This window comes from Cetorhinus maximus, chromosome 19 (assembly GCF_964194155.1).
Source record: "Cetorhinus maximus chromosome 19, sCetMax3.hap1.1, whole genome shotgun sequence".
In the NCBI taxonomy this organism is placed as follows: Eukaryota; Metazoa; Chordata; class Chondrichthyes; order Lamniformes; family Cetorhinidae; genus Cetorhinus; species Cetorhinus maximus.
In genome coordinates, this window is record NC_135897.1 from 80,697,657 (window position 1) to 80,986,014 (window position 288,358).

General features: G+C 44.9%; 2 long non-coding RNA genes across 3 annotated transcripts; one reads left to right on the forward strand and one right to left on the reverse strand.

Moving 5' to 3' along the window:
• Positions 1-7,263: 7,263 nt before the first annotated feature.
• LOC144694228 (uncharacterized) lies at positions 7,264-73,737 on the forward strand. 2 transcript variants are annotated; one of them, XR_013579692.1, is made up of 3 exons: positions 7,264-7,788; positions 71,242-71,293; positions 71,698-73,737. It is a non-coding gene; the product is annotated as an uncharacterized LOC144694228 (long non-coding RNA). The 2 variants fall into 2 exon arrangements; XR_013579693.1 differs by lacking the exon at positions 7,264-7,788 and adding an exon at positions 66,641-66,752.
• Positions 73,738-92,341: 18,604 nt separating this feature from the next.
• Positions 92,342-184,914, reverse strand: LOC144694229 (uncharacterized). The gene is made up of 3 exons (XR_013579694.1): positions 184,895-184,914; positions 93,860-93,964; positions 92,342-92,365 (listed from the first exon to the last, which is right to left on the reverse strand). It is a non-coding gene; the product is annotated as an uncharacterized LOC144694229 (long non-coding RNA).
• Between the last annotated feature and the right edge of the window lie 103,444 nt (positions 184,915-288,358).

Genomic DNA, 288,358 nt, shown 5'->3' on the forward strand with positions numbered 1-288,358 from the left:
ATGCACATACAGAGGGGAAACAATAGTGAAAAGAAACTTGAGAAGTTAGGATGCTTTTCAATTGAGGTGTCATCATTGAGATGTGATCTGATTGAGCTGCTCCAGGTTATGAAGGTTACAATAAGATAAATAGAAATAGATTTTTTACACAGATCAGCAATATCATAACAGGAAAGCACACATTAAGATAATCACAAAAGCTAAAGTTAAAAGTATTCTGGGCACAGAAAATGCTTAGAATGTGAAATTCTCTGCCGTGTTCCATCACCGAAACGTAATTGGCATTTATTTTCAAAGGAAGTTAGATGGATAGTTGGGAAAGGAATATTAAAGAGTGTGGGGAGTAAATAGGATTATGCAGGACACGTGACTCGTGTGGAGAAAAACATTGCCGCCGTCTTGGTGGGACAAATAGCCTTTTTACTGCAACATTCTATGATGCAGTTTGAATACATTACTGTGAGTGCTTCAATAATGTTGGAAATTGCTTCTGCCTGGACAGATTTTACTTCCTTTCGCAGATAACACACCTCAGACTAACAAATTCCAACCCCCACTGAGAATCTTGGATAAAGATAATTAAGAGGGTGATACTGGGAGTGACAATGCATGGCAGTGCAGCACAAAATTTTCACCAAATAGCCCAAGAGTTTAATTCCATGTTTTAGAGGACTTCTTTGTGTGCTTTCTTTCTCCTAGCGCAATGTCTCACTCTTAGCTGTAGGATTTAAAGCAAACATTTCATAGGCGACATATAACATTTGAAGTGTTGCATTTGCATGATACAGTGTGCAGTCTTGTAATTCTCCACTTCTTAAGCACTACAAGGAACTAATTCAGATATTCATGGTAAACCCTTTATCTCAAATGAAGCCTTGGGGGAAGGACCATCTTGCAAACTAAATTTAATGTTCTTTGAAGAACTCTAGTAAAATTCATAGATGGTTTTAGAGCCAGTCCATCTAAGAGTCATCTGAAAAGCTTGAAATTCCATTGTCTAAATCGCTGGCATGTTGAGTTCAAAAATATACTGACATAAGACAGTGCAGTTTGATAAAGGCAAAGTTATGTTCAAATATAGGTAGATAAAAAGGAAATCATGCATTGCCGTAATTGTCTAAGAATGAGACAAATGGGTTTCAAAAGAGCAAAGTACAAAAAGTTGAAAATTTTAATATTTACTAAGGGAAGTTGCATTAGTTATGCTATTGCCTAGTCAGTAATAAGGAAAGTTACTCCTTGATTGACTATTGAAAGGTGTGAAGAGAGAAGGAATCTGCCATAGAACATCTTGTCCACCTTGCAGCCTTGCAAACTAACAGTAAAGTGTTCTCTCAATAGTTTTACTTTTTAATAGTTAACAATGTATTTGAGGTTGCTTAGAAGTCTAATCACTGCACATTAGAGGAAGTGACACATATTGAGAAAAGTAGCTGAGAGCTGAATACTTCTGAACACAGACGTGCTGGCAGCTTACTCAGGTTAACATTATACCATGCAATGGTTGCAGTTAGTACATACACAGTGGTGCTAAGTCCTGGTGTCAAATCCTATGTGAATATTTTAACATTCTATGCTCCTCTAGCTCATACTTCTCTTAGATGTGATGCTGTTAAAATGAAAGTACTCAAAGTAATTCTGTGCTCCTAATACTGTGCCACATTTGATTCTCTGGCCAGTGTCCCTTTCAAGGCTAAAACAACAACTTGCATTTGTGTGCCACCATTAATGTAGTAAATTGCCCCAAGATACATCACAGGTATGGAATCAGACAAAAACTGACTTAGAGTCAAAGATGACGACATTAGGACAAGTGACCAATTGGTTGGCTAAAGTGGTGGGTTTTAAGCAGCATCTTTATGGAGGAGAGGTAGGGAGGCAATGAAGTTTAGGGAGAGATTTTAGAGCTTAGTGCCTAGGTCATTGAATGCATGGCCGCCAATCCTTATTTTTATTTGTTCATTGGATGTGGGCATCATATGCAAGACTCGCATTTATTGCTGGCATGGAAGTAATGGGGGGTGCACAACCATCTGGGGGCTGGAGGAATGCAAAGACTGACAAGTGCAGGTCCTTGATAGAAGTATAGGATAATGGAATAATTCCTTAGGAGTAATTCTTTCTGATACTTGCATGTATCTCTTCAGTAGATGGGAATTGAACAACAAAGCTCTTTTGCTTCCTTGGCTTTCCAAGTATTGTATAAGGAGCAGTTGGGTGCAGACTGTAATTACGCTGTTGCAAACAGTTGGCCACATGTTAGCTGTTTATTGACATAGGGATAATTAATTTCTGCTGTTGTTTCAAGGGTTTTGTCTTGATTAAATATGTTTCTATATATTACAAGTATTAATATTTCTTATAACAACAGTATATACAGATATGTTCTTGTACGATTATAGGTATAGCTGATCCAAGTATAAAATTCTGAATGCACCATTCTTATTTAGTTTCATGTAGAGCTGATCAAAATGAACAACTCTTATGAGTTTTTCTGACTTTAAAAGTAGTAATTAAATCAAGAAGGCATTAATGAGACGGAAATGGCAGGTTAGAAAGTAGACAGAAATAACATACAGGATGGACAGTAACCTCCCCTTTGGAATTCAAATGATCCCAGTTATTTTCTACAAGCTCCTGCAGCAGTGGATAGACTGACACAATGCAGAAATGTCACGATAGTAGTGATTTACCTGGATGAATTCTATGCGTTGATAGTCAGATTTGAAAAGTGCCTTCAGGCATAAAACTGTTTAATTGGATTACTGAGCAGTTTGGGTTTCAGCATCAACTGGAGAAGGTCACAGATCCTATGCAACAGCTGGTCTTCTTGAGAGTGTTGATTAATACAGTGACGGGTGGTGCACATCCCCTAAATCAGACAAAATACATGAACTGTGTGAAAAAGGTTTTCACCTTTCTCAATCGGAAATGGTTGCTGGGATGCAAAGAAAGGGAAAATGAGCTGAGTGGCCAATGTCATCCCTTGGGAAAGAAGACATCTGTGCACCTTGTTCTCAGTCATAAGTAAATCCAACAATCCTTTGCGTTAGGCAAAAATAAACTTGCTACAAGCTGTACTAGTTTGGGAGCTTAATTGGTTTCACGTTTTCAGGATCCTGCTTCAAGAACTGGGGAAAAGATAATCCCTAACAATACGATTAACAATTAAATCCTTGAGAAAAATAATAAAACCTTGCAAAGCCATGTCATAATTACAATATTTATGAGCAAGAAAAAAACTTAATGAACTATTGGGCACTTAACCTTAGACCACTGACTTAATCTGCCACTTTGGTCTGCTATGGATGGTTAATAATACAGTCAGAAGTCTTAATTGGAAATCTAAATGAGTATTCATAAATAAGAATGTTATCTTTCTCAGCTTTAGTGCATTGTTGCAGATAACACGTTTGAAAGAAACCTGAAAATTTTATGTTGAGCCATTTGCCATGTCCCACTACAAAAAGTTTTCAAACCCCTCCCAGTAGAGAATCCTCACTTGTCTTTTGTCTTCCTGAGTGTCACTTTAAGGCGCTTACGCATAACCAATTTAAACCTAGATAACTTGCATTGCTGCCAGTTGCAATGAAGGAGGAGCAGAGAGATCCCACTACCTTGAACTTGGTATACTTTCATTATGAAGGAGCAGCAACATGGTTTTTGTAATTGGGAGTTGGTACCTTTAAACATCTAAATTCTAATGATAACTGCAAGGTCAGGATTACAAAGAGTGTAGTCACGAATTGTTTAAACAGACACTTTCACAAAATCCAATCAGAACTCTATACCTCAATCCAGCCTTGAGCCAGTTGTGGGCACAAGAGTTAAATCTCAGAGGTGAGCTGAGAGTAGCTGCCCTTGCTATCAAGGTAGAATTAAACAGATTATGGTGCCAAGGAGCCCTAACCAAACTGAGGACAATGAAATCAAAATAAAAATCCTTCCTGGAGCCATACCTGGCAGAAAGGAAGATGATTATGAATTTAGCAAGTTCCTCAGAGAAGCATCCTTGACTCAACCACTTTCAACTGTTTCATCAATGTCCTTCCTTCCGTGAGTTGGGTTGTTTGCTGATGGAGTACGGCATTGAGATAGAGGATCGGCCATGATCATATTGAATGGCGGAGCAGGTTCGAAGGGCTGAATGACCTACTCTTGCTCCTATTTTTCATCTTTCTATGGTTGAGTGCTCAACACCATTCTCAACACCCCCAATAATGAAGCAACCCATTCCAGCTGTACAGCAGGAGCTAAATAATTTGGCTTGTCAGTGGAAGGTAATTGTGGTGCCACATAAATTCCTTGACCTTCAATGGCAACACCCATCATTGATCAACATCAACATGTTGCAGGTCACCATTAAGTAGAAGCCAAACTGGGTAAGCCATATCATGGCTAGAAAAGCAGGGCAGAGACTGGATATATTGTGACAAATGATTCAACCCCTCAGTGCCTCCCTATCATCTACAAGGTCCATGTTAGGTGCATGGTGGAATACACACCACTTTCCTAGTTAGCTGCACCTGCAATATCATTTAACACCATCTGAGACAGAGCATTTTGTTTGATATGGTATCAATATTTATTCGCTCCATCACTGGTTGCACTGTGGCGGAAGTTTATATGATATACAGTATATACAATTGTACTTCAACAACCCATCAAGGTATGTTGACATTTCCTCACATCTCTATGAGCTCTGTCAGTGGAGGTAGCAGTGATCTTCTGAACACCATCACCTCCAGGTTTCCCTTGAAATTAGGCACTCCACTTGGGCTTCTAGTAATATTACTTCATCATCACTGACTCAGTGTTCTGGAATTCCTTACATAACACTATCAAACACTGCAACAGTTCAAGAAGAAGACAGCATTGCCACCTTCCCAGGGCAACTAGGGAGGGGTAATAAACACAACCTTGCCAACACTCTCACACCCCAAGAACAAACAAAGATGGGAAATTTTCTTCAGGGTTTGCCAAATCTCCTGTTGTAATTTCAGTAAGAAACCCTGGAAAAATAGTGTATAGGGCCATTTTTTATTTACCGTTAATGCCATTTCTCCAGGGATTCCAATCAACTGTTGGAGAACTCCCAACAAAATTCCAATGAAATGTGTTGAGCTCTGAACATTTTATTCATTTTAATTACCCTCTGGTTAGCTGTTTACCATTGTTGGACTCGGCAGCAGTTTGTGAATTGAAGTATGTTTTGTGGAATATCAAATGCCAATGGCATATGTTACAAGCTGAAATTAAAATTCAGTTTACACTTCAATCATTTTATAGCTCCAAACTTTGATCCATTAATATTGAAAGCTTTCATAGCTGATATACATGCATCACAAGGAAATTTCTTTACACAAGTATATGTTGAAAGAAAAATAGTTTTGTGACCTGATCTTTATACCTGCTCTCAAGTTATTTTAATAGATTGTATCAATAAGTCATTGTTAAATGATCTTTGTGGTGTCTAGTATATTGTTCTCTTCCACCTAATTTGCAAAGTGAGCAAATTCACTGGAATAAGGACCTTGCATTTATATAGTACCTTTCATTATCCCAGGGCATCCCAAAGCTCATGCATAGCCAATTAGTTATTTTTGAAGCTTAGTTGTGGCTGTTTTGTAGGCACAATTTGTGCACAGCAAGATCCCGAGAGAAGAACTCAGTTCATTCCTTTGAATAGTGAAGTGGGACCTTCTATATCCATTTGAGGAGACAGACATGGCCTTTCTGGAAAGATGTTAACTTAAACAAGGCAGTGCATCCTTAGTATTGCACTGAAGAATCAGCCAAGATTATGAATTTGACTTCTGGACAAAAACTTTAGCCCACAAGCGTCTGCTTCAGGGATGAGAGTGCTACCACTCAGTCAAGTTTTGGAGAAATTAACTCATCAGAATAATTTTTCATATGCTTGGCAAATTTGTCTCCTTCCTCCCTTACACGAAGGTGTTGAATCCTTGCTGAGAGACTGTTCCACATAAAATAGTCATCCTCTAGTACTTTACCCAAGTGGTTATTTTTAAGCCTGTGCCTTGACAGTAATTGTTGCCAGGCAATATGATCATGGAGACAAGGTGAAACTGCCCTCATGCTAGAATCCATACATGTATAATTGTAGCGATTGGAGGCAGTGGCACTAGAATAATCCCTGTTCTCAGATAATTCTATTCCATAGCTGTGGATAACTAGGTTCCAGCAATCACTCAGTTGAAAATCCTACTGTTTAATGCAATAGTGTAAACCATACACCAGTGTGCGTCTCAGGTTTAGGCAACAGTCTTTAATGTATTTTCTGATCTCAATCAAGGTACCATTAGGGCATGAGAATTAGTGTTAGCTCTCTAATCTAGGTGGAGGGAATCATAGGGTTTCCACATCTAAGTACATAGTGTGAACATTGGATTAGGACTTGCCTGGAATTTGATGCCATGCAGAACCAAACAGTGCTGATGATACCACTGTCTGGGTTCACATCTTAAGAATGACCACTTGGGTGAGGCATCAGAAAGTGTCCAGGGCCTGAAACCCATATTAAATGGTGAGTTCAGGTGAGAATTAAAGCTGTAAGTAGAATAGGAAATCCCAAACATTTCATGTTAAGTACTTTCTGTAAATGTTTTTTCCACTTTTGGTAATATTTTATATCCTCAAAAGTGTGACACTGGTACCTGAAACAGGGTGTTCTTGCCCTCTGCTGATCACAATTGGTTAACACCATGTGCATTTTTAAGACAGCATCATGTAGCTTAGCTAACATTTGCTATTCTTTCCTTCTTGGCAGCAAATTGCATTCACATTGGGGAAGTGGTGGCGTTGTCACTGGGCTAATCATTCAGAGACCCAGGGTAATGTGCTGGGGACTTGGGTTTGAATCCCACCATTAGCAGATGGTGAATTCAACAAAAAATTTGGAATTAAAAGTCTAATGATAACCATAAAGCCATTGTTGAAAGGAAAAGTCTGCCATCCTTATCTGGTCTGGCTTACATGTGACTCCAGACCCACAGCAATGTGGTTGACTCTGAAATGGACGAGCAAGCAAAATTCAGTTCTCAAGGGCAATTAGGCCTAGCCAGTGATGCCCCCATCCCATGAATACATAAAATTCAAGATATTAAGATTTTTTGGAAGATCAGATTGAAAACTTGCCATGTTTTTTTTTCTGAATAAGGAAACTTTATTTTTTTAAATCATAGCAAGGTAAACAAACCCCCAATAATTGTTGTTGAACATCATCCATGTGTCAGTGCTGCGGAGATTTTAAGTGGAGAAATAGTCTGGGGAATATTACTGCTTAAATTAACGACTGAGTTATTGTAATCGCATGCTACAATCCTCTGAATTATCACCCAATGTCCAATCATTCATAAGGAAAAAGGTATGAAATCTATTGCACCAGCAAAGCAAAATTATTTAGAATATGCTATTTAATTCAGAATTGTTTTAGCAGTTTTAGAATTTACACTGCCCAGACTATAGCATATATTAATAAATGATGTTAGCGAGATCTGCGCTTGAGAATGGGGACTGTTGCAGGGATGTTAGGAGTGGTGGTGGCGAAGGATGGCAGTGTTGTGGAAGGAGAATATGAACTGTAAAATCATACGTTTAAAATCAAATGTTCTCTTATTATTATTCATTTACTGGGAAAAGCTCCTATCGGAATGAAGAGAGAGAGGCAGAGAGAGAGAGAGAGAGAGAGAACCCTTGGCCCTTGAAAAGTGATATGCTTAAATTATGCACACTTAATCCGTGTTAACTGAAGCAACCCTACATAATGTGAGTTATTTTTGATACATGCATTAATGATTATCTTGGTACTGTATTTTTATGTAACTGGCAAGAGAACTGTGCAGCCTGTCTGATTCACAAAATACTTGTGTGAATGAACGTGAACCAGCAGAGAGAAATTTAAAAAACATGGATTCAACTACCGCTGATAAATTTTAATTATCATGTTTACTCTTCAAAAGTCATCACAAAGATGAAAGTGTTATGTGGCACTCACCTCTGTTAACTTCCCTTAAACATCTGAGGCTTCCCATCTCCTCCAGTCAACACAATAAACAGCACATAAAAATCCAGACACCAGCTCTATTCAACTTCAGCGGGAAGCTGTATGCTGCTCAGATGTTCCTTGAGATTGAAAAACAATCGGCCCATTTAAGCCACCTCCACGCCACTAGCGAACCATCTTTGATTTGAATTTGTAAGTGAGTTGCTTTCCTCAGGTTCAGTGAGGTTAGATAGGAAGGCAGAAACTCCCTAGCACGCCAACCTGTCCAGCAAATGGCCAAATGTTTATTCAGCTGAAGTTTGGAAGTGAGCCACCACATCACTCTCACAGCCTCACAGCGTATGTGAAGAAAAAAATCTTAGAAGTTTGCATGTGATACATAGTAAATTAGATGTCATGCAGCATGAGGAATTCAGGGATTGATTTGCAGCTTTTAGCCAAGCTCTTTTACTGTCAGAGTTTGCTTTGAAAGAAGCATTAGAGATTCCTGTCACAGATGTTTCTTTCATAAACTGTTGTGGGAGAATGACATTCTGCAAAAATGGTTTACTACTCTGCTTTCTTCTCTTGGGAAAACAAAGTGCGCTCAAGAGCTTGGCCAAATAGGCCAAAGGAAAGCTCTTCATTTATGCCACAATAGCGTTCAGATGCATGACATTTTCAGAGCTGATCTTAAAGGCTGTGTTGGCAAATGTAAGGGTATTTATACTAAGAGTGTGCCATTGATTCTGTGCCACTGGGATATTTTTCCGCATTGTTTAACTGAGAGGCAGATTAAGTTTCCCTTAAGTTAGGCATGTTACAGAGTGACAGAGACCTGAGCTGATGAAATCAGACCTTGTCAAGTGCACGCTAAGCAATGTGTGATCTGTCCGCTCAGCTATTAGCGACAAAAGGTTGATTTCGAATTCCAGCCTCAAGCATGTGTGCAGTGCTGCAGAAGGAATACTGATGGAGATTGTAGTTCTAATCAATAACAGCAAAGGGTGATAAGACTGGAAGTAGGGGGAAAAAAGATCATGGTACTGATTTTTGGTGTTTTTTTGAAGAGGTTTATCATTGTCTAACTTGGCTGTGATAAACGATAATCCATAAACAGACTGTTTTGCTTTATCTGTCAAATCAATTTTTCTGTTGCACTTGCAATAGACTGTGTGAGTATTTTCAAACATAAAGATGGATTTATAGTTGGTTTAAGTTGAAAATTCTTGGAAGTGATGCTGCCCAATGATTTAAAGTTGGACGCTAACACAGACTTTATTGACAAAAAAAGCAACAAAAGACTCTACTATTTAACAATGTTGAAAAGAGAAGAGTTGAATGATGACGACCTGCTTATGGTGTGTAAGTCATTGATTAGACCATGCATTGAATACACTTGGCAAGTATGGCATACTATATTGTCAACCAATGGGTGCAGCAAGTTCAAACCTATTGCAAAGGCTTGAAAAATAAATTATGAGGCTTAGTTATACATAAACCCTCGAACAACACATTAGAGAAAAGACGAAAAGACCTGTGTGGAAGATTTGCAGCAATGTGGTTATAAGCATTGTCCAGAGCTGTCTGCACTACAGATATGCCCTTTGAAGATTTTGTAATGCAATTTGAATGCAATCAAATCATGGTAAATACTATTGTCTAAGGAAGCCTTTTTTGAATGTAGGCTTTTTTGAATCTGAGCGGTTTCTTGGGATGATAGAGGTTTGTGCCCAGATACCAAAGCTGACACATCATACTTTTGACACAGAGTAAATTTAATCGGCTAGGGTGGGTTTGTATTGATGCATGAGAAGGCTAAAAAAGTAAAAAGTGCCAGTGCGTCAGGAAAGGCAGTCAGGAACCCAGCACCCTCTTCATCTAACTAGTGCAGGTTTGTTAGCCTGTGGAAAACCTCTGTGGGATAGGTGGATCAGCAACTGTCATATAATTTAAATGTAATTAACTACATCTTTACAAAAACAAATCACTACAGAGGCTGGAAATCTGAAATAAAAAACAGAAAATGCTGAAAACACTTAGCAGTTTTGGGCAGCATCTGTGGAAAGAGAAGTAGAGTTAATGGGCTGGAATTTCAAGTCGGAAAATTTCCCGCCACCTTGCTGCACCCATCTTGGGAGAAAGTGTCCTGCTAGACCCAATTTTGGCTCTGGGAAATATGGTGGGGGGTAGGGGGTGGGGGGTTGGGCGTTGGGGTGGCAGGGTGCAGAAAGGAGACAGGCCCAATGTCCTCCAGACACAGGTGGAGGTGGCCACAGGGGCTGACAAGTGCTGAGTGCCAAGGCAGGCTGTTTAAAAGACCTGCCTTGGTTCTCTGTGACTTGGTCCCGGTTGTATCTTTAAATTTTAGGCCCTCTAGCACTCACCCCTCACACCCCATAGCCTCCCATCCAGTCCCTTTGTGGGCTCCATGTCCCCATGATAATTCATGCCAGCCTATGCATCCAGCCACCCCCATGGCTGTTTTAGCCCTAATACCACCTTCTACCAATTCATGCCAACACATGCCTCACCAACCCACCACCCTTTGCCCTTACACAGTCCATGTCAACTCACCCAGTATCCACCATGGGCAGACCTCTGATGCCTTGCTGGGGTGAAATTAAGTAAAGACCTAAATATTCATTACAGCCTTTACTATAGTAGAAAAAGCTCCCAATCATGAAAGCCCATTTAATTCCCTCAAGTACTTAATCCACTTTAAAAACAAAATGACTTGTATGCATAACCTCACAGCGAAGACAGCTAATCCTTTAATAACCTCTTTGAGCTATCAATCAAACTGTGAACTTAAGAGCCCCCCCACCCCCCCAACCCCACTGCCTCCACTGTAATAATTATAGGTTGTAGAAAGCAGCCAAGCAATAATGACATAATGATAGCTCTTGGGATAATGTCAACAAACAGCTATTGCAATTGCTAGAATGGGTGGACGTGGTGTAGTGGACACTGGGCTAGTAATCCAGAAGCCCAAGCTAATGCTCTGGTGGAATTTAAATTCAATTAATAAATCTGAAGTGTAAAGCTAGTCTCAATAATGGTGCCATGAAACCATTACCAATTGTAAAAGCCCACCTGGTTCACTGAAGCCCTCCAGGGTAAGAAATCTGCCATTCTTTCCTGGCCTGGCCTACGTGTGACTCTAGACCCACAACAATGTGGTTGACTCTTATCTGCCCTCTGAAATGGCCTAGAAAACCATTCAGTTCAAGGGCAATTAGGGATGGGCAACAGGTTCCACATCCCATGAAAGAATAAAGAAATAAAGTTCTTTAAAAAAATACTTTTTTCTCAACTCCCACTGTCACAGGTAGACTATTTTTTTTTAATTTTTAAAGGGCTGAGGATTTAAAGAACTTCACAGCTTGACAGTTCTACAGGCCTTATCCATCCCTCAAGAGCGTTTATGTCCACTCTAAAAATTTTGACTCACACACTGCAGGTTAAGACCCTTGCTACAACAAAAATGGGGTCTTCAATTTCAAGTTCAAACAGCCCTGCTGATTTTGACTTTTTCTCATGCGTGAGTCATGCCCTATCCCCTTTCTCCTACTGGCTTAAATGGGATCAGTCAGAGATGGTTCCCTACAACTCTGTGAAAATCCTGCCCAATGTTTCAGGTCTGTGACATTTCATCAGAACAAATCCTGTAACTGCATCTTTAATCTTGGATTCATGCTTTAACTGCTAGTGCAGGATTTTGTGGGCTGTCTGAAACTCACCAGGATTAGTGGGCACTCTTGCTGCTCTGGCTGGATTCTCACAGGTCCTGGGGATCATTGACTAAACCCACGGCAGTCAAGGTGTCCTCAGATCAACCAGCAGTATTCATCAAGTGAAAGGAATTCCATTTGATTATTGATAAGCTTAATTAATCAGATAATGTAGCCACTGAAATACTATCATGCATGTCTGTGCAAGATACCCAGGAAGCTGCCAAGATGCCTTCATTCTTCCCCGGTCAAGTCTACCACAGATATTTGCATCTTCAAGCCCTATCAATGGATGGCTTCTTGGATACAAGGGTTACCCTCTAAGCACTTGGCTGATGACCCTACAAGCTGGTGGGGAACCCTGCCACCAATGATAGGAAAGGTACAATTGAAGACACATAAGTGTGAGAATAGTCATTGAACAAGCCATTGATGCTGAAGATGCTTTTCTGTGCTTGGACAGATCTGGGGGGGTGACTTGCGGTATGTGTTAGCAAGGGTGTCCAGAATGATTATGATGATGTGCGCCTTGCACAACGTAGCGCAGCATTGAGGACAGGAGCTTCAGGAGGAGGAAGATGATTACTGCTCCGCATCTTCAGAGGAAGAAGAGTGGAAAGATCCCCCCACCAGAAAATTTTGACAATGATTTTGCATTAAATTGCGCTCAAAATGATCAGTACATCATTTTACATTACAAAAACAGAATTACCTGGAAAAACTCAGCAGGTCTGGCAGCATCGGCGGAGAAGAAATCAGTTAACGTTTCGAGCCTTCATGGCCCTTCGGCAGAACTGAAGCATAGTTAGAAGAAGGGAGAAATATAAATTGGTTTAAGGTGGGTGGGTGGGGGGGGGAGAGACACATTGAGGGTGTGGTGATTGTGGAGATGAGCAGATAATCAAAAGATGTCACAGACAAAAGGGTCAAAGAGGTGTCGAAGGTGGTGACATTTGTCTGAGAAAAGTGCTAATTAAGAATGGAAGACAGGATATTCAAAGTACAGCTCTAGTGGGGGTGGGGTGGAAAAGACTAACAAGGTTTTAGTTTAGATTTAAAAATAATGGAAATAGGTGGGGAAAGAAGAATCTATATAAATTATTGAAAAAAAAGGGGGGGTGGGGGGGAAGAAACAGGGTGGGGATGGGGGGAGGGGGAGTTTAAGATCTAAAGTTGTTGAATTCAATATTCAGCCCAGAAGGCTGTAAAGTGCCTAGTCGGAAGATGAGGTGCTGTTCCTCCAGTTTGCGTTGGGCTTCACTGGAACAATGCAGCAAGCCAAGGACAGACATGTGGGCAAGAGAACAGGGTGGAGTGTTAAAATGGCAAGCGACAGGGAGGTTTGGGTCTTTCTTGCGGACAGACCGCAGGTGTTCCGCAAAACGGTCGCCCAGTTTGCGTTTGGTCTCTCCAATGTAGAGGAGACCGCATTGGGAGCAACGAATGCAGTAGACTAAGTTAGGGGAAATGCAAGTGAAATGCTGCTTCACTTGAAAGGAGTGTTTGGGCCCTTGGACGGTGAGGAGAGAGGAAGTGAAGGGGCAGGTGTTGCATCTTCTGCGTGGGCATGGGGAGGTGCCATAAGTGGGGGTTGAGGAGTAGGGGGTGATGGAGGAGTGGACCAGGGTGTCCCGGAGGAAACGATCCCTACGGAATGCCGTCAGTGGGGATGAAGGGAAGATGTGTTTGGTGGTGGCATCATGCTGGAGTTGGCGGAAATGGCGGAGGATGATCCTTTGAATGCGGAGGCTGGTGGGGTGATAAGTGAGGACAAGGGGGACCCTATCATGTTTCTGGGAAGGAGGAGAAGGCGTGAGGGAGGATGCGCGGGATATGGGCTGGAGACGGTTGAGGGCCCTGTCAACGACCGTGGATGGAAAACCTCGGTTAAGGAAGAAGGAGGACATGTCAGAGGAGCTGTTTTTGAAGGTAGCGTCATCAGAACAGATGCAACGGAGGCGAAGGAACTGAGAGAATGGGATGGAGTCTTTACAAGAAGCGGAGTGTGAGGAGCTATAGTCGAGGTAGCTGTGGGAGTCGGTAGGCTTGTAATGGATATTGGTGGACAGTCTATCATCAGAAATTGAGACAGAGAGGTCAAGGAAGGGAAGAGAAGTGTCAGAGATGGACCATGTGAAGATGAAGGAGGGGTGGAGATTGGAAGCAAAATTAATAAATTTTTCCAGGTCCCGACGAGAGCATGAAGCAGCACCGAAGTAATCATCGATGTACCGGAGAAAGAGTTGTGGGAGGGGGCCGGAGTAGGACTGGAACAAGGAATGTTCCACATACCCCATAAAGAGACAGGCATAGCTGGGGCCCATGCGGGTACCCATAGCCACACCTTTTATTTGGAGGAAGTGAGAGGAGTTAAAGGAGAAATTGTTCAGTGTGAGAACAAGTTCAGCCAGATGGAGGAGAGTAGTGGTGGATGGGGATTGTTGGGGCCTCTGTTCAAGGAAGAAGCTAAGGGCCTTCAGACCATCCTGGTGGGGGATGGAGGTGTAGAGGGATTGGACATCCATGGTGAAGAGGAAGCGGTTGGGGCCAGGGAACTGGAAATTGTTGATGTGACGTAAGGTGTCAGAGGAATCACGGATTTTACATTGTTTGACATCAAACAGTACAATTTGTAATGAGTTTTCATCTCAAAAACAGTAATCATTTGTCATCAAAAATGTTCAATTGACATCTTTTAACATCATGATTCTTTTTGATTGGTCCTACTTCAGGAGTCAGCAAATTGCTCAAAAGTATCCAAAAGCTATCATAGCTTACTGAATTTGTGGAAGCGATCATTAGCATTCAACGGGCAATCATTATCATTCCAAAGCGATCATTAGTGATCAAAAGCATTCGAGATGCAATCGTTGGACAAAAGCGATCACTAGGTATTAAAAGCGATCATGAGGATATCAGGAGCCATAAATAGAACTCAAACATCCAGTTGCCATTTGAGACTTTCGATCAATTGCGTATGCACGATTGTCTACATGCATCCTGAACACCTACGAAACAAACGGGGAATGTAAATTACACACTGCAGCTCTCGAATGGCGTGGACTGTGAAAGTTTAGAAAAGTTGTAGGAGACAATAAAAATGTCATCAAACCTGATTATCAGTCATGTGAATAAATTTCAATCCTGGCAAGAAATACTTGCAATAACTCTGACTAGATTCCCAATTTGATATCTTTACCATGAGCAAATGGGATATGCAGTCATCGAAAGGACTTCTAGTTTTCATTTCGAAATACTTTTTGATCAGCAACCCAATTTGCATTAAAGAACACAGGAAAGTAATTGCTTCAATGCAATCTGATTTATTAACTTTTCTTTATGCTGCCCAAAAAATTTACACCACGGTGGCGTGCATCAATTCCCCATCGTCCCTAAGATAAAGGCAAAACACTGCGGATGCTGGAAATCTGAAACAAAATCAAAAAGTGCTGGAAAAACTCAGTAGGCCTGACAGCCTCTGTGGAGAGAAAGACAGAGATAATGTTTCGAGTCAGAGTCGTACTCTGTGTTAACTCTGTCTTTCTCTCCACAGATGCTGTCAGACCTACTGAGTTTTTCCAGCACTTTTTGTTTTTGCCCCATTGTCCCCATTTTGTTCCGGTTCCTCAGCGGCCAGTTTGCATTTGTGCAGCAGTTGTTGATTATGCAGTTGAGCTTTGCCTTGGTCATCTCTGGAACTCAATCCTTCCTGTGGTTCTGTCTCATGAAGCCTGAGAAGATAACACATGTCTTTACTTTGTAAAATCACAAGAGATTAGAGTTCATCTTTGAATGAAACTGGATTGGTCCCAGAACTGAGTGTGTTTATTTCACCACCTAGCTATAGGACTTCCCTGAGAATACTCTGCATGCAATACATGTACTTGCTTTTATATGCCTGATTACTGGTAAAGGCTTCTTCTCATCTGTTATAGAGGCCGTGCCCTTGCAGCATGACTTCACCAGGAAGTCCTTTGGGAACAGTGGGCAGGATTTTCCCGTTGGCGTGCGGGGACAGGCCCCGCACGCTGACGCATGGTGACGTCGGGTGAGCGTCCCGATGTCACCGTGCACCATCGCGATATTTTGGTGGGCGGGAGCGTGATGATCTCCGATGTGTGCCCGCTATTAATTAATGGGCCACTTAAGGCCCTTGAGGCACCAATTGACGGCGATTTTTTGGGGCCTGTGCGATCTTCAGGTTGTTGCACGGGTGCAATGGGCAGGCGGGTAGGACACATTTGTATAAACCTCATCCATGGGCGGGTAAGAGGGGTCAGTGGGGTCGCAAATGTGCTCAGTCAGACATTTATTTCTGAAAGTTACTGATACTTGCCTGTGTGAGCAGAAATACTTCAAAACTCATACCAGCTGCTTGGACAGGACTCACAACCTTCAGGTCAGCACTCTACGGTGAAGATCCTTTTTGGGGCCTGCAGGTTTCAGAAAACCTTCCCTTAGCCTGGGAATGGGAGTTCTGCTCTCCACTGGAGGCACCTCCTCTGAGGAGGAAGGGAGGCCTAAAAAGGGGAGGAGGCCAGGAGTCCACATTCAGCCTCCAGGGGAGCTACCTTTGGGAGGGCAGGCGCGGGCACAAGGGGCGCAGGGCCAAGAGGTGACCAAGGCGGAAGGGGCCGCAGAAGATGCCACTATCCTGCTGCCAGGGTATACAGGCGGCGAAGCAGCTACCTCAATATGTCTGAGGTGCAGTGCCAAAGGAGGTTCCATCTCTCAAGGGAGACAGTCAACTATACCTGTCAGATGATTGGGCTTGGGATCTCCGCTAACTGTGTGGGTAGACACCCCATCCCAGTGGCTCTAAAGGTCACAGCTGCCCTCAACTTCTATGCCTCTGGCTCTTTCCAGAGCTCGGAGTGTGATCTTTGCGGTGCCTCCCAACCAGCTGTCCACACTTGTGTCAAGCAGATGACAGACGCTCTATTCAGGCGTGCATTGACATTTGTCCACTACCGCTGGGACCAGGCCAACTAGACACAGCGAGTCAGAGGCTTTGCAGTGATTGCTGGCTTCCTCTGCATTCAGGGTGCAATAGGCTGCACACATGTGGCCATCAAGGTGCCAGCAGGTGAGCCCGGTGCCTTTGTCAACAGGAAGGCACAGGATGCTGATTTGTGATCATAAGCTGCAGATTCTGCAAGTTTGTGCAAGGTACCCAGCCAGTTCCCATGATGCCTACACCCTCAGACACTCCCAGGTGCCGGGTCTCTTCGGTGCTCCGGCCCGGCTGGATGGATGGCTGCTGGTGACAAGGTGCTATCCCCTCAGAAGGTGTCTCATGACGCCTCTCCGCCATCCAAGAACAGAAGTTGAGTAGCGGTACAATAGGAGCCACGGCACCACAAGAGCTGTGGTGGAGAGAACCATTGGTCTTCTCAAGATGCACTTCCGATGCCTGGACCGCTCAGGAGGCGCACTCCAGTACCCCCCAGATTGTGTGTCGGTGATAGTGGTTGCATGCTGCACTCTCCACAATCTTGCTCTGGAAAGGGGCGATGCTGTGGGTGAAGGAGCTGTAGATGCAGTTGCTGCAGCTGCACACAATGAGTTCAGCAGTGAATCCGAGGATGAGCACGCGCAGGGAAATGCTGAGGGGGCAGACGATCACTCGGGCATACTGCAGGGAGTCAGGGTCACCCGGGAGGCTTTAATCCAAAGAACCTTCAGCTAGAACACCACAGATGGACCTCTAACAAAAGCCTATGCTGCAGGCTCCATACCTGATACCTGAGTGCTAAATCTGCCTGGATACTAACATTAGCTAAGGGTCTTATCACTAAAGCTCAATGTGACACAACCCACTCATAACATCATGGGTAACCATCCATCTGCAGAGGAAAAGAGGCACCCTCAGCCATGGTCACATGTCTAAATTTAATGTTGTAACAAAATGATCTTAAGGAAACAAAAGAGGGGCGGAGAAGCTGCCGCCCTCATCTGTAGTGCCCTGAGAGGAGCCCGCAGAGACGCCAGGCAGCTGTTGCGCCGATGTGAGGTCGCTTCGGACCTCGCTGCTCACCGTAGATGGAGGGGCACCGAGCTGGGAAACTTGGTGCCCAGACCATCTCCCACACTGGCACTGACCAGCTGAGGTTAATGCCAATGTGAGGGATTGCTGGTGCGAGCGCATCCCCAGGAAGCCCTGATTGGTTGCCACTCTCTCCATGGAGGAAGCATGGCGCTCGGCCATGAGGCTCATTGCATTGGCGATGGTCCGCGTAGACTCCTCCACCATGGAGACCAAGCCATGCATAGCCTCTTGTATCTCCGCCAGATCCTCCTGCACACCCTGCTGAACTTCCAGTGTTTGCTGCCTTATGGACGACTCCAGAGGTGCATCATCAGCCACTGACTGAGCATGTGCCTGGTCCCCTACAGTCCTCCGACTGCTGGTGCCATGGGCACTCTCTGTCTCTGCCAGCTCCTCCAGCAATTGTGAAGTGCCCTCACCGTTGTGCCCTGGGACACTTGCCAATGATCTAATTCCCACCGAGGTGCTAGTATCTGTGCTGGTGCCTGCCTGGCAGAGATGGTGTGACGCTGGTTGGTCAGAGACTTCAGGACTCTCAGGTGTGAGAGGGGGACCCTGTGCCTCCTCCTCCAGGCCCTGATCCACTGATGCTGAAAGGAAGGACAAGGACATTGGATCAGTTAACGTGGAGACAATGTCAATGTGCATCCCTGTCCCCCAGATCATCCTTCCATAAGCAATGGTCAAGCCATGTTGCAAACTTCAATCACTGAACATTAATCTGTGTCATGGCTGCTGGGACACTAATGGTGACCTCAGTGCTGGGCTAACATCCCCACCTATGGCACCCCAGCCTCACCGACACCGCATGGCACCTCTCCAGATCGAGGGCCTCCTGCTCGAACCAGGAAATGATGGCATCAAGGTGCAGATCCTCCAGGTTGCTCCCAAAACAGTAGTGTGGGTGTTACTGTACCACATGCTGTGGGTGCAGAACCCATCTCATCAACACCCACCTGAGCCTGCTCCACCCGCCTGACAGGCAGAAAATTCTGCCCAGTGTGTGCATTAGGCGCCTTACAGCCAAATTTGGATTTCCCATATTCTTCAGGGCTTCCAATTGTTCTGGGGTGACAAAGACATATGCTCATGGCAACAGTTCCATTTCCTCTTGATCACGGGTCTAAAAGTTAAGGAATGCATTTGAGTCATTCATTGACAGTACAGATGATCAGAAATGTGTATGGCTGCCAAAGTGAGTTAACTTAATGGCTGTGTCTCAAGAAAACTAGGCCATAAGTTTCATTTGCTCAATGAATTGCACTTATATTAATTCTCCTTTCCCAATCCCATCCTTGACTCTCATCTCTAGGCAGTATCATGTGTGTGACGGTATCTTATAGGCCCTGCTGCATGTGTGCAATTTCAACATGCATATACAGGTAATTGGTGAATTTCTCCTGAGCACTGTCATAATGCTGGGAATTGGTGGTTTGCATAAAAAAGACGAATTGTTTCAGTAATGGGGAATGGTATCTACATCGAACATTTACCAAGAGTCATAAACATCGAGTGAAAGCAAGATTGTTGAAATTTTTCTATTCAAATTCACCGGCTGGCGACCAGAGTCACCACCTGCTCTTTGGCAGCCATAAATCTCGAAGCACTGAGACAAAACTCTCAGGCAGGCCACCATACCTCACAGTGTGGTAGAGTGGGGTGGCCCTCCGGCACATTTCCTATGCTTTTTCATCGTATAGATTGTCTGTCTGCTTACCATTCACTTTTCTTCCCTTCAACTATAAATAGTTTAACTCACTTCTGCCTCGATTTGAAAACAGAGTTTTTATGGGGAGATGGTGGTGTAGTGTTAATTGGGCAGAATTTAGACCTTGGTGAGCGTGTGGGCCCCACCGGCTCGGCGGCGGGCGGACAGTCAACCCCCGCCGCCGAAACAGGGCCCGCCGCCATTTTGAGTGGGCGGGCCAATTAAGGCCCGCCCAGCGGCATCCCCAACGGGAAGCGCTATGCGTTTCCTGTGTGGGGGGTGGGGGTGGGGAGGGAATCCCCAGCTGTCAAAGTGCGCTCTTTCGTGCATGCGCGTGAAAGAGCGCACTGCTCCTGTCTCAGGGAGATCAGTAACAGTCCAAAAAACTTTAAAAATAGAAACATTAAAAAATTATTAACATGTCTCCCTCATGTGACAATGTCACACGAGATGGGACATGTTAATAAATATTACATAAAATGTATTAAAGTTTTTAAAAACAGACATGAAACCTCATCCCGCCAGTGGATGAGGTTTCATTTATTATCAGAAGCCCGCCGGGGCTCCTGGCCTGCCCGCCAGCCTTAAGGTTGGACAGGCAGGTCTTTAATTATCTTAATTACTCTGTCAATGGCCTCAATTGGCCATTGACAGATCGGTGGGCGGACAGATGAACTGATAGTGCAAATAGAGATAAATAAGTATGATCTGATAACCAATACAGAGGCATGGCTACAGGATAGGATAGATTGGGACCTGAACATTGAACGGTGTCTGACTTTTAGGAAGGATAGGAAGTTAGGAAAAGGTGGAGGGGTGGCTCTGTTAATTAAAGATGACATTAACACAGCAGAGAGGGATGGCCTAAGTTCAGGTAACTAGGATATCGAAGCAGTTTGGGTAGAGATGAGGAATGATAAAGGCAAGAAGTCGCTTGTTGGAGCGGTATACAGGCCTCTTAACAGTAATCACCTGGTAGGATGCGGTATCAAAGAAGAAATAGTGGGAGCTTGTCAGAAAGGTGTACAATGATTATTATGGGGAATTTTAATCTACACATAGACTGGAAAAGCCAGATGGATAGAGGTAGCATAGGTGATGAATTCATAGGATGTTTTCGGGATAATTTCTTAGATCAGCATGTTCTGGAGCCAACCAGGGAGCAGACTACACTGGACCTCGTATTGTGCAATGAGATAGGATTAATTAATGAGCTCATAGTGAAGGTGCCCCTAGGTAGCAGTGATCATAATATGATTGAATTTTACATTCAGTTTGAAGAAATGAAGGCTAGATATAACACTAGTATTTTAAGCTTAAATAATTGCAATTATGAGGGCACGAAAGCAGAGCTAGCGAAAGTGAGCTGGCAATTTAGCTTAAGGGATATGTCAATAGAGATCCAGTGGCAGACATTTAAGGAGATATTTCAGAATACGTAGAATAGATACACTCCAACAAGAAATAAAAATTCCAAGGGGAGGATCCACCATCTGTGGTTAACTAAAAAAGCTAAAGGTAATGTCAAACTTAAAGAAAATTGCGCAAAGATGGGTGACAGGTCAGAAGATTGGACAGAATATAAAATACAGCAAAGACTGACTAAAAGATGAATAAGGAAGGAAAAAATAGGGTATGAGACAAAGCTAGCTAGAAATATAAAGACAAATAGTAAGGCTGGAATTTTCCAGATCCCCGCGGCAAATTCCCCCGCGGCCGGGCCGCCAAGCCACTGAAATCTCCATTCACACTGGCGGCAGCTGAAAATCCAGCCGGTATGAGGGGCTGGAAAATTACGGCCTAAGACTTTGGGCAGAATTTTCTGCCTGTCGGGTGGGCGGGCCCGACCCAATCTCCGGTGGGCAGGGAGCCGATCCCCGCCGGAGAAGCGGGCCCCGCCACCATTTTACGTGGGCGAGCCAATTAAGGCCCGCCCAGCGTGAGGTCCGATGGGAAGCGCTATGCACTCCCTGTGCGGGCGAGGGGGGAATCCCCAAAAGCGAGAGTGTGTTCTTTCGCACATGCGCATGAAAGAGTGCACATCTCCCTGAGGCTAAGTGCTGTCTCAGGGAGATCGCTTACACTTTTAAAAACATTAAAAATAGAAAATAATAAATTCCCTAACATGTCCCCCTCATGTGACAATGTCACATGAGATGGGACATGTTCATAACTAACATAATAACTTTATTGAAAATTTTAAAACCTTGCATGAAACCTCATCCCGCCCCCGGATGAGATTTCATGTTTTATCTATTTGCCGCCGGGGCTCCTGGCCAGCCCGACAACCTTAAGGCTGGTCGGGCAGGTCCTTTAATTGTATAATTGATCCTGTCAATGGCCTCAATTGGCCATCGACAGGTCGGCTGGCCTGCAGCTGATTTTGCTGCGGACCTGCCTTCCTGAAAATTTAAATAGGGCGGGATGACATTGGGGGTTCCGCCCGACGTCATCCTGCATCATTTTACGCGTTGGTGAGCGGGCCCCGCCCCCTGCTCGCCGATGGCAAAATTCTGCCCTTTCTATAGATATTTAGAAAAGAAAATGGTTACCAAAGTGAGCATGTTCGTATAGAAAGTGAGCCTGGGAATTTAATAATAGAAAATAAGGAGATGGCAGATGAATTGAATGAGTGTTTTGCATCAGTCTTCACCATAGAGAATACAAGCAACGTCCCAGAAATAGCTGTAAGTCAGGAAATGGAAGGGAGGGAGGAACTCAGAAAAAATTCAATCACCAGGGAAGTGGCACTGTGAAAATTGCTGGAGCTGCTGACTGACAAGCCCTTGGGTCTTGATGGACTTCTTCCTATGGTTTTAAAAGAAATGGCTAATGAGATAGTTGATGCATTGGTTTTAGTTTTCCAAAGTTCATTAGATTCAGGAAGGTTCCATTAGATTGGAAAATAGTTAATGTAACTCCTTTATTCAAAAAGGGAGGGAAACAGAAATCCGTGAACTATAGGCCAGTTAGCTTAGCATCTGTCATAGGGAAGATGTTAGAAGCTATTATTAAAGATGTTACAACAGGGCACTTGGATAAATTCAAGGTAATCAGGCAGAGTCATCGAGGTTTTGTGAAAGGGAAATCATGTTTAACCAATTTATTGTAGTTCTTTGAAGAAGTAACGGGTGCTGTGGATAAAGGGGAACCGGTGGATGTACTGTACGTAGGTTTTCAGGAGACATTTGATAAGGTGCCTCATCAAAGGTTATTGCTGAAAATAAAAGGGCATGGTGTTGGGGGTAACAAATTGGCATGGATAGGAGATTGGTTAGCTAATAGGAAACCGAGAGTAGGCATAAATAGCTCATTTTCTGGTTGGCAGGATGTGACGAGTGGTATGCCATAGGGATCAGTGCTGGGGCCCACTCTTTACAATTTATATAAATGGTTTGGAGAAGGGACCAATGGTATGGTTGCTATACTTGCGAATGATACAAAGATAGGTAGGAAAGTAAGTTGGGAAGAGGACGTAAGGAGCTACAAAAGGAAAGAGATACATTAGGTGATTGGCCAAAGATCTGGCAAATGGAGTATAATGTAGGGAAATGTAAGGTTGACCATTTTGGCAGGGTGAGTATAAAAGAGGCATATTATCTAAATAGTGAGAGATTGCAGAGCTCAGAGACACAGGGAGATCTGGGCGTACTAGTGCATGAACGGCAAAAGGTTAGTATACAGGTGCAGCAAATAATTAGCAAAGCTCATTGAACGTTATCATTTATTGCAACGGAAATTGAATATACGAGTAGGGAAGTTATAGGCAACATCGTCCCAAAGTAGCACTAAGTGCGGTAGCAGGCAGCAAAAAGGATGTTTTACCCTTCGGACGCAATGGCAGCGTTTCACACCATATCGCCCCAATCCCACCTCATTAATAATGCATTCCGGGAAACATCCTGTTTCGATGGCAGGTGGGCTGGCATTCGCCTGCCATGCCATCACCACGACGCTTCCTCGTATTTAAAGTGCAGCCGCGTGAATGCCTCCCAGTGCTTCCAGCCCAGGACTGCTGCATGGAAGACATGGCCCAGAAAGGCAAGAAGACTGCAGTCTGCCGGTTTAATGATGCGTCCCTCAAGTGCCTTTTGGATGCAGTGGAGACCCGCCATGACGTCCTGTACCCCCATTCTGGGTGAAGACCAGCAAGCAAAGTCACCAATTCAGCATGGAGGTGATGGTAGCGGTGACCAGCACCAATGCCCTGCAAAAGAGGACAGCCACCCAGTGGTGCAACAGGGTGAATGGTCTCATCCATTCTGCCAGAGTAAGTCACTCTTCCAATCACTCTCAAATCACACACTGACAATCCCATCACACATCCACAGGGATCTCACACTTCAAGAGACAACATCACTAACTCTCACACCCATATTTACATCCATCAGGCTCATATCCTCTGGAGCACATGTCCTCATCCTGTCCACGACTCTGCTCACCACTCAAACATTCCATTGTGTGCCATGCATCCTTCTTACACTCTCTCCAGCTGTTTTCATGCAGGAGAAGCAGGCTCACAGCAGCAGGGAGAGGTCCTAGACTGGGGGTGTGGTGGCCCACATTAGGCCCCTCACCCTGTTTGAAGAACATGCCATTACGCTGACTGGTCCAAGTCTGCTGCAACAGTGAGGTTGGTGGTGAACACCCTCGTGACGATCCTGCACCACATCATCTCTCTCTCAATGCAACTGTGAGTGCTCTCTCTCCTGTTTTTGACTCTGCTGCCATGCACTAATCATCTCTACTTTGGTTCACAGGGAACTCTGTCAAGCGACTGACACCCTCAGCCAGCCAATCCATCAGCTCCATCCAGGTCCTCACATCCAGCCAAGAGGGCACCTCCTCCACTGAAGAGCTGGAAATAAGCAGCCTGGAAGACCAGTCACAGCGCTTACCCACACCCTCCACCAGTGCAGAGACACACACCTTGGTGGGACCTAGAACTAGAGCAGGCTTGGGTTCACAATGTGGTGGTCACCGCACGGACAAATGTCCACAGCAGGAGGAGGCAGATTCAGCCGAGCTCCCCGTCAATCGGAGTACTGCTGGGAAAGAAGCATCTTGTGAAGTCCGAGTCAGATGACGAGCCTCTGGATTTGGCCTTCCAATTCATCGTGGAGTCAGCACAAGGCGGGGGATGATCAGCCATAGCTGTTAGATGCCCTCAACAGAATGACATACAAGTCAGAGGAGTCCGTCTGCCTGCTTTCTGATGAAGTGGTACCCACATGTACGCATATGGAGGTCTCCATGGGGAGGATGGCGGATACCATGGAGACTGTGGTCCAGCAGAATATGGAGATGCGCACAGACCTGTACTCCATCGCGATAGCCATGGGTGAGCTCCTTCAGTGGTGACGCGAGTGGGAAATGGGGCACCTCAATGTCCCCCCAGGCGCTCCTTCCCCTCAGGGAGTCAGGTTGGGGTCCTTGGGCACTCGAAGGGAGGAGGAACAGCAGCTGGACACCCTTGGGTCATCCACTCAGGAATCTCAGGGGCTGTCCTCTCCCTTTGACCCCCTTTGCCTGTGACCCCCTCAACCTCATCACCACAGAGGAGCAGTTGGCCCACGAGTGATTCTGGAGGGAGAAGTGTGTGTGCGGCAGGGTCTTTCGGAGCCTCGTGCAAGCACTCTCCCATGCACACAGATCCTCCTCTCATCTCAATGTCTTGAGCATTTTCCCCGCCCACCCACTGACCGCACCCCCATGAAGCACCTGTTCTCGCCTGCCACAACTCTCGTTTCACTTTCCATTTAGCAAGCATGGTAGTGCTACAGTTTTTCTTGTGCTCCCCCATCCATTCCCCACCCCCAGTCACCCATTTCCTATCCCCACCACTGGCGATCCCCCAGCCTCACCATCCACCTCTCCACCTTCAACCAGCCACAACCCTTTTCTTTTGGGGATGTCCTGGTGAATGTGCCCATTCCCATCCTTCTCGAAAATCCCACCCCCATCCACGTTAGCCTCCCTGACCTCTTCCTTCCCACCCCCAGGGCCTGTGTCTGCCCCTGTGTCTTCACAAACCACTCTCATTGTCCCTTCAACTGATACCATCGAACCCTCACCCTCCCTCCCACCCTACTGCCTCACTCTGCCCTCAGTCATTCTCACCATTCCCTCCTACCGTGCCCACCCTCAGTTTGCTTCTGAGGACTCAACAGAGCCCTCCCTTGCACATTCACGTGGACAGCACCCCTCCAGACTCCTTCCCCTCTTGGAACTCCTTCCACCCCCCGGAATCCCCCCACTAAGTCCTTCCCCCTACTTGGCTCCTTCCTCTACCCTTACTTCTTTCTCCACCCTTACTCCTTCCCCTCTCTGGACTCCTTCCCCCCTCTGAACTCCTTCCCTTACACCTTCTTACCCCCTTACACCTACTTGCCCAGTTGCCATCTTCTCCCCGTTATCCCCTCCTCCCTCCATACTCCCTCCCCCTAACCTCACCGTCCGGGCATCTGGGCATCTTCATTCCCACCCTCCCAACCCCACTAACAAGTTTGTTCTCCCCCTCCCAACCTCATCGCCACACTGCCCCCCCCCCCCCCCCCCCCCCCCCCCACCGAACGCACCTTCCTCTCCCAGTCAAACCTAGACCTTCCTCTCTTACCCACGGGTACATCTTCCTCTCACAAACTCAGCTGGACATTCCTCTCTAACCCCTCGACCATCATCCGTTGTGAGCAGACCCTCAACCGTGACTTTCCACCTTCTGTGAGCTGCTTCACAGTGAAGCCACGTCCATGAGAATCCACCTGGCAAGAGACGGATTCTCCTCCAGGGTCCTGTTGCTGTCGGGCCCCAGCATCTTCTGCTCCTTGGATGTTCGCAATGTGAGCAAAGCCCTGGCGGTAAGTCTCAGCTTCTGCACCTCACACTTGTCAAGATGTGTTCTGCACTGGTGGGTTTTCCTGCTGACGTGGACGGATGATCCAGCGTCGGGGGGATGATTCCGGCAGCATGGGCTTATAACGATATGCAGATGTATTACAATGAGGATCCCAATGTCCGACGGTGGGAAGCGCGGCCCGCCATTGACGCGAAGAGCGGATGATTGCAAACTCGTTTCATGATGTCGTGAAACCTGTTTTTGGCCTTCTCGCCATAGTGTTTGCTCACGACGCCAAATACACCTGGCATCAGCGGTCATTGATAATTCCACCCCAGGCTTCAGTTGTACAGGGCATTGGTGAGATCACATCTGGAGTACTGTGCACAGTACTGGTCCCCTTATTTAAGGAAAGATACAAATGTATTAGAATCAGTTCAGAGAAAGTTTACTCGATTAATACCTAGACTGGACGAGTTATCCTGTGAGGAAAGGTTGGACAGGCTGTGCTGGTATCCGCTGGAGTTTAGAAGAGTAAGAGGTGACTTGATTGAAATATATAAAATCCTGAGGGGACTTGTCAGGGTCAATGTGGAAAGGATATTTCCTCTTGCGGGAGAATCTAGAACTCGGGGTTACTGTTTCAAAATAAGGAGGTCAGCCATTTAGGACAGTGATGAGGAAAACTTTTTCTCTCAGAGGTTTGTGAGACCTTGGAATTCTCTTCCTCAAAAGGTGGTTGAGGCAGAGTCCTTGAATATCTTTAAGGCAGAGGTAGATAGATTCTTGATAAGTAAGGGGGTGAAGGTTATTGGGGGTAGGCAAGAATATGAGGTTAAAATCAGATCAGCCATGATCTTATTAAATGGCGGAGCAGGCTTGAGGGGCCCGTATGTTTGTGTGATAATCATTCTCTTGTCTTAGGCTTTACAATTTGCCCAGTGTTTCTGAGAGGACAGAGTGTATTTCCCCATTGTCTTCAGTTGGGTAAAATGTCAAACTGACATCCCTTCATAATTGAGCTCTGGCATGTATGGAGGTGGCAGAGTGACTTGGGTGCTGGGTTGCTGTTACTGGCCCATTCTTGTCCATAACCCACCAGGTTCAACTGGAATCAAAAGCTCTGACGGAGACTGTGAGTATGAAGATAGTGCCGGACAATTCAGCTGGTGTGGGCCTCTGTATTTCAGTGCCTTAGTCATGCTGGTTTGAGGCTGCAGTTTGAGTCTCAGCCTCATGCTGCCTTGCCCCCTTTCCTCTGGCTGGCTGTGGAGTGCTTGTTTACACCAATGTTGACTGTATGGTGCCACTGGTGGAGGGTGAAGCAGTCGTGGTGTTAGGCTGGTCCTCTTGGTTCTCCTCCAGCTTTTCGATTAGTGCTGCACAGATTAGTCAACCTGCCTCCATCCTAGGATTAGATAAATGAAACCATTTGCTCTTCTTTTTCTGTGCCTTTCTTTTTCACTTACATTGCCATGACACCCCGTGGCAGCTGGCTTTGCACTGCTCTTGCTCTTGGTTTTCTTAGTTGTCTATGTGACCACATCTCCAGTACGCTCAGCAGCAGTGGCGTCCAGCTGCAAACTAACTCTGTGCTGGGTGATATTCAGCTCCTTCGTTGACTCTGGAAAAATAATACGGGAATGCCTCAGACATAAATCAATTTACATTGAGTAGGAAAGGCTTTCTTGACTGAAAGGCTATTTTATACCATGCTTATCACAACTTTAGTTAGTAAGAGGCACGTGGTCAGAGATGGGAGACTTTGGCCTAAGTGTGGCAGAGATCGAGTGAGTATACTCGGGAATTTGGTTCAAAGTGGGAATTCGATGCACGGGTGGTGGGTGGGGGGGTGGGGGTGGGGTAGAGGTGCTTTAGGTAATGTTTACTGCAAGAAGTAAAGTGTGCTGAGCGGGGAGTTCGGTGAAGGGCGGAGAGGAGGTACTTTTCCCTTCTACTCTTTTTCAGCCTCCAGTATTTGATTTCTACTTTGGTGCAGCAGGAGGAGCAGGTAAACCAGTAACGGGCATTATTAGTTTTATGAATATTATAAGTACTGTATTATTTTATCAGTATTGTAAGGTTTACTGGCAGTGCCGAAACCTATTGGGAGGTGTAGGCTTTATTGATTATAATTAATTAATTAGAAATTATTAATTCAGTAACACATATTGGACATGGCAGGGCAGGTGATGTGCTGCAATTGCAGGATGTGGGAGATTCTGGATACCGATGTGATCCAGGGCAAGTACATTTGCAGTAAATGTTTGCAGCTGCAGGAACTTCGGCTCTGAGTTATTGAGCTGGAGGCCGAGCTGCAGACACTGCGGCACATCAGGGAGGGGTAAAGTTACCTGGACAATTTATTCCAGGAGGTGGTGCTTCTAAGTGCTGCCCTGACATCTGCAGGAGGGGCAGAGACAGTTCTTGCAATGGTTGGCCCTATTGCCTCTGTTGCCTTTGGCATGGATCCTCTTGAGACCCGAGGCCTTGGGGGTCCTGACTTCCTTTGACTGTCTTCCTGTAGGCCAGCTGCTCCCTCTGCGGTGACTGAGGCCGAGGTTGGTGGGGTCACAGACAAAGGGGACTCAGAGAGCGCGGGCAGTCTCTGAGATTCCTGAGTGGATGACCCAGGGGTGTCCAGCTGCCGCTCCTCCTCCCTACAGGTGCCTGAGGGCCCCAGCTGGACTCGTTAATGGGAAGGAGCACCTTGAGGGACATCGAGGTGCCCCATTTCCCACTCGTGTCACTACTGCAAGAACTCACCCATGGCTACTGCGATTAAGTGCAGGTCTGCACACATCTCCGCATTCTGCTGGACCAGTGTCTTCATGGCGACCATCATCCTTCCCATGGAAACCTCCATGTGCTTACCCCTTCATAAGAGAGCAGGTGGACGCACTCCACCGACTCGTGTTGAGGGCTTCCAACAGCTCTGTGTGATGTTCCCCCACCTTCTGCTGACTCTCCAGGATAAGTTAGAAGGCCAAATCCAAAGGCTTGTCATCTGACTTGGACCTCACAGATGTATTTTCCCCAGCAGTCCTCCGAGTGTCAGGGAGTTGGCTGAACTTGCCTCCTCCTGCTGCGGACACATGTCTGTGCAGTGACCGACAGATTGTGAACCTGAGCCCGCTCTAGATCTAGGTCCCACCAAGGTTTGTTTTTCTGCACTGGTGGAGGGTGCAGGTAAGTACTGTGATGGATATTCCGGGCTACTTATTTCCAGCTCTTCGAGCTCCAGAGGATATGCGCCTGATGGAGATGTGTATGTGTGTGAGAGTTAGTAGTGTGAGACCCCTGTGAATGTGTGATGGGTTTGTGAGTGTGTGAGTTGAGAGTGATGAGAAGAGAGACTTACTCTGGCAGAATGGATGAGACTATTCATCCTGTTGAGGCGTTGGGTGGCTGTCCTCTTTTGCAGGGCATTGGCGCTGACCATCGCTGCCACCACCTCCCATGCTGGATTAATGATGTTGCTGCCCCTCCTGCAGCCAGAGTGGGGGTAGAGGACATTACTGCGAGCCTCCACTGCATCCAAAAGGCGCTCGAGGGACATGTCATTAGACCGAGGGCTGTAGCCTTCTTGCCTTTCTGGGTCATGTCTTCTGTGCAGCAGTAGTGGGCTGGAATCACTGAGAGGTGTGCGTGCAGATGCACTTTAAATATGGTGTGAGGAAGTGGTGAGGTGATGGTCTGGAGAGCGAATGAGAGCCCACCCACCATTGAAATGGCGAGTTTTCTGGGAATGCATAATTCATGCGACTGGATTGGGAAAATAAGGCATGAAAAGCCACCACTGCAGCCGGCAAGTAAAATGTCCTTTTTCCCGCCCACGATCGCACTTTGTGCAAATCTGGGATGATTCCGCCCTTCGAGTTTTTCTTCACAAACAAGCTCCTTGATCACTTTTGATGTGAGTTTCATGCCTTCTGAGCGCTTAAATGATGCTAGATGGTAGCAAATGATGTTGTTTGACCTTTGTATGATTTCATTTCATGTCAGTTGATCACCAATGATGTCACTTGATTGCTATTTGATGTCAGATGATGACTAAATTATCACTTTTGAACAAAGATGATCACGAATGAATGCATATGAACACTGTTTAATGCAGGATGATGTCAAAATCCTCTGCTAGGGGAGCCAGCAGTGACCAGGGTACCTGCAGCTGCAAACATAGATACCAGGGATTTACAGTGGACTCATTCAAGTATGCTTCAGCTGATTTGAGGCAGTATCTCCACCTGGCACACCAATTCTGAACTCACCATGTCCACATCCAGCCCCCAGTACAAAGCAGTGCCACAGTCAACAATCCATCCTTCTCACTGATACAATTGTTCATCCTCTAATCTTGTCATACTATTTTCCTCAAGTTTGAAGGCCTTTGACAGACAACCAGCAACAATGGGGATGACTGAAAAATGGAGCTTTGAAAGAAAGTTTATGTTGCATAAATATTGGCAATAAAAGTGACAATTTAACAAATTTCTAAACACCCTATAGGTTCCCCTTGTGGAACTACTAAGTTTTTTTCTTGTTTCCTACTCCTACACGGTACTGCTCCTGTTGCTTCATGAGAGCCAGAGGTAGGTTGCTTATTCCCCTGGCCTGGCCGCTCAGATGCTCAGGGCTGACCTCCTCTGGGTTTTTGAGCCCATGAAGGCCTCACCAAACACTACCCCACCTCTGCAAGGAAGAAATTAGCGTTTTAGAAGTGTGCATAGCACTTCACCCGAGGAAGCATAGAGGATGGGCCGGGCATCCTCTCAAATAGAGGCAGTAGAAGCCAGTCAAAGTAAGCAGCCGGAGCCCAGAGAGAGGGCCGATGGTCAGGAGGAGGAGGCAGCGGTACAAGCACCAGGAAGGAGGAGGAGGAGGAGAGGGAGGACAACCAAGTTCTACTGTGTGGGGAGGGTGTACAGACTGAGGACATCATACCTCAACATGATGGTAAACCAGTGCTGAAGAAGACTCAGGTTAAGCTGTGATGTTGTGACAGACATATGTCATATGGTGCAGCAGCAACTGGAGTCACAATCCATCGACTCCCATGCCCTGTCAGTGGCTGTGAAAGTAACTACTACACTGAACTTCTATGCCTCAGGCTCTTTCCAGGGCTCAACAGGCGACCTGGCTGGTATTTCCCAGTCAGCAGCACACAGATGCATTAAGGAAGTGAGTAATGACCTGTTCACTCATGTGAGGAAGTACATTAGTTTCCCCATGGATCTTGAGTCTCAGACTCAGAGACCCATGGCTTTTGCCCAAATTAAAGGCTTCCCTAGGTGCAGGGCATTACTGACTGCACTCATGTTGCGATAAAGGACCTGATTCAGCACCTTTGTGAACCACACGTTATTTCACTCCATCAATGTGCAGGTGGCTTGTGACCACAATATGGTGTTTCTTTAAGTGTGTACAAGATTCACAGGCAGCTACCCCGACTCTTTCACACTAAGGAATTCGCAACTCCCCAAACTATTCCATCTACTCATGTTGTCACCAAGATCGCCATCAAGCAGGTCATTGGCATTTTAAAGGTGAGATTCCGATGCCTCGATTGCTCTCCAATATGCCCAGCAAGGGTATCAAGAATAGTTGTCATATACCAGGGTAGCAAATGCATAGGAATACCACCACCTGGAGGTTCCCCTCCAAGCCACTCACCATCCTGACTTGGAAATATATTTCTGTTCCTTCACTGTCGCTGGGTCAAAATCCTGTAACACCCTCCCTAACAGCACTGTGCATGTACCTACACCACATAGACTGCAGCGGTTCAGGAAGGCAGCTCATCACCACCTTCTCAAGGGCAATTAGGGATGGGCAATAAATGCTGGCCCAGCCAGTGATGTCCACATCCAGTAAAAATGAATTTTAAAAATGCTGCAAGCTGCACAACATTGCGCAATGGAGAGGCCTCCAAATTGATGACGATATGGCCATGGGCAGAGCTCCAACTTCTGAGGAGGAAGAAGATAAGGAGGAGGAGGAGGAAGCCCATGTATATTCAGGCCATTCCAAAACAGATGAGGATGAGCCCGCCACAAATGAAGACGTTAAATCCTATACACTCTGACACGAGTGCATGTTGCAACATTCATGTAGATATGGCATCTCGTGTACGATGATTAGACAACTGTGCCATAACAGCTCATTGAAATAACTTGCTACATCCATTCGGGCCAATGGCCCTGCTTAAAAACTGGATGCCACCTGCATCAGTCCTAGCTTAACTATACCTCTGCAAACCACACAAACATCATCCTGTGACACTGGAAATGACACTGTTGACACTGAAGTGGCAACAGCACATGACCTATATTAACTGGATAATACATGGTATACTGAGCTGCACTGCCCACACCAACACCAATACTGCAATGGGGATGAATGTCTAGCACTTAGTACTCATGCTTCAGATTCCCTTGCTGACCAGCAGCTGGTCGTGGAGTAGGATCATTAAGCCTCCCTTAATGTTACGCTTAGATGGAAACCGAAAGATACAAGAAGCATCTTGGTGCTTGAGCCTTTGACCTCTGGACTCTTATGTGATGCAACAGAGAAGGAAGAAGCTCTCATGTGCCTCACCAATCAGACCACATCATTGCTCCTGGTGAAGCCACATCGAGGTGCAACTCAGCATGCCCCCTTCAGTATTACCGGTAAGAAGCAGCCTCACATTTCTTTCATTCCTTTTAAGTTCTCGATTGCACACGCACATACTGAGTCATGTAGAAGTGAAAAGAAATATATTCAACAAGTGCTCAAGTGTGCTATATAATGTGAATACAGCAACCATGGTGAGCCCATTAGTGCTCTAGGCAAGACAGTGACCTGAGCTCACGCACAGTCCTACGAAGGGACCCCATGTTGCCTCGGAGAAGGTGGAAGCAGGCTGCTCACTTATCTGTCTAAAGGGCAATGAATTGTGTGCAGGCACCCTTTGGGGACCTCCTTCAGACTGTGGCCTCTGCATCTTTGCATGGGCAGCCGTGGTCACTGGCACATGTGAAATAGATGAGTGCTCTGGCAGAGGGGCTAAGGAGGTGGAGGAAGAGGAGGATGCTGAGAAGCTCTTGGCACTTTCAATCTCCTCAGCTATCTCCACAGTCCTGGACTGGCCTTCAGGTGAGGTTGATGGAGTGTCCTGGTGCACAGCAGTCATCCATTAAAGCAACCATTGGGCCAACAGTGCAACTGTCCTATTAAGGGTGAGCAGCTCCTCACGTATTCAGTGGATGTCAGCGCTCATACCCTGAGTGGCCTGCTCAAGGCTTCTAAGTGAGGCTTGCACCCTTTCCTGGCCAAGACCCTGCTCTTGCATCCATTCTGCTTTTTATTATTCATTCACGGGATGTGGTCTTTACTGGCTGGGCCAGCATTTATTGCCCATCCCTAGCTGAAGGACAAGGGCAGCAGATAGATGGGAACATCACTGCCTTGAAGTTCCCCGCCAAGCCACTCACCATTCTGACTTGGAAATATATCGCCGTTCCTTCACTGTCACTGGGTCAAAATCCTGGAACTCCCTTCCTAACAGCACTGTGGGTGTACCTACGCCACATGGACTGCAGCGGTTTAAGAAGGCAGCTCACCAACACTTTCTCAAGGGCAACTAGGAGCCTTGGTGAATTCTTGCAGGGAACTCTACCTGGTGTTGACACATCTGCACCTGATTGGACAAATACTGTACCTCAAATGCTGACTCCTGAGGCTCTATGCTCCTGTTCACTGGAGCATCATCGTGACTTTCTACCCTCTTCTGAGGGGGACTGTGCACAGGTATCTCTGACGCTGACACCTCCTCCTGCACTCTGATGCGGTGACTTTCACCCTGTGCCACTGACTCGAAACGCACGCTATATTCCTCTGAAGCGCCTGTATCTGAGTCGGCGGGGTGTGGGCTAGTATGATGTGACGCTGCCTCCTCAGACATCTCTTCCTCCTCTTGATGCCCGAGGGATGATATGGGCCTGGAGGGTGAGCCAGCAGAGCTGGGACCTGTGTGAGACACAAAGTGAGATATTTAGGTATAGCCCTACTCATAGTGAAAGCACGTTCTGATGCACACCACTGCCTTAACCATGCTCGTGCTGCCTGCATGACTCAACCTCATCATTGCACTCCCTCTCATGCCAATGTCCCATTGTGCCCATTGAATTGACAGCATGACCTCCACCATTACAACCATGTGCCAAGGTAATCTCAACATCTCCTTTATCACCTGGTGCTGGAGATTCACCATCACCAACAGCCAGCAGCTCCAGCACCCTGGCGATCTTCAGGGCCATTTGCTCCACAGAGTGCATGGGCCTCAGGTAGGATCTCCAACACCAAGTCCAGGCCATCTCTCTTGCATTCTCTGCCCTTTGGTTCTGCAACCACACATGTATTTATGTTACCCTCATACATAACACACGCAGAGTTAAAGCACTTCAATGCATCTGCACATCATACTGCCTATTCGCATCTGTTTTGTGCGCAGCTAAATGAGCTGCTTACACGTTCCTCTGCTTCAGCATTGAGGATTGTATGTGCCAAGGCTTGCACCTTATTTGCGCATGCAAATGTCACCCTTCCCTTGAACCTCTGTGAGTAACAGCCAAGCTACTCACCTTGCTAGTACACAAAAGGTCACTGAAACCTTTGTGGTACTGGATCCATGACCTTCTGTGCTCACAGGTGGCGCTCATGGCCACTGCAATCTGCACCCATGCCTTCTTGCCAGTGGCAGGTGGTTTTTGACAGCCAGCTGGGTAAATGAATTCCCTTCACCTTTGCAGCTCCTGTACCAAGACCTCCAGGTCCCGGTTGGAAAAACGTGGGGCAGCCCAAGTCGCCCAACCAGCGCTGGGCCCACCTCCCAACCCTCTCCACTTCTGGGATCACCCATCCCTCACTCCTATTTCAGCTCCCCCCTCCCAGTCTCCGGTCTGTGGCAGACATTTTCAAAGGTTAGGTTCGCAGTGCCGAGAAATCTTTCTGTCTTTGCACAGCCAACCCGGGGACGAAAATCTGGGCCACAATTATTAACTCTTTAAAGAGGACATGACAAGTGCTTGGGACGTTCCAGATTTTGGTATTTGCTATGACAACCACACCCAGGAAAAAAATTAAAATAAAACTTCCACTGCTATCCAGTGTTTTTGAAGAAGACGTGGTAATGATATAATATAACTTAAATAAAATTTCTCCTATAAAAATTAACATTTAATATATTGATTTTAGCATTTTTAGTCACTCATTTACAGTGTATATGAATGGGGCAGTAGGTTATCAGCTGCTATTACCTCTTGTAACTGGGTGAAAATCCAGTCTGATAAATCGATTTTGTCTCCTGTATCTGTTAATTATGTGAGCCTTACATTAAATGAGATTGGCGAGTCTCAGCAATGAGTCAAAAGCACCGATTGTGCACAATTTGGCATTAATTTGGTTCTGATGAAAGGTCATAGACCTGAAATGTTAAATATATTTCTCTCTCCACAGCTGCTGTCAGACCTGATGAGCTTTTCTCGCATTTTCTGTTTTTCTATTAAATCATTGGTCTTTCTTAGAAATTGTACAAAGATAACTGCTGTGGGAAATGGAAATACCACACTGGTGCAGTAAGCGTTGTGGTGGGACCAAGTTGAAGGAATATTGAAAGAGCAAGTTAAGGGAGCTTTACTCAGCATCTGATGTGCTATCACTGATGTGAGAATAACTGAGCAGAACGGTTAAGTGTGTAACAACCGGGATGGGAGGAATGCGTGAATTATCAAGCTCCACTACTCTGCAGGTCGTACCACTAACTTAAATGTTTAATTTTCTCACCAAAATGGCCAATAGTTGACCTATGCTTCTAGCGCCCAGAAGAAAAGAGACTCAGACCAGGCTTCTTTCAAAAAACTCAGAATGATTAATTTAATAGAAAACAAAACTCCTTTTAAACAAGTTTCAAGAATTGGTTGATACACGATTGTAATCTGGAAAAGTAACTAACTAACCCTTTTAAACTTCTCCAGCACACACACACATACCTAAACAAACAGAAGCCACGCTGGTAGGCTCTGTAAAGTTGGGTGGATGAAAAAAAAAATCTCTTATAAAGACAGAAAATTAAAGATCACGGAGCTTCGATGCTGTTGGTCTGAAGTTCCCTTGGGTGAAGACATGCCACTGGGCCCAGTAGATGTCGGGAAGTATCAATGTGGAGGAGAGTATAGCTGGACCAATTCTTCCTATCTCATCTAGCAAGTCCAAAATTATGCAGACAAACTACACTCAGGTGAGGATTACCTGGCTACAGGTCGAGAACCACACACAGTTTCACAAAACAGAGAGGGAGCGAGAGCGAGCTAGTCAGGGTAGCCTTCTGTTCTCAGCATTTCCTCAACACTAAGAGCAAAGCCACTGGTTCAGACTTAAGGTTTCCTCTTCATGTGACTGCCTTTTTGTTTTCCAGCTTTTCATTAATTAAAGTGCTCTGGAGTTCAAAACAAACAAACAACTCCTTCTCAAGTACCATATAGCTCAGGTGATTTATTGGAAGAGGCCTGCTTGCTGACGGTTCCAAGGTGGACTTGGGATCCTTTGAAAACAATTGGGCAGCCTCCAATGTCCAAACAATGCAATGTCCTTCCATATATTAAAAAGAAAAATCCAGTTTAAGGAGATATGATTCCAACTAGTGACCAAAGTTCAAACAGGCTACGTTCATAATGGTTATATCCCATATCATTTTGTTAAATTGCAAGCATCGACTTGATAGTACAAATACAAAATTTATCAGAGATACTGCAAAACATGTTTTAATTTTAAGTTTGAAAATTTGTAAATCTCCAACAGCAATTAAAACCTGAAGGAATGAGACTGCAACAACAATAACAGCAGCAACTTATATTTGTATAGACCTCTAACATAATGAAATGTCCCAAGGCGCTTCACAGGATCTTATAAAACAAAGTATGACACGTAGCCACATAAGGACATATTAGGTCAGATGACCAAAAGCCACGTCAAAGAGGTAGGTTTTAAGGAGTGGAGTAGAGAAGGAAAGTGAGGTAGAGAGATGGAGGATTTTATGGAGGGTATTCCAGAGTTTAGGGCTTAAGCAACTGAAGGCATGGCCACCAATGGTGGAGCAATTAAAACTGGGGATGTTTAAGAGGCCAGAATTAGAGGAGCGTAGATACCTCAGAGAGTTGTGGGGCTGGAGGAGATTAGAGAGAGAGGAAGGGGCAAGGCCATGGAAAGATTTGAAGACAAAGATAAGACTTTTAAAAGTTAAATGTTGCTTGACCAGGAGCCAATGTAGGTCAGCGAATACAGGGGTGACAGAGGAATGGCACTTGCAGTGATTTAAGACGCCAGCAGTAAAGCCTTAGATGATCTCAAATGATCTCAATCTCAAAGAACGTAGGAGATTAGCCAGCTGTGTGTTAGAATAGTCAAATCTAGAGGTAACAATCCACAATTGTAATAATTAATTTTCAGTGCCAGAGAGGTTGATTGGCAGTAATTACACTTATCGCATCATTAAAAGGCTACTTAGATTGGAATGGATAAGACTTAAATTTCTGTGATGGGTTTAGATTGTATCTACTCTGCACATATCGCACCATTCAATGCATTTTAGCAGTGAATCAGTCAGTGAGAACTGTTTTCACTAAGCTAATAACAGAGGAGTGCAACTCAAATACCAACTTCTGGGTTTTTGAGTTTAATTGTCTATCTGACCCCTACCTGAAGATGCTGCCTTACTTAATCAGAAATAGCATTGCCCACTGTTGGTCTCATACACTGGCAGGAAAAACCTGAGCGAAGGATTTCACTTATAGATTCAAATGTCAGTCATAAATGACATGGACTCCATTCTCAGAGAAGTAAAATGAGCTCCTTTACGTTAGTGTATATTATTGTGGTACATGCATGCCTGTTCAACATGTAATTTCATACTTATGGCACATTGTTTACATTACACAAGAGCAAATTGGAATTTTGCAGGAGATGTGAAACAAGACCCGCTTGATATGTGTCATCTGAGAAGAAAAGTTTTAGTGATAAAATACAGTTTTCCACTGATGTACAAAAGGACTTGTGTTTTTGATAATGTTGTAAGATTATGAAGGAGTTTCATATGTCTGCCAGATAATTGGCATATCAGTATTTTACATTTTTCTTCATAGCGCTTTTATATCTCTGCATTTCTTTTTTGTGCCATCCTCTTCTCCCTATTAAGGAAGTGGGCAGATGACCTGCCCTTAGGCCTCGACCATTCCCAGTAGGGGGTGCCTAGGTTCTGGTTGACTTGCCCTCTGGTTTTCCCTCCCTCCTTCTGGGACAGTGCCTTGTCAGTGATCAGCACCTCCTCCTGACAGCTGAGCTCACAGTGTGAGCACATTGTGTGGGATCACACAAGTATGAACCTGTGTCAGAAGTGCCTCCCTCCATCTAATAAAATTATTTTACTGTATGTTATCCCTGGATGTGCCTATGATACTGCATTTTTGATGGGAATGAAATAAAATGAAAAATTTAATTTTAAGATATATAGTGGATTAATTTAATTTACATCAGCTGCATGAAATGGGCTCGTAGCGAATTAGCAACCCATTTTTTTTTAACCACGCCCCATCTTATTACCACTGAAGCTCACAGAATGATAGTTCACACTCTTTTTGGAGACTTGTTTCATAGTCTCACTGTTGCTTTTACTTGGTTTTAATTAAAAATCTTGGCAGCATTTCCAAGTCAATGAAAAATCAAAACTGGGGCGGTGAAAAATAGCTCCAAATTACTACAAGTCTGTTTCATGTTGATAGTGTAGACCAATTTTATCTCCAAAGTGACTGGAAATCTGAAGGATCAGGAAAATTTTGTTGACTACGGGACAGAGTTTCGCCTGATATTGACAACCTTGGCATCAGTGCAGCTTTAAGTATTGCAATTTATCTGGCGCTCTTTCTTAATTCTTTTGTGCGTTGGTTTCACTCTATTGCAGAATAGCAGACCATCAAGGCTGAAAACCATTCAGAGTGCGACGGTGCAATCAAATAAATGAATGAGGAATTACCTTTATCTTCCAGTTGTGCTTTAACTGTTGTACGCAGAGCTCCCCAGGAACGGTCAACTAGAAAGGCTTACACGTGAAGGAGCAGGGGGCATATCTAATTCCTCTGTATCTGGTGCTGCTGTGTAACCAAGTCCCCAACAGGTCAAAAGAGACTTTCTGTATTCCATTCTTTCAGATTGAAATTTGGACCATAGGTTCATAAGATGCAGAACAGTGTGGGATCAGGGTAATGCTAATAAATAAGAAATATTCCTGACATGGGAAGGAGAAAACAATAACAATAAAATGATTTTCCCATTTTGACATAAAATTTATGTGACTAATTTTCACCCCATTTTGGAGTAGGAACAGTTGATGCGGTACAGGGAAAAAGGCATGTCAATTGCTGACAACTTATTGCCATGTTCCTGGTATGAACCCATTTACTGCCATTTCTATCAGCTCCTGGAAATGGCCAATCAGAGTACAAACCTCTTTCAGGAATGTGCCTCACGGAGTTTTGCAAATCAAGGTCCTGTGGCATGCAAAGGATCCCAATGCAAATTTTGGGTAACAAGGAGGTAATTTTACACGCCCCACCCCCCCACCCCCCCACCCAAACCTCCCAGCCGATGTATTTGCAGGTGGGTGGTGGGGGTGGGTGGGGGCATGTAAAATGGGACAAGTAGCCCAGCACCATCTGGACCACCCCCAAACTATCTGCCATAACGTATCAGCCAGCCCACCCATCCCTAAGCCTGTTGAAGCCCCCAATGACCAAATAATGGCCAGTTAAGGGCTTGTTTTCACCCCTGCCGCAATGAAACGTGCAGCTGGGGAAGGTGGTATGAAGGAAGCCAGCTCAATACTTCACCATCTCAGGTGAAAAGGCAGGAAGGAATGGGGGCACCACCTATGGTAGGAACCTGTGCCCATTGGGGGCACCAACCCCCACGAGATGGTACTCTCCCTTTGTGCCACCCCCTGACCTTCAGAACACAATGCCCCCGCCCCTTACCCCACCACCCCCCCCTCCCCCTCACCCCCCGGCCAGTGTCGGCGATCCATTTCCAACCAAAAGCCCCAAACTCACCTTATTCTAGTATCTGTGTTTTCTTCCGTCCTGGGACTGCCTGTAGTCCCAGCAGGGACCACTACTCACTTCTGGCACTGCTGGAACTACTCAGGTGCCGACCAATCAGATTTCCGACAGTTCTCAACAGCAACATCACCACTCCAGCTTGTTCGGTGATGGCAGTGAGGATCAGTGCCAATGCTACACAGAAGAGGTTGGCCATCCAATGTAGAAAGAGGATGAATTACCTCATCTGTGTCACTAGGGTATGGCAACCATCTCAGCACTGTAAACTCACACACTCAAGCCCATCACACATTCACTGGCATCTCACTCACTGCCAGCTCAAGGGACATCACCACTCACTTTCTCTCACACATACCCTCACATTTCCATCTGGCCTCATCTCCTCTGGAGACTGCCTCCTCAGCCCTCACCATCTTGAGGCCACTTGCACAGGTTAACGTGCCCCTACACACATCCTGGGATACCCTCCTTCCTCAGTACAGCCCTTGCCCTGCAGCCTCTTCCCTTGCCTGAAGCCACTTCTCCCCCAAGCAAGCCCTAGCCCTGCAGCCATTGAAAAGCCAGCAACATATGGCTGACCTGGTAGGTAGAGATCTGCCGTGAGCCCCCCTAAAAGTGATGTGCTGCTGCCTGTGAAGCCTGGTGCTGATGACTGTGAGTGCTGACCGAAGCAAGGTAGGCAAACAAACCTTGAAGTCCCAAGAGAAGTGCAGCCTGGCAAGTGCATGTCTTATACACGCTGTTGTGAAACATATTGTTGTGTTTTCCTGCCAATGTGGGCGGATGACCCAGCAGGGGTTGGGGGGTGGGTGGGAGACGATTCTGGTGGGCTGGCCTAATAATGATATGCTGGTGTATTACAATAAGGTTCCTGACGTCTGATGGCGGGAAACACAGCCCGCCATCGGCAGGCTGAGTGGACAATCGCAAACTGGTTTCACGCCGTTGTGAAACCGATCGCACCACATTGTCCGCTCACACCACCGAACACACCCGATGCCAGCAGGCATGGAAAATCCCAGCCCTTATTTTTAAACCCGCAGTTCTAGATCCACCCATGAGGGGTTGCATATTCTCAGCAGTTACCCTTGTAGGCCTTTTTTGTACTTTTGGCTTCTCCCATTTTACTTGGGGCCACCACAGTGCTGTTTGATCATCCTTCTCCAACTCTTTCTATCTGTTATCCATTCCTCTTCCAATCCCACTGAGTTTAATTCTCTTGCCACCACATCTTTTCATCCCCCTCAGAATCTTAGATGTTTCAATAAGATCACCCCTCATTCATCTAAATTCCAATGAGTATAGGCCAGCTTGGTCAATCTTTCCCCATAAGACAGCCCCTTCATCCCAGGAATCAGCCTAACGACCCTTCTCTAAACTGCCTCCAATGCAAATATATCCCTCCTTAAATAAGGAGATCAAAACTGTGTGCAGTACTCTATGTATGGTCTTACCAATGCCCTACATATTTGGAACAAGAGTTCAACACTTTTACACTCCATCCACTTTGCAATAAAGGCCAGCATTTTATTTGCCTTCCTAATTATTTTCTGTACCTACATGCTGGCTTTTTGTGGCTCAGGTGCAAGGACTCCCAGATCCCTCGGTATTCTGGAGTTTTTTTCTATATAAGTGAGCTGCATGTCAATAGATTCAGCACTGGCAGCTTGCTGAGATCATTCAAATAGCTTACACGGTGGTGAAGGTCGGTTGTTTGGAGAACTTGATATTTCTTTTGAAGGATGAAGATGCTACTGTCCGTCACAAGACCACAGAAATTTTCTAAATGATTTGGGCCTTGCTATGTTTTGACTATGGGTCACTTTGCTCATGAACTGGTTGCACACTTATCTGTTGGCAGGCGAGTCAATTACAATATACGGCAGACACAGAGACCAATATGAAGTGAAACACATTCTATTTATTTACCCAAACAACAGAGCATTAATGTGATGTGTGCTTCTCCAGAGGGACCCTACTCTAGATGAATATCTGCATGATAGCCCGCGCTACACAGCTATTGGGTCTTACAGTCACGTGGTTAATCTGCTCACAGGCTCTTAAAGGTGTATTACGCCTCAGATTACCAAATCCCTCCCCCTTTACTTGATAGTACATTTTATTATATATTAACAATTTACAAAAATGAACTATTTACAAATTCAGTCTCTCAGGAGGCTTTTTCAGACATGTCGACCGTCATAATTCTATGACTTCGGATGGTTTGTCTGAGGCCTCCTTCTCAGGAGTCATCTCTCCATTAGACTCCAGTAGGAACCTGCAAGTTTGCTTCTTCAACTCTCTCAGGTTCAACAGGTTCCGCAGGTACTTCCAAAACCAGAGGATTTTGTTCTATCTGTGGTGTAGACTCCAAAGGGAATGTTGCATCTTTTTTTGTGGATCTATTTCCCATTTCCTGAGGTGACCTATATGTCTCCTGATTATCCGACCTTCAACTGATATATGGTAGGACAGGGGTCCTGTCTCTGCATTGACTTCACCTGATAGCCATTTAGGCCCATCTCTAAAGCTCTTCGCGAAAACAGCTTCCCCTACACTGAAGTTTCTTTCACGACTATGGTAATCGTGTTCATTTTTCTGGGTCTCCTGACTTCTCTCTACCCCCCTCATAAATTTGGCTTTCTGAAGCTTAACCGTGCCCTGAGGCATCTCTTCATTAATAACTCTGTGGGAGCCATACTGGTGGTTGTATGTGGTGTGGTTCTGTAGCTGAGCAGGAAGCGTGATAACTTTGTTGCTATAGAGTCCCCATCTAGTATTTTCATTCCGGCCTTGAAGGTCTGGACTGCCCTCTCGGCCAAGCCATTGGATGCAGGGTGGTATGGTGAGATCTTGACATGTGTTATGCTGGTGAGAGTTGTAAATGTTTGGAATCCCCCCACTAGTGAATGCCGTTCCATTGTCAGACACTAATATCTCTGGTAACCCGTGTGTCGTGAAACTCTGATGCATTCTGTCTATGGTAGTGGCAGGTGCACGTTATTGCACCTCGTATATTTGCAGTGGGAGTCGATATGTAAGAGGAACATTGTGTCCAAATAAGTTCCCATGTAGTCAATGTGCAGGTGGACCCATGGCCTTCCTGGCCATTCCCAAGGATGCAAAGAAGAAGGCAATTTCTGCACCTGTTGGCACTGCATGTGGCTCTTGGCCATGTTTTCGATCTCAGTGTCCATCCCTGACCACCAAAAGTAGCTGCGCACCAACATTTTCATTCTGGAAATGCCGGGGTGAGTGCTATGCAATTCTATCAATAATGGTTGTCTTTCTCACAATGACTTTTGCTCCCCACAGTAAGGTGCCATCCTGGCAGGTGAGCTCGTATCTCCTGTTAAAATAGGGCTTCATTTTGTCCAACTTTGGCTCATTAGACCATCCCTGCTAGACTAGTTCTCTGACGTGACACAAAACTAAGTCACAGTCTGTCCATTCTCTGATCTGTTTGGAATTCACTGGTGATGAATCCAGAAAATTTAATAACAAGACAAGTTCTTGAGGGATGGGGACGTTCACATTGCTGTCCTTCAGGGGTAATCGGTTCAATGCGTTGACATTGGCAATCTGGCTTCCCGGCTGGTGGATAAAAGTATATTCGTAAGCAGCTAGAATCAGCGCCCACCTTTGGATGCATGCCGAGGCGATTGGGTTATTGCCTTATCTTCCCCAAACAAGCCTAGTAGTGGCTTGTGGTCAGATACTATGGTGAAGTGGTGACCATGGATGTATTGGTGGAATTTCCTAATATTAAATACAATGGATAAGCCTTCTTTTTCTATTTGTATCTTCGTTCTGCCTCACTGAGTGTTCTTGAAACGTAGAGAATGGGCCGTTCAGAGCCATCCACGATCTGATGGGAGAGTACTGCCCCTATTCCATAAGGGGATGCATCACATGTTAAAATCAATTGTTTCTTTGAGTTGAAATGTACCAACAGGGCCGATGAATGTAGTAACTGCTTTACTGCTGTAAAAGCCTGTTATTGTCAAGTCCACCTGTGCTTTTTCTTGAGTAACCCATATAATGGAGCCAGTGCTGTCAGCAAATTTTGGAGAAAGCGACCTTAGTAGTTAACCATTCCCAAGAAGGACTTGAGCTCTGGCATTTTTTGGGGCTGGTGCCTCATGAGTTGCTCTCACCTTGTCTTCTACTGGATAAAGGCCCTGTGAGTTGACCCTATGACCCAGGTAAATCACTTATTTTGCTTAGAAGATACATTTTTCCTTTCTCAAGCGTACTCCGGCTTGTGAGAAATGCTTCAATACCTTTCCCAAGTTAGCCTGGTGTTCATCAGTTAGTCCTGTTACTAGGACATCATTGAGATAAGCCACCACATGGGGTAGACCTTGGAGCAAATTTTCCATAGTCCATTGGAAAATGGCACAAGCCAATGAGACTCCGAAGGGTAACCTGGTATACTGGTATAATCCACTATGTGTGTTGATAGTCATAAAATCCCGAGAGGCCTTTTCTAGCACGACTAGCTGACAAGCGTGGCTCATGTTGAGTTTCGTATATGTGGTTTCCCCTACCAGATTGGAGTACAATTCATCAATTTTTGGTATAGTGTGCCTATCAAATCTGGCTACTTTGTTAACGGTCAACTTCTAGTCCTCACATATTTAAGCACTCTGGTCAGGCTTTAGTACTGGAATGATGGGCGCTGCCTATTTGAAAAATTGTACAGGTTGTAAGACTCCCAACATTTCCAGCCTGTCTAATTCAATATCCACCTTTTCTTGTAATGCATAGGGGACTGGCCCCACCTTCAAATATCTAGGGGTTGCTCTGGGGTCCACGTGGATTTTAGCTTGCAGTCCCTGAACCTTCTCGAGCTCTTCCCTGAACACAGGGGCATAATTCTTGTAGATCTTTCACTCTGAGTTGGAAAATCTCAGTCTACTCTAATTTTATTTTCTTAAGCCAGTTCCGATCAAGTAGAGTGGGACCCTGCCCTGCTACCACCAGCAGAGGTAGGTTAGTAGACTGGCCTCCATTTTGTATTGGAACCTTGCATATACCTGTCACTCATATATTTTTGCCAGTATATGTCTTTAGTCTGGCATCTGAGTTTTCCAGCTTTAGTGAGTGACCTCCTCCGTTCAGATACTTAAACGTGTGTTCTCCTGTGACTGTCATGGAGGCACCTGTATCCACCTCCATTCGAAGGGGTTTTCTGCTGACTTCTACTGTCCATAGATTGGTTCTGTTTTACCCATTTCTAAATTGTGTAGGAACTAAATGTCTGAATCTGTTTCTTCCCATTATATAAATGTCACGACTTCTGCCTTTTTGTTTCAACTTTGGTCTCAACTTTCTTTACATATCGCATATTGTGCCCATTGTGATGGCAGTAGAAGCACATGGTTCTTTTAAATTGTCGTTCTTTTGTAGGTTGTCTTATTCCAATTCTGCTATTATGAATGTGGTTTTTATTCATTAAGCCATTGCTTTTTACTGGTCTGTTAATGGCAGCTGTTTCCCGCCTTTCCAAGGAGCCCTGCGCTTCCGCACCATTCCTAGTCAGTGCCTCCCTCCCGACGTGAAGAACGGCGCCATTTTGTGCTCCCTTGATTTCTTCTGAGTCCCTGACCACGCTTTCCATTGTGAGTGCCTACTCCAGGGCTTTGCTGAAATCCAAATTTGTCTCAGACAGCAACCTTTTTTGAATGGCGTCTTCATTAATCCCACACACTAATCAATCTCTTAACATGTCATTAATCAATGTACCGAACTCTCAGTGCTCTTTCAATTGCTTTAAGGCTGCTACATAGCAAGCGGCTGTTTCTCCAGGGTCACGACACCTCGAATTAAATTTAAAACGCTGCATTGTTACCGAGAGTTTTGGTTGGAAATGGCCTTTCACTAGATTCACCAACTCATCAAAGCTCTTGGAATCTGGGGCAGTGGGTGCTGATAGACTACGAATTAGGCCGTAAGTTTTACTGCCGCATGTCAACAAGAGGATCGCCCGCCTCTTCTCTTCCGCCGATATGTCATTGGCCAAAAAGAAAAATGTGAGGCGTTCAATGTAATATGACCAGTCATCGGTAGGATGATCGAATGGTTCGATGTGGCCAAATCATGGCATACCGGAGGGCGATAGCTTCAATGACCATGGGGAGGGCTTACAATTGTACTGTACTTATAATTGGCCTACAAGGCACGGCTGGTTCACTACAGCTGAATTTTTGCGGCTTTCCTTGCTGTCGTCGACTGGTGGTGTTTTTGCTCGTCGCCAGTTGTTATGTTTTACAGTGGGATCGCTTTGCTCATGAACCGAATGCACACTTATCCGTCGGCAGGCGAGTCGATTACAATATACGGCAGATTCAGAGACCAATATGAAATGAAGCACATGCTATTTATTTACACAAACAACAGAGCATTAACATGCTGTGCGCTTCTCCAACCAGATCCTACTCTCGACTAACATTTACATGGTAGCCCACGCTACACAGCTATTATGTCTTATAGTCATGTGGTCAATCTGCTCACAGTCTCTTAAAGGTGTACTACACCTCAGATTACCACAGACTTCACAACGATTCCATTGTTTGGGCACTAGGCTCCAACACCGATCTCCCACACATTGGAATTGGACACATAGAAATTCACCCCAATGTTTTACAGAAACATAATAAATATATTTTAAAATGCTGTCAAATAAGAATGATTAAAGTTATTTAGTAGAGTTGCAGTGCAAACTACAGAATGAATGTACAATGCAATGCTACTTCAGCACAAATCACATGATTACAACAAAGACGTAACAAGAAATAGGAGCAGCTTCTTGAGTCTGCTCCGACATTCAGTAAGATCATGGCTGATCTGATCTTGGTTTCAACTCCACTTTCCTGCTGTTCCCCATAACCCTTGACTCTCCTACAATTCAAGAATCTGTTTATCTCAGCCTTAAATATATTCAATGGCCCAGCCTCCACATCTCTCTGTGGAAAGAATTCTAGACATTTACAACCCTCTAAGAGAAGACATTCCTCCTCATCTTCCTTTTAAATGGGTGAACCCTTATTCTGAAAATATGCCCCCAACTTCTAAATACCCCCACAATACCACATTAGGTATTATCAATCAAATAGGGCAATAATATATCAACAATGATCACATGGTACAAATACAGCCCTGTATGAATCATTTGCATAGTAATGTTGTTTAACTGCACTCTACTAAATAATTTTAATCATAAGACCATGAGACATAGGAGCTGAAATTAGGCTATTCGGCCCATCGAGCCTGCTCCGCCATTCAGTCATGGCTGATAAGTTTCTCAACCCCATTCTCCCGCCTTCTACCCATAACCTTTGATCCCCTTACCAATCAAGAACCATCTATAAGATAGATATACTTAGATAGATCATATTACTGGACAACATTTTACAAGATGTTTATTATGCGCAATAATACTTCTTTACAAACAATATTAGCAATAGTATTTCAGTAATAAACACATGGTATTGATGTGAGTGATTTAACAGTTCATGTCGGAATAATCAATCTGATTCAAAGAATCAGTATGTGTCCCTCGGTAAATTGTGCTGCAATATAAAAACACAGGAAAATGTGCATTACCTTCCATGCCCTCTCAAAGCACTTTTGAATCATAATCGCAATTGTAATGTAGAAAATGCAGCAGCCAATTTATGAATAGTAAACTCTCACAAATAGCAATGGTAATAACTAGATAATCTGCTCTTTTCTGTTGTTGCTTGAAAGATAAACATTGACCAAAACACTAGGGACAGCAATATTGCCATGGGAAGTTTTACGTACACCTGAGAGGTTAGATGTGGAGATACTTTCTGATGATTGCACAATATTCAATACCATTCACAATGCAGTTTTAGTATTGTCTGAGAGTGGAAAGTTGGTCAAAACTAGGAGAAACTCACTGCTCTTCTTCAAATCATGCTATAGGATTTTTTGAACGCCAGTTCAACACATGTACCTCACTCCCTCCAGCCCACCTGTCTCCAGGACACGTGCAGAGGTGTCTTCCAGCCACAAAAAGAAGGCTGAAAGCCTCAAGATGGAGGCAACACCCGGCTTCACATATAAGATCCTTGAGGCCTTGATCAGAGAAGCCCGGGCGCACAGGCATGTTCTATATCCCGATGATGTCTCCAGGAAGCACAGCAGCCTCACGTCTCTGGCCTGGGAGGCCATTGCAGAGAGGTCAGCCCGGCTGGCAACTGTGTTCGAAACGGCATCCAGTGCAGGAAGAGGATGAATGATCTCATCTGCTCTACCAGGGTAAGTCGCCCTTCAACTCCCTCCAATATCAATCTCTCATCATGGCATCATGGACTCAAATGGCTACTCTCTTCAAGGATCTCACACAGCCATTAGTGGGGGACAAATATCTACATTCATTCACTCATGGAGACTTTCACATCACCACTACCCCAGCGATTATATTGCTCGCACTTCATCCTCTGGCCCTTCTGGGGAGGGCTCACCACACACAGGGGACATGCATCTCACCCAACCTCAGCTCCATCCCTTCTCATCACACGCCTTTCTTTCTTCTTCGTACAGGCCAAGCTGGTGCACAACAGGCGCGAGAGATTGCAGACCGGGGGAGTGGGGGCTGACATCATTGCCCTCACTGAGTTCGAAGAGGCTGCAGCCGAGCTGACTGGAGAGGACAAGTGCTCCTGTGGGGACCGGGAGATCGGCCTCTCCCAGAAACTTGGGTACGGATCACAACCCCATCACTTGCAGTGAGTCACATGCAGTCTTATCTAGCTCATGCTCATCAACTGAAACTCGATTTTCTATTTTCTAGGCACCAGCAGATCGTGGCCAACAAGGCAGTCGAGAACCAGTCCGAGACCCCAGACCACGTCCGAAGAGGAAGCTCTGGAAGAACCATTGCAGCGCTCACATGCACCCTCCACCAGCTCAGAGATACACATGTCGGTGGGGCACAGCAATAGATTTGGCTCAGGCTCACTTTCTGGAGAACACCTCAGTGACATGTCCCCACAGCAGTCGGAGGCAGGGACAGCCTAGGTCTCCGGCACTCGGAGGGCTGCTGGAGACCAACTGCCCACTCAGTCCGAGTCAGATGGTGAGCCTCTGGAAGTGGCTGCCAACTAAATGCTGGAGATGCAACAACAGGTGGCGGAACATCAGGTAGAGATTCAACAGTCACTCAATAGACTAGAGCATATGATGGAGGAGCCCATCCGCCTTCTGCCAGATGTCGTGGCTCTGATATGTGAGCGCCTAGAGGTCACCATGGGAAGGCTGGTGACCACCATGGAGACCTTGGTCCAGCAGGTCTTGCCGGATTTGCGCGCGGCCCTGCACTCGATGGCCACATACCCTGGTGGATGCCATCAGGATGTAGGCGACATGGGCACCTTAACCACTCTCCAGGTGTGCCACCTCCTGAAGGAGTCAGGGTGGGGCTGTTGGGCACCAACAGGGAGGATGGGCATCAGCTGGACACCCTGGGGGCCTCCTCTCAGGACACTCCAAGGGTGTGCAGCTGCTCACAGCCCCCTCTGCCTGTGACCCCATCCATTCCAGCTTCTCAGACCGCCAAGAGCGCTTCTGGCCCTGAGCAGGTGACTCTTATCAGGCTGGGGCCCTCCAGGCCTCGGGTCGCCAGTGGACATCTGCCAAGGCCATCGCAGACATCAGGATGTAGCAGTCAGCAGGCTGCCTCCACCTCTGCTGCAGATGTCGAGGCTGCACTCAGGTGTAGTGGTAGGGTTAGGAAAGTTAAGAAAATTTGATGTCACTTTTGGGTCAAGGGTGTGTTATACATGTAAAGAAATTGTACTTTTGTGAATACATTTGATGGTTATATGAATGTTTTGGTCCTATGAAGGCGTTGTGAATTTGTACATTGTACATTACATCCTCTTATGTCGAGGTTTAGCCATCCTCCCTCTCAGTGATAGTGTCCCACTGTGAGATTAACATTCCTGTGATGTCAACTCAGTTGAATTAGTTTCCACACCCTTGTGTGATGTCAGGGAGGTATGTTTAAATCTTTATTTGAAGTATGTGATGTAAGCATTTCTAGCCCTTCTTCCTCAAGGAACACCATTGAGTGAGGGCAGCTCATCAGCATTGATAATCAAGCAGCATTTGTGTCTCCTCAGTGGCAGTGGCAGAAGATGAGACATGCACGGGAGGAGGAGATCCCTAGGCATATCCATATCTCAGTCACAGCATTGTTTGCATCGTTAGATGGCAGCGAAGGCTTCAAGTCTCCTCTCACATCACTCTTGTTCCTCAGTGGACTCTCAGTTCCCATAGTAAGCTTAGACTCACAGCACCACAGACCAAAGCAAAGATCATGGCCTGGGGATTCATGAGGTCAGAACGTGCAAATGTGAATGTGGGACTCATTCTCGCTGCAAATGGGTGGGCATCCCCTGAGATGGAAGGGAATGTCATTGAGGGCTAGGAGAGATGTGGCCATATGCTCTCACTTAACTTTACTCTTCCTGGAACTTGTCACCAGTAGCGTATCCCAGCCATGTCTCCCACATCTTCCTTCCTCCATGGCGTGACCGTGCTCATACTGATCCTCAACAGCCTCGTGAGGTGCCTGGACCTCTGGACCTTCATCCTCCGATGAGCTCTTATCCTCCTCCAGGTCACCCCCTGGCAGGGATTCGCCTCTTTGCATTTCCAGATTGTGAAGTGCACAACACACTGCGATGATGCAGAAAACCCTGTCGGGAGTGTATTGTAGTGAGTCACCTGAGTGGTCCAAGCATCGAAAGCGCATCTTCAGAAGCCCTATAGTCTGCTCTATAAGGGAGAATATGGAGCTGTGAGCAGCATTGTACCTCTCCTCAGAATGTCTCTGTGGGTGACGCACCAGTGTCATCAGCCAGCATTTCAGTGGGTACCCCTCATCCTCAATCAGCCACCCCTGCAGGTGTAATGACCCCTCATAAATCTCAGGCACCTGGGAGTGACTCAGGATGTAGGAGTCATGGGTACTGTGCACAAACGTGCAATATTTGCTTCCAGTGGTCACACACCAGTTGTACATTGATGGAATGATAGCCCTTGCCGTTTATAAACATTAGGGCCGGCTGCCATGGAGCCCGTATAGCCACATGGGTGCAGCCTATTGCACACTGCACTCTAGGGAAGCCTGGGCTGGTGGCAAAGCTGGTGAATCTTGCAGCCTGGCTATCTTTGTCCAGAGCAAGCCCAATATAATGATGGGTCTTTCTGTAAGGGGCATCTGTGATCTCCTTTATGAATCGATGTGTTGTGGACTGAGAGATGCTGCACAGGTCCTCTGTTGATCCCTTGGAAAGACCCAGAGGCAAAGAAATTGAGTGCTGCGGTCATGTTCAAAGCCACTGGCATGGGATACCCTCCAACTCCACGTGGTGTCAGGTCTTCATGAAGAATGTGGCATATGTGATGTACCAGAGCTTGGGGCAAGTGCAGACAGGCAAGGCATTGCCTTTCACTCATTTGTATAGGAGATTCTTCTATGATAAACCCTAGGTCTGGCAATTTACCTCCGTTGCCTGGGTCTCTCCTCCTGACCCTCCTGTTCATGCTCTGGCTCTGCTTGATCATGTCCCTCAGGCTTGGCCTCCTGCTGGAGCTGAGCGTGGCATCACTGCTCTCTCCTTTGTCTCCTCCATTGCATTAGAACCCTGACAAAGGCAGCATTGAGTTCTGGATCCATCTTACTTTTGCCCTCTCTCTGAAAGGAAACATTGAAGACATTAATGATTCAAAGGACAAGAAAGTGAAGCTCAGAAGATGAAATGTATGGAAACTGTAAGGATCCATAGTTTTTCCTGCCATACTTACATGGTGGCTGATGCCACCTTGTTCATGAAACACTAGCACACACGTCGAGGTGACCAAGATAGAATCGCAGATGTGTAACACCTTGAGTCCTACATGCGATACTAAGGTTTAATTGTGATAATTGACCCAACCTAGCTCTGTGCTCCAATCTCTGATGTGGCACATGGTCAACGAGTGGATGCCCTTTGGCCTGTTAGGAGTGTCAAGTCTGGTGAACATGTGACAGGCCTTCATTGATGGAATGCCATATATGATACAGCTGTGCCTCCTTCACTATTGCCTGCATTCCCAAATTCTACATTCCTATGTGTTACTCTTGAGATGCAGCGACTTTGATGTGTAGCCTTTGAGTTCTGAATAGCCCTTTAATTGTGCAAGTGAAGCCATTGGCTTTCAGTGGCTTTCGTTGCAAGGAGGTCTTCTTTCTTTCTGAGCAGACTCTTGTTCACTTTTGCGGCGACAACAAGTTAGAGGGCGACCCCATAAAGGCCCACTCATGTTTGTCCTTCCCCCTTACTGCTATTCCTCAACCTTCCCTTCCCGTTGCCCTCCTCATGTTCTCCCTTCCCCCTCACTGCCATTCCATGGACTTCCCTCCCCATTGCCACCTCGTGTTCGCCCTTTCCCCTCACAGCCCTTCCACAGCCTTCCTTCCCCATTTCCCACCCTGTGTCTGTCGTCCCCACCCTCACCTCACAGCCCACCTCTTGGTTGAAGTGCTAGTTTCTGAAAGTGGAGTTCTGTCCGACTACCGCTGCACAGTGGTGTACTTGTGGACAATGGTCTCAGCTACCAGGAGTAGAAGATCCTCGCACTCCCCAGCCCTGGCCGCAGTACTGATCACTGTCTGAAAGTGGAGGCCTGCATGAGTACCACAGCACAGTGATGTTCCTCAGGACCATGTAGACAAACAGCAGGAGCAGACCAACCCTACAGCCCCACCAGTGTAGCGTTCATCGCAACAAGACAGGTGCAGCGCTGTAGCAGGTAGGCTATCTATGTTCCACCCACCTTGAAGTTACAAGTGAACTGAGGTCTGACTTGTGCACGCCACCCCTTTTCAAACGGATTTGAGGCCGACGTAACTTCCCGCTGGCGTGACGCAAGGTTGGGAGGCGTGACAAGATTCCGGCAAGCAGCTGTTTTAATGAGCATTCATGAGATGTTAATGAATGCAAGTGACGTTCACGCCACTAGTTGGCAGGATACCTGACCCGCCATAAACTCATCATCGGAAGAATTACAAACTGTTTTTATACCGCTGGATTTCCAACTCTTTGCCTGGCGCTGGATTCTCCCGTCCCGTCTGTCATGAAACCTGCGGCAGAGGGATGAGAAAATTCTGCCACTTGTCTTTATCCCTAAAGTCATTTGGAGAAAACAAAGCAAGGTTAATCTGATTTGCATTATTTTGCGATGTGATGCTGACTCTCCATGGAGGGCTTATGTGTTACATCTTGTGCAAATATAGTGGGTTCAGGTGAGGTATTAAAATATGTAACAATGAAGATTAAGTATAAATAGGTTAACTTATTTAGAGGAAACCACCTTTTCCATTTTTCTCATGGCAGTCTGGACTCAAATTGTCCATGGGATTCAAAGATGGCTATGAAAGTTGCATAAAATCCAGTTTTCATGCTGTTTATTTTTATTTACCCCATTTTATTTTGGTTTATGGAGTAAAGATTTGTTTGGGGGTGAGTTTGAAGACTATTGATGGTGTCAAACATTTCCTTTGATATGCAAATTGTCCAGCTGGTGCATGGAGGATGAAAGTAGCTCCAAATGACAAATAAGGCAAGAGAGAGGTGAGCCCTGATGATGTACAGCTTTGCATGACTACCTCTACAGCAGGTATACTCTAGTGGCAGAATACAAGAAAATATAAATTTCCATGTTAATTTTAGTTCTGTACAGAAGTGCATACTGACATGTGCAGAATATATAGGTTCAAAACAGTACGAGAGACATAAATACTTTACTTACTATCTAGGTATATCAGAATATAGGGTGTTCATCCACACTGCTATTGATGCATAGCTTAGACTACGACATATACAGTAAGTACAGAAGCTGCTTTGATTTGAGTTATTGAGCTGATCAAAGTGAAGGATGATAGTGCTTAGGAGAGGGAACATACCTCAACTCAGAAAAGCACTCTACATTACACCAGTGTGTCATTTTCATTTCCCACAGCAACTAACCTTGTGGTCTCTCTGAGCGATACTGCCAATTTAGTGACAATTATGGCTGAATTACTGACAGTTTTGTGCTGTGTATGCACACCCACTAAGTGTTAAGCTGGAACTGCTCTGAACTTAATTTGACTAGCACTTTTACAGTTGGCAGGGAGGGGAGAGTTTCATCCCATCACTGTGGGCCGGATTCAGTCGTGGTCCCAGTAGAGTAGGGATATCACTCCACTCAGTCACCCGATAGCTTTTTCTAATTAAATTCATTCAAACAATTCCCATTGCTATTAACACTGTACTTTGCATTGTCAATCTGAAGTCATATTTTGCAACTGTAATGTCAATGGAGAATTAGGAATGTGGAGCCACTGTGAACCAATAAAATATGATCATCGCTGAAAAGGATCTTCCCAACAGCCGGTGTAGGCAACTCCCCTCAATTTTACATCTGTCTTTGTGAGATCTGTGTTTGGGGAGCTTGGCGGCTCTAGCAAGAGCATCTTTTATTATCCGATCGCCTCATTTGAATTCTGGTGGCTGGGCCCCTGTAGGACAGCTGACCGCATCCATGCTGTTGCGTCCAATTTCAGTAGATGGCAGCAGACGTATGAACTTAGGGCAGGATTTTGAGCTCGGCATGCGGGCATGGTCGATGGGTCCTGGAGGGGGCCAGGAAATGGGTCACTGCCCGTGATCGGCCCCGCGGCCATGATTCCACGCTGGTTGGCCAATTAACGGCCAGCCAACACGAAAGGCGCGCTGAAATGCTCGAGCGCTGCCGGGGTGGGGCGGGTAGGGGGCAAGCGCTGAAGTCAGCGGCGGCGGCGTTGGGGGAAGCGTTCACAGAAAGCTCTCTGAAGGCAGAGAGCTGCCTCAGGGAGCTGAAGAACCCAAAAGCCATAAATAAAGGTTTTAAAATGCTGAAAAGAATGTCCACGTGTCAGGATGAGTTACCTGGACACATGGATGATGACAATTCTGTCCGAACAGTCTTATCATTTTTTAAATTAATCTCAGAAACCTCATTCCGCCCTTGGATGAGGTTTCCACAAAAGGGCAAAGGCCGCCTGGCTGATTTGCCCCCCGCCAACCGTACCATTGGACGGGCAACGAAAAATCCCCCTGTAATTGCAACATTAATGGCCTTAGTAGGCTTCTTAATGGTCAGCGGGTGCACTGCTGACTCTCGCGCGCACCCGCCGACCGCACGCGCCATGACGTCGGGACGCTCGCCCAACGTTATCACGCGCTATTTCACGCTCGAGCGTGTTGGGCGCGTGCCCGCATGCCGAGCGAAAAATTCTGCCCTTACACGGCGGCCACTGGCCTACAATATGAAGGGCTTGTGCTGCAGTGGTAGTGTTCTGACCTCTGGGCCCGAAGCTCTGGGTTCAGGTTCCAAACCAGGACTTGGGCGGCTAAGGAAGGGATTGTTCATGATGCGGCTCATCAGGTTGATCATGAGCCTTGGAAATCTTCCACCGCCTCCCCACTATTCCCCTACACTATGGATGGAATTTTACCACAGTCAATGGAGTTTAGATTGGCTCGCCGCATTTTACGGCCCCGTCTCCACCGAGACGAGGCTGTAAATTTCTGGCCTATACACTAAAAAAAACTGGTCTAATGAAACAGAATGACATAGCAGGAGCTGGCTCACCAGAACTAGGTTCCTTAGATATGAATTTTTAAAAAAATATGTATATATATAGATATATATTATGCTCTTTTTAATGTCATTTCAAAGCTGTAGCTCTTCATCAGATTTTAACTCTAAGTGCTAATGTATTGTCAGTTAATGAGCTGTCGTTTTGAGTTCAGCAGAAAGTAAAAACTAAATGTGCACATGGTTGGCAGTTTTACTCTTAAGTCTTGATCTAAGTCTGAATTGGAGCTTCATGCATTTATCCTTCATGCGTTTTTATAATGGAAAATAACAAGAAATGACATTGGTTGAGTGACAGGAAGGAGAGAATAATGGTGAATGGTTGTTTTTCAGGTTGGAGGAAGGTATATAGCGGGGTTCTGCAGGAGTCGGTGTAGGAACCCATGATTTTCCTAACGTATATTAATAACATCGGGCAGGATCTTGCCCTTGGCGGGAGTGTTCGCCGGGGACAGGCGGGAAGCCGACCTCCGCCTGCGATCGGCTCCGCACCCACCGCGATTTCACGTGGGCTGGCCAATTAACGCGAGCGGCAGCGCTGAGCACTGCCTGTGTGAGAAGGGGGAGGAGGGAGAGCCGGGCCCAGTGCACAGTTCGCACATGCACACGAAAGAGCACTTCAATCTCAGTGCCTCAGGGAGATGAAGCGCTGTTTGAAAAAAATAGTGAAGAGAACAAAAATTTAATAAAACATGTCACGTGAGCTGGGACATGTTTTTGATTCAAAGATAAAGATTCTCTTTAATGTTTATTTGCTTTAGGAAACCACATCCCGCTCGTGGGTAAGGTGTCCTAAAAAAATGTAAAGGCCGCTTGGCCTTTCCGCCCTGCCCGCCAACGGTAAGGTTGGACAGGCAGCATAAATCTGAATTTAAGGCCTTTTAATTATCGGCGGGCGTGCAGCCGACTCCGGTGCGCACCCGCCGAACAAAATATCGCGAGACTGCGCAATGACGTCGGGATGCATGCCCGATGTTATCGCGTGTCATTTTGCATTCAGGCGTGTCAGGCGTGCGCCCACACGCCAAGCGTAATATTCTACCCGTAGACTTGGGTCTACAAGACACAATTTCAAAATTTGCAAATGACACAAAATTAACTTGTAAGTATTGTGAACTGTGAGGAGCATAGTGACGAACTTCAAGGCAACAAGACAGACTGATGGAATCGATGGGCAAGGGGCAGATGAAATTTAATGCAGAGAATTGTGAAGTGATTCACTTTGGTAGAGAGAACAAAGAAAAGCAGTAAAAAAATGAAGGGTTCAATTCTAAGTTGGGTGCAGTCGGAGAGAGACTTGGTGGTATATGTGAGCAGATCATTGATTAGAGCAGGGCAGGTTGAGAAAGAGGTTAATAAAGCATTGGGTTGAGCTTTATAAGTAGGAGCATAGGGTACAAAGGCAAGGTGTAGAGTAATGGGTTAATGGATATGTTAATGAGAGTATGATGTAACTGTGACATCAGTGGTCAGATGATCAAAAGGTTCCAAGAGAGCTAAGTGCAGAATATTCTGTGTCCTGAATATCATGTGCTTACCCTGAAGTCTTTGTAAATAGTTCTTCATAAATTGTTTGCGGTTAAACTATACCGACCATCTCAAATCTGTCGTAGGAGAAGCAAAGCCTCATCAAGGTACGGTAAGTCTAGAAAGCATGGTGTTAGTAAAACCCCGCTAAACCTCAGCAACAACATCGAAACACAAGGAAGTTATTGTAAACCCGTATCATAGGTTCGCCCTTAGCTCAGTATTGTGTCCAGTTGTGGGCACCACACTTCAGGAAGGATATTAAGGCATTAGTGAGCGTGCAAAACATATTCACGACAATGGCTCCAGGGGAGCTTTTTTAAAAATTCATTCACGGGATGTGAGCTTCGCTGGCTGGGCTAGCATTTATTGCCCATCCCTATTTGCCCTTGAGAAGGTGGTGGAGCTTCGGTTATGTGGATAGATTGGAGAAGCTGGCACTGTTCCCCTTGGAGAAGAGAAGATTGAAAGGAGCTTTGCGCGAGGTGGTATGAACGATGAGGGGTCTGGACAGAGTAGATAGGGAGGAACTATTCCCATTGGTGAAAGGATTGAGAACTTGAGGGCACTGATTTAAGGTGATCGGCAAAAGAAGCAACAGTGACATATGTAGAAAAACATTTTTATGCCACGAGTAGTTAGAATCTGAAATGCACTGCCTGAGAGTTTGGCGGAGGCAGATTCAATTGTGGCTTTCAAAGGAGGATTGTACAAATAACTGAAGAGAAAAAATGTGCAGGGTTACGGGGAAGAGGCAGGGAAGTGTGACTAGTTGAGTTGCTCCTGCAGAGACCTGGCATGTACACAACAATCTGAATGACTGCCTTCTGTGCTGTAACCATTCTATGGTTCTACATAATGGCAGAATCAAGGACAATGTGTATATATTGTCCTAAGTAGTGCATTTTCAAACACCATTTAGAAGATATTGGGCTGAGTTTTCAATGGTGCTCGGGGGGAAAAAAATGGCTGCTCATTATAGAAAACTTCTCCAAGTGGAAATGAAAATCGTATGGTTTCTAAACCACACAGCTGAACCACAATGCCAGTTGGCAGATTGAATATCTATCTCAGCTATGGCTCAATTGCTAGCACCCTTACCTCTGAGTCACAAGGTTCCAGGCTCAATTCCCACTCCAGTACTTGAGCACAAAGATTCCTGCTGACACAGTGCTACAGTACTGACAGAGTGCTGCACTGTTGGAGGTTGTCTTTCAGATGTGACATTAAAGTGAGGCCCCATCTGTCTGCTCGGGTGGATGTAAATGATTCAATAGCACTATTTTGAAGCAGATCAGGGACACTATCACCAATGTCCTGTCCAATATTATCCCTAAATCAACATCACAAAAAACTGGATTACTTGGTCATTGCTGTTTTTGGGAGATTGCTGTGTATAAATTGGCTGCTGTGTACGTTACATCATTGACAGCACTTCAAAAGTACTTCAGTGGCTGTAAAGTGCTTTGAAATGTTTGGTGATCATGAAAATTGCTATATAAATGTAAATCCCCTTTTTTTTATTGATTTGTTTGCTGATTATTGTTAAAATGATATCAAGTTGCAATTGAAAAATTATTAAATACTGTTCAAAATTTCACCATAGATGCCCTTTTTAAAGCTAAACTATGAACAAGAATTGCAATTCACTTTGACATCATCTGTTGTTGATGTCTCTGTTAGCATTGATTTTTCTATACACTTGTTTCAGCAGTGAGTATTGATGGTTCATCAGAGGAATTGACTGGGATGGGTTGCTGAACCCAGTGGTGTGAGAAAATTATTTGAAAAGGGCATTGGTGCCCTGGTAATGTGACTTTCGTGTAATATTGGCAGAATTTTAAACCCACGCGAACAGTGTTATGATTGCCCATATAATAATTCCATACATCACGGATACCGTGCGGCACCTAAGAAGATACCACTAAAAATCTTTAAATTTAAGATGGATTGATGGGTGAAATGCACTGCATGATGATGCTGGGCCATGCAGACCAGGAGGCTCCCAGTTTGATTACTAGTAAATGCTGAGTTCACCAATTCAACCAGTGAAGCGATAGTTTGTTACATTTGGCTTTAGCAACAGTTAGGAAATTGAACGGGATTTGCAACCCTATGTGATATTTAATGTGTGAATTTGGGTGGTGTATAAGGTTGAATTCCTCTTTGATGGTTCCCATGGTCAAATAGGCTACCATCACACAAGTGAAAAATGGCTCCTAGGTCAAGTTAGCAGAGGACAGCATGTATCTTTGGAACCATACCTCACTATGGGGATGTGATTTACTGGTTAACGTACTGATGTGATATTTGTTTTAAAAAGGATAGCAAAGCTGTTGAAATAACCCATCCAAATTTTACATGAATCTATTAAGTAATGCACTACTAGAGAAAATTAACTTTTGTGAGTCTCCATCTTCAAGGGATCGAGGAGGGGTGTGCATTTTTTTTCTTTGAAACCTTATTTGAAAATTAAATTAACTGCTCGTAAACAATTGCAATTAGCTGTCTGCAAAAGGTGTAGATGCCAAAGTTCTGAGATGCTGGAGGTGATTTTTCACTGAAAGGTGATTTTCTTTCCTTCATTCACCAGAAGTTTGTCAGAAGAGCCATCAAATCTAAGGAAAATTGCATAAATCACGTCTTCACCAAGATTTCTGTGGCACTTTCATTGAAGTTAAAATGGGCAGGCAGGAATGCCTTCAAGGAAAATTACTCCCTCCATCTTGAAGAGGATCCTGACAGTAAGAATAGATATATATTTATTATAAAAGTTGACCAAATGGTGAAATTTGTCAAGAGAAATAGGCCAGATGGTAAGAATCAGTTTCTAAAGGTAGCCTTAAGGTAGGACTATCTCTGTAAGGTTCCATAGAGTGAAGACTTCTTTCAAAGAATATCTTGAACTGTGATTCCCTCCTGAAAGAGAAAGTCCTGATTACTAACTTTGACCATTGAAATAACTCTTGATTGTGACATTACTGCTTTAAAAGGAATTCCTGAAGAGAAGTTTTGTCAAGAAGAATACAATCTATAAATGAGATTATTTAAAGGTTTGAGGAAAAACTTTTAGTTATTGATAATTGACAAACCAGTCAGCTTAATTTAATTAAGCTTAATTAGTAAAAGGATTGGTTAGATTTAACAAATCATAATTGAACACAGGAGAATATTTTCATTATTTTCAGGATTGGAAGCCCAGGAGTTCAGCTGATTACTGTTTTAAGTAAGCTATACATAAGGCATTATACTCCAAGACTATACCTCAGTGGTACTGTTTAAAATCCAGTAAAAGTGTATCTTTGCCAACTGACATGTGATATTTTCACGGAACAATAACCTTGTTTCCAGTGTCAATTTCTGATCAATTTAACTCCAATTTTATATCACATATTAGAAATAAGATGCATCAATGAAAAGCTGTCATAAGCACCCACCACTCCAGTTTCCGGATCAGCAACCAGTGTAATTTCCCAGGCTTATTCAGTGAATCGACTCATGGTGTTATTATAAACACCCTTAGATAGAAATCCGGCCGACAAGCTGTCCGACAGGAAGTCATCGGTGGACAAAGTTTTTTTTTCACTCCTCCACCTGCACAAAGGAACCATGGTTAGGATTAGCGTCTCAGCCACCCCACTGTGTGTTACAGTGTAAATGGGGTGACTTGGAGTTAATCTGGCTCTGGGACCTGGAGCAATTTAAAATAGAACAGCTGCAGGTTCCAGTATAAATAGGGCTGAAATTATCTCCCAAAGACCTTTTTGAGTGTAGTTATTACAACAGGAAGAGATCCAAAATGTAGCGCCCATTGTTATTGTGCTATAAACCCAATCTCAAACTGAATCGAGTAATCCATATAAATGTAGTCGGCGTATTGTGCAATAATGCTTCACTCTTTTTGATGGGACTGTTCATCTTTAAAGCAGCACAGAAAACAAATAATCCAAAAAAAACTAAAACATTTGTTTGATGTAGAATTAATCGGCTCTTTTTTTTGCAAGTGAATGATTTATTTTGTGCTATGAGAGAGGATAAGAATAAAACTATCTAAGGCCAATTTTATTATTACATTTAAAATGCAATTTTTAAGCCTAGTTTTAATTACCAAACATTGCTCATAATTTTTTCCATATGTTTCCTACCTTCTAAGGAATGAAACTTATCTTCAGAGAAATGAAATGCTGCAAACTGCTTAGCTGGTAGCCTTTGCTTTCAGCTAGTCACCTAAGCCTTATGCTTAATCAGATTGTTGTATACTTCATTACACATGAGAGCTGTATCCAGCTCATTTACAGAGCTGTAGCCCTGAGGTAAGATTCCTGGACCAAATCTGCTGTTCAGGTTAACCCACTAATTCCCAAATGCTGGCATATACTTTCTAACTATGGGCCACCATCCATTTACAGCATGGTTTTAGCATTGTGACAGATCTTGGGGTTGTGACATCAGAATATGCTGATTCAAAGCCACTCCTAGGGCTGCTCGCTCTTCTGTGCTATGAAGTCACAAGCATTTCCTTGTTCCCCCCCCATGTGGCATGCATATATTTAAAACCTCAAAACAATGATATATTTATGAAATTAGGATCATATGATTATCAGCGTTATCTGAAATAACGAACATGAGGCTATTGAGTAACAAGCTGCTTAATTTTCATTGAGCTAGCCACTTGCTAATTAGTCATGCGCCATAAATCAAGCCCCCAAGTCTCCCTCAGGTTTCTTAATTGAAAATTATTGTTTCTTAGCTCTATTGTTGAGTGTGCAGCAAGATAGATGCTGAATCCAGCACAAACAGTTTGAAACAGTCAGGACTTGATAGATCATTGCCCTGAAGGGCCTCGTAATGGTGGGTAAGCAGAGAGTTATCAGATTAAAGGCTTTTTTTCTTTCTAGAAACCATCATGAGTCAAAAAAAGTCACAGTGGTTTAGTAAAGTAACCTTGACTTTTTCCCTTCCTTTATTCTATGTTTTCCTTTGATATTTTGTATCTTAAGTTCTGTGAATTATTGATTATACATCTTCAAAACTTTTGTTTTTGCTACATAGGTTTATCTGAGTCCTTCTCACGGACACAACATGAATCTTTATTTTCATCAATTCCATTTGGTGGGGGCGATCTCAATCTTTTGCGAACCTTTGAACAATTTGAGCTGTTGTTTTAAATACGGTTTGGTCAGTTGTATTAATTTTCTTTTTGAAGGAGCTGTTTTTGACAACTAATCTGAGATAGAACAGATGGCCTCTGTGCGACCGCCCCCAGACATAAAATAATTTCTGACTGGGGTGGCAGCATTAACATTGCAAAATGAAAGGGTTTGTAGAAAGAGTACAATGGAAGGACACAATATTAACTATTATTAGTCAAACGTTCAGTCCCAATCATGCTTGTTTCTGACACGGTTTAGAAGGCCTTAGTGATGGATCGGTAAGAGGGGGAGGTGAGGGGTTCACTTTCTCGTTAATTGCTCAGTCTTGGCAATAATTTGCCACTGGGCCCTTCATCTTTCCTTCCTTGTTTCCTAGCGGTCCAGTTCTGATGACAGTTTCAGCAGGAAGTGGTGCGAAATGCTTCGTAAATTTCTGAAACGTGATCCCATGTCTCACGTGGAGGAGGGACCGTGGTATTTAAATTAGTTGGAAACAGCCTCAGTCAAATCTACGTATGCACAGATTTTCAGGATGTGCATGGGGGAGGAGGAATTAAAAGAGCCCCTCAGTTTCAGTTGGTCTCCTCTGATAAAGAATGTGTGAGAAGTAAGCCACAAATAAATTTTTTTTACTAGGTTTGGACTGCACAAAATGAACTTCAATTACTCTTAGCTGGATATGTAAAAGTGGGAAGAGAAGTACAAAAGCACTTCTTCATAGTTATTTTTCTCTCCCTCCATCATTGGAGTATAGGAACAGGAGTAGGCTATTTAGCCCCTTGATCTTGTTTCGCCATTCAATATGATCATAGCTGATTTGTGATCTCTCAGTTTTAGAATGATCTAGCATCAATTGCCTTTTGTGGAAGAGAGTTCCAAACTTGTACCAGCCTTTGTGTGTAGAAGTGTTCCCTGACTTCACTCCTGAAAGGTCTGGTTCTAATTTATAAATGATACCTCCTAGTCCAAGGCTCCCTAACCAGTGGGAACCCTGATCCTCCTTGTTGGGGTACAATTTCACTGGAACATAGTACCCTTGAGCATCTTACTTAAGTCACCATTACTCATGCAGGTATGTCAGCAGGATATTCAATCACACAGGGATCACCACTGAACACAACCCAGTCCTCATCAAATGGCCACTCGTGCGCTTTCCAGCAGGGCTAGTGATAAGGAGCAGGAGCTCTGACCCCTTTCTTTTCCTATCCGAGGGATGCTAATCATATTGTTCTTATAGCCAACTGAGATCAGCGATCTTAGCATGGACCAGAAATTGTACATGAGATTTCCCTGGTCAGTTTAGTTCAGCTTTACCTGGGTGAATTCAGTACACCACTATATGAGTTCCATATGAGCTCACTATATGAGCACGGTCAATGTCAGCCTCAAACTAAACTGGTTTATGAGACTGAACCAAATTAACCCATGCTTCCATGAGCCTACCTCCTTTTAAGAAAAGCAAAAACTATTTAAGATAAACCCAAATGAGCAACACAAAGTGAGGTAATCTACATCTCCAGTGGGCCAATTTCCAACTGGTTATGGCACCCCAATTGCTGCACAATCCGATGGGATGAAAGTTCAGGATCACAATGGGTTTCCAAGAAAGAAAGAAAATAAACTTGCATTTATATAGTGTTTTTCATGACCTCACGATATCCCAAAGTACTTTATTTACAAGCAATCAAGTACTTTTGAAGTATCTGTGATGTAGTAAACGTGCAGCCAATTTGCGCTTGATAAGGTTCCACAAATAGCAGTGAAATAATGACCAGATAATCTGTTTTAGTGATCTTGTTCATGACACCAAGGTGATTTCCTCCACTTTTCTTCAAAATAGTGCCATGGATCTATTAATGTCTCAGCTGAAAGACAGCGCCTCTGCCTCAGCACTGCACTGATGTGTCAGCTTGGATTATGTGCTGGAGTGGGAATTGAACCCATGACATTCTGACTCACAGGCAAGAGTTGCTACCACTGATTCAAAGCTAACAAGAATGCATGAAGCAGGTACAGTGGCAATCGAAGCCACAACAGTGTGAGAAAATGAGGATGATGAAGGGTAGGTTTGTCTGCCATTGACAATGAACACATGCACGGGGTAGGGGGAGGGGAGGGGAAAGGGGTGCAGAGGGGAGCTTGAGTTGTGGGGGGAGAGAATTCCAGTTGCGATCGTTACAGTCTTTTATGGAAAAATACTCCTTTCTGAACTATTTTAACATTCAGTCTGTTCCAGAAATCAATGTGGACTATCCTAATACAGTTTGAGCTGCACCCTGCACCGAAAGAGCAATAAATCAAATCAATCTCCAGTCCAACCACAAATTCTCTATTTAGCTATTTGCTTAATCATCAAACTTTTCTCTTCTGTTAAATAAAATTCCGCTGCTTCCCCGTATTCTGAAACACTGCTACCTGAAGAGGTATGTTAGTTTGGGATGGAGGATTTTTTTTCTGAAGTGTGACATTCTGGAAGAAATGTGTTTTAGTTTGTGGATAAATAAAATGGAGATAAACCATGGTGCCCTGTGGAGACATTATGCTTCTATTTTACTGCGCTGGGAGCTGGCTCATTGACAGTCACTTTTTCCCAGCCTACAGGCCACCAGCCTGCCACTGTTTTCTCTCCCCTCTCCACAGTATAATCTTAAGAAAGCCAGCCCTTATCCTAAACCTTATCCTATTTGTCTTACTTTATTGAAAAAAAATAAATCTATGCCTTCAGATTTTTGTGACAATATGCACATACGCTGAGGTCTCACATTAGAACTATATTTACATTTAATCAGTTTTAACTGCTGGGGGTGGGGGAAGTGTGGAGCAGAGGAAGAGAAAGTATAAGGATATGTGAACACTAGACATGAAGGAAGACTGTAACATCAATAATATAAGATGACTGCATTTTGTCACAATTAAGTAATATTATATGTTATTTTTCCTCCTTTGCTTGGATCTTAAACATCACAAAGGAATAATTTTCACACTATTTATTTTCCAATTGTAAAATGAAGTAGAATCTTACTACACTGCCATTAAGTTCTGCAATAGTGTGAAGGAAGTATTGATATTGCAGTAGAGAAAATGTTATGTGTTTTATTGTTCTGGTTTCTCACCTCCTTTCTTTTCATAATTCAGTGCCATACGCTGTGCCGATTGGTCTTAGCTAGGAGGCATCGGCTGCCTCTTCACTGCACTCCTGTGAATCAAACCATATTCCTGCTGTCTAGGCATTGGTAGATTTTTTTTTTGCTTTCAGATGCCAGTTTTGAACCTGTGAACTCTAGCAGAGGGGTGCGACTGTGAGAGGTTGTCATCTGATCAGCCTAAGATGGCCATTGGACTTTGTTTCGCTCTAACAGCTCGGTTCTCTGTCTAACAGTTGGTGGGAGATTAGGATGATCTAGGTGGATACGTAGGTTAAAGGTCAGGAGGTAGCTAGACTTGCTTTCAAAATGTGTGTGTGGCAAAGACTCACATTAAAATAGTGTCATAAAATCTGCCGCAATAACTTGTTTTATTTTAAAAAAGCATCCCTTTTAGTAAATATATTTTAGTTATGTTGCGAACCGAATGCATTATGGGAAGGGACTCAATCCACAGCAGGCTGCTGGCCAGCTTGTTCAGTCCTCAGGTGCTGTCACTCTCTGTTCTAGCCATATTAATTGCTGGATAAAGGCTGTAATCCCCTCCCTTTGAAGCACAAGACTGAGTTTTAGGCAGTACTTCAAAAGCAGCACACAACAGTGGAGGCACACTTCCTTGTAGCACTAAATCAACATGATTTACTATGTTTGCATTAGACAGAATTCATCTTGCATATTTGGCTCAGCGGTGGAAATGGCGGATCCGCACAGTCCCACTGGCTGGACCATGGTTGGCTGACATGTTTGGGGTATGACGAATCCGATATATGATTTCATCGAGCAAGGGATTACTGCCCTGGATTGCTTGCTTTAAAAATCATTAGCACAAAGCCCCTAAAAAGATCAGATTTTCCCCCTGAATCTTTCACAGCTCCTCGCCTTCATAATGTTAGAATTGTTCAGTGTCATTCGGAAAAAAAAAACTGCGGCTCAGCCCATTAATAACCGTGCACTATGACGGCTGTTGTCAGCGTTATGGCACATACCACATTCCAGCACGTGCTAAGAACACACTGAAAATAAACTGTAGCCACGGCAAGCTTCTTATATAAAAGAAACAAAAGATTGCATGTGAAATTTGAGGGCCAGGCTAAAGAAAATGCCAATGTTGCTTTATTAAGAGAAAGCTACCCGCTTTCAATACATATGAGGCCATTTTGTTTTTTTTTTAAATGTCCTCGTACTTATAAAATGAGATTGAGTAATATGTGCCCTTTTCAAGGGCCAGAGCTGAGGTATGCTCAATGCATTTCAGAATCCCCTCCACCATTTAAAATTATTGTTTATTTTAGGGTCAAGACTAGAGAGAGGGAAAGGGAGAGGGAAGCGCTTTCTCATCGAGGATTTGATACTCTTCCAAGTACTCTCTGTGCCCTGTTTGACAAAGATTAACAGTATTCCAGATCAAAAGGGAATCCTGCTGCACACTCTCTCCAGATTGTCATTCACTCCCATTATGTGGCGCTTGCACAAGATTTTCTTGTAATATAAACCATTGTTTCAATGGCAGTGATTTGACATAAAGACGAGGCCAGAAATACATCACAGTGCCCTCATCTTTTATTTTCAGTCAGGCTGGGGGTATCTTTGCTAGGTAGAAGTTGCCAATCATTATGTATATGCATTACAGGGTTATTTTTATGTCTGTTTTTTCAGGTGCTGAGCTACAAAAATATGCGTCAATCTTTGGTTAACAGAATTTTTAATCACTGTCTCTTTTAAGCCGTGCTCTATTTTCAAAAGATGTTTTTAACTGTAATAAAATTATTCTTGTTCTTCCGCGTAAACTTCCCAATTGAATCAGAACACCATGTCTTATTGCTGTTCCTTTCCTTTTGTCTAAACTAATTGCTGTTGTTATCTGAACATTTACTGTTGGAGTTTTAAAATAATAAAATAGCCAGTACAAAAAGATCACTTTGTCCAAAGTGTCACAACCAACTATTGCATTTAAAACCGAGCGAGGAGTATTAGAAATATAAGTACATATATTGAGAAACATGTTTTTTTCGGCAGCTTTGTCTGTTCCCCACTTTATGAATGACAGTGGGACTTCTATGATAAAAGCGAGAGTAGGGCAGGATTAAGAAGACCTTAGTTTAGTTCAAAACTGCCAATAATCCAAGATGATGTGACCCAAGACATACTCTTGAATCCTGTTTCTCAGCATTCACAGTTACTGATTCCCACCCCCCCACCCCAACCCCCCAAACCTCCACCACCCACCCCACCCACAAACAAAAAATAAGGGTCACATAACAGAAAATGTCTGCGTCTCCTAAGTTATTAAACAACACTAGAGTGGTTAAATCAAATTTTGGATTCTTTATGCTGCATTCCAAAAGGTCAGGCTTGCGACTGACATGTATCAGAGATACAGCTAAGATAATATTGTTCTCTGTGGCTCATGTCTGCAGGATATTTCCATGTAGGTGTTTTATGAAAATGATTTTATGGAATATTTGAAAAAAAAAGTCTCTTTTTTTTTTACCCATTCACCTTTTAGAATTATCCGAAGTATAATTGTTTCTTTGCTTGGATAGTTACAAAAAATCATCTACTGGGATGTTATGAATCTTTGCACAGATCTGTGTTTGAATTCCCTTCATACTCTTTAACTGGCTCATGTTGATTTTATGCTCAAATTGTACAAATTAATTTTTATACAAGGGATGACACCATGTGTAGAAATAGTTTTTTTTCCCCCTTTAAGAGGCTATAAAATTCAAATTTTAAGCATTGAGACGTAAAAATGAAAGATAATCAAAAATATTGGAGTCTTCACATGAACAATGGATATGTTACAACATTTGATTTATTAGAAGGGAAAGTGGTAACAAGCTAGAAACAAATTTAGAAATGGCAGATTATTCTGGGATTTGTTGGGAGATGATGAGATATTTGTTCTGTTCAAAGGGTAATAACTAATGAAAGCATTTTCCTGTTATTTTCAGCAACCGAAGAAATAACAAATTTGGTGCAAGGGAAGCTGTTTCATTACTACAGATAGTCAGAAATCTGGCAGCAAATAATTATTAGAATGGCACATTTAGGGAATTTTTTGTCAGAAAAACCTCTCATAGTTTGAAGCTTTACAGCTCAAATATTTCTCATTATAAGTGAATTCAACGTAATCATCCAACATTAGATGAAACAGAAGTGCCATGCGCTTTCAAATAATTTCCTGCAACTTTTTCCTCATAGTTCATTTATTCGTGGTACCGTTAGTAGACGTGAAACAAAAGAAGCATTTACGCTGAGTGATCAAAAAAGCTCTACAATAAGGAGATGTGTTCTTAAAACAAAAATATAAATTATATTCTTTACCAAGTTAGCTGAATTTGCTGGAGGGACGTCTGAATGCTGCTAGAGGTATGAATGACTATTTCTGAAATCCATGTTAAGTTGCTCTTTGTATTTATTACCTTTGATAAAGTTTGTGTGTTTAAGTGATTCAGTGCAGAGTTTCCGCGGCCTTTTAAACAGGTTTAACACCCACAAAATGATATTGCCTCGACTCTAGATACGAAACGGTACGAATGAGAACAAAAATAACAGACGGAACCACAGGGCAGTTCTGTGTTCAAAGTAATCACTAAATTCTCCTGCACAGTAGAAATGGAACAGTTGGGTGGACAAATTATTTTAACTCAGGACAATCGACGTGATAAATAAAACAATGTGATCCACAAGAGTATTGTATCCATTCTATTTCTGGAAAGCTTGGCCAATTTTTTTTTGCGTAAGAATTTTTTTTTCCTGTCAGTCAACATTAAGAATCCTGGTGTGACATCAAAAACTTATAAATAATGTGCGAACTTAACAAACATGTAGGGAGAAACGGTGATCGATGATCTCCTGTGAAACTTGAATGGGAAACTTTGGAAATTTTATAGATAATGTATAAATATTATATAAAATTGAGCCAAAAAGTAATTGAGTTTTTTTCAGGGTTTAACACTTTCTCATGATTTGGGTAACTCTTATGTTACATCTGAACCTTCTGCTTACGGCAGCCTGGCAACATAACTCCCTGGCACCTGCTATTTTCTATATTACAAGGCAGGTCAAGGTGTCTCTTGTTTGTAAACACTTTGATTGACTGTCCATTACAAACAAGGCGTTTGCACAAATAAGGCAACAAAGCAAGCCTAACAGGAAAGGCTATACATACAGACTGATAAATACTTGTACTCCTGCACTGCCTAATGCAAGAGCAACAGCGCCCTCTATTCTTTGGAAAGATAGTGCAGGTAAATCTGCATGGATTCCTGTGGCAAAATGGTTTATGTTCCTTGTAATTCAGTGACAGGGAAAAATACTTTTATTTTTATTATTGTATTTTGAATTTGGCTTTCAGTGCGTAAGTATTATTTTTCTGCAGTGCAACTTGCTGAGCTGCAGGGATGAGCTGTGAAAAGTATTTGACGAAGTCAGCAAACATCATGTAGTTCCAAAACGTATCCTATTATTCTGATTTGGATTTTACTTCGTGTGTAACTAGATATAAAGTAGGATACTAGGTCAAAACCCTCATCTCATTGTGGACCATTAAAAAAAAAATTTTGTGCAGAAAGCTGAATTATTTTACCTCAAGTTATATACAGATTTTTAAAAAAACCTTTATGTCTGCAAACATTCTGGATTTTCATGGCTTAATTGAAAATCTAAGGTCAAGATAATTTTGGAGCATTGTTAATGTATTTAAAGGAAACTAGTGAGCAGGATCTTTACTAAGCTTTAATTAATGAAGTATATGAAAAATCTTCTATTTTAATCAGGCACCTAGCATCGGAAAAACCTGAATAAAACAAATGAACTTAATTTTTTTACAAAGATGGATTCTAAGCAATTAAAAATGAACCAAGTTCTTGTTTGTTTCTTCCATTTATTGTGCTTTATTTAATTTAGGTCTGACTTGTGTTGCATGTGACATTTTAAAATCAATATTTTAAAAATGGTGTACTGAGTTGTTATTCAATCAGCTTTTTCTTTATTCATCCGGATCCATTAAAATAAAAACATAATGAACACAATCGTTATTATGAATGAATGAACACAGACTCTGTGTCCAATGTTCAGAAACTTATGGAGTAATTTAGTCATAGATGGAAATGGAAGAAAAAATGTATGGATGTAAATAAATATTTAGCTCAATGATAAGTGTTCTTACTATGCATTTTTCACAAATCGGAAATGATGCTAAATTAAGTCCTGACTGTACGCTTTACTCCACAGCCCCAATTTGACTTGTCAGACTACATATGGAATACTACTGTATATTTGAGAGGTAAGAAGAAGGGGAACATGTCATTGTTTTAAATAACACATTGAATCATCATGTTCATTTTTGAGAGCAAATCAGAAGCACTGAAGGGATGGTGCAAATAATTGTTTCATGTGATCTGTGGTTGTGGCTGCTGTAATCATCAGGGCTGATTTACAAATGTGGGCTGGAAGGCTCCTTGGCTTCCTGCAGGGTTATAGACTGTTACCTCTGCATTCACACTTATGCCCTTGTAATCACCATTTTAAACTGTGGCCCAGAACCTCCAATTCCCAGTCTCTTGATTGAGCTCCGCTTTCCTTGCTAACAAGGTGTTTGATTTTTTTTTAACTGGTAAAGCTGTAGGATTGTCAAGGCTCTGCTTATTAAAGAAATGTTCTCTTAATCTTGCTTCAATTTCCTACTAGCTCTTCAGTATCCAAGATGTCTTTTTTTCTTGAGATAAGGAGGATGGATTTAAAGATCAGGAACAATTTCAAACAGCATAATTCTTTTCTCTTTAAACATTGTATAGTAATAGTTTTTCGATTTCCCAGTTTTATAAAAGATAAACACATTTTGATAGTACCATGTTACTGTTCCAGATGACTCGAATGTGATGCTTGTATTTTCACTGTAATTAAATTGGAACAGGTTTGAAAACTTCAGCTGCAAATTATTTGGTACTAGCTTTTCTAAGTTAATGACTTATTTGGGCATTATATTAATTAATATTGATCATTTGTACTACATCAATGTTTCTATTTAGATTTTGATAAAGGCTAATGTTAAGTTTTGTTAATTCCTGTTCCTTGCACAAGCAATATAATGTCATATATTGTGGAGAATTTATTATATTCATCATATGGTTCATGGCATTATACAGCATACAATGTAAACTATTATATGCTATATCACAATACTGCACATTATATGGCAGTGTTCAGCTTTATATGACACACAACGTAGTGTATAATAAAGAATTTATTATACATATAATTGGATTACATGATATAGTTTGTATGCCTTCCAGAAGGTAAAAGAAAAACAATTGTTTAAAGACATGATGTGTGGTCAGCAGTGGAGTAACATAGTTCCCATCACAGCGTTGTATTCCACCTAATGGCCAAGAGTTTAACTCGCTCAAATCTCATCCACCTATGCAGAGTTAAAATTAAGTCCAATATGTTTTCCACAGAAGGTTAAAGAAACATTGTCAATAAAGTATCACAGTTAGGTTCTTATGGTTTTCTCCGGAACCATTTGATTAAATGGCTGCACAGTAACTTGCTGCCAGGCATCTAGTAATCTTTATAAAATAATAAGTAGTGCATTAGTAAGATTGGAATACAATAGAAACTTTTGACCTGGGTGGTTGTGTTCCCTTCTGGTTTGCAAAAATCCAGATCAGTTATAGGGAACACTATAGCTTGAAGTCTGACAGCTCAAAGCATCCTTAACAAAGCATTCAAGCAGATGCAAGCTGGAAATGTTTACACTGTGGTTTTTAATACTCACTTTCATACTTTTCTGCTTCTAATGATAACAGATTTAAGGCTTTTTTTTTGTTCAAAAATGTTCCGTTTTGAAATTGATTCCATTATGTTCCGCTGAAACTAATGGGTACATTGCATCCCACTTCCGTCAAGCTACAAGTATTGAAAAACCTCTCCTTCCATATGGATTGGCAGAGGTAGAATCCTCTGTATACTTCCTTATTAATGAACAGTGGAAAACTGCATATCTGTTTTCCACAAGGAAGTAGGTAGGTGCATTTGCCCATTAGCAATAACGTGGGATTATGTACATGGACAGGATTATTTTCTGACATTTTACAAAGGTCTGAAACAATGAGCACAGGAGGTTAAATGACAAGCCCCCAGGAAAACACTGACAAAATGGCTGCTTTATAATACAATATACAGTTCAAATAATAATAGAATATGCATTTTATAAATAAAATTGATACAAAGACACTTACAAATAATAAACTGTACAGTGCTGTAATTTCACTAAATCACCATTAAGATTTTGAAAGAGAAAATGAGTGAAAATAATAAAGAGGGCAGGCAATTTGATAGGTAAAGATGTGAAGGGGAAATTGTTTTCATAATTTTACTGCAAAGATGTGATCAGCGTTTTTCAGTTATAGGAAACTCGCAATTCCCTTTCCACATTCCTAGGAAGTGACTGTGGTAGAGCACGGTGAGTGAAGCAGGGCAGACAAAAAAGACTTTTTCCAGACTTTATAACATTTCCTAGACCCCTATCACCATGTTCTCTGTGGAGAAATGTATTCCTCCCTGTTTCCTCGCCACCTTTCACTTCCCAAGCCAGGATATATTCATACCCACCCCCCACTCCACCAGCAATTGATGGAAAATCAGTTGCCTTCCCTCTTCCACCCCATTGTGGGAATGCTGAAAATTAATTCTGTGGGATACACACTTCATGCAGTATTTGCTTGACTTTCCAAAGATGTAAAAAAAAAATTTCAATAAAAAGATGTAGGGCGGAATTTTAAGGCAGCGGGATTTTACATTCCCACCAAAGTCAATGGAGTTTAAAATGGCTTGCCGCATTTTAGGGGCCCATCCCCTCCGCGAGGGGGCTGTAAAATTCTGGCTGTGGCATGAGCTGATACTTTAAGGTTTCAGACAGCTCACTTGTCACAGCATTGGTTTGGTAGCACAGCATAATCTATATAAATTTTCTTAACACTCCATTTCTCAAGTTGCTGTAAAATAGTTCCTATTGCCTGAAAAATGCCAAGGGTAAGCATTTCTTTAATTCCTTTCATTAACTCGAGCACATTTATGCTGCTTAGCTCCCTTTAAAGGTTAATATTGTTGAGCCTTTTACATTTTTACACTTCACATACAATAACAATATTTTACGCATCCATTTAATTAGCATGACATCCTATGTGTGCTCCAGATTTATCTCTGGGCATCTGAGACACGTGAATATGTGAGACTGAGCTGTGCTGAACACTGGAAAAGCTATTTTCATTACAAAGGTTTAAGAAGGATTTTTTTTTTAAAGCTGGAGAAATTTCATAATATTGGCTAAAACTGTAGTTCAACTTGTGTAAAAAGCTTTGGATGCCTCTTTTTTACATCTGTTTTTTGTCACATCAACATCAGAAGCTGAAATGGAATTTGATTTTCACTTTTAAATGAAACTCTGAATCTAACCAAAAATGTCAGTGATGTGCACTGATCATCATACATTCACTGCATATATTTTTTTTTATCCCTGTTAGCCACTGTGAACAATATAAGTGCATACATATATTTTTACTCTATTTTTAACCTGTGCTAATTCAGAATGTTTCAGAAAATTGAAATAAAAAATAGACAGGGCATAAGCAGGGGCCTTGATTCACTTAAAATTTGCTGTTGTTTTGAAAGTTTGCAAGCCAAATAATCTCCTTGTAAGTTTACATGGAAAAGTCCGGATGTGCATGCTACATTCTACAGGGGTAGGATAACTGTATCTTCAAAGAAAAACCACAAGTTACATGTGTTGCTCTCTGGAAGGAAAAGAAGAAACGGGATTGGTGTATTAAGGCTAATCCTACCATCCTTATTACAGCCTTGGGCAGAATACACTGCAGCAGCTGCTAAGATTCCATTTTATTCAACCAGTTGCCGAATGTTTAACCCCAAAGTATTTAACTCTTTCAACTGTCTTCAAATCTTTTATAATTTAGCACAGCTATGATGAATTTTTAAACCAATGCAAAACTTACATGATATTGTACACATCAGTGTAAGTCATAATAGAGGAGCTGAAAACACTTAAGCGAAAGGTTTATACAATTTGGAGAGAGTAGAACATCACAGGATCCATACATTCTTTAAAACTCCTGATGACCACTCAGCTAGGTACACAACAATGGTCTTTGTGGCTTGGAGTTTTCTTAATTGAAGAAAGAGCATCGACATGCTATTGTCTTTTCAATTTTTAATATAATATCGGGAAATGTTTAATTCCAACTTATATTGAAGCAAACACTCATCACCTACTCCCAACTGCAAAACGTTAAAATTACCTCCCACAGTTTTCTCTTCTTCCTAAAATCTACCAGCTTTAAATTTCCAAGGTTGGTGTCACCCAATCACTACTATTTGAGTTTACCTCGTTCTGACTACTCTGTTCAAGTTTAGTGCTATTCTACATCATAGAGGTAATCCACTTATCTGAAAGTTGTGCATCCTTAGCTCAAGGATTTCCATTCATCAGTGGGATGCATAAATTCTGGTACCTGCTCATGGCAGGGTGATCAGTGTCACATATTATATCCCTGCCTACAGGTGAGAAACAAGTAGGAATGTGATAAAGATTACTGCAGTCAAGAACAGAGAATTTTGTATAATATATTCATTGTTGAAAGATAAGCTCTTATAATGCAGTTAAAAACAACAAATTGCAGTTAGGGAAGGAAGGAGATAAAGTAATAGCTAACATAGGGAATCAAGGGGAGTCATTGAAGAAGCACATTTTGAGAAGGATGGAGGAAGATGACAATGGGCAGCATGTAAATAGTTAAAAGGAGGTGACTAAGAATAGGTCCCTGAGGTATAATAGATGTAATTGGGAGAGACAGAAAATAAAGCTTGGATTAGGTCAGGTAAGGATAGAAATAGAATAAAGTGATGTCACATTAATGCCTAGCCTATGTGTTAGCTTCTATAAACTTAGAACCTCATTAAACTTTATAGTAGATTTATATATTTTAGATATTTCCTTTTCTGCACTGCCCAAGATAAAAAAAATAATGGTAGCCAGCAGTAACTTAGAATAACACTTAAGCAAGAATGTCAAGACTTTGGAGAGAGTGCAGAGGAGATTTAGCAGAACAGCAACAGGGGTGAGGGCTTCAGTTATGTGGAGGCACTAGAGAAGCTATGATCATATTCTTAGAACAGAGAAAGTTAAGGGGAGATTTGATAGAGGTGTTAAAAGTGATGTGGAATTTTGATGGAGTAAATGGTGATAAATTGTTTCCACTGGCAGAAGATTTGGTAATCAAAGAACACAAATGTAAGATAGATGGCAAAAGAATCAAGGGGGAGATGTGTTTTATCATCTGGAAAAGTAGTGGATCAGATTCACAAATAACGTTCAAAAGGGAATTGGATTGTAAAGGATAAATTTTGGGAAATGGGGGAGTGTGCTTAATTGTTCTCTCTTTCAATTGTGATTGGTCGAATCATCCTGTGTCCACGTTGCTAGTGGATGTGAATTTTGAATATGCGTTTTGGGTAAATGGGGAGGAACAATGGTGATGATTCAATCATACTGCAGGGGGATGAGAGGATGACAATAATAATTCGGATGACAGGATTTGAAGATATTTTTTCATCACTTAAGATACACAGATCAAAATAGTAAATAAGAGGCCACATTTATTCATGAGAGAATACTTCGAGGAAACATTTGCGATTTTAAATTTGAAAAAGCTAAATATTTGTAGACTTACCAGCATACCTCATTCATTATATTGATCCTGATTTTGCTTTGGAATTGCTGACTATTTGCTGTCTGGAAGCCAACATTTTGTGTAGAATCCTCTTGGGTGATGTAAAGTTCCATGCCAAGAATGACAAGAGCCACCAGTGATTCAGTATTGCCATCCATATTCTCATTAGCCACGGCCTCAGTCATGAGTGCACCAATGATGGTGAGTACCATCACCCCCTTGGGGGTAAGGACATGGAGCTGTCTATGTCCTCTGTCGGTTAGATATTGCCTGTGGTTGTGCACCAATTTCTCCTGCAAGGGGCAGAGGGAAATGTGTGAGTGAGTGTGATGTGATCAGTTTGGGTGATGTCATACAAGGAGGGAAATGATACCCAATTGGGAAAAATTTGGTGGTCCCCAAAAATGACGTAGAGATCATGTTGCCTGCTTGTTTACATGGTTGTAATTGTGCATCCAGCTCTAACCATGTTGTTGTGTGGCTACTTGCCCGAGCTTTTGTTTTTGTTTCGTTCCCTTCTCGTGCCTAGTGGCGTATGAGTCAGATAAAGAATGTGTTTATGTCTTTTTCCATAGTTAGTCATTTCTGGAATAGGCTGCTAGCCTGTCACGAGAGGCTATAGCTTGAGGGGCCCCACTCTGCGCCCAGCATGGCTGACCAGGAGACTCTCCCACTCTTAGCGCCTGACACAGGCATATTGGAAGGATTTACAGGTTCATAGTCAACATGTTTGGTTACATTATGAATGCACCTTCCGTGGCCATCAAGTACAGGATGGGACTCAAGCCAGAGCTCCTGGCTCAGAGGCAGGGACACTACCCACTGCGTTACAAAACCTACTATCATGCCTGAGCAGGGCATGCAAAATTGTGAGAGGCAAGCATGACTTCAAACTAGCCTGCGCCAGTTAAAGGGGAGGTTCATTTTGATTGAAGCAAGTGCTGGAAGTCATTCTAAAAGCAAGTTTGACTGGAAAAGACAGAAGAATGGCTCTAAGGTTCTCCAACGCAGCACTTGGGGGCCTTGATGCACGAAATGGATAGTGAGAGAGAGTTTGTGCATTCACAGGCGACAAGGAATCCCCCCAGGAATACATTGCAAAGGTAGTGGGAGCTGTAGCTGTCTCACTCCATACCAGCAAAGTAATCTTGAGGACCTATAATGCAGTACCGCAAGTAATTCATTGATCTTACATGAGGTCAATGGACAGGCACCTACTGCATGTCCTCGTGCCAAAAGAGGTAGAATTGGAGTGGACTGAGACCATGGCCCGTGGCAAGACTCATTGAAGATAATGTTATGTTCGTATCTAAGTATCCTTCTTACATCCCTTTGATCCTCATCGCACAATCTTTCTGATTGACAAGCTCAAAAGGTGTAACCATGCACTTCTTTCTTTCACCCACTTCCCCTCCCCTCAGCCCTACCCCTGTGCCTTTCTCCCAAGAACTGCTGTCTGACCGAGCAATTGCGATGACGGTGATATACCGTCACTCGACCTCACGCTCACAGCCGCCAGCTCAGATACTGACACTCCGGGGAGAATTTCCTCCCTGTCGTGTGGACTGGGTGGGATCAGGCGTGAGTGGGCATGCAGCTGATCACTGCCCACGATCGGCTGTGCGCTGCCGTTATACGTGGGCAGGCCAATTAAGGCCTGCCCAGCGTAATGTGCACCCGGAAGCGCTCGGCGCTCACTGTGCGGGCAGAGGGAGAGTCGGGGCCTGTGCTCTTTCACGCCCATGCATGTGAAAGAGCGCAGAAATCTCCCTGAGGCACGGAGCTGCCTCAGGGAGATTAATTTCATTCTCAAAAATGGAAAAAAAGAATTTTTAAAAATTGCTCAGACATGTCCCCTCATGTGACAGTGCCACATGAGCAGGGACATGTTTATGTATTCCAATAAAAATTTTTATTTAATTTATAAAGCCTTCATGAAACCTCATCCTGCCCGTGGATGAGGTTTGGTGAGAAATGCGAAGGCTGCCTGGGCTCTTCGCCTGCCCTCCTGGCAACCTTAAGGTTGGACGGGCAGCCCTGTTAATGATTTGAATTGGTTTTTAAGTGGCCTTAATAGGCCTTTGACAGTTCGGCGGGCGCGCAGCTGAGTCCAGCGCTCACCCGCCGAACTGAAGATCGGAATGACGTGTGGTGACGTCAGGACGCACGCCCGATGTCACCGCGCATCATTTTACACATCGGCGACTGGGGCCCACCCCCGCATGCGAGACCAGAAGATTCAGGCCTGTGTCTACTTTAGAGGGTAGCTTAGAGGCAGAATCTGCACACGGTGAGACAACGGACACAAGTGGCCTGTAGCCAGGCCAGAGGGAATGGTTAGTGCAGGTGCCAGATGTCCGGAGGGCAAGAGTACACATGGGGTCTCCTGCAGGGGATTCAGACGAGGACTTTGATGAGGCAGCTTACAAAAAAAAATGGCTGATGGGTAAGCACAATGAAATGCTTGGTGTATTGGCAGAAACCTCTCGAGGAACATGGAGGAGTCCAGCAACAACCTTGCACAGAGCTTGGAGCCCATCCTTTCCAGCAATGGAAATGATGGCCAACTCCATTAGCACACTTTTGGAGCCAGCCATACAGCATCTGATAGCTGATGTTTCAGCTTCCATTGCATTACAAGCAGAAGCCACCTAATATCTGAGTACTGCAGTGGAAGCGCCGACAGGAATCATGCAAGCTCAGTTAGTTGCCGTGCAAGCTCACTGCTGCCTTCCTGGTTGTGGACACCAGTATTCAAAGGACTACAGGATGTCACAGCAATCTGTCCTCCTCCAAAATACTGCTAGGATTGTGAAGTGTCACATTGGTGGATTGACAGTGGCATCATGGAGCACAAACCTGCTGTCCTGAATTTGCTGGTGACATAAAGATAGGGTAAGAAAGCAAGTTGTGAATAGGACATAAGGAGACTACAAAGGGATATGGATAGGTTAAGCGAGTGGGCAAAGATCTGGCAAATGGAGTACAATGTGGGAAAATGTAAAATTGTCAATTTTGGCAGGAAGAATACAAAAGAAGCATATTATCTAAATGGTGAGAGATTGCAGAGCTCTGAGATTCAGAGGGATCTGGGTGTCTTAGTGCACGAATTGCAAAAAGTTATTATGCAAATGCAGCAAGTAATTAGGAAAGTTAATAGAATGTTATCACTTATTGTGAGGGGAATTGAATTCTAAAGTAGAGAGGTTATGCTTCAGTTATACAGAACATACCTGGAGCACTGTGTAGATTATTGGTCTCCTTATTTAAGGAAGGATGTAAATGCGTTGGAAGCAGCTCAGAGGTTTACTAAACTAATACCTGGAATGGGAGGGTTGTCTTAAGAGGAAAAGTTGGACAGGCCAGGCTTGTATCCACTGGAAGCATAAGAGGTGACTTGATTGAAACATAAAAGGTCCTGAGCGGTCTTGACAGGGTAGGTGGAAAGGATGTTTCCTTTTGTGGGAGAATCTAAAACTAGTGGTCACTGTTTGCAAACAGGGCAAACTGCAAGGTCATCTCCAGTCTCCCTACTGAAAGTCTGCAGCCCTCTGCCAGTCATGCCGCAACCACTGGGTTAGCACTGCTTAGCAGCACCAGGACAGCCAAAGGCAGACCGTATGACCATAAGACATGGGAGCAGAAGTAACCATTCGGCCCAACGAGTCTGCTCCGCCATTCAATGAGATCATGGTTGATCTGATAATTCTCAACTCCACTTTCCTGCCTTTTCCCTATAACCCTTGATTTCCTTACTGATTAAAAATCTGTCTATCTCCGTCTTGAAAATACTTAACGACCCAGCTTCTACAGCCCTCTGCGGTAAAGATGATAGGTGCTAGGCACCAAGGAAATGCACAAGGGTGCTCAGTTGATTTTTTTTGTATTGGGTGGCTTGATTTCTAAAGTTACTTTGGAATATTTGTTTTTGTGGCTTTTATTTCAGCTTTGGTCAAGAGGACGCAGTGATGGTCACTAACAGAGGGATGGTAAGGTGTGTGACGCCATTACAATGAGGATTGTATTCCCTGGTTCCAAAGTTAGATGAGCCAAAGTTGGAGAGCCTGTCCAGAAAGGAGCTGTGTTGGTTGCCACCTCACTTCCTCCTTTTCGTCTTCCTTCTCATCAGCCACTCAACATTGGCTTACCTGTTGGCAAGGGCTTTGCTCTCATGATGGTGAGGTTGTGCAGGGTGCAGCAGACCACAGAGAATGCTGAGTAATGATGTGGAGGTTACTGCAGGGCTCCTCCGGAACGATACTGGCAGCAGGCGGGTTGCTTAAGCACTTGCTCGATCACAGTTTGTGTGTGAGCCTGGCTTTTGCTACGTGCATGCTGCCCACATGTGTGGGTTGTGATTTGGAGCCATGAGCCAAGTGCTCAGAGGATGGGCCTGGTTACCCAGTAGACTCCCTCTGGTTTTTCACGGTGGCTCCAATGCTGATACAGTGGACTGCTGCAGAATAAAGGCGCAATGACTGTGGCCAGGGTACCGGGCACTGGCCTGCATGATGTGCTTAGTATGGTCGCACACCAGCTGGACATGAGGGAGTGGAATCCCTTCCTGTAGCGGTACATCTCTGAATTTACATTGGCACCCTTAGAGCGATGTGTGTGTGATGCCTGCACTATGGAGCAGCTTCTATTCTAGTGCAGCTGCATGTACGCTCCATATACTTCACTCTGGCAAGAAAGAATGCAATGTATCCAGCTCTCCTTACACACAGAGCCTCAACCTTCTGTGCCATAAATGTTTCTGTGATTCCAGGTTGGAAATATCATCTGTTTTAGCCTGGATGGAGCCCGACACAAAATTATTCATGGCCACAGTCACCCTCATAGCCACTGGCAATGCTGTCCTCGCACTGTTCTAAGGCTGTAGGTATGCCTGTAATAGGTGGTAGCATCTCCTTCGTGAAATGGAAACATCATACACACTACACAAACACAAAAGCAAAATACTGCGGATGCTGGAAATCTGAAATACAAACGGAATATGCTGGGAATACTCAACAGGTCAGGCAGCCACTGTGGAGAGAGAAACCGAGTTAATGTTTCAGGTAGATGACCCTTCATCAGAACGGTAGATAAAAGGTCATCTACCTGAAAAGTAACATTGGGCTGGATTTTTATTCTGGCGTCCATACCCTGCACCCCATCAGCTTTTTAGATGCCCAATATGATTTTGAAAGAAAGGGCCAATAATTGGTCTGATGTTGAAATCTTTGTCCAGTTGGGGTGGTGGGTGAGGTGGGAGTTTCACTGAGTGGGCCCGGTTTAAAGGGGAAATGGCAGCCATTAGTACGGTGACTGGTCCATGCAGAAATGGAAGAGAGGAGAGCAGTGGGCCAAAACTAGGTTGGGCACCCATTCAAGGGCGACCCCAGATTTCTCCCCTGAGGTTCTTTTGGAGGCTTTGTCAGAAAGGAGAAGTGTTCTATTTCCAGTGAGCAGCAAGAGAAGTCCAGGCGGCCAGCAACCAGATAAAGCAGGAATGGTTGTAGGTGGCACGCAATGTGAGTAGCCACAGCATTTTGAGGAGGACGTAGATTCAGTGCCACAATCATTTCAATGACCTTCTAGGTAAGTGCAACATGACACCCAGATAAAACATCTGTTGTCACAGCATATGAGCTGAGCAGCCTGAGGGCACATAGTGCTTCTGAACATTGTGCGTCCAGGGGAATTACTGAGCTACTGAGTACTATTGTGGAGGATGCAACACTGAAGACTTTAATATCTCATGTGATTGTACTGCTGGAAGTGGTAGGGTAAGGCAGCATCATTCTAACTCTCTCTCTCTCTCTCTTGATCTTGCAGGAGAAGATTGCACAACACAAGAGAAGAGGCTCACTCAAGTGGTGGAGTGCCCCAGTTTGCTATTACTTCCACACTGGAAGCAGCCCCGAGGCATTGCATCAAGGAATGGATGACGGAGAGATGGGATTTGTCCAAGACATGACAAGAAATGATCTCAAAATCTCCTGGTGAGGTGGATGGAATGTACTCCTCCCTGGTCAATATCATACCAATATATCAACTGTAATGTCATGATACAGCACTGCAAAATCTGCTGACAAAGCGTAGTTCACATCTTATGTCTTATGCCTCCCACAGGGTCAGTTGTGGATGTGCAGTCTGTGGCTGTAAGAGGGATTTCATCAGCATCATCTACGGTGGATGTAGCACCAGAGCATGCGCCATCACCTCATTCAAGCGCAACTTCCACCAGCACAGATGCACTCACTTTGGTCCTCAAACAGCTTAGAGTGCGTGGCACTGGGTGAATCACATTTCACGACTGAGCTGGAGGAGGTGAAAAAGCTGGAGGCAGCTGTGGTCAATCCCCCTCGGAGGATGGAGCACAGACACAGCCATGCTCATCTGGGCCAAGATGCACTCGGGAGCCACACACTAGGTGGTTCTACCTGGAACAGCAGCATAAGAAGTATGCCCACATGCCAGAATTCCCTGAAGCAGTGCGGAGGCATGGGCTGAGAATGGAGGAGTCCATCAATCAACTGTGCTTTGCTATGTCTCAAGGTTTTGGGCACATGAGCTCCTCCATTGAGAGAGTAGTCAACCTCAAGGAGAGTCATATGTGGCATCACTGAGTGGATACAGCAGCAGTGTGCTGGCACACACAGAACGTATGCCACTTTCTGTAGTATGGACTGGCCAGTGACACTAATGGCACAAAGATGCCTAGAGTGGATGCCAGTAGCACCCCAGCTGGTCATTCCCTCTAATAATGTGCTTTGAAGGGACTAAGGCAGTCACAAATGAAGATGAGGATGCCATCCCTCATGTGGTACCATCATCACCATCCGCCTCTTTGGCCCACCTGACTGAGAAACCATCAGCACAGCAAGGCTCTGTGACAGAGGCTGCCTCTCCATTGATGCTGGTGCAGCAACCTGTGCAGTTACCCTCACTGGCACCTCCATAATAAGGATGATCATCATGGGCACCTCATATACCTATAGACACAAGTGAGCAAGCTGCTTCCACATTATACCCAACTACAGGGCGAGAACCCTGTAGTAGTGACTGCACAGGGCACCATATCATTATTTGCACTTTGCGGTTAACTTTGGTGACACTTTTTGTGGTTGTGCTAAGTGCTACAATGGATATGTAGTTTCCCAGACTTGTGTGTTTCCATTCTTTGATGGCAAAAAGGTGAAAGAGGGAAGAAATGGTGGAATGACGCAAAGGCCTGTGATCCGGGACAGTTTGGCCAGTGGCGACTTGTGTTCCAGCCAATGCTGGTAACAATTGAAGTATTGAGAGTTGTGTGCATTATGAATGTGTTCACTCACTTAGAGCTACCCAAATTTCTGCAATTACAGGACAAGACTGGAATCTTACAGGAAGCAAATACAGAGTTAGTATACAGTTCATGGGACAGATCAATAAGATCAGGGAGGCTCTTCTGCCTCTGCAGAGCTAACTATATGGAAGCACGTATTGGAGAAAGGTCTTCAAGATGAAAGGGCCTAATTCACCAATCTGCACTCAAGCTTTATGACCTGAGGCTGAGTCAAGAATCTGTCCACAATCTCGTGATACACATGTGGATACTGCTCTGGACGCCTAGAGATACTTGCCTGGTCCTAGCAGGGTCAGCTGTTTTCCTTGAGCTGGATCATTGATTTAAGCTTTTAAATGCAAGCACCCTACCAAGGGTGGAACCTTCCCCTCCCGCCATTGGCATGCGTCATGGCGGCTGGGGAGCAGACAATCCCGCAGGGGCATGAAAATCCGATTCGCGAGGATGGGACTTGACGATGGGAACTTGGGGTCCTGACCGTCATGGCAGAATAATGGCGTGTTGCGAATCCCACCACAGGCCATCAGGAAGCCCTTTTGTAACCCATTGACAGGACTCGAATTAACCCCTGACTGGAAATCCACCCCTCCCCCCGCTCCCCCCACCAAGCCAATTATCCCCCGACTCACCCACCCCACCCACCCCCACTTGCTGGCGTGACATAACATTGGTCTGGAAAACATCCGGAACAACGTGGCGTCCACTTGTCAGGACTTACCTGGCTGGAGGCCTGGGACTGCTCACGGAAGCAAGAAAAGATGGAGGACTCTGAAGCTGGCGGTTTCCCGAGCACCACGTGGTCCATCGATTAGGTCGGCCATCGCTCGGGTGTTCTCTCCAGCAGCACTCGCATCAATCGGGTGGACTCGACTAGAAGCTGTGACTTTGATCAGGTGGACCCGACTGCAGTGTGTGGCAGCGTGAGGCTGTGTGACGTGGCGAAGGCTTTCCTACTCTGAAGGCGAGAAGATGGGGAGGAGAGGGAAGAAAAGGTAGGGCAGGTGCGGAGGCCTTGAGGAGGGTGAGGAACGTTGGAGATCATAAGTGGGCGAAAGAATGAAAAGCAGTGGGGGCCTGTGGTGGGTGAGGTGTCTCATGAAGCAGGAGCGTGGGAGGGGCCATGGTGGGGTACGGGCAGTGGGGGGGCTTGGGGGGGAGGGTGGGTGGCAGGTGTGTGCAGGAATGTATGGGCATGGGGGGGCTGGTATGCAGGTGTGAACGGGCAGTTGTGGGGGAAAGAGGTTCAGAGGGAGGTTCTGTTCTGTCTACTGCTGAGTCTTGGGGGGGCAAACTGAGACAATTGGTGATATGTAGATTTGGTGAGGGTTAAAAGGGGCAGTGGGACCCTATAGGGTGGGACGGTGAGTGTCCTGTAATGGCAGGTGAATGGGGCACTGAGGACTGTTAGAGGGCAGACAGAAATAAACATGGATTTCAGGGAGCCTGCAGGAAAAGGCAGGGGGTGGGGGAACCTTAACATTTACTAGGTTGGGCTCCTCGGGAAGGGCGGGGATGGTAACGTTAACCTGCACCAGACGAAGGATGATGGTGGGGAAGGGGTGGGGGAGTTCTAGGATAACTATGGGGAGGTCAAAGGTAACACCAAGAGGGTCAATGGTTTTGGGGGGGGAGGGTGTGGGTACCAGGGGGAGGGTGGCTGTGGAACCATGGCTGCTCACAACTATCCAGTGCCTTGTGGTGGAGATGTTGTGATACTGGATGGGAGTTGGGTCATCGGGTGGGCGGAGCTGCGGGTCAGCTCAACTGGACAACTGAAGGATAGTAAATGGAGTTGAGGTACAGATCAGCAATTACCTAATTGAAGAGTGGATCAAGGGGCTGAATGGCCCACTCCTGTTCCTATGTTTACAGCTAATCAAACACTTGGGCTGGGGTTTTCCGCTCCGGGCCGAAATCCCGTGGCAGGGGTAGGGAGCAGGAGTAATTCTGTCCATGGAGCCCAGTGGGAAATCATGTGATGCTGGACTCATTAATTATGCAGCTGGCGGAGGGGGGTTTCCAGACCTCTGGCTGCATCTCAAGCATCTTGTCCAAGACCAATCCCGGAGGCTCGTCCTCTGACTCAGAATTTGCAAGGGCCTCTTCCCCAGCAGTCCTCCGAGTGCCAGTGAGCTTGTCCACACCTGCCTCCTCCTGCTGTGGAAACATGTCCATGCGGTGACCACCAGAATGTGAGACCCCTGCCTTAACTAGTTCTCGTAGCCACCGAGGTGTGTATCTCTGGGCTGGTGGAGGGTGCAGGTGACTGCACCGGCTCCACAGGTGCAATCTCATCATCCTCACCCCTCTGTGGGCTGGAGCTGGTGGTGGAGCCGGGTTCGGGGTCTGGCCTCACCCTCTTCTTGCTGGCACTTGAATTTTGAGAGGCGAGAGTTAGTGGCTGCCTGGGCTGCCTCCAACATGGCACTATGCATGACCCTTAGGCTTCGAAGTAGAGACACTAAGCATTGTCCCTTACTTGATGGAGGCCGGATGCCTAACACGCTGACTCCACATGTCCGGTCCCTATCTTCCTTTACCAGCTCGGCAGCCTTATCTTCATGTGTTGTGAGCTGCCTTAGTTAAGCCATGCCCCCTTCCGCCCTCCCTCCCTCTCATGCATTTTGTGCGCCAACTTATCTTGCATAAGGAGAGAAGACAGCTTGACAGCACTTGGGATGCAGGTGGCGTACACATGCTGCTGGTTGACAACAGCAAAACACCTAGCTACAGTATGCCATGTGAAGGATGCACTGCTGTTAGTCCACTAGGGTTCTTTGGGCGCACCCTCCAGTGTGGTGAGCTCTTGCAGATAAAAGGAAAAGGCACAAGGAAACATGGCATCAGCTCTGCTTGCTGGTGGCCCCCTGCACCAAGCCAGTACCGCCCCGCCTCCACAATATGACCTCTCCATGTGGCAAGGTCAAGGACCTGCAGTTGTCTCTCTACCTGCAGGCTACAGGGGCAATAAATGCTGGCCTAACCAGCGACGCCCACATCCCATGAAAAAAAGAATGGACCGCAGTATGGTTATGAGGTATCAACGCATCAAGTTGAGAAGCCCTTTATGGATGGGCAGCACAGATGGTGGCCTGGTCACTGAAACCCTTGTCCCAGTTCCCACTCTGTGAGGTGAATTTGAGCAGCAGGGGGTTCACTTAGCCTGGCAGCACGGATGAGGTCATTCATCCTTTTCCTGTACTGCAGGGCTGTCCTATGGTGTGTGCTGTTTGTACTCACCACCCTCTCGACTGCCTGCCATGCAGGGTTGTGAATTGGGTGGGCCTCTTCCTTCCATCCCTGGGGTGGAAGACATCCCTCCTGTCCTCCGCTTCATTCAGCAGTACTTCCGGGGGAAGCATCGCTAAATCTTGGTGCTGGTGCTGCCTGGGGTCTCCCAGCCATTTCCTGGACCGCAGTTCAGGGTTGGATAAAGCTGCAGCTGTCCGGGTGCCTTTTAAATATGGTGCCTGGATATGACGGCAGGAGGCGTGAGTTCCTGACCGCCCTACCAATAACAAGGTTGGGAAACCCACCCCGGCTGTATAACTAATGAGTCCAGCATAGCGCTGGGCTCCGCGGACGGAAATACTCCCTCTCCCTACCCCTGCCACAGGACTTCGGCCCGGAGCGGAAAACTCCAGCCTAAGAGTTCAATTAGCTGTAAACATAGGAACAGGAGTGGGCCATTCAGCCCCTTGAGCCTTCTCCACAATTCAGTTAGGTAATTGATGACCTGTACCTCAATTCCATTTACTAGCCTTAGCTTCATATACCATAACAAAAAAAATTCATCCAAGTCCTGAGAACTTCAATGGTAAAGATTTACCACAGTGTTACTGTCATTATCCTGCTTTTTGTTGCATTTTACTTTTATTATTTTTGCTCTCACAGTGTGCTGTCAATTGTGCCATTTAAGATAATGGCAGTTAATTAATTGGCTTAATAATATGACCAGTTTGCATACATGTGGTACCAAAAAAAAGGTGATGCATTTTGTCGTTTAATAGTTGAGTGTACTATCTGAGCTGCACGGATTAGAATGGTTTCAGGTTTGATTCCTGTATCAATGCTGAGTAATCTCATCTCAGGCAGTGCTTTGCTGGATGTGCTGCAATTAACCTTAGTGTTCTTGAGCTGCACAATTAAAGGAGAGAGAAAAAAACGGGAAGTGTTTCTTCTCCTCCTAGTTGCTGTCTAATGATCCTGCTGAAAAGTTTGCATGTGTGGACACTGAGGGCAGGAATGGGTTTAGTTGTTGCTGCCACATGTGGTGAAGTGCCAGCAACACTTTTAAAGATATTTATTTTTATTTATGTTGAATTGTGGATTAAAATTACAATGGCTATAGTTTGAAAGACATGTCTACTGGAACAATGCGAGAGATATATTGTGTTGCTGTCCTGGAACAGAGTGTGCCATGAAAGACAGGATGGTGCCGAGGGGGAGTCCGGTCTAATAGGGAACTGCCTGGCAACAACATTTAATTGACTCCTAACCAGGTGACCAGGGTCTGTGTGAGAGCAGTGCAGCAGAGAAAAAAAGCTCCTAGCCTGAAACAAATAAAGGCTTAAAATCTCTTTCTCCTGTGTGTGTAAGATTCCAGTAATTCTACAATAATAGTTGTTGTTTTCCCCATATCTCTATAAGCTGCTCACTCTCTCTGAAAAACCTCTGTCAAGAGGAAAAGGGGAAAATCACCATTAGAGGCATTGAACAACAAGTCCTCAACCAGTGAACTAAAGACTGAAAGTGCTGGGAAGATCACCTCATGTCATCAACAAAAAACTGAAAGGAATTTGGAAGACATCGATCAAAATCAACCCATCGAATCCTGTACTCTGGAATTGGTGCTATTGAACTGTTTTATCCCACCCTTAAAATCCATGTTTTAAGTGTCTTGTATGTGTGTGTATAGGGATTTAAGAAGGAGTAGAATTTAAATTATGGAGTTAGAAATTTGCAGTTCATATTTCTTTCTTTTGCCACTGGTTAAAGACAATTTGTTCAATAGACAGTTATTTACTTATTAAGTTTACAAACCTGGTGCTCATGTTCTGTTAACCTAAATTAAATAATTAGGTGGTTTGATCAAACTTTTCACATTTGTCCCCGCTCGGGGAGCAGTGGGGCTTGATATTGCAGCGCACTAACCCCAGTGAGTTGTGACACACATACTCACCACATAGGTTAATTCCTCAGAACAGACAGCAACGGTGAAAATCATATGGTAGGAGGAATCAGTGGGAGGGAAACGTAGAAAATATTCCAACAAGGCAACATGTCTGGTTGACTGTTTAGGGTGGTATGAGGGATATGGGAACAGGAAAGGCAATGTGAGTAGGGCAATTTGCTTGCAGCAACACTGTCCTGCTCTGGTTGGGCTGAATGGCCTGTTTCCATGTTGTAACCTGTCTTTCTTATGATATGTCATATCAGACTCCTTGAGGTAGACATTGGTATATGATACATCCACTTATTGAATATAAAACAAAGCGTACCAATTAGTGAAATGGCTTGTGATAAAATCTGTGCAGGTGTTGGTTGCCTTACTAAATTCATGTAGCCTTGTATTAAAAATGTAAATTCAGGGCCTGCCACCTGTTGGAAGGCCCCATCTTGAAATTAGCAATAAGCCTATTCAGTAACCTTCAATGATTGGTAACTAAGGACAGTTAGTTTAAAAAAAACGTCATTTAAAAGAAGTGTGTAGAGGTGGAGGTGCAGGAGTCACGATTGGCTAAAAGTGGACCCAGAGTAAAATCAACCAAAACATACTCCTTGTAAGCTATTCACAGCCAGTTGCTGTTCCCTTTGTAAAACACACGTGTAACTTGAGTGATAATGAGGAGTGACAACATGTTGGCTTCATGTTATTGAAGGCAATGGTATTCCCACAAGATGCTAACTATTTGAGTCACTTTCTTTATTGTTCTTTGTTCTGCTTCTGTATTTGATATTTCAATCATATGGTTAGTGATGTTAATTGAAGAAAGCTGCACATTGCAAGTGATTTTTGCCATACAGTTTCATTTCTGATGGCTTAAGATAAGCCAGGAACATCTGTTTCAGCTCATAAAAAAATGGTATTGTGCATTATAATGCAATGAAAATCTTTGTATGAGTTTTCTGGTGAGTTTGATGCATCATAAGGTCTGGTCTGTTTGAATGGTTTTACATACATGGTATTAATTGAATACAAGGCTTATTCTTAAAAAATAATTAAAAAGAAAACCTTACTTTCTTCAAAGGAGGCATTTCATAATTTAAAATCCATGTTGATGGTCAACTCATCTCATACATATCAGAGCTTTGAAATGTTTGCGATGTGAAAATACAGGATGCTCTGCATTATTTGTAGAGGGAACCCCCTAACCCCACACAATTGTCCTCCAACCTTTCTCTGTAAATAAGGCAGAATCAGTATTTTATGGATGCCAACAGTTCTCCAGTATCTCACCCAAGTAACCATCCTTTATGTACAAGCTTGGACGAGAGTGGGCAGGAGGTTTAGAGGGGATGTGAGGAAGAACTTTTTCACTCAGAGGTCGGTGGGAATCTGGAACTCACTGCCTGAAAGGGTGGTAGAGGCAGAAACCCTCATGACATTTAAGAAGTATTTGGATATGCACTTGCAATGTCATGGCATACAAGGCTATGGGCCTTGTGCTGGGAAATGGGATTAGAATAGCTAGATACTTGTTTGACCGGTGCAGATGTGATGGGCCGAAGGGCCTTTTTCTGTGCCATAGACCTCTATGATTCTATAACTATGACTAAGAGACTATTCTTTGCTTATTCAATACAGTCAAATCTGATTCTATCTTCATCCAAAAGTCCACCTTCCAACAAGCAGCCTTGGAATGGGAGGGATTGAAGCCTTATTTGTGTTGCTTTTCTCACTAGAACAAGCTCACAAGAGCAACTTCAGCCTTTCACTACCACTCTGGTTGGGATTAGCTACCTTGGCACAGATCAGGGTTCAAATTTGGGGTGGCCCTGGTCTGTGTGGGTCAAATACCACACCAAATGGATCCTAAACAAACCATTCAGAAAGTAAAGAATGTCTTGAATCTATTGGCTTGTACACAAAGTCCAAGTTGAATATCTGGCAACTAATGAGAGTCACAGGCCAGAATGAATTCTCTTCTTCGGGTGGATTTCAGACAGTGTGGGATTTCCTTCTACCACTCCAAATCCACCCCAAAGCCAACTCATTTCGGTTGGAGTCATTTGCAGTGCACAGAGCTCCCAGTGAAAAATTTGCTATCTTCAGCCAGTTTGATTCATTCCAAGAGATACCCAGAAACAGCTGAAGGTACTGGATACTGCAAAGGCTATGGGCCCTGACAACATTCTGGCAATAGCACTGGAGACTTGTAGTCCACATCTAGCCGTGCCATTAGCTAAGCTGTTCCAGCAAAGCTACAACACTGGCATTTACCTGGCAATGTGGAAAATTGCCCAGGTATGCTTTGTCCACAAAAAGCAGGACAAATCCCATCCAACCAATTACTGCCCATCAGTCTACTCTCAATCATCAGTAAAGTGATGGAAGGGGTCGGCGACAGTGCTATCAAGTATTGTGTTGTTATAATGATATAAGCACCAATCACTCATAAGGGATTGTATAAACACATTGTGGATTCATTTATTTAGACTGGACACATGGGAACATGTATATATAGGTAGCAAGCTGTGTGTGTATATTCTGCTCAAAAGGAAAACTGAAACTAAGACTGGATCACATGACACATTTCCCTTTTAGTGGTGTCATGCTGCTATCATTTAAAGGCATATTACAGGAACAAATCACACTTACTCAGCAATAACCTGCTCAGTGATGCTTAGTTTGAGTTCTGCCGGGGCCACTCAGCTCCTGGCCTTATTACAGCCTTGGTCCAGACATGGACAAAAGAGCTGAACACAAGAGGTGAATTGAGTGTGACTGCCCTTGGCATAAGGCAGCATTTGACTGAGTGTAGCATCAAGCAGCCCTCACAAAACTGGAGCTAATGGGAATCAGGGGAAAAACTCTCTGCTGGTTGAATTCATATGTAGCGCAGAGGAAGATGACTGTGATTGTTAGAAGTCAATCATCTCTGTCCTGAGTCATCACTGCAGGAGTTCCTCAGGATGGTGTTCAAAGTCCAATCATCTTCAGCTGCTTTATCCCTCCATCATAAGGTCAGAAGTGGGGATGTTCGCTGATGATTGCACAATGTTCAGCACCATTCGCGATTCTTCATCAGTCCGTGTCCATGTGCAGCAAGACCTGGAGAACATTCAGTAATAGGCTGATAAGTGGCAAGTGACATTAGTGCCATAGGAGTGCCAGGCAATGACCATCTCTAACAAGAGAGAATCTAACCACCTTCCCTTGACATTCGATAGTTGAATACCCCACTATCAACATCCATGGGTTACCATTGACCAGAAACTGAACTGGACTAGCCATATAAATACTGTGGCTACAAGAGCAGGTTAGAAGCTGGGAATTCTGTGAAGAGTAATTTACCTCATGACTCCCAAAGCCTGGTCACCATCTACAAGGCACAAGTCAGGAGTGTACTGGCTGAGTGCAGCCCCAACAACACTCAAGAAGTTCAACACCAATCAGGAACAAAGCATCCCACTTGATTGGCACTCATTCCACCAGCTTCAACATGCACTCCCTCCACCACTGAAGCACTGTGGCACAAGATGCACTACAGCATCTCACCAAGGCTCCTTTGTCAGTACCTTCCAAACCTGTGACCTCTACCAACATGAAGGACAAAGGCAGCAGATACATGGGAACACCACCATCTGTAAGTCCCCCTCCAAGCTAATCACCATCCTGACTTGGAATTATATCACTGTTCCTCCACAGTTGCTGAGTCAAAATCCTGCACTCCCTTTCTAACAGCATTGTGATTGTACCTACACCACAGGGACTACAGCGGTTCAAGAAGGCAGCTCACCACCACCTTCTCAAGGGCAACTTGGGATGGGCAATAAAAAATAGCAAAATACTGCAGATGCTGGAAATCTGAAATAAAAACAGAAAATGCTGGAAAATCTCAGCAGGTTTGGCAGCATTGGTGGAGAGAGAAACAGTTTTAACGCTTTGAGTCCATGTGACTCTTCTTCAGAGCTAAAGAGAAGTAGAAATGTGATGGATTTTATACTGTTTAAGAGGGGGTGGAGCAGGTGGAACGAGGTAGAAGGTCAGGGATAGGTGGGGCAATAAATATTGGCCTTGCCAACGACACCAACATCCCATGAAAGAACAAAAAAGGGGGAGTGTGCCAGTGTGAAGAGGAAAATACCAATGGTGCGTCAGCAGGAATGCCACTGAAGCTTTCAGCAGGGAAGCACTGGTCTCAAATTGGAGAATACGACAAAAGAGGGCACTCAGGAGCTTTGCTGGCCTCTCCAAGGCCGCATGATGACCCTGGGAAGTGATGATCGGTGGGTTAGAAGGAGGGAAATTCTCAGGGCTTGTCCTTCCCCGACCCATCCAACCCCCTAACCCCAGCTACATTGTCATGTGGCTGCCAGTTAATAGCAACCAGTAGAGTGCCAGACGATGAAGTAGTGAGGAAATTTGAGCTAGATTGGTGAGAGAGCAATAAACCATACCGTTTGAATTTTTCATCATTGTCTACCGTAAGCCCAGTTGATTTCCATCAAATTCACAGAGGAGAATCCAGCCGCCCCTCACCCACCCTCCTGTATTCTGTTTTACACTGTGATAGGATGAACTTTCAGCACTTAGCAAACTCACAATCTCAATACCATCAACCTCACGCACTGAGGGAGGAAGGGGCTTACTTATCCAGATTGCTCTTGGACCCCTCTCGACCAAGTACATTGTGTCCTTCAGATATACCTAAACCCAGGAAATGAGAAAAAGAGATTAAATTATTTACAAAACGATAAAACAATTTAGTATTTGAAAATGGATGAACACAATTTGCTCTGTTCCCTCATCTTGATGAAAGAGTATGAATGGGCAATGAGTAGTGATCTCCACCTTCAACCTACTCCTTCACTGAACTAAGGAGAGGAAAATATAGCACCAAATGTCTACGTGTAATTTGTTTAGATAAAATGCTAAACTGTCAGTAGCAGATCTTTGAAGAACTTCAACCAGTAAAGAATTGCAGGAATTTATTAGGTATTTTGAATTTCTTTAGCTGTGTTTCTTCTGTGTCTAAAGACTTCCTGTGTCAGTGGTCCCGGGGTGCGGTAGTATAGCATTTCAAAGATCTTGAGGAATGGGTCCTCTAACACAGCTGGGCAGGTCAAGACCGTAGAAAAGAACACATTCCCTTAATGCAGGGCAAGGCTGCAACAATTTTTTGTTTGCTTTCATCCCAGCATTAGCGCAACAGGCGGGAGACAGGAGAACTTGTATAGGATCTTTTAACAGGCTGTTGGATGAGTTGGCTGCTGGTGGTGGGATGGGGGGTGGGGTCGGGGGGGTCGGGGGGTGGGGTTCCTTTAAAATCCAGTGTGTGTGGTTGATGTCGTAACTCATAAGCAAAGAAATTACAAATGACTGTCAAGATATCCACACATGTTCATGGGTTTCTGATTAATGTCTTTTTATTAACCTTATAAAATCATTAATGAGACATTTGAGCTTAAAAATAAGGTCAGAATACATCGGAGACTGTTACAAAATAAGTTGCATGCTGCGCTAAACTTTTTACTGCTGTATTTATACTTTTTTTTAAAGAATTCATCTGATGATTTGCTCAGCCTCTTTTGGCCACCAGACAGCAGAAGGTAGCTGGAGACCTGATACTAGGTCTTGACATTATTTTGCTTATCTGTTGGCTACTTTGGAGGTGTTCTACGGCAATCAGGGATGACTGGACACCACCCTACCCCGCCTCAACTTTTCTCTGCAGAGTAATGCCTAGACCATGCAGGTTGCTCACTGACTGAGCATAAACCTGTCATGTAGCACACTGCTTGAATATGCAACTCATTTTGATGTATCAGCCCTGGTTTCAACCCTACCTACTCATCAGAAATGGGACAGGGTGAGCAGTTACTATCATGGATCTCTGATTTACTGCCCTGTTCTCACCAAAGCTGTGCGATAGTGATTTAAACTGCAACTGACTGACGTCAGTTGAAAATGAACCCGCTGGAAGTGGACTGGTGTCTGATGATTATATTCAAATTAGGGTTTGATCTTAGATTCTATTTTAACTTCTGCCCAGTCCAATGGCCACCCTGCTCAGTAAAACCTTGTAGAAGTGGCCTTGAAACTGATCGACACGATTAGGAGAACTATTTAAGGGGCACTCACATCCAGTCGTTTGGGTGATTAAGATCTCATAAGTTTTTGTGATTTGTGGATTGCAATTGTAGTATAAGGGTCTGGTACATTTAGGGTTAATGTAGGATTGAGTACAGTACTGCCCACAGAGTGATGTAAGGGAGCACATGCCCCTTACCCAGCGGCAGTGTGGTGTTAGACAGAGCTGCGTGTGGACCTAAGCATGGAGGCAGCTCCTAGCTTGTACCCTTCACTGAATATTTGTAAAAAGTTCCAGCAGTTAGTAAAAACTTACAGTTGACTTATGTATGACTACAAAGACTTCATCGAACCTACCATGACGTAACCAACACCCCACAACAGCAATGGTGCTTCATACTTTGGGCAGGATTTTCCGGCCCTGAGACCAGCGGGCATTGTCGTGGGTGGGACAGAAAAATTTGGAGAGCCATTAAAAGCCATCGGCCCTCCAAATTTTCCCATCCTGCCTGTGATGATGCCTGCTGGAGGCGGGACCGGAAAATCCCAGCCTTTGTTTCTTTTTGAGTTGCTTCCTTAATGATGTAACCGATCATTTTCAGCTTATATTTTGATTCTTTATTCTGGAGAAAGGAGCAGCAACAGAGGCTTAACAACGAGAGCGCTCTGGGATTTGCAACAATGGCTGGCTCTTTTGGTGTACAGGGCATCATTGACTGCCTGCATGGAGCTATAAGGGCACCACAGGAAAGGACGGGAGCTTTTCTCCACAGGAAGGGCTAATATCCCATTGTTACAGATCGGAGGGAGATTAATTTAAACAGCCCTGATTTCTCCTCTCACTACCTATCTGTGAACTGAAAGATGTTTTTGATTTCTGATTTCCCCCTTTATAAGGGGTGGCGTATTTTTCCCCAACCCTTCAGTTTGGAGATGTCCAATCCTCTATTAATGACCTCACAGCAAACTCGAGATAAGCTAAAATAAGAGGGTTGCTTTATCTTACACACACACAAAACGCAGGAAAGAGTTTCACAATGTCCGCCCCTTTTGCGCTCATTCAATAAAAGAGGAATAAGGGAAAGGAAGGGGTACAAGAGCCAGATCACAATAAAAATAAGAGTTATGGTTTCACATGGGTCCAGAGTCCAGAATTAAAAGATCAGTGGCATACTCCTTCAGAGGTTAACAGGTTGAAACTGTAGCAGGGTGTTCTGACTTTCCAGAAGCAACGGAGAAGGCATGTAGAGATGAAGTAGTCTTGAAGGCACAGATAGAGAAGTTTCACTGTTCCACTAGTACACAGTGTAGCTGAGGGCCAGGCAATTCACCTGGACAGAGCTCTTTCTGCTGCTACCCATCGGATGATAAAATGGTAGACTGCCTGAGTTCAGTTCCACAAGGCAATATCGCAGGTTCAACAGCTTGTGGGAGGTCATGTGACATACCTCCCATTTCTCCTGGGTGTTGGGCAAAAGATGTATTTTCCCAGGTCTGGGATCTTGAGGCGTTTAATTGAGGAGTCAGGGTCCCTTTTGTCCTTTGAAGACATACTGTATCCATTGGCCGGAGCTCTACCTTAGATAAAAGCGAAAAACTGCGGATGCTGGAAATCCAAAACAAAAATAAAAATACCTGGAAAAACTCAGCAGGTCTGGCAGCATCTGCGGAGAGGAACACAGTTAATGTTTCGAGTCCGTATGACTCTTCAACAGAACTAAGTAAAAATAGAAAAGAGGTGAAATATAAGCTGGTTTAAGGTGGAGGTGGGACAGGTAGAGCTGGATAGAGGGCCAGTGATAGGTGGAGATAGCCAAAAGATGTCATAGACAAAAGGACAAAGAGGTGTTGAAGATGGTGATATTATGTAAGGAATGTGCTAATTAAGGGTAGAAAGCAGGACAAGCAAGGTACAGATAGCCCTGGTGGGGGTGGGGTGGGGTAAAGGGAAGGGATCGAAATAGGCTAAAAGGTAGAGATAAAACAATGGATGGAAATACATTTAAAAATAATGGAAATAGGTGGGAAAAGAAAAATCTATATAAATTATTGGGAAAAAAAAGGGGGATCGGAAAGGGGATGGGGTTGGTGGAGAGAGTTCATGATCTAAAATTGTTGAACTCAATATTCAGTCCGGAAGGCTGTAAAGTACCTAGTCGGAAGATGAGGTGCTGTTCCTCCAGTTTGCGTTGAGCTTCATTGGAACAATGCAGCAGGTCAAGGATGGACATGTGGGCATGAGAGCAGGGTGGAGTGTTGAAATGGCAAGCGACAGGGAGGTCTGGGTCATGCTTTCAGTCAGGCCAAAGGTGTTCTGCAAAGCGGTCACCTAGTCTGCGTTTGGTCTCTCCAATGTAGAGGAAACCGCATTGGGAGCAACGAATGCAGTAGACTAAATTGAGGGAAGTGCAAGTGAAATGCTGCTTCACCTTAGAAATGTTAAAGGGGTATTTGATTGTCAGCCGTCACAGGGGGCATTAGCACCTCTTCTAAGATTATGAGTTCCCTACTGGTTTCTGAAGGTTACAAATTCCTCTGGTATGAGTCACGGCTAGTCAGGGTAAAGCCTTGGCCATTTTTAAAATATAAATAATATTATTAAGTAGCCAGGCTGACATAGATATTTTCCTTCCTGTCTTGGCCGGGACACCATTAACATCTAACTGGGTGTGTGATCACCATCAAAGTAATGTGCAGATATGTTTGGAATTCACTGATAGCTGCCACAAAGCATTCCTCTCAAGATACTCACCAATCCCCCCACTGCTGCTGTTATTTATGCAGGGACCATTCAAATGACCGTGGCCAGAGACTCCTGGCTTCTCAAGCCTGAAAACTACTACACTTCGCCCAATTCATAGGGAGACTCGTTGGTAAGATTATAATGAAGCCTGGGAATTAAAAATGCTTAGGGTCTCACCCAGTGGGATGAGTTTGAAACCAAGTGGGTAATTTTAATCTAGCTTCCTCGGCAGAAAACCTACTGGATCACCAGTCAGTATTACTCTCCACTGAGTTCCATTATTGTTGGAGGACGACATAATGCCAACCAGATATTGGTTACTATCATTTAAAAAATGTGAACATAGGAAGAGGAGTATAGGCCATTTTTCCCCTCAACCCTGTTCTGTGTGAGATCATGACTGACCTGCGATCGACACCTGTCTTTGCCTCATATCCCTTAATAGCTTTAGTTCACAGAATCCTATCAATCTCAGATTTAAAATTAACAATTGACCTGGCATCAACTGCTGTTTGCACAATAAAGGTCTGAATTTCGATCACCGTAACTTCACTCCTGAAAGGTCTAGGTATAATTTTTAGGCTATGTCTCCTAGTCCTAAATTCCAAAATCTGCAGAAATACTTCTTCTCTATCTACTCTATCAGTTCCCCTTAATACCTTGGAAACTTTGATCACATCACCGTTTGATTTTCTAAATTCCAGGGAATTGAACTTTAGTTTGTGCGATCTCTCCTTGTACTTTAACTCTTGAAGTCCATCATCCTAATAAATCCATTGCGTTCCCTCCAACCCATCCTTTGAGGGTGTGCTGCCCAGAACTGAACACAATAGTGCAGGTGTAGTGGGGCCAGGGATTTGTATAGCTGCAGTATAATCTCTAATGCCTTGGATTCTAGTCCTCATAAAGGCCAGATATAAAATCCTTTCCTTTTGCTTAGAGATTTTGAAGAAAACAAGATTTCAGGAAGGGAGGAAGAGTACATTGGAGAAACCATAAAAGTGCATAGCAACAATAACAACACTGTGCTATCAAAAACCAGCTGGGAGAACGTCTTGATCTGCACTATGGACAAGGTGACAAGAAAAACAATCAGTTCTAAAGTTGCCTCATCGATGCTCATTTAAAATGTATTCAGAATTAATGAGTTTTATTTTTGTTTTGTATTATGCCCAACGAAACACTTTAATTGCTGTGGTAAAAATGATTTTTTAAATTTTATTTCCAGACCCTCTAGTTATTCTCATCAACAAAATAACAAAAAGAATACAAGTGAAGTGTAATAGCTACAGTAAGTTTACTCCCATCAGGAGGGCCATCTAGTGTTCAGTTGACAGTATATGAGTACCAGACATATCATTTCCCCTGCTCAGAATGATAAGGTGAAAATAATATTTTGATGAATGAACCCGATTCACGGTTAAAAAAAGAAATTCAGTAATTACATCTTACAATGCCATGATATAAAGTAAGTAGCCAAACCACACTCCTGGCAATGCACAGGACAGTCACATATGCCAATACTAGAACCAGAAGAACCTTGACACCCATATTTATCTACAAGTCCAAACGCTTGAAGTTTCATTTACAGTTAAGGTTATCTTCAAGCAGGTTTCAACAGATAGGGAGCTGGGACAGGGACAGTAAATGGTAGGTTCTCAGGTTTGGTTTCAACACACTCAGTGTGCTCACAGCTTCCTTTGGAGACTGTTATAGAGAGCTCACACCAGAAACAGGAGCACGAGCAACATCCTCACAGATGGCTTCTTCATTGCATATGGGAATAGGTGAAAAATCCACACCTTTCCGAGGGGCAGAAACAGCTATATCCTGAGGTGGAATAGCCATCAGTGGTAGGTTACATACAACATTTGGTTCATCATGTGTGGTGGACTGAACAGTTCTAGTTCTGATCTTTATGATTCTGCCATTTTTTATCACATTCCAACAGAAATCAGGACATAATTACCTTTCTCTGACATAATATTGCTTCAAATTTAGGGATTTGGCGTTACAAAAAAAATTCTCTCTTGACACTTACTGATATTTCCAAGTTAGGTTTAAAAATATCATGACAAGTATATACTCCAGGTGGGGACCTTCAATGTCCATCCCAAAAATGCTTGGCCACTGCTGACCGAGCTGGCCAAGACCTAAAGGACATAACTGCCAGACTGGGTCTGCAGTAGGTGGCGGGGAACCAAGAGGGAAAAATTACTACTAGGCCTTAATTGTCCTCATCAATCTCCCTGCCGCAGATGTATCTGTCACTATTGATAGTAGTGACCACTGCAGTCCTTTGGAGGCAAAGTCCATTCTTCATATTGAGGATACTCTCCATCGTGTTGTGTGAGGCTACCATCGTGCTAAATAGGATAGATTTTGAACAGATCTAGCAACTCTGCTGTGGACCACCAGCAGCAGCAGAATTGTACTCAACTGCAATCTGTAACCTCATGGCCAGACATAACCCCCACTCTACAATTGTCACCAACCAGGGGAATCAACCCTGGTTCAACGAAAAGTGCAGGAGGGCAAGCTAGGAGCAGCACCAGGCATACCGGGATGTGGGCTTCGCTGGCTGGGCCAGCATTTATTTCCCATCCCTGGTTGCCCTTGAGAAGGTTGTGGTGAGCTGCCTTCTTGAACTGCTGCAGTCCATGTGGTGTAGGTACACCCACAGTGCTGATAGGAAAGGAGTTCCTAGCGATAGGGAAGGAACGGCGATATATTTCCAAGGCAGGGTGGTGAGTGACTTGGAGGGGAGCTTCCAGGTGGTGGTGTTCCCATTTATCTGCTGCCCTTGTCCTTCCAGATGGTAGTAGTTGTGGGTTTGGAAGGTGCTGTCTAAGGAGTCTTGGTGAATTCCTGCAGTGCATCTTGTAGATGGTACACACTGCTGCTAATGTGCTTCGGTGGTGGAGGGAGTGAATGTTTGTGGATGTGGTGCCAAACAAGCAGACTGCTTTGCCCTGGAAGGTGTCCAGCTTCTTCAGTGTTGTAGGAGCTGCACTCATCCAGGCAAGTGGGGAGGATTCCATCACATTCCTGACTTGTGCCTTGTAGATGGTGGACAGGCTTTGAGGAGTAAGGAGGTGAGTTACTTGTCACATGATTCCTAGCTTCTGACCTGCTCTTGTAGTCACAGTATTTATATGGCTAGTCCAGTTCAGTTTCTGGTCAATGGTAACACCCAGGATGTTGATAGTGGGGGATTTAGTGATGGTAATGCCATTGAACATCGAGGGGCGATGGTTGGATTCCCTCTTGTTGGAGATGGTCATTGCCTGACACTTGTGTGGCGCCAATGTTACTTGCCACTTGTCAGCCCAAGCCTGGATATTGTCTAGGTCTTGCTGCATTTGGACATGGACTGCTTCAGTATCTGAGGAGTCGCAAATGGTGCGGAACATTGTGCAATCATCAGCGAACATCCCCACTTCTGTGCTAATGATGGAAGAAAGGTCATTGATGAAGCAGCTGAAGATGGTTGGGCTGAGGACACTACCCTGAGGAACTCCTGCAATGATGTCCTGGAGCTGAGATGACTGACCTCCAACAACCACAACCGTCTTCCTTTGTGCTAGGTATGACTCCAACTAGCGGAGAGTTTTCCCCCTGATTCTCATTGGCTCCTGTTTTGCTAGGGCTCCTTGATGCCACACTCGTTCAAATGCTGCCTTGATGTCAAGGGCAGTCACTCTCACCTGACCTCAGGAGTTCAGCTCTTTTGTCCATGTTTGAACAAAGGTTGTAATGAGATCAGGAGCCTAATGGCCCTGGTGGAACCCAAACTGGGCATCAGTGAGCAGGCTGTTGCTAAGCAAGTGCCGCTTGATAGCACTGTTGATGACCTCTCCCATTTCTTTACTGATGATGGAGAGTAGACAGTTGGGGTGGTAATTGGTCGGGTTGGATTTGTCCTGCTTTTTGTGTACAGGACATATCTGGGCAATTTTCCACATAGCCGGGTAGATGCCAGTGTTGTAGCTGTACTGGAACAGCTTGGTTAGGGGCGCGGTAAGCTCTGGAGCACAAGTCTCCAGTACTGTTGCCGGAATATTGTCAGGGCCCACGGCCTTTGCAGTATCCAGTGCCTTCAGCCATTTCTTGATATCACATGGAGTGAATCGAATTGGCTGAAGACTGGCATCTGTGATGCTGGGGACCTCCGGAGGAGGCTGAGATGGACATCCACTCGGCACTTCTGGCTGAAGATTGTTGCCTTATGCTGTGGTGGGCTCCTCCATCATGGAGGATGGGGATACTTGTGGAGCCTCCGCCTCCAGTGAGTTGTTTAATTGTCCACCACCATTCACGACTGGATGTGGCAGGACTGCAGAGCTTAGATTTGATCCATTGGTTGTGGGATCACTTAGCTATGTCTATCACTTGCAGCTTATGCTGTTTGGCACGTAAGTAGTCCTGCGTTATAGCTTCACCAGGTTAACACTTCATTTTTAGGTATGCCTGGTGCTGCTCCTGGAATGTCCTCCTGCACTCTTCATTGAACCAGAGTTGATCCCCTGGCTTGATGGTAATGGTAGAGTGGGGGATATGCAGGGCCATGAGGTTACAGATTGTGTTCTAGTACAATTATGCTGCTGCTGATGGCCCACAGCACCTCATAGTTGCCCAGGCTTAAGTTGTTAGATCTGTTCAAAATCTATCCCATTTAGTACAGTGGTAGTGCCACACAACATGATGGAGGGTATCCTCATTGTGAAGGCAGGACTTCGTCTCCACAATGACTGTGCGGTGGTCACTTCTGCCAATACTGTCATGGGCAGATGCATCTGCAGCAGGCAGTTTGTTGAGGATGAGGTCAAGTATGTTTTTCCCTCACCACCAGCCACAGACCCAGCTTAGCAGCTATGTTATTTAGGACTCGTCCAGTAGTGGTGCTACCGAGCCACCTTTGGTGCTTCCTCCGAGTGATGTTCAACATGGAGGAGCACTGATTCATCAGCTGAGGGATAACTGTAGGTGGCAATCAGCAGGAGGTTTCCTTGCTCATGTTCAATCTGATGCTATGAGACTTCATGGGGTCCGGAGTCAATGTTGAGGACTCCCAGGGCAACTCCCTCCCGACTGTATACCACTGTGCCACCACCCCTCCTGGGTCTGTACCCAGGGATGGTGATGGTGGAGTCTGTAAGGTATGATTCTGTGTGGATGACTATATCAGGCTGTTGCTTGGCCTGTGAGGCAGCTCTCCCAATTTTTGGCACTAGCCCCCCAGATGTTCTTAAGGAGGACTTAAAGGTTGCACTTACGCTGCAATATCCTGCTTACTAATGCTCAGTGTGGGCTCTGCCAGGACCACTCAGCTCCTGACCTCATTCCAGCCTTGGGCCAAACAGGGACAACAGAGCTGAACTCAAGAGGTGAGGTGAGAGTGACTGCCCTTGACATCAAGGCAACATTTGACCGAGTGTGGCATCAAAGAGCCCTAGCAAAATTGAACTCAATGAGAAGGAGGAAAATTCTCCACTGGTTGGGAGTCATATCAAGTACAAAAAAAGATGATGTTGGAGGTCAATTACCTCAGTCCTGGGATATCCCTGCTGGAGCTCCTCAAGGTAGAGTCCTAGGCTCAAATACCTTCAGCCGCTTCATCAATGACTTTTCCTCCATCATAAGGTCAGAAGCGGGGATGTTGGCTGATGATTGCACAATGTTCAGTAACATTCACGACTCCTCAGTTCCTGAAGTGGTCAGTGTCCATATGCAGCAAGAACTGGACAACATCCTGGCTTGGGCTGTTAAGTGGCAAGTAGCATTTATGTCACGCAACTTGCAAGCAATTACCATCTCCAACTAGAGAAAACCTAACCATCTCTCCTTGACATTCAATGGCATTACCATCACTAAATCCCCCACTATTAACATCCTGAGTGTTACCTGTCACGAAGATATAATAATTCTCATAATGTTATTGGAATTTATTGTAAAGTAGAGTGATAGTGGGGTGTGTGTGTATATGTGTGTGTATGTGTGTGTGTGTGTGTGTGTGACTTAATTGAATTAAAGGCAGCTGGCCTGAAGACTTTGATGTAATAGAAGATAAGCTAGATTTCAAATGTCAAGTAGGCAAACATAGGTGTATAGGAAACATTTGCATTTTTAAATAAACCAGACTAGCTTGAAGTCAAAGGGAGGAGTGAAATGTTTCACCTAGCCCAGAGACGTTAAAACAAAGTGTACTTATTTTCCCAAGGATTACTGGTAAAATTGGTACTGTGAGAGATTTTTATTATCAGAAAGCTAAAGTCCAAAGACATAGTGAAACAATGGGAATTTGCATTCAAAGGGGAAAATATGTATGAAGGAGTGAAGGTTGTGTGTAAGGGCAAGAATTCTAAGATCTAACAAGTGTGAAACTCTCCAGCATCTAAACCTCAAGCTGCTGCCTACAAAGAACTGAAGTTAAGAAAACTCACTTTGAATTGGATTGTTCGGGGTATCATGTTTCTTTGCCTGGGTCTTTTAAAATCTATGTGCCTTAATAAAAGTGTAACTGGGATTTAGGCGATTTAGAAGTTATCATTGTAGTAATTTGTAGATTTGTATGTGTACTTAAAATCATTTATTCTATTAATAAAGGTTTAATTTAGTTTTGTAAGAAACTTATAAGACTTGTTGGCTTTATTACTATTGAGTTCAAGGCATGCTTCTCGAAATTTACACAAATTGCAAAAGAGTAATGGCAGTTGTTTCAAGTTTCCCTCTGGGATTTGCAGCTCAGCATTTACCATTGGCTATGCCAAAATAAAGCTGGGGGCTTGTCCAGGATATATTTGAGATTCCTTGATTGGTTTGAGTTGGTGAATATTAAGGTTACGAGTATGAGGAGCACTTTGAATTCAGGAGTTGTTGTGAGGTTTTATTTTGAAGTGGGGAGGCTGAAATATGGCTTTGGCAATTGCTAAAACTTATCTGGGAGTTGAAGTTATAACTTTGGCTGGTTTACAAAAGGTAAATAAAGTTAATGGAATTTCCAGATAGGTTACAATTGGGATTACCTGCAGGGGCAAAGAAATCAGACATTCTTGAAGGTATAGCAGAGCATTTGAAATTGGAGGGAATACCCAAGAGACTTAGTCCTCCAAGGGTTGGGTCATTGGAATGGGCTCAAATTGAGGTGCAAATGAAAAAAATTGGAACTGGAGGGAGCAGAAAAAGGAAAAAGAAAAAGCATTTCAAAGGGAACAGGCAGAAAGGCAGGAGAGAGAAAGAAAACAAGAAAGGGAATTAGAAAAGGCAAGTTTAGAAAAGGAGGAAAAAGAAAAAGAGAGAGAGAGAGAGAATTCCAGCTTAAAATGCAGGCAGTTAAGAAAGGTGCCAGTAGGTGAGGAAGGACTTATTTCCAGACCAGAACCCAGTGGGGAGATGTTTAAATTTGTACAAGCTCTTTCAAAGTTTGAGGAAAAGATGTTGAAGCTTTCTTTATTTCATTTGAGAAGATAGCTAAACAGGTGAAATGGCCGCAGGAAAACTGGACATTGCTGTTACAATCCAGGTTGGTGGGTAGAGCACATGAGGTTTATGCTTCACTGTCAGAAGAGATGTCAGTAAACTATGATATGGTAAAAACAAAGCTATTTTGAGTGCATATGGGTTGGTTCCTGAGGCATACAGGCAGAAATTTAGGAATATGAGAAAATAGCCTGGGCAAACTTATATTGAGTTTAAAAGAGTAAAACAAAGTAATTTTGACCAGTGGATATGGGCATTAAAGATAGAGACAACATATGCAGCTCTTAGAGAGGTAATTTTTTTGGAAGGACTTAAAGATTCAATTCCTTCGGTAGTGAGAACTTTTGTGGAGGAACAGAAGGTCGAAACAGTAAGACAAGCAGCAGAGATAGCTGATGATTATGAGTTAGTTCATAGAGATAAACCCTTTTTGTCACCCTTTCAAATCAGAGAGGGATAGAAAGTGGGAAGATGAAAGGAAGGTGTGTAGTCAGGGAGGAGAAGTAGTAGGTGGAAATTCGCAGGAAGTTTTTTTCTCAGAATAAAAAGGAATGCGCTGAGAGTAGAAGTGACATTCGAAAATTGAAGTGTTTTCATTGTAATAAAGTTAGACATAAGCAATCTGTGCATTGGAATTGGAGGGAAAATCTGTTGGAATTATAGGGGTGCAGGAAAGTTCTGGAAGTAAAAGTACTGTGAATTCTGAGGTGCAGGCACAGGAAAAACCAGTGTTTTTTGTACAGGTTAAACAGGAAGAATCAGTGATAGGTAAATAAGTGGGAATGTGTTCACAATTTACTCAAAAGAATTCTGAGGACCAGGTTGCAGAAATGTTTAAAGATTTTGTGTGTGAAGGAAAAGTCTTTCCACGTGTACAGAGTGGAGTAAGTAAAGATATTAAAATTTTAAGAGACACAGGGGCTAGTCAATCTTTAATGTTGTGGGATAGTGACATTTGTTATTCAGAGGGAGTATAGCAGGAACAGATAATAAGTGGGGTTCAAGGGGATGCTGAAACCATTCCATTGTGGAAGGTAAATTTAAAGAGTAAGTGGAAAACAGGTGAGTAGTGGAAAAAATGCCCATTACAGGGGTTAAATTTATTCTGGGTAATGATATAGCTGGATCATAGGTGTGGGTGATGCCTAGGGTAGTTGAGGAGCCTGTAGAAGTGTTTTCAACAGAAGTGTTGCAGAGATAGCATCCTGGATTGTTTCCAGATTGTGTGATAATGAGGTCACAGGCTCATAGGTTGAAACAAGAAGAACAGAAAGTTCAAAGGCAGAGGGAAGGTGTGGAAATCCAATTAGCTGACACTGTGTTTGATAACATTGTTCAGTAAAAAAAGACTGGAAGACAATGCAGCTGAAGTGTTTAACTCAAGGCAGTTAGTAGATTTACAGAGAAAGGATTCACAAATAAAACATTTCTATCAGACAACTTACTCAGAAGCAAAGGCAAACTTTATTCTAGAATGTTATTACCTAAAGGGTAAAGTTTTAATGAGAAAATGGAGGCCTTATCATGCTCCGGCAAATGAAAACTGGAGGGAGGTGCATCATATACAATTTAGATATAGAAATGAGATTCTGAGGATAGCTCATGAAATTCCAGTTGTGGGGGGGGCGGGGGGGGGGGATTTAGGAATTAGAAAGACGCAGGCGAAGGTATAAAAACTTTTTTTTTTGCCTGGATTGCATAGGGATGTAGTCAAATTCTGTAGAACATGTCACACATGTCAGCTGTTAGGGAAACCACAAGCAGTGATTAAGTCAGCCCTTTAATTCCCATTCCAGCATTTGAAGAACCTTTTACCTTTGTATGATTGACTGTGTAGGACCCGTCCCTAAAACTAAAAGTGGAAATCAGTTCTTGCTAACAATAATGGATGTGCCTACCAGATTCCCTGAAGCAATACTTTTGAGAAATATTACAACAAAGAAAATTGTGGAAGAGTTAACTAAATTTTTTACATGATATGGCTTACCAAATGAAATACAGTCAGCTCAGGGTTCAAATTTCAGGTCACAGCGGGCTAAGGAAGTAATGAACAGCTTGAGGATAAAACAATTTAAGTCAACAAGCTTACCAGCCTGAATTACAAGGAGCTTTGGAAAGATGGCATTAAACTCTAAAAGCTATAATGAGGGCATATAGTCAGGATTATCCACAGGATTGGCATGGAGGAATTCCTTGTTATTTACGTCCTCCTAATGCATCAACTGGTTTCAGGCCTTTTGAACTAGTTTATGGTCATGAGGTGAGAGGACCACTGAAATTGATTCGTGAGAAATTAGTGGGTCAAAATTCAGAAACTATTCTCTTGGATTATGTCTCACACTTCAGTGAGAGATTGGACAGAGCATGTGAATTGGTTAGGGAACATTTAAAGATCACAGCAAGTGATGAAAGTGGGGGCAGACAGGAAAGCTACAGCTCGTAGTTTTCTTGCTGGGGAGAAAGTGCTAGTTCTGGTACCAGTACTGGGTAGCACATTAAAGGCAAGGCTTAGTGAGCCTTACAGGGCTGAAAATAATTTGACTGAAGTGAATTGTTTAATAAATACTCCAGATAGAAGAAAGAAGCAGAGGGTGTGTCAAGTAAAAATGATTAAAAATTACTTTGACAGGGAAACAGAACAAAAGGAGGTATTAGTGCTGGTAGGTAATCAGAAAGAAGTAGAAATGTAAGATTCTGAAATTGATTTTCCTCTAGTCAAATTGGATAATGAGGGAGTACTTGAAAATTTAAATTTAAATTTAATATTGAGTTACCTTCCAGGCAAGTGTCAAAGTGATTTGGAGAAGCTATTGCAGTCACTCAAATCTATGGGCAGAATTTTTCACTTGGTGGGCAGGCGCACTCGCTCCCGACCCACTCGAGCATGAAATGATGCACGTTGATGTCAGCTGAGCGTGCCGACGTCAACGGGAAGTCGCATGGTAGTTTGGTTGGCAGACGTGCGCTAGAGCCAGCAGTGCACCCACTGACAGTTAAAAGGCCCGTTAAGGCCATTAAGTTATCAGTTAAATTCAATTTTTCACTGTCAATCCAACCTGATGGTTGGTGGACAGGCAAAAAGGCCAAGTGGCCTTTGCATTTTTTTAGAAACCTCATCCTTGGGCAGGATAAGGTTTCCAAAAGCAAATTAAAATAAAATAAAAGCTATAATTTTTGATTAATAACATGTCCCTGCTCATGTGACAGAATCACATGATGGGACATGTTTTATTACATTAAAAAACACTTTTTTTTGTACCTCTTCATCTCCCTGAGGGAGACTATGCAGCGCTCACTCGCCTGCATGACTGAAGTTTGCGCTTGCCCTGTTTGCACTCCCCACCTCATCCCCTTCCCGTACAGGCAGCACTCAGCACTGCCACTTGCGTTTCATGCTGGGTGGGCCTTGATTGGTGCGGGTCCGATTATGGGCAGCGGTTGGCTTCCTGGCTTCCCCCACCCACCCCTGCTTAGCTCACCCACCAGGGGCAAAATTCTGCCCTATTTGTGGGAATAAGTGGGAAGGACAAAATTAGCTATACATGATGTGTGTGTAGAAGTTTCATCTTTGCTATGGCAACATCCTTATAGAATAACTCGAAAGTTGAATGCGATGACAAAAGTGGATTCATATCCTACACCACGGCTGGAAGATAATATTGAGAAAGTGGGATAATCAAAATTTATCACAAAGATTAACTTGCGAAGAGGATATTGGCAAGTACCGTTATCAGAGAGAGCAAAGGAGATATTAGCTTTTGTAATGCCAGATGGACTATATCAGTTTAAACTCATGCTGTTTGGTATGAAAAATTCACCTGCAACATTTCAAAGACTGACAAACAAAGTAATTGCAGGTCTTAACAATTGTGCTGTTTATATTGATTACTTGATAGTTTTCAGTCAGACGTGGGAGGAGCATTTAAAACATCTGGAAGAATTATTTACTTGATTACAAGAAGCTAATTTGGTGGTGAACTTGGCTAAAAGTGAATTTGCAAAAGCGCAAGTTACGTTTCTGGGCCACACCAATGGATATGGTAAGGGGGCTCCAAGAGATGTGAAAGTCAAGGCCATCGTGGATTTCCCTGTGCCTACAGCAAAACAAGAAGTTATAAGATTTCTGTGCCTGAGTGGGCTTTATCAAAAATTTGTATCAAATTTTAGCAGTGTGGTTGCTCCATTGACTGAACTATTAAAAACGAACAAGAAGTTTCACTGGCCACAGGAGTGTCAGAAGACAGTTAACAGTTTAAAAAATGCACTAACTGCAACACCAGTTTTGGCTGTACCTGGTTATGCCAAGAAATTTAAGTTAGCCATTGATGCAAGTGATATAGGCATTGGGGCCGCACTGCTACAAGAAGTTGACACTGGAATTGAAAAACCGATAGGGCATTTTTCATGGAAGCTGAATGTACGACAGAGAAGATATTCAATGATCGAAAAGGAGGCTTTGGGTTTGGTGTTAGCATTTTGAAATTTATGTTGCAAACAATTAATCAGAAACAATTGTTTATACAGACCACAATCCTTTAAAGTTTCTGGACAAACTCCGAGATGGAAGCGCAAGGCTATTCGGGTTGAGTTTATTACTGCAACCATTTGGTCTACAGGTTATACATGTAGCGAGATGAGAAAATCTGATTGCAGATGCATTGTCAAGAGTTTGAAGCTTAAAGGGAAAATTGGACATTTAAAACCTGGACATCTGACTGGAATGATTTCTGTTGATGCCAAGGATTTGTGCATATATTGTTATGTTAATGCATGCATCTGGTAATGTAATAATGAAATAAATATAGGAGGTAATGTAAGATGGATTCAAAAAATGAAGCCTGTCTTTTTAAATTATGACAGTTCATATTTTAATAAGGAGGGGGATGTCAGGAAGATATAATAATTCTTAAAATGTTATTGGAATTTATTGTAGAGTAATAGTGGGGTCTGTGTGTGTGTGTGTGTGTGACTTAATTGAATTAAAGGCAGGCAGTTGGTCTGAAGGCTTTGATGTAATAGAAGATAAGCTAGATTTCAAATGTTAAGTCGCTAAACATAGGTATAAAGGAAACATTTGCATTTTTAAATAAACCAGACTAGCTTGAAGTCAAAAGGAGGAGTGAAATGTTTCACCTAGCCCAGAGACGTTAAGACAGAGTGTACTTATTTTTCCCAAAGATTACTGGTAAAATTGGTACTGTGAGAGATTTTTATTATCAGAGAGGTAAAGTCCAAAGACATAGTGAAACAATGGGAATTTTGTATTCAAAGGGGAAAAAATATGTATAAAGGAGTGAAGGTTGTGTGTAAGGGCAGGAGTTCTAAGATCTAACAAGTGTGAAACCCTCCAGTATCTAAGCCTCAAGCTGCCATCTGCAAAGAACTGAAGTTACGAAAACTCACTTTGAATTGGATTGTTCAAGGTATCATGTTTCTTTGCCTGGGTCCTTTAAAATCTATGTGTCCTACTGTTGCCTTAATGAAAGTGTAACTGGAAATTAGATTAACTAGGGGATTTAGAAGTTATCATAATAGTAATTTGTAGATTTATGTATGTACTTAAAATCATTTCTTCTATTAATAAAGATCTAATTTAGTTTTGTAAGAAACCTATAAGACTTGCTGGTCTTATTACTACTGAATTCAAGGCACACATCTCGAAATTTATACAAATTGCAAAACAGTTGTTTCAAGTTTCCCTCTGGGATTTGAGTAGCTCAGCATTTACCATCGGCTATGCCATAACATGCCTTTGACCAGAAACTGAACTGCACTAGCCATGTTAATACTGTGGTTACAAGAACAGGTCATAGGCTGGGAATTCTGCAGTGAGTAACTCACCTCCTGACTCCCCGAAGCCTGGCCACCATCTACAAAGCATGAATCAGGAGTGTGATGGAATACTTTCCACTTGCCTGGATGAATGCAGCTACAACACTCAAGAAGCTCAGCACCATCCAAGACAAAACAGCCCGTTTGATTGGCATCTCTTCCATCACCTTCAACATTCACTCCCTCCATCACTGATGCACAGTGGCAGCAGTGTGTACCATACACAAGATGCACTGCAACAACTCACCAAGACACCTTCCACAGCACCTTCCAAACCCATGACTTCTACTACCTCAAAGGACAAGGGCAGCAGATAGATGGGAATACCACCACCTGCAAGTTCCACTCCAAGTCACTCACCATCCTGACTTGGAAATATATTGCTGTTCCTTCACTGTCGCTATGTTAAAACCCTGGAAATCCCTTCCTGACAGCACTGTGGGTGTATCTAGACCACATGGAATGCAGCGCTTTAAGAAAGAAGCTCACCAGAACCTTCTCAAGATCAATTAGGGAAGGGCAATAAATGCTGGCCTCGCCAGTGACACCCACGTCTTGTAAACAAATAATAAAAAAAAACTCGCTTCCAGTAAATAAAGCAAAAAGTTGATGTGCTAGTAACAGTATGAGGCATTGTAAGATAACACATAAGACATACAGTTAAAATCATTTTAGAGAGGTTTTTAAAGAGCTTACAAACTTCATGATTTCCCCATTTGATTGTGGGTGTCTGGAGGAGAAGTATTATGAGATGTTGCATTCTCACTCAAAAATTGAGAAAAATTGCCTGATTGTAAAGGTGGTTCATCGTCAATGACCAGCTCTACATGTGGGTCACATCAGACAAACATGTCATTCATCACCATGATATCTGTTGATATCAGGATCATTTTGTGCCATTTAGAATGAGATTTCAAAGATGTAAAATTTTCTGTGTCTTCTGTTTGGTGAAATCATTGTAAATTTGCTGCCATCATTTTGTTGGCCATTGCCAAGCACCAGTCTCCACAAGGAACAGGGTAAGTTGATCTGACAAGTCGTCACACCCAGGAACAACATCCTCTTTGTTGTCAGCTGGAGGAGGCCACGCCTGTACATTCTAGCTAATCCTTTCTTCCTTATCATACCAGGTTTAATTCCCGGATCATGTGATTTGTGAATTTAGATAAAATTACAAAGGAAACTGATTCATCTTTCCATTATCTCATTCTTATCAGACTCATTTGAATAACCTCTGCTGGGAATACACCTGTTTGGACTACTGATGAATTATGTTCAGTTACGATCCCTCCCATGGTTGAATCTGCATTCACTGGCTCAGACATGGATAGCATCCACTTGGTTGAAACATTGGCGGGGGACGCTAATGTGAGGTCAACATCAGAAAATAAGAGAGTGTAAGATGGCTAAGATTTTAGATTTTATTTTAGTAGAATACATGTAACCTGCAAAGAATTAACATGGTTAAGTCACCATTTTATGCTGGCATGTGAACAGAAAAGAAGGCATTTTGATGTTGCTAATATTTTAACAAACTAATCTAACATAGCACTGAGAGGTAGTCACCGACTAACAACTGATGATTACCCTGGTAATTGAGGGATATGTAATTAATAATAAGTAGTTAATTAGAAGTCGGTTTATGTTCTTTCTGTAGTTTTCCATTAACATTTCCTGTGAGAGAATTAAAGCACTGTTGCATATGGAAAAGAAAAGACACGAACCTGGGACTCCCTCCTTATCAGGAGCACACATTGTCCTTGACTATTGAGTTTCTGTTCTAATGAATAGGACTCCTATAAAGACATCAAGATAAGAGACATTGCTTAAAACAAGGCATTGTTCTAAGCTTAAGGCAATGTGTGCAATTAGCTATAACTAATGGAGTTAACCTTTCTGACATTACCGATGAATTATAAACCAATTAGCCATTTTCAACAACTTGGGTGAGGTAGGCTTGCAACACCTTTTAGGTATGGATAAAGGGTTATGGGAACAATCTGTATATACATCAAGTATGGAAGAAACGGTTTAGATCTTCGGGGGTAGCTGAGCATTCTCCTATCAGGGCAAAGATCGTTTCCAACGAACTTCAGAGGGAGTTGAGCGTTTCCCTTTCAACATTGAGACCAAGTGTGGTTAGTACTGGGGCTACTTCCCTGCCAGTAGAAATCCCAGGAAGAAAGTGAAGTGCTTCTCGGAGGCAGTGATGGTTTCACTGTTGGTGCGAGAAGCTGAGGTTGTTGTCCGCTCCTTTTGGATTGATCACCCATTTGAAAGCGTGAAGCTGGTAGAGTTTCTTCGGTAAGTATAGTTTTTAAAAATCTTTATCTTTCTTAGTCCTTTATGAGTTAGTTGATAAGTATTAACTCATTGAGTAAGTTGATTAATCAGTCTATAGTTAATTGATAAGTTGTTGACTGATTCATGATTGTATTTTTTTACAAATTTGCTTATAATCAATAAACTTTGATATTACTTGCTAATTCAGTGTCTGAGCTTTTGCCTGATGGCTATATCTTTGTTGAACTAAATGAGTTTAAAAGGGCAATATGCGTTCCAGTAATTAGGCCATGCACAGCTAAATTAAATTGAGTCTAATTTATCAAAACACTCTTATAAAATGGACAAGAAGGGTGAGGAAAAAACTAATTAATATAACAAAACAAAAGAAGTAATTCCGGCCCATTGATTGGTTGGAAAGACTGCCACTCAAATAATCAAGCTGTTAACCTTAGGGCCCAGCTGAGGACAAGTTGGCTTTGTTTTCTTTTCAACTGAGATAAAAGAAGCACTGTGAATGCTGGAAATCTGAAATAAATAACAGAAAATGATTAAACTACACCTTGGTGGTAAATTTCCTGAATCAATGGATAGATAATTATTTGGGTGTGGGGCGTGCACATGCAATTTCCCAATGTACTTTCCTAGTGGATATAATTGACCCCTTAAGTCTGTCTGCATTTGTTTGTCTTTCAGATGCTGCTGGAATTGTGGTGCATTTGCAACATTTTTTGTTCCAATAAATATCACTGATGCCATCTTTACACATTGTCTTTTTAACGCTATTTCAACAGTGGGATAGCTGATTGAGCAGATAAAGGCAAAATGTGCAACTAGGCCCTGCTGGGGTCTACACAGAAAGTAATAACACATGAAACGTGGTAAAGCAAAGAAACACGAGAGAGATAAAAACAGATAAAATGCTGGAAAGCTGAAATTTAAAAAATAAACAGAAAATGTTCGAAATTCTCATCTTAGAATCACATACAAATTATAACACTGAAACTGGTCATATGGTCCAATTAGTTAATGTTGGCTTAACCCTTGATTCAAGCAAATAGTCCTAATCATCTCTCATACCCATCTCTCTTTATCTCCTACAACTATCTGTCTAATTTAATTTGCTATTAACCCTGTCTCACTTTTCCAGAACTGCTTCATCCAATTCAGGGTCACAGGAAGTCAGAGCCTATCCTGACAGGCAATAGGCACTAAGCGACAGGACACCAGTCCATCACAGGGTACATGCAGGGGAACAATTTACCTGCCTTTAGACAGTGGGAGGAAACCGGAGCACCCAGGGAGGATGTACAAACTCCACACAGACAGACAGACACCCAAGGTCAGGATTGAACCTAGACCCCTGGAGCTGTGAGACAGCAGCACTAACCATTGCACCACCGTGTCACCCTAGTCCTACCTCATTCTTTTAAAATTCTAACTTTCTATCATGTACCCTTGGAATCTGGGTTGATCTAATGGATCGAAAGAAAGCCCTAATATTCGAGGCTTACTGTGTAATTTGTATTTCCTCATGCTTGGTTGTATGTGCATTGTGTCCTCTTTAAAGCTTCAATGTACTTTGAGTAAAGATAAGTTAACATTTTGGACAGGATTCTTCATTAGAACTACCTTAATTTGCTATATTATGCTTCATGTTTATATGTGAGAGAACAATGTAATGGTCACCCAGCTATCAAGCCTTTGGACTAATTAGTTCAGTCACCAGTGATTCCTTCCATGGAGTTTTGTCTGGTTTAGCACTGATTCATTTGTGGTTGCCAAGAAGCAGCAAGATATCATTACTGAGAGGAAATTAAATTTTATTTTGTTATTTAAACAACAAAATAGGCCATTTACTGCAAACCACAAGACAGAAGCCACTGTCTCGGGAGATGGAAGGCAGTACCTCCCTGTGGCTACTCAGTTATCAAAGTTACTTAAGTTAGAAATAAAGCATATTTTCTTTCATTATAACTAGCTCTGTTTGAAGTAATTTTCCATATAATGGAATGACAACAAACATGCATAGATTTAATACTTTCAGCTACACAAGTACTAAGGGTATCAGTTCCTTGTTACTCTCTCAGCATCATTATATTTAAAAGTCAAAGGTAGAATTGTTCTGCGCAACATAGTGCTTTAGAGAAATCTGTTAAATGCACTTGCAATTATTACTAGTAACCTAATTGTTACACTGCTAGCAAATCAAAGACTGGAAAGATTAGTGTCCAGCTGTAAAATGATCAATTAAACTAATAGTCAAACAGTCAATCATATGCTTGGGGTGTAGAATTAGGTATTTCTTATTATATAAGTGTGCAAGTTTTAGGCACCTTCAGGGTTACTGGCTTGTGATTCGTGGGCAGGATTTTTGAGTCACGGGCAGGCGTGGTGGGCCGGCCATCCGCGATCGCACCCCCCCCCACCACCCCCCCACCCCACGACCACGATTCCACACTGGCTGGCCAATTACCGCTAAAAGGCTCAGCGCTGCCAGGGTGGGTGGGGGGGTGGCGGGAGGAGAGCGAGTGCTGAAGCCTGCGTGGGCGACGGGGGAGCCATGCAACGAAAGCTCCCTGAAGGCAGAGTGCTGCCCCAGGTAGCTGCAGAATTTAAAACCAAGAAACAAGGAGGTGAAAATGCAGAGAGAAAATGTCCACACATCGGACTCACTCACCTAAACCATCAGATAATAAAACTCCTGCCCGAACATTTAATTTTTAAAAATTGATATTGGAAACTTCATCCCGCCCTTTGAATGAGGTGTCTTCAAAAATCCAAAGGCCCGCCTGGCCGATTTGCCCAGCTGCCAACCGTAATGTTTGGACGGGCAGCAAAAAATCACCACTAATTGAAACTTTAATGTCCTTAATAGGCATCTTAATTGTCGGCGGGCGCGCTGCTGAATCTCACGCGTGCCCGCTGACCTAGCGTGTGAGTGCGCGATGGCGTCAGGATGCTCAACCAACGTCATTACACCCTACTTAATGCCCAATCGGGTCAGGCACATGCCCGCCAGCAGGATGTCAAATTCTGCCCCATGTATTGTTACTAACTGCGTAAATTGTCAGTAGGGTTTGAGGAGTACAATTAATTCTTATGGGGCTGATGTTAAGAGGAGAAAGAAAGAAAAGTCTAAGGGAATACAAAGGTATGCCTCTATTTTCCCTCTGGAATAATGTACAGTACTGAAACAAGTAATCATTACATAGAATTTACAGTATAAAAGCATGCCATTCAGCCCATTGGGCTATGCTGGTGTTTACTCGCCACATGACCCTCCTCCCCATCTCTGCTCAACCTTTCCGGCACTCAGATTCTCATGGTGTCCTCAGTAGATTGTGTTAAGGATCTGTTTGGCGGTGAGGCTAAAGCAGTTTCTGATGACACTTTATTGCAGGATCAATAGTGCACTACAGGAATAGCGTAACCATGTCCACATGTCAAGTGGTGGAAAGGACATTCCAGATGCTGAAATCACGCTCCCATTGCCTGGACTGGTCTATGGGGGTGTGGGTGGGGGAGGGTTGTGGTGGGCATTTTTCAATATTCACCTGTTAAGGTGGCAAGGTTCGATGATTATGGTGGTTTGTTGCACATTACATCACTTAGCCTATGGCAAGGATTGACCCTTAACACGGCAGACAGGATATTCTGGTGGAAATGGATAATATGGAGTTCAGTGTACAGTTCTGGTCTCCTGATCTAAGGGAGAATTCACTTGCCTTAGGTGCTATGCAGAGAAGGTTCATTAGATTGATTCTTGGGATGAGGAGACTGTCCTATAAGAAGAGATTGCGTACACTAGGCCAATACGTTTAGAAGAATAAGAGGCGATCTAATAGAAATATATAAAATTCTTCAGGGATTTGATGACAGGTGCTGGGAGAATGATTCCCCTGCCTGGGGAGTTGAGAGCTAGGGTCAGAGTCTCAGAATAAGATATTGACCATTTAGAGATGAAGAGAGGTATCTTCACTCAGGGGATTTTTGGAATTTTCTGTCCCAGAGAGCTGTGGGTGCTTAGCCATTGAGAATATTCAAGATGGAGATCAATAGGTTTTTGGGTCTTAATGGAATTAAGGGATAGGAGGATAATGTGGGATGTTGGATTCGTGGTCAAAAATCAACCACCATCTTATAGAGTGGCAGCACAGACTTGAAAGATGAAATGACTCTGCTCCTATTTATGTTATTTCATTTTACCTTATCATTAGATTCTTCTATTCCTTTCTCATGTACATGTACGTACCTAGCTTCCGCATAAATGCATCCATATTACCCATATCAGCTACTCCATGTTGCAGCAAGTTCCACATTCTAACTGGAATTTTCTCCCAAATTCCTTATTGGATTTATTAGTCACTAACTTAATTTATGTGTCCTAGTTTTGAGGCCCAACTAAACAAATGACTGTTTTACAGCTTCAAGGGGCATGGGTATGAATGGTATTCTTCCAGGATTTCTGTGGGTCTTCCATCCACATTATGGTGGATGAATGGGAGAATTCCCATTGAAATTCACTCCCAGGTTATTTTACACCTTCTCCCTCCCATGGCTGATCACTATTAGTGAACTGCTGCCTGTATGAGGTAAAGTATCATCATAAACAGTCATTAACATAGACTACTGGAAATAAGGCCTCCAGGAACATTGCTTAACTATATACAGCTATGTGGAGGGATAGATAAACATGAGGTTTCTTCCAGAACCATCTCTCTCTGAGTTCCAGTGACACATGATCTGACATCACAGATGATGTATATTAATCATTAACACAAGAGCAATCAACCTTTTATACTACATCTCCCACCGTCTTTCATTCTACTCATTAAATATTTATACATCCTACATCCTCCCTACTGCCCTGCTTCCCAAAGTTACCATCACCATCCCCGAGTCATAGGGAAAGATTTTGCGGTGGCTTGACTAGTCTGCTGGGTCGCGTTTTTGTTACTTTTGAGGTGGCTGAGAATCACAGTCTTCCTATGGCGAGGCCTGTGAACCACCTAGTAGGTTGGTCAGGTTGTCTACTCAGTCGTCCGGGTAGTCAACCCAGTCCTGTAATGCCCATCTGCTGGTGGATACCAGTGCAGATCTAAGGATACCATGGTCAGTGTGCACAAGATAAGAGCATAGATGAATGCACTGTCTCAAAACCTGGCCAGGCCAGTTCTGGTCCCAGGCCCAGACGGACTCCCGTGGTGACAGTGCTGGTAGATCCTATGCTTTTTGGTGACTGTTGTATGTCACTGTCTGGTTTGCACAGTAGTGGTTCTCTTTTCCCAACCTTTTCTATTTCTGTTACCTTGAGACATGGTCAAAGGGTATGTGGGAGACTGGGGAACTGTGTGCCTAATCTGCTACTCATTAAGAGTTTTGATGGAGCCAGACTTCTTCAACAAGGACTTGACAGTATGGACCCCTCTTTTGGCCTCCCCAAATGCCTGTGGGTACCTGCACAAGCTGCTGATTTGGATGAAGCCGTATGTCTCGGTGAAGCATTGGAAGCAGTCATTGGCAAACTGGGGGCCATTGTCAGAAGTAGCTAAATTAGGGATGCCATGTGTGACAAAAATATCCTCAAGCATGGCAATAACTGCCACCAAATTGGGCCCATGTAGCTGTTTGTCCTTCATCTACCAAGAGTAATAATCCATGATTATAAGAAAAGACAAAAAGATGGGAATGAGGACACCTTCAGTGGTTCCTTATGGTCTTGTCTATGGATGGCACAAGTTGTATATTTGTAAATCATTTCTTCAATAGCTTTGGAGATGCCTGGCCTCCAGAATGAATTGCGGGCTTTAGCCCTTCACTTGGTGATACGCAGGTGTCCCTGCTGCAACCGTTGGAGAATGTCTAGCATAAGGACCCTGGGAAAGACAATTCGGTCATTGTAGACTAACCAGTCATCCAGGATGCTAAGGTGATGACACCATCCAAGTACTGTTTCAGAACGCAATTGCTAGGAATGTACACAGGCCATCTAGTAACATCTGCTTGCATATCTGTGCACAGATTTCTGGGCTGCTCAAATTTCTTCTAGCTTCTGGATGGTCGCTGGGAGGAAGTTGGTAGATAAGGAGATGTAGGACTCCATGTCCTCAACAAAGCAAACATCGTCCTGTGAAGCATTCCCCAAGGGAATGCAGGAACAGCATTAGCTGTGGTTTGGTGTTTACCTTGGATGTATTCTGTAGTGGGCTCAAACCTCATGAACCTAATCAAAACCCTTAAACTTTAAATTTGGGGTGGCATCTTTGCTCATTCTTTGGTATTAAGCAGGGTGGCTGGTGATGTATGATCCATCTGGGCAGTAAATTTGATTCTCAGGGTGTAAGCCGAAAACATTTTGCTAGCCCATGTGGCTGCCTGTGCCTCCTTTTCAATGACAGCATATCACTGCTCCGTTTCTGTCAGTGACCTGAAAGCATAATATACTGGCCTGTGAGAACCATCTCATTGAATTTGGAACAATACAACCCCTAGACCAATGGACGATGCGTCAGCCGTGACTACGGTAGGTAGGTCTGTGTTGTAGTGGGTCAGTGTTTCTGTGGACATAAGCATGTCTTTGATTGTGTCAAATGCCCTCTGTTGGTGTTCAGCCCAATACCAGGCCTGGTCCTGCTTTAGGAGTTGTCGTAGTGGCTCGTTGGCAGGTGCAGGTGCAAGATTGGGCAGGAACTTATCCAGCAGATTAACCATGCCCATAAAGTGGTGCAGGTTGTAATGTTAAGAGCAGTGGGAAATCCTAGGTGGCTACAGTTTTCTGAGGATCTGCTTGGACATCACGTGTAAATAATATGGCCTAAGACGTTGATAGTGGGTTTGGAGAACTCACATTTATGATTAAGTGTAAGGCCCGTGGCCTGTAAGTGCTGTAGCACTATTCGCACCCTGGCATCATGCTCCAAAGTGGTGGACCCATGAATGGGAATGTCATCCATATGGCAGATGATTCCATCCAGCCTTTACAAAATGCCAGTCATTATCGTTGACAGATCTTGGGCGCTGAGGCAATCCTGAATGGTAGCTGATTGAAGCAGCTCTGGCCAAAGGATGTGATGAATGTTTGGACTCCTCATCTAACGGGAGCTGCCAGGAACTACTGATTGCATCCAAATTAGTGAAAACCAAGCTCCTCGTGAGCTTTGCCAATCTTTGATCGACAGATGCAATAGGGTGGACCTCCCTTTCTATTGCCTTGTTGAAATGTGTGAGGCCCACACCACTGTGTAGTGAGTTGTTAGGCTATGGTACAGGTACTGTGTCTGAGCACAAAGAAGTGGGTTGTGTTACTTGTGTTACCGGTGATATCACCCCTTGGCGTAGCATGGAGTCAATCCCTTGTCTCACCTTTTTCAAGAGTGGGTGTGGGACTTTTCTTGGGATAAACAAACACACTGGCTTGGCATTTGACTTTAAGGTAATATGGTAAGCCATTTGCAGCTTCCCTCAGCCTGTGAATAGTTTTGGAAATTCCCTCAGTCATCTGCCCTTACACCTTCAGTGGAATTCCCCTTGGACCATGGAGTTGAATGGTAGGTGGCTGGAGAAACTCAGGCTTCAGCTACTCTACTGTACCAGAAAGAATTGACACTCTTGCTCCAATAATTTAAAATTGGTTTTGTGGCCATTGACTATGATATCCACACTCCAAAAGGTCCCCTTGGAATTTGCAACTTCACCTAAGAAAGGCACTTTGTGTTCCTCTGTATCTTCTATTTCCTGGATTCCTGGTCTCCCTTTAGATTTGGAGTAGGAGGATTTCTGTTGTGGCATACTGCTTTAAAATGGCTCTGTCTCCTGCAGGAATGACACTCTGCATTTATTATCGTCTTCATGCCAATGAGGTTTTATCGCACCATACTGGGAGCACTGGATAATGGCAGTGACTGCTACCTCTTCATTCTGGGTCTGCTTTTTAGTGGGTGAGTTGGTACCTCCATTGCTCACACACTGAACCGGATCAGTAGTCTGACTCCACAAAGGATCACCCTGGATTAAAACTCAGCTCCTCTTCCATAGCTGAGCCGGTCTCACTAATGGCACTGCCTTGAGCAGAAAATCAGATAAGGCTTCATCAAGCACTCATGCCATAATGTGGTCTTGGATGATGTTGTGGGGTGGCTGAGTTGCACTGTTAGTAATAGGGTTGAACTGCAGACACTTCTTAAGTGGAAACATTAAGTTTATTTACAATATACTCAGCAGCAATTACACATGTGTTTTCAACTCCAGATCTCTACACTGCCTGCTGAGGTAGCCCGTGCTACTGTCTTATTGGTTATTACAGATCATGTGATCTTCCCTAACAAGTATTATTCTTAAAGATACATTACACACTAAAACCATAATTACCACAGATAAGTTCATCCTTCAGAGACCCATACTCACAACTATCAGCCAAATGATACAGGTCACCAATGAAAAGACAGAAACACTTTCTCCGGATTCCTGAGTGCATCTGTTAAACCTTACCCAGTCTATAATAATGTTCCTCCGAAGATTGAAATACGAATTGAAGGCCTTAATGATCTCTTCATTGATTGCTATGTCCTCTTTAACACCCTGTCTTATTAAAATACAAACATACGAACATATGAAATAGGAGCAGAAGTAGGCCATTTGGCCCCTTGAGCCTGCTCCGCCATTCAATAAGATCATCGCTGACCTGTTTGTGTTTTGAATTCCACGGCCGGAATTTTACCGCCCAGTTGCGGCGGGGATGGGGCTGTAAAATGCGGCGAGCCATTCTAAACGCCATTGACTTCGGCGGGACCATAAAATCCCACTGGCGTAAAATTCCACCCCACATTTCCACCTACCCCTGATAACCTTTGATTCCCTTGCCTAACAAGAACCTATCTATCTCTGCCTTAAAAATATTCAGTGACTACACCTCCACTGCCTTTGGAGGCAGACAGTTCCAAAGTCACACAACATCCCGAGAGAAAAAAAATTCTCCTCATCTCTGATTGCTAAAAGGGCAATCCCTAATTTTAAAACAGTGCCCCCTAGTTCTGGACTCACCCAACAGAGGAAATATCCTTTCCACGTCCACCTTGTCAATACAGTTCAGGGTCACAGAATCTCAGAATACGGAATTTTAACGGCACAGAAGGAGGCCATTCGGCCCATCGTGTCTGCACCGGCTCTCCAAATGAGCATTATGACCTAATGCCATTGTCCTGCCTTTTCCCCGTACCCCTGCACCTTGTTTCTATTTAAATAATTATCTAATGTCCCCTTGAATGCCTCAACTGAACCTGCCTCCACCACACTTCCAGGCAGTACATTCCAGACCCAAACCACTTGTTGTGTGAGAAAGTTTTTTTTCACATCATATTTGCTTCTTTTGCAAATCACTTTAAATCTGTGCCCTCTCGTTCTTGATCTTTTTACGAGTGGGAACAGCTTCCCTCTATCTACTCTGTCCAGCCCCCTCATGATTTTGAACATCTCTATCAAATCTCCTCTTAGCCTTCTTCACTCCAAGGGGAACAGTCCCAAAGTCTTCAATCTATCTTTGTTACTGAAGTTTCTCATCCTTGGAACAATTCTTGTAAACCCCTTCTGCACTTTCTCCAATGTGTTCACATTCTTCTTATAACGTAGCACCCAGGATCTTAAATACTTCAATCAAGTCACCCCTTCTAAACTCCAGTTTGCCCAGTCTGTCTAACCTTTCCTCATAAGAAAACCTGCTCATTCCATGTATCAATCAGGTAAACCTCCTCCGAACTGTCTCCAATGCATTTACATCCTTCCTTAAATAAGGAGGCCAAAACTACACACAGTATTCAAGGTGCAGCCTCACTAATGCCCTGTATTACTGAAGCATAACATTCTTACTTTTATGTTCAATCCCTCTCTTAAAGGATAGCATTCCAATAGCTTTCTTAATTACTTGCTGTACCTGTATGCTAACTTTTTGACTTGTGCACTAGAACACCTAGATCCCTCTGCACCTTGAAATTCTGTAGCCATTCTCCGTTTAAATAATACTCTGCTTTATTCTCCCTGCCAAAGTGAACAACTTCACATTTCCCTATATTAAAGACCATCTGCCAGATTTTTGCCCACTCACTCAACCTACCTATATCCATCTTCAACCTCCTTATGTCCTCTTCACAACATACATTCCTACCTATCTTTGTGCCGTCTGCAAATTTAGCTACCATGCCTTCACTCCGCTCATCTAAGTCATTGATGTAAATTGTAAGAAGTTGAGCCCCAGCACAGAGCCCTGTGGAACTCCATTTGGCACATACTGCCAATCAAAAAAAGACCCATTTATGCATAATCTCTGCTTTCTGTACTGCTGCCACTGGGATAGAGGAGTGTGCTGACCTGTGGTAAGACTAGAAAAGAGGACCTGTTTGGGGATTATCAGGAACTAGGAACTAAATTAAAGAACAAGTCCTCAAGGGCTATAATCTCCGGATTACTACCCGAGCCACGTGCAAATTGGCATAGGGATGCGAGAATAAGGGAAGTAAACACGTGGCTAAAGGAGTGGTGCGGGAAAGAGGGGTTCCATTTCGTGGGGCATTGGCATCAGTATTGGAACAGGAGGGATCTGTACCGTTGGGACGGTCTCCACCTGAACCGATCTGGGACCTATGTTCTAGCGAAAAGGGTAAATAGGGTGGTCAACAGGACTTTAAACTAGAAAGTGTGGGGGGGAGGGAAAGGTAAAACTCCAAGAAGTACGACTAATGGGAAACAAAGCAGCAGGTTAGCGTGTGGGGGGGTGGATTCAACTTCATGGAAAACTATGAAAAAACTGAAAAGAAAGGAGAGCCCAGGAGAGGCTATTAAAGTCCCCAGAACACAAAATAGGACAGAGTGTTTGGAAAGGGCTAGGAATCTAACTTCAAGCACATCAGATAAAGGGACTACAATGAGAAAGGGGACGGGAAATACAGGACTGAAGGTGTTGTATCTGAATGCACACAGTATACGAAATAAGGTAAATGAGCTTGTGGCGCAGACTGAAATTGGCAGGTACGATGTGGTGGGCATCACGGAGACATGGCTGCAAGGGGATCAGGACTGGGAGCTAAATATCCAAGGATATACATCCTAATGAAAAGATAGGCAGGTTGGCAGAGGGGGTGGGGTTGCTTTGTTAGTAAGAAATTAAATTAAATCGATAGCAAGAAATGACGTAGGGTCAGATGATGTAGAACCTGTGTGGGTAGAGTTGAGGAACCGCAAAGGTGAAAAAAAAACCCATAATGGGAGTTATGTACAGGCCTCCGAACAGTAGTCAGGATGTGGGGCACAAGATACACCAGGAGATAGAAAAGGCGTGTAAGAAAGGCAAGGTTACAGTGATCATGGGGGATTTCAATATGCAGGTAGACTGGGAAAATCAGGTTGGTAGTGGATCCCAAGAAAAGGAATTTGTGGAATGTCTACGAGATGGCTTTTTGAAGCAGCTTGTGGTGGGGCCCACTAGGGAACAGGCAATTCTAGATTTAGTGATGTGTAATGAGGCAGATTTGATAAGGGAGCTTAAGGTCAAGGAACCCTTAGGAGGAAGTGACCATAATATGATAGAATTTACCCTGCAATTTGAGAGGAAAAAGCTGGAATCAGATGTAATGGTATTACAGTTGAATAAAGGCAACTACAGAGGCATGAGGGAGGAGCTGGCCAGAATTGACTGGGAGATGAGCCTAGCAGGAAAGACAGTGGAACAGCAATGGCAGGAGTTTCTGGGATTAATTTGGGAGACACAGCAAAAATTCATCCCTAGGAAGAAGAAGCATACCAAAGGGAGGACAAGGCAACCATGGCTGACAAGGAAAGTCAGGGACAGCATAAAAGCTAAAAAGAAAGCATACAATGCAGCGAAGAGCAGTGGGAAACCAGGGGATTGGGAAGCCTACAAAGACCAACAGAGGACAACTAAAAAAGAAATAAGGAGGGAGAAGATTAAATATGAGGGTAAACTAGCCAGTAATATAAAAGAAGATTGCAAGAGTTTTTTTAGATATATAAAGGGTAAGAGAGGGTAATATAAAAGCAGGGATGTGCTGCTGAGGCTTTATAAGGCTCTGGTCAGACCACATTTAGAATATTGTGAACAATTTTGGGCCCCGTATCTCAGGAAAGATGTTCTAGCCCTGGAGAGGATCCAGAGGAGGTTCACGAGAACGATCCCAGGAATGAAAGGCTTAACATATGAGGAACGTTTGAGGACTCTGGGCCTATACTTGATGGAGTTTAGAAGGATAAGGGGGGATCTGATTGAAACTTACAGAATACTGAAAGGCCTGGATATAGTGGACATGGGGAAGATGTTTCCATTAGTAGGAGAGACTAGGACCCGAGGGCACAGCCTCAGAGTAAAGGGAAGACCTTTTAGAATAGAGATGAGGAGAAACTTCTTTAGCCAGAGAGTGGTGAATCTATGGAATTCATTGCTACAGAAGGCTGTGGAGGCCAGGTCATTGAGTTTATTTAAAACCGAGATAGGTTCTTGACTGGTAAGGGGATCAAAGGTTACAGGGAGAAGGTGGGAGAATGGGGTTGAGAAACTTATCAGCAGTGATTGAATGGTGGAGCAGACTCGATGGGCCGAATGGCCTAATTTCTGCTCCTACGTCTTATGGTCTTATGGTTATTTATCAGGCTTCTGTTCTAACTCTGAAACGGTCATATACTTGTTAAATCTGCGAGGCCAGCTTTGCCAGTGTGCTTCTTGGTTGGTGCCTTCTATGTAGTCAAAGAATTTGGGTAGTAGTAGAACTTTGTCCATGATTGTCTGTTACTTATAATCAACTCTCTTGAGCCTCCATTTGCTGTTCCTTCTGATTCTCTGCCTTAGTCATTCCCTGGCTGCCTTATATTCGATGACGTTCACTTTCCCACCACTATTAGTTTCATCGGGGATCCTTGCTAATCAGTAGGTATACTGCTGCCACCATGAAGTATCATCGTAAGCTATCCCAAGAAGTGTTTAACACAGACTACTGGAAACAAAGCCTCCAGGAACTTTCAAGCATTAATTAACTATATACAACTATGTACAGGGATAGATGGCTTCTTCCAGAACCATCTCTCTCTGAGTTCTAGTGACACATGATCTCACATCACTGATGATGTAATTAGCTAGTAATATAATAGCTATTAACCCTTTATACCACGTTAGGATCAGCTGCGTTCATTTGAAAGGTCGAAGGAGGTTAATGTTGGAGCTGAGTGGGATTCCATCTTGGGCTGTGGAAACATGTAGCAAGACTCATTGACAGAACCAGGCAACTCAGGTATCTCACTAGGTTAAAGTTGTAACTTCCATTAAAATGAAAGTCAATTGAAGCACATGGTAGGATGTGCATTAAGTGGGGAGCAGAGTTCACAGGAACCTTGATCATCTTTAGGGAGTTTTCACATTATATTCACTGCAGAAAACTAACAAGATTAAGACGCCATTTTGTACTAAAACTGGGTTAAAGAAGCCATTTTGTATTCCGTACTTTATAATCACTCACATGTATTAATCAAGAATTACTGTATAATTAGTAACCAGCCAGAAACAGATGATTAAGTAAGTAGTGAGCCTCAATGTATAATTGAAGAAAGAGTAATTAATCAAGTAGTTATTAATTCTAATGTTTGAACTTCAAGATATTAATTTGCTGCTGTAAGCTTTGTCTGTGGGAAAAAGGGAGCAGTTAGATCCCGAATGAAAAACAGGCCTCATTCGTCCTTGGCTATCTGGGGCAGGTATCCAGGAAATGAATGAAGATTTGTCCAAACTCAGATAAGAGAAAGGTCATGAAGTGTCTCATTGTTCCGCTCCATGGATCAATGTATGAAAATGGCTAAATCCAATAAAATTAACCCAGTAGCAACAAATGACCAATTGGCTAATTACAACTGGCCTGATTCGAGATGAGGTAGTACTAATTCAAGGGTCAAAGGCAGGTTTTGGGAACCACCTTGTTGTTTGCAAGTTTGACTATAGTCGTGGAGGTAATGAGTGCCTCCTGCAGGATTTCAGTCCAGGAACCTGAGGAAGATTCTACCTGTCTTGATCACCCAATTGAAGCTGTGAAAGTTGGTCGTGCATTTGATAAGTATACCTTTTCCCTTTTAAAAAAATAAGCCTCTGTTATAATTTAATATCCAGAATTCCGCTTTTGCCTTAGTTTGTTAAAGTCTTTACAGAACCAAGGTGAATTTAATGAGTTACAGAGGTATAGGTCAGATAACATAAATTGCTGTAAAAGTTAACAACTCCATTTTATCTCCTGGGAGGGGGACTGTAGCAAAGCCAGCTGCGTGGGACCCCTGGGGGCCGTAGTAGACAGGCACAGCCAATTTTAACAAGTAAGCCTCATTAACATGCCACTTCCTGACTTCCTCACTTAAAAGACCAGGAAATTGGCGGGATGCAACTACAAGGCTTTTCAAACAGGGCAGTATGAGGCTATCACCAGGGAATTGCAAGTATGGTTCCCAGCACAAGTTGGGAATTCTGGTGAGGGTGGGGTAGAAACTGAGAGCTGAGAAGGCTCAAAACTTCCTTTTAACACTCTTGCTGCTCCAGACCCAGAGGAAATTTTAAAAGAAAATTAACAACTTGCCATGCTGCACCTCTTCTGGCCCTAGCTCCTGTTTCCAACTGGTTTGGTCTATCAGGGGATCCGAGATTGCTCACTGGCTCAGGTCTCAGATTAGAAAAGCAGACCATAGTTAAAGAGGACCCCGTTGGCTTGGTGCGGGTATCCCTGCCAGGTGCCGGCAATTTAAAGCTGCAGTCAGCCAGACTGGATTGAGAAAGGAGTGGGTAAGACCTCCACTCCATTTTAACCCTACCTGGGTTCCACCAGGCAAAGGGAGATAAATCAATCCCAGTCTTTGATCCATACTGTTACATTATGTGAATTCAGTCAACTTTGCCTTAGTCAGGGGATACTGCAATCATGACTTCCTTTATAAATCAATAGTTCCAATGAACTGTTATATCCTTTTCATAATTTGTAGTTGGTTTTAACCATTTTTGTATAAGTAACCACGGCTGATGATAGCATCAAGGCAACTGTTTACAAGAGAGGTAATTGAGCCCTGACATTGGAATGGGGCTGAATCAACATTAGCAGAGAAACAGTCATTGACCTACAGTATTCTATGGCTATGATACTTCAGCTCTGTTTATTCAACTCAGGCTCAGAAACTTCCTCCCGCTTACAGTTATAAAGACCATTAACTACTTACTGAGGCTTGAAGCAAAAGCATAGCAGGTTGAGTAGGAGAACAGTATTTTTTTGTTTGTTCATAAAATATGGGCATTGTGGGCAAGGCCAGCATTTATTGCCCATCCCTAATTGCCCTTGAGGAGGTGGTGATGAGTTCCACCTTGAACCGCTGCAGTTAGTGTCAGGGAACTGCATTCAATGTGTTGAACATACAGAATAGGAGCATGTTGCTCTAAGCAGCAGTAAGTAATACAGGACTTTAATATTTAACAGTAGACTTCACAAAGCACTGCACCTGGAGCATAGCTCTTTGTGCCATGATAATGTATTTCTGAAATTCGAAGAAGCAGTTTTTCTATCATTAAAATTAATAGTTTGTTTTTCTTCACTCTTGGATTGTAGTCAAGGTCGGCTTTCACTGCTCATCCCGAGTTGCCCTGAGAATGTGCTGGCAGGCTTTCTTCTTTGGTGTTGATACAATTAAGTGGTTTGCCAGGCCACTTTAGAGGGCAGTTAAGAATCAACCAAGAGATTCAATTAGCACAAAGCAAGACCCGCAGTGTTACCTCCCCCAGCTTCCTCTCACCCTATGACCTCTAAAATCCCAACTCCCCACCCCCTCGCATCGCCCCCCCTCACTGAGGCCAGTGAGCTTGGTGCTCAGTGAGAACCCCATATATCCAAATCCCTATCCAATGCCGCACACCTCTGTCCTGAAGTTCTGGAGAGCTGCTGACCGCTGATTGGGACTTCATGTCCCTAAGTGGCGGAAACCCTGCTTCCAGCCTATTGTGGGGGCAGTCGCTGTTCCCCTCACTGCACTCCCCCCTGCCTGACATTTTAGCTGCGGTGGCAGAGAATCCAGTGCCTCGTATAATTCAGCCCTTTCGGGAAACTGGTGCAAAACAGTTAGCACGTCTGGAGCCCATGCTTGAGGGTGTCAGCTCAAGGCTTGCTACAAATTGGGCCTCAGGTCTCACCAACATAAAGCCAGCAAGCTGCTGACACCAATCAGGTGTCCCGAGACAGTTCGCCTGGTAATTCATCGAGGAGCTAGACTACAGGTAAATGCTGTGGGCTGGGGTGGGAGGAGGGAAATCATTACTGTCTTGATGATGGCCTCCAGTATTGGTTTTAAGGGCCACTGATTAGACTTCTGTACATCTGGAAAAACAGAGGAGAGCAGGCTAAATTAATGCCACATTTGGCAGCGGGCATTTAATCGGGTATCATGCCTCCAATTAGTATCATCAAAGGGCCAACTACCTGCTTTAGCCAGGCGCCTTAACATTTGGAAGTTGCTGGCTAACAGTATGTCAAGCGACGTACTTGAAAGGGGGACCAGATGTTATGAATTTGTGCACAGATATTGATCCCCATCCAAGTATAATTTTTCTCATAGAAAATGGACACAGCAAGGATCAGTTTGTTCCCTCATCATGTTAAAATATGCATTTTTGAACACACCTGTGCTAGTCCCAACCAGCAGAGCATTCTACTTTCACTGTACAAAGCTGACTCATCATTAAACCTGTCCCTTTCTTAAATCCCCTGCAGCAGAGCCAGGCAAAAAATGAACTTCACAGAGAGTAATGCTGATTTTACTGCTTTAAATAGCACTATTTTTAAATAGCTTCCAGAGGGATAAGGATGAGTCAGGATTATTGAAGCAAAACTTTAGAGCTGAGTTCTGAGGAAAGATCACACTCAGACGCTAACCCGCCTTTTACTCTCTGTTCCTCCATGTAATTCCCTCGTCTAATTTTGTGCCAAATCCTCCAATGGAGGGCATTCTTGAAAAGTAAGTAAAAGTCACCTCAGTCATCCAGTGCAGCTACCTGCCTGTTAATCCAGTGATCCAAACACTTCTTTACTTACCAGATGCTATTCAACCTGATACTCACAGCTTCAGCTAGACTTGACTTTTTAAAATCTGTACTCTAATTTCCAAACACTCCCACTGTCACCATCCACCACAGCCCCAACATTTCTCCCACCCTCCCGTAGAAACATAGAAAATAGGAGCAGGAGTGGGTCATTCAGCCCTTCGAGCCTGCTCTGCCATTCAATATGATCATGGCTGACCCTCTATCTCAATGCCATACTCCTGCTCTCTCTCCCCATAGTCTTTAGAGTCTAGAAATCTGCCTATTTCCTTCTTAAATATATTCAGTGACTTGGTGTCCATAGCCTTCTGTAGCAGAGAATTCCACAGGTTCACCACCCTCTGAGTGAAGAAGTTTTTCCTCATCTCAGTCCTAACTGGCCTACCCGTATCCTGAGATTATAACGCCTTGTTCTAGAGCCCCCAGCCAGAGGAACATCATCCCTGCATCCAGTCTGTCCAGCCCTGTCAGAATTTTATACATTTCAGTGGGATCCCCTCTCATTCTTCTAAACTCCACTGACTACAGGCCTAGTTGGCCCAATCTCTCCTCATACAACAACCCTGCCATCCCAGGAGTCAGTCTGGTGAACCTTCACTGCCCTCCCCCTAAGGCAAGAATATCCTTTCTTAGGTAAGGAGACCAAAACTGCATGCAATACTCCAGGTGCTAAATTTTACATAGGATTTACATTGGAGATTCTCTAGTGAATATGTAAGTGAGCTGATCCACCAGCTAAGTAAAATAAGTAGCACTATTACTCCAGGCTCATTGGCATAGAGTGTGTGCTATTTCAGGCCTTATTCTTTTCAGAAGTAACCTGGTTATTTCTGACAGGATCTAGCCTATTGCTCCAAATAAATCCCACCTGTCCTCTCTCAGGTCCACCCATGACTACAGATACCTCCAAGCTATTCAGAATTCCTCGAACCGCTACTCTCGTCGGTTCCTGAAATCCATGCTCTGTACCATGCACTGCCACATGAATGCTCTTAACCTCAGCAGCTCCAACCCCAATCTGTTTCAGAGTTGCCCTGGCCACAGTTCAGTTTCATCCTCGCCTCATGTGAAGCTTTAACAATATTATGAAATGTTAACTCTGTTTTTCTCTCTCCACAGAGGCTGCCAGACCTGCTGGGTATTTCCAGCATTGTCTGTTTTTATTTCAGACCTCCAGCGTCCGTTGTATCTTGCTTTTGGCTCCAGTGACTCGGGTTAGTCAGTATCGACAATCACCAAGCCCGGTGAGAAAATATTTTTTTTCCCTTGTTAAGCATTAACAAACGAGCATGTGGGTGGAAATGTTGATGGTTACCTCAGCAACAGGGGCACAAATCGTCTCTGCTGCATTACATAACCCTCTTCTCCACACAGATTTTGACTTCAATGGGAGTGATGTAAAACTGGCTCCCAACTCGCTATCACCTATTTTACACTATTACGTAAAATCAGGATCTGCCTCTGAGAGTGCATAATCCCCATCTTCTCTTTAGCCTGTACTACATTATGACCATATGACTGCAGCTCTCCTGCACCCTCTACCATATTATGTATGCATAATGTACGTCCCTCTCTGCTTGCACTCCCCACCCACACTGGCAGTCACACACAAGTTGTAATGTCAAGCCACTGACTATCTGACGTCATTTGTGCCTGTGTGCTTCTCCCACGAGACTCACACCTCGAGAGCTCTAATGACAGGATGAAGTGTCTTGAATGTTGGATCAGCATGTTAAGCAAATATAGCCTTAATTTGGCTGCATGAAGATGCTGCAGTTCAGAATAGTCACAAGTACCATAATTGAGAGAAATGTGTCATTGGCAATATTCACAATGTTTCAGAACATAGTTACAGCAGAAATGTCATAACCCTTGTGTGGTGTGCCAACTATAATTTAGAACAGATGCAGCAGCTCAACTGTTATTAGAAAAAAGTGCTTTAGACTGAATTAATGCACTAGAGCACCACATTTAAATCATCATTCCAAAAGGCACATGAATCTTTTTGGCTGTTTTATAGGGGACTTAAAAATGAGATCTGTTATTTAAAAAAAAATCGAAATCTATCTTATTGTCGCCTCAGGATTGCTTTCAGAGTATCAGTTATCAACGTAATATAATATTGCTGACATAACAATGATGTATCGGGAGCTGAAGGCAACAATGTATTTTGCATTAATAAACTGTCGTGAAGTGAGTTTTAAAAAAAGAAAAGCATGTCTTTATATTGCAGGAAGCCAGCTATGAAACATGTGCACGGTGGTCTCTCCATCACCACTAGCTATGGTCCATTTGTAGACATGACATTTATCAGTGTGGCAGGAAGTATTAAACTACTGAAAGACAATCATTAACTCCCCTAAACTAGATGCCCACATACCTTAGGCTCACAAAACCATGGGAAAAATTCACTTGGCATTTTCTCTCCTTCAACTGTTCTGCTGTTCATAATTTGATGGAAAATTGATTAATCGCACATTTAACTCAATGCAAGATTCTCTGCACTGTAATAAATTATGGCCATTAATCAATAAGTACAAAGTAATTCCAGGAGTCTGGAGACATGCTGGTTTCTAATAGAAAAACTTGTGCTCAGGCCTCTCTGCCAGTGACCACTTCATCTGAGGTATTTTGCACCTGCCTCAATCCAATTAGATGACATAATTAATGAACCTCGATGAAGTTGATAATTTGTTATCTGAAAGAAGGGCAGTTCCAATGCATCCATTACATTCTGACATGCAACACCTTAGGATAAAGTCGGGGGGAAAAAAAATAAAACAAAAACAATTGAGGAAACTTGGGAAGTTAAAGATTGATAAGAATGAAAACTGCAACTGTAAGAAATTCCCAGGGGTATTGCTGAAGGTGATTCACTGTACACTGTTGGCCCCTCAGTTTAAACAAAAAATATTGGTATCAGGATTAAAGATTTCACACAATTGGAATAATAATACTTTTAAAGGAAATGTATTTTGGGTTTGAGATTTTTTTTTCCCTCTCTGTAGTAGGCTGGAATCTTAATTCGTCCTTAGTATTGTAATCACGTTCAAAAATTTACTTTGAGTTTTGACAATACTTTTAAACATTTTGGAATTAACATTCCTCTCAAGAGGAGAAGAAAACAGATGAACGTGTTTTATTTCCTCCATAGTTAATAAGTTTCTAACAAAATTCTGGGACCTGACATGTTTGAAATGTATGATTTCTGAACACATAATTTTATTAGCAAATCAATAATTATGGCGGTAAACATGATTCTCCTTATTTTTAATCTAAAGTGGAATGCAGTCACGTGCCAGATTTTCGCCACTGAGGCAGGTAGCTTGTGATGGGAAATTGTCTGACTTGGCAAACCCACCTCAGTTTAAAGGGCCCTGTTAGATCCAATTTTCACAACAGGGAGACGGGGTGAGATTGAGTCAGGCCTACTGACCCTTTGATGCAGATCCAAGGTGGCCACGGAGATGGGCAAGTGCCAAGGCAGGCTGGTTAGAAGGCCAACCTCAGTTCTTTGGGATTTCACCCAGTTGTTTTAGAATGTGTTAGGCTCTTGAGCCCTCACAACCCCATGTCACCCCCATGCCATTTCCATGCTAACCCATGCCCTATGCCTCCTCACACTCCCATGCCACCTCCATGCTAACTCATGCACCCACCCACCCCTATAACCTCTCATTACCCCATTCTACGTCCATTCCAACTCTTCCCGACTCTGCATAAATCCGACCTGTGTCACCCCACAGCTAAAGCTCAGAGCAGCAAAAGCAGCTGCCTTTCAGGAGTAATAGTGCTCAGTGTCAGGCCTCTGTGATTTCTGAGTTAACATTTTGTTCTCTCAGTTTTGTCATTGTGTTGCTGCATTTCCACAGGATCCATGGCTCAAAAGTCACTTCACTTATAAGAGGGTGGGCAGGCAATGTAGCCAAGAGACCTTGCCTGTGCGACTCTTAGACAAAGTACAAAGTAACACGAATGAGCTGCTCTAATCTGACCCTTCCCTTCTTCCATCCTTTAATTTGAATTTACACGTCCCTAGGTGCCCAGATGAATATCCCATGAATACAATGCAATGGCAAATAGTTGTCAAAGTCACTTTTTGTGGAATGCGTGAGTTGCTGTTGTCTCCAGAGGCATCAAAAAGTGAATTAGCTGAGGTGCCACCAGTGTCCATCTCTCCTATTGATGAATGCTGAGGCAAACACTTTCTTTTGGCAAAGATGAGTTGAGCTCCCAGTCACCCTCTATAAGCTTGCAATGGAGTTGGGGTGAAATTATTCTTTGGCAGTAGTGCAACATGAACAATAGTGAATTGGCAGTCTATTTTACATCCTAACCTGTTTTCCTTCCTGTAGATTTTGAGCAGCAAGTATTATCACCTATTTCATGCCAATGTTGAAGGCCAATTCCACTCCTGTACTCCTTCCCCTGACATCAGGCACAATCTGCAGCTAGAAGTTCAAAGTTGCATGGGCAACTTTTAATCTACCGCACAATAGACCTACTCGCCATAGTGTTTTGGAAACTGAGTATGAGGTCTAGAATTGCTGCGTGGGATGGGAGGGTGATGAAATGGTACAAGTGCCAGTATCATAACGCAGCACCCCAAAATTCTCCTGTTCTACTAGCATGTTCCCACTGTCCCTCATTCTGGGAGTGCAGAAAGGCTGGAAAATAGATCAGGGCTCATCAGTGATTCTTGTGGCCTTTTTTTGGGGCTGGGGGACCTCAGTCAGAGCTCCATTAGCTGAGTCTAGTGCATCTTTAGAGGCCAGTTTGCAGAGAAGAAGGTATACTCAACTCTTCTCTGATGGTTGTGGGACCCACCATGGGAATAAGAACATAACAACATCAGAAAGAAGAGGAGTAGACCATACAGCCCATTGAGCCTGCTTGGCCATTCAGTAGGACCATGTCAATCTTGGGCTTCAACTCCAGTTTCCTGCCCACTCCCCTGATCCCTTAATTTCCTGAGAGACCAAAAATCTGTCTATCTCAGCCTTAAACATATTCAATGATGGAACATCCACAGCCCTGTGAGGTAGATAATTCCAAAGATTCACAACCCCTTGAGTGAAGAAATTTCTCCTCATCTCAGCCCCTTATACTTAAACTGTGCCCCCTTTGCTCTAGATTCCCCAGCCAGGGGAAAGAACATCTCTGTATCTATCCTCTCTGATGGGCCCCCTGTATCAAGCCCTTTGTAATCTTGAATGTTTCAGTGAGGTCATCTCTCATTCTTCTAAACTCCACCCAGTTTACTCAGCCTCACATCATAGGACCACCACCTCATCCCAGACATTAATCTAACAAACCTTCGCTGTCCTGCCTCCAATGTAAGTATATTCTTCCTTAAACATGGAGACCAAAATTGCACAGAATATTCCAGGTATGGTCTCACCAAAGACCTGTACAACTGCAGCAAGGCTTCTTTATTCTTGTACTCCAATCCCCTTGCAATAAAAGCCAACATGCCAGTTGCTTTCCTAATTGCCTGCAGCATCTACATATTAACTTTCTGTGTTCCTTGTACAAGGACACACAAGTCTCTCTGAAAATCAACAAGTTCCACATCTGGCAAAGGACCCCCAAAAAGGAATGATAATTTCAAAAAAATTGTTACCTGCAGGTGTTGGGTTGTAGGGAGCACTGGGGGCACATTTCAGTTCCACTTTGAGGGAGATCTGGCTTTAACACCCCACTTCCACCCCACCCTCAGGCCTGGGTACCAGTGTAGCATTTTCTAGCCCCTCTGGTAGGTGTACAGCTGTACTGTTAGAGATGCAGGCAGCCTCCACCATCATATACATCTGGCAACCTCCCCTTAAATCTGCATGCTCCTGTAAGATGAGTGCCAGGAGCCACCGGTGGACTCGCTCCCATCATAACGGCTGACATTGCCAGGCCTGTTTTCTGCGGGCCAATATGTTGCACCATATAATGTATCTAATGACTAAGGTGTTCAATGTTACAGAACATCCAGGTACAAATGTGTTCGACAGTAAATGTAACCAGGCCCTATAGTTTCAACAGTGCAGTATATTTGGGTGCTAATGTCTTTCACGGTATAATGTGAAATATTTTCCAATGGTAATGAGTTAATAGCCATTCAAGAGAGGTTAAATACTGCAATCTATAACTTTTAAAACTATCCTAAAATATGGTTTGTTCAGTGGCCGGGATGGATTCCAGCTGATTCAGCCATTGCTAACCTTATTTATGGTAGCACTGGTTTATCTAACATTTCTTTCTGGCATCTGGTCATGAGGCACCGGTTGAGCTTTAAATTTTGACTAATGCAAGTTGGGTTCAATATGATCCTTGGTGGAAACAGGAGAAGGTAATATTGGGTCGGGTCAGGTCAGAAGGAAGCGGTGGGGGGGGTCACCTCAGAGTCATCATTTCATTATACTAATTTGGTGTTCTCTCAGCTGAATCATTTTGTTTCCCTGCTGTTTCTTAATCCTCCAGACTGAGCGCTTTCTGCTCACTAATTTAGACTGACTGAAGTATCATGCCGTGACCTCGCTATAAAGCTGTTATATATATTGTCGATAAATTCCCACATTCTTCATGCTGGATAGAAACAAATTGGACATAAATCTAATCACTATTTCTTGTCTTCTCTTATCTTTTGCTCATTTCATAAGATATGCCCCCTTTAAGTCTTGAAACGTAATCCTGTTCTGTTAATAAGTTAACAAAATTGTGTGTAAAGTTATGTGAAAAGTCTTCCTTTTTCCTTCTATGGAAAGCCTCATACTTACAGCATGGGTTTAATTCATCAGGTAAGAATGAGTCTGGGGGCAACATTCCTTACTCAAATAAAACTTTTGATTCAGGTAATCTGAATAAGTGAACAATGTGCACTTTTACCAATGGATCAAAAAACAGTTGAGAAACATTGATGGTAATTAAATGGAGAGAGCAGTGAATAATGCAAGTAAAGGGGATGACCTTAGCACGAAGGCTTAGTTAATTCTCCTTTAACTCAGAATTGGAAAAGCATCAGTCGAGGATCATGTGCTAGAAACTATTGCTGATCCTACCTGTAAAATACTTTGCCCATTCAGTGCCTTTTTGAGCTGTCACTGTATGGCTGAACTTCAGTCCTGGTGATTAATGAAAGGCTGTGGGGCACAGCTAGAAGCAAAGGGCTCAATTATGAAAAAGCAGCAACTAGTTCAATGTGCTGATGCCTTCATAGTTAAACTGACAGCTGTGAAAAATGGCGATATTTCCAATCATGCTTTAATAATTTAACATTAATTTATCGGCATGTCCCACATACTTTACTTCTTCTGTTCTTTGTCTTCTTTTCAGTAGTGCTGACATTTTGACCTGCAGGGATCAGGATAAAACTAAAACTGTCACAAACTGAAATATAGTGTTCTCTACGCTAAAAAGGACTTACTGAAGCTATACTTCATTAGCCTCATCAGCAATTCGATATCAACCTACAGAACTGACTCTCAAGATTTTCTTTCTTCTACACTGGCTTGGAAGTCTTTGCTGAGTGTTCTCTGTAAGTGTAGTTTTATTGACCTCCACCCTGTTGTTACATTCCTACTGACTCTGGACCCACAGGAACTGCAGATTTGCTGTGATGCTCCTTGCTTCCTGTGTGATGTTCAATCCTTCTGTCTGAGCCCATAATTAATAAGCACCTGAATGGCCAAAGCTATTTCACGTTTTGCTGTCCTCAATACTTCTGATAACACCATCCTGTGCTAAAGCACGCCAAGAGCACAGAAACAGGGTCAGTGGCAATGACAATGATCTTACATGTTAGAAAAAGCATGAGCCAACATAACAGCCCCTGTGCATGCATCAAGAAAGAATTGCATTGATATAGCACTTTTCATAACCACTGAAGTACTTTTGAAGTGTAGTCACTATTGTAAAGTAGGAAATGTATCAGCCAATTTGCACACAGCAAGCTCCCACAAACGGCAATCTGACATTGAGCAGATAATTTTGCTTTATGATGTTGTTTGAGGGGTACATTTTATTTTTGGCTAGGATTTCGGGGATCACATGCTTGGTCTTCTTTGAATCATGCCATGAGATCTTTTATATCCACCTGAGAGGGCAGATGGGTCCCTCGACTTATTGTCTCATCCAAAAGACAGCAGCTCCAATAGTGCAGCACTCCCTCAGTACTGCCCTGCAACATCAGCCTGATTTTTATTTGTACTCAAGGCCTGGAGTGGGACTTGAGCCCAGAACCTTATAACATGGCAACAAGCATGTTACTAACTGAGCCACAGCTGACACCCACAGTTAGTCTGTGGAATTAACTTCTCTCATTGACCTTGCTTAATGAAAGCTGCATCTATTTGACCCACATTGATAATACATTGAGCTATGAATCTGGCTGTCATAATCTATTTTTGACAGGGCTTAAACCCTTCTAAGCAGCTTAGAATGTTTTACTGTTAAAAGTGCTTTATAAATGCAAGTTGTTGTTGATGTACTGCTTTTATGGAGACAATGTCAATAACTCGGATCCAGGATTTGTTTTACACATTTCTTATAATTATATTTTTAGTTCTTTGTGAATTTAAGATGTGTTTAAAGGGTGGTTGTTATACAAAAAATACCGGAAGCAATCAAAATCTTGTTAGAATGATGCAGCACCATTAGACCTATTCTTCTTATTCTTTCATGGGGTGTTGGCATCACTGGCTAGGCCAAGATTTATTGCCCATCTCTAATTGCCCCTGAGAAGGTGGTGGTGAGCCGCTTTCTTGAACCGCTGAAGTCCATGTGGGGTAGGTGCACCCACAGTGCTGTTAGGGAGGGAATTCCAGGATTTTGATCCAGCGATAGTGAAGGAACGGTGATATAGTTCAAAGTAAGGATGATGTGTGTCTTGGAGAGGAACTTCCAGGTGGTGGTGTTCCCGTACATCTGCTGCCCTTGTCCTTCTAGGTAGTAGCGGTCAAAGGTTTGGAAGGTACTGTTGAAGAAGCCTTGGTGAATTGTTGCAGTGCATCTTGTAGATGGCACACACTGCTGCCACTGTGCGTTGGTGGTGGAGGAAGTGGATATGTAAGGTGTTGAATAGTGTGCCAATCAAGTGGGCTGCTTTGTCCTGGATGGTGTCGAGCTTCTTGAGTATTATTGGAGCTGCACACACAAGTGGAGAGCATTCCATCACACTCCTGACTTGTGCCTTGTAGATAGTGGACAGGCTTTGCGGAGTCAAGAGGTGAGTTACTCTATGCAGAATTCCCAGCCTCAGACCTGATCCATACTGCCTCTTCCGAGTTGCTCTCTAGTCACTAATCTTCAAATGCTCACTAGAGTAACAAGCCAATGAGATCACAGGTTCTCTGATACTAGTAAAAGGATTAAAAACACATTTCAAAAGGCTACAAGATGGTCCAACAGATGGCCTGGGAACTTTTGAAACTTAGTTTGGTGTTAAAACAGTGCTAGAATTGCCTGCTCAGAACTATCACATGCTCTATTCTAAAATCTAAAGAGCTGTTAGGAAATTAAGGTAATCAGCAGAGAAAAAGTATTGGAGAAAGTTAAGATACTAATATCTGATAAATCCCTGGGAGCTGATGACCTACACCCTAGGGTTATAAAAGAGTTAGCTGCAGAGATAGTGGCTGTGCTAGCTCTGATTTTCCAAAATTCCTTAGATTCGGGGATGGTCCCATCAGATTGGAAGTTGGCAAATGTTACAACACTTTTCAAGAAAGGAGAGAGAGAGAAAATAGGAAACTGCAGGCCAGTCAGCCTAACATCAGTCGATGGGAAAATGCTGGAATCTATTGTTAAGGAAGCCTTAACAATGCATTTAGAAAAGTATAGTATGATTAGAACAAGTCAACATGGTCTAGAAAAGGGAAATTCTGTTTGACAAACTTATTAGAGTTTTTTGAGGATGTAAATAACAAGGTTGATCAAGGGGAACCAGTAGATAAGTATACCTGGATTTCCAAAAGGCATTCGGTAAGGTACCACTAAAAACATTAACAGGCAAAGTAAGGGCTCGTGCAGTTGGGGTAAACTATTAACACGGATAGAGGATTACTTAATGGACAGGAGGCAAAGAGAGGTCATTAATGTGGCATTCATGAGTTGGCAGGCTGTGAATAGTGGAGTGCCGCAAGGATCAGTGCCGGGCCCTCAACTATTTACGATCTAGATTAATGACTTAGATGAGGAGAAAGAGAGCAATGTATCTAAGTTTGCTGATGACAGAAAGCTAGGTGGCAAGGTTAACTGGGGGGAGGACAGAGAGGCTGCAAACAGATATAGACAAGTTAAGTGAGTGGGTAACAAAATGGAAGATGGAGTATAATGTGGGGAAGTTATACATTTTGTCCGTATAAATAGAAAAGCAGCATTTTGTTAAAAGCCGCGAAACTTATAAATGTTGATGTCCCAAGAGACATGGGTGTGCCCGTACAAGGAATGCATAAAGTTAGCAAGCAGGTACAGCAAGCAGTTAAGAAGGTAAATTGCATGGTGGCCTTTATTTCAAGTGGCTTGGTGTACAGGAATAAATAAGTTTTGTCAAACAGAATTTCCCTTTTCTAGAACCATTTTGACTTGTTCTAATCATACCAAACTGTTGCTTTGTTGAGATTACAACTTGGAATGCTGTGTGCAGATTTGGTCTCCATATTGGAGGTTGTACAGTGAAGGTTCACTAAGTTGGTCCCTGGAATGAGGGGGTTGTCCTATGTTAAGAGGCTGAGTAAATTGGGCCTATGTTTCCTGAGTTTAGGAGAATAAGAGCCAATCTCATTGAAACATACAAGATTCTGAAGGGGCTTGATCGGGCTGGTGCTGAGATATTGTTTCAACCGGTTGGGGAATCTAAAACACAGGGGCACAGTCTCAGGATAAGGTGCCGATCATTTAGGACTGAGATGAGGGGAAATTACTTCACTCAAAGGGTTGTGAATGTTTGGAATTCTCCACCCCAGAGGGTTTTGGATATCCATCGTTGAAATATTCAAGGCTGGGATAGACAGATTTTTGGTCCCTCGGATTTAAGGGATATGGGAAACGGGCAGGAAAGTGGAATTGAAGCCCAAGATCAGCCATGATTGTATTGAATAGTGGAGCAGGCCCAAAAGGCCATATGGTCTACTCCTGCTCTTCTTGTGTTCTTGTGTATCCTAGTTATACTGCATAGCCTAGGCTTCTGACACCCCATTCAAATGTCATGAACATCTATTTGATTCAGCGCTACATTCACTATCTATTAAACAAGGAAGCAAAACAGAGAATGGAGTTGCACAGTAACAGTGATAAATGTGCTTTGATGAAAAATATTTTCAATGCAAATTGAATGCTTCAGAGAAAATAGTTTGTTTTAATTCCCTGGATATTATTGCTATAATGTGTGAAGAAGTCACACTGCGTATGTAGATGAAAATGCATCTTCAGAATTCTATTGCATTTATACATGGGCAACAGATACTGATGACTGAGCAGTTTTCTCCCCACAGAATCTGTAGCAAGATTCATATTTCTCTGAGAAGCTGTTTCAAGTTTAATATGGGTATAAACATCAATGAAATAGCAGTCTGTCATTGTTGTTGACCTCCTCCTCTCTTACTACTCACTTCTTCCCCCATCCTGGTTTTAAAGAGACAGGTAGCTTTTTGCAAATGTTCCAGGTTATTTCTCTCAAAAACAAACTAACACCTTGAGGGTGACAGCAAAGGACTATGGAATGTCATATGACGGTGGTTAACTTGCATTTTTTTTTGATCGATGCACTAGGCACACAAGCATTTTATTGCAAATGAACAGTTAAAGGGAAACATCCCTGTTAGCGACAAAAAGCACTTATTCTGCTTGAGTCCCAGAAGATCTACTCTTTATAATTAATCACCAAAGGGCTGACCTGTAGAACCAGAGATTCAGTCATTTGGCATAAAACAGTTGCAAATGGATGTTCTTGTGACACCCAGGCAGGAGACTCCCCAAAGACAGTTCATTGAGAGCTGTACGGTTATTGTGCATATATACTCCTCAAGAGGTCGTGATTGTATTTACTACATTTGTAATTCTCTCATAACCAATTTTATGCTTATCAAGGTGAGTGTTGTTGGTAGTTAGGAGTGGAAGATGTTTCAAACCCATGATCAGCATCACCCAGGCTTAGATCAGTGCAGAGGAGAGGTCCTTCTGCTTTGACCCCAATCTCAGGACGGCATCCTTCAGTGCACCATTGTGACCATTTCATTTCCCACAGCAGCCCTTGTGAGCAAGATTGTACATTCACTGCTAATTGGTATCAAATTATAAAAAGTTTGAAGACATGAACCTAAAAACCTCTGTTACATGAACGCATAACATATTGGTATAATGTTCTTTTTTCTCCTATTTAAAGAACACATTAATTCATTTAAAATTAATAGCATGACATCTTCAATACAACGGAGGACAGTAATTTCTAGGCTGTGGAATCCTGCCCACCAGAAGCTGGGCTGAGAAAAGTCAAGTTCCTTACATCCATTAGAAAGAGGGTTTCATCTGTCAGATTGAGCAGAGTTCAGTGGTGAAAGTACAGTGTTTTAGCTGACCGCACTAACTTTCAATTCTTACTGTTCTCCTTGTGAACCCATCTCAATTTAATCTTTATTGGTCTACAGTAAAATTCATAATAAGACATTAAGTAAAAAAAAGAATACACACTGACTACTTAAATAAAACTAGAATAGCAAGATCTTGGTGTGATTGATGTGTCCTGGAATCAGTCATTGTAATCTACCCTGTGCTGTACATAAAAACATAAGAAGGTCTGGAATAAGAAAAGCCCATTTGCCCTATCAAGCCACTGCATCCAGAGCCCATGTATAATTCCAGCAAGGAATTCCTGCTATACCCTTTGGTCCCCTTTTTAAGTTGAGTTGACTTTTATATTTCTCCTCCCTCTTCTCAAAAACTCAAATCCTCACAGCAGAGAAGATTAAGGGGAGGTTTTCTTTTCAGAATTATTGAGAGTTTTGATAAAGTAAATAAGAAGTCACTGTTTTCACTGGCAGAAGGACAGAGATTTAATATGAGTGAGGGAACCAGAGGGAGTGTTTTTTTAACCAGTTGCTATGGTCTGGAATGCAGGGCCCGAAAGGCTGGTGGAGGCAGATTCAATCGTAACTTTCAAATGGAAATTGAATAAATACTTGCACAGGAAAAACACTGAAGCACTGTGGGGAAAGAGCAGGGGAGTGGGTTTATTTGTATAGTTTTTTCAAATAGCCAGCACAGGCATGAAGGACCGAATGTCACCCTCTTGTACTGCGTGGAATGAGATTCAACTTCAGCAAAGTGTAACGGATTGCCTGAAGAGAACAAGTAACATTGTTTAGCTTTACAAGTTCAGTGAGAATTTTATTACACCATGTAGAAATTGTCACACGAGGTAGTGGAATACACAGTTAACTGGGGAGTAATTTTTAATAAGGTTTTTATGACACACTGTTGTAACAAAGTTAATGAACAGATAGTTCTTGTTATTTTCAGTTGTTAATGATGCTTTTCGTGTTCAGTGCTTGCATTAAAGTGATCGAAATTACATATTAACAGCTTCTGACGGTATAAACTTATCACTCATTTTTCATAACGCTCATCAGAAGCTGCGCCGACAAAATATACTTATTTCAGTAGGCGTGCAATGCACAAGTCTGACAGAGGATTATTATAACTGACTTGGAAGCTTCTGAAAATGACTTATGACAGAAAAACAGCCTTCAGTCAGTGTTACTGTAACTATCTTTTGCTGAATTAAAGGAGAGGTTGAATGATTTGACCTAATGCGGGAAGACGAGCAGCGGATCTGAAACATGCATAATCAGCAGGGTGGAAAGATATAATTACGAGAATAAAGAGACAAGGTAAAAGACTGTCAAAAAAATTCATGGGAATTTTCACTTGACAAATTGTGTAAATTCATAACGGTCTGAACCTTTAGTGCTTAAACGAAGCAACAGTACAATGTAAATGAAAATTTACAATAGGCCATCCATTATTCCAGCACTTTGGCACTGAGGGACAATCAGATATCAGACACAATTAATCAGGGTATGACTGATTCTGATTTACGCATTGCTCCACAGTGACCAGTTTCTTACTAGCATCTTTGTCATATGCCCAGACAGTTAACATGAAAAAACTTGTCATTGAAGAGGTGATCGTTTTCTCATCTTTAGCCTCAAGCCTCTCTTTTCTCTCTCTCTCTCTCCCACTCTCTCTCTCTATCCCTTTCTCACTCTCTCTCTCTCTCTCTCACCCTCCATCATAATTTTTCTGCTTCCTGATTTAATCTCTCTGGGCTGAATTTTCTGGTTGGCGGGAGGGGAGGGGGTGGTGGTGGCGGAACGGGCGTGGGCGTGGGCAGGTGTGGACCTGATCGCTGCCCACGATTGGGCCCATGCCGCCATTTTACGTGTGTGGGCCAATTAAAGCCCGCCCAGCGTAATGCGTGACTCCCGAGGACAGCGGGAGTGGGCGGGCGGCGGCGGGAGTGCACTGACCACCAGGTCCAATGGCGACCCAGCGGCCTGCTTATATGAAGTGCTGGCAGCCTTTGCAAGGCTGCTCACAATGGCAAGTGGAAGGGCTCACCAGAGGGCTTCTGGCGAGCAGGCCAGTCCGGAGGGTAGGCCAGCGGAGCAGGCCAGTCCGGAGGGTGGGGCGGCGGGAGAGGTCGGGCTGGAGGATAGGGTGGGGGGCCTATGTACCCCTCGTTTTTCAGGTGACTGCCTTGCTGCCCTCCTGGAGGAGGTGGCAGCACAGCGGGAGGTGCTGGTTCCCCAGAGTGGGAGGAGGAGGCCCCCCCCACATGACGAAACGTGCCTGGGAGGAGGTGGCGGAGGTGGTGAGCTCCCACGACGTGGTGCTGTGCACCTGGATCCAGTGCCGCAAGCACTTCAACGACTTGTTGCGCTCTGGCAGGGTGAGGACCATGTTGGCATTGGGCATTTAACCCAGCAGGTCGGCTTACCCCCCCGCTGCCCCGCTCCCCCCTGCCAAGTCTGAGTGTAGTGACTGCATTGAATCATTGGCGGCATGTGTCCTGTGCTGGGTGGGCCAGCAGATATTGCCTATGCTGAGGTCAGCCTGAGAGGGTGATGAAAAGACGTGTTTTGCCCCCACATCATGTGTTACACTGAGTCCCACATGACTGATTTGGGGGCAACCTGGAGGGGCTGCACCGAGACGCAGTGCTTGAACTCCAGGACATGTCAAAGTCAGGGAGATGAGATACTGGGAGGGGAGCTTCAAGGTGGCATGGCAGGAACCATCAGCTGCCCTCTGCATTCCACGTGCTTGCGCCTCCTTGCTATGGAAGGATATACCATGTGGTGCCTAATGTGATGCAGGCAGCACGTGTCCAAGGGGGAGGTGGGTGGGGGTGGGGAACAGGCCTAGCATCTTTGTGTGAGTGTTCGGCAGCAGCGGGGTGAGGAGGCACTGGAGTTCTGATATGTCCCACTCTGGTTGGGGTGGGCCGTGCGTGAAGAGAGTCCATGTGTAATTTGCACTAATCAATGTTCGTCTCTCATTTTCAGGAGAGGAATGCTCATAATGTGGCAGAGCGTGCGAGGACTGGCGGCGGCCAGGCGCAGATCGCCTTTCTTAGCTTCTTTGAGCAGGAGGCCCTGGATCTGGAGAGGTGCCATGCGCCCAGGTCCACTGGTGTCGGTGAGGCTGGAGTGCCACGACCAGGTATTTATGCCCAACAGTGAGGTCAGCATTGTTTTCCCAACAGGCATAGCAGTGCTGAATGTTAATTGATTTAATTTTGCAACATGGCTTGACCATTGCTTAAGGAAGGATGAGCTCATAATGATCCGGGGGACAGGGATGCACTTTGTCATTGTCTCCACGTTAACTGATCCACTGTCCTTGTTCTTCCTTTCAGCATCATCGGAGCAGGGCCGGGAGGAGGAGGCACAGGGGCTCCCCTCACACCTGAGGGGCCTGAAGGCTCACCAGCATCACACCATCTCTGTCAGGCAGGCACCAGCGCAGATACTAGCACCTCGGCGGGAATTCAATCATTGGCTAGTGTCCTGAGGCACAGCGGTGAGGGAACTTCACAGCTGCTGGAGGAGCTGGCAGAGACAGAGAGTGCCCATGGCGCTAGCAGTTGGAGGACTGCAGGAGTCCGGGCACATGCTCAGTCAGTGCCTGATGATGCACCTCTGGAGTCTTCCGCGACACAGCAGGTGTAGGAAATGTGGCCGGGTGTGCGGGAGCATCTGGGGGAGATACATGAGGCTATGCTTGGCTTGGTCTCCGTGGTGGAGGAGTCTACACAGGCAATCGCCAAAGCAACGAGCCACATGTCCAAGCGCCATGTGTCCTCCATGGAGAGAGTGGCGACTCTCGTGGAGAGGCTCCTCCAGGAGACCCATCAGGGCTTCCTGGGGATGAGCTCTGACCAGCAAGCCCTCACATCGGCATTGACCTCAGCTGGTCAGTGCCAGTGTGGGAGATGGTCTGGGCACCAAGTTTCCCAGCTCTGTGCTCATCCATCCACAGTGAGCAGGGAGGTTCGAAGTGACCTCATGTTGGCGCAGCAGCTGCTTGGCGTCTCTGCGGGCTCCTCTCAGGGCACTCAGGATGAGGGTGGCAGCTCCTCCGTCCCTCTCCCAGTGACCATAGCATCTGGTGAGACTGCGACGACTGGGGGAATGGCAGCTGTGGAACTGGCAGCTCCCTCCCAGGCGGGGCCAGCACTGGCTCCATGGGCCAGAGTCGCCCGCCAAGGTCATCGAGGCCAACAGGACAGCAGAGTCAGCAGGCTGGCTCAGATGCCACTCCCAGCGATGGGGCAGCACCAAGACGTAGCGCCCAGAAACAAAAACATAAGGCACCTTAGGCACACCACGGGTTTATCACTGGTGCTTTTGTGTTGGCCCGAGATGAGGTCCTTATGATTTGTTTTCATTTGTAACACTATTGTCTTTTTTTTGGAAAAGTTGGTTTGCTTGACATATTAAATTCAGATATGTCACCATGGCTGAGGGTGCCTCTTTTCTTCCATGTGTATGGTTTCCAAAACTGTAATGAGTGCTTTGTTGGACATTCAGCTTTATTAACAAGGTTGTAATTTACTGTTCCTAACCCAGGAGATTTTGCACTTAGGTGTCGAGTATCGAGCCGACAGCCCAGGCTTGTCCTGGAGGTCCATCTGTGGTGTGCTAGCTGAATGTTCATTGGATTAAAGCCCCCCGGGTGTTCCTGCCTCCTTGGAGTATGCCCGGGTCAGCGTCTACCCCCTCAGCATTTCCCTGTGCATGCTCATCCTCGGACTCACTGCTGGACTCATCGAGTAGAGCCGCAGCCACTGCATTGTCCACCGCATCCCCCCTTTCCAGTGCAAGATTGTGGAGAGCGCAGCATGCGACCACTATCACCAAAACACGATCTGGGGGCGGGGGTACTGGAGTGCGCCCCCCTGAGCGGTCCAGGCATCGGAAGCGCATCTTGAGAAGATGGATGGTTCTCTCCACCACAGCCCTTGTGGTGCCGTGGCTCCTATTATAGCGCTGCTCAGCTCCTGTTCCTGGATGGCGGAGAGGCACCATGAGCCACCTTCTGAAGGGATAGCCCTTGTCACCCAGCAACCATCCATCAAGCCGGGCTGGAGCACTGAAGTGTCCCGGCACCTGGGAATGTCTGAGGATGTAGGCATTGTGGAAGCTGCCTGGGTACCTTGCACAGACTTGTGGAATCAGCATCCTGTGATCACACACTATCTGGATGTTCATGGAGTGGAAGCCCTTCCTGTTGACGAAGGCACCGGGCTCACCTGCTGGCGCCTTGATGGCCACATGTGTACAGTCTATTGCACCCTGGACGTGGGGGAAGCCAGCAATGGCTGCAAAGCCTCTGGCTCGCTGTGCCTGGCTTGCCTGGTCCCAACTGAAGTGGGTGAAGGTCAATGCATGCCTGACCAGAGGGTCTGTAACCAGCTTAACACAAGTGTGGACAACTGATTGGGAGACATGGCAAAGATCACCCACCGAGTCCTGGAAGGAGCCAGAGGCATAGAAGTTGGGGGCAGCTATGACCTTCTGAGCCACTGGCATGGATGAGGGTGCCACACGGTTAGCGGAGATCTCAGGCCCTATCATCTGACAGATATAGTTGACTGTCTCCCTTGAGAGGCGGAGCCTTCTTTGACACTGCGCCTCAGACATATTGAGGTAGCTTCTTCGCCGCCTGTATATCCTGGCAGCAGGATAGTGGCGTCTTCTGTGGCCCCTTCCACCTTGTTCTACCTCTTGGCCCTGCGCCCCTTGTGCCTGCGCCTGTCCTCCCAAAGATGGCCCCCCTGGAGGCTTAATGTGCACTCCTGGCCTCCTCCTCCTTCTGGCCCTCCCTTCCACCTCAGAGGAGGTGCCTCCAGTGGAGAGTCCATTCCCCGGCTATGGGAAGGCTTCCTGAAACCTGCAGGCCCAGAAAAGATTCCTCGCTGCAGTGTGCTGACCTGAAGGTTAAGAGTCCAGACTAGCAGCTGGAATGCATTTTGAAGTACTGCAGATCACACAGGCAAGTTTCAAAAACTTTCAAAAATAAATACTTTTCAGTGCACACTCGTGACCCCAGTGAGCCCTCTTATCCCGTCCGTGGATCAGGTTAATATAAATGTGTCCTACCTGCCTGCCCATGCACCGACCTGAAGATTGCATGGGCGCCGAAAAATTGGCATCGATTGGTGAGTCAAGGGCCTTAAGTGTCCCGTTAATTAATGGTGAGCGTGCGTCAGACATCATCGCGCGCCCGCCCAGCGAACTATTGCAATGGCGCGCGGCGATGTCGGGACGCTCGCCCGACATCACCGCGCATCATTTTACGCACAGAGATGCGGGGCCCACCCCCGCAGGCCACTGGGAAAATTCTGCCCTCTATTTCACCATTCCTATGGTGGTCATTATTCTCTTTAAGTTCTTCTCAGCTTTGAAAGTGCTATATATTACACGCTGTAATTTCTCCATTCTCACTAAGTTCTCATGACTTGTTACATTGTCTGTTACTCTTAACTCATTCTTTTCCAGATCTCATTTTGTGAAACTTCTTGCTTCCTTCGTGTTCCTTTCCTTGCACAATCAACAAAAATGAAACATAAGGCAGGATCTGGCCAAGGTAGACTGGGAACAGCTACTTGAGGGGAAATCTACAGAGGAGCTGTGAGGGGTGTTCAAAAAGGAAATGGGTAGGGTACAGGCTCAATATGTTCCCTCTAGGGTGATAGGAAGGAGTAACAAGCCCAGAGAACCATGGATGACCAGGGCTATTCAGGATAAGATGAGAAAGAAAAGACAGGCTTTTAGCATGTACAAGGGGAGCAAATCAGCAGAGGCATTAGTGGAATGCAGAAAGTGCAGGGTGGAGCTTAAGAAAGCAATTAGGAGAGCAAAGAAGGGATATGAGAAAGCTCTGGCTGGTAAAAGTAGGGAAAATCCCAAGATATTCTATAAGTATATCAATGGGAAGAGGATAACCAGGGAAAGAGTAGGGTCCATGAGGGACTAAGGGTGCCATCTATGGGTGGAGCCAGAGGACATGGGTAGAGCGTTGAACGAATACTTCTCATCCACCTTCACCCAAGAGAACGAGGATGAAGGTATGGAACTCAGGGAGAGAGACTGCGAGGTTCTTGAGCAAATTGATGTAGGGAGTGACAAGGTACTGGAGGTGTTGGCAGGCTTAAAAGTGGACAAATCTCCAGGTCCGGATGACTTGTGTCCCAGACTGCTGAGGAAGACAAGAGAGGAGATTGCAGGGGCTCTGACCCAAATTTTTAATTCCTCTATGGCCACGGGGGAGGTGCCAGAGGACTGGAGAACAGCTAATGTGGTTCCGCTATTTAAGAAGGGTTGTAGAGATAAGCCAGGGAAGCAGACCAGTGAGTCTCACGCCAGTGGTAGGGAAACTATTGGAGAAAATTCTGAAGGAGAGAATCTATCTCCACTTGGAGAGGCAAGGTTTGATCAGGGATAGTCAACATGGCTTTGTTAGAGGGAGGTCATGCCTAACAAATTTGATTGAATTTTTTGAGGAGGTGACCAGGTGTATAGATGAGGGTAGTGCAGTAGTTTATATGGATTTCAGCAAAGCCTTTGACAAGGTCCCACATGGGAGACTTATAAAGAAGGCAAATGCACATGGGATACAGGGTAATTTGATAAGGTAGATTCAAAGTTGGCTTAGTTGTAGGAGACAGAGAGTGATGACAGAAGGCTGCTTTAATTACTGGAAGCCAGTGTCCGGTGGTGTACCACAGGGATCTGTGCTGGGTCCCCTATTATTTGTCATTTATATAAACGACATAGATGACTATGTGGGGGGTAGGATTAGTAAGTTTGCGGATGACACAAAGATTGGCCGGGTGGTTAACAATGAGGTTGAGTGTCTTGGACTACAGGAAGATATAGATGGGATGGTCAGATGGGAAGATAAGTGGCAGATGGAATTTAACCCTGAAAAATGTGAGGTAATACACTTTGGAAGGAGTAATTTGACAAGGAAGTATTCAATGAACGGCATGACACTAGGAAGTTCTGAGGAACAAAGGGACCTTGGCGTGTGTGTCCTTAGATCTCTGAAGGCGGAGGGGCATGTTAGTGGGGTGGTGAAAAATATGGGACACTTGCCTTTATCAATCGAGGCATAGATTACAAAAGTATGCAGGTCATGTTGGAGTTGTATAGATCCTTGGTGAGGCCACAGCTGGAGTACTGTGTGCAGTTCTGGTCGCCACATTATAGGAAGGATGTGATTGCACTGGAGGGGGTGCAGAGGAGATTCACCAGGATGTTTTCTGGGATGAAACATTTAAGTTATGAAGAGAGGTTGGATAGACTTGGGTTGTTTTCCTTGGAGCAGAGAAGACTGAGGGGCGACCTGATCGAGGTGTACAAGATTATGAGGGGCATGGACAGGGTGGATAGGGAGCAGCTGTTCCCCTTAGTTGAAGGGTCAGTCATGAGGGGACATAAGTTCAAGGTGAGGGGCAGGAGGTTTAAGGGGGATGTGAGGAAAAATTTTTTTACCCAGAGGGTGGTGACAGTCTGGAATGTGCTGCCTGGGAGGATGGTGGAGGCGGGTTGCCTCACATCCTTTAAAAAGTACCTGGATGAGCACTTGGCACATCATAACATTCAAGGTTATGGGCCAAGTGCCGGTAAATGGGATTAGGTAGGTAGGTCAGGTGTTTCTCACGTGTCAGTGCAGACTCGATGGGCCGAAGGGCCTCTTCTGCACTGTGTGATTCTGTGATTCTGTGAGAAATAATTTGCATTTATATAGCACCTTGCAGACGTCAAGACTTCCAAAAATCCTTTGCAGCCAATGAAGGACATTTGAAGTGTAGTCGCAGTTGGGCAGCCAACTTATGCAAAGTGAAGTTTTATCAACAGCAGTGTGATAATGACCATGTTTTTTTAAATTAATATTGCTTAGGGATAAATATTGTCCTGGGCACCAGGGAGCACTTATCTGCTCTTCTTCAAAATAATGCTGTGGGATCTTGTACCGTCCAGCTGAGAGACTAGATGGTGCCTCAGTGTAATGTTTATCCAAATGCCAGCGCCTTCGACAATTCAGCACTCCCTCAGTACAGGATGGAAGCATCTATCTAGATTTTGTGCTCAAACTTGTGGAGTGGGATTTGAACCCACAGCATTCTAGTTCAGAATGAGTGTGCTACCAGTGAGCCACAACTTTGAAACCAAGCTTGGTACTAATTATTCAATGTATTGTGTTTTACCCCACCTTGCATTCTACATTTATTAGCCTTAATATTGCCCTGTTTCAGTAAATGTGGTGTGTTTTTTTTAAGGCTGAAGCAACACGGGTTTTGAAGTAAAGAGTCTATATAATTACACTGTTGGGTGTTGTTCTCAATAAAGTTAAAAACATAAAGTAAGGGGCTGCTTGATCCTGAATTTCTTCTTTTGAGAATGGGATGCAGGCAGGGCAGAGGTTCTACCTGTGCTCCATATCCCTGGATTTCGATAGGGCCAGGGGCACTTGAAGGAATTAGGCAGGTGCCTATCTCATTAGCAGCACAAGTTGGGTTCATGCTTCAGGAAATTCAATCCTAGGGCCAACCGTTGTATTGAAGGAGTAATGCAAAGTAATTTAAGACTTTTGTTTGTTGCCTTAGTTGAATAGGCCAGCTACAATGTAAAAGCTTCTGATATCTTTCGCAATGCCAGGATGGCAATCCAACATCCCCAAATTGGTCAGATATTTTGACTGGTCTAACTCTGTGCACCACAAGTATGGTATAATTATGCGTAAGGAGATGGGGAAATTTGGCCCCTGTGTGTTTACAGCTGATATTTCTTTGTGATTCTGCAACTATCAATGGACAGAGGAAGCACATAAGATGGCACTTAGATATGATATGTATTCAAAAGGCTGATTGTATCAAATAGGTTGTATCATTAAAGACTTGTGCTCCAGAACGAACCACACCCCTCACCGCCGTACAGCTACAACTCTGGCGTCTATACAACATTGTGGAAAATTGCCTGCTTACATCCTGTCCACAAAAAGTAGGGCAAATGCAATCTGGCCAATTATTGGCCAATCAGCTTACTCTCAATTATCAGCAAGGTGATGGAAGGTGACGTTGACAGTGCTATCAAGTGGCACTTACTCAGCAATCGCTTGCTCACTGATGCTCAATCTGAGTCCTGCCATGGCCACTGAGCTCCAGACCTTGGTCCAAACATGGACAAAAGAACTGAGTAACTCAATTCCAGAGGCCCGATTAAGAGCCCCCCTCCCTCCCCTCAACGCCAAACTTACCTCAAGGGAGGGCATTAAATTCCACTGGCAGCATATTCCGGGGCCAGGGTGGGGGAGGGCTGCAGATGGCTCGCCCTCCCTCGGAAGCAAAGCCGGTGTGGAGCCAACTCGCTCTACACCAGCTTTCCCCGCACCAAAACGCACTGCGGGTGGGCTAGATAGGCAGTCAATGGGACTTTCATCCCTCATCGGGGTGCAAGTCTGCCAGCCAAACTGATTGACCAGCAGCTCCAGTAGTCCTGGCAGCGCCAAAAGTGGGCATTGCTGGGACTGTATGCAGACCCAAGAAGAAGGCCCATATATCCTGGACAACTGTAAGTCTGGGGTATTGGGTGCCAAGGGTTTGGGCAGTTTAGGGAGGGGGCCATGGGGGCTGGGGGTGGTGGGTTTTAGAGGGCAGCTGGGTAGGAAGAAAGGAGTGTATTATCTTTAGTGGGGGGCTGCCTCCCATTGTGCACAGGGCAGCCCTTTGAAGATAGTACCCGCCTTCCTTCCTGCCCTTTTAAAATGTTTTTTTAAAAAATGGCCTGCCCACTTCCGCCCGACTCCCCACATCAACCATATTATATTGTCGGCAGCATGTTATCGGGGTCAGGTGCCTTGTTAACAAAGCTCAATAGACCCTTGATTATTTATTTGAATGTGACAGGTGGGCTGCAGATTTTGGCGCCTACCCCTGTATTATGGGGGTGAGCTCGAGGGGTGAGCAGGAAGGTGGTGGGGTTGGCACCTGTCCTACTTCACTGCCAAAAACATGCCCAGCAGGGGCACATAAAATGTGGCCCATTATGTTTAAAGGCTTCATTACAGCTGATTGAACAGAGGTGTACCATAGTGCTAAAGCATTTTGTGTTATACTTCATATAGAAAATTGAATATAAGTTATAGTATGTGAGCAAAAATGCTAATGCTGGACGTGTGGTGAACAGGCGTGGTTGGCCAGACTGTGTTCAAATACCAATCTGCCTCCATTCCTATGATCTACTTGGAAAGATTCTTCTAGGTTTGAGAAATTAAAATTTTTCATCTTCAGAGTGAATGTAAATTCATTGTAAGCTTAGGTTGGGTCACAACAATCTTGGGGAAAATAGTCAAGATTATTTTAAGATACAAATCGATTACCCTGGCAGCTTGAATAACATGCTGCTTTGTGAGGTTACAACTTTTATGCCATGTAATGTGCAATGTATTATTCCGCTGCTAAGGTGGAGCTGTGTCATTTTGAGGCCCAATATCAAATTGTTGTTAATTAAACAGAGCCTCAGGTTAATCAGAGTTACTTTGTTATTTCATGAAAGAACTTTGCAGGTTGGAAACTGCTTGTAAATTTCTAGTTCTAAGAAAGAAATTGTGATGGCCAACATTATATGCTCCAGAGAATGAGTGTGAGTTGTCTCCCATTCTCTCCGAGCTTTTTCAAGCCATGCACCAACTGCAACTGCGATTAGGGAGACAACTCGTTCCAAGTGTTCACTAATCCTGCTCTTGCTAATCACAGTGGGATGCCCTAGTGCGAAAGCAATTGTCCCCCTGATTTCAGCCACTGTTGCTATATAGCTTGGAGGGACTTGGGAGACAATGTAAAAATAAAAATACGCACAGACCCATACCCACCCAACAAGAGCTGCATCCAGAGCATACCTAGCGTCCTGCATGTCCAACATTTTTTCTACCTAGATCAGCCATGAATTGCTCAAGGAAATTGCTCATTCGGAGAGCCAGTGCAGACACGATGGGCCAAATGGCCTCTTTCTGTGCTGTAACAATTCTGTAATTCAGTGAATAGCAGAGCAGGTTTAATGGGCTGTTCGGTCTACTCTTGCTTCTATTTTTACTTTCTTCCAAGATGGTACACAAAACCAGCTCAGGCCTACTCCTCCTAATTTTCTCTCCAGTGCTTAGTTATATACTTTTCTTGTCTCTTGCCCACAATAGTTGTGCTGAGGGTAGTAATTCAGCAAATCTATAAGGAACATAAGATGTGGAATGAAATAAGGTCATTCCGCTCCTCTTCCATTTATCATATACCATATAACCTATTGTGAGTTCCACTTTATTGATTTAGTCTCCTCAGCAAAGGTTTTGCATAATTACTACCTGCTCCGCACAGGTAATCAGGTAAAAGTGCAAAGTATCTATTCATTCCCATATACTCACAGTGAAATGCTGATTGATAGTTCCACAACTAACTCCCCTTTTTATCCAACTCCCGAGCTATAAAGAAATTATTCTGTGCTGTGGAGTAATTTGTCATCTCAGTTTATACTTCTTATGGTTTCAAGTCCATTGCAGACTCGTATCCATCCAGTTCTCTTCTAATGGAGTCAACCCAAACAGCATCATCAGCCTGTGCTGTTGATTGATTTCATATATTCACTAGCAACCTGCCGTCTCATTTGAAACCTGCAAATCTTAAATTATTGGATGGGATTGTCCCAGATTTACACTATGTGCGGTACCAGGAGGGAAAAGGATGTTTTACCTGCCGGCTGCAATAGCAGCTTTTTGCACTCTACCGTCCCGTTCCTGGTGCATCCCACCTCATTAATTATGCATGCGTGGGGAACATGCCGGCTCACTGGTGGGCGGGGCTCAGTGCTCCTTGCTCCAGGTGTCATTATTTAAAGTGAAGCAGAGTGCGTGCCTATTTCATGTCTTCAGGCTAGGACTGCTCCGGGCGACGCATGGCACCGAAAGCAAAGAAGGTGGCAGCCCCCAAATTTATTGGCACCTCTCTGTGGGCGCCTGCTGGACACAGTGGAAGGCCGCCGCCATGTCCTCTGCCCTTGCTCTGGCTGCAGGAGGTCCACCAGAGTAACAAATCCGGCCTGGGAGGCGGTGGCAGCGGCAGCCAGTGCCACCAGAGCACAGAGGCGGTCAGCCACCTAGTGCAGGAAGAGGATGAACTATGTTCCGTTCCTATCTCATCCGCTCCACCAGTGTAAGTCAACCACCTCATCGCTCTCAACTCACAAACCCATCACACATCCACAGGGATCTCACACCTCAAGGGACAACACCACTAACTCTCACACACACCCTCACATCTCCATCAGTCTCTTACCCTCTCAAACTCACGTCCCCATCCATCGCTCTGCTCATCAAACAAACATTCCACACAGTGCCATGTGTGCTGCTCACACTGTCTCCACCTGTTTCCATGCAGGAGAAGGTGGCTTACATCAGCAGAGAGAGGTCCCAGACCGGGGGTGGAGTGGCCCACATCAGGCCCCTCACTCACTTTGAGGAGTGTGCCATCACACTGACTGATGAGGACGTGGACCGTGCCTGTGGTGAAGGTGAGGTTGGTGGCGAATACCCACGTGAGGATCCTGCACCACATCATCCCTCTCTCAAAGCAAATGTGAGTGCTCTCTCTCCTGCTTTTGACTCTGCTGCCATGCACTAATTATCTCTACTTTAGTTCACAGGGAACTCTGTCAAGCGACCGACACCATCAGCCAGCCAGTCCCTCAACTCCATCCAGGTCTTCACCTCAAGCCAATAGGACACCTCCTCCATTAAAGAGCTGGAAATAAGCAGCCTGGAAGACTCGTCACAGCGCTTATCCACACCCTCCACTAGCACAGAGACACCTCGGTGGGACCTAGATCTAAATCAGGCTTGGCTTCATAGCCTGGTGATCACCACACGGACTTGGGCCCGTAGCAAGAGGAGGTAGGTTCAGCCAAGCTCCCTGGCACTCGAAGGACTGCTGGAGAAAAGGCATCTGTGAGGTCCGAGTCAGATGATGAGCCGCTGGATTTGGCCTTACAACACATAGTGGAGAGTCAATAGAAGGTGGGGAAACATTCTGCAGAGCTGTTGGAAGCCCTCGACAGGGTGGCACATGAGTCGGAGGAGTTTGTTCGCCTGCTCTCTGATGAAGTGGTGGCCACATATGCACAAACAGAGGTCCCCATGGGAAGTATAGTGGGTGCCATGGAGACCCTGGTCCAGCAGAACGTGGAGCCATGCGCAGACCTGCACTCCACCGTGGTAGCCATGGGTGAGTTCCTGCAGTGGCAATACTAGATGGAAACGAGACACCTCAACATCCCCCTAGGTACTCCTTCCCCTGAACAAGTCAGGCCAGGGCCCTCGGGCCCCTGAAGGGAGAAGGAATGGCAGCCTTCCTCCATCACTCTCATCTCAATGTCCCGAGCATTTCCAAAGCTGCCGGGTTTCTCTTTCAGTTGTCCATCTGAGCTGACCTGCATCTCCACCCACGCACTGATCCCACTCCCATGCAGCAACTGTGCCCGTCCAACACGAGGCTCCGCTCACTTTCGATTGTGACTGCAATGGTAGTTGTTAAATTTCTTCTCAGCTCCACCATCCTTTCCCCTCCCCTAGTCACCCATGCCCTTTCCCCCATCACTGTTCACCCCCGGCATAACCTTCCATCTCCCTACTTTCACCTACCAACCATAAACCTTTTCTCTCTGGGATGTCCAGGTGAATGTGCACGTTCCCTACCTTCCTGAGAATCCCAGCCCCATCCACATTGACCTCCCTGAGCTCCCCTTTTCCACCCCCAGTGTCCGTATCTTCCCCCCGAGTCCCCACCAAGCACCCTCGCTGTCCCTTCTAACGCTACCATTGCACCCTCAGACTCCCACCCTTCTGGCTCACTCTGCCCCCTTTCATACTCACTATTCCCTCCTACAACTCCCTCAGTTCGCTCCCCAGGAGTCAGTCATTGACTCCATAGACCCCCTCCTTGCACATTCACCTGGACATCTCCCTGCCTTACTCCATCACCCTTACTCCCTCCTCCACCCTTACTCCCTCCTCCATCCTTACTGCCTGCTCCCCCCAGACTCCCTCCTCCCCCTAGCCCTCTTCCTCGCTCTGAACTCCTTCCTCCTGCTGGATTCCTTCCCCCATCAGAAGACTTTTCTCCCCCTGAAGGCCTTCCCCCCTTCGAACTTCTTCTGCCCTCCAAACTCCTTCCTTTACACCCTCCTCTACCCTTACACCTACCTCCCCAGTTGCTGCATTCTCCCCTGTTACACTCTCCCACTCTCATCCCCCCAGACTCCCTCCTCCTGCCAGACTCCTTCCCCCCTCCGAACTTCCTCCTACCCCTAGTATTCTTCCCCACTCTAAACTCCCTCCTTCCCTGGACTCCTTCCCCCTCTGAACTGCTTCCTCCCTCCAGACTCCTTCCCACCTCCAAAGTCCTTCTTCCCCCCCAAAGTCCTTGCCCCTTCCGAACTCTGTCCCTCCTCTAAACTCCTTCCCTTACACCTTCCTCCCCTCTTATGCCTACCTTCCAAGTTGCCGCATTCTCTCTCGTTACATCCACCCTCACTCCCAATCGCATCCCCGGTACACCATCCTCTCTCAGTCGTACCTAGACCATCCTCTCCCACCCCCCGCACTCCTGTCCCGGTACACCTTCCTCTCCCTCCACTTGCTGATCTTCAGTAGCAGCCGATGGCCAAGAGCGTGATGTCCTGAAGCAGACCTCAGACATCAACGGAGACCTCCCATCTTCCGGGAGCTACCTTTTAGCCTTCCTCCCTTGCCCCTGCTCTCCTCCCTCCCTTCACTAGGGTCTACCAACCAGGCCCAAAATCCCAGACTTACTTTTAATTTCAGGCTCCATCAGTCTTCATCCTTGAGGGCTGTCTGTAGTCCCAGCAGTGGCCACCACTTGATCCTAGTGCTGCTGGGTCTACAGAGCTGCTGGCCAATCAGATTTACCAGCAGCTCTCAAGGGCGGTACTTGCTCCAAGTTGGGGGCAAAAATCCCATTCTGGAACAATTAAGACTGTTCCCAGTATATTGCTGTAGGTCAACCAGGCTTCGGGTGGGCGGCCTGTTAACCGAAGTTTTGGTGGGGGGGTCAGGAAATACGGCACCCCATAAAATCCAGCTTCTCATCTCGATGAAGTTCTCCTCATAACTTAGAGACCTAATTCTCAGAATCATTTGTGATCCCCTTCGCTGAAGCCTCTCCACAAAGTCCAAGCACTGTTTCAAATATTGTGATCCATGATTTGTTTTGACTGTCAGTCAATTGCCTCTAAGAGGCATCAAGGTATTTTAATTAGCTCTGTTGGTAGCAGCCTTTCATTGGTTGGAAATCTTTAGTGGATGATCAATGGCCACGTCCAAATCCTCCCATTTTTCTTCTTCTTTGTTTTAAAAAGTACTAAATTAATCTTTCCCAGCCACACTGATCCCTTTGCATATTTACAACAAACAGGCACGTGCACACACATACTTACAAAATCAGAAGAGACAATGGTTTTGTTACTGATGCTAATGGAAAACAATACCTAATGTAGCATATTTAGAAAATAACACATTTGTTCTAACTTTGAAATTCAAGATCCAATCTTATTTTCACCTTTATAAAAAACTTAAAGCCCAGTTCCTCACATGGGCACTTCCAGTGAGGAATGTTACTCCCAGAATACTTAGTCAAGAAATCATGAGCTCCAAGCCCTCCATTTTTCATTGTTTAATTTACATTGTCTTTAGTTTTTGGACAAGCGAGATCCACAAGTGCCTCACATTGTCATTAGTGTCTGATTGGGGAGACTGTCCTCTTGTTCCTGCATGTTTTATTCCACATTTACAGAATGTCCTGGGTTGATTTTTAAATTGGGTTTTTACCTTGCAGATGTCATTTCCCTCACAAATTTATCTGTAATATATCAAAAGCCTTCCTATAGACATTAGCCTTACTCACAGCAAGACTTTTACCAGCAGACTTTCACCAATGTGAGCATCATCACTTGAGACCAGCAAGTCGCAGTCACAATTCCAATAATAATTCATATGTAGAAATGGTGGTTTTTAACCTCAGAATGGAAAGTTCAGCTCAGTCATTATTTGGTTCCTTTGTATTCCAATCTACAGAGGCTGTTTAACTGCCGTCAGACAGGGGATTCCATTCAGAGAACATGTTAAGAAAAATGCAGATATTTCATCAAGTAATGAGCTGTGAAAGATAAAAGGACATCTCAGACACAGTCAGGAGTTTCCACTTCAACTCACAACATCTGACTATATCTGACGTATCCACATCATCAAAGCACTTGATCAAGTTTTCAAAGATGATTTGCCTTTAACAAATCCATGCTACTTTGCAAACTTCATTAATTTTGTCCCAGGTTGCTGTCTCTAATGGTTTGCCACCACTGACATGAGGCTGACTAGCCTGTATTTGCCAGGTTTACCCCTCTCCCATTTTTTATAAAGGGGTTTGCCATTTGCCGTCCTCCAGCACTCTGGCGCCAGCGCCATTTCCAAGGTGGATTGAAAAATTGAGGCCAGAGGCTCCATAATTTCCACCCTTACTTCCCGTAGAAATTCAGGATGCATCCCATTTGGAACCGGTGATTTTTCTACTTTGAGGACTGCTGACTTTTTAAGGACCTCCTCTGTCTTTTTTTAAAGTTTTTCCTATTTAATATCATTACAGTCTCCTCCTTTAATGCTATAGTTGCAGCAGGTCCTTTCCTAGTAAAGGCAATGTACTCATGTAGTACCTCAGCCATGCCCTCTACCTCCACAGGAATGTTCCCTAATTGGCTTCACCATTTTCTTTGACCACTTTGACTATTCATGTTTTACAGAAGATTTTTGCATTCCTTTTTATGTTAGCTGCTAATCCATTCTCCTACTCCCTCTCTATCTTTGCCCCTCTTATTCCTTATTTTCTTTAGATCTCCTTTCCGTATGCAGCTTGGTTCTTCACTGTATTCTGAACCTTCCAGTTGTCACAAGACATCTTTGTTACCGTCCCATTTTAACCTCTATTTTAGTTGTCTGGAGAGCCCCAACTTTGGATGCCTTCCTTTTCTGTTCATGGAAAAGTGTTAACAGACCATTTCCTCTTTTAAGGCTTCCCATTGTTCAATTAATATTCCGATCACCAATGTTTGATTCCAATCCGCCTGGTGCAGAACACTTTTCAACTCATTGAGGTTAACTCTCTTCCAGTTAAGTATGTTTATGCTTGATTTTACTTTGTCCTTTTTCAAGTCTATCCTAAATCTTATTGTCATTGGCTGGAATTTTCTGTCCCCGTTGGCGTCAGGCGTCATGGTGGGCGTGAGCGGACAATATAGCAAGAAGGCCAAAAATTGGTTTTTCGCCATGAAAGCAGTTTGCGATTGCCCGCTCCACCCATCAATGGACCCCTTTCCTCCTGTCCTACATCGGGAACATCATTTTAATACATGGTGCATTTAATTATAAGCCCTGCTTGCCAGAATCATCCCCCCACACTAGATCATCCGGGCACACCGACGTGTTTCACAACCGTACATAAGTGATGTGCACTTCACTTGGGACTTTGAGGTTTGTTTGCCTACCTTTCTTCAATCAGCACTCGCAGTCATTAGCGCCAGACTTTTTAGGCAGCACCACATCACTTTTAGGGGGCTCACAGGCAGATCTCTACGAACCAGACCGGCTGTAAGGCTGGACTGGCTTTTCAACAGCTGCAGGGCTAGGGCTTGCTTGGGGAAGGGCGAAAAGTGGCCTCAGGTAAGGGAAGAGGCTGCAGGGTGAATGCTGTACTAGGGGAGGTGGTTATTCCAGGGTGTGTGTGGGGGTACATGTTGATCTCTGCCACCACCTCCCGAGCCAGAGAGGTGAGGCTGATGGGCCTCTTGTGGCCAGAGCTGGGGTTGAGGACATTGCGGTGGACCTCCACAGTGACCAGATGGCATCACTAAATGGTGGGGGTGGGGATCTGCACTATTCTTGGCTTTTGGTGCCATATCTTCACCGGTACCCTCCTGGGCTGCAAACATTGAGAAGTGTGCACACAGCTGCAGTTAAAATATGGCGTCCTACGTAAGGAAGCGGCAAGGTAACGGCGTGGCAGGAAAATCAGAGACCACCCCCTCACCCAGCAAGATGGCATGTTTCCTGTGACTGCATACTTAATGGGGCGGGAACAGGACAATAAGGTGCGAGAAACCGCCATTGTGGTCAGTGGGTAAAATGTCCTTTTTCCTGCCCTTCACTGCACTTAGTGCAAATTAAGGACGATTCCGCTCGTTGTTCCCCAAAAGCTGTTAGGCTGAAACATTCACCACTTGCTCCCCTTCATTTCCCAGGACTACAATGCAGCACTGCTTCCTTCCTCGTTAGGCTAGAAACACCGATCAGGAAAGTTCTCTTGTACATAGTTCAGAAATTCCTTTCCCCCTTTGCCCCTTCAGTATTACAATCCCAGTCTATATTAGGATAACTGATGTCCCCCATTATCACTATATCATATACCCCCTCTACCTCTTGCATCTGCCAGTAATTTGACTACAAATTTGCCCCTCTATCTCCTCCCCACATTTTGTGACTTGTAGCATGCACCCAGACACATAATAGCTCCTCTATTGTTCCTTAATTCTAACCAAATAAACTTTGACCCCCTCAACCACATCATCACTCTCCAGTACTATAACCACTATTACCTGATCAATACTGCCACCCCTCCTTTTTTCCTATCCTATCTTTCCCAAATATCTTGTAGCCAGCAGTATTCTTGCAGCCAGCTCCTAATCCTGCTCTTCTTTGTGCTAGATCTTTGTTACTGCTACATCATAGTTCCGTGAAGTGACTTGAGCCTGAAGTTCACCAACCTTGTTTATCATGCCAAATGCATTTATGTACATACACTGCAAAGATGCACCTTTGAGGTTGCCTTCTACCTGATACTCCTTATTCCTGAACTATTCTTTACTGCTGTTTGCCTCTCCCAGTCCTCTGAGCACCTTGTTCCTCTTCTCTAATATTTCATCTTGGTGCCCACCCCCCAGCGAAATTAGTTTAAGTTTTCCACCACAGTGCTAGTTAAGGTTCTCACGAGGGCATTGGTCCCAGCTCAGATGAGGCGTAAGCAGGACTCTTCTGCCACAGGACTGGTCCCATTACCTGAGGAATCTGAAGCCATTCCTCCTGCACCATTTCTTCAAGCCATGCCTTAACCTACTTAACCATACTACTATTTCTGTACTCAATAGCAGGTGTCACTGGGAGTGTTTTTTTAATTCATTCATGGGGCGTGGGTGTTGCTGGCTGGGCCAGCATTTGTCGCCCATCCCTAATTGCCCTTGAGAAGCTGGGGGTGAGCTGCCTTCTTGAACCGCTGTGGTCCATGTGGTGTGGGTACACCCACAGCGCTGTAAGGGAAGGAGTTCCAGGATTTTGGCCCAGCGACAGTGGGGCCAAAAGTAATCCAGAGATTAGTACCATTTGAAGTCCTTCTTAACTCCCTCCTTAGCTCCTAGAACTCTGACTTTTATTTTATTCTTTCATGGGATGTGGCAAGGCAAGGATATGTTGCCCCTCCTTAATTACCCTTGAACTGGGTGGCTTGCTAGGCCATTTCAGACGGCAGTTAAGAGTCAACCACACTGTGGGTCTGGAGTCACATGGAAACTCAGCAGATTTCCTCCCTTGAAGGACATTAGTGAACCGGGTGAGTTTTTATGACAATCAGCGATAGTTCAACATAGGAACGTTCAGTGGCGTGAGTGGGCGATATGGCGAGAAGGCCAAAAATCGGTTTCGCAATGATGTGAAGCCAGTTTGCGATTGTCCGCTCTGCCTGCCAATGGCAGGTCGTGTTTCCCACCATCGGATATCGGGAACCCCATTGTAATACATCTGCCTATCATTATAAGCCCAGCCCGCCGGAAATGTTCGTCCCCGCTGGACCGTCTGCCCACGTCGGCATGATTGCTTGCCAACATGTTTCACAACAGCATATAAAAGGCATGCACTGGGCAGGCTGCGCTTTGAGGAGAACTCAGAGTTGAGTGCACAGTAATGTTGCGGAGTGGTCACCCTGTTGGACTTCAAGGTTGAGGTGCGCTGTGGGGAGGGGGCTGCCCTGCGGTTGAGGCGTGTTGGGGTGGGAGGCAAGGGCTGCCCTGAGGCTGAAAGTAGCGCACCAGCACGTGCGGGGGTGGGGGGCAGGGTGGGCGAGGGAAGCGGCCATGCATCAGGGAAACCTTGTATAAAGTGATCATTCCTCTGCATCTGAGACAGTTCAGGTGCAGCCACATTGCTGTGATTGGAGTCGGGCCTCGAGCTTCTCTGCCCACTCAAGCAACACAGAGGCATCAAAATGCCAACAAGTGCTCCAGAGCTTTTCACCACCCCCACCCCCCCACCCCAGCACAGACTGCAAAGTGATGAGCGTTTAGTGGGCTGCAGAACTGTTAGATGACTTGGCAAGTTGTACAATCCCCTTGCTAAAGCTGGCCGGGGAATAGTCACTGCTGGAAGCGCTCACAGCCCCTTGCAATGCCATCATTCCAGTTTGGACCAGCCTCTCCCGTGGTTCAAGCTAACAGCGCAGCCTTGTAGCGTGGGTTAGGAGGATGTCTGTGTCTGAGCTGAGAGCACAGCATGCAGTCCAATGGGCAAAGCTGCTGCCAATCGGTCAGGTGGAGTGGGTGGAGGTGAGTGCGGTTTCAGGCAGCCATGCAGAGCACTGATCTCTGGCAACCTAAGTGGTGACCAGCACTTTCCGGGATGCATTAATGGGCTTTCAGACTTAACCAAAAGAGGTTCTTAGTACACCCGTACTAACCCACACGTCTATCTCTTTCATCCTTCAGGAGGAGTACATCAGGATCATAGAGTCTGGTGACCCGAGCAATGTGCCTTGTGGCATATAGAGAGTGAAGACGAAAGCGACTAAGGCAGTAAGAAGAAGAAAGCAACTAAGGCACCTGGCTGTGCAGGGGTGGGAGCAGCACCCTCTGGAAGAAGGGGCTGCTGGGGCTCCTGCATGCGCCACCGAAGAGCCACAGCGAGCCATCGCTGGTCGACGCCTAGCTAGACCTAGGGTCTATAGATGCCGCCTTTCATTCCTACAGATGACTGAAAACTAGTGTCACCAAAGACTTCTAATGTCTAGGGAACTGGTTGGTCACATTTGCCAGCTACTGCAGGATTTGGCACTATCAGGGCATGGAGGGCATCAACTGCCAATGGCTGTGAAAGTGACTGTGGCTCCTTTCAGGGCTCCACAGGTGACCTCTGTGGGATATCACAAGCCTCCACCCACAAATGCATCCATGAGGTCACGGATGCCATCTTCGTGAGACCACACAACTTTGTGCACTTTGCCTGGGACCAGGACAGCCAGGATGCAAGAGCAATTGGATTTTCCCAGATCTCAGCTTTCCTACAGGTGCAGAGTGCCATTGACTGCACTCACATGGCACTCAGATCTCCGTCATAACACGTGGTCAACTATGTCAGCCGCAATGGATTCCATTTGCTGAATGTGCAGCTAGGAGTGCGACCACCACAAATGCATCCGACAGGTCTGCGCAGAGTTTCCAGGGAGCGTCCACGACTCCTACCTTCTCAGTCGGTCACAGATCCCTGAAGTCTTCCAGGGTCCACAGAAGCTGCAGGATGGCGCCTTGAGGTCAAGGGCTACCCGCAGAGGATGTGGCTGATGACACCCGTGCAGCGGCCTCAGGCTGCAGCAGAGAGAAGGTATAATGAGACTCATGCTGCAACTCGCAACTTGGTGGAGCAGACAATTGGAATGCTGAAAATGAGGTTCCGGTGCCCGGACCAGCCTGGTGGAGCCCTGCAATATAGTCCACAGAGGGTGTCACGCATCATTGTCACTCGCTGCACCCTTTATAACCTGGAGCTGCAACGGGGAGAGGAGCTGACTGAGGAGAAGATGGAGGAGATAGAGATCTCCTCTGACGAGGAGGACACTGACGGGGATGAGGGTGAGGAGGTCCTCGAAAGCAAGGATAACACGGATGAGGTCCTCACACTGGCCAGACAAAGCAGGCATGCTCGGGAGGCCCTCATAGCTGTTAGATTTGTGGAAGATGTTGAAGGCATGAAGTGAGGAGAGACCATAGATCCTGACATTGCATCTATGAAAGTTTGACTCCAGTCTGGCTTGTGGCAACGCACATACCCTCCGTGATAATGCCCCTGTCATGGAGACGCACTGGAGGCCCTACTAGTCGCTTGATTGCAGGAGGAGGATGATGACATGCAGTGAAGATACTCCATAGATCTTCACATTGCCCCTGTGAATGTCTGACTACTGTCTGGTCGACAGCAGCTCGCTTGCGCTCTGTGATCAGTGTCATATCATAGAGACACAGCCATGAAACTTTCAAAGCACCTGATCCTTTGTCTGCCTTCAGCACCCGACCCCTTCAGGAGCTGGGGCACAGCATTAGTGATCACAGATGCTGAAGAGATGGGGGCCAGCGCCACCTTAAAGGTGCTGAGGGTACACAGAGAGAATGATGGAACTCTGTGATGCCTGCCCACGACATTCTGGCAGCAATGGACAAGCACCGTCGAGGTACAGGCGCCAGTAATGTGTCCAGGGAGTGTGAGGCCAGACTAAAACTTTGGTTTGAAGGCTGCACAAAGCACAGACAAGAGGCCCTGGACTGAGAAACCTGCCTTTATCTTGTGCAGAAAGGTTTCACATCTGAGTGACATGGACACTGCTCATATAACGAAGAGCCATTGGCAGGGATAAATTCTTGGGAGTTTATTGACAATAGCGAACATTATGTACAAGTGATTAACACCCATGCCCAGGCTGTGCAACTACACCTTCTTAACTTTCCTAACCCTGCCGCTATGTTTTGGTGCTCCCCAGACATCCACAGATGAGGTGGAGGCAGCCTGCTGACTACAAGTCTGTGATAACCTTGGCGGGTGCCCTCTGGAGGGCGGAGACCTGGAGGGCCCCGGCCTACTTTCAGGGTCCTGACTTGTGGCAGTGGCACCCTCCTCGGCCTGTGCAGTCGGAGCTGCTAAGGTCACATAGGCTGGAAACTCCATAAGTCACCTGGATGGATGGTCCAGGGGGATATACCTGCTGATCCTCCTTCCTATGGGTGCCTCAGGGCTCCTGGCTGACTCTTGGAGGAGAAGGAGGTAGCTCAAGTGAGATCGAGCTGTCCCACACCCCTCTCAGGTACACACTGTTGGAGGCCAACTATGGCGTCAGCGATGAAATTCAGCCCGTGCAGCAGTGCAGGAGTGACGCCCTGGACCAAGGTCTCCATGGCGGCCACCATCCTACCAGTGTTGACCTCAGTGCATTGACATGTCGGCGTTATCACCTCAGCCTGAAGGCTGACAGACTCCTCCATTGTGCCTTGCAATCTGAGGAGTGCAGCGGACATCCCTTCCTGATGTTCCTGAGCTTGCCTTTGCAGCTCCAGCAACTGTGACATGACTGAGTCCAGAGGCTCATCATCTGACTCGGACTCAGCAAATTCCTGGCCTCCAGCAGTCCCCCGAGTGCCGGACACCTAGGAAGTTCCTGCTGCCATCTGTTGTGTGATGTGCTAACCAGATTGTGATCCTGAGGCTACTCTAAAGCTAGGTCCCACCGAGGTGCGTGTCTCTGTGCTGGTGGAAGGTGTGGGTGAGCGCTGTGATGGGATTTCAAGGACGGTGCCTCCAGATTCCTCTTCAGAGGTTTCTTCGGGGCTTGATTGGAGGCCCTGGGTCGTGGACTCCATTGGCTGTTTCCCAGATGTGCCTGCGAAAGTAAGGAGAGATAATTAGTGCATGGCAGTGGCCTGTGAAACAGGACACATCACGCACAGCATGGTTGTCTGATGGATGTTGCACTGCTGAATCCTCACTTGGCAGAGCACCGCCAACCTCACCGTCAACACAGGAATGGTCCAGGTCCTCGCCGGCCAGCTGGATGGCTCTGTTTTCAAAGTCCGTGAGGATCTTGATTTCAGGCCTGAGAACTCTCCCTCTTGTTGTGTGCCAACTTGTCCTGCATGAATAGAGATGGAGAGAGTGTAAGGAGGGTGCCTGCCAGACCAGATGATAAGTCTGCCTGGCATGTGTGGGTGGTGAGTGGTCCCATGGATGGGATGAGGGCAATGAAGGTGTGTGTGAAAGAGTGAATGGTGATGACCCTTCTATCGGCAGTGAGTGAGGGCCCTGTGGATGTGTGATGGGTTTATGAGTGTGTGATTTGAGAGTGATCAGAAGAGTGACTTAACCTGGCAGAATGGAGGAGATCAAACATCCTCTTGTGGCACTGGGTGGCTGTCCTGTTTTGAAGAGCGTTGGCACTGACCACCGCTGCCACCCGCATCCCAAGCCAGATTAGTGAGGTTGCTGCCCATCCTGCAACCAGAGCGATGTGGAGGACATCACAGCGAGCCTCCACTGCATCCAAAAGATGCTCAAGGGATGCGTTATTGAACCTGGGGGGTTGTAGTCCTTTTGCTTTTCAGGACCATGTCTTCCTTGCAGCAGTCCTGGGCTGGAAGCACTGAGAGGTGTGCGCGTGGCTGGACTTTAAATGTGGCGCCCAGCGTGCTGAAGCAGCCAGGTGATGGCATGGTGGGTGAATGAGGGCCCTCTCCCCATGGAAACGGCATGTTTCCCAGGAATACTTAATTAATGTGGCGGTATTGGGATGAAACGGTGTGAACGTCCGCCATTGTGGTCGACAGGTGAAACGTCGTTTTACCCGTCCGCCACCGCATTTAGTGCAAATCTAGGACGATTCCGCCCAGCGTCTTATGCCCTCTGTCAGGCCTGCTTCCGCTCTGGGGAACTGAAGGCTCGGCGACCTAACCAGTGATCCTTAAATGGAGCAGTGCAGGCCGCTGCAAAATCCTAAAGAGACATCGTGGCAGTTCTTAACTGGGGCAGCAGCCTTGGCGGTGGCCAGTTAATTGGGTGTCAGCCTCCTTGGGTCCCTCCGCTGACCAAAGCCTCCTGCTTTCAACTCTGGCAACTGGATTTCTGCTGTCAGCACAAAATCCAGCGCCAGATTTCAGAAAGAGGACATTATCCTATTGAATTTTCACATAATCTCTAAGTGCTACAAAAGGGAATATTTTTTTCCCCGCTCCCCACTGATGACCATTTAGTGTGTTCAGCAGAGCTGGTGAAATTCCAAGAGCCATTTGGAAGACAGTTGCATGGGATCATACTTGCAGGTTTTTAGTCATTATAACTTACATATAGAGAATGGTGCTCAGGACAAGGTTCGGGACACTAGGCTGCCTGAGGAATTATAGTGTTTAGAGCATAGAAACAGGCAATTCTGCCCGCTAGGCCAATGTTTATGTTCCACACGAACTCCGTGGTCAATGTAGTGGAGTCAGAATTATTTAAAATTATTATACAAATGCAAGTTGCTTTTTGGCATCATCATTGTGAGTCAGAAGGTTATGTCTTCAGGTCTCAATCTAGACCAACGCTGCATGAGCAAGTGTCACGAATTCTATGTTGCAATGGCTGCACTTCAAAAGTACATCTTTGAAGTGCTTTGGGATGCCCTGAGGATGTGAAAGGCACTATAGAAATGCAAGTTCTCCTCTTTTTCCCAGTGGATTTAAAATGAAAATGTAAAATTCTCGGTCAGTGCAGACATTTTGCCATCAAGGTTATCTCATCAGTGATTGGCAGTTATTGTATGCTGATACCTGATTGGGAAGATCCCAGCATTGCTATTGGTGCAAATGAATTCCAATGGTGTTTTTCACAAATGAAGAACCTGTGATAACCTATTCTTGTGGTTCTATGATCCATTATTTCTCACTGGAACCTAACGCATGAGTTATTTGATTTCACAGTTAAATGTCAAACATAAAAGTTTCACCATTGACACCCTTTTTGGCAAAGCATACAGATCTTGTTTCTCATTTGGTAAGTATAACATGGAAAGAATGCAAAGGACCGAGATTCAATGGGACATTTGTAACATGAAGAATAATATTCAGTAGAAACACCAAATTCAAATGTTATGTAAGCCTTGCATTTTTTATCATTGTAGAATATTACTGTCAGGCTGCTGCACCCAAAAATGTAGCTTGCTCACCGAAATAATTTCTGAAGATGTGAAGAAGACTTATTTGAAGAACTCAACAATTTTTAATCCACCACTGAAGTGCATTTCAAAAGTATATCACAAAACCAAATCAGGTTATATTATGCAACTGATACGGAAAAATGCACATAAGAAAATAATGACAAATAAAAGATTATTTGGACTATCTAGACAATTAGTTTGACAGCTCGTGTGCAAGTTGTGCTATCATACTCTGTCACACATAACCTGTCCTGCACTAAGTTCCATTCATCCTCAACTTGCCATTGTTGACATACTGCTGGTTCCCTATCCCCCAGCACGTTAAATTTAAAATCTTTTTCCACATCTCTAAAGCCTTGCGTAGTCACATCTCACCATGTCTGTGAATTCTCTTCCAGTCTTTTATCGCCTCGCTAAAGTGCTACCTTTCTGACTCCATCTTCCTGAGCAACCTCCTCTCCTTCACCCACCTTAACTTGCAGAGTCCTCGGTCCACCTTGGTTCTACATTCTGGAACTCCCTCACGAAATCTTTCCATCACTGCTTCACCTTTTTCTTTCTCCACCTTTTAAGCACTTCCCCAAAACCAAACTTTTGGCCAAACTTTTGATCACTCTCCTAATTTCCCCTTCCCTGGCTCATGGTCTGTTTCCCTAATGAATGCTTCTGAAGTATTGTGGGATCTTTCTTACATTAAAGGCGCTCAGTGAATGCAATTGTTCAGCCTGCAAACTCCTTAGAGAAATGATTACTCCATGTTTCAAGAAGAGGAAGTTCTGGAAATTTCTCCCAGATGCCCAGAAATAATAAAGCAAAACATTTCCAGGATAATAATGTAATATTAAAACCTAGAAGCTTGAAGTTACTCAATGAATTTAATACCAATGCCTGATGTATTCTCCACAATTTCAATAAGGACATTAACCCATTTATTTTAAATGGGTTAATGCATCAGCTAAAATAGCAGAGAGAGGAAATGCAGACAAAAACATTAAGCATTCAAACACCATAATCCCACAGCGTTATTTCAAGTACTATATCATTTGATCTTGATGACTTTCATACATCAGGTGACAATTCCATTTCTCAGGAGATTTGGAACTATAATGCTACATAGACTATTTGGTCATCCATGCCAATACATACCCTTATAACCTTCAGTACTGTACTGAGGCATATACTCATCAACGTTCTTTTTAGACAAATTTAAATTAATCAACAGAGCATTAACTGCTTTTCTGGTGGAAGTCTATTCCAAATATCTATTGCTCCATAGGGGGAACATTATTCTAATTTCTGCACCTTGCTTGAGGCTTCAGTTTTGTACTTGAGTCCTTCAGTTCTACAAACACAGTTTATATTAAATATTATCTTCTTACATTTACTATATTGATGCCTTTCAGTGATTCCAAAACACATTCCTTTGAAGTTTCAATTTCTTCAATGAAAACAAGAATTTTAAGGCCTGGAATTACCCAATTACCCATACTGTTCAACTTCAGTTTTGTTGGCAGATTTAAAATATTGAAAGTTCCATGTAATATTCCAAGCATTAGCTTCACCATAGACATTTCCAAGAACATAAGAATAATATAGGACTTAGGAGCACGAGTAGGCCTTTCCGCCCTTCGAGCCTGCTCCACCATTCAATAGGATCATGGCTGATATGGTTGTGGTCCCAGCTCCACTTTTCTGTTGGCAACCCCTCCACCCCCATAACCCTTGACTCCCTTGTCTAACAAAAAAATATCTAACTTCGCCTTGAATAAGTTTAAAGCCACAGCCTCCACATTTCCAAGATTAAGACAGCCTTGTTCAAATTTTAATTATATGGGCTCTGAAAATCAGTAGCCCACAAACCTGTTTGTTGCACTGGGACTATGTCCACCAATGCAGTGACAACCCCACCAGAGTTTGTGAGGGCAAAAGCAGGGCATCTTATTTTCATTGGCCGCCTGCCACCATGGACCTTCCCCCACCTTGGTCCACTGTAAGGATGGTGCAAACCTTTTATTAACACCCTGCACTTCAGGGGTAGAAGCAGCTTTCCTCACCTGTACTCTCCTTTCTGGTTGTGGTCCACTTGTGGAGGCTAGCGCATCTTATTGGGTTCCTAACGAGTTGGAGGTGTGGGAACTTCTGGCAAAGGGAGGTTCCTGCCCTTTAGTTCTACACCATTTGAATCATTGCCCTTATGAGGGGCAGGCAGAGGTTCTGCTACTTATAAGACAGACTAGGGAATCTTAGACAAAAACAAAAATACCTGGAAAAACTCAGCAGGTCTGACAGCATCTGCGGAGAGGGACACAGTTAACGTTTCGAGTCCGTATGACTCTTCAACAGAACTAAGGAAACTTCCTTACTACGTTAACTTCCTTAGTTCTGTTGAAGAGTCATACAGACTCGAAACATTAACTGTGTTCCTCTCCGCAGATGCTGTCAGACCTGCTGAGTTTTTCCAGGTGTTTTTGTTTTTGTTTTGGATTTCCAGCATCCGCAGTTTTTTGCTTTTATCTTAGGGAATCTTAGAATTTGCAGAGACCCAACATAACTAGGTACCTGCCTATTTTCACCAGATTCCCACCAGAATTACAGCAGGGTTTCAATGGGCCCTCAAGACAATTTGAGGTCTTAGGTCAAGATATTTCCTTGTACATAATTCATCTTGTTGACTACAGTTAATATTGATTGGAAAACAGTTAGTAATCATTACCAATTTTTTTGTTGATCACCTTTTACCAATGGATAGTCATCTACCCACATCCAACAGTTTCAATGTGTATTAATGTGGATTTATCTATTAAAATAAACGCATCCACTTTCCCAGGGGTCGAATATTCCTCCCATCTGGGGGGTTGTGCGGGGGCGGGCACGGGCAGTAACGGACCCGATCGGCGCCCCTGATCAGGCCCGTGCCGCCATTTTATGTGGGTGGGCCAATTAAGGCCCGCCCAGCGTGAGGCACACCCGGAAGCGTTGAGCGCTCCCTGTGCAGGCGGGGGTGGGGGGTTTCCCTGAGTCGGGAATGCACGCAAAAGAGCGCAGAAATCTCCCTGAGGAACAGAGCTGCCTCAGGGAGATAGGTTTTAAATTTTAAAAGTTTTAATAAAGAAAAAAAAAATTAAGACATGCCCCCTCATGTGACAGTGTCACATGAGCTGGACATGTCAATGAACTTTAATGGAAAAATTTATTTAATTTATCTATCTATCCTTCATGAAACCTCATCCCGCCCGTGGATGAGGTTCCATGAAAAATGCGAACGCCGCCTGGGCTCTTCGCCTGCCCCCCCCGCCAACCTTAAGGTTGGATGGGCAGCTTTCCCAATAGCCTTAATTAGTTAATTAATGGCCTTAACAGGCCTTTGACAATTCGGCAGGCACGCGGCCGACTCAGCTGTGCGCCCGCCGGACTGAAAATCTAAATGACACACGCCCGACGTCACCCCGCGCCATCTTACGCCTCGGTGAGCGGGCTCCTCCCCCACTCACCGAGCCGAAGATTCAGTCCCCAGGTCACTTTGAGTGTCAACGTTCACACAGTTCACTAAATGACATGATTCCATGCAAATTGATGTCCTAGGACTAAAGCTGTGATTTAATCCACAAGCTATGATGTCAGACAAAGAATACGTCGGAAAACTTCCTTAACATTAGTAACATTGATCCAATACACAGAGCACTCTGGTGCCTCTTTGACAGCTGGCACCAATCGACATTTAGGGTGCCATAGCTGAAGTGCAATAAGTTTCAAACTGGGTGTTTTCCATTTATTGGGAGAACAGCCATTTCTTGCTAAGTGGAGGAATCATTAGCAAACTGTATTTCTCTTGATCTTTCTCGAAAGTGCAGGCTGGCTAACACATGGAAAACTCGTCTTTAGTCAAATCACTAGCTGTAAAACCTACTTTTATTAACTCTCCTCAGTGAAACACCATTTACAGTTTCTAGCTGCAAGTAATGTGACATCATCATCTCGTGAAAAAATCTGTCACTGATATTTTTGACAGTTAATGGCTACTAGCAAAGGAAAGTGTCCCCTTTGGTGCTTTTTTTGGCTCTGTGAATGAAATGTTAAAAATAAGATTTAAATCCAGGGAACTTTTGACCAGTCAGTTTAACATCGGTAACAGAAAAAATAATGGAATCACTTTAAAGGGAAAAAGTCAAAAAACATCTCGGGACTAAAAATATCAACATGAGCAAATCAGCATGGATTACAAAGGAGAAAGTCCTGCTTATTGATCAACCTCATTTAATTCTTTGAAGAGCTAACAGAGCATACTGTAGTAGAAATAAGATATCTGGATTTCCAAAAGGCTTTCAATAAGCTGTCATGTAATAGACTAATGAATAAGACCTGAGCATGGGGAGTCAGGAAGCAGTTAGAAGACTGGGTAACTCGTGGGCTGCAAGACCGAGAGCATCAAGAAGGAGTAAAGGGTAACTTTTCAGAGTAGTAGAAGGTAAAGTGAGGTTCCACAAGGATTAGTGCTGGGACCATTTTTGTTCAGAATTTGTATTCATGATTTCAACTTTGGAATTAGAAACACAAGTCAGAATTTTGTCAGCCCTTTGGAGATGGGCTGGAAGATGGGAGGGGGGGCTGGTAGAATCATGGCGGAAGGTGTTGGGAGGGAAATCTGACTTCTTTCTGCCGCCATGGTATATTTCCAGAAGAGGAAACGGTGGCAAGCGGCTAATTATTTCAATTAAGTGGCCAACTAACAGCCCCTTTCCAACCCCGCTGGGATCCTACAGGCTTTGGGACAGGACCCTATTTTGTTGGGGAGACCGCCAGGTATATTGAGACGGCCTTCCAGTGGTTCCCAGTGAGGGGGAGCTTCCTTTAGTTCACCCAATGGCAATGGCTGCCCCCTTGGTTCTGATGCCACTGCTGGAGGGTTCACCTTTTCAACCCCCAGGGCTCGTCTGCCTGACCCCAGCACATTAAAGGAAAATTCTTACTTGCCCTTTGAGAACACTCCCTCATGGAGCCCTTTTCTCCTCTTCCTGCGGCCTTAGCTGTGGCCACCTCTATCGATGGTGCTGCTGAGCTGTCGGCCCTCTGATTGGGTCAGCAGTCCTGAGGGGCGGGCCACTGACCTTAATTGGATGGTGGTTCTGACGGTGGCTTCTTGATTGGCCAGTAAAATTTCCCAGCCCGTGGCCCTGCCATCTGCCTATGTGGGCTCAGGGCCTACTTTCGGTCCCGATGGCAGATCTACCTCCCTTCAGGAAAAATCCAGCTCGCGATTTCTACATTTGGAGGTAACACCACATTGTGAGGGATAATTAACTTTGAGGAGGACTGCAGCAAATTCAAAGAAGACACTAATAAACTTGAAGGGCGGAACCTTCCAGTCCCACCAGTAGTGGGAAGCTTGGCAGGCAGGGGCTCTTAATTTAACGTGAGGCTAAAAATCAGTTTTCTGGTAATGGAATGAACTTCAGGAATTCTGTTCTCAGGACTTTAAAGGCAAGTTAAAGGTGGGTCGAGCCCATGAACAATGTCGGGAAGCCCCTCTGCATGCATTAGCATGTCATGCATGCTCATTAAATGGCCACCTCGCTGGAATTAAACCCTTCCTCAAAGTTAAGTTCCTGGCCAGCGAGAAATTAGAACATTCACTTTTACGACTGCAGCTAAGTGGCACCTGGCGAGGGTGACTTCTTCCATGATTAATGATGAATTACCTCTGCATTGTCCTCTTTGGGGAGCGTCTGTAAATTCCAGCCTCTGCTTGAGGCTGGGATGCGGCAGTACAACTTGCGTGGAGGATGACCAAGGAAGGGAGGAAGGGTTAGCGGGGAAGGGTGGAGCAGTGTTCAGGCAAAGGTGGAAGGGATAGTGCAGTCTGTCCAGGTGCCCATTACCCATGGTGCCTGGACCTTTGACCCCATGAGGTAATGGCAGGGCCAGTAACGTTCTGCCTGCCACCACTGTGAGAATCATGGATACGTATTTAATTAGATGAACAGCGCAAGATCGCGTGTGGTCAGCTATCCTGCACCTCCACAGTGAAAATCACTCCCATTCTGTGATTCTGCCTGAAAAATGGATGTATAATTGACAAACGAATTTCAACATAGATAAGTGTAAGGTACCACAGCGAAATATTACACACAAATCCATAAAAGGTGGATGTAGGTCAATATAATCATAAGGTTAGAAGTGGGGATGTTCGCTGATTATTGCACAATGTCAGCACCAGTTAGAACTCCTCAGATACTGAAGCAGTCCATGTCCAAATGCAGCAAGACCTGGACACTATCCAGGCTTGGGCTGACAAGTGGAACGTAACGTTCGCGCCACACAAGTGCCAGGTAATGACCATCTCCAACAAGAGAGAATCTAACCATCACCCCTTGACATTCAATGGCATTACCATCGCTGAATCTCCATTATCGAATTCCTGGTGGTTACCATTGACCAGAAACTGAACTGGACTAGCCATATAAATACTGTGGCTACAAGAGCAGGTCAGGGACTAGGAATCTTGCAGTGAGTAACTCACCTCCTGACTCCCCAAAGCCTGTCCACCATCTACAAGGCACAAGCCAGGAGTGTAATGGAATACTCTGCACTTGTCTTGATGAGTGTAGCTCCAACAATACTTAAGAAGCTTGACACTGTCCAGGACAAGCAGCCCGCTTGGTTGGCAACACATCCACAAACATTCACTCCCTCCACCACCGATGCACAGTAGCAGCAGTGTGTACCATCTACAAGATGCACGGCAGGAATTCAGCAGGGCTCCTTAGACAGCACCTTCCAAACCCACAACCACTACCATCTAGAAGGACAAGGGCAGAGATACATGTGAACACCACCACCTGGAAGTTCCCCTCCAAGCCACTCACCATCCTTACTTGGAAATATTTCGCCGTTCCTTCACTGTCGCTGGGTCAAAACCCTGGAACTCCCTTCCTAAAAGCACTGTGGGTGTACCTACACCACATGGACTGCAGTGGTTCAAGAAGGCAGCTCACCACAACCTTCTCAAAGGCAATTAGGGATGGGAAATAAATACTGGCCTAGCCAGCCACACCCAAATCCCATGATTAAATAAGAAAAAGCCAAGCAAAAACAAACTAGGGTTATTTCTAGAGAGAATTGAAAAGTAGAGACGTTATTCTAAATTTGTTGTTAATTGGCAGCAGCATCCTTCCATCTACATAAGGTGGATATGCAGCAAATCAAAACCATTTGGAATGGGATGGCTTCATGTGGCGCATTTTTGCTGATGGCTGAAGAGACCAATCCGTGAGAGGCAGGATCTGCCAATAGTATTCCATGTGAAGTGGTTATTAGGTGTCGCCGTTATAGTGGTCAATTGTTATGTGTTTGATTATGTGAGTATGTTCACTATCGATGCTCACTCCACTTGATTGGTTAACACTGGGTGTAGACTCAGGGAAAAGTAAACAAACTGTAGAAAGAGTTGGAAGCTCGAGCAGATCTGAGATGTAAAATATACAACAGCTGTGAGTGTTGTTTTCAATGTTGACACTGGTGACCAAGCCGCTGTAGCCACTGATCGTCATGGTGATGTACATTAACAGGTGATGTCGCTATTTATGATACTATCTATTGAGCCTTTATTAGGCCACACTTGGAGTAATGTGTGCAGTTCTGGTTGCCATATTATAAAGAAAATATTTGGAGCGGGAACCCGGAGTGTTACTGGCCGATGAGTGGGGCGGGCTGTAAGGGACAATCGTGCAGTGCCCATCTAATTAATTATGCATGCGTGCAGTTCGTGACACATCTCATGGTGGGGTGCGCAGTAAGGCATGTGCCTCACCATCATGTATGGGCACCTTATTGAAAAGACGCCTGGACAGCCAGGGCACTGAGATGGCCTTGAGAAGGTACCAAGCACCGGCCCCATGCTTCAGTGATGCCTCCCTGCAGACCCTCCTCCGAGCGGTAGGTGTCAGGAGAGATGTCCTCTTTCCCAGGGATAGGAGCAGAAGGCCTGCCCGACACACCACACCGGTCTGGGAGGAAGTTGCCATGGTAGTCAGATCGAGAGGGGTGCAGAGGAGGACCGCCCTGTAGGGCAGGAAACGGGTGAATGATTTAATCCGTGCCGGCAGGGTAAGTGAACCTTCTGCTGACGTGGGCGTCAATGACAAGGCCAGCATCTGTGTTGCCTATCCCTAAAAGCCCTTGAGAAAGTGCTGGGGTGCTGCCTCATTGCCCCACTGCAGCCCATGTGATTTCTGGTAGGGAGGCAACTGCAGGTTGCTGACCCAGCCACACTGAAGGCACAGCTGAGGGATGGGGAGGGTGGTGCGTTTGGAGTAGAGGACAAGTTGCAGATGCTGCTGATCCCATGCCTCTGCTGCCCTTGTCCTTCTAGCTGCTAGAGCACGCGGGTCTGGTGAGGGCTGCCGATGTAGCCTTGGGGACTAACAGCAGCATATCTTTCACATAGCACGCATTGCTGTCACTATGGGTCGGTGGCAGAGGGACTGAATGCTACGGCTGCTGGATGGGGTGTCAATCAAGCAGACTGCTTCATCCTGGATCCAGCTCCCTGAGTGCTGCTGGAGCTCCACTTATCCAGGCAAGTGGACGGTATTCCCTCAAACTCCTTACTTGTGCTTTGTAATCGTGGACAGGCTTTGGGGAGCCAGAAGGCCATGTACTAGTCACAGAATTATTAGCATGTGACCTGCTCCTGCATCAGAAGTGCTCACAATCCATCCATCCGTCTTTATTGCCAGGAGAAGGCAGCGCATGACCAGCGAGAGACCGGGAAGATGGGAGGGAGCGTGCCCAAGGTCCGACCCCTCACATGACCTGGACAGCAGGCTGCCAAACTGGCAGGGGAGGATCGTGACTGTGCCTGTGCTGAGAGTGAGGTTGGCCTCCCCCAAGCATCCAGTGAGGAAGCATGCTCAGTCTCTGAACAACGGAACCTGAGGGTGATGCTGTGTGCAAGGTAGGAGGCAGCTTAGGCTGTCACACATTCTCTATTCTCTCCATTCCAGGTGCCAGTAGGAACAGGGGGAGGCCTGCCTCTGCTCCAGAAGTAAGCCCCAGGACAGCTCTGACAATGACAAACACTTCTGCACACCTGTAGAGACGTCACAGCTTTAGCCTGCGCCCTCCGCCAGCCCAGAGAGACACACACCTTGGTGGGTCATATATCTAGGCTAGGCTCAGGCTCACACTCTGGTTCTCACCTCCCAGGCCTGTGTATAGAGCAGGCAGAGGCAGTGAGAGGCAGGGCCTCTGGCACTCAGAGGACTGCTGGAGAAGGGACCTCTGCTAAGTCAGAGTTAGATGATGAGTCGCTGGAAGTGGTCACGGAAAAGATGCTGGAGCATCATAGAGATGCAGGGGAACATCAAACAGAGGTGTCAGAGGCCCTCAATTGAGCAGCACAAGAGATGGAGGAGCCTGTCCATGTGCTCTCTGATGTTGTGGTTCCGGCATGGAAGTCTCCATGGGGAGGCTGACAGATACCATGGAGAACCTGGTCCAGCAGAATGCGGAGTTTATGATAGATACGAGCTCTGACCTGCGCTCCATCCCTCTAGCCATGGGTAGACTTGTGCAGCGGCTAGACAAGAGGGGGGAAGGGACACATCGAGCTCCCTCCAGGTGCCCCTTCTCCTCAAGGAGTCAGGGAGGGGCTTTCAGACATCCAAAGGGAGGAGGAGTGTAAGGTGGACACTCCTGGGGCTTCCACTCAGGACTCTCCAAGGGTCTTCATGTGTTTTGAGTCCCCTCTGGCTGTAACCCCATCAGCTCCAGCCTCTGAGACCACTGAAGGTGCACCTGTCCCAGAGCAGGAGACCCAAAGAAGGCCAGGGCCCTCCAGGCCTCGGCCCTCTAGAAGACGCCCGCCAAAGTCATCACTGACAAGGGGGCATAGTAGACAGCAGGCTGCCTACACCTCTGCTACGGGTGTCATGGAAGCATCTAGATGTAGTGGTAGGGTAGAAAAGTTAAGAAGTATTAAATTAACACTGGTGGCAAGGGTGTACAATCATTGTTTTAGCACCTTTGTAAATATATGAACCATTTCGCTTCACGGCGATCTCCTGGGTTGTTTTTGCGGCTGTTTGTGTGATTGGCTGTGTGCACTATCCACCTTCAAGGGAGGGACCAAGGCTGGATTCATGTCCTCCTGAATAATGCCAGCACATCGAGGCATCGCTTTTTGCCGAGGTTCATGCCAGCCATGTGAGAGAAGCCTCCCAGTCACACTATTTCCCTTCCCTCCACTGCCCCCTAGACCCTATACAGAGACCTTTGCCTTGCCAGGATACACTATCTGGATTCTCCTACAGTTGTCCAGTTGAGCTGACCACCCACCCGAGGACCCTCCTCCCACCTAGAAGTTTATCTGCTGGATATCGAGGCCATCGACATCCTGATCTGCCTGTGCCTCAGGATGGTGCACGTCACCATCTATACAGTGTCTACCACCCTTCACCCTTCTCTTGTAACCCACCCCCTCCCCTACATCATCATCGACCCACCCCACAACACCCCCCCACCCCCACTCCTGGTGTTACTTTCAGCCTCCCATTGGTTACCCTTGAACCTCACTCCATCATCGTTACTCTTCAAATGCCTTCGCCACCCCAATGAGCCCACACCTGCCACAGACCCCATGCCCACCCTCCTGACCCTGCCCACTCCCCAGATCCATGTGAAAATTCTTATCCCCGTGATCAACCCCCCTCCCGTGTTGAGAACTACCCAGCCACACCTGGACCCTCACCCTCCCACCCTATGACACCCCACTGCCCCCCCTCACAGTCACAGTACCCTCCCAGTACCAGTACCCTCAGTTCGCCCCCAAGATTTCAGCACTGACAGCACCGAGTCCTCCCTCTGAACATTTCCTCTCACCCACTCAAGCCTTCCTGGTCACCAAGCCCCCACCCAGGCCTTCCTGGTCACCTCTCCCACCTTGATATCCACCACCCCGCCCTCTGTGTCCCAATCACCACCGTGCCCCCGTGTCTTCCAGCAATTCGCCCCATGTGTCCTGACATCCCCATGTATTCTAGCACCTCCCATGTGTGTTCTGACCCCCCATGTATTACAGCACACCCCTGTGTGCTCCGGCCCTCCCCCGTGTATTCCGACACACCCCCATGCCTTCCAGCGTCCCTGCCCAGTGTGTTCCGACACTTCCATGTCTACCAGCACCCCCTCTTGTGTTCCGACCCCCGCCCATATCTTCTAACAACCCCCCATCCCTGCTGTCTCCTTGGAGCAGCACCATACCTGGGGTCTGATGCTCCAGGCTGCGGCTTCTCGGGCAGGTTATCTTTACTCTTCCCATGTGCGTGCCAGGTTCGTATGATCGTGAATCGGACCGGTGTGAATTCCCACTGGGGGAATGATCCCGGTCGGTTGGTGTGCTCATTAGCATGCATGAGATGCCGATTCAGTTCCCGATGAGCCTCAGCAGGAAAGGAGACCCACCATTAACCTGCTATGTCAGCTGGGACCGTAGGTTCCCAACGTCCGCCATTTCTTGCCATTGGGAATCCGATTTTTTTCGTCCTGCCTACACTCTGCCCCTTTCTACGACGAAATCTGCCGCCGGCAGGAGGGGCAAATTCCACCCAATGAGGCAATTGGAGAAGATGCAAAGGGAAGGGTCACTGGCAGCACTGCTCCTCAGCTACTGATCAGGTTTGAGGGGGTGAACAAGGATGGGTGGAGGCTTGAATGGAGCATAAACACTGGCATGGCCTGAATAGGCAAGTGGCCTTTTTCTGTGCTATTTATTCTATGTATGATTTAAATTGATGCTATCTTGGACCCGGTGACTCCATTTAAGCTTGAACTTGTATGGATTCCTCCATTATCGTGTAAGTGAATTTGAGACGAAGGGTGAATTTGAGACAGGTTACCACATTGAGGAGGCTCTGGGTAGGTTTAATTCTTCAAGCAGTGCACCTTGGTGTTTTTGCCACTCGGGAAATGCAATGTTTTATGTTGAATTACATAGATATTGCAACACGGAAACAGGCTATTCGACCCAATCAGCCTGTGTTGATGTTTATACTCCACATGAATAATTTAAATCCCATGTCCCCGCCTTGTCCCATATCCTCTTTTTCCTTCAACCACCTATCAAATTTATTCTTAAGTATTGAGATGTCCCTGCATTTTGTGTGAGGGATCTTTGGATCTTCAGTGGAATGTCGATGGAAACTGTTGTGATATGCCTGTAAGGCATCACTAGTGACCAGTTTCTGTTGCACTTTGGCCTGTAGGCAGAACACAGCACACACAACTCTGCTGCTGATGTTTTCAAGCTTTCTACCTTTGTATAAATGATCTAGTCTCAATAAATGAACCCACAATATGTTTACCCAATCCCTTATGAACAGTATCATAACAACATTACAGAAACCTGGAGAGAAACAATTTAACTGTGTGCACATCTCATCAGAGTGTCTGCTGATCCTTTGTTGAAGTTGTGACAGGCAATTGGAAGATCTCCTGTGGAAACCCAAGCCCATGGTCACTGTTTCAAACAATGACTACAGTAGTGCATTCAACAAAAAAGAACAGTTTCTTCAGCTCTCCATTCTAAATCCCTTTCATTTTGTCTGGTGTCCCCTTGTTTTGGACTGCTCAATCGCTGGCAACAGGCTGTTTCCATCTACTGTGTCCCATCCCATTTAAAAACTCTGATCAAATCATTACGGAATTGCCTCTTCAATGTCCTGTTTTTTTCAAAAAATCTTTCTTTATATTTATATTTCCTCAAATCAGGCATCACCCAAGTGAATTTATCTATTGCCTTGACATTCTTCTAATCAGTTTGACCCCAAAAGTGCACACATTACTTACTCCAATTGTGGCCTCACTAAGATTTTATGTAGATTCACCAATACCTCTTGTCAAAAAATCAAATATTCTATTGTCTTTCGTAAGAACTGTCTATCTGAGCTGCTGCTTTTCTCATGAACTTGAAGCCCCCAAATCTCTTGATCATCCTACATCACCCAGCTTTCCCACATTCAAAGTATAATTCTTATTTTTATGTTTTCATTAAAATGTACCAACCTCATTCTTGTGGTACAATGGGTAGGATCCCCACCTCTGAGCCAGAAGCTCTGGGTTCAAGTTCCACTCCAGGACTTGATCGTAACCTGGCCAAACAGGTTGATTATAGCTGTCATGGATCAGATTGGCGCCAAAGGTGTGGGGTTTGTTTCCTGTTCCCACTGGGGTTGATTTGGGACTACCTCCTTGCACTGCCCATGGTGGAGGTCTTGGTGCTCTGGGTTTGGATCTGCCTTTGGGCAGAGAACTGAAGAAGGTACCACCTCATATTTACTGACATTACATTCAGTGTCTACCGGGAACACTGCAAACAGTAACTCACCTCCAGACTCCCCAAAGCCTGTCCACCATCCACAAGGCACAAGTCAGGAGTTTGATGGGACACTCCCCACTTGCCTGGATGAGTGCAGCTCCCGCAACACTCAAGAAGATTGATACCACCCAGGACAAAGCAGCCCACTTGATTAGCACCACATCCACAAACATTCACCCCCTCCACCACCGACGTACAGTAGTAGCAGTGTGTACCATCTACAAGATGCAATGCAGGAATTCACCAAAGCTCCTTCGACAGCACCTTCCAAACCCACGACCACTACCATCTAGAAGGACAAGGGCAGCAGATAGATGGGAACACCACCACCTGGAAGTTCCCCTCCAAGTCACTCACCATCCTGACTTGGAAATATATCGCCGATCCTTCACTGTCGCTGGGTCAAAATCCTGGAATTCCCTTCCTAACAGCACTGTGGGTGTACATACTCCACATGGACTGCAGCGGTTCAATAAGGCAGCTCACCACCACCTTCTGAAGGGCAACTAGGGATGGGCAATAAATGCTGGCCCAGCCAGCGAAGCCCACATCCTGTGAGTGAATTTAAAAAAAGTACCACTGTTTTGTCCATTCTACCTTTGACCCTCAGACTAATTTACCATACTTAGCTTTCCTTCTGAAGGAACTGACTCTCACTGGGTTGTGGTTTCATGAGTATCAACACTCTGCAGCATCTTGTTCAAGTGGCATTCTACTGAACAATTAAGTCCATCAGAACCAAATCTCCAGTCTGCACTCAACTGGTGCCCATATATATGTGTGTGCACCTTTCTGCAGGAGTCACTGGGTGACAGGAATCCTGATGTTTCTGCTTCCTCTCGCAGTGTCAATATAGTCAACTGTGACATCCCTGTTGCAAAGTTCAAAGATCAAATCTATGACTTTCCTGGTCTCTATGGTTCAAATCCATACCGTGCTGAGCATCTACCCTACTGAGACAAGCCCTACCTCCTGTAGTAATTTTAAAGAAATGTAGAATCACAAACAGTGCAATACACCACTGGTAGATCAACGGAATAAGCATATAGTTAAATGCACCATTGCATGCTGAATACCTGTTTCTGTGGCATAACTTCTGTTTCTTACGCCCCTCTCATATGCAAGCATGACATTGGGTCTTTTAACTTAACAACAATGCCTCCTTAAATAGCAACCACTTTGCAAAAAATTCCTTCTGTTTCTTCCTTTTATCTACGGCCCACTGGGAGTAGGTGATGTACAGGACAAGTAATTTGTTCCATGAAAAATCAATCTTTGACTGTTAATGTTAAATGAATTAATTTGTTGTCAAATGTGCTCGGTCAGTTCTGAGTACCTGCTCAAGTCAGTCACATTAACAAATCCTTTAATCTTGACTGGCCCACTGAGTAGGAAATCACCTAACCTACTAATATGATTCGACATATGTAGTTGAATTGGATTTGATTCTTTTAATTAGTGTCCATTCAAGCCACATTTTCTCCTTGTATAACTTTGCACTTCCATTGATATTTAGTGAGTTTCGGAAATGGGGAATAAATTCCAGCAGAATAGTAATTAACCCTTTTTTCAAGTGTTGATATTTAAGTTAAGTTAACATGCTTTTTCATTGCCATTCCAGATATTTCAAACTCCATTTTTCATCCATGTCTTCTACTTGTGCAGCTGAACAAATATTCCATCTGTTCAGCAGTGTAAGTACAAGATACAAATAAAATTACACTAATAATAGGATCCAGTCCTGTTTCCGTAACCAATAGAGAGTTATGCTGCAAGGAGCAAGGCATGATGGTTAAATTGGATAAAAGGGGCATAAACCTATTCTTTTTAAATTGAGAAGCCTAGTTAAAGGACAAGGGGCCATTGTGTGAGACACCACAAGGATTGGAAGGATCTGGAAAGAAGACAAGATCAGTCATGAAGTACTTAGGTAACATCAGGCTGTTAAAAACCTGTGGCTTTTAGTCGGAAAAATGACACACATGGGAAGAAATAGTGTTTTAAAGCCCTGGCTGAGAATGAGCTACAGTAAGAGATAATGAAAGCTGTGGGGCTTAGGCCTTTGGTGTAAAATACATTTTGGACTAATATATTGCATTGAACACAAGAGGTTCAGCACATTTTCAAAAAAAAATATTCCTAACACTACCCCTTATGAGGAAATTTAACTCTTCGTGGTGGAGACCTTTTTAAAGAGCAGATAGTTTGTGAAGTTGCATTATTGACTCCATGAACGCACGAGTTCAAAATTCACTAATGGGCATGAATCAGATGTGAAAAGTGGAACTAGGTTTGTCTCAATTATGGTTGTACTATATGTAAAGGTTAGGGATTGGGTGTTGCTTAGAGAAATGGAGATATCTAGGGAAAAGGATGTTGTGAGATGATATGAATTATACAAGCTGCACAACTATAACAAGCTCAAACAGATTTGCAAAGTAATCAGAGACTTACAAGTTTTGAGCTCCTCTATTGGCCCATTCACCTTCTTGTAGTGTTGCCACCGGCAGCCCTGAATTCAGTGGTACATCAAGTAACATAATGATCTCCAGGGGACTGAGAAGTACCTATGACATAGATTTCACCCATCCTTCCAGAGGCAGTAGCACTGCTCGTATCCATTTAAATATTGTTGCCTGAGGGTAAGGACTCTTTTTCTTGGCTTATTGCCCAGTGTGCCTATGCAGCCAATGCTGAAATATTTCTATCACAGACATTTAATAACCTGCATCTCCAGAAATGCCGCTGTGACTTTCAAACAACTGCCCAAGTGGTTAAAAACATGTGGGGAGAGAAACATAAGGTTAATATTTCAGGTTTTTTTGTCAGAACTCTGTCTGCCTCTCTCTCTCTCCATTAATGCTGGCTAATATGCTGTGTGTTTCCAGCATTTTGTCTTTTTATTTCAGACTCTCAACATCTGCAGTACTTTTTTTTGTGTAGGGTTTGCTGCTCTATTAAGGGGACTTGGAGTCTGGGTTATGATAGGACTACAACAGCATGTCACATTTGCCTCCCTCTCTCTCTCTCTCTCTCTCTAGCAGTCCCTCGAAACAAGGGGGGCAATTGCCACAGATCCCTGGGCAGACCTGGTGCATGGAGTCTTTTAATGTAGGGAGGCTATTGTGCTGCAGCTACCACATGGTTGTGGTTGGCCAGGAAGTTTTCCCACTCTTACCACCTGCCATAGGTATATTGGAGGGAATTACAGGTTGATAATCAACCTGTATACAGGTTGCCATAAACGCAGCTTCTGTGGCTGTCAAGTCCTGGGGTGGGTCTCAGACTTGGAGCGTCTGGCTCAGAGGTGCTACCCACTGCACCACAAGACCTCCTCTTACATTTGTGCAGCACCTTTACTGCAGTAAAACTTCCAAAGACACTTCACAGCAGCCTTACCAAAGAAAATTTAACACTGAATCACATAAGGAGACAGTAAACAACCAAAAGCCCATTCAAAGAGGAAAGTTATAAGGAATCTTAAAGGAAAAGAGAGAGAAGGAAAGAGGTGGAGAGATTTATGGAGGGAATTCCAGAACTCAGGACCTTGGCAGCACAGCCACTAATGCTAGAGCAATGAAAATCAGTATGCCCAGCAGGCCAGTATTGGAGGACCATAGATATCTTGGAGGGCTGTGAGGTTGTGGAAGATTATAGAGATAAGGGTGGGGGGGTAGTGGGGGTTTGAGAGGGTGAAAAGCCAAGAAAGAATTTGAAAACAAGGATGAAAATTTTCAAAGCAAGGTGTTGAAGGACTGGGAGTGAATGTAGGTCAGTGAGCAGAAGGGTGATGGGTAAATGGGACTTTTTGCATATTAGGTCATGGGCAGCAGAGTTTTGGATGACTTCAAGTTTATAATTTATTCACCAGTGTTTAATGTAAGCAGGGCATATAGTGACGTAGCCATTGAAATTAGGTACATATTTCTTGTAATTAGAGGTTTATAAATAATGATTTGTTATAATGGGTTTCATGTTTGGAACAAAATGAAAAGAAACATTTTAATGTATTGTTAGTTGTGCAAAGTTCAGAACATTGATCTCGTCCATTAGATCATGGTAGATTTAATGACTGGCTACAGACCTTTTAGGTTGCCTTTAGTTTAAGTCCAAATATTTCTGTTCATTTAATCTTACTAGCTTTCATCTTAAATACTGATTATATTTTAGAAAAAAAATCAATGTAACTTAGCTCGGTGTCTGAAGTTAATGTTTGGAAAGAATAGAACAGCAATAAAAGCACTGAAAAAAAAAGATAAATAAATATCTCCTAAAGATAAATTCTTTCATTTGGTACATCTTAATGTAACAAGATATTTTGTCAAACGTGGTAATAAAGTTTATTTCTTTATCTTTAGTTTAAAAGTGAGAAGCACAGCTTTACACATTCAGCGATCTTTTGTTCTTTAGATCCTGCTGTATGTCAATGTGTGTACAACTGTCAAAAGCAAAAACTTCCAGTGTCACAGTTCATTTCTGATTCACCTCTAATTCATACAAATGCTAATTCAAAGCTCTCCTGTTATTTGTCCTTTTGAATCTGCAAATATTGTTAGTCTTGAACATAGATAACTTCTTTCAAAATAATGATGGTGTACATGGTAAAAGTGTTCCTCTCCCACTCGGATCCAGTTTACAACATATTCATTTGTGTGGGTTGAGGCAATGGGTTGTTTTTCAAATAGATGGCCCCTTAAAAATACAGTGCCAAGCATAACGTTTCTTGGAAAACCAGTTTTATGTTTACCGAGACAAAAGTTAACCTTAAATAAAATAATCATTATATTTGCAAATGTACAGAAGACTCTTCTCATATTGTTTACAATGTTACTAAGATGTAAGGGTAAAAATTGTGATTGATGCCATTCCCTCACTTGTGTTTTACACAGTCGTACCAACCGCTTCTCTGTTACTAATTCACTATTTTAAACAGGATTAAAAAGTGGGAGATGGTGGTGTAGTGGCAATGCCACTTAGACTAGTGATCCAGAGGCCAAGGCCAATGCTATGGGAATGTGGGTTGTAATCCCACCATGGAAGCTGGTGGAATTTAAATTCAATTAATAAAACCCTGGAATTGAAAGCTAGCCCCAGTAATGGTGACCATGACAACTATCATTTATGGTTGTAAAAACCCATCACTAATGTCCTTTAGGGAAGGAAATCTGCCCTTTCTTACCTGGTCTGGCCTACATGTGACTCCAGACCCATAGCAATGCGGCTGACTTTTAACCACCAGTTCAAGGGTAATTAGGGATGGGCAACAAATGCTAGCTTTGCCAGCGATGCTCGCCTTCCATGAAAGAATGAATAGAAGTCCAAAGGTGCAGTATGCATTCTAAGATCGGTACTGATCAGAATCTCTCATTTTTTAGTGTTCAGAAGAACACTTCCCCTGCTGTGGTTAATGAGATCTGGCTACAGCTTTTGATGCAATCCTGAATGGGAACAGTGTGGATAAACCAAGACGATTGTCCAGTTTGTCTGAAAGCTAGAGGTGGTCAAAGCATCACGGTACTGGTGATAGGGATTTTATTATTGTCTTTACTGCTGAGATGGAGTCTTTGTATGTTACACCTCAGCTTTTCACCAACATTGAATGGCATAAAGTAACATGGAAATACAATTCAGAACTGCAAGCTCCACTTCATTGGAAGCAGGTACCTGTCTTCAAGTGATATGAGCAGTGCAACAACAGCATTGAAAAGCAGATCTGAGCAATAGGAGGGGGGGGGGGGGGGTGGGGGAGTGGGGGGGGTGTGTAAAAAAAAACTCTAATTGGTTGAGAACTGTACAATTGATTGTCTTTACTTCAATCAGAATAGACTAATGGTAAATGACTGCCTTATCAATGCATCATTTCTCCATTGATCTGTGAAGGCAAGAAAGTGAAGTCAGCATTTGAGGCCGATATTCCAATCATTTCACTATTAAATCCACTCCCTTCCAAAATGAAGTGTAGCTTCAGCCCGTTCTGTTTATTTGAGTTTCTTTCGCTTTTCAGGTTAACCTTGAACAAAGTTCTTGTAATTTTGGAGTTCTTGGAGTGGGAAGCGGCATCCCGATGATTTCCTGAAATGGATGGGCCTCTGCACCATACTCACGAGGAAAATCTGCCCCGTATACACGATATAACTGATGCCTATAAACAGTATAAGGACAATACTATACACTGTGGCCCTGAAAACACGTAGGTTAGCGATCTCAGAAAACTTGGTGGTGACAGGCCTGCTTGGTGCCTCTGGCACCGATCCTAGTGGATTTCTCAAGGTCAGGGAAAGGTCTCTAATTTACCTCCCCCGAGGTGCACATAGAGTGTTTTTCATATTAGGAAGGCTGGATAATTCCCTTCACAACAAAGCTACCTTGAAAAAGAAAAAGAAAAAATATCAGCTCCTATTTGGCTTCCGGGGAAATAAATCCTTGCCTGAAGCTATGGGTGGGTCCCACTTTAGAGAAGTGGGGTCTCCAGACCATCCGCTGGGTCAAGACTGAGAACTCCCGAGTTCAGAGCCTCCATCCGTGGGTCTTATTCTTAGGATGATGACCATGTTTGGGACAGGTAGAATCTCCACTCCCAACAGGTTGAGATCTGGCCTTTCCCAACCTCATTTGCAGCCATTCTGACAAATCTTTATTTCATTGTTTATACTAAATGATGAATATTAGAGGAAGAATTCATTTGGTTGCTATCTCCAGTGGAATCTATCAGAACTATGATCTGGTTACATATAGGCCAGATTAAGTCTTCTGTGACTATGAAGTTGCTAACACACAGTGAAAAAGAAACCTTCTCCTCATTCTGTTGTGAAATAACAAGCCTATGGGAGATTCAAGAATCAATCCAGATCTTTTTTCGGTGTATAGTTAGCAGCTTGCATAGGCAGCTTGTCCAAACAGGGAAATTGCTTAATCCATAGCAAAACAAAGCAAGAAAATTATTTTCTGTTTAAACTTGCTGGCTGAACAAAAATGAGAAAAATAAAAAAAATGATTAGGCTCGGATTCCATCTTTTTACATTGCTTTGGTCTACTTTAAATGGACCAAATAGTATATCAGATTTGATGTGAAAAAAAATTAAATTCATAAAAGCCAATTTCAATTGAAAATAGAACATTAACCTATGACAGCTGCTACGTAACCTATCTGTTTTGTTAAATGTGGTTGCATGATTCATTTTCCAACAAAGGCTTGGGACATGCTGTGTGAAACATTCATACAAAGGTTTGCAGGTCAAAGCATCAGAGATTACTAAATAGAAACAGCTTCTACAGGGAAAGCGTTCAGGGCACAGATAGCTAAGAAAGGGTTTGACAATATTAAACTATCGAAACCCATATTTTTAACAAAGGCTAAACCTTAAACTACATTCAAGTAAAACCATTCAACTTTTTGAAAGCTGATTGCCTTGTGATACTGACCTGTGTCTGCTGGGGAAGGCTATTTTGTGAGTCCAAAACGTTGTTTTCCATAATCATTACAGTGCACAAGGTGACCCCAGTGGAGTTAGTTAGCAAAATTGGTACAAAGGACTTGTTTGACAGTCATTTATCTTCTTCACACTCCTCATTTTATATTTCTCAGTATCAGGGTTCAGCCAGACAGACACAGATGTCTCGTTGTTCAATATTGTCCAATAGCCAATACTGCTACTGGACAGGAAGTGCATCATCATTCCTATACAGTAGCTTGTCCTCCAATTTTCTCTCCCTCCATGTTGCTGAAGGTCTGATCGTTGCCTGGTGCAATGCTGATGGCACAGCTGAGCCCTGCAAGTCAGAATTTGAGTGTAAGGTAATTAGCCATGGTCTACAAGTGACCATTGGCCTCTCTCTCAGAGAGACAGAGGCAATTGGTTTTATAGCTTGAGGGGCATCACTCCATATCAAGCATGGAGCAAGGCATGGAGGCAGGCCTCTATGAACTACCACAGCTGGTATGGTGATTGAACCCACACTCTTAGCATCATTCTGCACCTCACCAGCCACGGTGCCAACTGAGCTAACCGACCCCATGAATCTGAGAGTGTGAGCCCATATTTCATCAATGGCAAATTGGGTTTGTACGCTAAACTTGTTTTCTGACAGTGGTATAATTGCTGTGAAGCATTTAATGTCCATATTTTGCATTTAAAAATGATCTACATATTGCTCCTGGACCTCATGATCGGGGTCCTACAACTGGAGTTAGCCAGTGCTGCCTGCTCAGAGTGACTTGTACAATTGCTAGGGAAATGTTTCCTTTGCTTTGTATCAGGACAACCTTGGCTGAGATTGGGAACTTTCCATGAGGAAAAAAAACAAATCTTTCTCATCATGCACCCCAGTAGGTTATGGAGCTACGAACTGGTACAGAGTCCAACTCCATGGCACCGAGCCACCTCTCCACTTGATGAACAGAAATGGGGCAGCTGAAAGGCATCTGATCTTAAAGAAAAATTCACATCTGCAACTGTTATTAACAGAACCCAGTTAAATGTCCTCATTGCACTTATAAACATGAACTGAGAATAAAGCCAGATGCAGGGCTATTCCCTAAACTAATCGCAGCCACAGTATCGGGAAATTATGGCCTGAAAGTCAGGAGATACCTAACACGAGGAAGGGAAACCAGACGGCAGCACCTATTAGAGTGCATTAATGTACCTGCCAACAACAACTAGCAAATGAATAAGCCGCAAGAAAGAAAAAAATGCTCAAAATCTAAAATAAAAGGAAGGGGTGGAATTTTACGAATGCGTTGTGGCGGGAGGGGGCGGGGCTATGAAATGCAATGAACCGTTTAAAAGACCATTGACTTCAGCAGCACCGTAAAATCCTGCTGGCGTAAAATTCCGCCCAAGATATGTTAGACGTACAGAGCACCTGAAAAAACATATAATACCAGGCTGTGGGTTAGACACTTGGTCAGAACTTAGGAGCTGCCTGTACCTGGTGATACGAGGACTTGGGTTACTTATCTGCTGACACATTTGGCTTGGAATATTGCATCATCGGGAGAGGGGTTGTGAAATAATTGGGGCTGAGAGCGCAGATTGTGGATTTTGCATTCGCATCATTTCAATTTATTTAACATTGTGATCTAATTCTCACCCGCAACATCCTTAAGCTAAGTGAACGGTCAAGTGCAATGTCTGTCAGCATTGTGATTGTTTGTGAGTGAGCGCGGATGGCTGCTGGGAGGTGGGCTTTGAGATGGTGAGTGATGGGTAGGGTGGATAACCATTCAACATCTCAGCTGAAAGCTGACATAAATCTGCACAGCACATATGGCTGCTGAGCTGGAGCGTTGGTAACTGATGAGACGGGACCTTCTGACTGGTGGTGTGATGTGAACAGATTAACCCCTGAACTGCTGCTGGCAAAGCCCCTCAGTTCAGCAACATCAAATCATTTGCAATCCCGCAGGGCTATTAAAAAAAAAGAGCCATGAAAAATTCTCGTATGCGTGCATTAGAAATGCAGGACTTGCTGGAATGTGTGGTTTTGTTCTTTTGATTGAAAAGAGCAGAATGAGGTATAAATAGTTATTTGGAAAAGTATTTTGGCCCATGCAGTTCCCATTCCCTGCTGTATCATGTGCACAAGATTCACATTAGTGTACGAAGTCTCAAAAGGCGTTTCAGATACCCCCAGATATAAATTTATTGCACCCGCTTTGGGGTAATCTTTGGAACATCTTCCATTTTAACACTTAAAAGGATTGTAAGTCAAAATCTCTCATTTTGCTGCGGCAGAGAGAGAGCGTCATACAGAAAGTAAATAAGAGTTAACACACGTATGATCAATGTGATCTCCTGGACCGGCATTGATAACCCAAGGGGACTGGGGAGGGACTTTCCAAAGATTGTTTCCCCCTCCGACCTTTTTACCCTGAGGTTTTCTTCTGTTGTTTTTTTTTTTCTTCTCCCTTTCCCAGGAGATTACATGGTTGCGGGGATCAGGGGATGCAGGGAGTGGAGGGGAGCGGAGGTACGCCTGGTTAGGAAATGTCTCGATATGATGCTTCAGGTATCATGAGTGTGTAGTAGGCTTGGTGGACCAGCTGTCCTTTCCCCGCCCATCATTTTTATACATTTGTATGTATTTGGTAAATTGCATCCCGCCCCCAGCCAGGCCTTTTCAACCATCTGGCAACTGCACAGGCATCCTGCCACTTCCACTATCTGCATCTCATTAAATGAATACAGTGTCTGCAACCAGAATATAAGACTTCCAGAATTAGGAAAGTTCAACTGAAATAGCAATGCCTGTTTGTTTCTGTTGTCCAGAACTGTCATCTTACTACACGAGAGAGACTATTTACTGGAACAGCCGTTTTATTAGTGCACCCGATAGGACTGAGTCGTCAACAGCAAGTTTTTAAAAATTTATTCACGGGATGTGGGCTTCGCTGGCTGGGCCAGCATTTATTGCCCATCCCTAGTTACCCTTGAGAAGGTGGTGGTGAGCTGCCTTCTTGAACCGCTGTAGTCCAGGTGGTATAGGTACACCCACAGTGCTGTTAGGGAGGGAGTTCCAGGATTTTGACCCAGCGACAGTGAATGAACGGCGATATATTTCCAAGTCAGGATGGTGAGTGGCTTGGAGGGGAACTTCCAGGCGGTGGTGTTCCCATCTATCTGCTGCCCTGGTCCTTCTAGGTGGTAGTGGTCATGGGTTTGGAATGTGCTGCCTAAGGAGCCTTGGTGAATTCCTGCAGTACCATATTTGATCCCCAGTCTGTATTAAGCTAATCACAACAATGTTTTGCTAAGGGTACTAAGATTTACCTCTGCTTTTGTGTGAAGGAGGGGGAAAGTTAGTTTGGGTAGCCAGTTCTGGAAAGGGTGAGTGTGTGAATGTTGAGTAGAGGTTGAGCAAAGGTTAAAGCTCAATTGCAGCATTGTTGATTAACATGCCAATAGCCAACTGTCTAAGCTCATGCATGGAGAGGTGATGGTGTAGTGGTATTGTCACTCGACTAGTAATCCAGAGACCCAGGGTAATTCTCTGGGGACCTGGGTTTGAATCCCACCACGGCAGATGGTGAAATTTGAATCCAATAAAAGCCCAATGCTTTTGAAACCATTGCTGATTGTTGTAAAATCCCACCTGGTTCACTAATGTCCTTTAGGAAAGAAAATCTGCCATCCTTACCTGGTCTGGCCTACATGTGATTCCAGACCCACAGCAATGTGGTTGACTCTTAAAATGCCCTCTGAATAAAGGGGTGGGCAATAAACGCTGGCCTAGCCAGTGGTGCCCACATCCTGTCAATGAATTTAAAAAAAAAGGTCAGCCTATTGGGTGGAGAGCTGCGGTGTCCATGAAATTGTAGCCCAGCATAAGAGGGAAATTTAACATTAATTTTAAAACATATATTCGATCATTCAGTAAGGATATCATTATACATTAGCCCCATAGAGTAATAAATGCAATGTTTATTGCTGAATCAACACATAAAACCAGATGATCACATTACTGTTTGTGGGACTTTGCTGTGCTCAAATTGCTTGCTGCATTTCTTTATTTGCAACAGTGATTACACTTCAAAAGTGGCTGTAAAGTGGAATGTCCTACAGTTGTGAAAGGTGCTATACTGCAAGTTCATTTTTTCTTCTTTCTATAGAGAAGAGTTAATGTCCTCTAACATAAGGAAAAGATGGATGTTTCAACAAGACAGTGCTAAACCAAACAGATAGACCTCCAGTGGGAAATAACACTGTAAGTTGACAAGTTGGGCTAACTTCACACTTCTTTTCTTACAGATCTTTCCATCCCAAATTGAGCCAAGGAATGTTGCCTCAACGCCGGCAATGTTGTCTTCAAAGAATTGTGGGCAACATGATTTGACTCCCCTTAATATGTAGAAAACCTGACCAAATAATGCTCTCAAAAGACTGAAGTCCAAAATGGCAGGAGTTTGGACTGGATAATCAGATATTGTGAGCATTCGGACTCTATCCAATTATGAAAAACAACGACAAGATCAATATTGTTCGGTTTTCTTCCCCATAATTTGCTTACAATGTAGAGTTTACAAAAAATACTTAAACTTGTAACATTTTTGTCAAATCACTGAAGCCTGAATCAAATGGACTGAATTCTTGGTAATCAGAAATTCAGGATGGAATTGTCCGTGCTCGCTGCCGTTAGGTGTGTTCGCTGCCGTTAGGCGTGTTCGCTGCCGTCAGGCGTGTTCGCTGCCGTTAGGCGTGTTCGCTGGCGTGAGCCGGCAATATGGTGAGAAGGGAAAGTCGCTTTCATGATGTCGTGAAAGGAGTATGTGATCGTCCGCTCCACCCGCCAATGGCAGGCTGTGTTTCCTGCCATCGGACGTCGGGAACATCTGCATATCATTATAGACTCAGCTCGCCAGAATTGTCCCCACCCACCCCTCCGCTGGATCGCCCGCCCATGTCGGCGTGCAATAATGCAGATGTGTTTCACAATAGTATATGAAAGGCGTGCACCTGGCGGGCTGCGCTTTGAGGGGAACTCAGAGGTGTGTAGACAGTAATGTTGTGGAGTCCCAGGTGTGGACTTCAAGGTTGAGGCACGTTGGTGGGGGGGTGGGGGGAAGGGTTGCTCTGAGTTGCGGCGACTTAGGCGGGGGTGGGGGGGGCAAAGATTGCCCTGCAGTTGAGGCAACTTGGGGGGGGGGTGGGGTGGGCAAGGGCTGCCCTGAGGTTGAGGCAAATTGTGGGGGAACAAAGGGCTGCGCTGTGGTTGAAGGTAGCGCACAAGCACATGCGGGGGTGGGGGGAGGCGGTGGACGAGGGAAGCGGCCATATATTAGGGAAACCTTGTATAAAGTGACCATTTCTCTGCAGCTGAGACAGCTCAGGTGCAGCCACATTGCTGTGATGGGAGTCGGGTCCCTAGCGTATCTGCCTACTCAAGCAACACAGAGGCATCAAAGTGCCACCAAGTGCTCCAGAGCTTTTCACCCCTCGGGCACAGACTGCAAAGTGTTGAGCATTTTAGTGAACTGCAGAACAGTTGGATGACTGGGCAGGTTGTACAATCTCCTCGCTAAAGCTGGGCCATGGAGCAGTCACTGGTGAAGGTGCTCACAGCCCCTTGAAATGTCATCATCCCGGTTTGGACCAGTCTCCCCCATGGTTCAAGCTAACAGTGCAGCCTTGCAGTGCAGGTTAGGAGAATGCCTGCGCCTGAGCTGAGAGCCAGCATGCAGTCCAATGGGCAAAGCTGCTGCCAATCGGTCAGGTGGAGCGAGTGGTGATGGGTGGGATTTCAGGCACTAGTCTCTTGGCGCACTAATCTCTGGCCGTCCAAGTGGTGGCCAGCACTCTCGGGATATGTTAAGGGACCTTCAAACTTTACCAAGTGCACCTATGCTAACCCACATGTCTCTCCCTTTCATCCTGCAGGAGGAGCACATTAGGATCATAGGACAGGATTTTCCCCCCGTCGGTGTACCTCCAATTGACGCTCCTGATCAGGGGCGTGGTGCCATTTTACGTGGGCGGGCAAATTAAGGCCCGCCCAGCGTGACGTCCGCACGGAAGTGCTATGCACTCCCTGTGCAGGCGGGTGGGGGGTGAAATTCCCTAACCCAAGAGTGTGCTCTTTCACGCATGCACATGAAAGATCGCACTCATCTCCCTGAGGCTAAGTGCTGCCTCAGGGAGATCGGCTGTTCTGTGACAAATATTAAAAATAGAAAAAAAAATCCTGACATGTCTCCTCATGTGACACTGTCACATGAGTTGGGACATGTCCATAATTTTTACAAAAACTTCAATAAAATTTTTAAAAACCTACATGAAACCTCATCCCACCCGTGGATGAAGTTTGATGCTTTTTCTAATTCCCGCTGCGGCTCCTGGCCAACTATGGCGTCAGTGATGGAGTTCATCCCGCGCAGCAGCGCAGGAGTGACATCGTAGACCAAAGTCTCAATTGACTGCCTTCCTACCAGTGTTGACGTCGGTGAGTTGGCATGCTGGCGCTATCACCTGACCCTGAAGACGGACAGACTCCTCCATCGTGCCTTGCAATATGAGGAATACAACGGATATCCCTTCCTGATGTTCCCGAGCTTGCCTTTGCAGCTCCAGCAACTGTGACATGACTGAGTCCAGAGGCTTGTCATCTGACTCGGACTCAGCAAATTTATGGCCTCCAGCAGTCCTCTGAGTGCCGGACAACTGGTGTTAAGTCCCTGCCTCCACCTGCTGTGGTTCAGACAGTACGGTGTTCTCACCAGATTTTGACCCCGAGGCTACTGTAAAGCTAGGTCCCACCAAGGTGTGTGCCTCTGTGCTGGTGAAGGGTGTGGGTGAGCTCTGTGATGGGACATCTGGGAGGGTGCCTTCAGATTCTTCTTCAGAGATTTCTTTGGGGCTTAACTGGGGGCCCTGGGTTGTGGATTCTGTTTCCCAGATGCGCCTGCGGAAGCAAAGAGAGATAATCAGTGCATGGCAGGAGCCTGTGAAATAGGACACATCACTCACAGCATGGTTGTCTGATGGATGTTTGCACTGCTGGATCCTCACTTGGTAGAGCACTGTCAACCTCACCGTCAGCACAGGAACATTCCAGATCCTCACATGCCAGCTGGATGGTTCTGTTTTCAATGTCCGTGAGGACCTTGACTTAAGGCATTCCTCTAACGGTCTGCAACCTCTCCCTCTTGTTGTGTACCAGTTTGCCCTGCATGAATAGAAATGGTTAGAGTGTAAGCAGGATGCCTACCATGCCAGATAAGTATGCCTGGCATGTATGGGTGGTGAGTGAGAACTGTGGATTGTGGGTGTGTGAGTTGTCAGTGATGAGAAGAATGACTTACTCTGGTAGAATGGAGGAGATCATTCATCCTCCTGTGGCACTGGGTGGCTATCCTCTTTTGAAGAGCATTGGTACTAACCACTGCTACCACCACCTCCCAAGCTTGGTTGGTCATGCTTCTTCTCATCCTGTGGCCAGAGCTGGGGCGGACCTCCACAGTGTCCAAAAGGCATTCCAGTGATGTGTCATTAAACCAGGGGCTACAGTCTTTTTGCCTTTCGTGGACATCTTCCCTGCAGTAGCCCTGGGCTGGCAGCACTGAGATGTGTGTGTGTGGCTGGACTTTAATTATGGCGCCTGGCGTGTGGAAGAGGTGAGGTGATAACGTGGCGGGCAAATGAGAGCCCGCCCCACCATGAAAACCGCGTGCTTCCCGGGAATGCATCATTTTAGCCGCCCGCTCCCGCACTTAGTGCAAATCTGGGATGATTCTGCCCTCAGTCATTACCAGCCTAGAAAAATGATAACTGTCTAATTCCCCCACCCCTCCACCACCACTTTTGTTCATGAAGTCTCTTGTCACCAAGAAGAATGATATAATTTGTTTTTTATCCAAATTACCTCTTCCTTCCAGATCACATACTATGTTGTCCACCAAACGAGCAAGCTGAGAACTGACACAACCCATTCCAGTTACAGTGGGTAGATTCAAGTGACAGGCAACCCTGAATCTATATTAGCCTGAAACCATCAGATGGGGAAACTAGTGCTGTAAGTAGTAAGACGCCACAACAATCAGAAGAGGAATGGCTGTGACATCTGAAAGAATCCTTAGGTCCATTGCATTGTTTAAGTGTTTCAATTTTCATCGTATCATCTGAGTGTCCAGACTGTCAGTAGTTGGTGTTTCCAGATGGCATCAGATGCTGTAAATGTTCAATATTAATCACTGGGATTCAGATGAATTAGTAGACTAGCATGTTGGCAAGGCTGATGATTTTCATGATTAATGTTCTTATTAAAATTGTAATGAAGCCTTGAAATTTTGCTTGTTCCACTTGGGTTCCAAGCTAAACTTTCAGCTTCACGGCTTCTCTTCATGATTTGAGTACCCTACCTGTCTTTGCTCACTCTAACCCTCATACTGTTTTGCCTGCCCCAGTTCATCTGTGCTCTCACCCTGACAAAGGTTTCCCTAATCATAGTCTGGTATCCTTCAACACTGATCTCGTTCTCCTGATGTCTATATGTTCGAGTATATTTTTGACCCCAGAATGCTTTCTCAGATTTACTGCTCCTTACCCTGTTTTTCAGTGAATACATGCACTCTAATCCTGGCAATACTTTCCCTCATATCTAATCTGTCTTATTCTGATCCAAATTTTATTTTATGTGGTGCAAATCAAGCCAATATTAGCCTTGATCTTGAATCTCCCAGTAGTGACCTAAGGTTAAAAAAATAAAATTGCACTCATATAAAACCTAGTTGCATGCCTCAGAAACATCCCTAAATTCTTCATGTGCATTAATTACTTTGAAATGGAATCATTGTTGTGTAGGCATCTGTGGTGGATATGTTGCACGTAACAAGGACCCCTGAACAGCAAGAGACAAATGCCTATTTATTCTATTTTTCTAGTATTATTTGTTGAAGGGTTTTCTGGTATTAGTTGTTGAACATTGGCCAGGAAATCAGGACATTTGTGTAACCCTATAGATGCTGTTCTTAAAAAAAAAAAAATTTCACAGGATGTGCACATCACTGGCTGGGCCAGCATTTATTGCCCACCCCTGCACAAATAATGCCAAAGGATCTTTAACATTTACCATATGTCACGGCATATAAGTCAACCCAGCTTGTTAGACAACCGTATTGTGTTGCCACCAAAAATCATGCTTAGGCCTATACTGGCATATAAGTTGACCCATCTTTTCTGCTAAGAGAGGCTGTACTCGTATTAGGAGTCAGCCTCAATTTTTCAATTCAGAAATACATATTTTACTCACCTTACAAGTCGGCGCATGGGATCAAGCAGGCGATACAGGCCATGTTGTCAAGGAAATGTGCGGGAGTTTAAGATACACCCACAAATAAGGCGGGATTTTCCGACTCTGCCCGCTGCTGGGATTGTCTGCTCCTGCCGAAAGTCAACGGGCTTCTGGCTGGCCAGCCGAATCTCTTGCAGCGGGTTCTGCCATGGTGGGGGCCGGAAAATCACGGCCACAGACCGCGCATGGCAAACAAAGAAGAGAAATGATTCTCCAGAAAAGAGAATGAGGTATGAAGCTGGTTGTAAGCTAACGGTTCTAGCATTTTCCAGCTCGCTGAAGCGAGGGAATTCGGTGTTAGTAAAAAAAATTGGTGCGATAACGGAAGAAGAAGGAATCTGCCCCGAAGAAGATACCAAAGACTAAATGTACCATGAGAACAGAGAGCAGCCCATTGGCCTGATCTTGAGAAATATTTATCATAATTCACCTTCGAAAAATGTCAGGATGGTTACAGCAGGTGAAATTTAATGCCCGCTCCAGTGGTGAGTTTGATGATGGAGAGCACTTAATGCCCTCTTAAGGGCCTCATCTCATACAGTCATAGAAGCCTACAGCACAGAGAAAGGCCCTACAGCCCATCGAGTCTGCGCTGGTCAAACAAGTACCTAAGCTATTCTAATCCCATTTTTCAGCAATAGGCCCATAGCCTTGTATGCCATGGCTTCGCAAGTGCACATCCAAACACTTCTTAAATGTTATGAGGGTTTCTGTCTCTACCACCCTTTCAGGCAGTGAATTCCACATTCCCACCACCCTCTGGGTGAAAAAAATCTTCCTCACATCCCCTCTAAACCTCCTGCCCCTTAAATCTATGCTTCCTGGTTATTGATCTCCCCACCAAGGGGAAAAGCTCCTTCTTGTCTACCCTATCTATGCCCCTCATAATTTTATACACCTCAATCATGTACCCCCTCAATCTCCTCTGCTCCAAGGAAATTAACCCCAGTCTATCCACTAACTAAAACTCTCCAGCCCAGGCAACATCCTGGTAAATCTCCTCTGCACTCTCTCTAGTGCAATCACATCCTTCCTATAATGCGGATTCCAGAACTGCACGCAACACTCTAGCTGTGGCCTAGCCAGCATTTTATAAAATTCCAGCATAACCTCCCTGCTCTTATATTCTATGCCTCAGCTAATAAAGACACGTATCCCATATACCTTCTTAACCACCTTATCTACCTGTCCCGCTTCCTTGAGGGACCAGTGGACATGCTCACCAAGGTCCCTCTGATCCTCGGTACTTCCCAGGGTCCTACCATTCATCGTGTATTCCTGTGCTTTGTTTGTCCTGCCCAAATGCATCACCTCACACTTATCTCGGTTAAATTCCATTTGCCACTGATCAGCCCATCTGACCAGCCCGTCTATATCCTCCTGTAATCTAAAGCTATCCTCCTCACTATTTACCACCCCACCAATTTTCGTGTCATCCACGAACTTACTGGTCAACCCTCCTACATTCAAATCTAAATCGTTTATATATACCACAAACAGCAAGGGACCCAACACCGATCCCTGTGGAACCCCACTGGACACAGGCATCCAGTCACAAAAATACCCCTCGACCATCACCCTCTGCTTCCTGCCACTCAGCCAATTCTGGATCCAATTTGCCAAATTGCCTTGGATCCCTTGGGCTCTTACCTTCCTTATCAGTCTTCCCTGCTGGACCTTATTAAAAGCCTTGCTGAAGTCCAAGTAAACCACGTCAAATGCATTGCACTCATCTACACACCTGGTCACCTATTCCAAAAATTCAGTCAAATTGGTCAGACATGACCTCCCCTTAATAAAACCATGCTGACTGTCCTTGATTAACCCCTGCCCCTCCAAGTGTAGATTAATTCTGTCCCTCAGAATCGCTTTCAATAGCTTCCCCAACCCTGAGGTTAGACTGACTGGCCAGCAGTTCCCTGGTTTATCCCTTCCTCCCTTCTTGAATAACAGTACCACATTGGCTGTCCTCCAGTCCTCTGTCACCTCTCCTGTGGCCAGAGAGGTATTGAAAATTATTGCCAGCACCCCTGCTATCTCCTCCCTTGCCTCACTCAACAGCCTGGGATATATTTCATCCAGGCCTGGAGATTTATCTACTTTTAAGCCTGCCAGACCTCTTAGAACTTCCTCCCTTTCTATGCTAATTTCTTCAATTATATCACAGTCCTTCTGCCTGATTTCCATACCCACATCATCCCTCTCACTTGTGAACACCGAAAAAAAGTATTCATTTAGACCCTATCTATGTCTTCCAGCTCCACACACAAATTACCACTATGGTCCTTAATGGGCCCTACTCTTTTCCTGGTTATCCTCTTACTTTTAATGTACTTGTAAAATAACTTTGGGTTTTCCTTTATTTTACCTACCAATGCTTTTTCATGCCCCCTTTTTGCTCCCCTAATTTCCTTTTTAAGTTCCCCCTAAACATTCTATACTCCTCTAGGGCTTCCACTGTTTTGAGCCCTCGGTATCTGCCATAAGCCTCCCTTTTTCTCTTTATCCAATCCTGTATATGCCTCGACACCCAGGGTTCCCTGGATTTGTTGGTCCCACCCTTTATCTTTACTGGAATATGTTGACCCTGTACTCTCCTCACAGCTGCTGGTATTCACCCAGCGGTGGGCTGGAGACTTGTAACGTGGGAAGCCCTAAAAGCAAACCCTCTCGGGGTTGCCTGCAGGCTCCTGGGGCGGCGGTGGGGTGGGGCAGGGGGTTTGGTCAGGAGTCTCCCTCATTCAAAGTGTGTGATCTAGGGGGATGAGGGCCCCTTGAGAGCGACATCTCTACTTTGCTGCTGATCCCACTACTCACCCCATCCCCCCGCGACCACCACCTCGGGACCTCCCACCCCAACCGCCATCACTCACCTGTGCCTGGTCCCGAGCCATCATGGGCCTTGGGTGGGTGTCATACCAACAGCAACCACTGCGTCCTTGGTGGCGCGGCCAATCAATGAAAAGCTGCAGGCCTCTGATTGGCCAGCAGCTCCTGGTGGGCGAATCCCCATTGACTCCGTTAAATAATGCCCAGAAATGCAATGCGTATATATGCACTTATGTCAGTCAAATTAAACTCTGAGTCCAGCAAAGATTTCAGAACAACAGCTGGTTAGTGTCGCTGCTTTATGGAATGAAAATGTCGAGTGTTGCGCAGAAGACCAAGACCACTCAGAGACCACCAAAAGGCCTCAGTGCCAAAATTACCAGTTTCCTGCAATTCATCCTCACACAGCAATTTTGCAATGATGCCATCGCCAAAGTGATTCAGAATGAACTTGATGAGCTCTTTTAGGCAGAAATTTGCACTGAGCGGGCAGGTGCGCCCCTGACCCGCTCGAGCGTAAAAAGACGCGCAATGACGTTAGGCAAGCGTCCCGATATCTTGGTCTGCGGGCGCGTGTGGGAGTCGGCAGCACGCCCGCTGACAATTAACAGGACTATTGAGGCCATGAAAGTTATAATTGAATGAAATTTTTTGCTGCCTGTCCAACCTTACGGTTGGCGGGCAGGCGAAAAGGCCAAGCGGCCTTTGGGTTTTTTTAGGAAACCTCATCCACGGGCGGGATGAGATGTCCAACAGCAATTAAAATTTTTTTTAAATTTTCAACTTTCATTTATGACATGTCCCTGCTCATGTGACCGAGTTACATGAGGGGACACGGTTTTAACATTGCTAAGTTTTTTTTATTTCTGAGTTTATAAATCCTCAGCTCCCTGAGGCAGCTCTGTGCTTCAGGGAGCTTTCATTGCGCGCACTTGCGTGTACGCGCGAACTCCCGCGCATGCCCTACTCCCGCCCCCCATCCCGGCAGCACAGAGCACTGCAGTGCGCGTTTCACGCTGGCTGGCCAACAAGGTAAAAATCCTGACCTTTGTGTCAGATGCCGGAGACCATGATTGTTGATGGTTTTTAAAACGATCCGGTTGTGGTTAAAGGTATTATGGAGAATTAATTAATTCAATAAAATGTGTTACCTTGATTTAGTTTGAATTACCGGTGTCGTTTTTTTTGCACATTTAAAAATGGCGACCACCAACATTTTAAGTGACCCCCTTTTTGGAGGGATTTTTCGAGGCTTCTGAGGTCGATGTATATGCTACAATCTATGGCACCTGAACTATCAAAACAGGGGAACGGGGCCTTACTTTACCCTTTCCTCCAAAGAACAATGCCACGCAATATTCCTTCAGTATTGCGCTGGATTGTTAGACTAAGTTCTCATGCACTGCTGTGGGGCTTGAGCCCACAGGCTTCTACTTCAGAGGCTCGAGTTGTTTTGGATATTCCCTCTGATCTGTGGAGTCTTGATGTGGTTCTTGATACGAACATACGAAATAGGAGTAGAAGTAGGCCATTCGGCCTCTCCAGCCTGCTCCATCATTCAATAAGATTATGGCTGATCTGTTTGTGCTTCGAGTACTACATCCCTGTGTACCCCGGCAAACCTTTGATTCCCTTGCTAAACAAGAATCAAAAAATGTTCAATGACCCTGCTTCTACTGGCTTCTGAGGCAGAGAGTTCCAAAGTCGTACAACCCTCTGGGAGAAAATGTTTCTCTTCATCTCTGTCCTATCAGGGCGACCTTCAATTTTAAAACAGTTAAATATGTTTGCCCCCTAGTCACTCACCACAAGAAGAAACATCCTTTTCATGTCCACCTTGTCAAGACCATTTAGGGTCTTATACACTTCAATCAAGCTACCCCTCACTCTTCTAAGCTCCAGTGGAAACAAGCCCAGCCTGTCCAACCTATCCTCATAAGACACCCGCTCATTCCAGGTATTAATCTAGTAAACCTTCTCTGAACTGCCTCCAATGCATTTATATCCTTCCTTAAATAAGGAGACCAAAACTGAACACAGTGTTTGAGATGTGGTCTCACCATTGCCCTGTATAACGGAAGCAAAACATCCTTACTTTTATGTTCAATTCCTCTCATAATAAAGGATAGCATTCCATTAGCCTTCTTGATTACATGCTGCACCTGTATACTAACTTTTTGTGACTCATGCACAAAAACTTTTAGTTCCCTCTGTACCTCGGAATTCTGCAGTCATTCTCCGTTTAAGTAATACTCTGCTTTTTTATTCTTCATGCCAAAGTGAACAGCTTCACATTTTCCCACATTATACTCCATCTGCCAGATTTTTGCCTAAGCACTCAACTTATCTATATCCACTTGCAAACACCTTATGCCTTCTTCACAACATACTTTCCTACCTATATTAGTGTCGTCCGCAAAGTTAGCTACCAAGCCTTCACCCGCACCCCCCTATCAACATAGTCATTGATATAAATTGTTGAGGCCCCAGCACAGATCCCTATGGAACTCCACTAGTCACATCCTGCCAATCAGACAAAGGCCTATTTATACATACTCTCTGTTTTCTGCCAGTTAGCCAATCCTCTATCCAGGCTAATATGTTACCCCCTACACCATGAGCTTTTATTTTCCGCAATAACCTTTGATGTGGCACATTATTAAATGCTTTCTGGAAATCCAAGTACACTACGTCTACAGGTTCCCCTTTATCCACAGCATATGTTGCTCCTTCAAAGAAAACTAATGAATTGGGTAAACATGATTTTCCTTTCATAAAAACATGCTGACTCTCCCCAATTACCTTGCGGTTTCCAAAGTGTCCAGCTATAACCTCTTTAATGTTCAACACTAACACCTTCTCTATGACAGACGTCAAGCTAACTGGCCTATAGTTTCCTGTTTTCTGCCTCCCTCCCTTCTTGAATTGAGGGGTTATATTTGCTACTTTCCAGTCTGATGGAACCTTTCAGAATCTAGGGAATTTTGGAAAATTAACACCAATGCAGCTACTACCTCATTAGCCACCGCATTTAAGACCCTAGGATAAAGTCCATCAGGATCCGGAGACTTGTCGGGCCAGAGCTCCATCAGTTTTCTCAGTGCTGCTTCCCTAGTGATTGTAATTTCACCAGGTTCCTCTCTCGCCTGCACCTCCTGATTTACAGCTATCACTGGAATGTTTTTTTATATCCTCTATAGTGAAGACAGAAGCAAAATATTTGTTCATTTCATCCGTCATTTCCTTATTATCTACTATTAGCTCCCCACTGTCACTCTCTAGAGGACCAACATTCACTTTACCTAGATAAAAGCAAAATACTGCAGATGCTGGAAATCTGAAATAAAACAGAAAATGCTGGAAAAACTCAGCAGGTCTCAGCTCTGAAGAAAGGTCATACAGACTTGAAACATTAACTCTGTTTCTCTCTCCACAGATGCTGTTAGACCTGCTGAGTTTTTCCAGCATTTTCTGTTTTTAAAACAAAAACAGAATTACCTGGAAAAACTCAGCAGGTCTGGCAGCATCGGTGGAGAAGAAAAGAGCTGACGTTTCGAGTCCTCATGACCCTTCAGCAGAACTGAACTTCTGTTTTTATTTCACTTTACCTACTCTTTATCTGTTTAAATACCTGTAGAAACTATTGATTATTGATAGGCATGACCTACCTTCCCTTCAACAGACTGTAGTCATACTGTGGTTCTTGCTTAACACTTGTTTATTAGTACTACATCTGAACAGATTACAGAGTAAGTATGTTGCTCCTGAGCACGGTATATTTCAACCTCTCCCTCTCTCAAGTCTAACACATGACTGACTAATGTCGATGATACATCATCGTCTACATCTCTAGCATATCCCTTCTGTTAACTCTTACACTACAAGTGTGATACCAAATGCATCCAAGTTTCTTTCATTTGTGCTTCTTCCAGCTTTCATCTAGTTCTTGCTGATCCTTCTCATATCAAATCTTACTCTCCAATTTACCTCAATTTCAGCATTTCTTTTTTTGTCCTCTCCCTCCCTCTGTCTCTGTTTCCATTCTAACTGTTAGTCTGACAGACTCTGCGCCTGTTCTTAATTTTACTAGTGCCCTGTTCCTAGTCTTCTGTCCTCCAGCCCTGACGTAGCCCTTTCTGATTTTGTTGATCCATTTCACGCTGATCCCAATAATTAACTCTGATCCTGATCATGTGTGCTCTAATCCTGATTTACTTCCCATATTGCTTATCTAATGGACTCTGATCTTAATCTAGTTTTTCTTGAGCCGATCCTTGCTCACAATGTACGTTCTAGTCTTACACTTCACCATGATTGTTACCATGTTTCACTTGACTCCAGTCAACCTATCTTTCACCCAATCTTCAACCCTAATGTCACTTTACTTTCATTTCTGTTTACTTTGCCTGAGGCCTTAATTTCCCTGGATGAAGGTAGCCTCCACTGAGCAGCTTTAGTATAGAAAACGAATAGGGAAAAAGCAAAAATGCTTAGCAAGCATTCTAATTTTTTCACATGTTTAAAACTGGTGCCTCTTCAATCTGAAACCTTGTCTAAAATAGTTTTGCACCAGGGAATGGAATGTGTGTTTGTATAAATAGTATTCGGATACTTTTTCTGTTTTCTTTTAAAATATGATTTGCGATTTGTCATGGTTCAATATTTAGATGGTACTTAACATTGTAACCTCCACTCCTCCCAATGCAGGCACTGAATCCTGATACATTCATTACTACATTGCCAAAAAATGTTATGCTTGGATCCCAGTCATGCCTGGTTAAGGATATACGTACAATGAGATGGAGTAACAATAGCACATTGGAATCTCAGGCTTGTGTCCCAATAAAGGTTGAATTCTTTTTGCATTCATCTTGACTAGTTTTAGTGGGATTATTTTCTGTTTAGCTTCAAAGTACTGACACTTGGACATGTTTATATAGAAGTCTTGGAGGATGACCATATTGTAAGGCAGATTTACCTTTCAGATCAGGAAGAGGTTCAGCTGTTTAATAGTTCACATGATCTCTCTGTCTGTTAAAGCTGCCAAATTATTTCCCAGTCTGTTCCAAGAAACGCCAACTCAAGTGGGAGCAGTAGGATGTGGGAACATTAGAATTTTATATATATAATATATATTATATATATATATGTTTGTATATGTTATGCACGCACATTTAAATATATAGCGTGTATATCTATATATATCCTCAGATTCCTTTGCTTTACCCATTACGTGCTTGTCATGATGAGAACTGTCAGTTCATGTTGGTAGTGTGCAGTCGGGCTGAAGATTTCCTACTGACTGTAAACAAGTCTTTCGCCAGCCATTCCTTGTCAGGAAGAGTCAAACCAGTCACTGATCCTAATTCTAACACTGTTGCTGCAGCATTCCGATTTTTAATCCCTGCATGACTTGTCAGATTTAATATGAGCTAAAAAGATAAAATTATAAACATACTAATAATGAGGGTGTCGCAGGCGGTCAGGTCATAGCTTTGCCAAGTGCTGCCTCAAATTGATTAATCTGCTGCTTGAGTGACTAACACTGGCCTCTCAACTGCTGTCATGTAACCATCCAAATGTGATATTTACCAAGAAGAGCTTTGGTTTTTTTTTGTTTTGTTTTTCGTTTTTGTACTGAAGAATGTACGTTGACCTGTATGGTGCATGACACTTCCTTAAAAGCTTTCAAACTTTCAAAGTCCCATAGAATTTGGACACAGTTCAAACCACAGCGACTGGCAAAACACTTTTATGGCTTCTCTGCCCAATTAAGCTGAAGAGATGTCCATGCGAAGCAAAAAAATTTAGTTTCCTGTCTCAGGAATCCTTAATCTTCTCAACAGATGATTTCTGATTTCTCCTTTTCAGCAAAAATAGTATCAAGGAAGAAATTAGCTTTAGCTTAGACTTAAGTGAGTCTTGCATTTAAAGATCCAATAATTGAAAACAATAATGAACAACTCCAATATCCTCTATTTTCCTCAATAATTTTAATTAGCTATAAGTGCTAAGAACATCATCAGAGGCAATGGCAGAGATGAGTTAATGTGCCAATGTGAATTAGAGTGCACGGTTGAAATGATAAGATTGTTGAAGCATCTCAAGTTAATGATTGTATTTTTACTGAGGTCAAACTGGCTTCATTGCAGTGTTGGGTTCAGTAATTTCTCTGAGTCATTTTTTCAATGAGGTCACCAGCACTCACCTTTACAACAAAAAGGGAAAAATTGGAAATGGAAAATAGAAAGTTAATTATAATTAATGTGTTTCAAAAAGTAGCAGTGACAATTTTCCTTTCAAAGATTCACAGAGCTTGCTAAATACTTGTTTCCCCTCATGGAGTAAGACTCTACCAGATAGGGATTGCTGAGGTAGATTTGAATGCGGAAGGAATTCCAGATCATTAGGTTGATGGAGGAAGCAGTTACAAGCTGTAAATGAGGGGCTTAAGAAAATAGCTTATATCACAGCCTTTTGTTCACTCTCAGCTGCTTAATATCCTAAGTGCTTTGGTTATTAAAATAATGACAATACCTTACTATTTATAATTTTCACAATTTTCATTAGTTCCCTCTCCTTCCACATTGGGTTAGATTTCCAGCTCCACCACCCAGGCTGTGATCCGCCAAGGTGATTTTATGCTCTTTGTAGAACCCACCTGATTTCTGGAATGAAAGGCAAATGGGTTCCACACTGAGCAACAATTGCTTTGCCAGATTACTGTTCTGGCAGCGAAGGCTAAAGTCTGTCCCATTGACTCCTTCTCTGCATCTTTCCTGCACAGAGGGAGGAACCATAACTCCAGGACAGTTTATGGATCTCAAACCTGTCCCAGGGCCATGGGGGAGAGGGTGGCATGGTGCGGGGGGTAGATAACGTTCCACTATTTTCAGAGAGGCCCCTGCTCCCCTTAATTGGTACAGAGACAGGTGCCCTGTCAAGTTAAGGACGAATGGTATGCTCTCAAAGCTGGAGGGCTAATCAGAGATCTTGCAGCTTAAGAGAAGCAGCCGGCTGTGATGGGTGATAAGTAATAGCGAGGGCACTTCAGCATGGAGGTGCCCTCTCGCCAACTTTTAAAGAAAAAAAAATGCTCCTGTGGTGGGAAGGGAGCCCCTCTACAAGAGCAGCATGTGGTTGGAAGGACCTCGAGGTATGCCTGTTTCACTGGCCCCTGACCTGGCACCTATACTGATAACCATCAATGTGGGAGACAGGAGGCTGACTGGAAAATTCCAGCAGGCCTCCTTTAATTGCACTTAACAAGGATCTTAGTGAAGAAGATTCAAAAGCCTCGAAACATTAATTCTGTTTTTCTCTCTCCACGGATGCTGCCAGGCCTGCTGTGATTTTCCAGCATTTTTTGTTTTTATTTCCGATTTCCAGCATCCGCAGTATATTGCCTTCATCTTAGTGGGCCTAATGAGCTATCCACAGTGTGGGGCCGGTTAGCCCTGTTGGCCTCAATCCTGCCTCATTTAAAACGGCCAGCTTGCTGGCCAATGCCAATATTTTCGGGCCACATATGCCTCTGTTCGCACCCCCCAGGGCCTCCAAAATCCAGCCATCTATGTTTCCAAGGTCACTCTGTAAGCGGTCATTCAGCCGAGTGATCATAATTCATGTCTGAGCAATGATATTGATAATGATAATGAGTGTCAGCTGTCTATTCTACCATGTGGGCATCATAGTAAAATCTTATGTCCTCTTCTTCTAGGATCCACATAACCATACACTCAGCAGAAGTTTTTATTTAATATTCATCCATGGCATGGGTTGTAGGCTTCACTGGCGGGTACAGCATTTATTGCCCATCCCCCATTGCCCTTGAGAAGGTGGTGGTGAGCTGCCTTCTTGAACTGCTGCAGGCCATGTGGTGTAGGTACACCTACAGTGCTGTTAGGCAGGGAGTTCCAGGATTTTGACCCAGTGACAGTGAAGGAACGACAGTGAGTGACTTGGGGGGAACTTCTTGCTGGTGGTGTTCCCGTCTATCTGCTGCTCTTGTCCTTCTAGATGGTAGTGGTCGTGGGTTTGGAAGATGCTGTCGAAGGAGCCTTGGTGAATCCCTGCAGTGCATCTTGTAGATGGTACATACTGCTGCAACTGTGCGTCGGTGGTGGAGAGAGTGAACGTTTGTGGATGTGGTGCCAATAAAGCAGGCTGCTTTGTCCTAGATGGTGTCAAGCTTCTTGAGTGTTGTGGGAGCTGCACTCATCCAGGCAAGTGGGGAATATTTCTTCACACGCCTGACTTGTGCTTTGTAGATGGTGGACAGGCTTTTGGGAGTCAGGAGGTGAGTTACTCACCGCAGGATTCCTAGCCTCTGACCTGCTCTTGCAGCCACAGTACTTATATGGCTAGTACAGTTCAGTTTCTGGTCAATGGTAACCACAGGATGTTGATAAGACCATAAGACATAGGAGCAGAAATTGGGCCATTCGGCCTATCGAGTCTGCTCCGCCATTCAATCATGGCTAATAGGTTTCTCAACCCCATTCTCCCGCCTTCTCCCCGTAACCTTTGATCCCCTTACCAATCAAGAACCAATCTATCTCGGTCTTAAATACACTCAATGACCTGGCATCCTCAGTCTTCTGTGGCAATGAATTCCATAGATTCACCACTCACTGGCTAAAGAAGTTGCTCCCCACCTCTGTTCTCCCCATGTTTACTCTGAGGCTGTGCCCTCGGGTCTTGTCTCTCCTACTAATGGAAACATCTTCCCCATGTCCACTCTATCCAGGCCTTTCAGCATCCTGTAAGTTTCAATCAGATCCCCCCTCATCCTTCTAAACTCCATCGAGTATAGACCCAGAGTCCTCAAACGTTCCTCATACGTTCATTCCTGGGATTGTTCTCGTGAACCTCCTCTGAACTTTCTCCAGGGCCAGAACATCCTTCCTGAGATATGGGGCCCAAAATTGCTCACAATATTCTAAATGTGGTCTGACCAGAGCCTTATAAAGCCTCAGCAGCACATCCCTGCTTTTATATTCTAGTCCTCTCGAAATAAATGCCAACATTGCATTTGCCTTCCTAACTACCGACTCAACCTGCAAGTTAACCTTAAGAGAATCCTGGACTAGGACTCCCAAGTCCCTTTGCACTCCAGATTTCTGAATTCTCTCCCCATTTAGAAAATAGTCTATGCCTCCATTCTTCCTACCAAAGTGAATGACCTCACACTTCCCCACGTTGTATTCCATCTGTCACTTCTTTGCCCATTCTCCTAACCTGTTCAAATCCTCCTGCAGCCTCCCCGCCTCCTCAATACTACCTGTCCCTCCACCTATCTTTGTATCATCTGCAAACTTAGCCAGGATGCCCTCAGTTCCTTCATCTATATCATTAATGTATAAAGTGAAAAGTTGTGGTCCCAACACTGACCCCTGCGGAACTCCACTAGTCACCAGCCCCAATCCTGAGAAGGACCCCCTTATCCCCACTCTCTGCCTCCTGCCAGACAGCCAATCTTCTATCCATGCTAGTACCTTGCCTCTAACACCATGGGCTCTTATCTTACTGAGCAGCCTCCTGTGCGGCACCTTGTCAAAGGCCTTCTGGAAGTCCAAGTAGATGACATCCATTGGTTCTCCTTTGTCTAACCTACTCATTACCTCCTCAAAGAATTCTAACAGATTTGTCAGGCATGACCTCCCCTTGATGAAACCATGCTGACTTTGTCCTATTTTACCATGCACTTACAAGTATTCTGAAATCACATCCTTAATAATGGACTCTAAAATCTTACCAACGACTGAGGTCAGGCTAGTCGGCCTGTAATTTCCTGTCTTTTGCCTCAATCCCTTCTTAAACAGGGGGGTTACATTAGCGATTTTCCAGTCCACTGGGACCCTCCCTGACTCGAGTGATTCCTGAAAGATCACCACTAACACCTCCACTATCTCTTCAGCTATCTCCTTCAGAACCCTGGGGTGTAGTCCATCTGGTCCAGGTGATTTATCCACCTTCAGACCTTTCAGTTTTCCTAGCACCTTCTCCTTGGTAATGGCCACCATACTCACCTCTGCCCCCCGACTCTCTTGAACTTTGGGGATGTCACTCGTGTCTTCCACTGTGAAGACTGACGCAAAGTACCTATTCAGTTCCTCCGCCATTTCTTTGTTCCCCACTACTACTTCTCCAGCGTCATTTTCCAGCAGCCCAATGTCCACTTTTGCCTCTCTCTTACCCTTTATATATCTAAAAAAAACTCTTGCAATCTTCTTTTATATTACTGGCTAGTTTACCCTCACATTTAATCTTCTCCCTCCTTATTTCTTTTTTAGTTGTCCTCTGTTGGTCTTTGTAGGCTTCCCAATCCCTGGGTTTCCCACTGCTCTTCACTGCATTGTATGCTTTCTCTTTAGCTTTAATGCTGTCCCTGACTTCCCTTGTCAGCCGTGGTTGCCTCGTCCTCCCTTTAGTATGCTTCTTCTTCCTAGGGATGAATTTTTGCTGTGTCTCCCAAATTACTCCCAGAAACTCCTGCCATTGCTGTTCCATTGTCTTTCCTGCTAGGCTCATCTCCCAGTCAAATCTGGCCAGCTCCTCCCTCATGCCTCTGTAGTTGCCTTTATTCAACTGTAATACCGTTACATCTGATTCCAGCTTTTTCCTCTCAAATTGCAGGGTAAATTCTATCATATTATGGTCACTTCCTCCTAAGGGTTCCTTCACCTTAAGCTCCCTTATCAAATCTGCCTCATTACACATCACTAAATCTAGAATTGCCTGTTCCCTAGTGGGCTCCACCACAGGCTGCTCCAAAAAGCCATCTCGTAGACATTCCACAAATTCCTTTTCTTGGGATCCACTACCAACCTGATTTTCCCAGTCTACCTGCATATTGAAATCCCCCATGATCACTGTAACCTTGCCTTTCTTACACGCCTTTTCTATCTCCTGGTGTATCTTGTGCCCCAGATCCTGACTACTGTTCAGAGGCCTGTACATAACTCCCATTATGGTTTTTTTTACCTTTGCGGTTCCTCAACTCTACCCACACAGATTCTACATCATCTGACCCTATATCATTTCTTGCTATCGATTTAATTTCAATTCTTACTAACAAAGCAACCCCACCCCCTCTGCCAACCTGCCTATCTTTTCGATAGGATGTATATCCTTGGATATTTAGTTCCCAGTCCTGATCCCCTTGCAGCCATGTCTCCATGTCCGTAATGCCCACCATATCATACCTGCCAATTTCAATCTGCGCCACAAGCTCATTTACCTTATTTCGTATACTGCGTGCATTCAGATACAACACCTTCAGTCCTGTATTTCCCGTCCCCTTTCTCATTGTCGTCCCTTTATCTGATGTGCTTGAAGTTAGATTCCTAGCCCTTTCCAAACACTCTGCCCTATTTTGTGTACTGGGGACTTTAATAGCCTCTCCTGGGCTCTCCTTTCTTTTCAGTTTTTTCATAATTTTCCATGAAGTTGAATCCACCCCGCCACACGCTAACCTGCTGCTTTGTTTCCCATTAGTCATACTTCTTGGAGTTTTTGATAGTGGGGGATTCAGTGATGGTAATGCCATTGAACATCAAGGTGCGGTGGTTGGATTCTCTCTTGTTGGAGATGGTCATTGACTTATACTTGTGCGGCGCGAATGTTACTTGCCACTTGTCAGCCCAAGACTGGATATTGTCCAGGACTTGTTGCATTTGGACATGGGCTGCTTCAGTATCTGAGGAGTTGTGAATAGTGCTGAACATTGTGCAATCATCAGCGGACATCCCCACTTCTGACCTTATGATGGAAGGAAGGTTATTAATGAAGCAGTTGAAGATGGTTGGGCCGAGGACACTACCCTGAGGAACTCCTGCAGTGATGGCCTGGAGTTGAGATGACTGACCTCTAACAACCAAAGCCATCTTCCTTTGTGCTAAGTTTGACACCAACCAGCATAGAGTGTTCTCTCTGATTCCCATTGACTCCAGTTTTGCTAGGGCTCCTTGATGCCACACTCTATCAACTGTGGCCTTGATGTCAAGGGCAGTCACTCTCACCTCATCTCGGGAGTTCAGCTCTTTTGCCCATGTTTGAACCAAGGCTTAATGAGGTCAGGATCTGAGAGGCCCTGGCAGAACCCAAACTGGCCGTCAGTGAGCAGGTTATTGCTAAGCAAGTGCCTCTTGATAGCACTTTTGATGATCCCTTTCATTACTTTACTGATGGTGGAGAGTAGACTGGGCCGGTAATCGGCCAAGTTGGATTTGTCATGCTTTTTGTGTACAGGACATACTTGGACAATTTACCACATAGCCGGGTAGATGCCAGTGTTGTAGCTGTACTGGAACAGCTTGGCCAGGGGCGCAGCAAGTTCTGGAACATAAGTCTTCACTACTATTGCCGGAATGTTGTCAGGGTCCATAGCCTTTGCAGTATCCAGTGCCTTCAGCCTTTTCATGATATCACATAGAGTGAATTGACTTGGCTAAAGACTGGCATCTGTGATGCTGGGGACCTCCAGAGGAGCCTAAGATGGATCATCCACTCCACACTTCTGGCTGAAGATTGTAACAAATGCTTCAGCCTTATCTTTTGCACTCAGGTGCTGGGCTCCCCCATCATGGAGGATGGGGATATTTGTGGGGCCTCTTCCTCCAGTGAGTTGTTTAATTGTCCACCACCATCCATGACTGGATGTGGCAGGGCTGCAGAGCTTAGATCTGATACGTTAGTTGTGGGATCGCTCAGCCCTGTCTATCACTTGCTGCTTATGCTGTTTGGCACGTAAGTAGTCCTGTATTATAGCTTCACCAGGTTGACATCTCATTTTTAGGTGTGCCTGCTGCTTCTGTCATGCTCTCCTGCACTTTTAATTTCACCAGGGTTGATCCCCTGGCTTGATGGTAATGGTAGAGCGGGGGATATACCGGGCCATGAAGTTACAGATTGTGTTCAAGTACAATTCTGCTGCTGCTGATGGGCCCACAGCGCCTCATTGATGCTCAGTCTTGAGTTGCTAAATCTGTTTGGGATCTATCCACTATGGTGGTAGTGCCACACAACACGATGGAGGGTATCCTCAATGTGAAGGCGGGACTTCGTCTCCACAACGACTGTGAGGTGGTCACTACTACTGATACTGTCATGGACAGATGCATCTGTGGCAGGCAGGTTGGTGAGGATGAGGTCAAGTATGTATTTCACTCTTGTTAGAGACCCAGTTTGTTAGCACTCAGCCAGCTCAGTCTGTAGTGGTGCTATCAAGCCACTCTTGGCGATGGACATTGAAGTCCCCCACCCACTGTACATTCTGATCCCTTGCCACCCTCAGTGCTTCCTACAAGTGATGTTGAACTTGGAGGAGCACTGATTCATCAGCTAAGGGAGGGCGGTATCTGGTAATCAGCAGGAGGTTTCCTTGCCCATATTTGACCTGATGCCATGAGACTTCATGGGGTCAGGGGTCGATGCTGAGGACTCCCAGAGCAACTCCCCCCCAACTGCATACCACAGTAGCGCCACCTCTGCTGGCCCTGTCCTACTGGTGGGACAGGACATACCCAGGGATGGTGATGGTGGTGTCTGGGACATTATCTGTAAGTTATGATTCCGTAAGGATGGCTATGTCAGGTTGATGCTTTACTAGTCTGTGAGACAGCTCTCCCAATTTTGGCACTAGCCCCCAGATGTTAGCAAGGAGGACTTTGCAGTATCGACAGGGATGCAATTGCCGTTGTTGTTTCCGGTGCCTAGGTCGATGCCGGGTAGTCCGTCTGGTTTCATTCCTTTTTTGTGACTTTGTAGCGGTTTGTTACAGCTGAATGGCTTGCTAGGAATGGCTTTCAGAGAGCACTGAAGAGTCAAACACATTGCTGTGGGTCTGGAGTCAGACCAGGTAAGGACGACAGATTTCCTTCCCTAAACAACATTGGGTTTTTACAACAATCGATAATGGTTCCATGGTCATCATTAGACTTTTAATTCCAGATTTTTATTGAACTCAAATTCCACCATCTGCCATGGCAGGATTCGAACCTATGTCCCCAGAGCATTACCCTGGGTCTCTGGATTACCACTACGCCATCGCCTCCCCCTGTCACTGGATAAAAGTCGGAAGTATCCAATTTTTCCCACCCTAAACCCAGAAGACTGAAGGCTGGTTGAGTCAGGTCAAGGTCCAGATTTTCACTGAATTGGGATGACTAGAAACACCTTTAAAAATGGCAGGCAGGACCCGGTTGCAGATGTCCCGCCTCCAATTCCAGCAGGTCCTATTTTTGGCAGCAGGGGGAAGGAGGTAGTGCATGAATCACACATGCAGGAAACCCAAACTCAGCAGGGCAATTTGATTTGGCTGCTGAAGCAAATACACCCAATTTTTGTTGATCCTGTGGTCTTAACCCACAGCCTGGGAACCATGATTTTATGGAGGGGACATAGACATTTACAAAGGGTGGATTTAAGGTGTGTTTAAGTGTCATGACCTGAAGTGATTTAAATCCCCAGCCCTTTAAAATTGTAACCAATAAACAGTCTGCAGCTTTCCCCACAGAATAGAAAAAACAGACACCCATTGCTAGACAAAAACAGAATTACCTGGAAAAACTCAGCAGGTCTGGCAGCATCGGCGAAGAAGAAAAGAGTTGACGTTTCGACCCATTTTGACCCATTGCTAGGGTGCATTGGCAGGCCATCTGGTGTAGTTTAGATAGATCCTATTGTTTAAGCTTTGCAAAGTTTAATGTTATAGCTGAGCCCATTATGAATGTTTGGCTGAGTTTCAAAAGTTCCAGAACCACTTATCTCAGCAGGGGGATGTATAAACCAAATTAGCACTAATGTTGTAGAGGATGAATTGCTGGAATATGTACAAATGGTTTTGTGGAAAAGTATTTTGAGGAATCAACTAGGGAATGGGCTATTATAGATCCAGTATAGTGCCATGAGAAGGGACTAATTAATAACCTCACTGTAAAGGAGCCTTTAGGGAGAGTGACCATTAGATGATAGAATTTTACATCAAGTTTGAAAGTGATGTAGCTCAATCTGAAACTAGGGTCTTAAATCTAAACAAAAGGAATTATGAAGGTATGGGGAAAGATTGGGAAACTACATTAAAAGGTCTGACGGTAGACAGGGAATGGTAAGCATTCAAAGAATTAATACATGATTTAAAATAATATATATTCTTTTGAGGCACAAAAACCCAACAAGAAAAGTTACCCAACCATGGCTAACAAGAGAAGTTAAAGATTGTATTAGATAAAAATGTTGCCAAAAATACTAAAGCTGGCGATTGGGAGAAGTTTAGAATTCAGCAAAGGAGGACCCAGAAGCTGATAAAGAAAGGGAAACTAGAATATGAGAATAAACTAGTAAGAAACATAAAAATGGATTGTAAAAGTGTCAGGATGATATAGTCATTTTCATAATGTTATTGGAATTTATTGTATAGTAGAGTAATAGTGGGGTCCGTGCCTATGGGTCTGTGTGTGTGTGTGTGTGTGTGTGTGTGTGTGTGTGTGATTTAATTGAATTAAAGGCAGCTAGTCTGAAGGCTTTGATGTAACAGAAGATAAGCTAGATTTGAAATGTTAAGCAGGTAAACATGGGGGACGTTTTAGAATGTAAGGTGCAAAGGAAGCATTTGCATTTTTAAATAAACCAGACTAGCTTGAATTCAAATGAGAGGTTGAAATGTTACACTTAACTAGGAGAGGTTAAGAAACAGTGTTTATTTTTCCGAAAGATTACTAGTAAAATTAGTACTTTGATAGTACTTGATAGTAGTGAAACAATGGGAATTTGCATTCAAAGGGGAAAATATGTATAAAGGAGAGAAGGCTGTGTGTAAGGTCAGGAATTCTAAGATATAACAAGTGTGAAAAGCCTCCAGCATCTAAATCTCAAGCTGCTGTCTACAAGGAACTGCATCTGAGTAAAACTCACTTTGATATTGACTGTTTGGGGTATTGTGTGTTACTTTGCCTGGGCCTTTTAAAAGCTTATGTGTCTCACTATTGCCTTAAAAGAGGCGTAACTGGGGTTTAAATTGATTAGGGGATTTAGAAGTTATCATAGTAGTAATTTGTAGATCTATGTATGTGCTTAAAATCATTTCTTCTATTAATAAAGGTTTAATTTAGTTTTGTAAGGAACCTATAAGACTTGATGGCCTTTTTTTCACTGAATTCAAAGCCCGCATCTCAAAATAAGTAGAAATTTCAAATAGTTGTGGCAGCTGCTTCAAGTTTCCTTCTGGGATTTGGGCAGCTTGACATTTACCATCTGCCTGCCATAATGAAAAGCTTCTATATATATGTAAAAATGATAAGATTAGCAAAGAGAACTGTGGACCCCTACATGTGGAAACAGGGTAATTTATAATGGTGAATAAGGAAATGGCTGATCAGTTAAAATGTGTCTGTCTTCATGGAGGAAGACACAAAAAGCCTCCCAAAAACACAAGAGAACCAAATGGTTGGCAGGAATGAAGAACTGAAAGAAATTAGAATGAGTAAAAAAGTATAGTATACTGGAGAAATTAATGGGACTGAAAGCTGATAAATCCCCTGGACCTGATGACCTACATCCCAGAATGTTGAAAGACGTGGCTGTAGAGGTAATGGATGCATTGGGATCATCTGATGGTGTCGGCCATGATGGAATGCCAATCCCACTAGAGGCCGGCGTGAACCCGTTTTGCCTCCCGGTAATAGGATGCAAAGTAAGGCCCGACCAGAATCGTCCCCCCACGCCAGATTTACCATTACACCTGCAGGAAAACACACCAGCCCAGAACACACCTGGACAAGTGTGACATGCAGAATTTGGGACTTACCATGAGGGCCTTGCTCAGAACATGGACATCCGAGGAGCAGAAGATGCAGGAGCCTTACAGCTACCGGACCCTGGAGGAACACGTGCATTGCAGGCTGGGTGGATCCTCATGAACATGGCTCAGCTGCAAAGCAGCTTACGGAAGGTGGGAGGTCTGCTTCAGAACATCAGGGTCTTGGCCATCAGCTGCTATGGATGATCATCAGTTGGGGGATGGGGAGAGGAAGGTCTAGGTTTGACAGAGAGACGAAGGTGTACCGTTGTGGGGGCGGGCGGTGCAGCGAGGTTGGAAGCGGGGGAAGAACGTGTCGGGGGGTGTTGGATCGGGAGGAGGGGGGGGGGAACGAAGGTGTCGGGGGGGGTAAGATTAGGAGAGGGGAGGAGGGAGTACAGGGGGGAGGGTGTAACAGGGGAGAATGCAACAACTGGGGAGGTAGGTGTAAGCAGCGAGGAAGATGTAAGGGAAGAAGTTCGGAGTGGGGAAAGAGTCCGAGGGGAGGAAGGAGTTCAGAGAGGGGAAGGAGTCCAGGGGGAGGAGGGAGTTAGGGTGGAGAAAGGAGTAAGGGTGGAGAAAGGAGCAAGGGTGGAGGAAGGAGTAAGGATGGATTGGGAGTAAGGGTGAAGGGGGGAGCAAGGGCAGGGATATCCAGGTGAACGTGTCAGGGAGGGGTTTGAAGTGTCAATGACTGCCTTCTGGGGAGCAAACTGAGGGTGGGCGTGGTAGGAGGGAATGGTGAGTATGAGAGTGGGCAGAGTGAGCCAGAAGGGTGGGAGGGTGAGAGGGACGGCGAAGATGTTGGTGGGGACTTGGAGGCAGACACAGACCCTGGGGGTGGGAAGGAGGTGAATGTGGAAGGGGATGGAATTCTCAGGAATGTAGAGAACGTGTACGTTCACCTGGACACCCTCGAAAGAAAAGAGTCCTGGTTGGCAGGTGACGGTCGGGCGTTGGAAGGTGATTCCAGCGGGGGTCGACAGTGATGGGGGAAAGGACTTGCATGACTTGGTGAGGTGGAAGGACGGGGAAGCTGAGCAGAAATGTGGCAACTACCATTTTTCTCAAACCGCAACTGTGAGGAGCTTTGTGTTAGACAGGCACAGGTGCTGCATGGGAGCGTGTTCAGTGGGTGGGCGGAGATGCAGGTCAGCTCAGATAGACAACTGAAAGAGGAACCCAGCAGACAGCACTGAAAATGCTCAGGACACATTGAGATGGATGTGATGGAGGAAGGCTCCGTGAACATGGGAGGATGCTTGTGCGAAACTCTGAAAGGCAATAACCACACACACACACCTTTCCCTCCAGAATCACTCGTGGTCCAGCTGCATGCAGTTGAACTGCTAGTGGGGGGTGGGGGAGGATGCAGGGGGGAGCTCGCAGAGCCTGTAAATAAAGCTGAAAGACACCATTACACGTTATTCAGTGAAAAAACACATTTTCAGATTATAAAGTGATAAAATGTATTCACCCGTGCAACCACTTGTAACCAGAAATTCTTAACTTTTCTAGGCCTACCATTTCTTCCAGGTGCTGCCCTGACATCCGCAGGAGGGGTGGAGACAGCCAGTGCATTGGTTGGCCCTGTTATCTCTGATGACTTTGTTGTGCCTCCTCTGGAGAGCTGAGGCCTTGAGGGCCCAAGCTTGCTTCGGCTGTCCTCCTGTTGGCCAGTCGCTCTCTCTGCAGTGACGGAGGACGAGGTTGAGACGGTCACAGGCAAAGGGGAGTTAGAGGGAGCGAACAGACTCTGAGATTCTTGAGTGGGCGACCCGGGGATGTCTAGCTGCTGCTCCTCCTCCCTTCGCATGCCCGAAGGCACCGGCCTGACTCCTTGAGGGGAAGGAGCACCTGGAGGGATGTGCTCCGTTTCCCTCTTGAGTTGCTACTGCAGGAACTCAACCATCACTACCGCGATGGAGTGCAGGTCTGCGCAGATTTCTGCATTCTGCTGGACCAGGGTATCCATGGCGACTGCTATCTTTCCCTGGAGGACCTCCATGCAAACACATGCAGACACTACTTCATCAGAAAGCAGGCGGACACACTCCTCTGACTCACTTGCCACTCTGTTGAGGGCTTCCAACAACTCTGTGATACTCCCCCCCACCTTCTGCTGACTCTCCACAATGAGTTGGAAGGCTATATCTAGATGCTTGTTATCTGACTCAGACCTCACAGATGCCTCTTCCCCAGTAGTCCTCCTCAGCTGAACAGCAGACATTTGTCCATGCAGTGACCACAAGATTGTGATCCCAACCCTACCCTCCCCCGTACTGAGGTGTGTGTCTCTGCGCTGCTGGAGGGTGTGGGTAAGCGCTGTGATGGGTCTTCCAGGCTGCTTATTTCCAGCTCTTCAGCGGAGGAGGTGTCCTCTTGGCTGGAGGTGAGGACCTGGATGGAGCTGAGGGACTGGCTGGCTGAGGGTGTCAGTTGCTTGACAGAGCTCCCCGTGAACCATAGTAGAGTTAATTAGTGCATGGCAGCAGAGTCAAAAGCAGGAGAGAGAGCACTCACAGTTGCGTTGAGAGAGGGATGATGTGGTGCAGGATCCTTACGAGGGTGTTCACCACCAACCTCACTGTTGCCGCAGGCACAGTCCACATCCTTACCAGTCAGTGCAATGGCACACTCCTCAAAATGAGTGAGGGGCCTAATGTGGGCCACTCTACCACTGGTCTGGGACCTCTCCCTGCTGCTGTGAGCCAGCTTCTCCTGCATGAAAACAGAAGGAGAGAGTGTGAGCAGGGATGCATGGCACTGTGTGGAATGTTTGTGTGATGAGCGGAGCCATGGACAGGATGAGAACATGAGCTTGAGAGGGTATGAGCCTGATGGAGATGTGAGGGTGTGTGTGAGAGTTAGTGATGTTGTCCCTTGAAGTGTGACATCCTCATGGATGTGTGATGTGTTTGTGAGCTGAGAGTGATGAGGTGGTTGACTTACCCTGGTGGAACGGATGAGAGCATTCATCCTCTTCCTGCACTGGATGGCTGACCTCCTCTGTGATCCGATGTGTGCTGACTGCCGCTGCCACCGCCTCCCAGGCTGGACTGGTGACCCTGGTGGAATTCCTGTGGTCAGAGCAGGGTAGCGACCATTGTGGCGGCCTTCCACTGCATCCACCAGGCGCCCAGAGAGGCATCACAAAATTTGGGGGCTTCCGTCTTCTTTGCCTTCGGAGCCATCTGTCACCTGGGGCTCTCCTGGGCTGAAGGCATGAGGTAAGCTGCGTGCTGGTGTGCTTTAAATATGGTGCCAGGAGCAAGGAGGAACTGAGGTTAAGGCGTGGCGGACAAATCCGAGCCCGCCTGCCACCGATTCGGCGTGTTCCCCACGAATGCATAATTAATGAGGTGGGTTGTGCCAGGAATGTGACGATAGGGATGTGAAAAGCCACCATTGCAGCCGGAGGGTAAAATGTCCTTTTTCCCGCTCGCCAACGCCCTTAATGTAAATCTGGGACGATTCCTCCCATTTAAAAAAAAAATCATGTTTAATGTTATGTCAAACCTCATAAGCATATTCCTCAGGGTACGGTTCCTTTATTTTTTCATATGTCATGTCCTCACATACACCAGCATCTATTTCATTCAGTGAATTCCATTGCTCATACCGACCACCCAAACTTGCTTATCGGCACCTTGAGTGAGAATGTGGCCCCTAACATGAAGAGGTTGGACACGCCTGTGTTAGCCCAACACCAGTAGTTGGAAAAGTGCTGGAACCTATGATAAAGGATATGATAACTGTACACTTAGGGTGGAATCGTCCCAGATTGTAGTAGCAGGGGTGAAAGAAGATGTTTTGCTTGTTGGCTGCAATGGTGTGTTTTCGTGCTGCATTGTCCCCTTCCCGCCCCATCAATTATGCAGTCATGGGAAACATGCCAGATCACTGGCGGCAGGCTTCCTATTGGCCCACCACGCTGTTACCTCACTGTTTCTTCGCACCGGGCGCCCTATTTAAAATGCAGGCATGGGCACGCTTCTCAATGCTTGCAGACCAGGACTACTCCAGTCAAGACACGGCCTCAAAAGCCAGGAAGATTGCAGCCTCCCTATTCAGTGATGCATCCCTGGGACCCCTTCTGGACGCTATGGAGGCCCACTGCAAAGTCATCTACTCCTGCTCTGGCCGCAGGAGGCCCATCAGTCTCAGCACTCTGGCTTGGGAGGCGGTGGCAGAAATGGTCAGTGCCAACGTTGCACAAAAGAGGTCGGCCATCCAGTGCAGAAGGAGGATAAATGACCTCACCCATGCCACCAGGGTAAGACAACCATCTCATCAATCTCAGCTCACCCACTCACAAGCCCATCACATATTCACTGGCATCTCACTCACTGCCAACTCAAGGGACATCGGCACTCACTCTCTCACACACACACTCACATCTCCATCTGGCCTCATCTCCTCTGGAGACTGCCTCCTTATTTTGTCCATGGCTCCATTCAGCACACCTGCCATCCTTCTCATTTGGCCTGGCATGTGCCTTGCTCTCACTTTTTTCATCTGTCTTTGTGCAGGACAGGATTGTGCACAAGCACCTGGAGAGGCCTCAGACCGGGATTTGGAGTGCGGGACATCAAGGTCCTCACTCTGTTCAAGAGTTGAGCTTTGGACCTGGTTGGAGAGGACGTTGACCATTCCTGTGGCAAACACCCACGTGAGGATCCTGCACCACACGATCCCTCTCTCAATGTTATTCTGCGTCATTGTTCTGTGTTCAACATGGCTACCAAGCATGAATAATCTCCACTTTGTCCTAAAAATATCTGACACATCGCCCTCAGGCAACCTTGAGCCGGACCTCAGCACCAAGAGCACCTCGGATGAGGACCGTGAGGGCAGCAGCATTGAAGACCCGTCATGGCGCTCACCCACGCCCTCCACCAGTGTAGCGACACACCTCGGTAGGACCTAGATTTAGAGTAGTTTTGGGATCATGATCTGGTGAGGATACCACACAATCTGTTCCACAGCAGGTGGAGGCAGGGACATCCTTGGTTGCCGGCACTTGGAGGGCTGCGGAGGCAAGGAATCTGCTGAATCTGAGACAGTTGATGAGCCCCTGGACCCGGTCCTCAATCAGTTGATGGAGCTGCAAAGGCAATCAGGGGATCATCAGGAAGGGATGTCTGGTGCACTCCCCAAATTGCAAGGGATGATGGAGGAGTCTGTCCGCCTTCAGGCTGAGGTGATAGCGCCGGCATGCCAACGCACGAGGTCAACACTGGTAAGATGTCAGCCGCCACGGAGAGCTTGGTCCAGGACATTGGTCCTGCGCTGCTGTGTGGGCTGAATTCCATCGCTGACGCCATAGTTGGTCTCCAACAGTGTCAACGTGAGAGGGGTGTGGGGCAGCTCGACCTCACTCCAGCTTACCCCCTCCTCAAGGAGTCAGCTGGGGGCCGTCGGGCAGCCATAGGGAGGAGGGCCAGCAGCTCAACACCCCAGCACCATCAACCCAGGTGACTCTGGGAATGTCCGGCAGATCCAAACCCCCTCTTCCTGCGACCCCCCAGCTCCGGCTCCACAGGCTGAGGAGGGTGCAGCTGGCCCACAGCAGGACACCCAAAGCCGGCCGGGGCCCTCCAGGTCTCAGCCATCCAGAGGATGCCCACCAAGGTCATCACAGACAGGATGTCACAGTTAGCAGGCTGCCTCCACCTCCACTGTGGGTGCTGGAGGAGCACCAAGATGTAGCAACAGGATTAGGAAGGTTAAGAAGACATAGTTGCACAGCCTGGGTGCGAGTGTTAATCACTTATACATAATGTTCACTATTGCAAATAAACTCCCAAGAATCTCTCCTTGTTATGATGAGCAGCTTTCATGTCACTCAGATGTCAAATCTTGGTACCTGCACAAGATAAAGGCAGGTATCTCAGTCCAAGGCCTCTTCCCTGTGCAGAGTGTAACCTTCAGTTGAAAGTGATGGTCCGGCTTCAAACTCACTGGACACGTTAGTGACGCCTGCACCTCGATGGTGCTTGTCATTGCTGCCAGAATGTCATGGACAGGCATCACAGAGTTTCCTCAATCTGTGTGCTCTCAGCACCTTGGAGGTGGGGCTGTCCCCCACCTCTTCAACACCTGTGACCGGTGACGCTGTGCTCCTGAAGAGGTCGGGTGCTGAAGGCTGACAAAGGATCAGGTGCATTTAAAGTTCCATGGCTATGTTTCCATGATATGACCCTGATCACAGAGCGCAAGAGAGCTACCCTCAGCCAGACAGGAGTCAGACATTCACAGGGGCAACGTGAAGATCCATGGAGTGTCCTCACTGCATGTCATCATCATCCTCCTGGAATCAAGTGACTACTGGGACCTCTGCTGCATCTCCATGACAAGAGCCTGAGCACTAAGGCTATGTGCGCTGCCGTCAACCACGCAGGAGTCAAATGTTCACAAATGCAAGGTGAGGATGTCAGGACTGTCCTCACTGCACAGCGTCATCATCCTCCATGAATCTTACAGCTATGAGGGCCCCCAGAGTTCACCTACCTCATCTGGCCAGTTCGATGGCATCATCACCGGCATCCTCGCCTTTGAGGACCCCATCACCATCATCCCCTTCATGTCCTCCTCATCAGAGGAGACATGCAGCTCTTCCATCTCCTCCTGAGCCAGGTCTTCCCCCTGTTGCAGCGTTAGGTTGTGTAGCACGCAGCAAGCTATGATGATGTGCAACAGCCTTGATGGACTGTACTGCAGGACTCCACCAGAACATTCGAGGCACCGGAACATCATTTTCAAGATGCCTATCATTTGCTCCACCAAAGTCTGGGTCGCAGTATGAGCCTTGTTATACCGCATTCCTGCTGTAGTCTGAGGCTGCTGCACAAACAACACCAGCCACATTCTCTGTGGGTAGCCCTTGTACCCGAGAAGCCAACCCTGCAGCCTTGGTGGACCCTGGAAGATAGCAGGGATCTGAGACCTGCTAAGGATGTACGCTTCCTGGGAATCATGCACAGACCTGTAGGATGCATTTATGATGGTTGCACACCAGCTGAACATTCAGCGAGTGGAAGCCCTTGCGGCTGAGGTACTTGACTACTTGTTGCCATGGAGATCGAAGCACCATGTGAGTGCAGTCAATGGCACCCTGCACCTGTGGAAAACCTGAGATCTGCGCAAATCCCAGTGTTCCTGCTTCCTGGCTTTCCTGATCCAGGTTGAAATACACAAAGTTCTGTGCCTTGGCGAAGATGGCGCCCATGACTCCCTGGTGCGTGCGTGGAAGTTTGAGAGATCCCGCACAGGTCATCTGCGGAGTGCTGGAAGGAGCCTCTGGCATAAAAATTGAGCACCATGGTCACTTTCTGGATGCCCTCCATGTCCCCGTGGCACCAAATCCTGCTGCAGCTGGCACATGTGGCCAATCAGTTCCCTAGACATGCGCAGTCTTTGGTGACGCTGGTTTTCAGTCACCTGCAGGAACAACAAGCACCATCTGTCGACCCCGGTTTAGCAAAGCGCCTATGAGTGAAGGCTCTCTGTGCATCTTCAGCTGTGTGCGCCGCAGAGCCTGCTGCCCCTTCATCCTGAGGGAGGTGCCCCTCCCTCTGCCAAGCCAGGTGCCTCCGCCTCACTCTTCTTCTCCTCTGTTCCCTGTAAGCCATGTGGCATACCACTAAATCACCAGGCTCCACGATCCTGATGTTCTCCTCCTGCAGGATCAAACGGAGAGACACGTGGGTTAGCATATGTGTCCTAAGAACCCCTCTTGGTTAATTATGAAGACCCCTTCACATATGCAGACAAGTGTTGGCTACCACTTGGTTGGCACCCACCTCTGCCCCACTCCACTTGACTGATTGGTGGCAGCTTTGCCCATTGGACTGCATGCTGTGCTCTCAGCTCAGGCGCAGGCATTCTCCTAACCCGCACTGCAAGGCTGCGCTGTTAGCTTGAACCATGAGGGATACTGGTCCAAACCTTAATGAAAACATTGCAAGGGGCAGTGAGCGCCTCCACCAGTGACTGTACCATGGCCGCCTATTGCAAGGGGATTCTACAACTTGCCCAGTCGGCCAATTGTTCTGCTGCCCTCTAAAACACATATTAATTTGCAGTTTGCACCTGAGGGGTGAAAAGTTCTGGAGAATTTGGAGGCATTTTCATGCTTTTGCATTGTTTGAGTGGGCAAAAAAGCTTCAGAGGTATAACCCCAAGCATGTCAATAGAGCTGCAACTGAACGGTCTCAGCTGGGGAAGAACACTCCCTTTTGACAAGCTTTACCATGTCCGTGGCTGCTTCCCTCACCCCACCTCTGCCCACCGTCCCTCCATCCCACCTGCCCCCGGCATGGGCTTGTGTACATCCTTCAGTCTATACTGCCTTGCCCCTGACCCCACCCCCTAGCTTCACCCACACTGCAGCCCATGTCCCAGCACTACACTGAAAGCCAGCTGGGAAAAAGCGACTTGCCTGTGCCCTCTGAATGCTCGGTGTCTCTTCCTTGATGTCCTACGGGTGATGCTTGCAAGCAGTCACCTCCGAGTTCCCCACAAAGCCCAGTTTGCTAGGCGCACGCCTCTTAAAGGCAGTTGTGATGGGTGTTACATATATGATGGTAAGGACAGAGTCTACTGAATGCGTCTTGAAGGTTTTCCAGGGAAGCTCAATAGTGCCTAAGGGAGAATATGCTGACATGGCTTTCATGACCCTGGTCCAGGCAAAATGTATCCATGCACATGGATGTCTGAACGAGAGGAGCACTCATCTGTGGTCCTCCAGTATGGGCTTCACCATGCTGGGGTGTTGTGGGGGTTGGGGAGGGGCTGCAATGGGTAGACTGATGTTATTGGCTGAATTGATCAGGGACGGAGAGGAATTTTCAAACAATGTGACGACTACATGGGTCGCTGCATTGTGTTCACAGAGTAGTTCAAGCACCCTGGATGATGGCTGAAGGCAACCTTGCTGCTTTGCTAGCCAAGGTGTAACTGAGGAGGAACTGGTGCAGTGCAGCAGCAGCCAGAGCAGCAAGAGGCAGCGGCGGCAGAGGATGCTCAAAGAACATTCTCCGAGGGGTCCGAGTTCAGTACCTGCTGGGTGCCAGATTCATACCAAGGCCTCAACTACAACAGTGATGCCCAAGGATGCCCCCCAACACAGTTCAGGATCCTTATACCTTCCGCAACGCATGATGTGAGACAAGAAATGATGATCGCATGGGCTCACATCATCCGCGGGCACTTTGGAATGAAGTGCGACTCCCTTAAATGCGCGCGGTAATTTCAGCAACTAGCAACATAGTGAAAATGCAACAAGCAGAAACATGGGCCAGGATTTTCAGCTCAGCATGTGGGCGGGCGGGCGGGCACCCGACATGTACGAGCGTGAAATAACGCGTAATGACGCTGGGCGAGCATCTCAACGTCATTGAGCTCCAGCGTGAAATTTCGGTCGGTAGGTGCAAGCGAGAATCCAAGGGCAGGTTGAGGTTTCGACCAGTGATTTAAAAAAGTGAACACTATTAAAATTCATTTTTAACATGTCCCTGCTCATGTGACAGAGCCACACGAGGGGACATGTCTTCCTTATTTTTGAAATCTTTATTTTTAGTGTTAGAAATCTTCAGCTCCCTGAGGCGGCTCTGTGCCTTCAGAGAGCTTTCACTGAGTGCACCCGCCACGCATGCCAAAACTTCAGCCCTCGCGCTCCTCCCGCCCCCACCCCGGCAGCGCTGAGGTTACCAGCGCGTGTTTCACGCTGGCTGCCCGTTAATTGACCAGCCAGTGTGAACTCGTGGTTGGGGCCTGATCGCAGGCGGTGGACCATTGTGTGGCCGCTCCTGGACCCGCCAACCACGCTCACCCGACGAGGTCAAAATTCTGCCCGTGGTGTAATTATACATATATTTACAGCTGTGACTGATATTTAAGGTCATTGTACACCTGGGTCACCCTTGTGCCCTTAATGTTTCTTTGCCTTTCTTTTCCTAACACTATGCTTAGGGGCAGCCCCAACATCCACAGCTGAAGTGGAGGCAGCCTGCTGACTGCTATGTCCTGTTATCTGTGAGGACTTTGGTGGGCGTCTCCCAGTGGCCCAAGGCCTAGAGGGCCCCGGCATGCTAAGGCTACTCAGGCACACCGTCCTCGGCCTGACCTGCCGTAGGCACTGGGGGTCACTGGCAGAGGGGAGGTTCAGCCAGGGCACCCTTGGAGTGCCAAGGAATGAAGTCCCCTGTGGTGCCTTGCTGGCACTCCTCTCTGTGGGTCCACAATGGCATATGCCTGAATCCTTGAGGAGAAGAGGCATCTGGAGAGAGGTCAAGGTGCCCCAGGCCCCTCTGGCCAAGCCAGTGCTGCACTGCACCAATGGCTAAAGCGACGAAGTGCAGGTCCGAGCGCATATCCGGCAGCCACTGCGTGTTCTGCTGAACCAGGGTCTCCACCCTTTCTATGGAATCAGCCAAGCACTTGTATGCTGAAGCCATGATGGCAGGCAGAATGTGGATGGACTCCTCCAGCCTTTGCTGCAGTCTGTGCATGGACTCTGACATCTCTGCCTGATGTTCCCCTGCCTGTCTCTGCATCTCTTAGGGCCGAGTCCAAAGGCTCATCACCTGTCAGCAGCTCAGCAGAGTCCTGGTCTCCAGCACTCCTCCGAGTGTCAGAGACCTCGGCTGTCACTTCCCCTGCCAACTGTGGACCTGTGTCTGTGAGGTGGTCACCAGATTGTGACCTCGAGCCTACTCTAGAATGTGCTCCCACCAAGGTGAATGTCTCTGTGCCGGTGGAGGGTGCAGGTTGACGCCGTGATGGTGCATCCTCTGAGGATTCTGAGGCATCCTCTTCAGAGATGGGTTTGGAGCTGGAGCTGTGGATGGTCTCCTTTCTTTGCCTCCCCCTTTTCTTGCTGGTACCTGGAATGGAGAAAAGAAAGATTTAGTGGATGACAAAGCAGGCTCCCTTATCTATGTCTCACTCTGTCGGCACATCTGACAACTGCAGACTTGAGGAATCCTCATTGGCTTGCTGGGGGATTCCTGTCTCACCTTCGGTGCAGGCATGGCCTCATTCCCTGGCTAATTCCACAGCCTCCTCTTCGAAGTTGCTTAGGATTCTAATATCTGGAAGGCTGCCGGTCTGGGCCTGCTCCCACCTGCTGCGGGTGTTCGTGTCCTGCAGACAGACAGAAGGGTTGATTGTCATCCCAATGGGTGGCATGAGCAGTTTAGGAGCATGCATGCCTATGCCAGCTCCTGAGCTCTCCCCAGTGAGTGATTAACAAGCAGGATGTCCTGCAACTGATAGAACATTGAGACCATGAAGTGACTGGCACACATTCGGTGCACATGCCCCACCTGCTGCTGAGTCCTGCAACCCAAACTCCAGTTTGACATCCCTCTTACACTGCCTTGTGCCCTTATGAGTGTCATTTTGCAGTGAGTAGATGGTGAGTAGGTGGCAGATTGTTCATCCTTTTTCGACACTGCTGGGCTTTTCTCATGTGGACCCCACGGACGCTAACCTCCGTTGTGACTTCCAGTCAGGCTGCCGTAGTCAGATGGGAGGGCCTCCTGCTGCCAACTCTTGGGAAACAGCACCTCCTGCCTTTCCTGGACTGCCTGGAGGGGAACCTGCAGGGAGGCTTCGCTGAACCACGGGTCACCCATGGTCCACTCTGCAACATCCTATGATATGCAGTAAGTCTCCCACTCTGGAACAACAGCCAGACCGATGCTCCTGGCTTGCAGTGAGTGAATGGCTGTCCGGGTGCCCTTTTAATATGGCGCCAGCACCTTCGACCCATTGAGGTAATGGCAGGGACAGAGACTTCCTGTCTTCCCCCACCGCAAAATTCGTTGTGTTCCTCGTGCTTGCATACATAGTGAGCTAAAGAGCGCGAGATTGCATGTGACCTGCCTTCCCACTCTTGAGAAGAAATCACCCTCACCCCCACTCCCACCATCCAACATATACTCCAGAATGGAAGATACCACCCAGAGAGTAGGAATAAACGGGTCATTCTCAGGTAGGCAGGCTGTGGCTAGTGAGGTACCGCAAGGATCAGTGATTGGGCCCCACCTATTCACAATCTATATCAATGATTTGGATGTGGGGACCAAATGTTTGTTGATGAGACAAAACTAGGTAGGAGTCGGATGGCAAGAACATGGCAGATGGAATATAAGGTGAAGAAATGTGAAGTTATCCACTTTGGTAGGAAAAACAGAAATGCAGAGTATTTTTTAAATGGTGAGAGATTGGGAAGTGATGTCCAAAGGGATCTGGGCCCATGTCCTTGTTCATGAGTCACTGAAAGGTGCAGCAAGCAATTAGGAAGACAAATGGTGTGTTAGCCTTTATTGCAGGAGGATTTGACTACAGGAGTAAAGAAGTCTTGCTGCAGTTAAATAGTCTTGGTGAGACCGCACCTGGAGTATTATGCACATTTTTGGTCTCCTTACCTAAGGAAGGATATACTTGCCATAGAGGGAGTGCAGCGAAGGTTCACCAGGTTTATTCCTGCAATGGTGGGATTATCCTGTGAGGAGAGATTGAGGAGACTGGGCCTGAGTTTAGATGAATGAGAGGCAATCTCATTGAAACATGCAAAATTCTTACAGGACTTGAAAATGTAGATGCAGGAAGGATGTTTCCCCTGGCTATGGAGCTTTAGAACTGGAGACAGTCTCAAAATAAGGGGTTTGCCATTTAGGGCTGAGCTGACGGGGCATTTTCTTCACACAGAGAGTGGCAAATCTTTGGAATTGTCTATTCCAGAAGGCTGTGGGGGCTCAGTCATTGAGTATGTTCAAGACAGGGATTGATAGATTTCTAGATAGGGATGTGGGGATAGTGCAGGTAAATGGTAGAAGATCAGCATGATCTAATTGAATGGTGGAGCACGCTTGAGGGGCCTAATGGCCTTTCCTGCTCCTACTTTCTATGTTCCTAGACATTTTGATTGTCCGTTTTTGGAGATTGTTATAGGATTTAATGTCTTCGATGTGGCTAGTGAAATTGATTTTTTTTTAAAAACAGATTGACGTTATTAGGGAATTTGCATTCTTTCAGGTTTCATAAATGAGAGGTTTCCTTCAGTACAAAGTGTGTTTAAGTGTTAGAGTGTTAGTATTATATTTTTAGGAGTTTATTTTTCATCTTCACATGGCTCCTAATATCTGCCCATAGTGTATGCTGGGTGAGTGGCTACTGAGGATACATGGGGCACGGAGGTGGCATAGGAGGTGTGAGGAGGCATGGCTAATGAAAGGACATCGAGGCAAGGGGGTAGGTGGTGAGGTGAGTAGGTGAGAAGTGAGTGTTAGAGGGCCTGATTTACATCATTAAAACTAAGCTGGGGTCCCAGTAGATGGAGGTGGGTGTTCTAGCGCACCATCCTGACCATCTGCCCACCGCCGTTGCCATTTCCTGACCTGGCAGACCTGTCTCCTTTAAAAGGGCTCCTGCCCAACCTGTATTAACACCCCACAACCCCTCCACACCTGCTGGCAAAAATGGGACCTGCCATGAATGGAACGGGACTTCCTTATCTGAGTCCCATCCACCATTTTTAAAAGTCTCCCAAGTCAGCCCAATTTGACAAAAATCCAGGCCTTGAAGATTAATACTTAATGTGGTGGAGATGCACACAAATTCAGGCTCTGTAGTACTACCAGGTAATCATCTGATCATATTGCATCATTCTACAAACTATAATAGTTTACCAGCTAATAGAGCGATAGGAATAACTTTTCATTTTGACTAGGGTGTTGTTAGATCTGCTGGCTGTTGTACAGTGTGTCCACCTGGCTGGCCTCTTATCTACCAAACTCCAGAAAGTTTTAACTATCCAAAACTCTACTGCCCATGTCCTAACTCGCATTAAGTTTCGTTCACTGTCACCCCTATACTTGCTGACATTGGCTTGTAGTTCATCAATGACTTGATTTTAAAGTTCTCATCTCCTTGTTTAAATCCATCCACGGGCTCACTCGTATCTATCTCTTAACCTTCTCCTGCCTTATAACCTGCTGACGAACTCTGTTTCTTCAAGTGTGGCCTCGTGCACTTTCCCCACTGTAGGCAGCCACACCTTTAGCTGTCTCAGCCCTAATGGAATTCTGTTCCTAAACCTTTGCTTTCCTGCTTTAAGATGCTCCTTAAATCCTATCTCTTTGCCAAGCTTTTGGTCACCAGTCCTAATATCTCATTTTTTGCCTCATTGCCAATTTTTATCTCTCCTGTGAGTCACATTGGGACAGTTTACTACACTAAAGACACTATGTAAATGCAGATTGTTATTGATGTCAAATTTGCAAACCAATTGAAATTGGGCAGAGCGTATAACAGGTGGCTGATTTAATACTGCCAATTTCTGCCCTCAGCAAAGTTGAAAGTTTTACCTATTATATTGTTTTCTTTATTTTTTCGTGGGATGTGGGTGTTGCTGGCAAAGCCATCATTTGTTGCCCATCCCTAAATGCCCTCAAACTGAATGGCTTGCGAGGCCATTTCAGAGGGCAGTTAAGAGTCAATCTATACTGCTGTAGGTCTGGAGTCACATGTAGGCCAGACCAGGGTAAGGATGGCAGATTTATTATGGCACATAATTGAACCAGATGGATTTTTATACCAATAGATGATAGATGTCGTGCTCAACATTAATGAGACTAGTTTTATATTCCAAATGTATTAATTGAATTTATTATGACCAGGGTCTTATGGCCGTGCCACAGCCCGTCTCCCCCCGGAGGATGTGGGGAGCCATTTAAATCTCCGTTCGGTGTGACAGGATCATGCTGTCCCTCTGGGCAGGAGAGTCCATAAAATCCTGGCCTATGAATTCCACCAGCTGCCATGGTGGAAGTTGAACCCATTGGCTCTAGGCCTCTAAATTATTGGTCTGGTGACATCATCATCTCCACCTATCAATTACCTGATCACGTTTGTAAGACAAATTATCATTTACTCTTTTTTGTTTATGTGGAAATACATTTGGGGTCAGTGGAAATTTCACATTCCAGCTTTACCCATTGCATTTGAGCTTTCCAGGCTGAACAAATCTGCTAGGCAGTGCAACATCTCCAGGAGCTGGGATTCTGCTCCTGGCATCAAGATTACACGAAACCCTCTTCATGACTTTATTTCCAGTATCAATCTGATTATAAACTGTATACCAATGCACATGTACCTTGCCGTTCCATTCACCCAATGTGCGATCAGTGTCCTGCTATAACTGGGGGTACTAAACCAATCTTCTGAAAAAGCTTGAGTCATCCTGGACAACAGGTCCTCATCCACCCAGAAATCCAACTCCTCTACTGAGAAAGGCTTCTAAACTCAACTCACGGTTTGATTTTCTGATGATCTTCATCATTGGTCTCGTCACATGGTCACATGGTATAGAAGTGTCAGTGGTTTGATTCCTCTTTAATATATGCCATAACTTTCATTATTGCGGTATCCATGACTCAGGTGGTAGCACTCTCGCCTCTGAGTTGCAACATTCTGGGTTCAAGTCCCATTCCAGGGCTTGAGTACAAAAATCAAGGCTGACACTCAAGCGCAGTACTGAGGAAGCACTGCACTGTCGGAGGTGCTATCTTTTGTTAAACTGAGGTTCCATCTGCTTCCTCGGTGGACGTAAAAGATCCCAGGGCGCTGTTATGAAGAAGAGCAGGGGTGTTTTCGCCAGTGTCTTGACCAATATTTATACTTCAATCAAGATAATCAACACAAATGATTTGGTCATTATCACATTGCTGCTTGTGGGAGTTTGCTGTGAGCAAATTAGCTGTAACATGTCCTACATTGCAACAGTGACTACACTTCAAAAACACTTCATTGGTTGTAAAACACTTTGAGACATCTGGTGGTTGTGAGAAGTGTTATATAAATGCAAGTCTTTTTTTTATAATTGCTTGAATTAAATCTGACAGCAGTTCAACACAATCCAAGAGGGATAAAAAAAGGGGTATGTTTAAGTTGATGTAAACCAAATGGGGTCAAAACTGGAAAAAACACCTTTTGCCCTATACTACCTGCAACTGGACCAGATTGTCTGCCTATCCTTTGACTGGGGAATGGTATACCATAGAGACATCTAAAAAGGAAATGAAATAACTCACTGAGATAAGGACATATGGACAAAGAGATGGGCAGCCTCAAGTTAGTAAGGTATTACAAATAATATTAATGATAAGAGGATTGGGTGGCTCAGTGGGTTAGAAAATAAACCTATCACAAATAGGAAACGGATCTAATTCTGGCCCAGTCTATCAAGATAAATGTCTCCTGTCTCAGCTGGTTATTAGCATCCTAGTTAAATCTAGTTTGGGCATTCTCAATTGAGTTCTTAGTCCATAACACGGAACTGCACATGATTTGATGCAAATTGGCACTGAATTAGCAGTCTCCCTGCAGGGAGGCCTCAACAAAGACCAGTATATCAAATGAGAATGCTGGTGCTCCTCTGAGGCTAAAGTTGAAGTATACTGCTGGCTAACATAATGGAAACGATTGCTAAATATTGATTGGATACAAAATAAGCAAAAATGAATGTTCCATTCCTAACATGGGCAACCTTCACCTTCATGAAGCAAACAAAAGGAGAGATGTTTAATTTCATTCCTGAGAATTTGTAGTATGGAAAGACAATGAAGATCCTGAGTGAGTAGTCATAACAGCGGCTAATATAATAACAGTGGCCTCAGCTTAGGTTTTTGGAAGATGGTGGTGGATTATGCATTCACCTGGAGCTTTATGGCAATGTTAGAGTTCCAATGTAAAAACTTGTGTATGACGGCTGCCCCTTTGAAGCTCCTCAATGATCTCACCATTGCAAAACTCATTGCAGGCTCGATAAGCTAGCTTCTCCCCTACAAAGTATAAGCTTCTCTTCTTTAGAGACAAAGTTTTCCTCTTATTAGCAGTTTCTCTAATTAGCGAGCTGTCCTGTTGGGTTTCTCTGTAACAAGATTGTCTTTCTTGCTAGCAAGCCGTTCTTCTTATTAGCGCGTTGTTTCCCTATAAGAAAAGCTGTTCTTTTTGACAATTGCGATGCCAAAGAAACACAATTTGCTCTCTGACATCCATTATAAATAGTCCCAAAGCTCCAAAGCAATTGTGAAAGTCTCTACCAGCCAGGTACTGAAATTTTAAATTGCTTTTGGAGCTTTGGGATTGGCATCCAGACTTGGGAAGGATGCCAACCTATATCTCTACAGTGAGAGATGCTGCACTGAAGAACAGGCCTTCTCCTGGCACCAACTTCTAACATGGCAGGCCTCCAACCAGCTACCAGCGATTGAAGCAATGAGAGATTTGAACAAGCGGGAGGCATCAGCGTGAGGTAGTCCAAAAGTGGGCAGCGAACCTGGGAAATTCTGAAGGCCTGGCTGGTTTTAATGGCCGGACCTAATTTCCATATTGGAAATCGGTCGTCTGCCTGAAGTCAGCAGCAACGGCGCTGAGGCCAGTGGGTGGGAGTGGAAGTTGGGGCAGGGGCTGGTCCTTTGCTGAGGGCCTGAGGGAATGGTCCCAACGTCTAAAAAGTGCCAGAGGGTGTGGGTGGGAGGTAGTTCCTAAACAGAGGCCAGCGCAGGCTTGGAGGTGGGTGGGGGGGGGAAGGGGGCAGTTCTTTAACAGATGTTAAAGAGATCAGGAGTAGAGGACACCGAAGGAATCCTTTTAAAGAATGAAAGATAGCATTTATCATGACTTCTTCCGGTCGTCCTATCGGATTGCGCCAGGCTCCTCTGGCAGGTTTGATGCTGAATCATCGTAAAATATATGTCACAGCGCTGATGACGTTCATTGAATTATTTTAGAAATAAAATCTGCTACATAAACATATCATAGAAATAAAATGTCCGAATTATCATTTGAGAATGTTTCTGCCACAGGTGTCACACTGTCACATATGTAAATTTCAGACAAAGAGTTTTTATTTTAAAAAGGAAGCCAGCTATCTTTCGTGCATTGTGACTTCTCCTTCGGAACAGAAACACACTTCAAATTTACCCCAGGAGATATCTGTGGAATGATAACCAGTTTGACCTCAAATTCACTGGAGGTCCTACACAGGAGAATACATTAAATGCACATTGTGACCTTAAAAGTAGCCAAAACACAGCTACACTTCAGTAACATTAAGCAATGGCAACGAATTTGTTGTCAATGTTGAAGGAAGGGTTCACCTCCGTGACAGCTCCCCGTGGATTTTCCATAGGCTTCTCAGGGTAGATTTCTTCTACCCTAATTCTTGTTTTATCCAGCTTGATGCCCCCTAGAAGGTATCCGTATCATCTCTGAACAGGAGAAGAAATAGCAAAGCTCTTCAACCAATCAGATTGAAGAATCCCCACTGAGACATAGAGAGCTCAAACCAGGAAATATGAAGCAGGGTATATAAATTAGGTTCAAATGATGTACAGAAAATGACACAAAGGTTGGAAAATACAAATTACATTAAGGGACAGAGATAAAAGAGAAACACAGAGAAAGTAAAAATGAAAGTAGCTTAACTTTTTTTTAAATCACCAACACTAATTTTCTTTCAAGGAAATGAATTTCACATTTGTAAAATTAATTTTTCAGGGCCAGAGAGGTATGTTTTAAGTAAGTAACACATCACTCAATTTTCTAAAAATCGCTTACTATTAAATGCACCAACCCTAATTTTTCAACCGCTTTAAGTTGGGAATGAGTAAGCAACCAGCCCAGGATCCTGCCATTGCATTCATTTCAGTTTTGAGTCTATTTTTGAGGACTGCCAACAGTGTATCCTGTGGAGGAGTCTGGTCTCCCTTACAGCAGCTTCCAGGTTTCCATATTTATCTGCGCAGATGCAGATGCCAGAAGTTGCTGTCTGATGTACCCTGTACTAAAGGTTAGAGCTGATAGCATCACCATTATTGTTATTACACAAAAATCCAGGCCTTTGTGAATTACATACCATAATGCATGAGAAAATAGCTTAGCATTTGTCTTACCATCAGCAGAATTGCAGGAGCTATTCTTTAATGTTTTTCATTTGGGTGTTATGCTGTTCAATGCAGAATTCTTCCCTTGGGGATGCAAGAGTGCACAATTTTTTTTATTTGTACGTGGGATGTGAGAATTGCTGGCAAGGACAGAATTTGTTGTCCAACTCTAACTGCCCTTGAGAAGATGATGGTGGACTACCTTGATGAACTTCTGCAGTCCACGTAATGTAGGTAAACCTACATTAAGGAGGGAGTTCCAGGATTTTGATCCAATGACAGTGAAGGAGCAGTGATATAGTTCCATATCAGAATAATACGTGTTCCCGTGGATTTACAGCCCTTGTCCTTCTAAATGACAGAGATTGCAGGTTTGGAAGGTGTTTTGTCCATGATGATGATGAGCTTCTTGAGTGTTTTTGGAGCTGTACTCATGTGGGTAAGTGGAGAATATTCCATCATATTCCTGACTTTTGCCTTGAAAATGGAAGTCTTTGGGGAGTCAGGAGGTGAATTAATTGCCACAGAATTTCCAGCCTCTGACCTGCTCTTTTAATCACTGTATTTATATGGTTGATCTAGTTCAGTTTCTGGTCAATGGTAACCCCAGGATGTTGACAGTAGGACATTCAGCAATGGAATTTCTGTTGAATGTCATGGGGAAATGGGTAGATTCTTTCTTCTTAGAGATGGTCATTCCCTGGCACTTGTGTGGCTTGAATGTTACCTGCCATTTATCAGCCCAAGCTTAAATGTTGTCTAGTTCTTGCTGCATATATAACACAGCAGATAGCGAGTGTGTTACTTTCCAAAGCATGCCGGTAATTACATCAAAACCGCCACCCTTTGAGTCTGGACACATGAACTATATGAGGCATAACTCACTGTTGAGGCCTGTCATGACATCAATTATGGCCTAAATCTTTGCAGAGTCATAGAGACTCTTGGAACCATTAGAAATGGTGGATCCTGAAATCCCACCCCCATTTCCAACAGATCCTTTTTTCACCAGTGACAGGGGTTGGAAATGTGGGTGAAATGTGGAAATCCCAAACTCAGTGAGGCCAGTTGAGTTCAAACAGAACCCATTTATCCTGGAGCATGGACCTTATCCCATGTAGGTTATGAATTTTTAGAATAAATGCTCTTGAAGAGCCAATAAGGTCTGTAGAACTGTCAATCTGTCAAGTTATTTAAATAGCATGTCCTTTAAAAACTGAAGGAAAAACTGCCTGTCCTTGACCACGGGTTTTTAAAAAAAACCTGTTCTAGCAGTTTCTAAAACTGTTTGTTGACATAACCTGGAGTGCTATTATTATAGCATTATTACTGCTTGACTGCTTTCTACAACTTATCATTATCACATTGTGGGGGGTGAGGGTCGTGCTGTATGTTCACAATTTGAATGATTGACAGTTTATTAAAGGATTATCTGTCTTTGATATGGGATCATGAATATAAATGTTTGTTTTTTTTAATAAGGGAAGTAAGTACTTGAGGGCATTTAAATGTAATGAATGGGCTTTCATGAATGAGATATTTTATTACAGTGAAGCCTGTAATAGATATTTAGAAATTAATTTTATTTATTCTAAGCATGGCCTGCCTGTAATTGGCACTGGGTGAGTTGGAATGGAGTGTGTAAGGGAAAATGGTGGTGCATTAGGCAGGCATGAGTTGGCATGTGTTGGCAATAAGTTGTCATAGTTGCAATAAGGGACACTGGGAGTGGGTGGGGGGCATGAGTTGTCATGCGTTGGCATGCATGGGAATGAGGAATGGGTGGGGTGGGGGTTGATTGGGAGTGACGGGTGAGGCCTAGGGGGCTTAATGTTTAAATAAACACCTGGGATGAAGCCCACTTCGAGGGTCGGCAGCCCCTGTAACTGCCTCCAATCTGAGTCAGGGGTGGCCGGCCCAACTCCCTCCCGGTTTGTACAAACCTCACCCACCCAACCCCTGCCCCGCCCCGCAATGAAGAACCCACCACTTGGGAACATTTTCCTGAAGTGGGTACGGAGAGCTGGGAGGTTTCTTGGGCTCTGTACCTCTGCCTCGGGAGATAGAATCCAGGCCCACGTCTCAAAATGGTTATTAGATTTGTCTTCTTTCAAATTCATTACGTATGATCCTCCTTCTGTAAGTATGTAATTATGCATAAAAAAAAACAATTAAGAGGACTTGGGACTAAATTAATAGCTCTTATAGAGGGCACTGTGAGTCAGGTGACCTCTTTCTCTGCTACTATGGACAGGGTTTTCTGGTCATTGGGCGGGCACAGCACGGGAACCGGACCACCACGCGTGATCACACCCTGACCGCCATTCAAAGCTGGTGGGCCAATTGTGGCCCGCCCAGTGTGAAATGCAGCTCCACACAGTGTGGGAAGGGCCAAGTGGGGGTGGGGGCCTGTCGGCCGCCAGGTCCAATGGCGACCTGGCAGCCAGTTTAAATTGGCCCAGGCAGCCCCTGGCAAGGCTGCCACGTGGTACGTCCGCTGAACCGACACTGTGGGCCTGAGAGCAGCTGGACATGGCAGGTGGGAGGGCAGGTTGGGTGGGGACTCAGCCCTCCGCTTCTCTGATGAGTGCCTGGCTGTCCCCCTCGGGGAGGTGGCTGCCAGGACGGACACCCTTATCCCCAGGGATGGGGGGAGGAGGCCACCACACCTCACCAAGAGGGCATGGGAGGGATTGGCAGCGCTGGTCAGCAGCCCTGATGTGGTGCGGCGCTCTTGGGTGCAGTGCCGGAAGCACTTCAATGACCTGCTGTGCTCAGGAAGGGTGAGTACCATGTTGGCATAAGTCAGTGTGCAAATGTGTTCAGGTCTGGTCACCTCGCCGTGGACCTCAGGGGTGCTAGAGTCTGAGTGCTAACTGAAAATCATGCCGAAGCTGACCAAGAGGGTGAGCCCTGGCTGCTTGAACTGAGTGCCTTGCGGCTCAAGGGCCATGACTTGGATGTGCCCTGTGAGGTGCTCCTCAGCTGGGGTTGGCCAGGCTGCAATGGCGCTGCAGGTAGAGAGTAGACTAATCAATGCTCTTCTGTTGTTTCAGGAGAAGACGGCCCACAATGATATAGGAAGGTCACGGACCAGCCGAGGCCCCGCTCATCTCCTAATCCCCTTGAGATATGAGCAAGACGCCCTGGAGCTCAAGAGCCCCACATACAACTGGGTGGAGAGGTGCGGGTGCCAGATGAAGGTAAGAGCACAGTGCACAGAGGTGAGAATTTTGGATCGTTCAACCATTCTTTATTGATGTGAGCCTCAAACCTGAAGTCCCCATTGATCATTGGTAGACAAGGGCACCATGATGCAGATCTCCATTGCTTCACCCAGGTGCCTGGCATGCACAGTGACAGTGTGATGACTTTAACTAATAACATGTCCTTCTCCCTTTTAGGTTTGTCAGCAGGCATTTGCTCTCCGGACCCTGAAGTGCCACCCCTGACATGGGAGGACCACCAGGCATCATTCGTACCTACATCGCAGCCGCTCTCTGAAGCAGGCACCAGCACATGTACCAGCACCTTGGTGGGCATTAGAGCAGTGGCTAGTATCCCGATGCACATTGGCGAGGACACTCCACAATCGCTTGAGGTGCAGGCGGAGGCAGAGAGTGCCCAGTGCGCTGGCAGTCAGAGGATTTCTGGGGACCAGGACAATCCTCAGTCGAAGATTGATGATGAGCCTCTGGAGTTATCCATTAGACGGCAGATGCTGGATGTTCAGCGGGATGTGTGGGAGGATCTGGCGCAGATCCATGAGGGTATGTATGCCATGGTCTCCGTGATGGAGGAGTCCATGTGGAGCGTGAGCACTGTGTTGACCATCAAGGCCAAATGCACTGCCCCTTCCATTGAGAGAGGGGAAACTCTCATGGAGAGGCAGCTCCAGGGACAGAATCACGGGTTCCTGCGATTGCGCTCAGACCTGCAAACACTCACACAGGCAATGACCTCAGGTGGTCAGTGTCAGTGTGGGAGATGGATGAGGCACCCAGTATCCCAGCCAGGTGCCTGTCCATTAATTTTGTGCAGGGAGGTCCAGAGCGACCTCACGTTGGTGCACAAGCTGTCTGTCATCTCTGAGGGCTCCTCTCAGGGTGCTCTGGATGATGGCAGCAGCTCCTCTGCCCCTCTGCCAATGACCATGGTATCTGATGAGGCTGTGGTGACTGGGGAGATGCCAGTCATGGCACTGGCCGCTCAGGCCACTGGTGATTTTATGTTCATTTTTGTTTACTTTATATATACTGGTGTGATGTTGAATACCAGAAACATTTCTATTAATATTATTGAACTACCAGAATCACATAAATTATGTTTTTGTTGTCATGGCCTGAGTATGCTTCACCTTTTTGTTTTATTGGTGCAGGGTACACCAGTATGCTGGGCATAGATGGCTCTGAACTTTATTGCACAGGCACTGAGTGTTCTTTGCGTTCAAATGGAAAGATCCTTTCAGACATCCAGGTTGGAGGTGGCAGCCCTGGCATGTGTTTGAAGCTGATCTTTGGTAACTTAGCTGAAGGACCATTGGATCAAGGCATCCCTGGTGTCCCTGCCTCCCTGGAAGTTACCGAGGTCTGGCTCCATGTCTTCAGCGTTCTCCTCACCATGCTCCTCTTCAGACTCACTACTGGACTCATCATCTGTGGCCTGTGGAGCTGTGTCAAGATCTTCTTCCTCCAGTGAGTCCCCCCTTGCCAGTGCCAGATTGTGGAGGGCACAGCATGCAACCACTATCAGCGACACCCGCTCTGGGAGGTTTCGCCGTGCTCCCACTGAACGGTCCAAGCATCAGAAGCTTATCTTGAGAAGACTTATGGTCCTCTTTATCACTGCCCTTGTGGAGGCATGACTTGCATTGTAATGCCTCTCTGCCTCTGTTCTTGGGTGGCAGAGAAGCGTCATGAGCCACCTCTTCAATGGATAGTGTTTATCACCCAGCAGCCATCCAGCTAGTGGCGCTGGAGCACTGAAGAGTGTTCGGCACCTGGGAGGGTCTCAGGATGTACGCGTCATGGGAGCTGCCAGGGTACCTTGCACAGATTTGCAGAATCTGCATCCCGTGGTCACACACTATCTGCACACTCATGGGGTAAAATCCCTTCCAGTTGACGAAGGGACCCGGCTTCACCGCTGGTGACTTGATGGCCATATGTGTGCAGTCGATTGCACCCTGGTTGCAGAGGAACCCAGCCATTGCTCCAAAGCCTCTGGCTCACTCAGCCCGGCTGGCTTCCTCCATACGGTAAAGGGCAGTACTCGTCTGAACAGGGCTCTGTCACCAGCTTGACGCAACTGTGGACAGATGATTGGGAGACTCCACACAGATCCCCTACTGAACCCTGTGACCTTCAGGGACACTGGCATGAGATGTCCACCCACACAGTCGGAGGCCCAATCATCTGGCAAATGTAGGTCACGCTCTCCCATGAGTAGCGGTGCCTCCTTCGGCACTGCACGTCAGATGGATTGAGGTAGCTGCATCGCCGCCTGTAAACCCTGGCAGTAGGATAGTGGCATCTTCTGCGGCCTCTTCCACCTTGGGCTACCTGCTGGCCCTGTGCCCCTTGTGCCTGGGCCTCTTCTCCTACAGGTTCCTCCCCTGGAAGCTGCATAGGGACACTTGGCCTCCTCTCCCTTCTGCCCTTCTCTTCCTCCTAAGGGCAGTTGCCTCCAGCAGAGGCCACAACCCCCATTACCAGAGTAAGAGAAGGCTGTCTGATACCTGGAAGGGCCCACACAGCCTGAATCCTCCCAGGGGCCTGGCAGACAGCAATGTGTCCTGAAATGAAGCCTGGAAAGGCTAAGAATGAAGCTCTGAACAGAGATGAAGCTACCAAGTACCAATAAGCAACCAGCTGCAAACTATCTCCAAAGCTGCTCACGACTTACACTGGCAACGCTGCTGACCCTTTTTATCCCACCCTTGGTGAGGTTTGTGAAAATGTCGGCTGGCCGCCTGCTCGTTTTGCCTGTGATGTGCGACCAGCTGGAAATCACACAGGCAGGGAAAAATCACAGTCAATTGGATTATTAAGGGCCTTAAGTGGACACTTAATTAATGAAGGGCGGCCCTCTAGCACCTGCACGTGCCCACTGAGAAAAATATCGCGCGAGCGCACGGTGATGTCGGGGCGCTTGCCCGATGTCTTCACGCACAATTTTACGCCCAATTGGGTCAGGCACACGCCCGCCTGCGGGACTTAAAATTCTGCCCTATGATTCTGTGAAATTTTTTCCTGCTTTGCCCCCTTTCAGTCCCCGTCCCCCCCACTCTATACTTTCTCCTTTCCCATTCTGAAGGTGGCTACTCAGAACTTTACAGACCTTTTTTCTCCCTCTGTATGGGAGCACCCCTGACATCATTGCTCCCTTAGAAAGACAAGGACAACCATCATCTCAAATATCCCATCCAAGTCGCACCCAATCCCATCCCAGTCCTGTGTTGCCGTTTCTTCCATTACCACCGGGTAAAATCCTGGAATCCCGCTGCTCATGTCAGGGCAGTGTGGATGTACCTTCAACGCATGAACTGCAGCAGCTCAAGAAGATGGCCCACCGCCATTTCTTGGGGCAACTAGGGATAGGCAATAAATGCTGCCCTTGAAAAATGAAGCCCAATATCCAGAATTTTTAAAAAAGAAACACTGCCCTCTTCTTGGCTTGGTTGGACAGGAAATTTAGGCTGGTGGGGCGTGGTTGTGGTGGTGGTGAGAGGATTGGTGGCAAATTATGAGTATAAAACTGCATCCCCGCTGGGCCACTGGCATCAGCTTGTTTTAATGTATTTCAGTCAGGTCGGAGTTACTGCAAAAAGGAGCAGAACAGTTGCTTCTGTTTGCCTTTGTTTTTTTCCCTTGACATTGTGTTTTACTGCATTATCACAGAGATTATTGTGGCATTTGCATGAATCTGTTGTACGAAAGATTTGTCACAGCAATTTTTTCATGTTTCTGAACAGAGCAGCGAATCCTTGTGGTGGCTTTGTATTTAATAAGTGCCTGTCACTCAGGTAATGTCTTTCCGATGAAAATGTCCCCAGTGTACCCTCTGTGAGGTAGTCTAACATCCTTTCGCAATCCACCATGAGCACGAGAAAGGAGGAGAAATATGACACATTTTAATCCTGTCACTGCAGCAATCAATTTTTACTAAGTGTGTCTGGTGAGGGCAAGCCAACCCAGCAGAATAACATGGTGAAACCTTAATAGGAGGAGGTGGTACAATGAAGCTGGCTTTTTTTTGCTGAAATGAGCCTCTGACAGTGTTTTAATTTTCAAAGCAATCCACTGTTGTTAATTCCACCAGAGATACAGCATTCCATTAGCGTGAGATATTAACAGTTGAATTAGTCGTGCCAGGGGACACGTCAACCTCGCAACAGCCCTGCTGAAGTTTACACAGTTGGCTTCCCTGAGACAGTGCTATTTTCCTCCCTCCCCTCACGTAATACTTTGCATAATCTTCCTGCAATTTATGTCGTGGGTAAATTCTTGGCAGGTTCATGTTTTTTATGATCCTGAAATGCAATAGTGACATAGTTGTTTCTAACGCTTGCTTCCACTCTGTTCATTAACAGCATCCATTTGCATTCGTATAGTGCCTTTAACGTAGCAAAATGTCCCAAGGTACTTCACGGGAGCATACGCAGAGAAAAATTGACACCAAGCAGTTTGAAGGGCATCTTAAGGGAAGAAAGAGAGGTGAAGAGATTAGGGAGGAAATTCCAGTGCTTAGGGCCTGAGCAGCAGGAGGCCTGACCAACAGTACTAGGTCAAAGGATTTGGGGATGCTCCAAAGTTCAGAATTGGAGGAACACAGAGTTCTATGAGCCTAGCGGTGAAGTAGTCATTGCATGGTGCATCATTAAGCAATTTACCAGCTTCAGGAAAGGATGAGTGGAGAAATAGAAATGGTTATTGCAGATTGAATTATTGCATTCTCTCTGCTTCTACCGGCAATGCGGGTGATATACTTGACCAGTTCGTAGGTTGGATATTCTGCAACAAGTGGCTCACCTCCTAACTCACCAAACGTTCTCCTGAGCTCCCACCTATCCCTGACCTTCCAATTTGCGCCACTTGCTCCACCACCCTCCTGGCCCCTCTTAAGCAGTATAAAATCCATCACATTTCTACCTCTCTTCATATTTGAAGAAGAGTCCTATGGACTCGAAATGTTAACTCTGTTTCTCCCCCCACAGATGCTGCCAGACCCGCTGAGATTTTCCAGCATTTTCTGTTTTTCTTTCAGATTTCCAGTATTAGCAGTAGTTTGCTTTTATTCTCCATTTTCTACGAAGCACAAGTGATGGAACATTTTCCGGTTGCTTGGATGGAGCAGGCACAACAATACTCAAGAAGCTCGACGCCATCCAAAACAATCCGCTTGATTAGCACTCCATCCACCACCTTAACCATTCACTCCCTCCACCATCTGCACACAGTGACTGCAGTGTGTACCATTTGCAGGATGCACTACAGCAACTCACCGCTACTTCCTTGGCAGCACTTTCCAAACTCGTGACTGTCATGTGTGTTATCATGATATAAAAGCATCAATCACTTATAAGGGATTTTGCAAACGTGTTGAGGGTTCATTTATTAAGAACAGGCACATGTGAACATAGATGCATGGACAGAAAGCTTGAGGGTATCAGCAGAAGGGCTGTATGCACATTGTGCAGTTCCAGCCTGAAGTAGAACTGAGACTGGATCACATGACACACTTCCCTTAAAGTGATGGTATGTTGCTATCCCTTAAAGGCATATTACAGCAGTGACTTCCACTACCTAGAAGTGAATGGACAACAGGTGCAGTGACTAGAACAAAAACAAAAATACCTGGAAAAACTCAGCAGGTCTGACAGCATCTGCGGAGAGGGACACAGTTGACATTTCGAGTCCGTATGACCCTTCATCAGAACTAAGACATATGAGATTAAATATAAGCTGGTAGAGGGGGATTCGAGGTTGAGCTCGATAGGGGGCCAGTGATAGGTGGAGGCCAAGAAGAGACTGCCAAAGATGTCATAGACAAAAGGACAAAGGGGTGTTGACGGTGGTGATATTATCTAAAGAATGTGCTAATGGGGACATTAAGGGTAGAAAGCAGGATGAGAAAGTGGCAGATGGCCCTAGTAGGAGTGGGGTGGGGGGAAGGGATTGAAATGAGCTAAAAGGTGGAGATGAAACATTAGATCGAAATAAATTTAAAAATAGGAGGGAAAAGAAAAATATATTTGTTAAAAAATTATTAATTATTGGAAAAAGGGGATCGGAAAAGGGGTGGGGATGGAGGAGAGAGTTCATGACCTGAAATTGTTGAACTCAATATTAAGTCCGGAAGGCTGTAAAGTGCCTAGTCGGAAGATGAGGTGCTGTTCCTCCAGGTTGTGTTGGGCTTCACTGGAACATTGCAGCAGGCCAAGGATGGACATGTGGGCATGAGAGCAGGGTGGAGTATTGAAATGGCATGCGACAGGGAGGTCTGGGTTATGCTTGCGGACAGACCGAAGGTGTTCCGCAAAGTGGTCACCCAGTCTGCGTTTGGTCTCTCCAATAATGCAGTAACTATCCTGATCTGAACGTTATTGCTGGGTCAAAATCCTGGAAGTTGCTACCTTATAACATTGTAGGAGCACATTCATTATGCAGACTGCAGGAGTTATGAAGAAGGCTGATCAGCAACTTGTCGAGGACTGCTAGGGATGGGCAATGAATGTAGGCCTTGCCAGTGCTGCCCATTTTCAAGTGCCAGATTCACCTACAGCCCACATTACCATTACCTGTGGTCCTCATCAAATCCACTGCACCATCCAGGCAACTAGGAAATTTCCCATCACTTGTGCTTTGTACAAAATGATCCATAATCCTAAAATCTTGGCTATTTCTTGTGCAGAATTAGAGAACTGGGGAGAGAGGAAGTGAGTGAAAAAATGCTGAAACAGCATTGAATACTGATATGTGTTGTTGATTTGTGCTGGCCATTGAGTGTTCCTTGAGCAAGTTACCGCTCAGAACTGTAAACTTCCATTATACCTATCTATAAGTTTGTGTATATGTATAAATGTACACGTATATATGTGTTTATGTGTACAAATGTGCATGTGTATGTGTATATATATATATATATAATATATATGTATATATGCATATACACGCAAGAAAGTTTCCATCTAACACATCTAACACATAGGCCAGGATTTCCCGGTCGCCGACGCGTAAAATGACATGCGGTGACATCGGGCGGAACCCCCAAGTCACCACGCCCCATTTAAATTTTCCAGTAGGCGGGGGCTCAGCAGAATCAGCTGTGCACCCGCTGACCTGTCAATGGCCAATCGAGGCCATTGACAGCGTCATTAAACTAATTAATGGACCTGCCCGTTGAAGCTTAAGGCTGGCGGACAGGCCAGGAGTTCTGGCAGGCATTAGAAAAAGCAGCAAACTTCATCCACGGGCGGGATTAGGCTTCATGTAGGTTTTAAAAAACGTAATTAAAGTGCATTTCAAAGTTATGGACATGTCCCAACTCATGTGACAGTGTCACATCAGGGGACATGTCAGGGAATTTTTTTTTCTATTTTTCAAATTTTTTATTGTACAGCCGATCTCCCTGAGGCAGCACTTAGCCTCGGGGAGATGAGCGTGCTCTTTCATGCGCACGCGCGACAGAGCGCACTCTTGGGTTAGGGAATCCACCCCCCCCACCCGCCCACACAGGGAGTGCACAGCGCTTCCGTGCAGACGTCATGCTGGGCGGGCCTTAATTGGCCCACCCACGTAAAACGCCGGCGCACCTGCTCTTAAACGTCCCCCCCAACGGGGGGAAAATTCTACCCACATGTGCACCTGATCGATACAAATATCACATTCAGAACGTGGCAACAAATTATCACCAAAGAGCAGTTGTAAAAAAGGGTTTAAAAAAGAAGGAAAACAATTACCTCTAATTAACCTCAGCATGAATCTATTTACAGTAATTATAATTTGCAGCCTTAAAGGTACAGGGCAGATAAAGCGCAGCATTAGCTGAATAGCAAATTGTCATTGTTGGCTGTCCCTCGGTTCGAGGAGAAGCTCGATGCAGCTCGATGGACAAGTTGTCGTCATTCTGAGCAATTGGTAGCAAGCTCCTCCCAATCATTAATGTCAATGCTTCTGTGCTTCAAGGAGAACGTCAGAATGTCTTTGAAGAATTTTCTCCACCCTCCCAGGGAGCGTTGGCCATTTAAGAGTTAAAAGGAAAGGATCTGGCATGGGAGGCGATTTTTGGCAGGCGGACATGCTGGCCAGTCCATTGAAGTTGATTTTGCGGGAATTTTGTCGAAAGTTTGTGAACCTGGCTTCACGAAGGACAAAGTTTGTTCGGCAAGCCTTTCATTGAATCCACAAAGGCGCGGTAGAGACATTCTGATAGAATTTCTCTAGCACCCTAATGCATCATTGAATCACAGAACCTTAACAGTACAGGAGGAGGCCATTTGGCCCATTGTGTCTGCACCGGCTCACCAAATGAGCATTATGACCTAGTGCCATTGCCCTGCCTTTTCCCTGTACCCCTGCTCCTTATTTCTATTCTAATGCCCTATTGAATGCCTCGATTGAACCTGCCTCCATCACACTTCCCGGCAGTGCGTTCCAGACCCAAACCACTCATTGTGTGAAAAAGTTTTTTCTCGCGTCATATTTGCTCCTTTTGCAAATCACTTTAAATCTGTGCCATCTCGTTCTTGATCCTTTTACGAGTGGGAACAATCTCTCCCTATCTACTCTGTTGAGCCTCCCTCATGATTTTGAAAGCTTCTATCAAGTCTCCTCTTAGCCTTCTCCTCTCCAAGGAGAACAATCCCAACTTCTCTAATTCAACCTCATAGCTGAATTTTCTCATCCCTGGGACCATTCTTGTAAACCTCTTCTGCAATCTCTCCAGTGTGTGGCACAACATTCTAGCTGAGGGCTAACGTGTGTCTTATATAAATTCAGCATAACCTCCCTGCTCTTGTAATGTATGCCCCTATTAATAAAGCCCAGGATACTACATGCTTTATTAACTGCTCTCTCCACCTGTCCTACCACCTTCAAGGATCTATGTACATATACATCCAGGTCTTCCTGCTCCTGCATCCCCTTCAAAATTCCACCCCTTATTTTATATTGTCTGTCCATGTTCTTCCTACCAAAATGCATCAGCTCACACTTCTCCATATTGAATTTCATCAGCCACCTATCTGCCCACTCCACCAACTTGTATATGTCCTCTTGAAGCTCTGCACCATCTTTCTCGCTGTTCACAGCACTCCCAAGCTTCGTTTCATCCACAAATTTTGAAATTGTCTGCTGCACACCAAGATCTAGATCGTTAATATATATCAAGAAAAGCAAGGGTCCCAATACCGACCCCTGGGGAACTCCACTACAAACCTTCCTCCAGCCAGAAAAACATCCATTGACCATCACTCTCTGCTTCCTATTTTTCAGCCAATTTTGTATCCACGCTGCTACTGTCCCTTTTATTCCATGAGCAATAACTTTTCTCACAAGTCGGTTGCGTGGCACTGTGTCAAATGCCATTTCAAAGGCCATGTACACCACATCAACAGCATTACCCTCATCAACCTTTTCTGTTGCCTCTTCAAAAAATTCCAGCAAGTTAGTTAAACATGATTTCCCCTTTATAAATCCATGCTGGCTCTTCCTTATCAACCCATAATTTTCCATTGACTACTAATTGTATCCCGAATACACAATATCCCTGATACACAGTCCAGATCTTGCTGCAGTTCAGGAGTGTGTTGATGACAACTTTTCTGTACAAAGGCTTTTGTTGAATTAAGGAGGTCTTCTGTTGTCAAACAATCACTGCCGTAGCATATAGAAAACTGAACTGATGCAGCTGATCCAGTGTTGGATCTCCTCATCAATGGGAGCCTTTTCAGGGGGGTGCTGACTTATAGGAAGTGCTCAACATATCCTAGAGTGCCTCCTTCAAGATATATGGGAGATGGAATCTTTGGATGATCAGGGCCAGAGTTTTACAGTCCCTCCCACCCGGTGGGATATTACAGTCCCACCAAACTGAATAGAGATTTAAATGGCTCATTGCATCCACTGGGGAGAGGCACGCCTTGGCGAGACTGTAAAATCCCGGCCTAGGTATGAGTTGTTATGTGAGTTTTGTTTGAGCAACATTTAAGGACGGGTTGAGTTTCTTGTAAGCAACGTTATACTTAACATAAGTATCCTTACGTTATACTCCTGCCTTTATAAAACAGGGTTTCACCTGAGTTAACATGAGTGATTCTATCGGTGATTTTTCAATTCCTATAAATTCCACATGCTCTAGTTACAAGCTACATTTCATATCTTCACATTTCACACTTTTCTATTTTATTACCTTGGTTAAGTATTGATTTCAAAATGGGGTGCAATAATTCTAATTTATAATATATGTTGGATGTTAAATTATAATAATTAACCCTCATGTGTGAAACATGCCAGTCATGTGTGAGATAAAACCCATTTTCCAGCAAAGGCCCTTGTTTTTTTTCCTTTAATTAACAATCGGCACACCTCCGGAATATAAACATATTCCGAGACTGAAATTTAGTTTCTGAAATGTGAGAGCAATCCCTGTAATTGCTAAAAAGCTTATCTACGCACAAAAAAAAAGCTTGGAAATTCAGCAGGAAAAAGATTCAGGGACATGAGCCTACATCCCATCTTTGAAAGCCTTGTGTTCTAATGCACGATGCCACCGTGTCTCTGCAATTTAGGATGTTTTTTCTTTATCGCATCCTACCTTGAAGCTGTGGACTTAGATTGGGGTGTTCTATATGTTTTGGCAGCTTTTCAAGTATCTAACCCAAGCGGCCATTCCTTGGGTGGAATTGTCCCAGGTTTGCACTAAATGCTGCAACGGGCAAGTAAAATGATGTTTTACCCGCCGGCCGCAATGGCGGCTTTTCACGCCGTATCATTCCAACCCCGCCGCATTACTTATGCATTCTCAGGAAACATGCCATTTCCATGGCGAGCAGGCTGTCATTCGCCCATCACCTCGCTGCTTCATCACACCGGGCGGTATATTTAAAGTCTAGCCACACGCACACACCTCAGTGCTTCCAGCCCACGCCTACTGCAAGGAAGATGTCCACGAAAAGCTAAAAGACTGGGTGAGCGTCCCAACATCATTGCGCACTCACACGATATCTCGCTCAGCAGGCACGCGCAGCAGTCGGAAGCGTGCCCGCCGACAATTAAGTGGGCAATTAAGCCCATTAAGGAGGCAATTGAAAACGATTTTTCGTGGCCCGTCCACTTTTACGGTTGGCGAACGGGCCAATCGTCCAGGCGGCCTTCACATTTTTGCTCAAACCTCGGTCCAGGGTGGGATGAAATCTCCTTTCTCAGCACATGTTTCAACCTGACTGGCTGTTATTTGGCCATTCAGTGTCAAATCGCGGTCGGGGGCCGATTGCAGTCAAGGACCCGTTCCCTGTCCGCTCCCAGGCCTGTTCCCTGTCCGCTCCCAGGCCCGTTCCCTGTCCGCTCCCAGGCCCGTTCCCTGTCCGCTCCAAGGCCCGTTCCCTGTCCGCTCCCAGGCCCGTTGCCTGTCCGCTCCCAGGCCCGCCAATCGCGCGCGCCCGACAAATGAAAAATTCAGGCCCAGGTAACAAAGCCCAGAATCAAGCTTGTGATATTATGAGCTGTTTGACTTTAGTCTTGCATTGGACAGTGCCTACGCATAGTAGACAAATATGTTTTTGGATAAAATGGATAATAACTCAATTTACACCAAGTTCAGAGCATTGGGTGTTGGCTAATTTTTGCTGCTTTTACATTGAGTTAAGCAATATTGGTTGAGAATGGTTTGTTCATTATTTGGATCAGAAAATATGTAATGGTAGCACATGGTTATGTTATTGGACTAGTAATCCAGAGGCCTAGTCTAATGATCCTGAGGCATGAGTTAAATTCCCACCATAGAAGCTGAGGAATACAAATGCAACTAAATAAATCTAGAATAAATAGATAGTACCAGTAATGGTGACCATGTAACCATTAGATTGTTGGAAAAACCCATCTGGTTCACTAATGTCCTTTAGTACGGAAACATGCTGGCCTTACCAGGTTTGGCCTATATGTCCACAGTATTGTGGTTGACTCTTCACTGCCTTCTGAATAACTCAGTTAAGGGCATTTAGGGATAGATAATAAATACCAGCCTTGCTGTCAATGCTCATATCCTGTGAATGATTTTTTTTTAAAATGTGGGCGGATTTTGAAAAGCAGAGGGTAAACTGACCTTCTGGATTTGTCAGCAAAAAATGGATAATATTAACTTTTGTACTTATATAGCACCTTCTGTTGAAATGCCTCAAAGCACTTCACACAATGAATTAATTTTGAAGTCCAATCAATGTTGCATAGACAAATGCATCAACCATTGTCCACCAGAAATGGCCCATGAGAATCAATGAGATGATTGATCAGTTAATCTAATGGGTTTTGTGTGAGGGAGGAAGGGCACGGATGCTCTTCTTTCAATAGTGGCGTGGGATGTTTACCACTCAAATTACCATAACAGGCAGACAGGGCCTAGGTGTGGTTTCTCATCTAGAAGTTGGTGGTTGGGGCTGCCAATGTGTAGGCAAATATGCAAAGCAAATCATTACACAAACAGGAGGTTTTCCTTATGACGGATGTCTGTTGATAGGGTTTCTGTGTAGGGGTTCACAAATGGCAGGAAATTCTGGAATTGGCCATTAGCCCTGGAATTGGCACCGGTGGATCCAAATCCCAGTGAACAGTCAATATCTTGAGAAGAACTGGGGATGTGAGACAATTGACAATAAAATAAAATAAATAAACGAGTAAACCAAATGTTATCCAGCAGTCATTTGGAAATGAGTGTCCCTACAGACTAATAAAATTATATCACGATCTCTCATCACTGTTTGTGTTTTATGTCCGTAAGGTTTTGTCAATTTTCACTCAGCAGAAAAGGAGCAAACGCAAACAGTTCCCCAGCTAAATCCTAACATTGCCACCTTCGTTCAATGACTCAACTAGCAGACAACTCATTGAGAAGCATCTAACGATAATTCATTTTAATAAAAGGGTAAAGCATTATGAAAATGTAATATATACATAGCTATCACCTAGTTGCCCTTCTTCAGGTACTCTTGTCTCCTGCTAATCCAATGGTATTTTTGCTCAAATAAAGCTCAAATTATTCAATTGCATTCATTAGTTACTTCGAATAAAACAACATTGGAGGGATCTTTTTTGCACAATTTCAATTTAAAGGAGCAGGTAATTTGAAGTAAGCAACATTTAATTAAGATGAAGTAATATTTCAAATGACATTTTATTTGAAAATTGAATGCCTATACACAAATATATTCTCAGAACTTTCCACTAGAAAATCAAATATAAGGAGTGCATTGTCGGTCTACGTTGACATGTTTACCAAAAGCGCATTGATTGCATAATTTCAATCCCTATTTGGCTGATCCGCCAAAAAGAAAAGCAGGCTTTTTGCTAATGTTCTTTCAAAGGTGAATAAACTTGAGCGTTATTTTGGTCTTTGATCAAGAATTAGTTAAAACCTATTTAGACTTCTTACATTTTGGTGTGAAACTTGTTTTTCCCTGTTACTCTTCACTTCAACCAAGAACTATGCTCATTGCTCTAGGTTGCATTCTGTGAAAAAAAAAATCTTGCGGGGGAAATCCTTACTCCTTCAAATGACACTAAACTAAATATAGCTACGATCACCAGAATTCTTATCCTGATAAAGACAACTACCATTGCCTTCTGTCAAAGTGCTGATAAGTGCTGTCAATTAAGAATTGCTAAACAGCATTGTCGAACAATAGTTTGAATTTCATCCCAAATCAAGGGTGGGACAGAGAAGATTATAAAAAAAATTGCTAACCCATAAAAACAATGCAGATGCTGGAAATCTTAAAACGAAAGCAGGTATTGCTCGAAGACATCAACAAATCTGCACAGTCCTTGTGAAGGGAAGGGACAAGCTAACACCTCAGGCCTCACCTTTCTTCAGGACGAGCAAAAAAACATGTCAGGGAGATTAGGGGGGGAGATGGTCAAAAGTTTGGCTGTAAAGACAGGCTTTTCAGAAAGTTTGTCAAAAATTGGAGAGAAAATGAAAGAAGTAAGAATGGCCATAACTGCATCCTCTCACAGGCACAAGTATAAAAAAGGCTACAACAGCGAGGGTAAAAAGCATTCCTATGGAGGGTTTTCCCTCTACACTGACGGCCCTAGCAACTGTGGACCTTCTTTAAATTAAAATTTTCAGCAGGCTTCCGAGAGTGTCTCCGTTTTGAGGCACCCTTGTGCTCGCCTTTCTGTCTCAGCAGTGCCCACCTTTACCAGTGGGGCTGCAGATTGACCAGTGTGACAGGGCCTCCGACTTGGGAACCCATTCACCTTCCTTAACTGGATAGTGCATGTGGAGGTGGTCCAATTAGGAACCCGCCTCATGTGAAGTTGCAATGGCGGGCTCCTTGATGACAAGTGTGGTCTTGGGATCTGCACATGGTCCCAACGTTGGGTTCTTGAGGCCCGTGGGAAAATTCAGCCTCGTGTCACCTTGTGCTGACTCTGCTGGCTCCAAAATCAATCCAGCTTTGCTGCCGTTTGTGGCCTCTACATTTCTTTATTAAACGTTTCTTCATTTGCAGATCAGAGACCACAAATTGGAGTGTATGGCAAGTTAGCTGATTTCAGCCATGATCTGCAACAGCTCAGAAGGCTGGGCAAGGTTCCCATTCCTGATCTTTATTTTGACCTCCACCCCTCTCCTCCCCCGTGGCTGCAAGCTGTGTGTATGTGTAAATGAGAGTTTGTATGCATGTGTGTACACATGTCTGAGTGTGTGTCAAAGAGAATGAGATTACATTGGCCTCAGTTTGTTGCCCAACCCCATATCAAATGCCCTGCCAAGAGGAACAGAAAGAAGTAGGCCACTCAGCCCCTAGAGCCTGTCAAGCTTAGCCTTTTATAATTCTTATTGGCAGGACTTAGCTGGGGAACTGTTTGCTTTTGTTCATCTTTCTTGAGTGAGAAATGACAAAACCTTATCTGCCACAGACATAAAACACAAACAGTGATGAGAGATCGTGATATAATTTATTAGTCTGTAGGGTCACTCATTTCCAAATGACTGCTGGATAACATTTGGTTTACTCATTTATTTATTTTATCTTATCATCAATTGTCTCACATCCCCAATTCTTTTCAAGGTATCGACTGTTCACTGGGATTTGAATCCACCGGTGCCAATTCCAGGAATAATGGCCAATTCTGGAATTTCCTGCCACTTTTGCACACCTCAAACAGAAACCCTACCAACAAACATGTGTCGCAAGTTAAATATTCTGTTTGTGTTATGATTCGCTTTGCATATTTGCCCACACATTGGCAGTCTCGACAACCAACTTCTTGATGAGAAACCACATCAAGGCCCTGTCCGCCTATTGTGGTAATTTGAGTAGTAAACATCCCAAGCCACTATTGAAAGGAGAGCATCCATGCCCTTCCTCCCTCAAACAAAAACCATCTTATTGATTCTCGTGGGCCATTTCTGGTGGATAATGGCTGTCTCATTTGCCTATGGAACATTGATTGGACTTCAAACTTAATTCATTGCATGAAGTGCCTTGAGGCATTTCAACAGAAGGTGGTACATAGATACAAAATAATATATTATGTTACCCTGAAAAGATAGATTCAAGCCTATTAACCTAATGGCGGATCTGTATCTTGACCCACCTTTGTTCTGTAACCTTTAACACCCCTGCGTAACAAAAAACTATCAATCTCAGTTTTGAAATTTCCAATTGACCTAGCCTCAACAGCTTTTTGGAGAGAGAGAGTTCCAGATTTCCACTATCCTTTGTGTTGAGAAGTGTTCTCTGACATCAGCTATCAGTTTTACTCACTTTCCAAGCTTCATTTCAGGATGTATTTCCTTTATTAGCCACGGCAATGAATATAAAACAAGAAGCTTATGTAAGAACTGTATTGAACAGATAGTAAGGCCATAGCTGGAGTATTGTATACAGTTCTGGTCACCGCATTATAGGAAGGATCTGATTGCACTAGAGAGGGTGCAGAGGAGATTTACAAGGATGGGATCAGGAATGGAGGATTTTAGCTATCAGGGAAAACTGGATAGGCTGGAGTTGTTTTCTTTGGAACAGAGCAGGCTGATGGGAGATTTAATTGAGGCATACAAAAGTATGATTGACTGAGATAGAGTAAATAGAAAGAACCTATTTCCCTTTGCAGAATGGTCAATAACCAGGAGGCATAGATTTAAAGTAATTGGCAGAAGTATTAGAGGGGAGTCAAGAGAAATCTTTCCATCAGAAGGTAGTGGAGGGGGCAGTGGGCTGAAACTGACTGCCTGAAAAGAGTGGTAGATGCAAAAAACCCCATTGCAGTTAAAACATACTTAGACATGAAGTGTTGTAACCTACAGGACAATGGACCTGGAACTGGAAAGTGGGATTAGGCTGGATGGCTCATTTTGCCTGGTACAGATAGGATGGGCTGAATAGCTCCCGCTGTGCCATTAATTTTCTATTTCCATGTTTTCTATATTTCTATGTTTCCTTCTGAAGAATGGCCATTTTGGTTATGAATAGCAACCAGTGGCTAAAACCATAGGATCTAGCACAAGTCAGCAACTCAGCACGCTTAGGACTGGAAGAAATAAGAAAAGAAGAAAAAAAGTTGGTTAAAAGTAATTCATTGCTGCCATAAAAGATTATTCTCACCCCCACCTTTTCATAGTGACATAAAGTAGAAATCCTTTGTTGCTATAACGACAAAGGCTAAACTTGGTTTTTACACTGCTGAAAAATGTTAATAACACATGTCATAGCAGTAAAATGTGTCGGCCTTAGCTCAGTGGTAGCACTGTCACCTTTGTACATTGTGGATTCAAGCCTTACTCCGGGGACATGAGCACATAATCTAGGCAGACATGGCTGCAGAGTACGTTGCTGTCTTTTGGCTGAAACATTATACCGAGGCCCTTGTCTGCACTCTCTAGTGAACATGAAACATTCCACGGCTGCATTGAAGGAGTGGGAGTTTCTCTCTGTGTCCTGATCAATACTTAACCCTGAACAAAAATTACTTAAAAAAAAACACATTATCTGGTCTGTATTGCATTGCTGTTTATGGGACCTTGCTGTAGGCATTGTCCAACATTACAACAGTGGCAACACCTCAGAAATATCAATTTGCTGTAAACAGCCTTGGGATGTCCTGAGATCATAAAGGTGCTATATAAATGCAAGTTGTTTCTTTCACTCTTTGATGATATTTGGATGGGGATCTAAGGATGTAGAAATTAACTTGTAGATGTAAATGAGAAGACAATAGATATAATAATAGATTCTAAACTAACCAGTAGTGGTGAGTGTGAAGTGATAGAGCTAACTGCTTTATAGTAAAAAAAAGTATTCAAGCTTGTACAAAGGCATTTCTTTCCGTTTAACAGTGCAGTCCTGCATTGATGATAAAGCTTATAGCATAATTTTAACATAATACATCCACACCCAGTGAAGAGAGGAGTCTATTTTATCTCTGTTTCATACCTGCCAGCCCCTGATCATGTAGAAAGCTTAGAAAACCTGGGGCCAGTTGTTGGAAGAACATTACCTTAACGCTTATATTTTGGTATGAAAGCAACCACCGGCTTCCAAGATTCTTCTTAAGCTAAAGCTGAATAGCTGCCAATATTATTACATCCCGATTGCACAAGTATGAGTGCTATTTTTAATTGAATTATGCAGGTTACAATTTTCAAAAGCAAAACAGCTATAAGTAGCTTAAAATGTGTGATTTCCTAAAGGGAAAAGAAATCAAATTGTCCTAGTGAAAACTTCAGCCATAATGGTTGTGATGGTCTTTATTAGCAGTGCAGTAATTACCATGCACGGTGAGGGTCCACTCTACTGTGTGGGCAACAAGGGAATGTAAAGTCATTTCTCTTGAACAATGTTTACCCATATCACCTATTGCAACAATCTTTCATAGCTGTAACAAGGGAAGACAATGGGAAGGCCAGAGGACCATGCAGATGTTAGAATAGGAGGATTTCCAATTACCACAGATTCCACCTAACTAGTCTAGGAGAACTGTCTCCATATAACCCATTACTCCTCATGCTTTTGTTTTTGTGTTGTCAGAAGCCTGGAGGGTTTTTTTTTTCTCTTCTCCTGAGTCCAATAGCTGCAGGAAATTTCTGCAAGAATCCTTTTCTTCAACTGAATTCCTTCCCAAATTTCTTAAATAGATTCTTTCTTGTGTCCCCTGGTAACCGACTCCTTTCAAGGACTCGGGCTTCTCTGATAGACATGCTTGGTCTAATGCTTCCAGAATGTGAACTCAGCCTTTCAGTGTGTTAAGTGTCTGTGGTACTAAAGAGCAATAATCAGTGTCAAGATGTCAGTCAGTCACGGGCTCTTTACACAGTTAAGCTTTTTACTGATTTTGTTTAGCATGAGCCATCTTTTACCAATAATGATCTGTACAGTATTCTGCAACTACAACATCAAACAAAACTTGTGTCGAAATCTAGAAGCATTTTGAAGGATATCTTGTTCCATTATCGGTAATCTTTATTTAATAATCGTATGATAAACTAATCTTAAGTTTGAATTTAAGTTGGAGTGTTGATTTACTGAATCAACAAAAAAAAAGTACAAGCTCAAATTTTGTTCATGTTGGTTTCAGCATCACAGCAAAACAACATTCCAGAAAATCAGCAGCACTCTGTTTAAAGTAAAATATTTGCCAGTTCAACAGAAATGAATTTGGGAGGAGATATCAGTGATAATTCTTTCTAATAATTTACTTTTCAAAAAAGGTTCTGATGGCTTTGCTAACTCTTGAAACATGAGGTCTAAATTCTTCTTTAATCGGCAGCCTGATTAAAGAGGGTGCTATATTCGTGACAAAACGCTTAGCACATATTATTTTGCATTCGGCCATGAACAAGGGATGGGTCCCTTCACTGGTGCTGTCCCCACGCAACTGTTTCACCCAATCACGCTAAGATTCCTTCCTATGCTTTTGTAACACGTTTAATTTAAATCAGTTGGTGCCTGAGGTAAAAGGGTAGCACAGAAGAACATAGCATGAACGAAGGCCACATCTTATGAAACAGCACTGTTTGGAGAATATATCCCGGAGAAAGGTCTTAGAACAGTGTGCATTCGTTTATTTTAATTTGATCGTGATTCTGGACCATTTTCCTCGAGAGGAACATTAGCACTAAGGATGCAATGCTTCGGTGCTCTTTGCTCGTCATCACAGGGTTTGATGCAAAGTTAAAAGCTTCTTACTCAACAACAACCACTTGCATTTGTATGGCGCCTTTAACATAATAAACTTCACAGGTGCATTATCAAACAAAATTTGACATCGAGCCACATGAAGCAACATTAGAGCAAATGACGAAAAACTTGGTCATAGGTTCTAAAGAGTATAGTTCTTATACTCCTATAAAAAAAGATTTAATTCCACATGCTAGGGGTAATTATGACTTTATGTGATCGGTGATAACAAATTGGCAGCCCACCTCTCCCATTTTCATTTCCATTGGAGTTAAAACACCCCTCTCAGAGGGAACTCCATTCAGTAGAATCTTGAGTCAGGGCATCGATGCTCCTGTGTTGTAGCCCTGTCTCAGACCTGTGTTTTCTTCCTGTGCGCCTCCTCCATAGGGCGCACAGTATCGGTGAATTTACCCACAGATTCCATTAGTGCGGCATCTGTGTGACACAACAGGCCATTCCTGTTGCCTGTCTGAATGAAATTTACAATTTACTGGTGAGTAGTCCTGAATTCTGAGCTGTTCCGGATTGTGGGGCCCCAACCTAATAGAAACAGAATTGAAATTACCCAAAACAAAAACAGAATTACCTGGAAAAACTCAGCAGGTCTGGCAGCATCGGTGGAGAAGAAAAGAGTCGATGTTTTGAGTCCACATGACCCTTCAACAGAACTGAAATTACCCAAACTCATTTCAGTTAGCACTAGTACAACCGTGAAAAATGAATAGCTTTCATTACCTTGGCCTGTGCTACACGTTTAAACACCGATTTTTTGAGTCTCCCTTAGAAGGGGGATATTGTGGGCCCAGGTTTCTCTGTAAGCACTGATAAAAACTCCAGTAAGATTTGTACAATGTACTTAAGAATTAATGTCACATAAAAGCAATTGATTGTTTCTTAGGCTTGAACCAGGAGGGTTAATGTTTGTAAGAGTGCATCAGAGGAGAAATCCCCAGATTTAGCACTGTAAACAAAAGTGCATTTAAAACCTGATCCTTGGTAGGTCTATCAAATTTATTGACAATGGCAAATGAAATATCAGATGCTCTTTGATATTCGGTTTGTATAATTACACAGATTTTTTTTAAAGAACTTCCTTTTGTAATTAGAAGAATGTCCTTCCTCCCACCCTGCAGGAACACACCCGACTTGTCTGAATTCAGCGTGCTTATGCAGGGACCCCATCCCCACCACCCACTCCATGGAACTGAGGCACTGCTGGAGCTTAAACAGCAAAAATGGCTCAAATGGCAAATGCAGATTGAGCTCTTGCTAAGAAGACCAGGAGCTCCTCGTGAACGCGATGGTGATTAGTGATCTGAGAGAAAAGGGAAACTTACTTGTCCACTAGGAATCTGGCCAGTTCCAATGTGAACTTTCTGCATTTGTTTTATTACCTTTCACTTTAAGGGCATTGGCATCTCTTGTGATCTCTTGATCTCATTTAGTCAGCTGGATGTGGTTAAAAGCAATGTTTACTCTGCACAAAAGTGGTTTTTTTTGAAATCAGGGAATGTTCCAAATTATAAATGTGTAACTAATGAATAAAATAAAAGGCACAGGTTTTGAATTATTTGCCTTACAATTCCTTTCCTGGTACGTTGGAAGCCCCAGATGTAAAATTCTGGCCAAAATCACAGTAGCTTTAAGTGAGAGAGAGAAACCAATTCATCAAATTCACCATCTCACTCATTTGAGCATAAAGATCAAGGCAGACCCTCCATTAAAGTACTACAGTAAACATTGCAACGCTGCACTGCTGCACTGTCGGAGATGCCTTCTTTTGGATGAGACATTAGACGATGGTTCCATCTTCCTGCCTGCGTAGGTATAGGAGACACCCTGGCACCATTCTTCAGGAGCATTATCTCTGGTGTCCTGGCCAACATTTATCGCTTAATCAATATTACAGGTTATTTGGTCTTTATCACATTGCTGTTTGTGGAAGTTTGCTGTGTGCAAATTGGCTGCCATCTACATTACAACAGTGACTACACTTCAAAAGTGGTTCATTGGCTGCAAAGCACTTTGAAACATCTGATGGTCATGAAATATGCTATATAATTTCTCTCTGTTTTTGGGTATTGTCCTTAATTCTCTCTTTTAAATCCCTTCTCCTCAAAAAAAAACCCTTGACCCCACCATCCTTGAAAACTTTTGCCACAGCTCTAGTCTCTGTTTCCTTTCCAAAGTTCTTGAATATGTCATCACCTTGCAAATTCATTGCCATCTTTCCTAGAGCTCCATGTTTGAATCCTTCTCTGGATCAGGTTCCTCCCTTTGCCACAGGGCTGAATCAACATCTGAAGTCACAAATAACATCCCGTGTGACTGCAACAAGGATAAACTATTACTCCTCATCCTTTTTGGCATATGTACAGCCTTTGACATGGTTGACCACACCATCCTCCTCCAACACCTCTCCACTGTTGTCCAGCTGGGTGGGACTCCTTTTCTTTCATTATTATGGACCTAATTGTAGCCAGAGAATCACTTAAAATGGCTTCTGCTCTTTCTCCCGCACTGATTTTGCCAAGGATCTACCCTTGGCTCCCTCCTATTTCTCATTTACACGCCGTCCCCTGGTGACATAATCTGTGCCATATGGGGTACCACAAGCATAACTGCTATTCACAATATATATCAATGATCTGGATGTGGGAACCAAATGTAATATTTCTAAGTTTGCTGATGATGCAAAACTTGGTGGAAATGTGAGTTGTGAAGAGGATGCAAAGAGGATTCAAGGGTATTTAGACAAGCTAAGTGAGTGGGCAAAATGACAGATGAAATATAATATGGAAAAATGTGAAGTTATCCACTTTGGTAGGGGGAACAGAAATGCAGAGTATTTCTTAAATGGTGGGAGGTTGGGAAGCATTGATATCCAAAGGGACCTGGGTGCCCTTGTTCATAAGTCACCAAAACATGTAGGTTCAACAAGCAATTAGGAAAATGGTATGTTGGCCTTTATTGCAAGAGGATTTGAGTACAGGAGTAAGGGAATCTTGCTGCAGTTGTATAGACCCTTGGTGAGACTGCAGCTGGGGCATTGTGTACAGTTTTGATCTCCTTAACTAAGGAAGGATATACTGCCCATAGAGATAGTGCAAACGAAGGTTCACCAGACTGATACCTGGGATAACAAAAACAGAATTACCTGGAAAAACTCAGCAGGTCCGGCAGCATCAGCGGAGATGAAATCAGTTAACGTTTCGAGCCTTCATGGCCCTTCGGCAGAACTGAAGCATAGTTAGGAGAAGGGAGAAATATAAACTGGTTTAAGGTTGGTGGGGGGGTGGGGGGGGCGGGGTGGGGGGAGAGAGACGTTGAGGGTGTGGTGATTGTGGAGATGAGCAGATAATCAAAAGATGTCACAGACAAAAGGGTCAAAGAGGTGTTGAAGGTGGTGATATTTGTCTAAGAAAAGTGCTAATTAAGAATGGAAGACAGGATATTCAAAGTACAGCCCTAGTGGGGGTGGGGTGGAAAGACTAACAAGGTTTTAGTTTTAGATTTAAAAATAATGGAAATAGGTGGGGAAAGAAGAATCTATATAAATTATTGAAAAAAAATAACCTCAAAGCACCTCATCTTCCGACTAGGCACTTTACAGCCTTCCGGGCTGAATATTGAATTCAACAACTTTAGATCTTAAACTCCCCCTCCCCCCATCCCCACCCCATTTCTCCACCCCCCCCCTCCTTTTTTTCAATAATTTATATAGATTCTTCTTTCCCCACCTATTTCCATTATTTTTAAATCTAAAACTAAAACCTTGTTAGTCTTTCCACCCCACCCCCACTAGAGCTGTACTTTGAATATCCTGTCTTCCATTCTTAATTAGCACTTTTCTTAGACAAATATCACCACCTTCAACACCTCTTTGACCCTTTTGTCTGTGACATCTTTTGATTATCTGCTCATCTCCACAATCACCACACCCTCAACGTCTCTCTCCCCACCCCCGCCCCCCCACCTTAAACCAGTTTATATTTCTCCCTTCTCCTAACTATGCTTCAGTTCTGCCGAAGGGCCATGAAGGCTCGAAACGTTAACTGATTTCTTCTCCGCCGATGCTGCCAGACCTGCTGAGTTTTTCCAGGTAATTCTGTTTTTGTCTTGGATTTCCAGCATCCGCAGTAGCTTTTAGCTTTTTGTTGATACCTGGGATGATGGGAATGTCCTATGGGGAGAGATTGAGGGGACTGGGCCTGTATTCTCTAGAGTTTAGAAGAATGAGAGGTTATCTTATTGAAGAATACAAAATTCTTACAGGGCTCGATAGCACATGGGAAGGATGTTTCCCCAGGGCACACAATCTCAGAATAAGAGGTAGGCATATCGGACAAAATGAGAAGGTACTTCTTCATTCAGAGGTTGGTGAATCTTTGGAAATCTCTACTCCAGAGGGCTGTGGATGCTCAGTCATTGAGTATGTTCAGACAAAGATCGATAGATTTCTAGATATTAAAGATATCAAGGGATATGGGGATGATGCAGGAAAATGGCATTGAGATAGAAGATCAGTCATGATCTAGTTGAATGGCAGAGCAGGCTTGAGGGGCTGAACATCTTAGAGTTATACCTGCTTTCTACCCTTAATGTCACCATTAGCACATTTCTTAGCTAATATCACCATCGTCAACACCTCTTTGTCCTTTTGTCTGTGACATCTTTTGGCAATCTCCACCTATCACTGGCCCTCTATCCAGCTCTACCTGTCCCACCCCCCCCCCCCCCTTAAACCAGCTTATATTTCACCTCTTTTCTATTTTTCCTTAGTTCTGATGAAGAGTCATTCGGACTCAAAACGTTAACTGTGTTCCTCTCCGCAGATGCTGTCAGACCTGCTGAGTTTTTCCAGGTACTTTTGTTTTTGTTTTGGATTTCCAGCATCCGCAGTTTTTTTGCTTTCATCTTAGAGTTATTCTTGTCTATTGAATTTGTACATGTCCTAAGAGGTATTTTGGCCCCCATTTATCTTGCGTATGAGTCTGCATGACTTTGTTCTTGATTGTGGCATTTTTACAAGTCAAGGCAAAATATCCTTTCTCACCAAATTCCATGGATACCTTTTAGGATGGGAGCAGAACTTAAATTACAGTGCAATGAATAAAACCACTCAGTGTTGCTTCTTTAAATGCTTATGTCATTATTTTCTTCGAAACAAACATAAAGAGCTGTACGTAATCCCTGTAACATGTGTGCAATTCTTTTCACCTGATTTTCCCCTTGTGTCCTGTCCAGGTGATGATTAATAGCCAGACTGTAAAAAGGAACGTTTAAGATGCTTTAAAAACAAATTTATCATAATCAGTGAAAAATGCTACTGTTTTAAATCATATAAACATAGAAACATAGAAGATAGGAGCAGGAGTAGGCCATTCGGCCCTTCGAGCCTGCTCCACCATTCATTATGGTCATGGCTGATCATCCAACTCAATAGCCTGCTCCCACTTTCTCCACATATCCTTTGATTCCTTTCACCCCAAGAGCTCCTTCTTGAAAACATATAGGGCTGAATTTTGCCCAAGACGGGCAGGCGGGCCCGACCGATTCGGCCATTTTGTGCGGGCGGGCGAATTAAGGCCCACCCAGCGGGTTTGTGACTCCCGTGTACAACGGGAAAATCGAATCGACGGCGGGCGTGTTCAGACTGCCGGTTCCAATGGGGAACAGACAGTCTGTATAAAGAGCGACCAGGCAGCCTCCTTGAGGCAGTTCACCATGGCCACTCATAGAGAAGGACATGCTGGTTTGAGGGCACAGGAGGAGGAGGAGGGGGGCAGGCTGCAGGATAGGTCAGCGGGGGGCCACTGTGCCCCTCGGTTCTCCGATGCCTGCCTTGCTGTCCTCCTCCAAGAGGTGTACAACCGTCACGATATTTTGTACCAGAGAATGGGAGGAGGAGGGCCCTCCCATGACACCAGGCAGGCGTGGCAGGAGGTAGTGGTGGCTGTAAGCGCCCATGATGACGCGCGGTGCACCAGGATGCAGTGCCGCAAGCGCTTCAATGATTTGCTGCGCTCTAGAAGGATGAGTACCATGTCTCTCTTGGCCATTTTACCCAGCAGGTAGCCTAAGCCTTTGAGGCCCCCCCCCCGCCCACTTAGTGTTGTTACTGCATTGGGCATTTGGCGCACGCTGGGTGGGCAAACAGATAGTGACCATGCTTACATCAGCCTTAGTGGTTGAGGATAAGATGGGTTCTCCCCGCAGCATATGTTGGTGTTTGTCGCATTTGAGTAGTCTGGGGGCAACCTGCAGGGGCGACATCTAGACACGTACTCAGAATCCCAACACATGTCATATTGATGGTGTTGAGATGGTGGAAGGGGAGCCTCAAGGTGTTGTGGTCAAGGGCCATCTGCTGGCCTCAGCGCCGCACCTAGTTGCACCTCCTTGCCATGGGCGCTAAGACCCGTGTGTTATTCAAAGTGATGGATGCCAAATGTTTCCAAGGTGTCCATTGGGGGAGGGGGTTGGGACCAGCCGTACTATCTTCTGGGGACTGATCACCAGTAGTGTGGACAGGAGCCGCTGGAGGCCTCGGATAGGCCACTGTGGTTGGGGTGCGGCGTGCGCTTGCAGACTACATGAGCGATCAGCCCCAATAAATGCTCTTCTATATTCTGCAGGCAAAAACAGAGCACAGTATGAGGGAGTGCCAGCAGACTGGTGGTGGGCACGCCATGCTGCAGCGCCTCACCGCCTACGAGGAGCAGGCCATGGAGCTGGGGAGGAGGCAGGCGGCCAGGTCGGCAGGCGTCAGCGAGGCTGGGGTGCAGCGGCCAGGTATTTGAGGGCCACAGTCCCATCCACTCTGTCTCCCCACCATCCAAAGCACTGATGGTTGCTGCAATCATTAATGCAGCAACACTGCTCATTCACAGACTGATACAGTCAGACGTGTGGGTCATACACAAAGGTCCCTCGGCCCCTTGAGGATGCGCGTCTCTAGCACCTTCCAAAGTCGCCTTATCCCACTTGTGACCACTATCCCCATGGCCTAACATGCCATGGCATCGCTGCTGCACACCCAAAGACTTATTGCATCTTAGGAGCGTTTGTATCTCCACCACCCTTTCAGCCAGTGCGTCCCACATTACTCTGTCCAAAAGGTGCTCAGCACCTCACCTGTCAACCTCATGGCACTCAACTTCAATAAATGCCACCACGTTAGTCATCCCTGCGCCAAGGGAATATGTTGCCTTCTGTCCACCCAGTCTATGCCCCTCATAACAGTGTGAAGGTCAATAATGTGACCTGTCAATCTCTTGTGATCCACGGCAAATGTCACAAGTGTATGCAATGTTTCCTCATCACTCCAACTCTCCAGGCCAGCATGCATCCAGGTCAGGAACCTCTGCACTCTCCCCACTTCAACGCCATCCCTCCCATGAAGCGCAGGTCACAGAAGTGTAGATGTGGCCTTGACAGCATTTTCTGCACTTGCAACATGACCTCCCTTTTCCTACATTCTATTCCTCGTCTAATGAAGGCAAGTCTGGCTTCCACCTTGTTAAACGTCTTATGTACCTGTTCTGCTACCTTAACGGGTCTGCCCAGCAAGGTCCCTGTAATTGTTGTGACTTCCCACGGTCCGACCATTACTCATGTATTCCCGTACCTTGCTTGTCTTGCCCAAGTGCTTAACCAAACACTTATCCACTTAACATTCCATGTGGCATTCCTTAGGCCATCTGACCAGCCTGTCTGTATGCGCGTTTAATGTTTGGGCCTCCTCTTGACTATTTACCACCCCACCAATGTTCGTCTCCTTAAGTTCTTGAAGGGTGAGCTACTTAAGAGGCTGGGGGGGAAAGGGCTGAAAGGTGTTACTGACTGAACGCTAACTGATGCACTGTCCTTGTCATTAATTTCAGCATCACCACCGCATGGCCGCCCCCAACAAGTCTGGAGACCCCCCTCCATTCTAACAGGACCAGACAGAGTAGACGCAGGAAGGATGTTCCTGATGGTGAGGGAGTCCAGAACCAGGGGTCACAGTCTGAGGATACGGGATAGACCATTTAGGACTGAGATGAGGAGAAACTTCTTCACCCAGAGAGTGGAATTCGTTACCACAGAAAGTAGTTGAGGCCAAAACATTATGGGCAGAATTTTTAGGCTGACATGCGGGTGGCGGAGCCCACATGTCAGTGCTTAAAATGTCGCGTGCTGATGTCGCGCGAGCGTCCTGACGTCAGCGCACGGCATCGCGCTACTTAGGTGGGCGGGCGTGTTATGCAGCGCGACACGCACCCGCCATTAATTAAAGGCCTTGTTAAGGCCCTTAACTCGGCAATTGACGCTGATTTTGAGGAGATCGTGCGAACTTCGGGGTACAAACAACGACCAGGCGGGTAAGTGATTTTTTAACCAAACTCATGCTCTGGCGGGATATGTGGGCTTAGAGGAGTTGTTCGTGTTTTTTCTGAAGTATTTAATGGAGAAAGTGTTTTGAACTTGCCTGTGTGATTGTTAGCAGTTCACATCGATTTCCAATAGCTTTCTCTGTACTTTGAAGCTTCAGTTCAGCAGTCTGCAAACATAATCTTTATCGGGCCTGCAGCTTTCCAGGGGCCTCTATTTAGCCTGGATATGGGTTCTGACATCTCCACTGGAGGCAGCTCCTCTGAGGAGGAAGGGAGAGGTAGCATAAGGAGGAGGCCAGGAGTGGACAATTAACCTCCAGGGGAGCCACCTTTCGGAGTCCAGGCGTAGGCACAAGGAGCGCAGGGCCAAGAGGCTGTCCAAGGTGGAAGGGGCCGCAGAAGACGCTATTATCCTGCTGCCAGGGTATACAGGCGGCGAAGCAGCTACCTCAATATGACTGAGGCGCAGTGTCGAAGGGGGCTCAGTCTGTCAAGGGAAACAGTCAACTCTATCTGTCAGATGATTGGCCCTGAGATCTCCACTAACTGTGTGGGACACCCCATGCCAGCGGCTCTCAAGGTCACAGTTGCCCTCTACCCTCTATGCCTCTGGCTCATTCCAGGGCTCGGTGGGTGATCTTTGCGGTGTCTCCCAATCAGCTGTCCACACTTGCTGCACTCCCTCTATAGCAAGAACATCCTTTCTCAGATAAGGAGACCAAAACTGCACACAATATTACAGGTGTGGTCTCACCAAGGCCCTGTGCAATTGCAGCAAGACATCCCTGCTCCTGTACTCGAATCCTCTGGCTATGAAGGCCAACATACCATTTGCCTTCTTTACTGCCTGCTGCACCTGCATGCTTACTTTCAGCTACTAGTGTACGAGGACACCCAGGTCTCGTTGCACATTCCCCTCTCCCAATTTATAGCCATTCAGATAATAATCTGCCTTCCTGTTTTTGCTGCCAAAGTGGGTAACCTCACATTTCTCCACATTACACTGCATCTGCCATGCATTTGCCCACTCACTCAGCTTGTCCAAATCATACTGAAGCATCTCTGCATCCTCCTCACAGCTCACCCTCCCACCCAGCTTTGTGTCATCTGCAAATTTGGAGATATTACATTTAGTTCCCTCATCTAAATCATTAATATATATTGTGAATAGCTGGGGTCCCAGCACCAATCCCTGCGGTACCCCACTAGTCACTGCCTGCCATTCGGAAGAAGACCCGTTTATTCCTACTCTTTATTTCCTGTCTGCCAACCAATTTTCTATCCATCTCAATACACTACCCCCAATCCCGTGTGCTTTAATTTTACACACTAATCTCTTATGTGGGACTTTGTCGAAAGCCTTCTGAAAGTCTAAATAAACCACATCCACTGGCTCCCCCTCATCAACTCTACTAGTTACATTCTCGAAAAATTCCAGATTTATCATGCATGATTTCCCTTTCACAAATCCATGCTGATTCTGTCCAATTCTGCCATTGTTTTCCAAGCGCTTAGCTATTAAATCTTTTATAATGGACTCTTGAATTTTCCCCACTACCGACATCAGGCTGACTGGTCTATAATTCCCTGTTTTCTCTCTACCTCCCTTTTTAAATAGTGGGGTTACATTAGCTGCCGTCCAATCTGTAGGAACTGTTTCAGAGTCTGTAGAATCTTGGAAGATGACCACCAATGCATCCACTATTTCTAGGGCCACTTCCTTCAGTGCTCTGGGATGTAGGTTATCAGGCCCTGGGGATTTATCGGACTTCAATCCCATCAATTTCGCCAACACCATTTCCCTACTAATACTGATTTCTTTCAGTTCCTCCCTCTCACTAAACACTGTGTTGCCCAACATTTCTGGTATGTTATTTGCGTCCTCCTATGTGAAGACAGAACAAAAGTATGTATTTAGTTGGTCAGCCATTTCTTTGTTCCCCATTACAAATTCCCCTATTTCTGACTGTAAGGGTCCTACATTTGTCTTCACCAATCTTTTTCTCTTCACATACCTATAGAAACTTTTAGAGTCAGTTTTTATGTTCCCCACAAGCTTACTCTCGTACTCTATTTTCCCTTCTTAATCAATCCCTTGGTCCTCCTTTGCTGAATTCTAAACTATTCCCAATCCTCAGGTCTATTGTTTTTTTCTCTCCAATTTGTATCCCTCTTCCTTGGATCTAATACTATCTCTAATTTCCCTTGTAATCCATGGTTTGGCCACCTTTCCTATTTTACTTTTGCGCCAGACAGGAATAAACAATTGTTGCAGCTCACCCATGTGCTCTTTGAACGTTTGCCATTGCCTATCCACTGTCATCCCTTTAAGTAACGTTTCCCAATCCATCATAGCCGACTCACGTCTCATAACATCGTAGTATCCTTTATTAGGATTCAGGACCCGAGTCTCTGACATTATTATTTTAATTAAGGCCTCAGAAATGTAGAAAAAACATTGCACTAACAAATATTCTGACAAATTCTTTCAAAATGTCTATTATGTTTTGTGATATGCCTTTAAGGGATACCAGCATGCCATCACTGGAAGGGAAGTGTGTAATGCAATCCAGTCTCAGTTTTGCTTCAACCCGTGAGCAGCACACAGCACACACAAACCTGACTCTGGTGTCGTCAAACTTTCTATCCATGTATACATGTTCTCATGCACCTAGTTTAAATAAATGAACCCACAATGTGTTTACACAATCCCTTATAAGCAATTGGTGCCTTTACATCATTATAAAAACCCGACATTAAGGACTCTCAGAATAGATATCCCTGAACAATTTGAAGGTTCCACAAGAAGAAAATGAGATGAGTGGCCGGGATTTTTTGGCCCCACCGCGATGGGTTACCGCACGGCGGATGCTGCAAGCCATTCAAATCTCCATTGACTTTGGCAGGAGGGGCCGGAAAATCCCACCCAATGTGTATTTGGTAGCATTAGACAAGAGGGAAATTTTGGTCAGGGCACAGGAGGACTTTCCGCTCTTCATTGAATAGCGTCAGGAATGGGAGCAAGGGAAGTAGCCACGAGCAGGTACAAGTGGGCAGACTTTCCTAGCCTTTCACCATTGGATGAACTGGGCAGAGCAAATAAAGGAAAATCTAGCAGGGAGGAGCAGATGGTTGTGAGATGTCCTTCTCATTCTCTATTTGAATTACCAGACTGAAATTGGTGGCTGTGTGTAAGGGAGGGCTTCCTTACAACCTATGGGCTTTTCCTTGACTTATTTTTCTTTATTTGCTCTACCCAGACCATTCAGTAGTGCCAGGTGCAGGAATGGTTTGAATTGTACCCACTGAGCTGGCTTGTTTCCATTCCAAATGGGCACACACAAAAAAAAAGGAAGTCAGCATTGTGACTGGTGTTCTTTTAAATCTGTTTGAATTCAGTCTGGGGCCCCAATGCATGTCATGGAGGAAAGGCAAGCAAGCATTTCAGCTCACTAAAAGTAGAAGGGGACAGGATTCCAGTTTTAATTTTTTTTTAAAACTTGTACAGGATCTGATGTCCCAATTTAGCCCTGCTTCTGGACCAGCCATACAGCTTCTCCCCTCGTGCACAGGTATCTGAAAATAGGCCCATTCTTGTTGTACATTCTTTACCCCGCTACCTTAACCTTAATCAGATTCTCAATATCCTCCTGCTAACTCAGTCGATGCTGAGTTGATTTCCAGATATTTCAGGGGAACATGATGCAGATGGGATTCAAACACCTCACAGTGCTCGTGGAGGCTGTAAACAGGCACTTCAATATGCAGTCTTCCTGTTGGCACACCGAACCCGGCAAAGCAACTTCCTAGATCTGTGCTCTCTTGTTGAGGAGGGTAACACTATCCGGTGATGTGCGGGCTAACATCCCCATTTCACTCACTTTCTTGCCATAGGCATAGTGTGGGCACATTTGGTGGTGTCACTTTCACCCAACATAAGAAAACTCATTAATCATGTCACAAAAGAAAAGAATATAGGGTTGTTGTAGCACGGAGTGTTTATTTTTGCTATTGTTTCCAATTACGTTTCGTTTTACAAGCTTACCGAGGTAGATGTGTGAATAGAAGTAATGAAAATTATTTGCTAGGCTATGCTTCCATGTTTGCTGCTTGAAAATGGATAGAATCCCCAGAGCACTTGGGAAAAGTCGAAAGATCCCACGAAATAAAAATAAAATTTGATATTTTGTTGTCACATACTAATGGCCCTGATCATAAAAATCAACAGCCCCTTCCTTCCTATATTGTAGAAAAGACCAATATGTTTCTGGCTTGATGGAAAAATCAACAGGATCACAGAATGTAATTGCTAAAATACCAGTAATATTTCTGGAATCATGAGAAATAAAAATAGAATTCAATTCATTCAGTCACCGTAGCCAATTCAGACTGCCCCAATAGCTGCTTACCTCCCAGTTGTTCAATCTCTTCTCCTGAGACTGTATCCCACTAAACTCATAAGGCTGCACCCCAACATTTAGCTACTGGCACAATTCCAGCTCTCTGGCTACTCTGTGCACAATCCCACTGGTCATGGGCTTTCCTTTGCCCCAACTCCCAGCTTCACGGAGCCAATGGCTGCTGTTCACTTCAGCTTCACTGGGCTGATAACTGCCCTGGGCTTCTGTTAACCTCAATATCCCCTGAACATGAAGCTAACAACATTCTGCTGCCTCCCCCAGCTCCAGACTTACCTGAACAACCACTGCTCACCACAAGATGCTGTTCCCTCAGCAACATTTAGCGAACAGCAACATTTGGAGCCAACCCTCCTCCTTGTCTGCTCCCTACAGAGCTGTTGTTCATTCTGCTCCTTGAACTGGTCATTGTGATCTGTTAATATTGCCCAACAGGGTTGTGTCCTTGCCCTAGGGCAGGATTGAATGTATCAACACTTGGTACGTTCTGTACCTTAAATGTTCCAATCTCCAGCCAACCAAAGGTCACCCCTACCACCCCACCCCCCCACACACCCACCCCCCCCATCCCACAAGTGTTAACTTACATAAACGCAAAGACAAAAAACCCAAAACATCCTCACACAACTGAGTGAACCAACAGGTGAGTAAAGAAAGAAAAACTAGCTATTTTATAGAAATGATGCAATCAGGTTCTGGAATGAGGTTTAAATTGGCAACCTTTTAAATTTAGAGCTGAAAGTTTGGCCAACTGAGCCAAACTCGCATGCATCTGTGGGTTATAAACTATAATTATGTACACAGGCAAAACACTCACTCATGTGCACAGAGTTAAAATTGGGCCCTGTTACAACCTCTCTCTCACACACACACACATATTAGGGAAACTCTCGATTAAGTGCACCTGAGCCATTACTTCCAGAGGTCAAAAGTCTTTCCTCTGGGAATTCCTGTTCTGTAACAGAATCATCAACTAGATCTTCATAGCATAAGGAATGAAAATTATGTCTTGCATTTATCTAGTACCTGATCGTTTTTATCAGAAACAATTCAGATTCTAAAACTTTTGAAAATCCAGCTTAGGGGCAAAATGCTGCCAATAAAGTCAAGCTGGCATTTAGAGACTCATTCTAGAAAAAGAATGAGTAATGCGATATAAAAATGATCATAAACTTTAAAGAATATTATTTAATTCTTATTCACCAGTGAATATCATATAATTACTTGCCTTTTGAAGCTGTTTGCCAGGCCAGAATTAGTTAAAATATAAAAAAAAAATGGCTGGATCTTGGAAACTTGGCAATTAGATTGGTTGTGGTTACACTTTGCAAGACATTACATTTTTTTTCCAGGCATGGAAAATATTATAAATCTGTGTTATAAAAATAACATTGAACCATAGCAAACCACATTCTCCAATACCCTTGTGTAGTTACAACTATTTTGGAAATCAAGCTTGTATTAATTCTACGGGGTCTGTAAACCAGGTGGAGTGGGAAAAATGTTGGACAACATTCTAATAGATTTTGCTGTGCACATTTTAAAATCTGTTCCTGTACCTCAACTATATGGTTCTCACACCTAGGTCTTACTTGACATTGACAACCGAATAATGTTAACTCCCCACCCTCCAAATGGGCAAACAATTCACACATTTTATCACTTAAGTTTTGGTAAAATTCTTTTGAGTTATCAACAGTCACAGATTGCAACTCTTTCGAGTACAATCACAGTTCTTGGTTTCCGGGAGTGGGACATGAACCCACAACCCTCTGATTCAAAGGCGAGGGTTCTTAAAGTTGCAAATTGTTAGAAGAGGGGTGTGATTAAAGTTGGTAAAGTTCCACGTAGCTTACTTTTCACTTCTGTGTTCCATAGGGGCAAGAACAAGTGCTGGTCAATCAATAACACATGATATACAGGCCTAGGCCAGTCTACCTTAAAGAAAGAGCAAGAACTGCTTTGACTCAGTGGCTGCGCTGATCAAATGTTACTTAACCAGCTAAGATAGGGTGACAAGATGTATTTTGCCTCCGTATGAACAGGGATTGAAGTCGTCATAAACAAAGATTTGCTTTAGCTATTATTCTGTAAATTCATTTCTATGTGACCTTAATTCAATCAAGGTATTAATTAGTCTATCTTTCAGAAGATTAGAGAGGTACAAATGAGGGCCAGTGCAAGAATGGCAATATCCAGAAAGTACAATAAAGTATCTCAGTGTTTTATTTCCCAGCTTATGCTATTGTGCTACTGGGTATTGGGTCGTATGAGTTAACTGATGAGGGCTAGGGGCATAAGGTTTATATGGTGGAATGATAAACACCACTGAAGCCAAAAAAAACCTAAGGCAAACGCTAACCTTGGAGTGTTTGACGCTGTTGCTGAGTGCTCAAGCCAGGGAAATGTTTTTATTTTTCACCACTACCATTCCTTACAGTCACTAATGTAAAAATGCACAGAAAATATCAACTAAAGATAGAGAAATGTTCCGTGTAAATAAGGTTCACTGAGCAAAGCAACCAAGACAGAGCCACAATTTTCAAGGCATTCTAAACATTCCTGTTATGTGTATGTATTAAAAATAACCCTGCAATTTTCATGTTCACATATCAGAAAAGGGTTGAGAATAAACCTGTAATTTTCATCCTGTAACATCATGCCTCTATTGTTTTTAATTACAAACATCATTACTGTCTGCTCACCTATGTAATCTACTTACCTATGTCATCTGTTGATTGTGACAATTCATTCATAGACTGCACTTCAGTTAAACTATTTTTTTTCTCCAAATAAGGACATTTTCATAATGTATAAAGTAAACAGTGCACAGTTGGAACTGGATTATCAAGATCTGGTTTATGGATTTCTGCACTAACTTAATGCTCAGCTCAAGCAACTCAAGATACCAGAGATTAAACACGTTCTGCTGGACATAATCATACTTTTACAAAGCAAAAGAAAGGACTATTTCATCTTAAGTTTTACAACTTCTTTTCCAATTAGATTTAGACATTAAACAGAAGATCTGTGAGGAGGTACATAAGAGCTGCCTGGCTTGGTTTTCTCTGTGAATTTATTTTCTTCATTCCTTACGGGAAAGTTAAATTCCTTTAATGCACTAAGAGCTTGCCATGTGAGCAATTTCAAGCAGAAGATTGTATCCTTTAAACAATTGGGAACAAAAAAATAGCTTCAATAAAGGACAACAGTCACACAACGGATGTATAGTTTTGAACATTTCATTTCCCAGAGTGGTAGAGCCTTGAGTCCTCCCTGGGTAGTTGGCTACAGACTGAGGGTCACTTTGACTGTATGTGTTGGTGCACAATGGGTGATTGTAAATTGGCAGCTGGTTTTATGGCTCTCCTGGTTTTCATTTCCATTGAAGCCAGACATGATTATTCCAATGCTGTTCTGGATGATCTCCCATCCTTCACCATCAGCTCCTCCAAAGCTATGCTGCCCCTATCCTCTCCTGCATCAAGTCCCACTTACCCATCAACCCTCCCCTCACTCACCTGTATTGACTCCCAGTCCATCACTACCTCAAATTTAAAATTCCCATCCTGGTATTTAAGTTCCTTCATAGCCTTAGCCCTCCCCATCTGTTACATCTACAGCCTTTGAACACACTCAGCCTGCTCCAAATTGGCCATTTCTTTAATTCTGGTCACATGTACATCCCTCCCACTCCTTTAGCTCTACTTTGGAAGCCTGTCTTCACCCATCTACGCATTGCCGCTCGGGAGCTGACTGACTGTCGCTCGCGATCGGGGCCGGACCGCAATTTCACGCTGGTGGTCCAATTAAGGCCTGCCCAGCTTGAAACGCGAGTGGCAGCCCTCAGCGCTGCCTGTGTGGGGGTGAGGAGGGCGAGTGCAAACTTTGTGCATGCGCACGGGTGCGCCCTGGAAAAGCTCCCTGAGGCACAGAGCTGCGTCAGGGAGATGAACAGTTTAAAACAACCTAGAAACATAGACAATAAGTTCAAGGTGAGGGGCAGGAGGTTTAGGGGGGTTTGTAAGGAAAAACTTTTTTACCCAGTGGGCGGTGAGGGCCTGGAATGCGCTGCCTGGGAGGGTGGTGGAGGCGGGTTGCCTCACATCCTTTAAAAAGTACCTGGATGAGCACTTGGCACATCATAACATTCAAGGCTATGGGCCAAGTGCTGGTAACTGGGATTAGGTAGGTAGGTCAGGTGTTTCTCACGTGTCGGTGCAGACTCAATGGGCTGAAGGGCCTCTTCTGCACTGTGTGATTCTATGATTCTGTGAATAAGAGCAGGAGTAGGCCATTTACCCCTTCGAGCCTGCTCCGCCATTCATCATGATCATGGCTGATCATCCAACTCAATAGCCTGCTCCTGCTTTCTCCCCATATCCTTTGATCCTTTTCACCCCAAGAGCTACACCTAACTCCTTCTTGAAAACATACAATGTTTTGGCCTCAACTACTTTCTTGAGTAGCAATTTCCATAGGCTCACCACTTTCTGGGTGAAGAAATTTCTCCTCATCTCAGTCCTAAATGGTCTACCCCGTATCCTCCGACTGTGATCCCTGGTTCTGGACTCCCCCACCATCAGTAACATCCTTCCTGCATCTACCTTGTCTAGTCCTGTTAGAATTTTATAGGTTTCTATGAGATCCCCCCTCATTCTTCTGAACTCCAGTGAACATAGTCCTAACCGACTCAATCTCTCCTCATATGTCAGTCCTGCCATCCCAGGAATCAGTCTGGTAAATCTTCACTGCACTCCCTCTATAGCAAGAACATCCTTTCTCAGATAAGGAGACCAAAACTGCACACAATATTCCAAGTGTGGTCTCACCAAGGCCCTGTATAATTGCAGCAAGACATCCCTGCTCCTGTACTCGAATCCTCTCGCTATGAAGGCCAACATACCATTTGCCTTCTTTATTGCCTGCTGCACCTGCATGCTTACCTTCAGCAACTGGTGAATGAGAACACCCAGGTCTCGTTGCACATTCCCCTCTCTCAATTTATAGTCTTTCAGATAATAATCTGCCTTCCTGTTTTTGCTACTAAAGTGGATAACCTCACATTTATCCACATTACACTGCACCTGCCATGCATTTGCCCACTCAGCTTGTCCAAATCACACAGAAGCATCTCTGCATCCTCTTCACAGCTCACCCTCCCACCCAGCTTTGTGTCATCTGCAAATTTGGAGATATTACATTTAGTTCCCTCATCTAAATCATTAATATATATTGTGAATAGCTGGGGTCCCAGCACCGATTCCTGCGGTACCCCACTAGTCACTGCCTGCCATTTGGAAAAAGACCCGTTTATTCCTACTCTTTGTTTCCTGTCTGTCAACCAGTTTTCTATCTATCTCAATACACTACCCCCAATTCCCATGCGCTTTAATTTTACATGCCAATCTCTTATGTGGGACTTTGTCAAAAGCCTTCTGAAAGTCCAAATAAACCACATCCACTGGATCCCCCTCATCAACTCTACTAGTTACATTCTCAAAAAATTCTAGTAGATTTGTCAAGCATGATTTATTTTCGTAAATCCATGCTGACTCTGTCTGATTCTGTCACTGTTTTCCAAGTGCTCAGCTATTAAAATCTTTTATAATGGGCTCTCGAATTTTCCCCATTGCCGACACCAGGCTGACTGGTCTATAATTCCCTGTTTTCTATTTACCTCCTTTTTTAAATAGTGGGGTTACATTAGCTACCCTCCAATCTGTAGGAACTGTTCCAGTGTCTGTAGAATCTTGGAAGATGACCACCAATTCTTCCACTATTTCTAGGGCCACTTCCTTAAGTACTCTGGGATGTAGATTATCAGGCCCCAGGGATTTATCGGCCTTCAGTCCCATCAATTTCGCCAATACCATTTCCCTACTAATACTGATTTCTTTCACTTCCTCCCTCTCACTAAACCCTGTGTTGCCAAACATTTCTGCTATGTTACTTGTATCTTCCTTTGTGAAGACAGAACCAAAGTATGTACTTAGTTGGTCAGCCATTTATTTTTTCCCATTATAAATTCCCCTATTTCTGACTGTAGGGGACCTACATTTGTCTTCACCAATCTTTTTCCCTTCACATACCTATAGAAACTTTTAAAGTCAGTTTTTGTGTTCCCCACAATCTTACCCTATTTCCCCCTTCTTAATCAATCCCTTGGTCCTCCTTTGCTGAATTCTAAACTGCTCCCAATCCTCAGGTCTGTTGTTTTTTTTTTTAGCCAATTTGTATGCCTCTTCCTTGGATCTAATACTATCTCTAATTTCACTTGTAATCCATGGTTTCGCCACCTTTCTTGTTTTACCTTTGCGCCAGACAGGAATAAACAATTGTTGCAGTTCACCCATGCGCTCTTTGAATGTTTGCCATTGCCTATCCACCATCATCCCTTTAAGTAATGTTTCCCAATCCATCATAGCCAACTTGTGCCTCGTACTAACGTAGTTTCCTTTATTAATATTCAGGACCCTAGTCTCAGAATCAACTACGTCACTCCCCACCTTGATGAATAATTCTATCATATTATGACCGCTCATCCCCAAGGGCCTCGCACAACTAGACTGCCAATTATTCCTTTCTCATTACACAATACCCAGTCTAGGATGACCTGTTCTCTAGTTGGTTCCTCAACGTATTGGTCCAGAAAACCATCCCGTATACACTCTAGGAATTTCTCCTCTATGGCATTGCTACTAATTTGATTTGCCCTATCTAAATGCAGATTAAAGTCACCCATAATTACAGATGTTCCTTTATTGTAAGCGTCTCTAATTTCCTGTTTAATGCCATCACCAACATCACCACTACAGTTTGGGGGTCGATATACAACCCCCACTAATGTGTTTTGCCCCTTAGTGTTTTTCAGCTCTACCCATACAGATTCTACATCATCGGAGCAAATATCTTTCCTCACTGTTGTGTTAATTTCCTCTTTAGCCACCACCTTTTCCCTTTTTGTCTGTCGTTCCTAAATACTGAATACCCCTGGGTGTTCAGTCCCCATCCCTGGTCACCCTGCAGCCAAGATTTTAAAAATGTTATAAAACATGCCCCATTATGTGACTCTGTCACATGAGCTGGGACATGTTATTAATTAAATTCAAATTTATTTATTTATTTTTTATTTGCTGTTGGAAACCTCATCCCGCACGGCCAATGAGGTATCTGAAAGAGTGCAAAGGCCGCTTGGCCTTTGCGCCTGCCCGTCAGGTTGGACGGGCACTGAAACATTTCTTTCAATTACCCTCTTAATGGCCTTAATAGGCCTTTTAATTGTCATCGGGTGCGCTGCCAACTCTGTCGCACGCCCGCCAACCGAAATATCGCGTGAGTGTGCAATGATTTCAGGACGCTCGCCCGACGTCATCGCGTGTCATTTTTACACTTGGCCGGGTCAGGCGCGCACCCGCCCGACAAGCTAAAAATTCTGGCCTCCGTCTTTACACCTGCCTACCCATCTTTGGCACAGTGTGCAATTTCTTAATATCACTGAGATACAGCTGGAGTCATTCATCCACGTTAAAGGCAACTTTCTCGCTTTGTACTACAGAACTTGAGTATCGCGGAGAAAAGGGACATGTTGTCAAAGCTTTTTGTCTTGCACTTGATGAGTTTTTAACATTACTAAAGGCACTTTATAAATGTAAGTTGTTATTGTGTAAGGAGTGCACCTCGATGACTGGTACAATGACAGCACTCCTGTGAGTTGGAAGGTCAGTGTGTCAAGGCCCACACAAGAAATATAAGCACATAATCTAGGTTAACATTTCACTGCAGCACTGGGAGAGGTCTGCACTTTTGGAGGTTTCTCTTTTGGATGAGGTAATAAGCTAAATCTGCTCTCTCGAGGATGTAAAAGATTGTATGGCATTAGTTGAAGAAGAGTAGGTTAAATTCTCTTGGTCTCCTGGTCAACCTTTACCTTTCATCCTTTATTGTACTTACTGGATATTGCCATTCTTGCATTCACCCTCATTTGTGCCTCTCTAATCTTCCGCAAGGCAGACTCATTAATACGTTATTGAGATAAGGTCATATATAAATGAACTTACAGAATAATACCGGGAAAGAAAACTGGTCATTTTTCTCATCCTGAGGTCTTACAGAATATGAGTTGGCTGCCATATTTGCCTACATAAAAATAATGGGCGCACTTCAAACGCACTTAATTGTCTGTAAAACTAATTGTGGCATCCTGAGGCATTATGTAAATATAAGTTCTTTTTTTATTCTTTGTCTCGAGTGGGTAGGCCAAAATGCCTCATTTACAGGGTGCCAAATTAAGTGAGCTGCAAATTTTCTCAGCTTTGGAGGTTTCGCGCAGCACTCTCAAGAGCACTGTTTGAACTCTTATCCACAGTGCTACAAGTAACAAGCAGAATTAAAAGAAGAGATTTGCCATTTTTATCTATCACTAAGACTGTCTCTGGCCAACACTTTCAAATGCCTTAACTCCCATGATTTAACTTAACTACTTCCTCATGCTGGTTAAGTACAGGGACACGCAGGATTACCATAGGTCCAGTGGTCTCTCTGTGGCTCCGTGCAGCAGTCCCCCTTTAAAGTAAGATAAAACACGCAGCCTTTGCATTTGGAGGGTTGGCACCGCAATGCCTATTCTACATTCCGACCTTGTGCGAATGGATGGCTAAACAGTATGCAAGTAGTTTCAGGTGGCGTTTTGACTTGGTGGCACAACATGCCACAGTTATGTGTGACATTAGAAGCATTTTTAAGTGCCAGCCGCAAAGTTCAACCTGAAAGCATATGGACAGGTGTGAAAGATGTGAGAGGCTGTGTTAGCTCTTTCTATGCTCCTCACTGATGCTGCTAGGGGCACAGTGTTTGTGGCACGCATACTTTAGGAATAGGCTTAATTTCAGGTGCGAAACTGTGGGCAGTCTTACCTCAGCACTCTTCTTCAAGTGTGAGAATTTCTTCCCCATCTGTTCCTGTGACTTATGGACATGCATAACAGGATCCACTTTATAGGCACCTCCTGCTATGCTTGCTGCACATATTTGTCTCAGACCCATATATGGTTAGTTTGCTCTCCTGCACCTTTTCAACAGAACCTTTTGCGCAGTAGTCATTGAAGGGAATAGTCCTGACCAACATTCTCTTGCAGCTTTCCATTTTTGCTCTTCAATATATTCAGAGCAAATAACTACGGGCGGAATTTTACAGCCCCATTGCAACAGGGACGGGCCATAAAATGCATTGGCTTCGGCAGGACTGTAAAGTCCCGCTGGCATAAAATTCCCCCCTATGTTTTAATCAAGCAGTCTCATCCAATTGTACACTTTTATGTTTTTGGTTATCAGGTTCATTTTGTCCGGTGAATGTTAGCTGTGTCCTTGATATTATCATTAATTGGTGCTTGAAACAATATCGGCAGAGAGACCGATTAACTGAACAAACACTGGTAGTTGATTGGAACTAAGAACAGAGCACTAACACTGTGTGTGCTTCCTCAATCACCTCCAGCTCTAGACTTACAGTTACCCAAGAAGCTCGTGATTTGTAGAGATTGGCCAATACAGCCACATTTTCTTAAGACTACATAGCACTTGACTTTACCACATCCCTCCCCCTTTACTTGAAAGTACAACTGAGAAGCATCAGAACATCCCAATTATTTACATGTATAACTATTTACAAGTCAAGTCCCTCAGGAGGCTTCCTTGGATGTGTCGAGCATCATAGCTCAACGGCCTCATCTGGTTTTTCTGAGACCCTCTTCTCAGGGGTCAACTGTCCTGCAGGCTGTTCGGTAGAAGTGGGCAAGTTTGTGTCTTCGACCCTCTCGGGTCCAACAGGCTCACATTCATCTCTGGCTGCGACAAGTAGCTGTGCGCGAGCATCTTCATCCTACTAATGCCAGGGTGACTATGTAATTCAGCCAGTAATGACCTTCGCCCTCTCGGGGGCACGATATCCCTTACTCCCCAGAGCAATATGCCGAGCTGGCAGGTGAGCTCATATCTGCGATTGAAATAGGGCTTCAGGTCATCAGGTGTTGGCTCGCCAGATCTTCCAAACCATTTGACATTTCTTCCACCTGCGGTACAGACTCAAACGCAAATGATGATGGTATTCCTTCTTGTGGGACTGTCTTTCTTCTCCAGAGATGATCCATGTGTCATCTAATTATTTGGCTGTTTACCAACACATTATAGGAAAGAGATCCTGTCACGGCACTCACTTCGCCTAGTAGCCAATTGGGCCCATCTCCAAAGTTCTTTGTGAGAACTGTGTCTCCCACCGTGAAATTTCTTTCATAGTTATGGCCATCATGTCTAGCCTTTTGGGCCTCTTGGCCCAAAATTCAGCTTGTTAAGAGTGAGGCGGTGCAAAGCTGTCTCTTCATTTGTAATTCAGCGGGGGCAATACCAGTGGTGGGGTGTGGCATCATCCGGTATGCGATCAGGAACCGTGACAATCTAGTGCTGATGGAATCCCCATCCAGCTTTCTCATTCCAAACTTAAAAATTTGGACTGCCCGCTCAGCCAAACCATTAGAGGCGGGATAGTAAGGTGAGGTTTTGATATAATTTATTCCACTGGGGGTTGTAAACCTGTGGAACTCCCCGCTGGTAAATGCAGTCCTGTTTCTGACACGAGCACCTCTGGTAACCTGTGCACTGCAAAATTCTGTCACAAACGGTCTATGGTGGCAGCAGACATGGGTGACCGGACTTTGTAGACATCCATCTACTTGGGGTGGGCGTCTATTAGCAATAGGAACATCGTGCCCAAGAAGGGTCCCACGTAGTCGATGTGGAGGCACACCCATGGCTGCCCCAGCCATTCCCAGGTGTGCAATGGAGCTAAGGGGGGTAGCTTTTGTATCTGCTGGCATTGAAGACAACTTTTGACTCAGGTTTCGATGTCCGCATCCATCCCTGGCCACCACAAGTAGCTGTGCATGAGCATCTTCATCCTACTAATGCCAGGGTGAACACTATGTAAATCGGCCAGTAATGGCCTTCGCCCTCTCGGGGGCACGATAACCCTTACCCCCCAGAGCAATATGCCGAGCTGGCAGGTGAGCTCATATCTGTGATTGAAATAAGGCTTCATGTCATCAGACTTTGTCTCGCCTGACCATCCAATCAAGACCTGCTCCCAGACGTGAGATAAAAGTGGATCTCAGCTTGTCCACTCATGGATTTGTTTGGTCTGGACGGGGGAGGAATCCAAAAAATGTAGTACTAAGACAAGTTCCTGGGGAATTGGGACCTTCACATTGTTATCTGGCAGGGGTAGGTGGCTCAGTGCATCAGCATTTGCGATCTGGCTTCCCGATTGGTGAATAAAAGTGTATTTGTAAGCAGCCAATATCAGTGCCCACCTCTGGATGCAAGTAGATGCGATGAGGGGTATCACCTTATCCTCTCCAAATAATCCCAGCAGAGGCTTGTGGTGGGATATAATGTGAAAATGACGACCGTGGAGCTATTGATGGAATTTCCGAATACCAAACACAACAGATAAACCCTCCCTCTCAGTTTGAGAATATCGTCACTCTGCAGCACTGAGCGTGCGAGATGTATAACCAATGGGTCATTTGGAGCCACCCGCCATCCGATGTGAAAGTACAGCCTCTACTCCATGAGGGGATGTGTAGCAAGTTAAAATCAAATCTTTCTTTGGGTCGCAGTGGACAAATAAGGCCGATGATCTTAACAATTGCTTTACCTTCAGAAACGCCTCCTGGTGTGGAGCTTGCCAAATCCATTTATGCTTTTTCTTAAGAAATGCGTATAACAGAGCCAGTACGGTTGATAGATCTGGGAGAAATCGCCCATAGTAGTTTATGATACCTAAGAAGGCCTTTAGTTCTGTAGTGTTTCTCGATCCAGGTGCCTCGCAAATAGCCTTGACCTTTCCTTCCACGGGATGCAGCCCCTGTGCATTGACCTTATGGCCCAAGTATCTATCTCTCTGGCTTGGAAAATACATTTTTCTTGCTTCAAGCGCATCCCCACTTGTGAGAAGCATTTCAGCACCTCCTCCAAATTAGCTAAATGTTTTTCATCACCTCGTTCAGTGACTAAAGCATCATCCAGATAAAGAACGACATGGAGCAGTCCCTGAAGCAGATTTTCCATGGTACACTGGAAAATAGTACACGCTGATGAGATCCCAAAGGGTAGTTGAGTATATTGATACAATTCTCGATATGTATTGATGCTCACAAATTCACTAGAGCCTTCTTCCAACTCTACCTGCTGGTAGGTGTAGCTCACGTTGAGTTTTGAATATGTGATGCCCCCTGTCAATTTCAGATATACTTTGTCAATCTTCAGTACCAGGTGTCTATCAAGTTTGGCCACTCTGTTTACAGTTAATTTGCAGTCATTGCATAAGCAAACACTTTGGTCTGGCTTCAGTATGGGTACTATGGATGCCACCCACTCGGAAAGTTGCACCCGTTGTAAGATACCCAACTTCTCCAGCCTGTTTATCTCGGCCTTGACCTTGTTCCATGGAGCATAAGGGAGTGGTCTGGCTCTGATTATATTAGAGTCTACATGGATTTTGGCCTGTAGCCCACGAATCCTTCCTAGCTCATCACTGAAAATGGAAGTAAAAACAAAAAGCTAAAAGCTACTGCGGATGCTGGAAATCCAAAACAAAAACAGAATTACCTGGAAAAACTCAGCAGGTCTGGCAGCATCGGTGGAGAAGAAATCAGTTAACGTTTCGAGTCTTCACGACCCTTCGGCAGAACTGAAGCATAAAATGGAAGTGTATTTTTGTAACAATTCCTGTAAGTTTCTGGTTCTGATTTGAAAAATCTCGCCCATCGCAATTTAATTTTTCTGAGCCAGTTGCGACCAATTAAACTGGGGCCCGTCCCAGCTATTACTATAAGGGGTAAATTTGCAGACTGATCCCTACACTGCACCAGAACTTGACATATCCCTTTCATTCTTATTTCTTTGCCTGTATATTTTTTTAATTTAGTGTCCGATTGTTCCAAACTTAAAGGATGGACTCCTTTATTCAAGTGTCTGAACATATGTTCTCCTTTGACAGACATTGATGCCCCAGTATCGACCTCCATCTTGATGGTTTGTTCATTGACTCTAATGACTACCTGGATTGGCTCAGTTCTACCCATTTTCAGGTTGTATAATGAATAGATGTTGGATTCTGCTTCCTCTGGTTCTTCAACAAGACAGATTTTGCAAGTTCTACCTTTGTTTTTAAAATGCTGTCTCAGCCGATCTTGACAGTGCCACGTTATGTGATCATTGCTGTGGCAGAAAAAGCATTCAATATTTCTGAACTGTCGGTCGTCTGCAGGCCGCCTGAATGCATTTCTCTCATTAATGTCGTGGGTTTTCACTGTAGTACTGTTGTTCTCCAATGGTCTGTACATAGTGGGGGTTCCCCGCCTTTCTGTGGAGTCCGATGTTTTCGTGCCTTTTGTTACCGTCCCTTCCCGCCCTACAAGATGGACGGCGACATTTTGTGTATCTTTTATTGCCTCTGAGTCTCTAACAGCGCTCTCCATGGCCGTTGCCAATTCTAATGCCTTACTGAAGTCTGGATTAGTTTCAGATAGTAATCGCTTTTGAATAGCATCGTCCCCGAATCCTCATATCAGTCAGTCTCTCAATATGTCATTAATTGAAGTTCTGAACTCACAATATTCCGTTAATTCCTTTAAAGCGGCTACATAGCTAACAATTGTCTCTCCTGGAAGCCTGTTCCTTGAATTAAATTTAAAACGCTGCATAGTGACTGAGGGTTTTGGCTTCAGGTAGTTTTTTACAATGTTTACTAACTCATCGGAAGTCTTCGTATCGAGGGTGTTAGATGATGTGAGGCTGCGGATCAGCCCATACGTTTTTCTCCCACATGTGGACAAAAGAATCACCCTCTTCTTGTCCTCCCCTGCGATGCTGTTAACGGTAAAGAAGAATACTAGACATTTGACGTAATGGGACC